Below are 218,850 nucleotides of genomic sequence, written 5' to 3'. Positions count from 1 at the left end.
TGTATCTCAGATTCCTCGGTCTATATCCCTCTTGTCAATCCACCAGACTAATAGGAAATGCTATTATCCACAGCTCTCATCTTTCCCACAATAGTCTCCTAAGAGTTTTCTGAACTTCAATCTTTCTTCTAAATTGTTTATAATACCTGCCACTATTAGCCCTTTGAACATAAGAATAATGCCTGAGAGTTTATTACATGCCTGACGAACTAAGAACAGTTTTAAACCTACAACAAGTGATTTATAAATACTTATTGACAGATGCACCTTGAAATTCTTAAGAATCTAGCCCAAACAAATAGAAACTATGAAGATGATAAAATTTAGCTATGACTTTTTATTTAATTATAAAACTAGTAATCCACACCCATAACTTTTTCAGAATTTTATGTTAAATATGAAGCCAACAGAAACTGAACAGCATGTAGGAGTACTGGGAGGTGGAAGAAAAGGAAGGCAAGGCAGTGTTTGGGGGTGGGGAAGGGGAAACTGCATAATAATGCATTTTGGGGAGTCTAAATTGAACTGTATCTTTGTGACAGTTATTTAGGAATTCCAAGTTTTTCATGGTTTCCTTAAGTATGGGATCTGGCAATAAAAAATAATCTGGCATTTATCTTGTGGAATTCAGGCAGCCACAGAAGTCCAAATAAATCTAATTTCCATGATTCCCGTGATTTTAATAGCCATTTGCAGCATGGAAACTCTGTGTTTGCTATTAAATTAAAACTATAAATATCATAAAATCTGTACACTATAAATATATAATCATTATGAAATGATCGTGTGACTTCAATTGTTACAAATATAATGAAGGCTATGAATTCTCACTAGATTGAGGAATCTAATTTCAGAAGTTTAAGGTCAAATGTGGCAAAGGTCATGATTTCTATACACCCTTCTCGCAGAGCTAATCCACATGTTTTTTAAAGTCAGGTAGAAAAATGAGAGAATGTGACAAAATGTCACTTTTATTAAAAATTTTAGGTTATGTACCTAACTACATCTAATTTTTTAATTAGTGGACAGAGAAGTATGCCTGAAGTGGAAACACTGGGCAAAAAAATCGAGACTCCCTCCACATGTAAAACTCTAGAACTTCCTTGTTACTCAGTATCATTTAAAACTTAACTACCAGGGGTGCCTGAGTGGCTCAGTGGGTTAAAGCCTCTACTTTCAGCTAAGGTCATGATCCCAGGGTCCTTGGATGGAACCCCGCATCTGCTCAGCAGGGAACCTGCTTCCCCTCTCTCCCTGCCTGCCTCTCTGCCTACTTGTGATCTCTGTCTGTCAAATAAAAAAATAAACTTTAAACTTTGGTAAAACTCTACCAAATTCCTTATACATAAAGCAAACACTGAATTCCTATGTCAGCAGGTTATCATACCCAGAGAAAAATCCATACTTTTTATAGCAGTGCTTATAACATCCCTGAAGGAAAAAGGATGAGAATCCCTGCCCCTATTCACTAATACTGGAACTAGTGCAGAGTTCTATGCTGATATGAGAAGACACATGTATAGAAACAGTAGTCATTGATGTTTGGCATCATCAAGCAAAGAGAACTTCAACTCTCCTTATAAGATGAATTATATCCTATTCCTCTTACTCTGTGTTCCCACTCTAGCTCAGAAATTTAGACATTGTTTTCAAAAAGGCATTAAGGGGTTCCTGGGTGGTTCAGTAGGGTGAGTGCCCAACTCATGGTTTAGGCTTAGATCTGATCTCAAGAGTTGTGGGATAGAGTCCCACAGGGCTCCATGCTCAGCAGGGAGTCTGCTTGAGATTCTCTCTCCCTCCCCCTCCCCCTTTGCCCCTTCATCCCCCTTAAAATAAGTAAATATATATATATATATATATATTTTTTTTTTTTTAAAGCATTAATGGGGCACCTGGGTGGCTCAGTCGGTTAAGCGTCTGCCTTCAGCTCAGGTCATGATCCCAGGATCCTAGGATCAAGTCCTGCATCAGTCCCCGCTCAGAGGAGAGCCTGCTTCTCCCTCTCCCTCCGCTGCTTCCCACTGCTTGTGCTGGTTCACTCTCACGTGCTCTGTCAAATAAATAAAAATTTTTTAAAAAATAAAAAGGTATTAATATTTCTAAATCCTCATGTTGGATTTTAATATTTCAATGCTAGAAGAGATCCTGGACATTGACTAGTCTAGATCAACAGATTTTGAGCACACAGAAGGCTACTCAGAATGCTACCTGCAGTTTAGTGTGATAAGACTCAGAGAAAGAGAAATTCTATCACACAAAGACCCTCATTCTTTCACTGATAGAAATTCAGAAATATTAAAAAAGGACAACATCCAGAGGCTACAAAGTCAAATCTTGTTTAGGGAGGTTAAAAAAAAAAATGGGGGGAGGAGGTGCATGGCTGGTTCAGTCAGTGGAGTGTACAACTCTTGATCTCAGGGTTGTGAGTTTGAGCCCCATGCTGGGTGTAAAGGTTACTTAAAAAATATTTTTTAAACAAAATTGTTTTATTACTCATATAATATTTCTGCTATGGTCTGCATGTTTGTGTCCTCCAAAAATTCATATGTTAAATGCTAATGCTAGAGACCTTGACATAGATGGAAGGATTAGAGTTACACTACAAGTTGCATTAAGTTATAAAATGAAGTTAATAACAGTTCCTTGTTAACCATCTTCAGAACCAAAATAGCATTTAAGTTCTGTTATCAGGCCACAGGCTTTTAGACAGGGGAAAGAAAAGTAGCTCCTACCCAGAGAAAGATCAGAGACCCCTGACATAATCTGACTCTCAAAATAAGAAAATACAAAAAGAGGTTAAGTGTCTTGCCCAAGGTCACAGTGCTAGTTAATAATAGAATAAGACCTAGAAGTCAGTCTTTCTGAAAAGAAAGCCTCCCTTCTTAAACAAGCCATCTAAACGTTGTATCTATAGTCTAATAACAATTTGCCAGTTGAAGTCCTACTGATATATATCTGCAGCTTGATCAAATGATTTTCTTACCTGTTGCTGCACATGAAAGGCAAGGTCAGAGTTCTCTGGCCATAGGCTAAAGCATAGTAATTTGCTGCCTGCTAATATTTATCTCCCATCTCATAACTCATATAAGAAGATAGTGAAATGATGATTCATACAGGTTTTCAGATATCCTAAAAATTAGTTTCTGCAGAACATTCCATACCTCTTCATTTACTCCATCATCAACTTACTTTATAGTAGTAACTTTGAAAGGAACTTGCCCACCTTCCTCATTCACACACACCCAAGCCTGAGAATCCAGAATATGCAAAACGATTTCAGAGGACTGCTCTCAGCACATGCTGTGTTTCATGAATTGAGTGTAGAAACTAATATATATAGACAAGGCATGCTCATACCTAAGCACATTTCGCTGAGTTCTTACTCAGATTTCAAGGTCTAATTCAAAGGAAAACTATTTCATGAAATCTGTTCCAGCAAAGCCAACCACAGCGATTTTTCCCCACTAGGACATTCTACAGGGTTCAGTTTAAGTTTCAGCATTAGTGCGCCCTGTCTTCAATTCAGAAACACCTCAAGTGTGATCCTAGCTCCATCACGTCTTCCTGTCTCTGGTCTGCTGGGCAACTGGGACGCTCACACTGACTCTTTTGTTCTCCATATTTAGACAGGAAGAAGAGAGAGAAACTTTTTTATTCCATAATTCAGTTGCAATATACTGGAATTTTCAAAAGGGGCTCTCCTAAAATGCTAAAGATTGGAATAACAACAACATAGTGACAAAATTATAGAAACAGTCCTATTCACGCTGCACATTTTTAAACCATCACACAAATTTGGTCTAACCACAGAATGGCTTGGCTGGTAAACCAAGCTGATAACCACAGACTGTGGTTACTTGGCTGGTAACCACAGACTGGCTTGGCTGGTATGACTTCTGGACATAGAGGCCCTGGGTTCTTGTCGTCACCAATTCTGACTACCCCAGATGCCATAAACCCAATCTGAACAGTATTCACACTAGAGCCTTTGTGTTGGTCATCTCTCTGGGTACTGGGCACCTCAATGCTCCCTTTGATTTCAGACTGCCCTTTAATCTGAGCAACTACCCCACCTAAAAATCCTAGTTCAAACTTCCATGCCTTGAGTAAAAAAACCCTTCGATAACCCCTTCAGCAAGGTACCACTTTCTGACGACTCCCCTCAAACCTTCCTCCCAGAAGTCAAACACATCCACTTATCAGATTCTAAGAGAAACAAAACACTTACAAGCTCTCTTTAAGGGTCACTCACAGACCCTTAAAGCTCATGTTGAGAACCTATATTTTAGAATCTAGTGATTACATGACCGTGGACAGGGAACACCATTCCCCAGAAGTCTGTTTCCTTACAGGATTCTCTGCTCACTTCCACCTTCATCCCTTCTTCTGCACCCAACACTGACAGCAACAGATTTCTTAAACTACCCACCCTCATCTGGCTTTGTCACTGACTTCCTCTCTGGAAAGACTACTTTTAATTTTCGGTTAATTTGTGAAGCAGAGAAGATGGACAGCCTTTAGCCCTTCTTTTTTTTTTTTTTTTAAGATTTTATTTATTTATTTGATAGAGAGAGCACAAGCAGGGGGAATGGCAGGCAGAGGGGGAGGGAGAAGTAGGCTCCTCAATGAGCAAGGAGCCTGATGCGGGGCTCAATCCCAGGACCCTGGGATCATGGCCCGAGGCGAAGGCAGAGGCTTAATGGACTGAGCTGCCCAGGGGCCCTCTAGCCCTTCTTTGATGAAGCTGTCAATTCTTCCCTCTTTCTCAGATCCTCCAAGTGGCCTCCTCCAGGGGCCTTTCAAAAATCTACACGTTATAATCAGGCAGAGTTAAAATGCACTTACCAAAAACAAAAAACAAACAAACAGACACATTCAGATAGAAAAGATCATTCTCTTATGCTTTGCATTATTATTTGGTCATTAATCAAATAAAGTTATTTAAGATATTAATTTTTTTCTCAATGTATTTCTTCTTTCTCTTCCCTCAAAGAGGACAATAGCCTCTGTGACTCATTGCTTCAGGAGAGGCAGAATAAGAAGTAGTTTGAATGTTTTTCTTACTTTGGAATTTCAGAAACCAAAGCCCAACAGACAACTTAGAGAGTTCACAAACATAAACAGAATAGCTTTGAAGCAGTATGAAGGGAAAATGATTCACCCCAGACTAAGAATGTATCCTGAACAAGATGAAGACAATATCCACAATTCTTCAACGCATACAGGTCCTTAAAGGCATCTGGTAAAAACTCAAAAACCCGGAGTGTTGCCTGGAGGGAATGTGTCACAGATGGACACAGGCAGCCTTGCAGAAGTTCCCCATGTCCAAAATATGACAAGGAAGCAGCAGACCAGCACAGAATCTGAGGAAACCAAGCAAGGCTTCCTTGCCTGAATTTCTTAACTTTAACATCTGACCTGACAACTACATACCAGAGTCTCCCCCAGCTGAACATGTAAAGGCCCCCACAACTGTGTGTGACATAACTCTGGAGAAGAACAGGGAACCCCTAAAGTAACTGAGATCAAATTTTTTATATTAAGTTTACTATTTGGAAAACAAAAAGTTGCCTTATTTTTTGTACAGCTGAGTTTGTGGAATGGGATTTATACTTTTTCACTTACTCCTATATCTTGTTTTTCCAATTACTTTCATGATCCTTGAAGACAAAGATCAGTCTTAAACTCCTGTATCACTCAAATTTTTCAGAGTGCCTTGAATTTAATCAGCACTCATTGTTAATAGGTTGTTTGATTAACATTATCAAATCATAAAATCTTTTAACTGGATGCATTAGAAAATCTTTTATTCCAATCTCTTTATTTCACAAATAAGGAAACTAAAGCCCAAGAAATTAAATGTTCCAAGTCATACATGAAACCTCGTCTTTGTTATCCTTCCAGAATAATTTTAATCTTCTAAAGTTTGAGGGCTGAATTGTCAGCTACCTTCTTGAAGACCAGACCTAATTAGCTGACACCCAATAAAGCCAACTTAAATGGATAATGCACACTTAAATTTTCCAATCAAATCCTATCCTAGTGTGCAGACTCCTTTTAGAAATACTAAGGACATTGGTCCAGTTTATCTTCTATGCTTCCCACTCCTGTAAAAATGTCCCCTTTCTCTGGAACACTGGCTAATAAGCCATATGTAACTGCCTCTTTAACCCTCCCCTCTATCTTCAGAAAAACATCAAGAGCATCATTTTTGTCAGGGTGTGTTCCACTCAGGCATATCCTTAGGGGGCAGTAAAACCAGAAGATTGAGAAAGGTCCCAGGCCTTGAGGGAGAAGATGCAGCTTTGCCAGATGGTGCTAAATAAAAGCCTGAATTGTTATATAACCCCTTTGACAGAGATCAAGTGCATAGACTCATCCCATTTTTAACCAGTAGTACTTTGTCTTCTGAATGCTTGCTAGTTTGATTTTTGGGGTTGTTGGTTTTTTTGGTTTTTGTTGTTGTTGTTGTTTTTAAATTTTCTTCTCTGAAGGCTGTGCCTGGCTTTGTTTTAATTTCATTTAACCTATATGAAACATTTGGGGAGGTAAAAGACTAAAATGCCATGAACTGGGGACTCTTATTATTTCACATTTTCTCTTCTCCACTCTCCTTTTGAGCTTATTTCTACTATAAGGAAGTTGCCCCAAATTTTCCAATCTTCAATAATCTTTTTTTTTTATTATTTGCATAAAATACCAAGAGTCCAGCATGGGAAGAAGGGGAAGGACAAATAGGTTGAGCACATAGGACTTCTAGGACAGTGAACTGTTCCTGTAGGATATTATGATGATAGATACATGTCATACTTTTGTCCAAACCTCCAGAATGTACAAGAGTGGACGTTAAGGTACACTACAGACTTTGGGTGATTGTGATCTGTCAGCATAAGTTCATCCTTGTAAAAAGTTTCCCTTCTGGTGGGGAATGCTGACAATGGGGGAGGCCAGGCATTTGCGGGGGTAGAGCGTATATGAGAAATTTCTGTACCTGCCTCTCAATTTTGTTATAAACCTGAAACTGCTGTTTTAAAAAGCCTTTAAAAATAATAAAAGATAAATTTTTAAAACCCTGAGGCTCATGAGCATAGTACAGTAGAATACTCAGCATCTCTACAATATTCCTTAGACTACTGACTCCAGCTTCAAATTTTTAGGCCAGGTTTGGGTCCTTATCTCCCATCCCACTCTCATGCACACTGCAGCTGCTGTCCTTGCTACACAGCCCAAAAGAAGACAGAGCTTCTCATTCTGCATCCAAGAGCACTATTAACTCAAGATGATTAGATCTGTTTTACTAAATGTATGGGAATAAATGAGGGAGATTATGGCACAGGACCAAATAAGAAATTAAGATGAATATTTAGGCATCATTTTTCTTTGAAAATTCCTTAGTTATCCCACCCCATCCCACCACGGGGAATTTCTCCATAGTCACTTGTGTTTTTGCCCTTGTCCAGTAAAATTTCCTGGGCCCCATTCCCACTTTTTGTCCTAATACTTGTCTCCTCTCTGCTATCTACTTCTAGACCCCTTCAACCTATCACCCCTTCCAGACACAATATTAGAATCCCCATCTTCCTCTTACTTAGTCATGCAATATAGTTTATCTCACATTTGTTTTATTTTCTACTCCAGACTAAGTTCTAAGCTTATTTTCATATAGCCAAAAGTCTTGTCATGAAATTTCTTAAAAAAAAGCCCCATACCTCCAAGATTAACTATCATATTCCTATGTTATATAGAAGCAGCAGTCTCATTTCTCTTTTTTTTAGCAACTATTTTTACCCAATGTGAAAGCTTGGAGCCTTTGTGTGTCTAAGAAGCAGAGTTATTCTAGGAGGATCTGCAAGTGGAAATATCTTCATTTGAGACTCACATTTCTGTTTAGGAATGAACAAACCATCCTGAAGAATCTCCACTGTGGTCTAGTTACAACTGTGCCTCCTAAATCAACTCCTGCATGGTAGACCATAGTTCAAAAGAGATGCCTCAGATTACTTTAAAAGCCATTATTTTGATTTAAAATTTCCCCCCATCTTAGAAGTTTTGAGGCAGCTTATCAGACATCTACAATATAACCTTTTAAAAAATGTAGTCTCACGGTGGGCAGCTCAGTGGGTTAAGTGTCTGCCTTCAGTTCAGGTCATGATCTCAGGGTCCTGGGATAGAGCGCCACAACGGGACCTCTGGTCCGCAGGGAGCCTGCTTCTCCTGCTCTCTCTGTCTGCCTCTCTGCCTACTTGTGATCTCTCTCTCTCTCTCTCTCTCTCTGTCAATTAAATAAATAAATAAAATCTTTTAAAAAAATGTGGCCTCAAGCCAAGGCCTAGAGTGACAGGATGGTAGACAGTAATTAGGATGAGCCAAGCAACACTAGCTGCCCTAGGAAGCAAGCTTCTGATATTGAAAGAGAGAGGCAATTTCTATCAAGAAGTTGTCCTTGGGGCGCCTGGGTGGCTCAGTGGGTTAAGGCCTCTGCCTTGGGCTCAGGTCGTGATCCCGGGGTCCTAGAATCGAGCCCCACATTGGGCTCTCTGCTCAGCAGGGAGCCTGCTTCCTCTTCTCTCTCTCTGCCTGCCTCTCTACTTGTGATCTCTGTCTGCCAAATAAATAAATAAAATCTTAAAAAAAAAAAAAAGAAGAAGAAGAAGTTTTCCTAAAGTATGATTTTATGTGCTCAAAGGTGATGGTATCAGGGTATCTGGGTGGCTCAACTGGTTAAGCACCCAACTCAGTTTTGGCTCAGGTCAAGATCTCAGGGTCCTGAGATGGAACCCCACATCTGTCTCCCACTCAGCAGGTAGTCTGCTTCCCCTCTCTCTCTCCTTCTGTCCCTCCCCTCAACTCATGCGCTCTCTCTCTCTCAAATAAATAAACAAATCTTAAAAAAAAAAAAAAAAAAGGTAATAGTATCATTATACCCAAGAGCAGCTCTGGATCTTCCTAATTACCTGCAGCAATAATCTAAGGAAGTCTTTGCGTTGATGATAGACAGCCAACTCCCAGCCTATTTTAATGCTGTTCTAAGTGATCACAGACAAGTGCATTCTGAGTCTGTTTTCTTCCAAAACTTCTTGTTACAAAAGAAATTATTTGCCATTAAGTTTATCTCTTATGAAGTAATTTGGAGCACTCTATGCCCATGGAAAACAAATAAGGGAATATTTTGAGTAGCGCTGCCAAATGAGCTAGCTCTAATGGTAGTATTTCAATGTACACATGCATTGACACTTGTCTCTCCTCCCTTATGTTTCCTCAGGTTTTTTGGTGAAAGGATCTCTTCCTCCTCCCTAGCACAATGTCTCTCATTGAGTAAGACTGTGTTTTCATCAAAAGAATGACCTACTAGATTGGATTTTCCTATCAGTAGAATAATCACCAGGCAGAGGCTATACTGGAGGTGGTTTATAGACCAAGTAATGGTTAAGGAAATCATATTAATACTTTTCTTCAAAGAAAAGTCACTTCATAGTTCATTAGCTTTCCAAAAGTCACATTCATCATGAAAGAAAATTTCAACTCAAAAGTCTACGTCCATTATTTTCAATTCTCTTCTGTAATCTAAACTTATATCTAAATCAGAAGGGGAAACCCTCTTACACTGTTAGTGGGAATGCAAACTGGAAAACAGTTAAGGACGTTCCTCAAAAAGTTAAAAACAGAACTACCCTACAACCCAGCAATTGCACTACTAGGTATTTAGCCAATGGACACAAAAATACTGATTAAAAGGGGTACTTGCACCCCAATGTTTATAGAAGCATTATCACCAGCAGCCAAATTATGGAAAGAGCCCAATGTCCACTGGCTGATACATGGATAAAGAAGATGTGGCACACACATATACAAGAAATACTACTCAACCATCAAAGAGATTGAAATCTGACCATTTGCAACAACATGGATGGAGCTAGAGTGTATTATGTTAGCAAAATAAATCAGTTAGAGAAAGACAAATACCATATGATTTCACTCATAGGTGGAATTGAAGAAACAAAACAGATGAACATAAGGGAAACAAAAAAAAAAAAACAAAAAAAAAAAAAAAGAAGAAGAAGAAGAGAGGGAGGCAAACCATAAAAGAGACTTTTAACTGTAGAGAACAAACAGGATTGTCAGAGGGGAGGTAGACACAGTGTTGGATTAAACAGGTGATGGGTATTAATGAGGACACTTGTGATGAGCACTGGGTGTTATAAATGATGAATCACTAAATTCTTCTCCTGAAACTAATATTAAACTATGTGTTAACTAACTATAATCTAAATAAAAGCTTGAAGCATTAAAAAAAAAATAAACATATCTAAATCAGTCATGAGTATCATCAAAACAGCAGGTATTTGAAAGCAACTCACTTTCTAAATTAAAATTTCCTAGAAGTTCCTCTCTAGTAGAAAGAAGAAGAAAGAGGAGGAGGGAGGAAGAGGGAAGAGGAAGAGGAAGAAAAAAAGGAGAAGAAGAAGTTGTTTTTCTTTTGATTTTAAAAAATCCTAAAAGCTAACAGTTGACAAAGTCAGAAATCAATTCCAGGATCTTTACTATGCCCTGTTGGGTACCTTTCATCCATTCATCTGTTCATTCACACCTTTGATATTTACTGAAGTCCTGCTATAAACAGGGTACAACAAAGTGCTTATGACAACTGAGTAGAGCAATTTACTTCTGCAGTGATTGATGGTCATATGACTGCTCCTTCCAGACTTCAAAAGAACAATTTTCTTTCCCAAATCTAAGTTTGAATACATTAATTATACTGATGTAATTAGGGACAGTTATTGGATCAGAGCAGTGGGAAATAAAAGAAAAAAGGAGGAAAATTTGTTGCTTGCACTGACCTTATTGATATAAGCCAATAATTAAACTTAAACACACTGAGAAATTTCCTAATATTTTCACCTCACCTTCCACTGAAAGCCTGAGGGATGAACTTTTTGGTAGTTATTTTTTGCCTAAGCAAGTGGAAACCAACATGGTGGCAAACTTACAAAGCAATGTATTAATACACCGATTTACAGAACCCAGAGTTTAGAGAACACCACTCTGGAAGGACCATAGGGACTAGGAACAGAAAGAACCCAAAATCAAATAAATGATAAAAGCTGATGTTCTCAAATGAAAGTTTTCATCACTTCAGTCTGTGAAATAAAATCACAATTTTTTTAACACACTGGATATAAACACAAGAGGAAAACTGCATAGTGTAGAAAGTCCACATCACTTACAAACCAGAACTGATTATTTACACACTTGTGTGAAAACATGATTTGGCACTACTGCCACTGAATGGCTTTACCCTAATCTGTAATTGAATTTAGACTAGAACATGTGGTATAAGCATCATGGTTAAGTCAAGTTCTGCTTGAATTAATACTCAATACCTCAAGCCTGGATTGTTATAACCTCCTGATAGTCTTTCAGCCTCTCCACTACAAGAGATCCTCAGACCACTGCCAGATTCATCTAACTAAATAATGCTTACTCTCAAGGATGCCCATCGAATGGCTCCCTATTCTCTAATAAATAAAATAAGAAGTTTTGATCTTGGCATTTGAGGTTTTCCAAAATACAATACCAATCTAACTTCCTATCTGATATGTGAGCCCCCAACTCCAACGGCACTGGGTTTTTCACTGTTCTCTAAATAAACAATGCTGATTCCCTTCTCCATAACTTTGTTTATGCTGTGTTTCTCCAGATGTAACCACGTTAGAAGTTCATGGAAAAACACAGTTCCTTGGTGAAACTTTCCTATCTTTCCTTCCCACAGTGGTCTTCCCCCTGAATTTCTAGAGCCATTTCTCAACCTCAACCCTATTAATATTTTGGTCCACATAAGTTTTGTGTGGAGGCTGTCCTGTACACTGCATAATGTTTAGCACATTCTTGGCCTCCACTCTATTGGTCACTCTACCAATAGGAGTCACCATCCCCCTAGTCAAGACAAGTAAAAGCATCTCCAGACATGTCAAATGTGCCCTAGAGAGAGAAATGATTCCCAGTTGTTCCAGATCAATATTGCCTATATCACTCATATTGGCATTCTAAAATATTCCTTATGTTTCTTGCCTCCTAAACTAGACTGTTTTTGGTACAAGTATTGTGTCTTACCTTATTTCGAATACCTAACAGAGCACTGTAGTGAATACTCAACAAATATTTGAAATTTGGGTTTAGTATCTGAAAGTTAGAAGCAAAATGAAAGATCATTTGACCTAACTGCAGGTTTTGAAATGTGGAAACTGGAAACCAGAAGATAAAGCTATTTGCCTAAAATGAATGTTTGTTGGTAGAATAGTTCTCCTCTTCCCAATCAGTAGTATTAATACTATTTACATCCTTTTTTATTGAATCTGTAATTACTTAGTTAATTTTACATCAGCATAAGCAAACTATAATCTGTAGTTTTACTGAAGGTTCTTTATCTTACCTGGTTTTAATAATATGCATATATTATATTGATATTTTTATATTTTTATTTTTATATTTATTTTATTTTTATATTTTTATATTTATATTTATATTTTCTATTTTTATATTTAATGAAAAACGTTCTGAAGTGTTAATGGTGTAAGAAAGAGACCATGAAATTGTGGTTGAAAGGTTAGGATTTAACCTGTATAGGTGTGTGATCTTCAGTGAAACACTTAACTTCATTTCGTTTCCTTGTCTCATCTTTTTAAAATTCTTTTTCCACTAAAAATGAAATAAAATAAACTCCTTGACAGAGAAGACTCTCTTTCTTTGCTAGCATATCCCTAGTATCTGGCACAAAGTATGGCATTCACAAAATATTTGCTAAATGACTGACTGATCAACTGAGGATGTATTAGGGGCTTGTTTCAACTTAACCTGAAATAAAATGAGGTTAAAAAAAATTTTTTTGTCTTAATCCTGGAAAATGCAAAGTGTTAAACAAATTCAACATATTACTGTGCTTTAAAATGCCTAAGGAACTTAATATGTTTAAAAAACAGTGAAGTGAGAAATCAAAATTAAAATTTATGATGTCTCCAAAACAGTACTTTAGAATAAGTTTTCAGAATTAAGTGCCTGGATTAGAAAAGAATGATCTTCAATCAGTGAACTCAGCTTCCATCTTAAGAACCTAGGAAGAGGGGCACCTGGGTGGCTCAGTGGGTTAAGCCTCTGCCTTCGGCTCAGGTCATAGTCTCAGGGTCCTGGGATCGAGCCCCGCATCGGGCTCTCTGCTCAGCAGGGAGCCTGCTTCCCTTCCTCTCTCTCTCTCTGCCTGCCTCTCTGCCTACTTGTGATCTTTGTCTGTCAAATAAATAAATAAAAATCTTAAAAAAAAAAAAAAGATATTACTAAGTCTCTAAAAAAAAAAAAAAAAAAAAAGAACCTAGGAAGAGAAGGGTGCCTAGCTGGCTCAGTCAGTAAAGCATGCACCTTTTGATCTCCAGGTTGTGAGTTTGAGCCCCATACTGGACATAGAGATTACTTAAAGATTTTTTAAAATCTTTAAAAAAAAAAAAAACAGCAAACAAAATCCAAAGTAAGAAGAAAGGAAAAAAATAAAGAGCAGAGCAGAAATCAATAATTTTTTTAAATCCAGAAAATCAGGAGAGAAAATTAATAAACTCAAAAGCTGGTTCTTAGAACCATCTAATGGTTCTATCACATCACATGCCATTGAGGAAATGCAAATTGAAACAACAGTGAGATAGCACCGCACACCTATTAGTATGGTCCAGATTTAGAACACTGACAACACCAAATGCTGTCAAGGAACTCTCATTCTTTACTGGTAGGAACGAAAAATGGTATGGCCACTTTGGAAAACAGTTTCACAGTTTCTTATAACTACTGCACATAGTCTTACCATAGAACCCAGCTTCTTGGTATTTACCCAAAGAAGATGAAAACTTATGCCCACACAAAAACCTGCACATGAATGTTTAAACTAGCTTTATTCGTAATTGCCAAGACTTAGAAGCAACCAGTGTGTCCTTCAATAAGTAAATGGATAAACTGTGGTATATCCAGAATGCCTATCATTTACATTGACATGGATAGAACTGGACAGTATTATGCTAAGTGAAATAAGTCCATCAGAGAAAGACAATCATATGGTTTCACTCATATGGAACATAAGAAATAGTGCAAAGGATCATACAGGAAGGGAGGAAAAACTGAGTGGGAAGAAATCAGACAGGGAGACAAACTATGACAGACTCTTGACTCTGGGAAACAAACTGAGGGCTGCAGAAGCGGAAGTGGGTAGGGGGACGGTGTAACAGGGGGATGGGCATTAAGGAGGCACGTGATACGAAAGCACTGGGTGTTATATACAACAAATGAAACACTAAACACTACATCAAAAACTAATGATATACTACATGTTGGCTAATTGAATTTAAATTAAAAGAAAACAAAAAAACTGTGGTACATCTAGATAATGGAATACTGTTTAGTAGTAAAAAGAAACAAGCTACCATGAAAGAAATCTAAATGCACTTTATTAAAAGAAAGAAGGCTATCTGAAAAGTCTATGTACTGTATAATACCAACTGTAGGACATTCTGGAAAAGACAAAACTACAGAGACAATAAAAAGATCAGTGGTTATTAGAGATTGGGTAGGGGCAGGAATAAGCAGAGCGCAGAGGACTTTTAGGGCAGTGCATGAAGTATCTATGTCATTATACCTGTTGTATCTATGTCAAACCCATAGAACATACAACATCAAAAGTGAGCCCCAAGGTAAACTATGAACTTTGGGTGATTTCAATATGTCAGTGTGGGTTCATCCTCTGTAACTCTGTGTCACTCTGGTGAGTGATGTTGATAGTAGAGGAGTATAAATGGTGGATGCAGAGGTATAAAGAAAATCTCTGTACCATCCTCACAATTTGGTTATAAACCTAAAACTGCTCTAAAAATATACCTTTAAAAAAAAAAGAGCTGGTTCTTTGTGAAGTAATCAATAAATTCGATAAAACCCTCGTTAAACTGGAAGGATAAAGAATACACATATTACCAGGGCACCTAGGTGGCTCAGTCATTAAGCATTAGCCTTTGGCTCAGGTCTTGATCCCGGGGTCCTGGGGTGGAGCCCCACATCAGGCTCCCTGCTCAGCAGGATGCCTGCTTCTCCCTCTCCCACTCACCCTGCTTGTGCTCCCTCTCTCACTGTCTCTCTTTCCCTGTCAAATAAATAAATAAAATCTTAAAAAAAATAATAAACATATTACCAATATCAAAATAAAACAAATGATACCACTACACTTTCTATTGATACTAAAAATATAATAGGAACTATTATAAATATACTATTAATAGATTTAGGCCTATAAATTCAACAACTTAAATGAAATTAACAATTTCTGTAATAATCAAAATGATAAAATCTCACTCAAAAAGCAATAGATAACTAGGGACATCTGGCTGGCTCAGTCAGTGGAGTGTGTAACTTGATCTCAAAGTTGTGGGTTCAAACCCCACAAAGGGTGTAGAGATTACCTAAAATAAAATCGTAAGTAAAAGAAAAAAATAGAAAACTGGAATAATCCTTTATCTATTAAGGATATTGAATTTATAGTTAAAAACCTTCCCACAAAGAGAATTTCAGGCCCCATTGGCTTTACTGGCGATAGCCAAACTTTTAAGAGTAAATAATTCTAATTCTACACAGTTTTTTCCAGAAAATTGAAAAGAGTGTTTCCTAATCCAAGTTGTAAGGCCAGTGTTATTCTGATATCAAATAAAGACAAATACATTACAAGAAACTACGTATCAATATCCCTCATGAAAATACATGCACTTTCTAAGCAAAAGTGTAACAAATAGATTGCAACAATATGTTTTTTTGATAAAAGATAATACATTGTGTCCAAGTGGGTTTACCCCTAAAATGCAAAGCAGTTTTAAAATCTGAAAAAATCAACATAATCTGCCATACTAATGAACTAAAAAAGAAAAACCCTATGATCAATTCCATTGCCACAAATACAGCATTTGACTAAATTCAATATTTATTCCTGATTAAAAAAATTTTTAAACTCTTAAAAAACTCATAACTAGGGACGCCTGGGTGGCTCAGTTGGTTAAGCAGCTGCCTTAGGCTCAGGTCATGATCCTGGCGTCCTGGGATCGAGTCCCACATCGGGCTCCTTGCTTGGCAGGGAGCCTGCTTCTCCCTCTGCCTCTGCCTGCCACTCTGTCTGCCTGTGCTCACTCTCGCTTCTCTCTCTATGACAAATAAATAAAATAAAATCTTTAAAAAAAAAAAAAACTCATAACTAATGGGAATTCCCTCAATCTGATAAAGTAAATCTGTGGAAAGCTTGTAGCTAACATCATAGGTAAAGTTGAAAGGCTTTCCTTTTCAAATCAGAAGCAGGTTAAGAATGCCCACTCTCACTACCACCATTCACTGTTGGCCTGGAGGTTCTGACCAATGTAATTAGGCAAGATAAAGAAATAACAGGTATCCAGATTGAGGGAAAAAAGAAGGAAATCTATTTTTACTCACAGGCAACATAAACTTTCATACAGAAAATCTTATGGAATATGCAAAAAGAAGTTCTAAGAATAAATGAGTGTAGCAATGTTGTACAATACATTTCAAAATGGAAACTCTCAGTTATATTTCTATATACTAGAAATGAACAGTAAGAAATTGAAATTTTTTGAATACCAGTTAAATACTATAAAGTAAACAAGATACTTACAATACTTTAAGTATAATATGATACACAAAGGGATAAATCTGACCAAAAAAGTTACAAGACATATAAATTACAAACCTCAAAGCATTACTGAGAGGAATTTTAAAAGACCTAAATAAATAGAGAGATATACCATGTTCAAGGGCCAAATGACTCAATATTGTTAAGATGCCAATTCTCCCCAATACAACCTATAGATACAATACACTAGGGATATAAGGAAACTTTTGTGGGCGTTGGACATTTTTATTATTATAATGATAATTTCACAGGCATATACATATATCAAAAGGAATAAAATTGTGCACTTTAAGTGCAGCTCGTTAGATATCAATTATTCTCCAATGAAGCTGTTAAAAATATTTTTTTTAATTTTTAAATGCCAATGTGTATTAATAGCTTTAAATATATTCATTCATCTGCCACAGGCTTCGTAGTTGGGGGATCTATTCCAGTAAAACATGGCTTGCTGAAGGCTGAATGAATACATTTACTCTATTTCTTAACCACGCTTTACTGAAAGTATAGTCATGACATTTTAAGGGCATGGCAGAGGGCGGATATCCCAAGGAAAAGAAAACTGGAGAGAAGACAACCAGAAAAATTTTGAAAGCTGGGAAAAAGTGAGTTGAGAGTGATACAGCACATCAGAGAAGGAAAAGAGATGTCAAGATGCCACTGCATGGAGGTGGTCTTAGAATGCCATCTGACTGACTTAACAGAACCCCAGGAAGTCCCAGGAGTTAGAGGCACTAGGGGGCACAAAGAAGAGACGGGTATACTGAACCCATCAGACCTCCCAGTCCCTCTCCTTATTCCCACTGCATGCAGCTGAGTGACTGATCTTCCAACTTCTTGCATCATAAAAGTCACAGAAGTATTCTATGGAGAAGTTGACGCAGATTCCTCTGGGACACTGAACACAGCTGAGGGTGAACTATGGACTGAATGTTTGCATTACCACCACGTTCAGATATGGTGTGAAGCCTGATCCCCAGTGTGGTAGTATTTGGATGTGGGGGCCCTTCAGAGGTAATAGATCATGAGAGGAAAGCCCTTATGAATGGGATGAGCACCCCTCTAAGAAGAGATAAGAAAGAGATGCACCCCCTCTCCCTTCCTCCTCTGTTCCCACTCCTTGCTCCCTGCTCTCTCCTTCCCTCCCTCCTTCTTTATCCTTCTCCCTCCCTCCCTCTCTTCTTCTGCCTCTCTCATCCACTCCACCCCCCACCACGAGGAAACAGTGAGACAGTAGCTATCTAAAAGCCAGAAAATGAACCCCCACCAGACACCAGATCTGCCAGGGCTTTGATCTTAGGCTTCCCAGCCTCTAGACTTTGAGAAATAAGTCTGTTATTTAAGCCACCCTGTCTATGGTATTTTTGTTATAGAAGCCTGAACGGACCAAGACAGGATGAAAATGGGGTGAACAAGTGAGAGCCCATATATGAAGGGCTGACTTGCAAACCCCTTGCTCCCACTTTGCACTGAGAACAATGAAAGCCAGGCTTCTCTTCCTCAGATATTACTCTGGAGGATTTCTCTCTGAGAAAAGTAATTATCTCAACAGAAGAACAAAAAACAAAAACCTTCTGATAATGAAACAAGCTCAGTGAAACAGACCAGGCTGAGACCACCATTTTGAAGCCCATTACTCAATAAACTCTGTCTTTGATAAAACACACACACACATACACACATGCATGCACATATACATGCACTCACATAGGCACATACGCACATACACACACAAAGCTTCCGATCAGCTTTATTATGCCTTACTCTCAAATATGAACAGATAGTCAAAAACCACCTGATATTGAGGAAAACCCTCTAACAAAAGCAGAGATTGGAGACAAAGCAGAAAGCAGAGAAAGCTTAAATAAACTATACTGAATATTCTCAGAAATTGAAAAGACGATCCCTAAAGAAAAAAAAATTAGAGAAAAGGAAACAAAACTAAATTTTAAAAAAACGTCATTGAAATAATAGGATGTTAGAAATAAAATATTCAAAATATACATTAAAATAAAGTTGAAGAAGTTGCTCAAAAAGTATAGGGGAGAAATGATGGAAATGAGGAAAAGGAAAAACAAATAACAATGACTACGGGGAATTCAACACATAGTAAGAGTTCCAGAAAGAAAAAACAAAAACCTGAAGACAAGGGGATTTTAAAAAAACAATCCAGTAAATTTCCCAAAACTGAAGGATTTGAGTTGGAAATTCGAAGTGCTACCTAGTGATCAAACCAATGAGTGAAACGAAGGGCCAACACTTGTAACTGTGGAATAACTGTGAACAGGAACACAATAATGGAAAGAATACATTTAACGTATGTGACCAAGTATAACAAGACATCACACTAGGTACTATCAGGCAGATAAAAGCAAGCTAAAGGTCATCCCTATTCCCAAAGGTCAAAAAGAATTTGAGGGTGCCTGGGTAGCTCAGTGGGTTAAGCCTCTGCCTTCAGCTCAGGTCATGATCTCAGGGTCTTGGGATTGAGTCCCGTATTGGGCTCTCTGCTCAGCAGGGAGCCTGCTTCCCCCTCTCTCTCTAGGCCTGCCTCTCTGCCTACTTGTGATCTCTCTCTCTGTCAAACAAATAAATAAAATCTTTATTAAAAAAAAAGAATTTGAATAATACGTGGAAGTGAAAATCTCATCTAATCATAGGACATCCACCACCACACATATTCCTCTTATTCTGGTCCCCATCTTCAGATTTTTTTATTTTTAAACAAGAGCCACTTTGGAGTGCCTCTGGCTATACATTCGGCATGTGCACTGGGTGAAGAAAGCCAGTCCTTTTTTCTTCTGAGCCCTCTGCATAGCTACACACATACTCACACACAGACCTGTACACACTCTTACACACACATGCATAGAGAGACATGGTACACGTCTTTTTACACTCTCACACATTTATGTACACATTCACACACTCCCACACAGGGACGGCTTGGTTCCTGGCAAACACCCAATTCAGGCCATCAGGGACAAAGATTTAGTTTGCTGATTTTCAGAGTAGAAGAGGACCCAGCCACCTATGATTACGAAGGAGGAATGTAATTTATTCTCTGACTTCCCATCTCCTCCTATATTTTGCCAGAATTTCAAACTTGTACTTTTTATTTTCATGTTTTCATATGCCACCTCTTTGGCAGTTTACAAGTTTTTCCTAGGGCTCCCGCTGGTAGCTTTTAGGCAACCGGCCTTTCAGTGTTTTTTTTTATTTATTTTTTTTTTTTGAGAAGGCAGCTGGCTGTTGTGGACAGAGGCCCTGATTTGGACATGAGCAGAGCTGGGTTCAGGCCTGTCTTAGCTACTCAGTTGCTGGTTTGAAGCCTCAGTTTCCCCAGATGTATTTTCTATCAATAAGAAATTGTATTCACTGACCTCTGAGATTCCATCCCATCTTGAAATTCAGTAATTCTATATTCTGAATATATACTCTGACACCTCAGGCACCAAGAACAAGCTTTGGGGTTTTTTTAAAGAATAAATATTGTATTTTAAATATCCATACAACATATCTGCATATATAATTTCAAGAAAAATGCAAATAATTGCAGCTGGTTAAATTTAGAATGCTTATATTAAAACCAATTCAACAATACACTCTGGCACTATTCCCAGAACATTTTCATTTGATTGGGAATTGTTTAAATTTTAATCCATTTTAAACCCTTCTCTCTCCCAATTGTGCTCCTCTTAGAATGTCACATTTGAGATACTGACTGCAATTACAGCGACTCTCTTATTAAATCATGTATCTCAGCAGTGCTATTGCTATCCATGTGGATGTTTTTCGGGCCTTGAGTAGAACGTGTGGCGGCTGGTGAGGATGCATTTATATAATTATGAGTGTTTCTGTGGATGCCCTTTTCCTTCCAAGAGCACCTGCCAGCCGCCCACTTCTCTCCCACGTCAGTAACAATACTATCTACTACTATGCTCTTACTCCTCTCATCTTTCCCCTTTCCTCTTAAAACATTTAAGATAATAGCAAAACTGGTCCTTCTTAAGCAACCTGCCAGCACAAACTCTGGAAAAACAGACTAAAAAGTCAAATCAAATTGCGCAGAGTCCCTAGTCAAACAAGGTCATCTTTTATAAATTAGTAATTGCACTGTTTTTCCTCACTAGTGCTTTGCTGCTATCCCCAAATGTTACTCAGGCTGGATCCCAATCTCCACTGGCCTTGGCAGGAGCAAACAGAAATGTGGCAGTAGAGGGCTTCAGACAGGACCCTCTGTGGATGATCAGGCCCCACACTGCAGACAGAACCCTCCCGGGTCTTTACAACCAACGATGGGCTTTCACACTCAAAACAAACGCTTTCCCTCCAGCCTCTGACCCAACCACTGCCAGAGACTGAGCTCTACCTTTTCATTGGAAGAGCTGTCCTACTTGAAGCAACCACCAGGTGTCACGCACCGAGTTACCCATTTTGCATAAACTGTATCCCTCAGTCCTTACACTATCTAACAAGTCAGGAACTAGCTTGTTTGCTTCGTTTGTTTGTTTAAGATTTTTATTTATTTATTTGACAGAGAGAGACACAGCAAGAGAAGGAACACAGGCAGGGGGAGTGGGAGAGGGAGAAGCAGGCTTCCCACTGAGCAGGGAGCCCGATGTGGTGTTCAATCCCCAAACCCTGGGACCATGACCCAAGCAGAAAGCAGACGCTTAATGACTGAGCCACCCAGGCACCCCTAGCTTTTTGTTTTAAAACAAAACTAGGGAATTTGAGGCTCAGAGAAGTTAAGTAATGTATGGTATCCACAGACAATAAGGAGGTGAGCCGAGATGTGCACCCAGGTCTGCTCACTGTTTAAAATATGTCATTTGTTTGAAAGTAATCATAACCAGAAGGTAGTGCTAGATGAGCACAAAAGTGGTAAAGCCTATAAAGGTATCCCTTTAATGTGGGAAACAAAGGCAAAAGAAAAATTATTAAATTTCCTCACTACTTACAGCCTTTTGACAAGTCCTTGAAACAGACAGGGAGAGATTCCTAGGGACTGAGCAGCCTCAGTGCTGACAGTTTGTTTGCTAAGGGCAAGAGGCAATCTGAGCCCACCCCCAGGATCCTGTAAGGCTATTTTAGCATACAAAAATTACTTTGGAACTTCCTTTATCTCTAACCCCCCTCCCCAAGATATATGTTGGTAGTCATCCCCCAAGCATATGACCCATGGATATCCATCTGAAGGAGCTCACGACTCAGGTTTTATTAGACAGTAATACACAACCTTTTCCCAACAACAGCTAGCCCCCTCTAAGTCCTGGAAACCTTGCTTCCAAAATTCCTTAGAGACTTACACTATCCCTAGCCCCCTCCCAACTTCAAAGTATATAATGAGCCACTACTCATGACCCCAGCACAGCTCTCTCTGCTCACAGGTCCTGTCCCAGTGCTTTAATAAAACCACCTTTTTGCACCAAAGATATCTCAAGAATTCTTCCTTGGCTGTCAACTTTGAATCCTAACATCTTTCCTACATCTTCTTGCTTTTCTAAAGCTGGCATTAGACCACTTTGGGTAATGAAAGACCTACATCAGTATCTGTTTTCGATAACCTAGAGAAATCTAAAGAGGATTTTCATTTGTGTGAAAAAAGGTGAAAGTGAAAATAGCAGTCAGTGTTCTTTTTGTAGCAAGCACTAAGAGCAAGCAGCCCCACCAGGCTCCTTCCCCGGGAACTATACCCAGCATCTCAGCCTCAGGATGCCATAACTCTGACCTGTGTCTGTGAGCATGTGGGCTTTATTTCAATTTATCGTGTGAACCCACTAGCAAGATGTATCCTAAGCATTTATTTTAGGGGTCAGGGAATGCTCAAAAGTGTTATATAAACATAAATATAAATTAATGGTAACTGTTTCTTTGCTTCATGCCATTTCAGCTTACAAAATGTTTTATAGGTTTCACTCCTACTTTCAGTTACTGCGGGAAACCTGTATCGTGCTGTGGTTTGGTCAAAACTGTAACATTTGTAAGTGTGTAGGAAAGAATCAACCAATGACTCCCATGATCCCCTTATTCAGTGATTGGAAATGGCCTTTGGGAGCATCAAGGAAAGCTTTCAGCTGTAAGCACCATCAGCCCAACTTTTACTGGCCTCAACATCACTTTCTCACATGCAAAAAAGTCAGGAGCAGTCCTGTCCAATAGAAATATAATGTAAGAAACAAATTCAGGTCACATATTTAACAGTACACATTCTAGGAGCCACACCAGAAAAGTAAAAAAAAAAAAAAAAAAAAAAAAAAACAGGTTAAGTTAATTTTAATAATATATTTTATTTAATCCAATATATCTAACAAATTTCATCATGCATTCAATATTAAAAATATTGACTTAATTTTCTGGGGCACCTGGCTGGCTAAGCAGGTGGAGCAGGAGACTCTTGATTTCCGGGCTGTAAGTTCTAGCCCCAGGTTCGGTATACAAATTACTTAAAAATAACATCTTTTCTTTTTTTTTTTAAGATTTTATTTATTTATTTAAATTATTTTATTTATTTATTTGAGACAGAAAGAGACAAAGACAGCGATGGAGACTATGAGCTGGGAGGAGAGGTTGGCACCTGGGTGGCTCAGTCCATTAAGAGTCTGCCTTCAGCTCAGATGATCCTAGGGTCCTAGCTTTGAGCCCCACATTGGGCTCCCTGCTCAGCAACTCCCTCTCCCTCTACTTTCTCTCTCCCTCTCATGTAAATAGATAAAATCTTTTAAAAAAATGTATATACTGACTTAATTTCCCTTTTTTTAATACTAAGTCTTTGAAATCCAGTGTGCACTTTACACTAACAGTATATCTTACTGTAGACAAACCACATTTCAAGTGCTCATTACTCAGATATGGCTAGTGCTACCATGTTAAACTGTACATAAGAAAAATGGCTGCTGGGGTTAGATTCCTAGTTCACAGGGCTTTTCTCCCAAATATATTCAGCACCTCAGGTTCACAAAATAGTTACCAAATACCAGACATTATAACAGTACTGAAAGCAAGAACAGGGAAAAGCTACTACCTGTAAAATCTTTTTCCAAATACCTCTATCTACATCTGTGAACTGTGTCCCAAAGCGACCCTCATCATAAAAGGGGCTGGAAAGTGAGAAATCAGGTCCTGATTTCCAGTGAAAACTCAAGAAGGAGACTGGATATAGAAATCTATTTGCTAACTGGCTAGGCTGGCCACACACACTGATTTATAAAAACAGGAAAAAATTTTTTTTCATTTAAAAATAAAAAATCAGAAAAAAAAAGACAGGAAAGAATATATTATAAACCAATGAAAATCCCAGGAGGAATCATAGAAACATGCCCTTACTTTATTTTATAATATTCATATAATTTTAACTAAATAATAAGTAGGTTTTTCTTTCAGAATATTTATCTAGCTCATCTGCCAGCTAACATATTTGAAAGAAGAGCAAGCAATGGAATATCAAGAATGAAGATTCTGAGGAGAAATGTGGTCTGAAGACAAGGATCTCAACCTCATTTTCTCCACAGATCTTTCCATGGAGATCCCTCAATGAATATATGAGTAAACATACTGAACACCAAATATAACAATATTTGCTCACATTTCTATTAAACTAATGTCAATGTTCAGTTTAATACATCACAAGGTCAATATATGCTTCACTTTAACAGTTTATAATTTTTCCTGGCTGTCTCCTTCCAAAACCAAATCATACCAATAAACAGAACTAAAATAATGCAATCTTATCAGCAAAATTCTGTAGTTATCTTAATGGAAAGGGAAAAGATCTTTAGCTTCAGACAAATGAGCAATATATAGTTTTGATGTAATAAGCATTGGGATTTAGTTAGCAAATCCCAATGCTTTGGTATACAGTTTGAATCCCATTGTACAATTGCACAGATACTAAATGTTATGGTAAACTTAAGTGTTGTATTCTAAAGTATTTTTGTATATTCTCTTTCCTCACAAAAATATTAAACATATTTTCAGTTATCTTAAACCATGATAGGACATGGCATGGTTTTTTTAGTAGAAAACTAATCTGTAACAAAGTCATTCCGTATAGTGTAAATTAATGCAGGCATTTTGTTAGCTCAGTTTTAAATAGGTTTGCATACAAGTATATGCAGGCATTCATATAACTAATGGTCTAATTATTCAAACTGCCCAATAGGTCATTGAATGGGATCATGTGAAGCAAAGTTGCCATGAACTAGAATATAGGGCACACTGCATGAGCTTACAATTACAAGCATAAAATTCCTCAGATGAAAACATGAATGGATTTAAACCATCAGAGAAATTAGGTCAATAACAGAGTCTATAACTGTAATCTCCTGAGATTTGCATTTTGAAAAGGAATAGAAATCCTTGGGATTCTGCATGACAAAGAGTAATCCCATTATAACTTCACTACAGTGCAGCAACTGAGGTGAACTTTGTGCCACATTATACAAAGGATACATGTTGACCTCATCACAACTAAGCCCAGTTTCAAAAGATTTTATGATTGTTGCTTAATACATTAAAAAAAACAAATAAAAGAACAGTTTGTGCAACCTAATATTACCACTAATACCATTAATATCACTTGAAATCCTCTTTTCTTTTTAAAATGCTTAATGGCATATCAAATGGTTCTGCAGGCCCTATACGAATATGGATGTCTGACTTCTATATCCTGTGACACAGGATAGTAATAGTGCACACTATAAATCAGCTGATAACTCATTAGTGACATAAATTCAGTGTGTGAGTTGCCAATGGATCATACTTTCCTGTCAGCAGAGCATGGAGTAAATAGGCACTCAGGACTGTTAATACCACTCTGGGCTTTGACACACAAACACCACCAATGCAGGGTGCTAATTACCGGCTACAGGAATACTATGTACAGACCTACAATACTGCCATTGCCAGGCATTCCTTAGAGATCTTAAAATGATGCTTGCATCACTTGAAAATGACATAAGATCAAAGTGTTCTATTTGGGAATACTGTGAAATTGATGATTATTTTAAAATTTTATAGATTAAAAAATGAGAATACTTAAATTCAAATTAATTAAAAAGAATGAGGGAACTAATTTAAATTCAAACAATAACTACGACTTCACCTCTAGCACTTCTTGATTTATACACGCAGGAAAAAATATTGTTGGTACTACAGACTTTGATGAAAACCCAGAGGAAAGAAAGAAGTTATACTTTGAAGCATTGAAAATTTTAAATATAATGTCAGATCCTTATCCTTAAGTGCCCTTCATGCACCCCATCATGTGACTCAACATCCTCTCTGCTGTGTGTTCTCCCCCATTACCCTCCCTGCTCTACCTTTTTGCCCTCCTATCTTCCTACAGAGTAATTCAGCCATTACCAACTTTGTACCCAAACTGAGGAAAGCAATACCTTTTACATATCCAGTCATATAAATGAGCTATGCTCTCTTTCACTTTCTATTAATATTTGCCAAAATTAAAGTATAGTGATTTTACATCCTCCCTGATGTGACTTTTAACATTATCCCTTGGAAAGCAGAGGTTGATGGGGGTTTTTTGTTGGTTTGTTTCAATAAATTTTTCTATTATAAATGGATGAAATGTTTAAGCAATCTAAAATCTAATTTTTAATAATTTAGAGTTGTATTCTTGTAAAACATATACTGGTCTAAAATGTAAGTCAACAATTGTGTCACTTAAAAACAAACCTAAACAAGTATGAAAAATAAATGTCTATAATCTGAGATATTTTTAAAAGTCAAAATTAGAATATAGCAACTGATTTTTATAAATCAACCCAGAAAACAATTTATTCACTCCTTCTCCTGTAATTGAGATGTCAAATTGAAATAATACTTAGAAACACATGAGGATGGAGATCTATGGAAACTTCAAAACCTAAACTATATATGACTCTTTCATAGTCTACACTGAGTTTATTATATAGATGTAGATAATTTTATAACTAGCCCTACAGTCCAGACTCTAACAGAATTTAAAAATTATTAGCCAAATGAATGTTTCAACAATCATTTATTGACTTCTAGGTTCTGTCTGTAAATGCCTTGTACTTTTTCATCGAAGACATGTCCACAGGTTTCATATTCATTTTAATAAATCATAAATCACCTAACAGAATTTCACTTCCTCGGATTCTTAAGATACTGAGAACCAAATTAATCACATGGGAAAGAAGTCACTTTGGGGGGAGTGGTACTTACGGAAACCAATTGTGAATAAGTCACTTTTCTGTAAAGACCTAGAAGGTAAAAATAATATTATTTTATGTAAAATATGTACATTTGTGGCAAACCGAAGGAACTGTTAAAATCAAAAGAAAATGCAAGTTGCATAAATTTGATAATCTGAAACAGATAAAATCTATTTACATACGAAAATCCCTATTTATAAAAGTAGCTAAATCTTACCGTTAAAAATTATGAATAAGCATTATGTGCATTAGGAAACAGTAAGTTATCTTAGGATTTAGAAATTATGGGGTCATTATCAACTAATACTTCAACCAGAGTTTAGTGAGCTACCTAAAATGGAGATCACTCTAACAGTCTAAATAATAATATGGATCTTTTCAAAGAGTTTTAGAAATGCCACATCACTTGACTGCATCAAACTCTAATATATTCTACATATTGTTAAAGAAATAACTAGCAATCAATAAAAACAATTATGCATATATTACAAGCAACTGAGCAATTATATGAATTAAATCTTTCATATTTCCCTACACTGGTGTGTCTACATTTGAAAGTTGAAAGAATTTCACATTTAATTCTGTGACTTGAAAGAAGGTAAGCTAAAATGCATCTACAAACTAATGAAATTGCAGCAACAAATTCAAGCACTAAGAGAGTCATTAAGGATAAATTCATAAATAATGAAGTAAAAGTATGTTCTTTATTTATTATTAAATTTTAGTTAAGAAATTTAGCAATTACTCTGTTACAGGCAACTAGATATAATTTTATTTAATTACTGAACTAGTCTCATATGTTAAGTACCCTTATCTCCATGAAGTTACTGAAACTCAGAAAGTTTAGGCAACTTTCCCACATTCATGCAGCAAGCCACAGTGGGAAGCCAAGAGACTGATTCCAATACTGATGTTCTTAGTCACCCTTCTAGAATCCTTCTCATAAAATTTGAAGAAACGGAAGCTTAAAATAGCTGTTCTAAAGGTAACACTTTATACACACACACACACACACACACACACACAACAAACAGCAGTCCAAGTTCCCAGTAACTTCCTATCACCAAAGGAAATGCACAGTATAATTTACAAATTGATAAACTAGGTTGATCAGATATCTTTGATTCTACAACTCATGCTCTTAGGTTCCAGCATTTTCTGAATTTTGCCTTGTGATCAAAGTCAAAGAAAGCTTTCCGTTTCCAGGTAGCATTTGAAGAGCTTTTGAGAATTTATCCAGTGTAAGAGACATCTGTTCATCTGATTTTTATCTTGATAGCACAACTTGTGGTTCCATTTTAACTAAAATTTGCATTACTAATTATGAGATCAAATATCCCAAGAATATTTCATTTTCATTAAAATGCAGCTTTGAAATAAAAAATCATCTCAGTTTCCTCACCTATGAAAAGGTTATAGGGCAGTTTTCATCAGATTGCTGTAAAGATTAAGTGTGAAGTCTCAGACTGGTGCTGGGCATGTAATAGGTACTCAATAAATGTTTGCCATCGGTGATGCTAATTATGAAGAAGAAGAGGGAGTTGCAGAAAAGCATGAAAAACAGAGCTGCAGGTTGTAAACTCATAAAAGAGAAGAAAGTATATTTCAACAGAGGAATAACCTGTTTAATTTCTTGTATGGCAATAACCAAGCACTTTATAGGACCTAAAAATGGGTGATATTTCCAAGGAAATGAGGTTGTTTCATACTGTCATTAAAACATATCCAAAAAAAAAAAAAAATCCAAAAATGTCACTTGAAACACAAGCAGTTTTAAGTACAACTCACATTTTCTCCCCACAAAGATCTCCCACTTATTCCCTTTTTCTCAATGAGCATGGAACTTACACATTCCCTGGGCTGTTACCACTTACAGTATTTCCACCTGATAGTGTGACCTTACTGGGAAGAGTCTATGCAGATGAAATTGGTTAAGATGAGGCCATACTGCATTTTCAGGGGCCCTACATCCACTGACTGGTGCCTTTGCATGAGAAGACCCAGAGAGAAAGAAGGCCATGTGAAGATGGACACAGAGATTTGAGAGATGTGGCTATAAGCCAAGGACCACCAAGAAATGCCAGGAGCCCCCAGAAGCTAGGAAAAGGCAAGGAAGGATTCTCCTTCAGAACTTGCAGAGGGAACATGACCCTGGCCACAAGTTGATTTCAGACATTTAGCTTCCTCTACTGTGAGAGAATAAAATTCTTCTATTTTAAGCCACCAAGTTTGTGGCATTTTGTTAGAGCATCCCTAGAAAACTAATAGACCACCTCTGCCTATTCACTCTCAATGGTAAGATGCCAGAATCTCTCTCTCTCTCTCTCTGGTCCCAGATGATCTATCCAACTCCTCTTGGAATCTCCATGCAGAAGTCATTGATTCCTCCTGATCTCATTAGTCATCTCGCTTCTCAGTGTTCAAAATCTATGAATCCACGTCTCACAACTTAGCCATGAGCTGGCTAAACATAGAGCATGGCTTACATCTGTTCAGCCCCAAAGTGTGCAGCATTCAACCAAAATGCCTAAGTGACTAAGTCCAAGGCACAAGCTCTCAGTAAAATAAAGAGCACAATCTCTGGAACCAATGAGAGTCCAGATCTCAGCTTTGCTGACAAGGCTATAATGCTGAACAACATTACAGAGGCCACTTTTAGTCAAACAGCCTTGAGCAATGGAATGTAGAAAGGGCCCACAGTGACCACCTGGCTGAATACAGGCAGGCTCATCAGGTGACCCACCTCAAAATATCCATAGACCCTAAGTGATCAATGAGCTACTTACATCTAAGCAGTTACCAAAAAAATGGAAATTTCCATATGTCCCCATACCTCTTCACCTTCCCCCTTTTAAAACAGCCCCAGGGCAGCCTAGGTGGCTTAGTGGGTTAAATACACAAGTCTTGATTTCTGCTCAGGTCCTGATCTCAGGATTGTGAGACTGAGCCCCTGTGCATGCCTCCTTCTGAGCATGTAGTCTACTTAAGATTCTCTCTCCCTCTGTTCCTCCCCTCCACCCAATTTCCCACTCAAGAAAGAGAGAAAGAAGGGAAGAACGAGCCCCAACCCACTGCCTCATTGTAGACAGCCTCTCCTCTGCTGTCTTGCCTTCTGCTCCCTAGTAGTATGTTCAATAAACTTGTATCTCCTTTGTTCTGCTTTGGGTGAATCCTTTCACTGGCCACATCACTGGATTCAAGCTAATCATCTTCCTACATTTGGAGATCACCCTACATCAGACAAATATCCCATTTAGACAGCACAAACATCTCCTGTATCTCTCTGTACCTCACTTTGCCTTATACATAAAACAGAGGTAATAGTAGCACTTATGTTGTAAGGTTCTTCTAAGAGAGTTAACAGCTATTAAGCATTTAGAACAGCTCCTAGCACCTAGTGAGTACTTGAAGGACTTGTTGTCACTTTTAATTATTACTATATCCAGAGAAAATACATATTAAAATACATCTGTTTAAGACTGAGTTTGGACAGATGGCTAGAAAGAATCCAAAAATGAACAAAGAATTAGTCAAGTGTTTTGCTCTCCAAAACTCCCAATTATTTCCTGTATAATAATCAGAAAAGACATTGCTTTTGGAGGAATCAATTAAATATTTCTTTTTCAAGGAGTGTGATGGTTAATTGCAGGTTCAACTTGACAAGGTTAAAGAGTACCCGCATATCTGGTAAAATACCATTTCTGGTTGTATCTGTCAGGGTGTTTCTGGAAAAGATTAACATTTGAATTGGTAGACTGAGTAAAAGATCTTTACTGAGTAAAGATCCCTTCATTAATAAAGGTAAACTTCATCCAATTGAATAAAAGGTGAAGGAAGGCCAAATTTGATCTCTATGCTTGAGCTAGGCTATCTTCTCCTGCCCATACTGACACTCCTGATTCTTGGGCTTTCAGATTGGGACCAGGATTTACACTATTGGCACCTTGGGTCTTCGGCCTTTCAATTCAAATGAAATTATACCCCCAGTTTTTCTAGCTCTCCAGCTTCCATACAACAGATAGTGGCATTTCTCAGCCTCCATAATCACATGAAACAATTCCCATAATAAACATCCAGATAGATACATACATACATACAACTGGCTCTGTTTCTCTGGAGAACCCTGATTAATAAAAGGAATAAACTTGCCTTTCTCAGAAGATAGCAGCCAAAATTCCAACTATCCTCATATATTTTATTAATCCCAAGGCCCCTTGTCTCCACCCAGAAATTTTCCTTTTCTAGAATATCTTCTCTCTTTTCCCCATGCAAATCCTACTCATTCTTTTAAGACCAAATTCCCACCTGGGGCATGATTACTTTCTCAGTTACAGAAGCCCACCCTAACCCTTCCTTCCTGTGAAGACCTTTAATACACCACAACACATAATTCCACATACAAAGGCTTATAATTTGTCATCTTTCATGAACATATATTATCTTCTCACTAGACTGTAAGTTTAAGAGGAGAATCAGCAATTTACCAATGCATTGAGTCCAAAGTTCATCTCTTGATTATACTTATGTGTTTAAATTCTGTATTTCTTACATAACTGTAAACCCTTTAATACAGTCAAAACCTGCTAGACATTATAATACCCCTTCCAGGCCATTTAAGTAATTTTACAAAAGATAAAAATAAAAAAATACAAGTGGAGATATAATTTATCTGCTGTATTTCACCCAAATAAAATTTGTTTTGCAATATAAACAGGATGATATTTTGCTATTAGATGGTTATGTTTATTAAAAAAAAAAAGTAATGAGAAAGAAAAAATTGAGAGAAAAAGTCCAGAAGGAAAGTTTCAGAGAAATAAAATTATACAGACTAAAGAAAGGAAGTCAGATGGATGAAATAAATGTTATAACTGACAAAAACTTAAGTTTAAATTTCTGCGGAAAAGAACCAGATGACATATAAGAAAAATTTTTTATAAAATTGTAAATTTATAAAACAGAAAGCCATCAGCAAAAGAGGCAAAGATTCTCCTCCTTTAAAACTACTGAAGAGAATAACTATCTATCTGAACAAGATTGTTTCCTGTTCTGCCTAAAAGCCCAGGAATGGGTAAGAATGTCTATTTCGTAAGTCGTGAAATCTGCTTAAAAGAAATATATATTAAACATGTTTGGTTCAAAAAAGAAAAACTATCATCTGTAATTTTATTCCTGCTGCTTTTCCTCAGAGAGTGATGATTACAATCAATTCTTTAACCTTTTCAATTATAGGAAAATGGGCAGCTTAATTACACATCATGGGGTAAAGTACAGTGGGAAAGCAGCTGCAGTGGTTGGAATTCAGGTAAAAGGACAATAAAGACATTGTAAAGAAAAAAAATACTAATCAAACTAAATAAATACACCAAAAGAAAAGACAATCAGACAAGTAGAAAAGGGTAATATCCATCTATATTTGTCTAATTTAATATTGAGATTAACAAACGTAGGGAAAGATTCAAAATATCTCAAAACCTATCAACTAAATTCTTTTTTATATATATTCTTTGAAGATTTTATTTATTTATTTGACAGAGAGAGATCACAAGTAGGCAGAGAGGCAGGCAGAGAGAGAGGAGGAAGTAGGCTCCCCGCCACGCAAAGAGCCCGATGCAGGACTCAAACCCAGGACCCTGAGATCATGACCTGAGCCAAAGCAGAGGCTTAACCCACTGAGCCACTCAGGCACCCCCTATTAACTAAATTCTGAATAGAATAATGCTTCGTTTCACTAGAAAGCAAACTTTTGGACAACAGAGATACTGCCATGTGCTCTGTTCTATCTTCATCCCCTAGCACAGCACTTGGAACCTTTGTTAAAATAAAGTGAATTCATGCATATGGCAGCTACATCCAACCTGCATCCAGAGAAGACACAGGAAGCCCCAGCGCAGTGAGGTACTGGTCACAGAAACAATAATCTCAATAAAATTCCACCTTTTACTTATTAGACAGCCCCTGAATCTGTATCCACCAAGGAAAGAGTGGCATTCATTTATAAGTATTTATTGCAAATGCATTGTGCATGAAGCCTATCCCAAGTACTAGGGAATCCTAGTGCACGAGTGCAAAGGGCTGGCCTCAGATGGGAGCACAAAGCATTCACCTATTTGAGCAACAGGGAGAGCAAAGTTTATGGGTACAGATGTAAGTGGGCTGGTTGATTTGGTGGTGTAGAGATGAGGAATTTCTCTTTAATTCGCTTCTATTTTATCAGTAAAATAAAAGCAGACTCATCAGCTGAGAGAACAAACAAGAGAGAAGGAAGTATTAAAGGTTTAAGGAAAGAAGAAAAAGAATGAAATAGACATTTCAGAGAATAGGTGAGTCACTGGCAAGGAAAGGAAGTCCAACTGCAAGCGTTGCCAAGGGCCTGCATCGTCAAGAATGAACAGGAAATGAGTGAGCACCACTGGGCACTTTCCTCCAGCCACATTCAGTTGTTCAGGGCAGGCACAGAGAATCGGTCAGAATGAACCAGAACTTTGGTTTCACAGACAAGTACCACAGTTGGAAAGAAGAGTAAGAAGTCATGTGAAACAGAAGTGCCCCTTAAATAGAAAGGGATAGCTCTAAATTGAGTAAATTCATTCAACAATAAAAATGAATTAAAATCAGTTTATTTCTATTTTCATTTATGTTTATGTACTGGCTTATTTTACTTTAACAATATATATAGTTGGCACTGGACACCTTCTAGTGTACAATACAAGGGAACTGTGTCTGCACAAAAAAACAAAAAATAAACTTTATAAGCCAACTGAGGAGGAAGGCAAGTACAGAAGAAATACTCAGCTTGAAAATCAAATAGGGATTTGGAAACAAGGGAAAGAATAGGGCTGAACTGAATGGCAGGAGGTTAAAGCAGCTACTGTTTGGGGGAGAAATTAAGAAAAATCTAAGTCCTGTGTGATTCAAGAGCACACATAGGGGAGCACAAGTTGACCTCTCATCAAAGTTAGTACAGCCAGGAAGTCAGGGCAGAAGTGGATCTGATAATTCACAAAACTCTGGGCACACCGAGAGTCTTCTACAAAGAGTAAAATGGCTGTTTATGTTTATCTTGTGAATTCTAAATCTAGGATGACATTATTTTTCCCTGGAGTTACATGTTTAGCATTTATGAAACTGATTTTTTACCCACACAATGAAGGTTATTAAATGAGATAATCAAGGTCTACTTTCAGCTCTAACAGTCTGTGGAACAAAGGTTATCCAGGAAAAGGCACATAAATTAACTCTGTCCCTTTACCCCCAACATAAAAGCAGCAAACTGAATATAACCCAACTTGAGTTTATTACTACATCCTTAACTGTTCCCTGTTCCCACTGGGATATATGTCTTAATGGAGAAAGGGCAAGCCTCCATCTGTTCTCATAAGCTTGTTTAAAGTGATTATCACTGAGTGAAAGGGACATCAGGAGGCAATCTCATGGATGGTGGCTCTCCAAAAGACAGGGCTCACTGAATAGTCACATGCCTATGTGAACAGTACTCCCCGCTGGCCCTAACCAGTTATTTCTGCCTTCTAAGTATAATTTTCATGACTTGAATAATTAAATGAATATGAACACCACTTTCTAAAAGGTTAATTGTATGGTACAGGAGTAAATGTTATATCCCTGGCTTTTTGTTTATCTCGGAATTTTAACACCATTTCTTAAAAATGTAATGCTGCATATTTTCCACTGCTAATTAACAAAGAAGCTGATTAAAAGTTATGCATTTCATCTACTAGATGCAGCATCTGGGTGAAGGATTTAAGAATTAAAATACTTTCCAGGTGAAATAAAACAGACTCTTTAAGGGAAGGAATCTTATACAGCCACAATATTTACAACACTTTTATCAAGACATTAAAACAGAAGCAGATGCTTCTCTATAATTCTAAAATATTAGTTACACATGGTATAATGGATTGCGAAAAACATAATAATAATGGATGATAGTAGAAGGACAGAGCAGTTTTCTTCTGGAGTTGGATACAGAACAGATCCCAAATACTTTTGAAGTTAAACTTAATACAGATGGGGCAGTCCTAAATGCATAACAAAGTAAATATAACACTAGAGAGATAAGAGAAAATATCAGTTCTTTTACAAATATCAATGTTGAGGGGGATGGTATAACACATATATCATTCTTAGTAAGTATGAAGTATTTAAAGCATCAATCATGTAACTATACTTAAAATATTCTTGGTGGAGGTCCCTCAGTGGCTCAGTGGGTTAAGCATTTGACTCTTGATTTCGGCTCAGGTCATGAACTCAGAGTCATGAAATCGAGCCCCGCCTAACACTCTGCGCTGGGCTCTGCCCTAGACATGGAACCTGCTTAAGATTCTCTATCTCCCTCTCCCTCTGCCCTTTCCCCCCTCTTTCCCACTCAAATATATATGTATTCTTGTTGATATGATTATACTTACACTTCACCCTATTCTCTTTTTAAAAGATTTTATTTACTTATTTGCAAGACAGAGAGAGAGATCACAAGTGGGCAGAGAGGCAGACAGAGAGAGAGAGGGAAGCAGGCTCCCCGCTGAGCAGAGAGCCCAATGTGGGGCTTGATCCTAGGACCCTGAAACCATGACCTGAGCCAAAGGCAGAGGCTTAACCCACCGAGCCACCCAGGCGCCCCACTTCAACCTATTCTAAATCTGTTTTGTGAGTTCTGTAACAGAACAGCCTTATACCTATGACTGAATTAGTGTGGGCTCCATACTTTAAGCACTTGCCCTCAGTGCCTATTATTCATGCAACTCAAACTGAAAAACCATTCTGTGCCAGGCACTGTGCTAAGTAAAAGGAATACAAACACAAAATAAACTTTTGTCCTATGCCCTGTGTAATTCAGGAGAGAATACGTGAGAGGGCAAGGTGATCTCTCATCAAACTCGGTATGGCAAGAAATTGAGACCAGAGGTGAACTTAGAAAATTTACATAACTCTTGGCCATATCAACAATATTTCCACAATGAATGAAATGGCAATTTGTGGTATTGTCTAGTAGAGAAAAGAGCTGTAGATAAGAATAAGCACACATAATGTGATCAGGACTTTGTTTTAGGTATTAAAAAGGCACCTTGGGGGCAGAGACAAAGCAATTAAGTGCTACTGAAGCTGGATACAGCTTTAACAAGGAGGGAGTAACATTCAAAGTATATTTGGAAAGATGAGGAAGAAGGACATCCTAGAAAATGGGGACAGCACCATAAGAAAAAGTATACATTGAAAGAGTAGGTAGGGGTGCCTGGGTGGCTCACTGGGTTAAAGACTCTGCCTTCAGTTCAGGTCATGATCCCAGGGTCCTGGGATCAAGCCCCAAATCAGGTTCACTGCTCGGTGGGGCGCCGGCTTCCCCATCTCTTTCTCTGCCTGCCCCTCTGCCCACTTGTGATCTCTCTCTGTCAAATAAATGAATAAAATCTTAAAAAAAAATAAAAAGAGTAGGATATCATCCATCTCATCCAGCCTTCCAAAGCTATAATTTACCCATCTAAAGCAAAGCAACAAGAAAAAAAGAAAAGAAAGCTTGATGTGCACAAAACATATCTAATACATATCAAATATCATACAGAATTTATAAAGAATACATAAAATGGTTTCATGATATTGTTCTATTCTTGAAAGAACCTGCAAAGCTCTGCTCCTGAAAGATTGTTTTGTTCTAGAAAACATAAATATCTTTGTTTTCTGACTCCAAAAACAAGAAACATTTACTGTAAAAAATATTCATGAGACACAGGAAAATATAAAGAAGAAAATTAAACCCAACCTTCTAGGAGAAAACATTACTTACATATTGGCATATATTTCAATATTTTTACGTGTATATGTGAATGTATGTGCATGTTTGAGTGTAGCCTCAAACTTTACAAAAAAGTACTATTTAGAGTAATCTATATTTGGAGAAAGGCCGTCTCATGAACATACTGGACATTGGGCCTGGAACACTTCCTTGCCAAGAGATAAACAGCCCTCACAGCCTGTGCTCATCACCTGGTGCAGACATAGCTTTCCCTATTTAAGCTCAATATATACCCCTTTGTTCTGCTTAAGCATTGTATCAAATTGTACCTAGCCTCCCGGACTGCTACATCTCTCCTGCAGGGGGAGGAGACAGGTCAAGAGAGGTGCACTGTAGGTACAATGCCCACATTAGCTGCCTAGAGACCCACTGGCTTTGGAGGACTAATGTCCACCACTGATGATGACCTTGCTCTGTCTCTTCTCTAAGTAAAATGTTGCTCCACTGCATTGTGTTTTCCCTGGCAACTCCAATACCAACATGTAATGGGCAGAAATGTTTCAACTTCTATTCCTGGTGGCTGGCACATCTTTGCTATCTTCCCTGTAGTTGGGTTCTTCCTCTGGAAATGGTAACTGATGCATATCATGTTGTCTGGTTAATACTATGTATCACAGACAGTGGCAGCTAATGATTCCTTGCCCCATAAGACCTAAATTAACATTGCCTCAAACCTTAAATCCATACTCTATAGATGAACCCTGTACAGAAGCCTCCCTGGAGTTCCCAGCTGTTCTCCTAAGTACCTTTGCCTCCAGCCTCCAGCCTCCAGGTCTTTATATATTCTCTTCCTTATCTCATATCAAACTTAGACCATTCTTTGACTTCCACAAAATCAAAAGCCCACTTTACACAACCATCCAGGAGTAGAATAGACTTTTACTGACGATTTAGCAGAAAGACAAAAAAACAAGTCTACATCACAGTAATACCAACATTTAAATCATACACTGGACATCCCAGTTCCCAAATGGATCTTCAGCAAAACCACTGCTGAAGAATTTGCACTGGCCCTGAATTGTAAGCAATCCCTGTTCCACAACTCACTGAACCTTGTGTCTTCTCACTCCCTTCATTTTCTCTACTTTCATGAGGTCATGCAAGGCAGATGAAACAGGTCTATTGATTCTTCAGTTCTCTACATTCATGCCACCAGTTCTCACTTTCTAACCTAAATGTTCTCACAAAGACAGTTGCTTTCCAACAGCACAACTGATGTGAATTACTAGTACATGTTAATTTCTTATATAGACTTGATTAACACTACATTGTCATAATTAGAGATCAATGCATCATTTTTAACGACTGTGTAGTGTTCCACAATTATTTATTTAACCAATCACTTTTAATAGCTATATAATTTGTTTTCAATCTGACCCTAATTCAATTAGAATCTCTGTATAACTACTGCAAGCATTTTCTTAGGTTATTTGGAAAATAGATGAATATTGTTATTGATAAATCCTTGTCCTAAAATAGAGTAGGCAGAGGTTTATTCCTCCAAATAAAATTATCTAGTCACTTCTGCACACGGATTTTAAAATGGTCATCTCCTTCCTACCTCTCCCCAATTTAAATATGTTTATTGACTCCCTAGGCCAAACCAACAACCTGTGAAGTTACAACATCAGGTTTTTAACTGATACAGCAATACTACCAAATACTACCAATATTTCCATTGAAACTTGGTGATACAATTCTTTACTTTTTTTCTTTGAAAATGTGAAACTTTAATAACACAGATATTTCAATATTAACCACTGGGGCACCTGGGTGACTCAGTTGGCTAAGCATCTGCCTTTGGCTCAGGTCATGATCCCAGGGTCCCAGGATGGAGCCCTACATCAGGCTCCCTGCTCAGCAGAGTCTGCTTCTCCCTCTCCTTCTGCTGTTGCCCCTGCTTGTGCACTTTCTCTCTCTCTGTCAAATAAATAAATAAAATATTTTTAAATAAATAATTAAAAATTAAAAATAATAATAAAATAATAAATAAATATTAACCATTAAATTTGTTCAAATGAAATGGAACCACTTCTATTCAGAATAGTAATTGATCTCCTTTAAATTCCATCTATTGTCAATCACTGTTTAGGATTGGGTTTTCCAAGATCTAAGTTGTAAATTTATCTTCACCTTTTTTCAAAAACACACAACTTTCAGGGCCCACCTTAGCATTTTTATTTAATGACCTGAGTTAGTGAGAGTTCTCCAGAAAAACAGAACCAACAGGAGATAGAAAGGTATGTAGATGCATAGACAGAATACATATATGACTCTATATACTTGGAATCCTGCATATACATACATGATCCTAATTTCTTCAGAAGTTGTTATAGATCCCATCTTCACTTCTCCATATCCATTTTTGTTATTTGTTTAAGAGCATTCACTTTTCACATTCCTCTTTAAATAAGAGTGCAAATTTAAAAGTCAAAACTCATCACGGTTAGTAAATACTGATTGTGTATGTTTAATTCAACACAAAAACTTTGGAGAAAACTAAGATCTGGTAGATTTAGTAAGCTTGTTCCTTTCTTCTACATTCTAGGTATCAGTTGAGTTTGACATCATTATTATCCCTGCCCGCCTCCCCAGTCTTTCTGATTCTGAAACATGCCAATTTCATAAAGATGCTTTACAGGAAAACATTGAATCTGTTTTAAATCTTTGCAGTTTTTGTAAACCAAATGTCTCAAAGAAGTTTGCTAGAAACTGTTTATGTAAATATGATTTTCAAGTTACCACACCCCAAAAGTCAAAAGAAGAATCCCTTTGCCAGTTAGTCATAATTAGTTCCAGGACCCACAATAATCTCAAATCTAACATGGCTGAAATTAAATCAATTTCTCCCTTTCTCATCCCATGTTCCCTTGTCTACGAAATGCACCACCACTTATGTTTGACCAAGATGGAAAACTAGAAATTGCCCTGGATTCTGCCTTTTCCTTACCACCATATTCAATCACTCACCAATAAATACTGATTACAAAAATTGGGGTCTGCATTATCTGACACCTGTTTGTTTGGGGTTTTTTTAAGATTTTATTTATTTATTTGACAGAGAGAGATAGGGAGAGAAGAACACAAGCAGGGGGTGGGAGAAGGAGAAGCAGGCTCCCTGCTCAGCAAGGAGCGCAGTGTGGGGCTCAATCCCAGGACCCTGGGATCATGACCAGCAGAAGGCGGACGCTTAACGACTAAGCCACCCAGGTGCCCCTGACACCTGTTTTTTAACACCAGCCTCTAATACTGAAGCACTTTCCCCACCACATCCCCTAACAATTCTCTATCCATTAGCAAAGGCTATTTTTCAACAAAATCAGAAACAAAAGAACAAACAGTGTACTTGGGTCATGAGAATTTATTTAAAATTATTGAACTGATCCCTTTTCCCCAAATCAAGTCCAAGTTCCTCAGCATAAAAACTCCACTCTAGTGGTGTCTGGGTGGTTTACTCAGTTAGAGTGTGCCTCTTGGTTTCAGCTCAGGTCATGATGTCAGGGGTTATGAGATCAAGCCCCAGGTAGAGTCCCAGTCAGGCTCTGTGTTCAGCAAGGAGTTTGCTTGAAGATTCTCTCCCTCGGCCCCTCCCCCAATTCACGCAAGTGTGTGCGCACATAAGGTTCTCCCCTCTTTCTAAAATACGTAAATCTTAAAAAAATAAAAAAGTAAAAGAAAAACTGTGGAGACAAATGGGTGGTACCGTTAAGCGATGGGCTTCTGGTTTCACCTCAGGTCCCGATCTCATCATGGTCATGAAATGGAAGCCAACACTGGGCTTCCTGCTCAGCATGGAATCTACTTGAGATCCTCTCCCTCGTCACCTCTCACCCCCAATCATTCTCTCTCTCTCTTTCTCTCTCTCTCTCTCTCGAAACAATTAAATACATCTCGGGGGGGGGGGGCAAAAAAAACCTCCCTTATAACTTAGCCACTATGACATCTTCAGTCTCAACATTATTATCCCTTCCTATTCTTTATCTGCCATTATAAGGAAATCTGTGGCCAAAGCTCAGGAATGACTCCTTTATCTTTTTAGACTCTAAAATATTTAACTGATCCCACTAACTTGCAAAAAATTTAAATGTGTGTATCAGTAAAAAAAATTTGCCAACCATGCCCTATTTTATATGCAAGATAGCCTTAAGTAATGGGTTTCATGTTATTGCTTTCTCAGCCTATATATTCAGTAAGGTTTATTTCCTTAAATTATTTCAAAAGTCAAAAGTTCAAAAACCAAAAGTGACATTATCACCCCCTCTTGCCTCAGCTTAGAAGAAATGCACTGAGTATTGGTTCACAACTATGGGGTTTTCTGGTGAAACCGGAAGACAGCCTGTTCAGAGTGCAAGGATGTACTCACGAAAAAGAACGGCTACTCCAGGCTGGCAGGTAGGTGGCAGTTTTAACACACAGGGGAGCTTATTTTAGAGGCTTCTCGTCAGCAGCTGAAGGACAAGCATATGTCAACGCCCATCCGCAGGAATCTTAAAAGTTTACATGGAGGCCTTATCGGGTTCAGTCAGGGATGGCCATGTTCACAATAGCATATTGCTTTCTCAAGGCTGAGTCATTGAAAATGGCGCCCACAGCGGAAGTGGTGAGCGGAACATATAGTCCACGGACAGAGAGTGGGGAGGAGCCTCTGAGTTCCTGGATCCGGCGCTAGGGTCGCTTAAAAGCATAAAGTTAAACAAAAATCAAAATGGCTGCACTACTTAAACTGAGCTCGATTTTAGACCAAGTAACCTTATTCCTCTCTTCTGCAAGCTCCCCTCCTCCAATCTTAGCCTTTTGTTTCAGAAACCCAATACCACCCTGAAGACAAGACAAATGAGGCTGGCAGCATATACAAAATTCCTGTCAAAACCGGCTAGACCCTGTATTTCCCTATAAAACTTCCCAGCTCCTTCCTCTGGGTGGGCTTGCTGTTTTGAAGGCCTTATCTTGGTGCAGCCTCCTTTGCCCGGCAAAGCAATGAAGCTATTATTCCTCTTTATCCTAAAGTCTGTCTCTGTGTTATATTTGGCTCTGTAGCACAGAGGTCAGTTTTCAACAATTCTTCACCTGGGTATTGCCCCCCGAAAACGTCTTAAATGATTTTCTCCATGTAATATTCCAATTCTCTTGAACAGGTATGTCTGGGATGAGAGAGTGTCTGCGTTGCGTGAATGGAGGTCTTGATCCTTGAATTCCCCAGGAGAAGGTTTACCTGGGGATCAGTGCTCAAATAAAGACAACCAAAAGCAAAGTAGCAAGCACAAAGCTGTCTATTAAAGCGGAGGTACACTCACTCTCAAGGCGAGAGAGCAGGCAGGTTCCCAGAGGGGAGCACTTACCTGCTTTCTCCCGCTGCTCACTTCAACAGTAAAACCTAGTCTCCATCTTCCCCCTGGAAGGAAAGAGCTAGAACTAACATTTATAAATGAAAAGAATCATTACAAAAGACATAATCCCCATGCATTTTCACTATATAACAGAATCAATGTAGTTAGGCTAAATCCATTGCTTTTGACTAAAAAATAAAGCAGTCTTTTTAAATGAATAGCATCAACATCTTGAAGAAGTTCTATGGTGATCTGTTGCATGCCTTAATTTTAATTAAAAAAAATGAATAGCATAATCGAAGCAAAGAATCAACATTAATCTTTAAATCAAAAGGATTTACAATGAGATTATAATTAATTACATGCTAAAAAAAATATCTTATTGAATAGGGTGGTGACCTCAGTTACTTTGTTTAATCACTAAAACAATTCAATCTCCAAATAAGAATTTGGACTGATTCCAAATATATCCAATTAAGATTATCAATTCACTAAGAACAGTGACAATAAACCTCAAAAATAAACTCTTTAAAAAACTTTTTTCTTTTTGATTAATGTATCTGCACCAATTTTTATTAATACTTAGGCCCTTTAGGAAAACAGTCTTGGCAAGAGGACCCTGCTGTTCCCAGAGTGCCTGGGGGGCAAACATTTACATAAATAATTGTGTTGATTTTCTGTTCTTTTACTGAGCACATCAGTTGTCACTAGTTAGCCCCATCTGCAATAGACCATAGCCAAAGAATTTTATTCTTTTTTTTTTTGAAAATTTTTTATTAACATATAATGGATTATTTGCCCCAGGGGTACAAGTCTGTGAATCATCAGTCTTACACATTTCACAGCACTCACCACAGCACATACCCTCCCCAATGTCCATAAGCCAGCCACCCTATCCCTACTCCCCCACCCCACAGCAACCCTCAGTTTGTTTCCTGAGATTAAGAGTCTCTTATGGTTTGTCTTCCTCTGGATCCCATCTTGTTTCATTTTTTTCCCTCCCTACCCCCCATAGTCCCCCCCCCCCCACCCTGCCTCTTCTTGTTATCTCAAATACATTCTGGAAAGCAACAGATTAACAGATTTTTCTCCTATGGATTTATAAAAAGACTTTAGAACTTTTATATTTACCTACACACATGATTATATGTTTCTAATTCAGACAATGTTTATCTCTTAGGTTACACAATAAAACCATGAGGGTGTTCTAGACAATACTTGTATTGCCAAAGTTTATAATTCCTTTTTCTGAATACCTACAGGACAGTTACAGAGAGATAATTCAGAAACTAAAAATAAAAATGTATCATTTCTGGCATCTTAGAAATGAAAATGTGTTTTCATTTACCACATTTAGCAACTTTCCCCTAACATTTTAGTGACCTTGAAACTATGAGAAGATATTTTATTTTTTCAAATGTCATCTTTTTTCACATGAAATGACAAGTGCTTCTTTAGTCTTCTAATTGCTATGAAATGCTGAATAGATGATGAAAGTTTCCAAGAAGCCTCTTTCAATGACCTTCAGAGGAAAATTAAAACAAGCCTGCTCTAAACAAGAATGGGGTTAAGGAAGCCAGTCCATTTTCCTTAACTTTTGTACGTGCTCATACATGGTATATATCTTTGAGTCTGCACCTGTTTTTTGTAAATCATAACTAATATCCTCAACTAGTCCAAAAGTGAATAGTTCTTGAGATGTCCCCAATGCACAGCTCCCTCAAGATGCACTGACTTTCAGCTTCTCCCCAGAATTGTGCCAAAATCTTCTCTTTGACTTTAGCTTCACCCTGGGCATTTGGACCATCATAGAACTAACAAACTGTTGGCCTTCCTGAGGTTATGCATAATCAGTGACAGGTGTTTGATGAGTTACCAACATATCGAATCAGTATAACAATGTCGGTAATATAAATGAGACATGTCATTCAGATTTATTGTCATGCTCTGAAAATTTACATTCAAATATAGATAAAAGCACACTAGATAAAGGCTGAGCAAAAAAAAATTAATGCACCATATGTGTTGAGATTCTGACACACAGCTCAAGTGCAACTCATTATTATCACCAAAATTAATTGCAAAAATAATAATCAGTGATAACAGATAATAAATTTGTTTAAGAACGATTAAGAAATTTCCAATGGTTGAATAAAGAATAGGCTGACAGGTACATCGGTATTAGGAGAGAGCACATGAATGAGATAAATTTAGGAAAAACACATTCTTATGGAGACAAGATATTCTTATAAAAATATAAATAATAATATAAAGATTACTAACAAAGATTAGAATAACACTACATCAGTCTGAGTTTGATCATAAAAAGAGAGTCACTATAAGAAATATGAAAGTAATGAGTGTGTTGCAGGAGTTAGGGCTTATATGATTGAAGTAGGAGCTGGGAAATAAAGATCTACAAACATGAAGCCAAGAGATCAGGAGCAGTGACTAATGATGTCAGCCTGTAACACTGGCATATGGAGAAGCTGCCGCTTGCAGGAAAGTTTGAGAAACCACAACCACTGGGAACATAAGTGAGAATTCCGAAAGCAATCTGTGAATCACTGTGTCTTAACACCATGTTTTCTCAAGAACAGAGCTCCCCCCTCACCTTCATCTTTCACATCTCACACAAATTATTCTCAACAAGAAACTCTAACCAGAACCTTACAGCAAAGAGGATTCTGAAAAACTTGGTTCTCAAAGTTAGGTGGGAGGGTCTTGGGGCCAGATTTAGAACAGACAACCCACCACTATCATACTCCAATTATAGCAGAATTGTTTATTGTGTGAGCAGTTAAAACATGGAAGAAAATAATCTATGAGAATTATATTTAGTTATCAGTTACCTGATTGCATAGATGTTTTAAAACTTTCAAGAAGAGGCGCCTGGGTGGCTCAGTGAGTTAAAGCCTCTGCCTTTGGCTCCTGGGATCGAGCCCTGTATCGGGTGGGGGGGGGTCTCTGCTCAGCAGGGAGCCTGCTTCCCTTCCTCTCTCTCTGCCTGCTTCTCTGCCTACTTGTGATCTCTGTCTGTCCAATAAATAAATAAAATCTTAAAAAAATTAAAAAAATAAAACTTTCAAGAAAAAGATTCTGTTAAGGAATTTTCACAGTTAATAAGGATAACTTTAAAATCAGAATATCAATTTCGCCACATTGACATTTCACAAAAAGGGAAATATCTGAAACTCCATATAATAACTTTCATAATAAATCATCTTTGAGCTAGACATAATAAAGAATATAAGTATAAACAAAAGAAGAAACTGTTCAAGAAAAATAGGCTTCCCAAATTATATTTTGTTCTCACTAATCAAATTCAGAATAATAGTTTTGTAAGAATGCTTTAAGATTTGTCTATGAGGTTTAAAATTAAAAACTAATTCTAGGGGCACCTGGGTGGCTCGGTGGGTTCATCCTCTGCCTTCAGCTCAGGTCATGATCCCAGGGTCCTGGGATCGAGCCCCGCATCAGGCTCTCTGCTCAACAGGGAGCCTGCTTCCCTCTCTCTCTGCCTGCCTCTCTGCCTACTTATGATCTCTCTCTGTCAAATAAATAAATAAAATAAAATTTAAAAAAAAAACTAATTCTAATGATTGTTATACACTTATTGAATATAAAGCCTATTTAAGATTTGTCTCAACTTCATTTTATAAAATGGGAGTAAAAAACAGTTTCCTGAATTATACTCTGCTGGAAAAAAAAATTACTAATGATATTACTAAATATGCCAGTTGAAAGCAAGTATGTATTTAGTACCTCAGACATGTGGCTAGAGTGCCTAATTGAGGCATACAGTAGCTAAGAGGTTAGAGGAATTACCATTCCAGGTCCACAGGGTCAAACTTTTTTTTTAAGATTTTATTTTATTTTTTTAAAGATTTTATTTATTTATTTGAGAGAGAGAGAGAGAGAATGAGCAAAAGGAGGAGCAGAGGCAGAGGGAGAAGCAGATTCCCCACTGAGCAGGTAGATCGATGTGGGAAATCAATCCTGGGACTCCGGAATCATGGCCTGAGCCAAAGGCAGACACTAAACTGACTGAACCACCCAGGTACTCTAAGATTTTATTTTTTAAGTAATCTGTACACCCAATGTGGGGCTTGAGGCATGAACTCATGAACCTGAGATCAAGAGTCACACGCTCTACCGAATGGGCCAACCAGGGGCCACAACATCAAACTTTTAATATTTGACTCCTTGGAATTCTAATAATTATGATATTAAACAATTTTTAAATAAAATTTCAGTCTAAACTTATATTTCATAAGTTCATTCTATTGTTGATATTTGCATTTGGCCTTGGCTTTGGGAAATTATTGATCTAATCACTCTGTCACTAAGTGTTTGGCAAAAAAAAAAATGCATTTTAGGGTATACCTCTAAAATCATATCAACACAGTTCAATTAGATTGTTTGGGTGCTTTATTTAGATATAAATGTTCTACTCTCTTTTTAAAAAAGAATTATTCTCTCAAGGTCAGTACCTTCATGACACATTCCCCTTGATCATACAGCCAGAACTTCCTACTTTCAGAATTCTCTCTTTTGTTGTAATTATTCATGCCTATCTTCTCATCTTTCCTACTAATCTGACAGTGATTTAATGGCAAGAACATCTGTTTTTGTCTTTTTTTTCATCCCCAGCAGGAGTCATGATTCAGCAACCTGCATGGCAAATTCAGTCCGCAAATACATTTGGTTTGGTTGGCATGTGTGTGTATTCATGTTCCCCACAGAGTTCTTCCTTATGTATATTCAAGACACTGTATAACCATCATCAAGATCTAAATTTAGGGGGCGCCTGGGTGGCTCAGTGGGTTAAGCCGCTGCCTTCAGCTCAGGTCATGATCTCAGGGTCCTGGGATCGAGCCCCGCATCGGGCTCTCTGCTCAGCAGGAAGCCTGCTTCCCTTCCTCTCTCTCTGCCTGCCTCTCTGCCTACTTGTGATCTCTCTCTGTCAAATAAGTAAATAAAATCTTTAAAAAAAAAAAAGATCTAAATTTAGAACAATTTCATCAGACCAAAAAATCTCTGCACCCATCAGCAGATACTCACCACCCCTCTTCCACTGCTCTAGGCAAACATCAAGCTATATTCAATCTCTATAGATTTGGCTATTCTGATTATTTCATAAAATGGAATTCTACCATATGGATTCATCCGCTACTTACTTCTTTCATTGAGCATGTTTTCAAGATTCACCCACGTTGCATCATATATCAATCAGTACCTTATTAATTTATGTTACAAAATAATATCCTGCTTATTGATAGACCACATTTTATTTATCCATTCATCACTTAATGGACATTTGGGCCATTTTCACTTTTTGGCTCTTATCAATAATGTTACTATGAACATCTGTGTACAAATCTTTGTGTGGACATACATTTTCATTTCTCCTGTGTATGTACCTAAGAGTGAAACAACTGAGTCATATGGTAACTGTATGTTTAACCTTTCCAGAAACAGCCAGACTGATTTTCAAAGTGGCTGCACCATTTTGCATTCCCATGGCCAGTGTATGAGGGTTCCAGTTTCTCCAAGTCTTCACCAACTTTTATTATTGTCTGACTTTTTTGATTCGAGCTATCCAGTGCATGTGAAATGGTATCTCCCAGTAATTTTGATTTTCATCTCCCTAATGATTAATAAGGTTAAGCATTTTTATGCATTTTGGCCATTTATATTTTTTTTGGGAAAATGTCTATTCAGGTTCTTTGTCTGATTTTTTTCCCTTTTTTCTTCTTTGTCTGATTTTTAATTGGATTGTCTACTTTCAATAGTGACAATTCTGTATATATTTTGAATACATATTTCTTACCACATACATGATTTGCAACTATTTTCTCCCTATTCTACGGGGAATTCTACAGGTTGTCCTTTCACTTTCTTGGTGGTATTCTTTGCAACAAAAAATTTTTTTTTCTCATTTTGATGAGGTCCAATGTATCTTTTTCTTTTCTTTGTTTGTTTGTTTTTTTTTTTTGCCACTTATACTTTTGGTGTCATACCTAAGAAAACTTTGTCTAACCCAAATATTTCCTCCTATATTTCCTCCTAAGAGTTTTAAAAATTTTAATTCTTTCATTTTGGTCTATGATCCATTGAGAGTAATTTTTGTGTATGATATGAGATAGGAGTCTAATGTCATCCTTCTGCATGGAAATATCTAGTTAGTTGTCCCCAGAACCATTTGTTGAAAGACTACTCTTTCCCTATTAAATTGTCTAGGCATCCTTGTCAAAATTCAACAGACCAAAATGTGAGGGTTTATTTCTGTACTTATAGCAGTATAATACTGTCTTGAGAACCATATCTTTGCAGTAAGTTTTAAAATCAGAAATGTGAGTTCTCAAACTTTGTTATTCTTTTTCAAAAATTTTGGGGCTATTCTGGATACTTTGTATTACCATAGAATTTTAGCATTAGTTTGTCATGTTTGCAAAGAAGTCACCTGGAATTTTGGAAAGTATTGTCATCTTAGAATATTGTCTTCCAGTACATTAATGTGATATCTTTCTATTATTTAGGACTTCTTTTATTTCTTTCAAGGATGTTTTTTAATTCTCATGTACAAGCCCTGAGCTTCTTTTGTTAAATTTATTTTTACATATTTATCCTTTTGGATGGTATCATAAATGGAATAATTTTCTTAATTCCATTTTCAAATTGTCCATCATGAGTTTACATAAATATAATTGATTTTTGTAGATTGATTTGGCATTCTGTAACTTTCCTGAAGACCCATTTACTAGTCCTAATAGTCTTATTACTAGTGGATTCCTTAGGTTTTTCTGTATAAAAGATTGTATCACTTGCAAATAGAGATAGTTTACTTCTTTTTTTCCAATCTAGCTGTCTTTTATTTCTTTTTCTTGTCTAATTACCTTGGCTCAAACCACCAGTATAATGTTGAATGAAATGACATACTATTCTAAAATCAAGAAATTTCACACCCCCAAAATATCTGAAATTTCATATTCTTTTGAAAATCCAGAACACCTGGAAACTATTGGACTTAACAGGAGCTGAGTAGTGGCTGACGATTTAGGTGAGACTTGTGCTTTCCACCTGACCAAGACTCCACCACTCTCTATTGCCTAATAGTTGACCAACTTCACTAACCTGTTCACTGCCTTATCCTGAAAGCATTTGAATTTGTAAATCCTGCTTTGTAAAGATTAACATGATACCTCAATCATATTAGACATGTAGTATATATTTATTAAATGATGCTCAGGAAAACTGTCATGAATGAATGAACGAATGAACAAATGAATTTTTTCATCTGAACATAAGAAGTCCTATTTCTCCTAACTGCTGTTTCCCAAGCAACTTAGATCCTCAGTTCTCATTCTACCATACTTTTTTTTTATCAGATTCATAAGTTAGCATCAGTCCATTATGACAGATTTCATTAGTATCTTCTCATTCCTTTATATATTAACATAAACTTCCTTTTACTTTGAAATTGAAACAGTGGAATGAAGTGGTTTGTAACTGTAACAACTTTCATGGAGAAGAAAACTGGAGTGCTCATTCATCAAAAGAAAAAACTCGGAAAGTCTGAGCCAGCTGCCCCGCCTCCCCAGAACAAAGCAAAGAACAGATGAAGGTGGGAGGAAGGGCCCAATCAAAATTGGGATGTTGATGGCTGGCAAATTTCCAATAAAGTGCAATTTTCAAAGTTGCCACAATCACGAAGAATGGCACATTACCTCAAACAAGTGAAGAAAATTGCCAATAAGTGACACATGTTTACAGTGAGGGGGTAGAATTTTTAAGAAATTAAAACAATAGAGCAGTCACTAAAAAATTTCTCCATCCTTTAAAAAAAAAATACAAAATGTTGAAGGTAATTATTTTCCTTTGGAAAAAGAAATCATTCCCCATCCTCTACCCCCACCTACACAAGGGAAGTTGCCACTACTTAATGTCTCTCCTGTTTCACTAACAGTTAGATAAATTATAATAGAGCTTCTATGAGAAGGTCCGTTAGAGGCTGTGGAGGGGCTGAGCTCACTCATGGAATTCCCCAAATGGAAAGATGGCCTGAGTGCATCCAGAGGACCAGGCCCTCGTACTCTCTCTCAGGAAGAGTCCTGCTCCACCTCTTCTTCTAGAGGCACTGTTGAAGACTGAGAAGGGGATACTGTGGAGGTGGAACATCTCAAAGATGGTCTTAGCTCTGGCATTCCCGGGCTTTCTGGCTTTGTGGTTGAGTAGTGAGTTCCAGACCAAATACCAGATTTCACCTCCAGCCAACCCCCTCTGTTATAAGACTAGAGGAAATTCCTTTCCTCACCCCTTGGTCCAACAAAGCTATAGTTGGAGAGAGAGGGACAAGCTGGAGGGAAAGAAGTAAAACCTGGGACTCCAGGCCAAGGAAGGCAGAAAGGGATGACCTAAGTCCTGTCCAGCCTAACTAATATGAGTGGGGAATCCTGTCAGGACTGCCTGTTCCCTAAAAAAAAAGACTGTAGCAGAAGTCTCAATCATGTCTCCTCCCAGCTGGGAATCACACCTCCATGAAGGAGTTCCCACCCTTGGTTCTAATCTCATTATAAGGATTGAGGTAGTTAATCCATTTATACTAGTAGCATCCATCACCTGTGGTGATTCAAAACACATGCTCTCAAGGAGCTTCCAGCTACTTCATTAAAGAAAAAAAAATCTTTCTGTTCTGTTTTTCCTGTGAGTCCAGATTCAAGCATATTACGGAGCCAGTAATGGCTCCATCGCATTGTGCACCAAGGCAGTACACAAGCTTGACTTGGGGTGTTTACCCTCACTCTCTAAATTCCCCTTCAGCCATTACCCACTCCCTCTCCTACACCCCATCCTAGAAACCTATGTATTCAGACAAAAGAAACTGAAGTTTTCAGTTGATGTTACTCTAAGTTTAAATATAAGAGAAATGTTTTGTATCTAAATCAAGATATTTGGAAGAAAAACAGCTTTTATGTCCTCTGGCATTGAAACAGACTTTTTTTCAATCATCTTATAATTACTGTGTCAGGCTGTGTTGTTTCCCTTCTACCAGTTTTCAATAGGCAAACAGTTGCATGGTTTCAATGTCAAAGCCACTAGGATTTCCTCATAAACACTTCAGGGGAAAGAAAGGAGATCCCCCACCCCTAGATGAGAGATGGGAGGAGAAAGTTGACTCCAGGCTCCAGGCACGGGCTTCTCTTGTGAGTCAGGAAGCTTAAGTCATCACTCTGGGGTTCTGTGAGGTAGTTACACAGAGCTGCTGGTTCTTCATTTTGGCAGGAGGTAGCCTGGGGTGGGGGAAAGGGAAGGCACCCTTGAGAGCTAATCCATGCCTCTCCTCACGGGTGTACCATTTTACCATCTGAGGAGAATCCGCTGGTAAGACTACAAACAAATACTGTTTCCGTAAACATGTTACTATGACAGTCCTCATATTGCCTTTACTCTCCAGTTACCCAGCCATGTGTTTGAAATTATTGTTTCATTCCTCGGGGATAGGACAAATTGTTCACTGTAGATTAGATACTTAAAACACATTTGTTTTACCTGAGTCACATCTTTATGGAAATTTTCCCAGGATTGAATTTGCGAGAATCCATGACTGGCATTTATCATAGTTATTAAGCATAATGAAATCCATACTACTACGAGTTCATCTCCTATATCAGCCTCAAGGACTCCATTTCATATTCTGAAGGTCCAGGTTGTGAAGACTGCTCATAGTGGCAACCCAGTTACTGTCCGAGATTCCAGTTGAGGGAAGTCAGTTAAGTTTCTTTCGAAGCCTTTTCAGTTCCATTAGTCCATTTCTACTTCATTTAAAATATCTCCAAAACCATTTAATTTTAAATCTTTAAAGATTTTGCTTTCAAGGAAAGAAAATGATCAATGCTATATTTAATAAAAATTATTGTCATTCCAAAACACATGACAGAATTCTATTTCAGGTGGGGAATTAGACGAAAATGGTTAAAAGATACAAACTTCCAGTTTTAAGACAAAGTACTAGTTGAAATGTACCACATGATGACTAGAATTGTCATGTTGTCATGTTGTATGGTATATTTGAAAGTTGTTAAAAGAATAGATCCTAAGAGTTCTCATCACAAGAAAAAAAAAACTTTTTTTTTCTTTCTGTTTTGTATCTATAATGAGATCATGGATATTAACTAAACTTCTTGTGGTAATCACTTCACAATATATATGAGTCAAATTATTATGCTGTACACCTTAAATATATGCAGTTTTGTATATCAATTATATGTCAATAAAAATGGGAGGTGGAAGAATTATACTTCACTATTTAGGCATAATTTTGTTGTTGTTGTTGTTTGATTTTTTTTTAATTTTTTTATTTTTTTACTAACATATAATGTATTATTAGCCCCAGGGGTACAGGTCTGTGAATCGCCAGGTTTACACTTTACAGCACTCACCATAGTAGGCATAATCTTATAAAGGAATGAAAAGCCAAATATCTGAGCCAGGCCAAAACTAGATCCATGCTAAAGCAGGGTTTCTCAACATTGCATTATTGACATTTGGGGCCCAATGATTCTGTGTTGCAAGGGACTGTCCTTTGCATTGTAGATGTTTAGCCACATCACTGACCTCTATCCACTGGATGCCAATAACATTCCCTGTCCAGTGCGATAACTAGAAATGTCACCAGACATTGGCAAATGTCCATGAAGGGTCAAATCACCCACAATGGAGACCTCTGTCTAAAGAAAGAATAATACCAAGATTATCTCAGAGTAGAAGTCAGATCATATGCATGAACAATGTCCTGGGTAAAAGCCCTATCCTGCAATAAATCCTCTAGCAGACACTTCGCACAGAGATGGGTCACTTGTCTAATCTGGACTGTGCTTCCCAAGTCCAACTTCATCTTCCACTAACTCTCCCACTAGAGTGGTATGAACTCTAGGAAGAAGATATAGTCCCATATCCTTGTATCCAAGGGAATCCACAGACCTCAGAAAAGCTAGAGAATATTGACAAAGATAAGTATACTCTTTTCTTCTAATGAAAGTTGTTCCCCAGACCAGAAGTTGTTCTCACACAATTTTTTTTGTCCAGTGTTAATGGACAAAAAAGTGTGTATTCACTATGTGACCTAAAACAGGGTTCTACACTACAATTTTTTTTATTCGTCCCACAGATACAGTTATTCACAGTGTTTTTTCAGGTGTCCTTCACTATATGCCCACAGTATGCCCACAGCCACAAAATAAAACACAGAAAACTGTCACCACCTTCAGGGAGCTCATAATCAACTGGTCTAGTTCTCTTTCAGCATTACGGCAGCTAACATCTGCCCTCCCCTGCTCTTCTGCGATAGATCCTGGCCTCACACAGGGGAGCATACTCATTGCTACGGCAGTTGTCTGTCGGAAAGACAAAATTTGTTTTTCCAACGTCTAAGTCTTGCTTGAATGGATCCGGCAGATCCCTTAATCTCACTCAGCTCTTCCATCATGTATTTCAACTCTTTTCACCACTAACAAGTGATTCCCTCAGTTTGTACCAATTTTTTGGTTTATGTGCTTGTGTAACTGTGAGCATAGATAGCATTTTTAAAAAGTAATAAAAGGACTATTCCCAATAGTGAGAATGGAGGTTTAGAAGGTAAGTTCGTGCATTGAACAGTTGAATGTTAGTAGCTACCTAGAGTGCTGTGTTGAAAAGGATTCTCTGGTTGAATGAAATATGGGTTAGGTTTCTGACATGTATAGAATGCTATGGGAACTCAGAAGAGGGAGTTCTTATCTCCACAGGAAGATATAAGGGACAGTCTTCTAAAAACATGACATGTCAAACAGTTCCAATTCTCTATTTGTGACTGGAGAAGATTCCAGGCAGAAGGATATGCATTTGCAAAAAGTTCCAGCAAGTTCATGCAGTAATTCAATGTATGTAGGTTTGGTTTAGGGGCAGGCTGAAAACCTTGTGGAAAAATAGGGCTGGGAAGTTATAAAATAAAGGAGACAAAATCCAGACTTTCTGTATTTATCACTCTAGCAACAGTGTCAAAAATAAAATGGAGAGGTTTTTTTTTTACCTTGTAATGACCATGTTACTCACCTTTTTTTTTTTTTTTTTTTTTAGAGATTTATTTTTGAGAAAGAGAGCATGTGCACGAGCGATGTGAGGGCAGAAAGAGAGACTCCTCAAGCAAATTCCCACTGAATGCAGAACCCTGACACGGGACTCTATCCCCTGACCCATGAGATCATGACCTCAGCCAAAACCAAGAGTCGGAGGCTCAACTGACTGAGCGCCTCTGGTACCCACTTTCTTAAAGAGAGTCCACCTGGGAGAATATTGTAACAGATTCAGAAATGGAAGATGAGAATTTCAACAGCATCTAAATTGATATAATTTCTCATTTACATATAAAAGAGATTACTACACAATCCCAGCCCTGATGGCCAGCGCTGGGTGTGAGGGGGGTGTTAATTATGAATGTGAGGACAGAGAGAGTTTATTTGAACTCTCACTAAATGCTATCAGTGACACTGAGCACTTCATCTCGGTACCACGGTCATCTCATCCTCATGCGGCAACTTGCAAAAAGGCACAAATTCCACCATCCTTGAATTGTGCTCCTCTATGATACGAACTTCCACTCTTCCTATCAAGGGGTAGTGCCTGAATTTCTATGCTTTCAATCTGGGCTTGACCACATGATTTGCTTTAGTCAAGAAGCATTAGCAAGCATGGTGCAAGCACAGCCTTGAAAACAGACTTCGTCTTTTTGGCTGCCCTGACAGCACCATGTGAAGAAGCATGAGTCAGCCTGTTGGGTGCTGAGAGACATATTGCCCATGTGGCAGATGATATCTGCCCATCTGGCAGACCTGAGGCGAGGCCTCTCTAGACCAACTAGCCTGCCAACCACAGACAAGTAAATAAAACCACCCGAAACAACCCTTCTCTAGCCAGTCTCCCCAGATCAGAAAGAACCTTGTAGCCAATCCCTAGAGTTATAGAAATAGTAACTGTCTTTTGTATTGAGACACTAAGTTTTGGTGGTTTGTCGCACATAAGCTTACTAACAGATCTCAGTGCAATCTTAGGAGACAGATACTAATATCATTTCCAAACTGGGGGAAAAAAATTGAGACATTTAAGACTGAGTAACTTGCACAGCTAATAAATGATAAAGATCAGAATCTGAACCCAGGCTCTGGATTGGAGCCTTTTTTTTTTTTTTTTTTTTTTTGGTGTTTTGGTATTTTCTCTACTTAGCTAGAAGAATCTGCATAGTATTTTCTCAATTAAAGAAACTAAGATTTTACTAATACTTTAAAAGAAAATGAGGGTGGAGAAGACATAAGCACAAGAAATCCTGGGAAAAAAATAACTCACCAGGTCTGTCACCAACAAATACATAGGTTAAAGAGAAGAATGACAATTATATTTTGCAGTGATTGTCAAAACCAGTAACTCACAGCCTATCAGTCAACTACAAGACTCAGTAGTTGGCAGGGGCTTCTAGGTAGTCTACCTGCTGGTCCATGAACCTAATAACATGTATGATATTACAATCAGGCATGGATGTATTTATTATATGCCTTCATGAAATGTTATCAAAATGCCTCATGGTTTTCATATTCATTCTCTCTTCCATACTTGGTCATGGCAAGTGAGAGGGATTCATTACCATGCCATGGTCCCTAGACCCTAAATATTTGAGACTCACTGCAATCAAACACACAGCAAAGTTCTCCCCCAAAAATGTCCCAAGCTGGTAGAACAGGAAAAGAGAAGTTCTGTGATAACTAAAAAGATACCAGTAGGAATGCTGTCACAGGTAGGCACTACATAGAATGCAGAGTTATATTGTAAAGGTAAAAGGGAGCAAATTTTGATTTATTGAGCTATAATTCCATGGAGGGTTTCTGGTGACTCCAGCTTCACACTTGTGGTTGTAATATTCCCAGAACCCCTCAATGGAGTGATTTCCTGAAATGCACAGCTGCCTCTTATTTATTTTATTAACTTTACATAAAAACCATGGGAGCACAGCTTTTACGGTATTTGACTATGATTGGCCTTGTCTTTTCAAGTTTGGGATGGAAGGGGGAAAACGTAAAATGAAATGAGAACACCATTTAAAAGCTAAAACTTTCAAAGGAGTGATAAGTAGAAAGACTTTTTGCTTGGGGTTATAATTTAGCAATGAAATTTCCTCAGACTAATATATGATAATTGATTATATTTCAAAACAGATCAAAATCCAGATTTTATACCATGAAGGATGGTTGTGTAATATGCAAACACCAGTCTAAAAGGCAGGAAAATTGCTGAACTTCTTCGTTATAACTTTTTTATTAAGAAATAAGGCAATGTAATTTGTTGTAGGATCTATTATGATCCATTCTTAATTTTCTTCAAGTGTCTTGGTGATATATAAAAAGATCCTTTGAAATAATCACCATTACTCAAAGACATCGTTGCAAAGACTACTGTCATTAAATAAAAGCTATTAGAGTCTGATCCAAGACTCTAAAGCTAAAACAGGATACTGGAATGGAAAAATCAGTTCACTGAGAAAAATTTAATTTAAAAATATATAAGTTCTCTATATATAAGTCCCCTAACTAATGACACATTTTTATAATTGGGAGATAATTTTTATCTTTCAATAAATTCCTAACAAATCTCTTTTGGATGAGTTCTTTAACCACTCAATACAATTTAAAATATTAAGTGCAAATAAACCACGACATAGTGTTAATGCCAAAGCACTTTCTTACTTAACTGAACAAGGGTATAATCAGAACTTCTGCAGAAAGTCCAACATATGGAGCTTATAGCTCTTCAATTATGTCAACATTTATTAGTTAAATAGAAATCACAAATCTTCTTTAAGGAAGTGAGCCCAGATGCCTGCAATTAATATTTCTCAGCCCCACAAAAGATACCATAACTTAATTCCCAATGTCTTTACTTTCAAGGGCTAAAAGCTCACAAATTATGTCACAAGAAACAGAATGGCTAACGAGAGGTTTATTGTAATGTATTTTCGTTAGCTGAAGCTAATTGGAGCCAAATGAGTAGAGCAATGTTGTAAGAGCACGTAGAGGAATCCTGAGTCTTTAGGAACTGAAATGAATGAGGATAATCACCAGTGTATGCAGAATACACTGCATTCAATTAATATAAATAGGATAGCAGTCAGCTGGGAAGTGCCACAGATCATGATGAGTTCTGGTGGGCAGCAGATGTCTTATTACACTGTATAAACACAAGCAACATGCCAGACTGAACCGGATCAAATAACTGGAAATCAGGGAACCAGGAGCTCAAAGGGAGATCCTTGCAAATTTCTGTGGTGCAGGTTTACAGAGAATGGTCTGGTCTAGGTTGCCAATTTGTGTGTGTTGGGTGGAAGGAGGTAGGCAGGATGCACAGAGATTTTTTTGCAAAGACCAAAAAATGTAGTCGGAGCAAGTTAAAACGACTACCATACCTCAACCATGGCAACAATTCTTTTTACCTATACACCCATTACAATGAAATAAAAATAATTTGAAGCTTGTATCTGATTTTTATAATGAATTTTGATCTAAAAGGTAACAATTGCTGAGAAGACTCTCTCGATATATTGACATTCCATTCTTAAGGGGTGAAGGTTACAGCTTGAATTTGGCTAGCACAGGATCTTCTATCAGATTCTCTTTTTATAATAGACAGTATTGATAAGTTCCCCTTTCAAAATGAAATAACATTAAATGCACCATTTGAAGCTATTCTGAGCATAGCATATTTTAATTTGTCATATGTATCAGAATTATGACTTCATTCATTTTAAATATTCTGATTTAGAGATGGTAACTCTGTCGTCATACTTAAGCAAGTGTGTGTTAGCTATGAATGTTTTCCAACAGCCACTGAAATAAAACAAAGGAATTTCAAACAAATTCGTATCGTCATCATAAAAGCCATTGCACGGTGAGAATCTTGGATTTACCACCAACTCTGTGACATCTCACGTTGCCTTGATTGAGTGTCAGCCTCTCTGGGTTTCAGTTTACTCCCCTTAAGATGAGGGACTGGTTTGGATAAAGGTTTTTCCAGCTCTCAGAGTCTGTGTAAACTGAGAACCAGTTGAATTGTATGAAACCACTAATAGTTCAGACAGAATGACCTTTTTTATTATGATATTTATGGCTAAGAATATTTCTGAGGCTTCTGAAGTTCTAATCATGAGTCATTACAGGAAGTTGTGTAGGAGTAAGAGAACAAGCCAAATTACATATAATTAGAGAAAAATTGCAAAATATAGGCAAGAAGAGAGAAGACAATATAAACCAGTGACGATCTTAACTCCAAGATAGTAGCATTGTTAAGATTTTAGTGGATAGTAGAGGGAGGTGTAGGAGGAAGAAGGGGGGGGAAGAAGGGACAGATGGTAAGGATGATAAATCTCATAAATGATGTAGCTGCTATCGATGGGGATTTATATATGGCACATGTAGATACACATGACCTGAGATGATGGAAATATAGCATACCACTCTCATTTGGAACTTGACCAGACACTAAAGATAAATATTTTCATAGATGATCAAATATTTTGCAAAAGCAACATGATTAAGGACTGGTAAATATATATATATATATATATATATATGCTAAATAGAGATACATTCCATGTATCTGTGTATTTATTGACTTGTAATTGGGTTTTTTGTTTTAGTTTATTTATTTATTTTTTTATTTGACAGAGAGAGACACAGCAGAAGAGGGAACACAAGCAAGGGGAGAGGGAGAGAGAGAAACACATTTCCCACCGAGTGGGGAGCCTGATGCAGGGCCCGATCCCAGGACTCTGGAATCATGACCTGAGCCAAAGGCAGACACTTAAGGACTGTGCTACCCAGGCGCCCCTTGACTTGTAATCTTATAATTATTCTCTACAGCTAAAATATTATATACATCCATAATTTTCAGGTTAAATTCCTAGACATAAAAAAAGTGTATGGGAACACAATGCAAAAATGTTAAAACTTGATAATGATAAGTCAAGCATTCATTAATTCTTTCTTATGAACCTGAGGCACAATTAGGGTACAGTTATAGTTCCCTGCACAAAGGGAAGTGAGAAGTAAGCAAGCCTCTTGTTCCATCTTGACCTTAATGATTTTAAGACTAGAGGCCTGTCTCCTGAAGAGAGACTCGGGATTGGCCATGCTGAGGTGTGAGAAGTCAAGACCACTTGTGAAGAGTCCTGATCAGGTCAACAGCAACAGTCCTTGTTTAATCCATCACCACTCAGACATAGACATGAGGCAGATCAAGGAGAACGGGAACACAGAGACCAATCACCAATGTTGTTTTAGGAGTTCTTTATTTCCCTCCAAAGAAGTAAGCAACAAAGATAGCAGAAGCAAAGACTGCAAAAACGTAGACCAGCTCTCAATAAATTCACAAAAGGAAGCCACTCTCTTCATTTTTAATTTTCAGGTTCCTGGCCCCCATTGTAAAATAAATAGCTTCTCAAACTCAGCTCTTGAGTTTTGTGTTTTATCTTTGGAGGTTTCTATGACTTTCAAAAAAGTATAATCACTGACATTTATTTTTCGGATTTTTTAAATAAAATCAAATATCAGACATTTTCTGAACAGAAGGTCATCAGTTATAACAATATTGCATGGCAGGGTCAAGAATGAAAATGTTAAGGATACCACTCACCTGGGGGTAGCTTGTTGAGAGTTCTGGTTTCTGGGGCTCACAACCTTATGTTGAGGGGCTCCTTTCCCTCACACTCCATGAGATATGTAGCATCTCACCTTCATTTTCTTAGATTAACAGGTGTCCTTGAGCATTGTGGGGGAATCACACTAAAGATGAGCAATAAGAGGAAGTCCATATTTTTCTCTGACTCTTCTTACATAAGTCTGCAGGTAGGACAGTACCAGGGTTGTTTAACTCAATAGCAGAGCTATGCCATAAAAAATTCAGGATCTTTGGGCACCTGGGTGGCTCAGTGGGTTAAAGCCTCTGCCTTCCGCTCAGGTCATGATCTCAGGGTCCTGGAATCTAGCCCCACATCGGGCTCTCTGCTCAGCAGGGAACCTGCTTCCTCCTCTCTCTCTCTGCCTGCCTCTCTGCCTACTTGTGATCTCTGTCAAATAAATAAATAAAATCTTAAAAAAAAAAATTCAGGATCTTTCTATTTGTCTCCTTCCATTGACCAAAGATGACTGCTGAAATTCCACGGACTGCATGTATTAACATTCTGAGACCAAAAAATGCAAGGTAAACCGATTCATTGATTTTTATGCTTTTTCTATCCCTGATACCCCCTCTAGCAGCCTGGATCTAAACAGGAGATAGAAATCCCACAGTAGATCAAACATGGGAACGTTATTAAAGGAATTATTAGCTACAATAAAACAGTAACTAAGGAACCTTTATATGAGACGCTAGGGCAAATGGAAGGTATGCAAGGAAAGACAAACTTGGAAGCATTGCAGGCCGTGGAGAAGCTGCGTTTAAGTCACCAGGTAGCCAGGAGGTTGACTAGTTTAACCAGGCCTGCTCCAGTCTGTAGCTGCTGGGCAAACCATAGGCAACCCCCTACCCAGAGGAGGTGGGGGAACAGAGGGGTCAGCTACCTTGGCCTGAGCGTCCAGTGGAAGCCTACGCTCGCTTTGGGGGAGAGGTGGGGTGCCCTTCAGAGCCCGAGCGCTGGCAGGGAGTGGCTGGGAGTAGGAGCTTTCTCAATGGGCAGATTCCTTCCGCCCAGACGCTTACGCCTCGGGATCATAACGTTGGCCAGCCAGGTTATCCCCAGGCTATCGCCAGGCTGAGGCTACAATATCCCAAAGAGATCCCGTTCAGGACCAGAGTCCAGTTCCACCCAGTATCCCCGCACTCCCAGCTCAGGCTGCAAATTGCTGGAAAACTCTCCCTCTTGCAGTGTCTCTCTAGCGCCCTCTACTGAAAATTTTAACATCATACTTATTTTAAAGGGAAATAGTTAAATTCAGTTATCAGAGAGCATGTATGGAAAGGTGTGTTCAGAGCTCAGAGGCAATAAATTAAGAACTGACACAGCCCCGGATGACTTTCTTTAATATCTCCTTGACCAGAAGTGCGTGACATGCACACGCCTAAATCAATAACGAGATGGAATTAATCACCATATTTGGTTTAAACTAATCAAGATTTACGCCAAGGCTGAAATGGAGCTCTTTCCAGGAAACGCAGCCCACAAGGCCAAGCAGGGTTGGCATATGCCTGGGAATGCACGTGACCAGGCAACTAACCGTGTGTGCAACCCCGTGCCTTCGGTGGTTGAGGATACCCCCAGTTAGAAAATTAATGGCAAACACCTACAGGCCATTTTCTCCTAAAATTTTTTTTAATTGTTTCTGAAACAGGAGCTTTAGCAAAAGCATCTGAGAGCAGATAATACCAGAGAGCAAACTCTTATACTATTTAAGTAGCTGAGTTAGAAGACTACGTAAAGTAAAAAAAAAAAAAAAACCTATGTAAATTTTTAACGATATGAAACTTATTGTCTAGAGACTAAAGGTTTCTTCTAAGAAGTGAAAGTTTTCATCTTTGCTTGATATGAAAAGAGTGTGGGAGAAAACCTTAAAATACCCATTAATAAAAATTTCTCAAATCTTTATTTACAGAAGTCTCCAGGTACTATATCCTGACCTCACCACCATCATCTTAGTTCCCTGAGAGAAGCTGGCTTTTCCTTTTATGACTTGTTTATTCCCTGCTCTGCTACACACTTGCCTATATGCCCATATTGGATGGCCTCATTTTCCTCTTCATCGCTATGTTTCCTCCATATGATAAATTCATATTTGCCATCATACACTTTTATAGCAACACCTTCTGTCCCCAAAGAGAGTTACAATACAGGTATGCTTGATGGTGAAGTGCTGTTGATCACAAATGTTATTATTTAAGAAACTACATCTGAATTAATCTGAAACATTGTTTGAAAACATTATTTGGTGAAGGAGTACCCTTACTCGTATAAGTAAATAAATATATAAAAGAACAGGCATTATACTCTGCATACAATTTTTATTTTTATTTTTTTAATTTGAAAATAAGTATGATGTTAAAATTTTTATTTGACAGACAGAGATCACAAGTAGGCAGAGAGGCAGGCAGAGAGAGGGGGAAGCAGGCTCCCTGCTAAGCAGAGAGCCAGATGCGGGGCTCAATCCCAGGACCCTGGGATCATGACCTAAGCTGAAGATAGAGGCTTTAACCCACTGAGCCACCCAGGCGCCCCACAATTTTTATTTTTATAAAGATATTTTAATTTCATATATCACTTTGGGATAAAGTCACCCAAAAATCAAAAAATTTCAAGTTGCCTTTCCTTCTAAAGAATTATCACCTGCCAACTCAATCAGTAGTCACCTCTAACACATACTGCTTCTCCTGATGGGAATGATCCATTTAAAGAAAGTCACAAGAATTCGCCACCGAGAGTCATATTTCTGGGTTGTACATAACAAAGCTTTGGTAACAGTCCAGTGTCATTTCCTTGAAGGTCCATGTGGTAAGATATTGTTGCTGAAGAAGGTCAAAATCTTCCAAGACCTTCCTGAAGAGCACTATACATCTATAGGTCAGTGAGTACACCTACTTTGAAAGAAGAAGTGTTGTATTTATTAATTTGGCTGTAAATATTGAGTATATGCAACCCTGCAAAGCTCACCAATTAATTTCTACTTAGCCGTGTGACTTAACATTCAGACTTCACATAGCATAGCTAAAATGTATAGGAAACCAAGTAAAATTGCTCTGAGATTTTGTATTGGAGCAGATATGATATCTTAAACACATATTAAAACTGACTCAGGCTTCGAACATCAATCCTCCAGGGAATATGAAGAAGTGAGGGTTGGACCTAGGCTGAGATAAGAAAGAGGAAGTTTCCTTGATTCATCCCTCCCATGAAATGGGATGCAACCATGGGGTTCATGTCCTTCCCCTTAGGATCTCACTATTATAACCACTCTGTGAAGGGCTCCTACTTCCAGAATTATCCTTCACTTCCTCCCATCCTGAAAGTCAAGCATTACATTCAACCCACTCTTTCTCAACCAGATGTCAGAGAAAAGGACCCAAACAAAATGTGAGTGGGGTGGGGAAGGGGAGGAAAGCAGTCATGTCACCACTTTAAGGCAATCAGGAGTCTTTGTCATATGGCTTAGTTGTTAAAACTACAAGCTCTGGAACCCTTTGACTGCCTGGACTCAAACCCCTGTTTGGTCAGGTATTAGCTATACAACTCTGATGATATTATGGAGTTTCTTTGTGTTTCAGTCTGCTCTTCTGTAAAATGAATATAAAATTCATACTTACTCGGCATGGTTGCTCTTAGGCTAAATGGTTTGATACACATGAAGCGCTTAGAATAATGCCAGGGAGTGAGTGTGTATCAAGTCAAAGCAGGGTCTTTCTCAAAATCTGGAAATTTTAAAAGTTGCTTGAAATACAAATGAGGTTTAAATAATTTGAGTATAAATCATCTATGAATATAAAAGTTTTCACTAATGTTGACTAGTAGGGTAAATGCTCAGTTAAATAAATGACTGTAATGCTGAATTGTATATTATATTAAGAAACTTTTAGGGGTACCTGGGTGGCTCAGTGGGTTAAAGCCTCTGCCTTCAGCTCAGGTCATGATCCTAGGGTCCTGGGATGGAGTCCCGTATCCGGCTCTCTGCTCAGCACGGAGCCTGCTTCCCCCTCTCTCTCTGCCTGCCTCTCTGCCTACTTGTGATCTGTCTCTCTGTCAAATAAATAAAATCTTTTAAAAAAGAAAAAAAAAGAAACTTTTAATTTGCACATAATTATGTCTACTTTTAAACATGTCCTTCTGTAAATTTTTAATACATTGAATTTCTGTGAATTGTATTATTAAATTAAGTGAATATTTACTAAAGAATGACTACGTGTGAGGTTGTTCTAGTTATTTATTATTGTAGAAAAAGAAAAATCTCCCTGACACGTAGTGACATAAAACAGTAACTATTTTATTACATTCAATATAATGTGGATCCAGAATTTGGGCAGAGTATAGTGGTAATGGCTTGTCTCTGCTCCATAGTAACTGAGGTCTCAGCAGGGTTGAGATGGTTTGAGAGCTCAGCCGAGGCCATATGCCTGGAGCCTCATTAATGGCTGTTGACTTGGTTTCTTGTTTCTTTTCCACATTTCATCTGCTAAGGCTGCAACATTCAAGATGGCTTCTTCACTCAAGGTCTGTTGCCTACACTGGGTGGCTGGAACAGATGAGGCTCTTTATGTACTCTGTCCATGTGACTAGTGTGGTCTTCTTCAACGTATGGTCTTCTCAGTTCTCAGACTTTTCATATGATAGTTCATGGATCCAAGAGCAAGTATCCCAGGAAACCCACTAGAAGGTGCAAGGTTTTAATGACTTATCCTCAGAAGCCCCAGAACATCACTTTTGCCACATTCTAATGCTCAATAAATCACTAAAGTCTGCCCAAAATCAAGGGGAAGAAAATTAGAAACTATTTTCCAATTGGAGAAGTAACAAATAATTTGTGTCTTTTCATCTACTTCTTAAGTCCATTAAGTCATTGACTTTATATCCTTTTCCAGCTAATGCCTTTGACAGTCAACCTTCTCAAAAGAATTGTCCATCCAAGATGTGTCCACTTACTTCTTAACTGCCTCGCTAATCTGGCATTAGCTCTCATTATTCCACTAAAACTCTTCCTGCAAAAGCTATTAATGACATCCATGTTAGCAAACATAATGGAAAATGTTCAGCATCCTTTTTCTTTATTTCTAAGGAGTTTTTGACATAATTGAAAACTTTCCTTAAACACGCTTTTCTCTAGGCTTTTTGACATCATACTCCAGTTTTTCTATAGCTCTCTGGTTATTTCTTCTTGGTCTTCTTTACTTCCTCCATTTTTTCCCACCCATGTCCCTCTCCCTCATCACCACCGCCATCTCCACACACCCACATCAGTTGTTACCTTTGTTTTCACTAGTACTTAATTTCATTCATTTATCCTTATTTCTACTGCTACTAACCTAGTCAAAGCCAAAACTCTCACACCAGATCTCCTGCAGTAGTATCCTAATTGGTGTCCCTGCAAAGCCCTCTTTCCCCTTCTCATCTGTTCTTCAAATTATGCCCTGAACAATGATTTAAATAAAGATTGAAAATCCTTGGATTGTTTTCCAATGAACTTCAAATAAAACTTAACCTTACCTGCCTTACCTCATTTCATGCCTGTCTCCCCTTTGCTGACTTTCCCTCAGTTCCTCAATGTACCATGCTCTTTCCACCTGAGGATCTTTTTCCGTACTCATCTCCCCAGACGGAAGTGCCACCTCTCCTTCCTTCCCATTCGCGTCCTACCTCACTCCCACTCACTCTACTTAAAGTCTCAGAAACAACCTCTCTCACCTCTCCACCTAGATTAGGCCTTCCCAGAATTCTTTATCATGTTTCTTCATTAAAAATATATTACGAATTGTAATTATATATTTTCTTGTTATTTATTTAATGTTGTCTCTAGGAAACAGGATATACATCTGATGAGGGTGGGACTATATTTTCTTTCACTGTTGTTAGTATAATGGTTACTATAATAGTATAATTTTTCCCTCTGGGGTCAGACTACCCTCTGTATATTTTGGACCTAGAAATAGTTGTGACTTTGGATAAGTTATTTAATCACATATGTTTTGGTCCTCTTATCACAAAAATGTAGGTAATAATGGCACCTGTCTAATGGGGTGCGGTAAGGACTTAATGTAATAATGCATGTTAAGAGTTCAGCAAATGATCTGGCACACAGCAGCTATTCAATAAATATTTTCTATTGATATTTCTATTATTATTACCTCTTGCACAGTGCCCGGAAGATAGCTGATGCTCAATGAATGTTTAATGATTGAATCAATGAATGATGAAAGTTAAACACTGCTTTAGTGAAAAGTTATGTATTTCTTTGTGATGTTTTATGTTGTTTTGCAATGATCTATATTTTACATATTTTAAAAGATATATTTTGAAAGCTAAGACACAAAATATGGAAGAACTAAGGAAAAATTAGACTTTCCTATCAGGCTAAACATTTCCCTTGCCTTGATGCCTGTTCCACATAAAAATAAAATATGCCTTAATTACATCTTTACAGATCATATAAAGGTTAGTTCCAATTAGGTCCAAGTTGAGTATTTACACATTCTGACTTAATGACATTTTGATTAATGAGTATTTCTGTACTTAAGATTTGCTCTAAACTAGAAGTAAATTTTACATGCTGATAAATAATTAAATTTGATTCATATAAGCATTTTTAAATGAGGAAATTAAATAAAATTTCTCACAAATAAGAACACAGTCATGGTATTATATACTATGATAAGAAAAATCTGACTGTGAAATTAAAAGAAAAAAGAGTTATCTCTCTAAGAATGAAAAGGGGAAAGAAGAAAAAGGATTTTATTTCTACATGGCATATTAATGATACCAATTTATAACATAATTAGGCTTTGGCTTTACCATTCTAGAAAAGATTAATAGATAATAATCAGACTAGATTTGTCAGGACCAATAAAATAACAATACTAAATTTCAAAAAACAAAAAGCTCAAATACTTTTATAATATTCCTTAAAATTAATAAATTGGATCTCATTAAAGTTAGCTTATTTTATATTATAGCCAAATGTGACACACATTAAAATAAAGCTCTTGTAATAATCCACAATTTTCCAACCCTTATAACTTTTAAATAACTTTTTTTTTTATAAATAGTTTTTTTTTAAAGATTTTATTTATTTATTTGACAGAGAGAGATCACAAGCAGGCAGAGGGGCAGGTAGAGAGAGGAGGAAGCAGGCTCCCTGCTGAGCAGAGAGCCCGATGCGGGGCTCGATCCCAGGACCCCGAGATCATGACCTGAGCCGAAGGCAGCGGCTTAACCCACTGAGCCACCCAGGCACCCCACTTTTAAATAACTTTTGAACTTTTCCGCTATCCACCAAATTTCCTAAGAGAAAATGGAGATGGGAATTCACTTAATTTCAGCTCAATATCTTAAAACCTTTCAAATTATTTGTCCATTGCTAAGCAGGAAAAGTAAGATTTCTATTTATGGTTCAATCCAAAAACACAGTTACTTGGGTTTTTTTTTTTTTAAGATTTTATTTATTTATTTGACAGAGAGAAATCACAAGTAAGCAGAGAGGCAGGCAGAGAGAGAGGAGGAAGCAGGCTCCCAGCTGAGCAGAAAGCCCGATGCGGGGCTCGAACCCAGGACCTGGGATCATGACCTGAGCTGAAGGCAGCGGCTTAAACCACTGAGCCACCCAGGCGCCCCCATTTGGGGTTTTTTTTAATAATTCATTTTATATTTTCTCTCAGAATGAACCATCCAATAACATTCCCAAAGGATATATTCATGGGATCAAATCATTACGTGTGTTCATTTAAATGTGACTTAAATGAAACTTTCTTAAATTTTAATTGTTTATATATTTAGCTATAATCTGCCCAAATTTTTTTGGCAAAAAAATTCTTCCTATGAGTTTTTAAGAGCATTAATAAGAGCACAAAGTATGGGGGTCAGAAGGCAGTAGTATGTAAACTTGTTGCTAAGAAAAATCTTAGGAAAAAACCACTAATTTTATTGAGAAGTGTTTTCTTACGAAAGCAATATTTTCCAATTCACAATTTCTTTTAAGCCATAAAATTTCATGGCAATCCAAGATTTCATTCTTATGCCTCTCCTTGAAAACAGCTAAGAATGGTAAGATATTTTATCTCACTATAGTCCTTTGGCCAACATGTATACAATCTACTGGCATCATGACAATACTTGTATAAAATGTTGGTGACGTCATTGCTTTCAAATCTACTAAAAATTTCTCCATATTGACTTTGTTAAGTGTCCTCCTATATGATTTTGATGTTAATTCTTTGAAAATTATTAATTCCCATTTTAACAACCTTCATTTAATCAGGGTGCTCTAGTCTTAGAGGGGTTTTTTTGCTTTTCTGCTACAATTTGTTTTTTTAATTTAAATCAGTTTAAAATGAGACAAGAGTGAATCTACAGACCCAATAGAAGGAACAACTCCATTCAGTCTACTGTTCTTATTAGATTGCATTGTAATTCACAACCTCACTATTCCATTGCTGACATCACTCGGGTGTGACAGACAAGATTTCTAAAACCCACCCCCCTACACTAAAGATGTATGCCTCCCTCAAACCATGTGAATATCATCTCTGTGATTATAGTATGCTCTGTAGCACAGTGAACTTTAAGATTGGGGAGATTATCCAGGTGGGCCTGATTCTGATCACATGGGCCTTTAAAAACAGAGAGCTAGGCGCCTGGGTGGCTCAGTGGGTTAAGCCTCTGCCTTCGGCTCAGGTCATGATCTCAGGGTCCTGGGATCGAGGCCCGCATCGGGCTCTCTGCTCAGCAGGGAGCCTGCTTCCCTCTCTCTCTCTCTCTGCCTGCCTCTCTGTCTACTTGTGATCTCTCTCTGTCAAATAAATAAATAAAAAAAATCTTAAAAAAAAATAAAAATAAAAAAAATAAAAACAGAGAGCTTTCTCCGACTGATGGCAGAAGAAGGAGTCAAAGCGATCTGAAGCATGAGAAGGACTCAGTGCTGTGAGCATGGAGGGAGCCACTTAAGGAAGAATGTAGATGGTAAGAGCAGCCTCCTGCTAATGCCAACAAGGAAATGGGTACCTCTTTAGGACAACTGCAAGGAACCGAATTTGCCAATAATAGGAATTGTGGGGATTCCTGTCTAATCTTGGAATCCAGAGGAGAACAAAGTCAGCCAAGTACCCTGCATTCAGCCTTCTGAGACCCTGAGCAGAGGTCCCAGCCATGTCATCCCAGACTTCTAATTTACAAAATCATGAGTAATAAATGGATTTTTAAAGCTGCTAAGTTTGTGGTAGTCTGTTATACAGCAATAAAAACTAACACAACAGGGGACGATTCTAGCATCAATTCAGTGATTCACTGAACTTACATTATGATGCAGATCTTAAACAAAGTACTTAAATTTGTCCTATCTTGATAACCAAACCACTGAACCACTATGCCTCTTAACACAACCATAGATTGCATTGGTCTCTTAAGCTTCCTTTTCCATAACAATAAAAACTTTACCATTATTTGAAAAAAAAAATGAACAAATCTCCAACATTATATTTCAATAACTAAACAATTTGCTAACAATATGTCTAAAGATTGATAAAACATTGACTGAAACTACTTTCTTAATTCGCTTCCACCCCAGATAGATAAATCTTTGGCATCATTTTTTATAGTTCGATAATTCTGCTTGTCAGCAGCAGTATACATTCTTGTTCTAAAATGCACCCCTATCATCCAAAATATTATTCATGATTACCCACATATGCCTGCCACACATCTGTTTTTAGCTTTTCTATCCCTATGCTTGGATTCCACTCTAGCTTTTCAGTGCATTGATTTCTTAAAATTTCATCAACCACAAATTAACTACTCTGCCACCCCCACTTCTCATTTTCAAATGATTATCTACACCTGAAGACTTTACTACTTCACAGTACTCCTCTGCTTGCTTGGCATTTTTTTTTTTAAAGATTTTATTTATTTATTTGACAGAGAGATCACAAGCAGGCAGAGAGGCAGGCAGAGAGAGAGGAGGAAGCAGGCTCCCTGCTGAGCAGAGAGCCCGATGCAGGGCTCCATCCCAGGACCCTGAGATCGTGACCTGAGCCGAAGGCAGCGGCTTAACCCACTGAGCCACCCAGGCGCCCCATTGCTTGGCATTTTTTAAAGACTATTTTCAAAAAAAAAAAAATAACCCAACACCTTAAAACAATTTTTAAAATGGATATGAATGTGAATGACCTATTAGCAGTAGAGTTGAAAGAAACAAACAATTGATTTAATATGAAAGATGAATAGAGGGAAAAATAAAAAATAACACCAGAATGTCAAAATTAGATGATTTGAAGGAAAATCAAGCCAGTAACAACAACAAAAAAAAGAAACACAGAAGAAGAAGGGAATCTGGGCAGAAATGATTAACTGATTTTAGACACATTGAGATGTTTATCCAAATGCTAAAAAGAGATTTGTACCACAACATTCAAAATATAACCTTATTTTACAGCTTTATACTAAATCCTAATCTCCTCTACTGAATTTTGGATTCTTCAATCATTCATTATTAAATAAATCTGTATTTTTTTCTTTACACCTTGAAAGTTATTTTCATTTGTACATAATAAACTATTCTTAAACTTTTTAATGTGACTATAAGCCCCTACTCTCATTTCTAAAAATCTTCTATTATATTTCTCTTGTAATTCAGGGAGTAATGATCTTCTTTAGAAGATATTCTTCCAAACTTTATAGCTAGTTTACTATTATGACCAAGCAAGGAAATTTCACTTCCAAGTGTAACCACAAACCAGCTACTTTCCTCTGTAAACTATTGTTCCAACATACTTCAGCCTGAAATTTTCCAGCTGTGCTCAAGGGCTTCTTGCAACCACATGGAAACTATTTCTTGGGGCTTATTTTTAATTATAGCTTTTACTCTTCTTTGGTTCTTCAGATATTTCTGCTCCCAAGGTTACATGATGCTCCAGAGACATAACATTTGTGACACCACCACTGTATGATATTCTACAATAATGAATATCATAGGACAGATGGAAGCATTACCACAGAATTTGGATTTGTTTTTGTAGTTTACTCAGAAAGATGTCCATACTACCATTAATGTGTGTGCTTTGAACTCATCAGATGTTATTCATCCAGCTAGATGCCTAGAAATATACCACACAACTAGGATCCCACAAAATGTCATGCTAAGCAAGATCCATACCCTTAATGACAGAAGTGGTAACATACATTACACATCCTTCCAGCAGGAAAATGCAGTAAAGAACATTGTGTAACGTGTCTATCTTGAGAAACAACCTCCTAATGACTGACACATCTTACTGGCAAAAGCTTTCAAGCAAAGTCTCAAGTGAAGTCATGTTCATTTCTCCTAAGTGAACAAAAGAAAACTAGGAAGTCCAATAAGGTAGATATAAATGTTTTCAGTTTAGTCTGAAATAATCATGTTGGGTAAATTCATAATTCTGCCTCAAGTTATTAGACTCTCAAGATTCTGGTTAATTCTAAAGTAAATCCAGATTTTTTTGTATTCTAAGAAGGGGTTAAAGAGTTCTGAGATGTAATCTATCCAACAAGAAGTCAGGGACCACTGTACTTTTTAGGAACTATTCCAAAATTGACCAAGATTAGAAGGATTACTAGGCTTCAGTTTCCCTGATAAAGGATCCTCCAGGGAATTTTGCCTTAAATTGTTGAGAGCCATTTTGTCAAAAAGATTCCATACGCTATTGTTCATATGAGGAAAGAAGTGGAGTAAAAGTGGTATTTATTATTAAAATTAATTAACTGAAGTGTGTTTCTTATGTAAGGTAGCTAATCATATAATTCCCTGTCTACAGATGATGAATCAGAGATTCAGAGACACGAAATGATCTGCTAGTAAGGGTTGAGCAAGAGCGGAACCAACATTCTTGTTTTGTTTTCATTTTAATTCCAGTTCCTATACTTCTTTGACTACACCACATGATCTTCTCAAATTTATCATATTATATATAAATAAAATCATTTGCTTTAAAAATTACTGTTGCCATAGTTAAACAACGCAACTATGCTATGGAACAGTGATTCTCAAGGCATGGTTCAAAGAGTGACAGCAGCTGTGTCACCTGAGAAAGTGTTAGAAATGCACATTCATAGGCCCTGGACAGGCCTAATGAATCAATGTCTGAGCCTTGGCAATCTGCTTTAACAAGGCCACCAGCCAATTCTGATGCACGCTCACATTTGATCTCTAGAATAGCAGTTGTCAGCATGTTATGTGCATCATTATCATCTATACAACTTTGTAAACTCGGGTGCACTCCCTACACTTGCACTCGTGTAATTCTCAATTGTGCAAAAATTTGAGTGACATTGCTATAAACCATTCAAAAGATCAGTGATATCCAATTGTTTCAAAGCTTCATTATTTTCACCTTTGGTCAATCTAAGGATATATTATAGCAATGATTCTCAACTGGGGGCAAAATTTCCACAATATATTTCGTAATATTTTCACTATGTGAGATTGAATTTTATTTGATAAAGATTTCATGTAGGATTCTAACTGAATACAATTTTTAGGTTTTAGGAGGCTGTGATTGGAACCAGGGTATGATCTAATATACCCAGATTGACAGGATAGATAATATCCTATCTTCTAGACACATCGAGGCTTGCTATCTATCTATTTATCTATCTATATTCTAGAAAAATCTAGAAAGTAAATCTGTTAATATTATCATTTATTTATGAAAAAATTAAGTAGTCACAAGTCTTTAATCTTAAAAATGCAAAATAAAAGGACTTCTGCTTTGGCCCATGAAGGAATAACTGCTATGAAATGTGATCTCTTGCCAGAAATGAGGAGAACATTATAAAAATATACAACTCTTTTCAGACATTGGACAATTTGTAGAAGAGAAATGTAAACCCTGAGAGGAGAGGAACCAATGTGAGTCCTAGATCTATGCCAGGCAATCTCCAGGTGCAGCACAGAGAGGGGAACACAAACAAAGTGTGTTAGTCTCAATGAGGTAAGAAAATAAAGATTAGTGTTCAAGGATACGAAGAAACCTAGGATTTATAGGGATGAAGATGAAACAGAAGAAAGACTCCCAGAAATCTGCATAAGGGTTTCCTAAAGTCTTTGAATAAAGAACAGTATGAGTCTTATAAAGTGAAGGAAAAGAATTACTGGGTACCCATAAGACAAAGCAGTATTGATAGCTCATATAGGGTTGAATATTATTCAGTCAGGTTCCTACCAGCCTGAGTGGAGAAACCTTATTGAATATGCTGGGTGTTGGGGAAGGAATTGTATCCTCCTAGTATACATATTTTGAAGCCCTAGACCCTAGTGTGACTATATGTGGAGTTAGGACCTTTAAGAAAATGATTACAGTTAAATAAGATCATAAGGGTAATGAAAGTTAAATAAAATCATAAGGTTAAATTAGATCATAAGATCTAACCAATAGACCTGGTATCCTTCCATATATGAAGAGGAAGACACTCTGGAGATCCTGGATGGCTCAGTCAGTTAAGCATCTGCCTTCAGCTCAGGTCATGATCTGGGGATCCTGGGATTAAGTCCCATGTTGGGCTCCCTGATTAGCAGGGAGCCTGCTTCTCCCTCTCTCTCTGCTGCTCCCCCTGCTTGTGCTCTCTCTCCCTCTTTCTGTCAAATAAATAAATAAAATCTTTTAAAGAAGAAGAAGGAGGAGAAGGAAGAGGAGGAGAAGGAGAAGAAGAAGAAGGAGAGGAGGAAGACACACCAAAGATTTTAATCTCTCTCAGCTCATGCATAGAGAAAAGGCCATGTGAGGATACAGCACAGAGATGTTCATCTGCAAGCAAAGAAGGGGGATCCTTCCAGAAACCAACTCTGCCAGCACCCTGATCTTGAACTTCCAGGCTCCAAAACTGTGAGAAAATAAATTTCTGTTATTTAAGAGCCACCTATTTTGTGGTATTCTGTTTTGACAGTCTATAGAGTTCCCAGAAAAGATCACCCTTCATACTGGGAATGAACTAGTCCTAGAGAATAGCTACATTTACCCATCCAAACATTCTTTTAAATCAAGCCTTGAATGGATCACCCTTATTTGTAAGTAATGTAAATGTCTTCCAGAAAAAAGTATAGAGCTTATTAAAGGAAAATGCAGCGAAATTCAGACTCAACAATGAGAAATTTACAATGTCTAGCATCCAACCCAAACTTACTAGATGTGCCAAGAAGCAGGAAAATATAAACCTTAAATGTGGAAAAAAATTAATCAATATAAACTGACCAAGTAATGACAGAGATAATGGATTTAGTGAACAAGGATTATAAAATCATCACAATAAATATGGAAAATATGCTTAGATTTTGAAAGTAATGAAATACTTTTATTACTTTTAATGAAATATAATGAGTAAATACAATAAGGAAGATGTATAAAATAATCCAATTACACTTCCAGAAGTGACCAATTTATTACCTGTCATGAAAATTTCACTAGATGGGATTGAGAGCAAACTAAATATTTCAGAGGGGAGAAAAGGAGGGTAGAAGACACAGAACTAGAAACTATAAACTGTCCAAAATGAAGCACAGAAAAAGTAAAATAAATTTACAGGACCCCATTGTCTTGTGGGACAACATCAAACAGCCTAACATATATGTTTTGTGGAGTCTTGAGTAGAAAAAAAAAAAAAGATGGGAGTACAGGGCAGAATAGAAAAAAATCTTTGAAGAAATGACAGGAGATATTTTTCAATACCCAATAAAAACTGTAAACTCACAGACTCAAAAAGCTTAACCAATCCCAAGAAAGATTAAAAAAAAAAAAAAAAAGCTACACTGAGAATGTTGTAATTTAACTACTGCAAAGAAGTGATAAAAAGAAAATCTTAAAAGTAGCCAGAGAAGGGATGAGGGGTGAAGATACATTATGTATGGAGGGCAAAGATAAGAATTACTTCAAACTTCTCATTGTCAAACATAAGGGAATGGGACTATATCTTTAAATGTAGACACATAAAGTCGAGTAGAAGGGAGGTGGGTGGGGGGATGGGGTACGTGGGTGATGGGCATTAAGGAGGCACTTGATGTAATGAGCACTGGGTGTTATATGCAACTGATTCATCACTAAACTCTATCCCTGAAACTAATAATATACTATATGTTAATTAACTGAATTTAATAAATAAATAAAATGCAGACACAAAAAGTCCACCTAGAATTGTGTACCCAGAGTAAATAGCTTTAAAAACTGAAAGTAAAAGTGAATTGAAGAACTTCTCAAAAAAATTGAGAAAATTCATAGCTAACAGAACAAGACTAGAAAAAAAAAAAGTTGAAGTTCTACAGGAAACAGAAAAATGATACCCAATGAAAACTTGAATCTACACAAGGGAAAGAGCATCAAAAATGGTATGTGGACAAATACAAAAGAACTTCATTTCCAACTTAAGTTCTTTGAAATGTCACTTTAGGAGCACCTGGGTGGCTCAGTTAGTTAAGCATCTGACTGTTGATTTCAGCTCAGGTCCTGATCTCAGGGTTGGGAGATTAAGCCCCAAGTCTGGTTCTGTAATAGGCCTAGAGCCTGCTTAAGATTCTCTCCCTCTCCCTCTGGCCCTCCCCTCTCTAAAAAAATAATGTCACTTTTTAAAAAGCTTTAAGCAGATGAATCCCACCAAACTTATATATATATATATATATTTTTTTTTTTTTTTAAGATTTCATTTATTTATTTATTTGAGAGATAGAACTCCAGCAGAGGGGAGGGGAGGGAAGGTATAGAGGCAGAAGCAGACTCCCTACTAAGCAGGGAGCTGGATATGGGGCTCAATCCCAGGATCCTGGAATTATGACCTGAACTGAAGGTGGACACTTAACCGACTGAGTCACCCAGGCTCCCCAAACTTGTATACTCTTCACATATATTTCCCGCTCATCTAATTCTGTAAATATTCCTTCTATCCCGAGGGTGGGTTACAAGTGGAATAAACTTGAGAAAACTCCATATCTTCATTTCATCTCTATAATTACTATGCATGTCTCATTATTCTGTTTCTTTTTCCTTTATTTTGCAGCTTTTCAACTGGTCAGGTGGACAATATCTAATTTACTAAAAAACAAAAACAAAAAACTTGTAGCTAATTCTGATATACCTTCAGTCACTTCAGCATGTACCAATCACTCTCCAACATACATTGTGTAGAAATGTAGGTGCTGGAATTCTCAGAGAGTGCGAAAGAATGATAAATAGTTTGCAGAGTGACAGAGCAAATTCATTTAATAAGGAAGAGGTAGGCTTCCTTACCACCTGCCAAAAGATATTCAGTTCAGCTTTAAGGATCTACTCTCCTTCAAATTATGTATTGTATGCAATCTTTGGGTTCTTTCTTTCTCTCTTTCTTTCTTTCTCTCCCTCTCTCTCTTTCTTTCTTTCTTTCCTTCCTTCCTTTCTTTCCTCCCTCCCTTCCTTTTCTTTCTTTCTTTCCTTCCCTCTTCTTTCTTTCTTTCTTTCTTTCTTTCTCTTTCCTTCCTCCCTCCCTCCCCTCCTGCCTTCCTTCCCTCTCTCTTCTTTCTCTCTTTCTTGTTTTCATTCATTTTTTTCTTTCTTTCTTTTTCTTTCTTCCTCCCTCCCTCCCCTCCTGCCTTCCTTCCCTCTCTCTCTTCTTTCTCTCTTTCTTGTTTTCATTCATTTTTTTCTTTCTTTCTTTTTCTTTTCTTCCTCCCTCCCTCCCCTCCTTTCCTTCCTTCCTCCCTTCCTTCCTTCTTTTTCTTTCTTCTCTTTCTTCCCTTCCTTCTTTCTTTTCTCTCTTCTGTTTTTCTTTTTTTTTAATTTTTTGACTCTTTTCCCCATGAATAATAATTTCAACAAGCATTGCTAAAATATAATTTAGTAGTTTAATGATCCATTTTTTTTTCAAACAAAGGTAAATTCCTTTCAACTATCAAATTACACAAACCCACTACTGCCTGGAGAACTATGTTACAATGTAAAAGTATAATATTATCAGCAAAATCAAGATCATTTCAAAGGGAATTTTTTTCTTACTCAAAAAGCTTAAACCTTAAATTCAAGCATCTCCTGTCTAAAGTATTTTCAGGCAAAAGAAATATGAAAGAATTGAAGGAAAAAAAAAAAAAACCTAGTTAAAAAAAATGCTTAAAAATCTTTATATTTAATATTGGAATTTACACAGTATAGCAGGAAGCAAAAAAGCAATCTTCTTGCTCTTACAAATCCTCCAAAGGCTTCCCACAGAACATGGAATAAATTGCACAGTCCTTGTCATTTCACTCAACTGAATATTCTGGTCCCCAACTTGGCAGGTCATCTCTCCATTCTCATTCCATCCCCCTCAGCAAGCTCAAGCCCTATTAACCTAGTAACATTGCTTCAGTTTGTTGACCTTGTCAAACTAGCCCCCACCTTGACCTCCCCAAATGCTGTTCCCTCTACCCAGGAACACTCTCCACCTGTCTAACTTTTCACCTCCCTCCTTCCTTTCTTCCATCCACATTAGCTTACAGTCCTTCATTATATTTTTAATTTTCCCTTCAGTACATTTGTCTTACATGATAATATGTATTTGTATATCTTTTTAATGTCACTCTCTTCTAGTGAGTAGGTGTCAGGTCATTTTGTCTCTCTCTGCTTATCCAGGAAGAGTGTCTGGCAAAGTGGGCACTTTGTGTTTGTGGCATGAAGGAACAGCTAGATTTGCACATGAATTCATGAATGCTTTTTACAACAAATTTCATTCTTAGAAGAAACTCACAGACTGTGGTGGTATTTGCTATTATTTTATATGCTCTAGTGGGTTTTTCAAGAGCACTACATATATTGAAATTGGTTCATTTAGCATTATATGGATTCCTAGTTGTAGTGAGGAGGTTCAGTTAAAAGCGTCTTATTGCTTGTGAATCTTTAAGGGTACCAGATGCACAGAAATTCTAATGTTCCCACCAAAAAAGTGTGCCACACACACTTATGAACTTATACTGGAAAATGGAAGCACTTGTTTATGATAAGATGTTATAGGATGAAAAGGAAAATTCATTCAGGCACTGGAAATCCACGTTCCAATAGAACTCAGCTTGTCTCTGGCATGGCAAGGTGCTTCTGTGTTGCAACATCTCCACACTGTGGCCAGATCTAGAATAGCTTACTCCTATGTAGAAGTGCAGGCCTAAATGCACCCTAAGTAAGGGTGATGTACCCAAGCATGTATTCAACACTAAATGGAACTAATTTGAATAGTTTCCTGAGAATTAATCTTAGTCCAGAATTTTATTAGTATCCCTTAATCATCATGGCTTGATGTCACGCTGGCACAGTTAACCGTGGTTGCTTTTCTAATGGTTCACTCCTCTCTCTAATGCCCAAAATGCCCATGTCCCAAAGCAATTTAAAAAAAAAGAATTCAAATATATGATTTAGAAGGAAAACTAGAAATTATGCTATACCTTTCTCTGTATTAGCAGTAAATTCCTTTACTAATCATCACCCCTTTCCCCCAAATTTATCTAATGTACAACCTGAGATGCTAACCTGAGTTAAGCTTAAATTTTGTTTTTTTCAAAATCTTGTGCCATTAGATGGATTATTTAAGATACTGTTTTCATATCTACTCACTTCAAAGTGCCTTTGTGCACCACCCTCTTTTTCTAGTATTGAATGAGGAGTAAAAACATTTCCTAAAGGAAGAAAAAAAGGAGAATAATCTAGCTCAATTTCCCAATCCTCTTTGGTCAAGCCTTCTTGAAAACAACAATAAAATTAATGTTGTTGTTGTTGTTGTTGAGTAAACCCTCAAAGCATCTGGCCCTTGATAATGGGTTTGACTGTTCTCTATGTATATATATAATATTAACCTATAAAATGCCTTGATTGGCTTATCTGTTAGTTAATTTTACCATGGAATCAAGAAAAGGCATTTTGTCAACTAAAATCATTCATTTTTCCTTCATCCAACACTGATAACATTCTATTTTAGATTCTGTAGAAAGCACAGCAGAGATTTTCTTCAAGGACGTACCTCCTAGAAGAAAGGAACAGTCTCATCACCTCCTTTTGTTTTCTCATTAGCTCCTAACATAGCCTGATGTCCATAGTGGACATCTAATAATATTTAGGATGACTGTAATATGCAAATAATTTTTTAATCATTTTAATATGTGTTGGTCCTTATAACTACATTACTTCTGAATCGTGTATGATGTGTTAACATGCCATGTGACTCTTACCTAGTACACTAATTTTTCTGGGCTTTTCATTACTCATGTGTCAAATGATGCAGGTTAATTTTCTTTAAAGCCTTTTCCAGGTTTAAGATGCTATGATGACTCTGCATTCGAAAATAATAATTGAACAAATATAAATTTTTTAACCAGATGCCAAATAGTTAGGATTTACTATGACTTTTTTTAGAGAATATTTTAAGTAGAAAGCAATTATTGAATCTGTAAAGATATGAATTAGAGCATACAAATATTCTGGATAAAAGACCTGAGAACATGGAATATCAAAATTATATTGTTACACCTGAGGGACTGTGTTGATAGATTGATTAGTTAAAAAGAAAAACATAAACTAATTCCCTTAATTCAATGGATATAGCTAAAATAAGTGAACATAATAGGCATTATCACTGAAATCACTACAACAAGCCATTTTTAAAACTTCGGGGCTTTGGAAGATGCCTCTGTCATTGAGAAAAATGAACCTAGACTGTTTCAGTTCACTTCAATTGTCCTGTAACTATTTCTGGAAACTATTGTCGGTAAATGCCTTGAAGATGAGGAAATCCCTAGAAGAGTGATAAATAGGAAGGAAAGTAAGAAATAATCAAAGAATTAGAAACAAATGTCAAAATCAATTAAAAATAATATTAGAAATTTTGTGTGCTTAAAACTAAATTATAATCAGAACTTCATTAGAATTTTTCCTGTACATAAATTTCCTTTTTTATTGAAGTACATTTGACATACAAAGTTATATTAGTTTCAGATGTATGAAATAGTGATTTAACAATTCCATGCATTACACAGTGTTCACCATGGTAAATACAGTTACCATCTGTCACCATACAAAGTTATTATAATACTATTGACTACATTCCCTATGCTGGACTTTTCATCTCTGTGACTTTTTCATTTTATAACTGGAAATTTGTACTTCTTAAACTCTTCACCATTTTGCCCAACCCCTTACTCTCCTCCTCTCTGGAAATTACGAATTTGTTCTCTGCATTTATGAAAACGTTCCTGTTTTTGTTGTTTGTTTTGTTTTTTAGATTCCACATGTAAGTGAAATCATATGGTATTTCTGTCTGATTTATTTCACTTAGCATAATATGCAGTAGGTCCATTCATGTTGTGAATGGCAAGATTTCATTGTTTTTTATGGCTGAATAATATTCCATTGTATATGTATACCACACATTCATTCATTCATCTTTTGATAGACACTTCTGTTGCTTTAATGTCCTGGCTACTGTAAATAATGCTGTGATAAACATAGGGGTCCCTGTATTTTTTTGAATTAATGTTTTCATTTTCTTTGGGTAAATACCCAGCAGTAGAATTACTGGACCATATGGTACTTCTATTTTTAATCTTTTGAGGAACTTCCATACTGTTCTGGCTGCCCCACTTTATATTCCTACCAACAGGGAATGAGGGTTCCCTTTTCTCCACATTCTCACCAGCACTTGTTATTTCTTATCTTTTTGATTCTAGCCATTCTGACAAGTGTGAGGTGATATCTCATTGAGGTGATATCTCATTGATTTGGTTGATGATTAGTGAAGTTGAACACATTTTCATGTGCCTGTTGTCCATCTCTACGTCTTCTCAGACAAATGTCTATTCAGTTCCTCTGCCCCTTTTTTAATCAGAGCATGTGGGGCTTTTCTGGTGTGGAGTTGTTTGAGTTCTTTATATATTTTGGATATTAACTGCTTATCAGATATCATTCACATATATCATATCCAATTCAGTAGGTCGCCATTTCATTTTGTTGACAGTTTCCTTCACTGTGCAAAAGCTTTATAGTTTTGGGGTGTCTGGGTGGCTCAGTCAGTTAAAAGTCTGCCTTCAGCTCAGGTCATGATGCCAGGGCTTCTGGGATCAAGCCCCACATTGGGTTCCCCGCTGAACATGGAGTCTTCTTCTCCCTCTCTCTAGCCTCTCTCCCCACTTATGCTCGCTCTCTCGCTCTCTCTCTCTCATGTTCTCTCTCTCTCAAATAAATAAATAAAATCTTTTTTTTTTTAAAGAAGAGCTTTATAGTTTGATGTGGTCCCAATAGTTTACTTTTGCTCTTGTGTTTCCTTTGCAGAGGCATATCTAGAAAAAAGGTAGATCTCTAAGAGATTACTGCCTATGTTTTAGGAGCTTTATGGTTTCAGGTCTTACATTTACATCTTTAATTCATTTTACTTTTGTATATGGTGTAAGAAAATGTTCCAGTTTCATTTCACTTGCACATAGCTGTCCAATTTTCCAACACCATTTATGGAAAAGACTATCTTTTCTCCATTGTATATTCTTTCCTCCTTTGTCACAGATAAATTGACCATAAAATCTTAGGTTTATCTCGATTTCCTATTCTGTTCTGTTGATCTCTGTGTCTATTTTTGTGCCAGTACCATGCTGTATTGATTATTTTAGTTTTGTAGCATAGCCTGAAATCTGGGATTGTGAGACCTCCGGCTTTGTTCTTCTTTTCTCAAGATTGCTTTGGCCATTTGGTGTCTTATATGGTTCCATGCAGATTTTAGGATTATTTGTTCTAGTTCTATAAAACATTCTATTGGTATTTATCCTGATAGAGATTGCACTGTATCTATCGATGCTTTGGGTGGTATATGAATATTTTAACAACAGTAATTCTTCCAATCCATGACCATGGTATATCTTTCCATTTGTTTTTGTTGTCTTCAATTTCCTTCTTCAATGTATATGTCTTTTACCTTGCTTAAACTTACTTCGGATACTTTATTCTTTTTTTTTTTTTTTTTTTTTGTATTTCATTCTTTTCAATGAAATTGTCAATGATATTGTTTTAATTTTTCCTTCTGCTACTTTGTTATTAGTGTATAAAAGAGAACAAATTACTGTATATTAACTTTGTATCCTGCAACTTTACCGAATTCATTTATTAGTTCTAGGTTTTTTAGCAGAGTGCATAGGGTTTTCTATATGTGTTATGTCATCTGCAATTAGTGACAATTTATCTCTTCCTTACTAATTTGCATGCTTTTTATTTCTTTGTCTCATCTGATTGCTGTGAGTAGGACTTCCAGAAGTATATTGAATAAAGCTGATGAAAGTGGACATCCTTGTTTTGTTCCTGATCTTAGAGGAAAAACTTTCAGTTTTTCACCATTTATTTTTAAACAATGTTTAAGCAAATTGTTTTTAAACAGTACATTACATTTGAAGTCATTTTTTAAGTGTACTTTATCAATAGACACAAGTGACCTTTGAATCATCTAATTCAGTTCTAGTTCCCTCACCTCATTTCAGTATGATGCTGTGACCATCCACTTCCTTTTTTAGACCTTGTTACATAAGTCTTCCTGGTTCTCTTCTAGCACCCTAAAAATAGTCATTCTGGAAGATTCTGTTTCCACCCATATTTTCTTTGTTTCCTTTGGATAGAATCATAACTGCATGCCTTCTAATATCATCATGGAGCAGATAACATGCTTAGAGTACTTAGCTGCCCTCTCAGTATCTCTATAGGAAATATGTAAAATTCAATGTATTTAAAACTGAACTTTATTTTCAAAACCAGTACATTCTCCTGATATTTCTATTTCTATTAATACCATAACAATACTTCTATCTAGCATCAAAAGGTTGCAGTTATCTGTGAAACTTCCATGGCATCTCCACACACATCTCCATCAGACTCTGAATCTTTTAATTCTCATCTCAATATTCTTTCTCATACCCATCTTTTCTTTCCCACTTCAAGTGCCACTGTCATAGCTACAGGTACTTCTCCATCATGTCTTGCCTGGAATATTGCAGTGGTCTCTTAAATATGCCTCACCTATCAGATTCATCATTTTTATATTCTCAGTCTTGATTTATTATGGGCCATTTTAGTATTTCTAAAGCACACACTAAGTTTACAGTTCCCTGCTAAAAAGCTATAAATATCTTCCCATTGTATATGAAATAAATAGAAACCCTAATGGCCAAAGATTTTTTTCCTGAAGCATCCTAAATTACATTTCCTTCTGGTGTCTATTTCCATGTTCAAGTAGAATCAAGCCATCCTCAGTTCTTTGAGTTTGCTCCTAGTTTCAGGACAGAAGCTCTTGTGGTATCCTCCCCTGTGGTGCCCTCTTCACTTCCATCTCTGACTTTCATCCCTTTGTTTCTTTGGCTAGCTTGTTGTCTTCCTTGATTGCCTCTATTTAAAGATGATTTCCTACCTACTTTCAATTCCTAAAGCCTTCAAAAGCCACATTTTTAAAAATAATTCAAAACATAAGAAGGTATAGAGAGGAAGGTAACAAATAAAAAATTAAAAAATGTACTTGAAGACCTCAATGTACCCTTCCCCTATGGAATTATCCCTCTTTCACAGAGGTAATAGAGATAATCATGACCATAATTTTGGTACTTTTCATTCATATGCATTTTTAAATATTTTGTTTATTTGATAGAGAGAGAGAGAGCACAAGCAGGGGCAGGGCAGAGAGAGAACCAGACCCCCCAGTGAGCAGGGAGCCCCATATGGGTCTTGATCCCAGGACCCTGGATCATGACCTGAGCCAAAGCCAGAGACTTAACTGACTGAGCCACCCAGGCACCCTATTCTTGTGCATTCTTTATAATTTTTTATAATTTTTCTATATATGTATGTAATTCTAAATAATATATAATATGTCTTCATTTTTCAAAATGTACTGAAATGATGTCATGCTGTGTGTCTTATCTTTTGACTTAAGAGTATTTGGGTGGAACATTTGCAATAACATGGTTGGAGTTAGAGAGTACAACACTAAGTGAAATAAGTCAGTCAGAAAAAGAAAAATATCATATGATTTCACTCATGTATGGAACTTAAGAAAGAAAACAAATGAGTAAAGGGAAAAGAGAGAGAGAGAGAAATCAAGAAACAGACTCTTAACAATAGAGAACAAAATGATGGTTACCAGAAATGTTACTGGGGGGTGGGATATGTAAATAGGTGATGGGGATTAAGAAGTGGACTTGTGATGAGCACCTGGTGATTTATGAATTGTTGAATGATTATATAGTGTACCTGAAACTAATATTACATGGTATGTTAATTAGTTGGAATTAAAATAAAACTTTAAAAAAAAATTTAAAAAGAATATTTGAACAGGTTGTTCAATATTTAGCCTTGCTGATACACAGAATCCTAATTAATTTACTTCAACTAATTTGAATATTCCATGGAATATAAAAAAATCCAAAAAAATTTTTGTATAAGAAATATACAATTTTTAATCTATTCTACATGGTGATAGACATTTAAATTGCTTCCACTTCTTTATACTATTATAAGTGATGTCACTAAAACCACTTCCTTATACCTATATTCCAGAGTTTTTTTCTAAATTTGTGTATCTAGAAGTTAAATTACAGAATGGTAGAATTTATTCCAATATTTACTCCCAGCATTGTACCCATTGCTCCACATTCTCACTAAAACCTGGTGTTTTCAGGGCTTTTTAATTTTTGTTAAGCTGAGAGATATGCTTGTTTTATTGTAGTTTTATTGTAGTTTTAATTTGTATTCTCCAGATTATATATGAACTTAAAGAAGTTTAATAGTCATTTGTCTTACTTCTCCTAAAAATTGCCTATTCACCTATTTTACCAATTTTTCAATTAAATTTATTTTCTTTACGTATATTTTAATATACATTTTTAAATTCTGTATACTATACTTTATTACTCTTATACTTTCAAATGTCTTTGCTTAATTTTGTCTTATCTTTCTAGATTCCTTTTATGTTTTCATTAGATAAACAGAATTGTTTCCCTCATTTTCTTTATTAAACCACATGGAAGTGACTTCTGTAGGAGGTAGAACATTCATTTGTTTTCATATGGATCATTAATAGTACTAATAGCTAAAAAAAAGTTTTTTTATCAAGTGTCACCATATTTTTCTTTTAATTGGCAATTTAATCCATTCACATTTCTTATGGCTATTATTATATTTGGACTTATCCCTAACATTTTATTTTAATTTTCTAATTGTCCTGCTTTTTAAAATGAATTTAACTTCATTTTTCTGTTAACTTTATGTTTCCCCTTCATTTTGCTCTCTAAAAATTGCAAAACTAATTTATTTTAGTGGTCATCTTTAAAATTCTAACATACATGACTGCATAAATTCTAAAATTAATATCTCTACCCTCCTCCTAAACAATTAAAGAATTTTATTTTTTTTTTAAGATTTTATTTATTTATTTGAGAGAGAGACAGTGAGAGAGAGCATGAGCGAGGAGAAGGTCAGAGAGAGAAACAGTCTCCCCATGGAGCTGGGAGCCCGATGCGGGACTCGATCCCAGGACTCCCAGGAGTCCTGACCTGAGCCGAAGGCAGTCATCCAACCAACTGAGCCACCCAGGCGTCCCACAATTAAAGAATTTTAAATGTCTTATTGGCCATATTTCCAGAATAGAAATTCTAAATAGTACTTACTACTACTTCCTTTCTAGTTTCTACCTTAAACTTCCTAATAGTATGGTTATTTGATTATATAGTTTCCAATAGATCATAAATTCCTTTAGGATATATATACATCTTCCTCATTTTTTCTCCCCCATAGTGTCTTCGAAGAATGCTTACCTAAAGAAAATCTCCATAACATAAGGCTGTTGAAGACTTAAGGCGGGCTTACCTAATTTCTCTGGGAAGACAACAAATCTGTAAAGTATCAAGCTTTTGGTGATATGAAAATAAAAGGGATTAAACAGATTAGGTTGCTGTCATTAAGATATTACTTACTATAGTTACTTACTATAGTTACCTAGAGTAAAAGAAGTAGAAGAGTAGGATGTCATAGACTTCAGGGGAATGAAAGGTTCAAGGAAATTTGCCAACTCTATTAAACTAGTGAAAAGATACAAAAGAAAAAAAAAACTCTAAAGTTTTTTTTAATTTACAGTTAAAATGGTCACTGATGACCTTGTGAGAGGAAATTTTGGTGGAATAGTTTAAGCAGAAGACAGCTTGTAGTACGTTGAGAAGTAAATAGGAGATAAGAAAGAAAAGGAAACAGATACAGAATGGTTTCTAGAAGTTGGGTCTGACAGGAAAGAAATAAGGAAATGGAATTGACAATTTCTAATAGCTTTATTTCTTCTTAGTAGCTTTATTTTTGAATGTTGAACACATCAAGTTTAGTAATCAGCATCTTTTGTGGAAGTCTCTGAGCAGAGAAAATAATTTAAAGTTACTTTTATACATATTATATCTGGCTTACTTGCTGTTATCATGAAAGTCATGTCTTTTCATCTTTACGGATTCTACATCTAACATCGATAATGGTTGATTATATATTTGATGAGGGAACCCAGCTAGGAAGACAGTGACCTCCCTTTTACCAAATATACTCTGAGAAATTTGAATGACAATCCCTATGAAATGCTGTAGAAGTAATTTCTGCATTACCTTTTCGGGTGGAAAAGATCTTTCGGGTGATCTTTAAGATCTCTCCAAATGCTAAACTATATAATTATATGATAAAATGCATTATTTATATTCAATGGAATTTTAATTAAAGATGTTTAATTACCAAGACAAATTTCTCACTGAAATCACAAGTAGTAGAAAAACATTAACAAATATCTATTTAATATGTAAATGCTAGACATAAATAATGTCACTAACTAGTATTTAGATATTATAATTATTACATTAGACATACAGGTTTCAAATTATTAAATCAAATCTTATATATAATCACTATAGTTACACAGAGGATTTACTGCACAAATCATCTTTCAATATCAGAGGCACTAGATATCTGCATTACATAATGTTGAAAAATATATGCCATATTCATGGAACACAAAAAAATTCATAGTCAAAACATAAAATAAGTGTTATTGAATAAATTGACGATATTTATAAATGCTCACTTTGTGGTTCAAGGATGCACATAAGAACATAACAAAGATACTGCATTTCCCATGAAGCAAAGAAAATATATAGACCTGAGATGATGGTTGGATTTTACCTGTTTTTCTAATGCCAATTGATTAGGAATGGTGCCTGGAAAAATGTATTCAAGAATGTGTGACCTGCTTTGAGCTCAGTGGGAAAGAATGAGAAGATTGATTACTGGTGTCTGCGATGGTTTGGTGGTGAAGGACAGAGGGTATGGAATCAAGTATTTGCCAATGCTTTTTAGACCTTTAAACATTTACATTCTGCAAACCTTTCCCCCTCACTTCCACCAACTTGACTAGCTAAAAAATCGCTACTTGTTCATATTTAAATTGCTAGCCATTCTTCCAGAATTTATCTTCCAGCAAAGTAATGCTTCTTTTTGGTAGGCAAAATCACTTTTGTTCAGATTTGCGTAAGACAGTGTGACATTCCAGAACTTCCTTTCACAGATAGCCACATCCATCATCAGTAGAATATTAATGTAGAGGGAATGCAAGGTCAACCCAGAAAACATTAATTTGGAAAAGAGAAACTGGAATTATGTGAATAACAACAGTGCGGGGGTGGGGGGAAGAAAGAAAAAGAAAGAAAGAAAAAAGAAATCCTGATTCATTGTCCCTTCCCTGTCTGGGTCTAATGTTGCCCTCCTGAGTGGTGGGTAAAACTCTCCTGGGTAGCAGCCATCATTACAGCTGTTAACTCCCCATGCTGGCATCCACCCACAACCCTCAACCCCCCTTGCCCCCTCCTGCACACTCCCTTTGCTGGCAGTGATGATCTCCCCAACACAATCTACCACTGTGCTTCTTTAAAAGAAACAGATTCTTCTAGTGCACTCAACATCTTATTTTAGGTGTGCCTGGGTGGCTCAGTCCACTAAGCATCTGCCTTCAGCTCTGGTCATGATCCCAACGTCCTGGAATCGAGTCTTGCATTGGGCTCCTTGCTCAGCAGGGAATCTTCTTCTCCCTCTCCCACTGCCTGCCACTCCTCCTACTTGTACGCTCTCTCTCTCTCCCTCTGTCAAATAAATAAATAAAATCCTTTTTAAAAAGTTCTTATTTTACTTACTAATTAGACACAATTTCCAGGAACTCACAATCATAAATGAGAAATCAGACAATAAGGCAATTCTTACATAATTATAAAAGCAAGGCCAAGGCTTTTCCAATTAAGATTGACTGATCCCTCAAAGCCAGTGAAGCTTTTTATACTTAGGTACATAGAAGATCAATTTTTGTAAATGTCCCACTGGGTCTGTGCTATGAACGTTCTCTCTTCATTTTCTTGTTTGGAGTCTAACTTGAGGCTTTTGCTTTCTCTGCAGCTTCCTCAGATAGAAGCTACTTCCTCACCCACACTTCTCTTACCAGTCGGCGTGAAGCTAACCATTCTTCTTCACTCCTTCCTGAAAACACTCAGCTCTGAACCTCCTGTCATCGCACGATGCCAACCAACGCCATCCTTGTTGCAAGCACCTACAGATCCTAAGTCACTCCAGTTCTTTAAGGATTTTAAATCCTAGTTCACAGTTATTGCACTAACATCACTCCTGGGATTTCATAATCACTCCGATAACCAATAGCTACACAGTTCCCTGTTCTCCTCTTCTCCAGGGACTGGATCGCACCCTCCCTCTTCAACTGCTGTGGGCTGAGGTGTGTCCCCCACGAATTCATATACTGAAGCACACCCCTAAGGTGATTGTATTTGGAGATGAGTCACTTAGGAGGTTATCAGGTTTAGATGGTTTCAGGTTTCCATGACGAGATTGGTGCCTTTAGAAGAAGAAACCAGAAAGCTTGCTTCCTCTCTTTCACCACCCACATGCATCAAGGAAAGGCTGTGTGAGGAGACAGCAAGATGGTGGCCATCTGCCCTGACCCTGTTGGTATTTTGATCTTGGCCTTCCAGTTTCCAGAACTGTGAGAAATAAATTCCTGCTGTTGAAGCGGTATTTTGTTATGGCAGACCGAGCTAAGATGCCATCTGCTCCCATCGTACCTTACACAGTATACCTTACACTTTATTACCTAGGATTACATCCACTGCTAAATAACAAATTTTGGGTACCCCATTTTCCAACTACTGCCTCTTATAATTCCAACTCACTCCTTTCAATGCTATGATTCCCCAAATCCTCAGGCCCATAGTCCCTAAAACCTACAACCTTTTCACTGTCAGGTTTGGTTTTAAGCCCTTATTTCCTTCCTTGCAACTAATCAAATGTCCGTTGTCTGTCACTATATAATCACTCTCATATAAATCAAGTCTCTTACCTTTCCCTTCATTGTATTGTTCTAGCAAAACCCAACCCCAGTTAAATTCAACTCTATGAGATATGCCTTACCTGCACTCAGGAAGAGGAACATGGAATGAGTAAATTATCATCATCTCTCACTTTGAATTTCGCTTCACGAAACTCAAGTGGGCATAAAATATTACCAAGAAATTCTACTTTATTTCCTTAATCCAAGTACATTTCTGCTCTCCCAGGCAACTATCCCACATCTCTTCCCTCTTTTCAAAGATCTAACACTGACTCCCGTCTTCACTCCCAACTGATGACCTTACTTCCTATTTTAATAAAAGATAAATAAATGAATAAAAGCAATCAAAAAAGAATATCTTCATTTTCCCACTACCATCACACCCCATGCCTTCTGCACCTACACACTCATACCTTCCTTCCTCTTGCTAGGAGCACAGTAACTGGCATGCAGGCAGCCCTATTTGCTAGAAATTATTATAAACACTTTACAGAAGTAAACTCACGTAATCTCCATGACAACCCTGTAAGCCAGGGACCATTGGTGCCCTCATTTTGCAAATGAGAGACCCAAGGCAGAGAGAGATCAAAGAGCTCAGCCCCTAGTCACAAAGCCAGTGACCAGGCAGGCTTGTTCTCTCATGGCCTTCACTATAGTCCTTCTTGTGCTCCTCCATTTCTGTGAATGAACTGTCTGGGCTCCTCTCGAAGAGCAATCCCACTCCTGTGCTCTACATCCCATCCCCACTCAACTGTTCTGGGACATTGTCACCCCATTCTCCTGATCACTCCTGGATCATTATCATAAGGATAGAAATTTTCTCTCATCTTCAAAAACCCTCCCATGACCCCATATCATTCTCAAAGCACTACCTCATGCCTGTGGTCCCTTATAGATCATAATTCTTTTTTTTTAAGAGTTTATTTATTTATTTGAAAGATAGAGATCGCAAGTAGGCAACTGAGCCACCCAGGTGCCCCTAGATTGTAATTCTTGTAAAAGAGCGTTCATTACTCCAATATCTTGAGTCCTCTGTTGAACTCATACAATTCCAGCTCCTACCATCACCACACTACACTACACTGGTCCCAGTCGATGACTTACCATTTAAACATTCACTCACTCCTTCCTCCTTGAAACAGTTCTTGATGGGCTTTTAGAAAACCACCCTCCTTTGGTTTTCCGTTTAACTGGTCACTGTTTCTCTATTTCTCTTACTGACTCTTCATTTCCCTGACCTGTCAACATTGGAGGGACCCAGAAGTCAGTCTTCACATGTCCTCAATACCTACATTCATCCCTTGATGGTCTCAGCCATTATCATGGTACTAGATAACATCCTCGTGCTAATGATTTCCAAGTGCATACCTTTAATTGGAGTCCATTCCCCAAACACAGACCTTACGTCTTCTTGACAGCTTTCAGATGCTACTTGAGAAACTCAAGGGGTATCTCATTATGTCATTGTCAGCTGCAAACTTGACACCTCCATGTAGATCTCCATGTAATAAACAGCTCAAATTAGCACATCCAAACACAAACTCTTAGTCTTTGTCCACATCACTCCTGCCCCAGCTGTGCTCCTCCTGCGATTTCTTGCATCTTAACTCATCACAGCTGCATCCTTCCAGGTGCTCAGGCCAGAAACTCTGGAGCCATCATTCTCTCTTCTCTTTGTCTTGTCGTCAGGAAATTCTGCCAGCTCTCTCTTCCTGCAAGATTTTGAGTCTGACTGGTTCTTACAAGCCCCACCGCTGCCGCTCCAGGTCTAAGCTACCATCTTCTCTCACCTGGTTTCCTGCAAAGAGCTTCCTGAATGGTCTCACTGCCTCCACCCACCCTTGTGTCCTCACTCATTCTCATGGCCAGGATCCTTTCAAAATATCAGATCATACCACTCTGTTCAGAATCCTCCAGTGGCTTTTTATTGTAATTAGGGGATGAACCATGGTTCCTATAATGAACTAGAAGGCCCTGGCTTTGTGCCCTCTTGATACTTCTAGTTTTCCACTATTCTGCCTCTCTCTCACTGATTCATTCCGGCTCTATTGGTCTCCCTGAGGTTCCTCAAACCTGTTAATCACATTCCCACTCCAGACTTTTATTTTATTGTTCTCTCTACCCGGAGAGCCCCATGGGTCACTCCTGCACTGCTTCCTACTTTGCTTAAATGTTGCCTTCTTAGGGAAGTTTTTCTCACCATTCTAGAAAAAAAATAACTCATTTTTAAATAAGCTCTGTCCTTTACAACTTACCTTGCTTGCCTGTTTTTGTTTTGTTTTGTTTTGTTTACCAATAGCACTACCATCTAACCCTGTTATATTTTACGTTTCTTTTTTTATATAAAAAAAAATTATTTATTTATTTATCAGAGAGAGAGAGAGCACGCACACACACAAGCAGACAGAGGGAAAGGGAGAAGCAGGCTCCCTGCTGAGCAAGGAGCCCGATGCGGGACTTGATCCCAGGACCCTGGGATCATGACCTGAGCCAAAGATAGATGCTTAACTGACTGAGCCACCCAGGCATCCCTATTTTACATGTTTCTTTCTTTACCTTTCCTACTAGAATATAAGCTGTCTGAGGACAGAAACTTTTTTGTCTCTTTTGTTCACTGCTCCTTCATTCACCAAGAATAGCGCTTAGAAAAAGTAGGCACAGACTAAATTTTTAGTGAATAAAATGATTTAATAGATGCGTAAGTTAACAATATTGCATTCGAGAGGGGATTTTGTGGTTGGTTGATTAATTTCATGTTTGGAGTATCAACTTCTTTTTTTCTTTTTTTGATCTATTTATTTACTTGAGAGAGACAGAGATGGGAAGCATGAGCAGGAGGGGCCCATGGAGAGGGAGAGAGAGTCTCAAGCAGATTCCCACTGAGTATGGAGTCAAGTATGACTTGAGGCTCAATCTCACGAGCCTGAGATCATGACCTAAGCCTAAACCAAGAGTCGGATGCTTCACTGACAGGCCACCCAGATGGTCCTGGGGTAGTATCTTATTATGCATATGGTTCTGTATAACATTTTTGAGTCAAATAATGTTTACTGGCCCTGGAATAAAATTCAGATTAAAAGATCTTTTAAAGTCATATTGGTATTATTAATAAATATTAGACCTAATGTTTTTCTTCCATCTTTTTCATTCCTAAGCCACTGTCGAGCAACAGATACATGCTGCCTTGTGTATTTACCATTGCTATAATCTTCTAACTTGCTTCTCTCCCTGAGTTATTAATACTGCATTCTAATCTATTTTACATATGGCTGCCAAACTAATCTTTATCTAAAGAGCAACATGACGGTCATTACCTGGCTCAGAAAATTGCTGTGGCATCTGTGTCTGACATAATATCTCTCAAGCTGGTCCTAACCCACTTCTACTGACTTTTCTTCTACTTCTACTTCACCGTCCTGTACTCCCACCACTAAGCCTTTGTAGGCATCAACAGTCCTGCCTGTAAAGTTGCTCTTTACATCAGAGACAGGCAAAATTTGGGGTTAAAGATCAGGTAACAAGGGGTACCTGGGTGGCTCAGTAGGTTAAGCGTTTGCCTTTGGCTCAGGTCATGATCCCAGGGGCTGGGGATTGAGTCTGAGCCGTTCCCCTCCCGCCTTTTGTGCTCAGGGTCCATCTCTGTTGCTATCTCTGTCTCTCTCAAACAAATAAAATTTTTAAGAGAAAAAGAAAAAGATCAGGTAACAAATATTTTAGGCTTTGCAAGTGTAGGGGAAGAAAACTTTTCCTTTCTTTCCTTCTAGGTACTTTGGCTGGTCTATTAATTAAATGAATATAAGAAAAAAGAAGAGAAAAACAAATTGAATCGTGTATGTATGAGAGCTCCGTGAGAGTAGGAGGCCCTCAGGCACTAAGGCAGCTGACATTTATGCGCCATCCACGTTTATGCGCTCCCCTCAGGAGCAGGGGGTAGGTGTCTGAGACTTGAAAGGGGAAGACCAAATGTTCAGTGAACAAATGTCTGCCCTGCTGTGCAGAGACAATGGGACACGGGAGCAGAAGTTGATCTCCAGGCCCTGTGGAGCTTTCCCCCAGCTGAGCACTCCTAGCCCAAATTCTTTCCATTACCTCTGGTGACAGTTTTCGTCCTGAGCCAGGACTTCGGAGATAGGGCAACTGAAGGATTCCATACAAATCTGCTCTCTGGTCCTTTATCCTGCTTCTGTTCTGGCTGGGTAGCTGCATCCCCACCTCACACTTGCCTTGTAGTATGTCTTCCTCGTACAAGTCAAGGACTTGATGATTTCTTTAGAGTCTTCCAGCACACTAGATAGCACTGGAGGAAGGACTGGTGAGAAGGACCTGTCGAGGCCATCCTGTGGGTATTCCAGACTAGCAGAGCTAGACATCTCGATGCCAAGACCCCTGCTTCCAAGGAATAAGTGACTTATGCAGGACACCTGGACATGTTTTCTCATTCTAACTGCTTCCTGGATGCCAGAGAGGACATATACATCAGACCACCATCCCCAGTAAAAACCCCAGACCCCAAGCAAGGACAAGACTCTCCTTTCTCTTCTGAGGCTCCTGGATACTCTGTACCTGTACTCTTTCTATATCTGAAGTAAATTCTGATCTCATTCCTGTTGGCTCACATTTGATTTCTATCCCGCACATAGCCAAGGACTCCCTCTTGGTCCTGACGGGCCTACATCACTTCTAAGTTCTTTCAGGCAGTGAAGGGGGAGGTAAAAATCTCTGCCTAAGTCTTTTGGACTTTGGTTCACTTCAGCTCAATATAATCTACATGGTAAAGTGGGACATTTTGAGGTGGCTCGTCCTGAACCCTTTCACAACCCTTGTGGTCTCTGTCATAAGTACTCAACTCGGCCCTAGCGAACAAAACCAGCTGTTTTGCATGGACTTAAGTCCTGCTCTTTGTTTACAGCTCAGGGTTTTCTGGGATCTATGAGTGTTTCCACACTGTTAGTACCAACTGTGCTGTCTTTTCATTATTAAATTTTCTTGTTTATACAAAAAAAAAAAAATTGGTCATAGTCTACACTTCCATGTAATGTCAGTGCCCAGCACAATGCAGTAAAAGACACTCAGCATACCCCACACATTCTTATTTTAACATTTCTGGCATTGGTTTTGTTTTCTTTACCTGTATACATCCACTGAATGTGATGCAAATTTTTAGCACAAAAAGTAATTGAATCAATGGCGCAGCCTATAACCAATGGAATAATTTTAGAAAATATTATCATGTACCTAAAGCACAAGTAAAAGTGATTTTTCTTCTAAACATCTATGTGGTTCAAAGAACTGAAGGCCAAGTTAAACGATACAAAGTCCTGCGTTTCAAACTTGTTTTGCTCACATATTCCATAAACGGATTTTTACAAACTATATGCCTTCACAAATGTTGAGTCAACACACCTGAAATGTTTCATTGTGTTATTAAATAGTTGAAAAGAAATAATCTTGGGTCAGGGGATGGGGTAACTGGGTGACAGGCATTAAGTAGGGCAGGTGATGTGACCCATGTAACACTGGGTGTTATATGCAAGCAATGAATTACTGAACTCTACATCTGAAACTAATGATGTATATGCTGGCTAATTGAATTTAAATAAATACACACATAAGTAATCTCCATTTTTTTTTAAATAAAAGCATTAAATAACTTTTTAAGATGTAAGCAACTTCACTGAATTTTATACCCACGGATATCTACTTAAATATTTACAAACAAGCTCCTGTTTATAGTTAAGACTTTACTTGTACTCCTCTGATCTGTCCAGTTGTCTCACAGCATTTTACCCCAATGCGATGTATTTTCTGCTTCAAAGACTTAGTGATCACTGTACAGCACTTCTACCTGACAAAAACATGATCTTGTTTTTTAAATTTCCCTACGTTTTAAGTGTTAACATTTCTTCTGGGTTGGATTGCCATAATTTTTAGTATCATAAAATTGATCAAAACAACACAACTCACACATTTTACTGGAGACCCACAATTTAATGAGATAGGTTTACTGCTTGTATAGTCAGAGTTCATCCTCAATTTTATTTCCTTTTTTGTTGTTGTTGTTTTTAGTATATAAGCATGAGAAATCATGAATATATTAACAGGTAGAAAGGAATGAAATCATAACATCAGCCAATATTTTGAACATATTCCTAAGTGAGATTTATACATTTTAGTGTCTGTAAATTTTAAAGCAAATGGAAAAAAATCAGATAGTGATTTATTGCCAACCTTTATTTTTACTAAATGATAACATAAAAACTTAATTTGGTTTTCCTTTTTATTTTGTTGAAACCAAATAATTTTAAAGAAAGTTTAACAGCCACCTGACCTGCAAAACTTTTTGGAGTCTCTAGTGTATTTATTTGTACAACGAGTAAATAAACACACGCATATAGCATGGCCACAGGTTTGACCCAAAGATCTTGATATAATCAGCAAATGATCAGATTCAAATGGCAAGTTTATTGTGGCCATTGAATCAATCCAGAACTCTTTTCCAAGCTCAAAAGATGACAAGTTATGATATCAAACATCATTAACAAAGTTTTCCTGACTCTTGGTCATAAAGATCTTTATGGTCCACATTGAATCCGAGATTAGACATCAATGATTACCCAACTACCTCTGAGCAAACTGAAAACTGTCCAGCAGATCCTGAATTCCACAGTAACTCCAGCTGGGTCTTTTCTCTCCACTTTGCACCATCTGACTTCCAAAACTTTTGTTGAAGAATCATTGTGGTGATTCCCTTTTCCTACACCTATTCCTTAGGTGAGTAATTCAAAATTCTCTGTGTTTAGCACCCAAAAGTTTTGATACCATAGGGCAGTGCAACATAATGAGGCTCAGGAGGGCTGAGAAATAGATCTTTCTTTTGTGAAGTGAAAGAATGGTAACTGTTAAAAAAAAAAAAAAGTTGAAAAAAGGGAAGTGTTATAATGTTCAGACTCACAGCCACAGTCAAGTTAGTGCAGAGAGGGCAGGAGATTGAGGATAAGGAAATGGATTGCCTTCAAAGTCTGCAAGTCAGCTTAAGTTTTTCTGAGTCTTCAGGTGTGTTCAGAAGTAAATGTTTTCCAGTTGGAAGCCCATGAGTACAAAGCCAATTCTACGACATAGACAGACTTGGAGAAAAGCCTCAGCCACAAGAGGTCACTAAAATTCTACGTTACACTTTAAGACACTATTGCAAGCTTCTTTCCATCTAAAAAATCAGCAGCAGCATTTGAGATCTAAACAAAAGAAGGATAAAGCATCTTTGATTCCTTAATTTTAAAAGAAAAAATGTGATGGGGAAAGAAAGGATGAAGAAGAAAGGCGAGGTAGTTTGGGAATATTATCAGATGCTATCTGGGCCTTCACAAATTTGTTTCTAGCAAAAGGTAACCCAATAAATATGTTTAAATGGAAATAACACTCAATAATTTAAAGTAGGTGCTCTAAAATGGGATGACTTATAAAAAGCACTTTATTAACGTCCTTGGAAAACACATTTTGTGACTAAAAAAAATTTATCCGTTAAAAAAAATTTACCTTAGGAAATGAAATGTACCCAAAAAAATGTACCTGTTCATTCATCTACATAGTTCTATGCAGGCTTTGAACTTTGTATAATTCAAATTCACTTAGTCTTGAAAAAAATTAGCTATTGCTTAGTTATTCAAGAGTGATTTTTTTTTTTAAAAGAGTGGTATATATTTAGAGTACTCACTATAGTTTATGTATCTTGAGAACTTGTTTATTGGCATGCTACATTTATTATAGGTAAAAGTTAAAAACAACATTATGTAAAGTTAAGCAGTTGGGATCAGAAGTGTTTTAAAGGCACCTGTGTACAACTCTTGGGACATTCCCTAATGTGCAAATCCAAGAACTTCAAAAGTCACAGTTTTATAAAGACTAACCTATAAAATAAAGACATCACAGCAAGCCATCTCAATTTAAGTATAGAAATAAGACATATTTACCCATTTAATAATTATGATAATGAATAAAAGCTTTATTTTGGCTATAAATAACAAAGAATATAAAAATCATTTGATGAAAATCTCATCTCCCTCCAATATATTATGCAAAAACATGTCCATGCTCTACATGCTTCTAAAAGCCTACTGATAAGTGACATTTGAAATTTAAAGAATGTGAACAAAAGAAAATCATTTCAAGTTTTTTCACTCCAGTACTGAAAATGTTTCCAGCTAAGCCTTATTTGGGTGGAGAGTGAAGGGAGATAGTGGAATGGTCTCTAACAAATTGCCAGAATACCAGGATTAGGAAAGGACAGAAAGCAAGGGCATTGAATGGCTGCTAAAAAAAAAAAAAAAAAAAAAAAAAAAAAAAAAAAAAAAAAATCCAGGTGATGTTATCAGTTAAATTATTTGGGTGAAAAGTTGATTACTGCTTAAAAGCAAAACACAGTAAAGTCAGATCAGCACAAACTTTTAGTGTACAATGTGTACACTACATTTGTACACTCTGTAACAATGACATATATTCTAGCGTTTTGTTTTTTTTTTTCCCACAATCCTGTTCTACATTCCTGTGGTCATACAGAAAGAGGAAGCTTGTCACTAGTCTAGTATTCTAAGAATAGGTATGCGATTTAAAAAACTTGTTTTTCTTACTGATCCACATAATATAAAATTCTTTCTTAGTCATATACTATCACAATAATCTTCCCACCTAGATCACCAAAAGAAATATCTACCTGCAGATGGTGTTAAAGGGGTTTCTCATCTGTCCTTTGCATTCAGCTCAGGAAAACGATTCTTTCATGTTATGTTGCAGGCTTTGGACATGGTTTTAATATGTACCCAAACACGCTTCCGCAGTAAGCCAGGAAAATAAGATTGTGGTGGGGGTGGGGATGAAGCTCTTCAGCACTGAGCCATTTGTCCAAGTTGTGTAATCGTAACATAATGTGATTTCCTTGCCATTACAATTCACATTATGAATCTGGAGGGATGTCTTTTCAAGACAGTGGGCAGACTGGTTGATATGCCACTTAGGGAAGGCACCTATAATCAAAGAAATACCCTTTCCTGGTATTAACAATGTCTCAAAGAAATGTTTTACATTTCTGTTCTTATCTCAAAAACCCATGTGAACACTTTTCCTCCACACAGGAAGTATCGGAAGAAATAAATTCGCAACTTCCTCCTCAGTTTTTCATACAGCATTATAAAAACAGTACAGACTCAAGTGTTCACATTGATGGTTTATTGTTGATAACTAACTGCTCTCTTAAGAAAGGGAGGAGTTGATTGGCTTTTTAATAACCCTTTTATTCACCTAACACCTACATTGCTGCTCAAATAGCTAGTGTATGTTCCATCATTAACGATCATAATACGCCTGTCTAATCCTCACCAAAGCTTATTGCCCAGGGTAATCTTGTTCTCTATATTGAAGAGTCTTCAAGGTTGAACAGAACAAGAAATTGCTAGGGACTTCTTACTCTTATATGTAACACCCATATATGCCAAATGACTCAGACACTGCACGTCAGTGGTTCTGCCTGCAAAATACAATATCCTCTGAACACGTGACAGAAATTGCTCTTTCGTGTTGTCCCTGAACTGAGATTTTCTGACAGAATTTTTCCAATAGCTCTTCTGTAATCTGATCACATTAATGTTGACACAGTTTTTACCAGCTACTCAGCAATGCTTTTTTTAAAAAATAAATCTTACTTCCTGTTAGATTTGTTTGATATTTGAACTGAGACTCCAAGTTCAAACCCACAGGTGATGACTGTTTTATGGTTGTCAGAGGCTAGCAAGCATTATTCCTGAGGATTATATCCAAAGACATGATGCAGAAAACAATTGGAAAAATGGGTATAATCATTAAGACATGAGATGCTAAAATATGGTTTAGTGTCCAAGTGATAGATCTAAGGCAGGACCCTACAAATGGAGGAACTCTGGCAACAATCTAAAGTGAGCTGGCTTTCTGCCACCAAACACTGAGTGGCTTAAGTGTGTGCCAGGTGTCTGGGACAAAAACTTGCATTCATTTTAAGAAATGCAACTCTGAATGATACTTCTGTAATTCTCAACTCCTCATCTTGAATGACAAATTTTAAACTGGGATGGTATTTTACACTTGTTGAGGAAAAATAAAATTACCCAAATTCATTTACGAGAGAAACCAATGTGCTTCAAAATAAATGTTGTGAGACTTTTGATGGTGATACAAGTATCTGGCCATGTACTATTTTCCAGTGGTGAATGGACTGTAGGCCTCATTTCAGATATTCATACCTGTCCTTCCTTTTATAGTCCAGCTGAAATTTTAAAAACATCATAGTCACAGAAACTCTTGGGACAGCACATAGATTTTAATTCTGCATTCCCACTTATGACATTACAGTATTTGGTACTATTTTCATCACTTTTCATTTTGTGAATTGGAGATGAGATTATCAACCATAAATGATCATTTTGTGAATTGGAGATAAGAGATAAGAGTATCAACCATAAAATGCAATTTAACAAGCATTAAAATTCATAGGGAAGTACATTAGTGAAACTAAACACTGTTGACTTCATGTTGGCTGTGCTAAACTGACCAACATAGTCCATGTTATTACATATGCATCTAATGATTGTACACTAAGGACATAACACTATTAAAAATTACATGAGATTTTATTTTTTTTTAATATTTTTTATTTATTTATTTGACAGACAGAGATCACAAGTAGGCAGAGAGGCAGGCAGAGAGAGAGAGAGAGAGAGGAGGAAGCAGGCTCCCTGCCAAGCAGAGAGCCCGATGTGGGGCTCGATCCCAGGACCCTGGGATCATGACCTGAGCCGAAGGCAGAGGCTTTAACCCACTGAGCTACCCAGGTGCCCCTAAAAAATTACATGAGATTTTAATTTACCTATAAAACCTGCTAAATATGTGAATTTCCTGCATAAAATTTCCAAAATATATGTAATATGGAAAAAAAATGTTTCAGCCCATTTTTCCCCCTCTGAAACTGCCAAACTAGTTATCAAGGATCATCATCCTTTTGGGGCATTGTTCTAATCCAAAGGTAGGGATTTACCTACAATTCACAGTAAGGACCAAAAGATGACAATGGTTAAAGTAGTAAGTGGGGCATCAATGAGAGTTTAGAGAGATGAACTTTCTAATAAACTTTGTAAGTCTTTTTTTTAAAGATTTCTTTTTTTAAATTTATTTGACAGAGATCACAAGTAGGCAGAGAGGCAGGCAGAGAGAGAGGGTGGGGGAAGCAGGCTCCCCGCTGAGCAGAGAGCCCGATGTGGGGCTCGATTCCAGGACCCTGGGATCATGACCTGGGTCGAAGGCAGAGGCTTTAACCCACTGAGCCATCCAGGCACCCCTAAAATAAACTTTTATTACACAGTAAATGTTACTTGATGTAAGTTAAAGTGAGAAACCCATTAAGAAACTAGAACATTTTAAGTACCAAGTGTTTTCTATTAAGGTACCTGGTATGTAGTAAATGCTTGATAAATGGTTTACCAAGCTGAGAGAAGACTGTTTAAGTGAAAACACTGATATATTATTTAAAATCAACTTTTTTCTTAGTCCTAAACTGTTGCTCTAGCTTAAGGTTGATTTAGAGTTAAAATTATGGCTTATTCTACAGTTCTCTTAGTTCCTGTGGGCTCAATTTTAATTGTTCTACTGCTATTCCAGCATTAAGCCGCTGACATGCTTAATTTTTCTATCACTATCTTCTTTCTGTACTCTAAGCTCATTCTATTGTAAAGCTAATCTACTCAAATCAGTGCAGTCAGGGCAGCAAAACCTCCTGTCTTTGCTAAACAAGTATTTTCCGTTAAACTTCCTAGAATAACTTTTAATGACCTTATAAGCACACCCACCCAGGGCCATACTTCCTACAGAAAAATCTCATCCGAAATCTGCCACTCATCTCCAGTGTCACTCTAAAATGCATGTCAACTCCTATTACTCAGTCTCTTTGAAGGAATCATCTATCCAGTACTTGATTATTTTATTAACATCTGAATTTTTACTATAGTTTAATTGCAGTCTATAATTTGGCCTTCTGTCAACAAATTGCACTTATCAACTAAAACATGAAAATATATTTTGAACATATACATAAAAAAGCAAAAAGGTTCTACACAAGAGTAGTTCAAAACAACTTCAGCATTTCTAGTGATAGAAAATAGAAAACTATTTGAAAGTCTTCACACTTTTTTCTAGAAACGATGTGTAACATTTTCATCTTCTTGTTTTTCCCTCTGTAAATAGAAATACACATACTACACATATGTATTTATAAATGCATAATATCTGTTAGAAAAAAAGAATAAAAAGTGTTTTCCAATGAGTAAAATTTATGAGGAAGCAAAATAATTTCTTCAACTTCAATGAACTACAAATTCCTTTAAAATATTGAGTTGGTAAGAAAGCATACATTCACAAAATCATGTAACTTCAAAATAGCTCAGAAATCATCTGTTTATTTTTACATATGAAGAAAATGAGAATTAGAGTTTAAATTCTTTCACAATAAGGTAGTAGTAGTCAGACTAGAAATAAAGTGCAAGAAAAAAACAGGCTTTGTAGTTTAAAAATTCAATCATCGCTCCACCCATGCTCCCCCACCCCACACAAAACAAAAAACAACAGGAAAAAAATACCCATAACAAAAGTATGTGAACTTCAGAACATTACTTAACTTTTGGGGCTTCAATTTCTTCATCTTTCACAAAAGCATAATAAAACTTTAATACTTCTAATTACCAAATTATTGTTGATTGTATTAGAGCTCACATTTCATTATTCAGGAAGATAACTTTGGCTTTATTCATTAAACAGACATTTATTGAGGACCTAATACATATGCTAGGCATTGTCTTTAGCAGACAGGCAAAGGGCTAGGAATATAAAAGGCTCTGAAAAAATATCATTTGTTACCTTATTTATAGCTTTAATAAATATCAATTTGAATACTTAGTCTGCACAAGGTAATGGACAAAAATGAAAGACTAACAGCTTTAAACTCGGCTCTCAGTTTAAAATCTAGTGGGAGATTAACAAGTTAGTGAGTTAATATTTAAAATGTTAGGACCGAAATAAACAGGAGCTCTTAGAAATATTAAAAACGGGGTCTACGTACAGAAGAGAGAAAACATTTAAGAAAAATCCTAAAAGATAAAAATTAAGCAGCCATGCAAAAAGCTAGGAAAATTTTAGACAGATAAGACCTAAAACACCTCAAGAGAAAAAAATGCATCACTTAAAGACATTTCTATTTTTAAACTGTTTCAATCATAGCCCTTTTAATTTTATATTATCAGACTATCTGCAACAACAAAAAAATTAACTTTCACTATTTTGTATACAGACCTACTTTGACTTACAATGGGTCCATCCCAATAAACCCAACAGAAGTTGAAAATATCATTAGGTTGATATGTATTTAATAGGTTAGGACCTACTTAACCCCCGATCTTTGCCTAGCCTACCTTAAATGTGTTCAGAACACTTATATTAACCTACAGTAGGACAAAATCATCTAATACAAAACTTATTTTATGATAAATAAGGTGCTAAATATCTCCTGTAACTTACTGAATACTGTAAAGAAATTGAAAAACAGAATGACCGTATGGATACAAAATTATTTTAAGTGTATTGGTGGGTCACCCTTGTGACTGCATGGCTGACTGGGACATGGCACAACCTGCTGCTGCCCAGCACCGAGAGAGTATTGTACCCCTTCTCTAGCCTGGGAAAAGACCAAAATTCATTCAAAGTACCGTTTCTACTGGGGTGCCTGGCTGGCTAGGTCGGAGCATGTGACTCTTGATCTTAGGGTCGTGAGTCCAAGCCCCACATGGGGTGTAGAGATTACTTAAATAACAACAACAACAACAACAAAAGTATGATTCCTACTGAATGCATTTCAATTTCACACCTTTGTAACATTGAAAAATCCTAAATCGAACCACTATAAATCAAGGGCTGTCTATACTTCCCAATAAAAGCAGGGGCTAAGTAAGCACAGGATAAATACTAAGACTACTTAATAGCAAATGTTGGCTGGACCAAACAATGCATGAAAATGAGGGAAATCAAACCTAGATGGTGACGAAAACCAGATTATAAAATCTGGATTTTATTTTTTTCAGTTTTATTTATTTATTTGACAGAGAGAAATCACAAGTAGGAAGAGAGGCAGGCAGAGAGAGTGAGGAGGAAGCAGGCTACCTGCCAAGCAGAGAACCCGATGCAGGACTCGATCCCAGGACCCTGAGATCATGACCCGAGCTGAAGGCAGAGGCTCAACCCACTGAGCCACCCAGGCGCTCTAAAATCTGGATTTTATTTTGGAGGTAATGCTATACATACTGAAAGTTCTGAGCATGGAAGAAATGAAAGCTATACTTTAAGGAAATTTTAATGTTTTAAATATGTAAAAAATATTAAAGCAAAGAAATAATTAAGTCAATGTTTAGGTAAAGAAATTCTAATTATAGTAGCAGCTGAAATAAAAAGCAATATTGTAGATACACTGCATCCAGACATGGCAAGAAATTAAATGTGTGAAACAGACTATTTCTGACACTGAAAGTACAATAGGAAGGGAAGAAGATTAGATTGTGATGACACACTAAGTTCAAGAAATTTCATATAAATTTTTACATATATTTCTATATACCCCAATTATCTCTATTCCTTTTTATAATATCATACAGGAGCATTCTATATCTTTTCAAGTGGTTTCAAATCACCAAGCAATTTAAGAAGTATAATTCCAAGCATATGGCATGCACTAACACTCCTAGACTGTACTTAGATAAACAATAGAGACTAAAGGCACCTTTGCTTTGGAAATCAGAGCTAGCAAATGACCTTTCATACTGAAGACAGAAGGATTCATCAAAAACTGAGGGGTAAAATAGCTGAAAGGGGTTAAGAATACACTTATCAGGATGAGCACTGAGTAATATACAGAACTGTCGAACCACTATATTGGACCTCTGAAACTATCGTAACACCCACCGTATGTTAATTACACTACAATTTAAGAAAATCTTTTAGAAAAGAGTCACCAGTTCTAGTAATTTACCATCTATTTAGGGAGGCAATAGTAAGTTACATGTAACAATTTGAGAACAATTAGATAAATACTAACCATCAGTATTTTAAGAGATGGAAAAGATTAATGCAAACTTGTGAAACTAAATGCTTCAAGAAAAAAGGCTTTCCTAAATAGTTACTGATTTTAACTTTTGTTCAGAAAATGGATTAAGTAACACAGTTGGCACTGTGCAGCAGAGGAGCCTTCAATTCTTAAATTCATTAATTCAAATGTAACTAAATTTCATACTTGACATTCAGGGTGTCTAAAACCTGAAGATGAAAACTGCTAACCAAAGAACCCTCACTAAATGACTATGAAGGGAAATACTAGGCAGTACTAGCAGTAGAAATTAGGAGGTATCAAATTTGAGGCCAGTGATTTTATTAACATTTCATGAGTAACACATTTCTGGAGTCTATGTTTTAATATTTTAGAGTGCATTCTATCTCATAGTAAATAATACTCCACTTTAATATTAATGTTTTACTGCAGGACTACTGGAAAAGTATCAAACTAGAAAAAAATAAAGTTAAAAAGATCTAGTGCACTCTAATACAGTTCTGAAATTATTTTCCTTCCAACTCTAAATAGTCTGTCAAAATATCTTATATTCTGCATTGATACAATCAACATGGCATAGCTAGGGCCACACAGCTATCTAAAATTTCAATTAAGTGTTTTTCTTTCCTGACCCATACAAAAAAGATATAACCACACCCTAAAAAAAAGGGCCTAAAGCAGTTCTCATCTTAAGACATGTAAACTAGGAAACTGAAACTTAACAAAGGAAATTTAGGTAAATAACCTATTGAGTATTATTTTATCTTGTGCTTGATTCAGTGACTTAAATTGTAGATGCTCCGTTAATATATGCCAAATAAACCTGAAGAGAACCCAGATGCAAAAAAGTCCTATTTTCCCAGCACTTGGATTTGTGCTATCTGCATTCAAACTTGAGTATATACAAACGTTATAAAGAGCATGGGTGAGGGGAGAAGGAATGTTGTGAGGTCACATACACAAACCTTCAGAGGAAATGATCCTATGTTTAAAATCCTTCATCAAAATTAGCAGTATATATTACTAAATAACATCTCAGGATAAAGTTTTTGTAAAGATCTAGAGAAATCTTTTTTTAAGATTTTACTTATTAACTGAGAGAGTAAGGGAGCAAGCAGGAGCAGGGGAGGGGCAGAGGGAGAGGAAGAGACAGGACAGGATCCACCGGTAGGGCTAGTTCCCAGGACGTTCCCAGAGTCCTGAGATAGTGGCCTGGGCAGAAGGCAGACACTTAACCGACTGAGCCACCCAGGTACCCTGAGAATTTTTTTTAATACTTTTTCTCTTCAGATTTTTCTGTCACACTTTCTCTAACGCATGTTATCATTCATAAATTTATCTTGCCAAAATAAAATGAATTCTGAACATTTTTGTTTCACTTGGCTATTTCAGTAGGTTTTATCTTAGCATGTCTTGAAAAACAAAATCCACAAATTAACAACTATCATAAACTAATATATTTCCTAGAGATTATCCTTACATTCATAAGTAAGATTTAGTCCTCTAGCTTATGGACTCCAGCAAGGGCACAAAATTTTCTTAAAAATAATTTTAATATTGAGTAGTAGTTTGGAGGAAATATAACTATTATGACAGGATTTTAACATGAGAAGTATAAGGATGCTTATAGGAGTCACAGATGTGCTTTAGGGAAGTCCATAAACTCAGTGAAATAATGCAAAAATTGTAATACTAAATGCAAACACTTTTTCTGGGGAGAAAGAACAGAGCTCTCATTTTTCAAAAAATCCATGATCATTCCCTACAGCCCAAATTAAGAACCAGTGAAAAGGGCATCTAAATTTGTGAATACAGATACTAATAAAAACATTAGAGCATGTTTTTATGTTTTTTATTTATATATTTTTATTGTATTTTATTCTGTTTATCATTTACTTGGCCATAAGAGCCATTTTGTTGAAACACAAAACTGCTGACTTTTTAAATTAAGCCACTATTCTTTAAACCCTTTTCTGGTGCTATTATAATTTCTTACGGCAGTGGTTACTCAGCCTTCCTTTAGCTTAAGAATATTATCTTTCTGAAAACATAGGAATGAAGTTTTCCTGTGTTGGCCATTTGCAAGTTGCTTTCATAAAACAGAGATGGCTTTTTTCCTATTATTTGGTATTTAGTTAATAAGACTCATGAAATTTGTTTTTGGCATTAGTATCTTATTAGGTACTAATAAGACATCCCAATGTAACTATTACTTTAAGATTGTTTTATTTTAACAAGAACAGATACTTCATGTATGCCCTATTAGTCTACTGCAAAGCAGTCTATAGTAAATAAAGCCCAGCTGCCCCCCTGGTTTGACCATTCAATCACTGTGAATTGTGTAGTGTTGTACTCTCTACTACTTGACTCCAACAACTTTCAAAATATCAGTTGAGGGTGAAATGAAGCTAAAGGGACCTAAAGCTGGGGTCTCTGCCATTCTCTAACATATAAAAAACAAAGGGACGGTAGAAAAGCAGAGTTCAATCTACAGTGTGCTTCTGGACCTTCTCAAAGGCTTGAACAAGCTTTAAACTTCATGAATAAATTTCAATTCCTCCAGGTCTTCTTTCTCTGAGCATAAAAATATATACTTCTCCTATAATTTATAGCCTTTCAGTTTATCCCATTCTCACCCGTGGGCTTTTTAAATTTAGTAAATTTTAAAAGAAGGTTATATCTGTTGGCTTGGAGCCTAAAAGTTTCTGTGTATCCACATATGAAATTCAAACGGATGAAATGATCAAACAAACCAACCCATCACTGATAAGAACCAAAGACAAAATCTAGATGCAGTAAAGTCTTTTATACAGTATGTAAATTTCTTTTGCTCATTATTTCATCCAGTTAAACATTAGGTCCTACTGTGTTGTCCAGCTGTGGGGATTCACAGAAAGTAAAATATAGTTCCAATTCTCGAGAGGTTCTATCAGTAAGATTTCAAATTTCTAATGTTGATTAAAAGAACATGCAAAGATTGCAGCCTTACTTGAGCATTACACGAATTCAAAAAGTCCATACTGAAGATAGCTAGAGGCAACTTCTGCCCATCCTGAGCATCTATCTGTAGTAATATTTCTGCAGTACTTGTCATTAATACCACAAAGAATACAGATGGGAATAGTTTTTAATTTTATCCTTTACTGATATTTATTGAGTACATGTTATAATGATACTCTACTTAAAGACGAAAATGATAATCTGGTTTAAATCTAAACAATATACTATTCTTATAGCAGACAGTAGGAATTTCCCTCCTTTATTAAGTTCTTATTTTAGGATGTATCAATTTGTACTTCTCGTAAAAGGTATGGCATTAAAAAACCAAAAATGATGAGTTTTTTCCCCCTGCTTCCAAAATTCTTGTTATCCTAGATGATCACGAGAAGAGTTAAAGGTAAAATAACATGTACAACACATCATCACAATTCCCTGCTGAATTTTTTCTATATGGCATTTTTTAAAATTAAAATTACTAAGTCCCAGATCAGCAAGTAGTTGCCAAGTGATGAAGAATTTAAACCCTAAAGCAACTTAACCTTTTAAGTCAAACCTAGTAGAACAATTTAGAGGCGAAAAATCCTAATAATTTTAATTTATGATGTAGGAGTTTATCTATATCTGTATATAGATATGCCCACATTATAAATTTGTGTGTGTTTTTTTTGTTTTGGATGGGGGTGGTTTTGGTCACCTCTTCCAAGATCAATCAAGAGGAAAATAGTAATTCATTTAAGTTAGAACTGGGCATACCTTTTAAAAAATTTCAATGGTATGTTTCCTTTATATAGTATTACAATAAATGTTCTATAAAAATGTTAGCTGAAGCCTTAGATAAGAATTAGGTCTGTTTAGAGAATAGCATTTATCATTGCCCAAAAGAGTTCAGAAAATGTTGCAGATTTTAAGATATTTAGCTTGGTCTACTAATAGATAACTGAAAAATGTTCCTCAAATTTTAAAAAGGCAAAGTATATTTTTCTCCACCTGCTAAATTATTGGACTTTTTGCGTGAGAATGTCACTCAAGTTTTCTAAAATGGTAACTTTGAGTTTACATTAAACCTTTCCCACATGAAAAGTACAAATATTAGCAGAATATCCACTAAGTAAAATGAAAGTATTACCTGGTTTCTAAGGCACACCGTTAGTCATACCATCTAAAAGGGATTTATTTGATGAACTGCATTAGTTCTTAGAACATTTGCTGCAACTCAGGTAGAAAGAGTCAAGTATTCACATAGTATGTCAGTCTGTTATCAAGACAGATATTTCAACTAAAATGTCAATCCTCACACCTGATATCACTCAGACATTACTGATGGGGTATTTAGAGGAGTTTTCATATAGAAAGTTTTTGAGACTGACATACAATGTTCAGTGCTTTAGAGGGTTGGGTAAATTCAGTTCTCTTTTGTTCAACAATGCCTCATCTCCACTGCTTAAAGCCTGGTCTCCAGTTCCACTATCCAATGTCTGCCTTACATTAAGTTGTACTTCGTTTGTACTACATAAACTAATTACGTTATAAAAGGCCTCTAGATCACTAGGTTCAAATGTAACAGCTGGTTTCATTGATGTTCCAGGAGCAAGAGAACCCTCTCCAATAATTCTCAAGTTGATAAATTTGATTTTCCATGTATTTTCCACAAAAGGGCAGCGTATGAGTCCAAAAATTTGTTCAAAAATGCCCAAACAAGTGTTCCCTCGGTGGACAGTCCCAGCAACTCCAACCATAACCAGACCATGGGGAGAAGAAGCACATTTCAGTCCATGGGAATCTAGGTTGGGACTGAGAAAAAGATACTCTTCTTTCACTAGTGACAGCAGACGAAGGCTCACAATTTCTGCTCCATAGTAGTCTATCACGTTTTGTTCAGAGGTGTTGTAATAAAACCTAAGCTTGACATCGTGCCAGAAGTGCTGTGGCCCCCATTCATCTTGAGGTGGACCCAGAAAAGGATTCTGAGAATTAAGAAGTTCAAAGAACCAGTGACAAAATTCTTCTCCTAATCGACGAAAATCAACTTTTTCAGCTTTTTTATCTTCTTTTTCCTGCTGATTAAGATAAATAAAATATAAAATATAACCAAGGTCAGTTCTCATATATCTTTTTTCTATCTAGTCTCTTTCAGAGCTAAGTTGTCATATGTTGAGTATAGCAGAAGCTAAATGAACTACAGGTGAACTCATCGAACCCATCATGCACAGTAAACTGTTTTTCCAAAAAGGGGAAAAATCATTTTAGAATTTACCAGCTTAAACATCTGAAAATTCAGCTAAGAAATTAAGGTTTAACAAAGCCTCTCAAAAAATCAGCATGAAGAGTCAACAATAATTTACATTAAGTATTTTCTCTTAATGGTGGCAGTGATTTCAAAGTCTGTCAAAACTTTCAAACTGCATGCTTTAAATGGATACGGTTTGTTGATTTATTGAATATAAACTATACTAAAATAAGTTGGTAACAAATAAGCATTTTTTACTATCTTTAAACAGAGTTCTAATACAACTGAAATACATTACTTTTTATGATTGGGATTAATTTTATACTGTTATTTCTCTTTTTTACAAAGGGTAATGTTATTGCAAAAATATACCTGATAAGCTTGATTTTATTATCTATGTGAGTAGATGAGAATATTTCAGAGCACAGTACTTCATTTCGATGGTAAGAAATCTTTAACTGACAGAGCACCCATGACTGAATGTTTGGCTCTGTGCTTGGCACTTATGGACTATTTCCTTTTATCTTCACAAGCCTAATTACACAGATACTATCATTATTATGCCTGCTTTATAGATAAAGTAAAAAAGACTCAGGAAAGTCAAATTACTTGCTCAAGTTCACACCTAGCACAATGCAGACTCTATTTGAAGTCACATCTGTATGATTTCAGAGTAAACATTCTCTTTAGCATACTAAGAAAGCTCTTAGAAGGTCCTTTCCTAATGTGAAAGCAAATGCCTCTTGCTGTAAAACCTTGCTAATTCAAAGTATGTAGTTTAAAATTTGCAAACTCATGGAAGGGGCTTCTGGAGTGGGTGGCAAATTTCTATTTCCTGGCCAGCATGGTCATTACAAATGTTTCTGCTTTATGGACATTTATTAAGCTATATATTTGATTTGGAAAGGGGGTTGTCTTTTTGTGCTTTGTTTAAAAAAATAAAATTTGCAAATTACCTAGAGTTCATACAATCAACATTTAAATATTCCCACAGCATCTAAAATGTCCAGTGGATACAAAGAAATAGGAACAGACAATGTCAGCTGGAGGAAATTATTACAAGAGAATTTTTTCTAACTTAAAAAAAAAAAATCAAATGTTAAAAATTATTTAAGCTTCTCTCATGGAATTTTTACAATTTAATACCAAAGAAGTCTTCAAAATGAAAAAGGGCTAAACAACAGCATTCTTTTTTAAGTGGACAAGAATATTACAGAGAACATGAAGCTAACTTAAAATTAAATTGATCCTGCAGTCTATCCATTCTCTTTACAAATCCAATAGTACTCGTTTGATAAAGTGATAAAACATTTTTTCCCTCAAAAATCAATATAGCACTTTATATACATTATTAAATGTCAGAGATATTTTCTTTCTTTTAGGTGCTTTACTGGTCTTCCTTTAGAATGCAAAGGATATGGAGTGAAGCTAAATTATAAAAGCAAAAATATTATTAACCATGTCCCCACAGAACTAGGATTATCTGAAGAGTTTAGACAGAACTAAAATTTAAGGTATAACTATAATATCTATTTTTACCTGTTGAAATATTCTAATGTCCTCTGTCTTAACTGGCTCTGGTGTCTCCTTCAATTTCAGATGTGACTGCTTTTTCCAATAATCCTTTGCATGCTGAATAAGATTGTGCTTTTCAGTAGCTGGAGGTACAATAACCCCCTGCGTTGCCAAGTACTTAAATATGACTTCTCGGTGGACTTTCTTACGCCTCAAAAGTTCTTCTACGTTTTGACTGTACACTAATATTGCACGAATGGCATCTAGAAGGAAATTGTAAAGATTAGTAGAAAATCGCAAGTCACCTGTAAATCTGTTCAGGGTCAGCAGAAACCCTATCAAATAGTATTTACAAATTCTTGTCATGTTATTACTCCTTTTGCATAAGATGGTAATTTTTAAAAACCAGGAACTGGGCTGTCAGATTTTGGGTTTAAAAAAATTTTTCTTTATGATTTAAACTTCCCTACCTATACTTACCTCTTCCTTTCACTTCTCTTAAGATAGAAGTTTTACATCTTTTTTAAAGAATGACACGTTTTAAGAAAAAAATTTGAGCCAGAGAAAAAATTCTTTTCTAAGAAGGCCAATAGACCTAAATTCATTTATAACCCCTAACATAGGTAAAATTACAGTATTTTAGATCTGCAAGGATTTTTTTTTTAAAGATTTTATTTATTGATTTGACAGAGAGAGATCACAAGTAGACAGAGAGGCAGGCAGAGAGAGAGAGAGAGAGAAGCAGGCTCCCTGCCGAGCAGAGAGCCCGATGCGGGACTCGATCCCAGGACCCTGAGATCATGACCTGAGCCGAAGGCAGCGGCTTAACCCACTGAGCCACCCAGGCGCCCTAGATCTGCAAGGATTTTTAAACTTCTTACTCTATGGACAATAAAAGTTGAGGATATAAAAGGTATCAACAATCATGCTTCTAAGAAGTGGCAGAACTAAGACTTGTATTCTTTTTAATTAAAAAATGTCTTATTAAACAGATCAAAGATTTTTTTTTAACATGAAAAATACAGAATAGCAAAAAATAGCAAAAAAATGAACTCCCATGTACACATCACATAGCTTAAAACATAAGATGTCTTCATTTTAACCCTCCCTACTTAACACTATTCCTTTCTCTACTCACCCACCTTAGAGGTAGCTGCTATCCTAAATGCTGTTTATCATTCCCTTGCTTTTCTTTTTGTTGCACAGCATAACTGTGAACTCCTAAACAATACAGTTTGGTATTTTTGGAACACTCTATAAATCCAATCCATATATATATGTATATAGATGGTCTTTCACACTCAGCTTTTCACTTAATGTTGTTTCTGACATAAATCTGTAGATATATGTAGCTCTAATTTTTTAATTAATTCATTTAACTGTACTACAGTAAATTATATGACTACATCACAAGGCATCTATCCTTCTGGTCAAAAATTTTTTTTTCAAGATTTTTATTTATTTATTTGAGAGAGAGAGGGAGAGAGAGAGCGCGCGCGTGAGATCGTCCGTGCACCCACAAGCAAGGCAGCTGCAGGCAGACGGAGAGGGAGAAGCAGGCTCCCCACCAAGCAGGAGTCTGATGCGGGGCTGGACCCCAGGACTCCAGGATCATGACCTGAGCAGAAGGCAGACGCCCAGCTGCCTGAGACACCCAGGCGCCCTCGGTCATAGATTTTTACTGGGTATGTTCAATTACAAACACCATCACTTTGAACATTTTCATAAATGTCTCCCAGGGCACAGAGAGGCAGGCAGCACAAGGATCATCTGAGAACTTGCTAGAAATGCTGAATTTCTGGGCTCACTTCAAAACTACTGAATCAGGGACGCCTGGGTGGCTCAGTCAGTTAAGCGCCTGGGTGGCTCAGTCAGTTAAGCGTCTGCCATGATCCCCGATGGAGTCCCGCATTGGGCTCCTTGCTTGGCTGGGAGCCTGCTTCTCCCTCTGCCTCTCTCTCTCTTTCCTCTTCTTTCTGACAATAAAAATCTTAAAACAAAACTATTGAATCAGAATCTGCATTTTTCACAAGAATCCTGAGGGACTGATTCACAAGCACATTCAAGCTTGAGAAGCTCAGGTGCAGAATATGAGCCCCGACGTAAGCAAATAATTCCATTTAGGAGATGATGTCAAACCTGTTTACCCAAGTTCTAATTTACACTCCTTGAAAAATTGTAAAAGAGCTGCTTTGCATGATCACCACGCTTAATTTTTTGCCAATCTGGTAGAAAGGAAAAACACTTTTGGTTTTGGTTTTCATTTCATTGCTTTTCAAAAAGAGATTATCTTTCCATATATATGGAAAGATATATATCCATATATATGGAAAGATAATATATATATACATATATATATATATACATATATATATACATATATCTTTCCATAATAAATAAATAGTTACCTTTTTATATTCTTTTAGAGGATTATTTTCTTCCTCTTTGAGAATTCTCTCTCCAAATCATTTAACATTTCTGTACTGGGAAGTTTCTTTTCATTTGCTTTTAGATCCACCATTAATTAAATGCAACATTTTTATCTGTTATACTTTTAAACTCAAACTCAAGGACTGGCATGCAAAATACATAAAAGCTTAAGAACTCTATTAAGTCTAAAACTATCTGCATTCCAAATTCTTAGGAATTTCTTCAATGTCTGAAGAAACATTAAATTTGAAGTTTCAAATGATCTTCTTAAATGGCAAAAACGTAAATTCAATTTAAAAGCAGAGAAATAGATTATGCTTTCGTAGTTATTTAAGTCGCACTAACATAGAAGTCTGGAGTTTCCCCATTTTAAAGTAAAATTCAGAAAATTCAAAGTAAGACTGTGCAGATGATATGCCAAGTGAAATAAACACAGAGGCTTCTTGATTACATTTTTATATGGAGTAGCTATAACCAGGCTAAATATTAATAACCCTTTAAATCTACTCTACAGAAATGTTTATTTGGCTCTGAAAGTAACGTATTCCTCCTACACAAAATCATCTCAGAAAAAAAACTGGATCCAAAAAGAGACATGGAATCAAACTATCTGCTCTTTCATTACGGTAGTTGTTTTATCTATGAGGCTTCAAAGTGTTTATGATATTCTCCTCGGGGCTTGAAGAAAAACACCTGAGCAGCCGCTGATTCCTCGGCTCAGACGAAACTGAAAATGAAAAACACCCCGGCTCCCCGGAAATTCTGAATTCACTATTCACGTACTCTAAATTGTTGAAAAAATAAGCATTTGCCCCCATATCCACATTCCAGATAAAACCTGGAAGCCGCGCCGTTTCCGGGGTCACCATCCCCCCGAGGGTGTGAAGCTTCAGTGCCGCCTGAAGGTGCGCGGTGGTTTCCATGCCGCGAAGGAGCGGCGCTCTCGAGAGTCCCGCCCCAGCATCGCCGGGCGCCTTAGCGGGGCGACCTCTTGCACCTCCTCTACTCCCATGTCCTGGCAACCTGGGGTCCGAGTGAAGCCTTGGGAGGGGCGTCCGCCCTTGGAGAGAAAAGTCAACACTTACCTTGGCGGTCCTCAGGCTGCACCAGGCGGTTAGTGATAGTGTCGCACAGGGCCATGATATCATCGTTGTCTAGTAGGCCGAGCAGGTTACGACAGCCCTCCATCTCCGGAGCGCTGAGCCCCGACATCTCGAACCCCAAAAGGGGGGTGGGGGGGAGAGGACGACCCACTTATGTCGCCCCGAGGGCCCACCAAGCCGGCGCCTAGGCAACATACACCGGAAGTGCCTTTCCTGTTGTTCGCCGCCAAAGGGCCTCGGGTATTCCAAACCCCTGGGCGGAAGTGATTGCCAACAAGGTCAATCAGGAAACGCGGTGCTCCGGCTTGTCGTTCCGGGCTGGACAGGACGGAGGGGAATCCAACCGATCTCACTTTGGGGAAGTACTGCGTTTGCAACGAGAACAGCGATCTCCCACAAGGGACCTGGTTCCGGAAAGTGAACCCCTGAACTCTCGGGAGCCCGACCTCCCAAAACGCGCCTGGGAGGGCTGCGCAGATGCAGGTGCGTGGAGAGCGGGTGGCGGTCCCTGCGCACGGCAAGCTCCCGTGATGCCGCGGGGCCGGCCAATGGAGGCGCCTGTTCCCCACCGGTGGGCCTGACTCCCGGGAGCGCTTGAATGTCCTCTGCGGCCAGTTCGAACTTGGGTGCACCTATAGTTTGGTATTCTTAAATTACATAGTACTGTGTTCAAATAATTTGGTTTTGTTTAGCATTAGACTATGAAAAGTTAAAAAAAAAAAAGTCACCTATGCCCTGCCTTAATTTCATTTCTTTTCTCTCTCTCTCTTTTTTTTTTTAAGATTTTATTTACTTATTTGACAGAGAGAGATCACAAGTAGACGGAGAGGCAGGCAGAGAGAGAGGGAAGCAGGCTCCCTGCTGAGCAGAGAGCCGGATGCGGGACTCCATCCCAGGACCCTGAGATCATGCCCTGAGCCGAAGGCACAGGCCTAACCCACTGAGCCACCCAGGCGCCCCTTGCTTTCATTTCTTAATTTAGGATCGGCTGTTGCTTGCATTCCAGTCCTGGCAGGCTAGGTTTTAGACGATGCTGTATCGTGAGCAATTCAGGGTTTGGGACTCCGGAAGCCCAAATACCAGGGTTTAACTCTGCCATTCACCAACTGTAATCTTGGACATGCCTCTTTGCCTTTTTGTCCCTCAGTTTCCTATCTCGAAATGGACTTGGTAGAGTTAGCTACCTCATAGGGTTGCCCGGGATGGCGGTGCGGGTCATAGTGCCTGGCACCTAGAAAAACTCGGTGCATGTTAGCTGCTACTGTTAGTGTGGCAGCAACTCGTATTCACCAATGGAAAGGCATGCTCTGCTCGACCGAGACCGATGAAGGAATCAGACTTAAACACATTGTCACCTGCCTCGGGCCTCTTCCACATTTTAGACATATTTCAGATTTGCTAACATTTAATTAGGGTATTGCCATTTTCTAGTTAAAATGTACATATCTTCAGATACAGGTGAGCAAATCTAACTTTTTAAAAAATACCACAGCTAAATATGAGCTATAAAATAAGCTGTAAATGTAGCGTAGGCATTCAAAGCATGGTTATTACTAATTTGCCAGTGGATGTTATTTGGGGTATTATTTGCTCAACAGATTAAAATCCTGCATTTTCCATTAAGTATTAATGAGTGCCTACTATGCTAGGTATTGAAGATTCAGAGAAATGACACAGACCCTCCTTTCAAGAACGTTTTGAAGAGTGCTGCAAGTAAAAAGATGGCAAGTGCTCATCATGCTGGTGTGGACTATATGGAAGGTATACCCAACCTTTTCTTTCATTCATTCTTTCATTTACAAAGGTGGGGGGAGTATTTATTGAGCACCTATTTGCCAGACATTGCTGTGTTGGGAACAAATAACAGTTTCTTTGGAGCTTTCAGTCTAATGAGAGGACACAGACAATAAACTTGTAAGAAACTATATACTGTGTCAGGAAATGCTATGAAGAAATATAAATCAGAAGCAGGGGGATGGAGCCGATGTTGCTATTTTATACAGACTGTCAAGAAAGACTTCTCCTCTAAGTAATATTAGAAGAATGACCTGATGAAGTGTGTGAAGCACAGAAGAGTGTTGTCGGAACAAACAACGGTGAGGTTCCAAGGAAGAAGCAGAGTGCTTGGCATGCAGGAAGGAGGCCAGAGCAGCCTGCTCGAGGAGGAGGCAGTGAGGTTAGGGCTGCCGTCAAGATTGATCTAGAGCAGGGTTTCTCAGGGGAGGCACTATTAACATTTTGGGCAGGATAATTCCTTGTTTGGGGCTGTATGCATTGTAGGATGTTTAACAGCATCCCTTGCCTCTACCCACTAGATGCCAGTAGCACCTAGCACCTCTTCCCTGAAGCTAGCAAATTAAGTGAAATAACCGGGTTTGAAAAAACACTGCACATCTAGGCCCTTGCAGGCCATTGTGAAGACTTTCGCTTTTTTACCTCCTGTCTTCATTTTCTGTTATTCTCTCAGTCTCTTACTCCAGACTAGCCACAGTGGGCCCCTTGCTATTTGTTCCTTAACCTTGCCTTTTGCTTTTATTTACTTGAGAGAGAGCAAGCAAGAGAGAGATCATTGGGCTGAGGGAAGGGTAGAGGGAGAGGGAGAAGCAGACTCCTCTTTGAACAGGGAGCCCAAGAACCGGAGGCTCCACCCCAGGACCCTAGGACCCTGAGCCAAAGGCAGACACTTAACTGTGAACCATCCAGGCGCCTCCCCCGACCCAAGTTAGCATTTCTAACAAGTTCTTGGGTGATGTTTATTTTGCTGCTCTGGGGACCACACTTTAACAATCACTGCTAATAGAAAAAAATGAAACATCAGCCACCTAAGACTTCATCCTTTGTCTCTGAAATCACTGATCCTTGGGCAAGTCTGACACTCTGTTTGGATGTATTAGAGCCAGCCACTCATGCTCTATATTTGCAGGAAAAACTGCATGGCAGTATGAAAACTTCATGGCATTATGGTTTTAGGAGGACACATCTGATTTTTCAATCCCACCTCTCCTGTGTGACTTCAGTCAAGTTACTTGTTTTTGAGCCTTGGTTTCTAAAACAGTGTTCGTGTCTTTTAACAATTAGGGGTAACATAAATAAACTAGTATGTAATAACTTAGTAAAACAGGAGACATTTCTTCTCCAGTGTAAAATAATTACATATTATATTATACATATTATAATAATTATTTTTTCTCCACTTATAAATAAGGCATTAAGCTCTCCCACTTTGTTTTAATTCCATGTAGTATTGGATTGCTGCTCCAATTGACATCTTCATATATAGCCAAACCTTCTGACCTTTTATTAGTTGATTCTTGAAACTGGTATGGAATTTATATTAAGCTCTGAAAAGCAACCTCATTTATCTTGGAAGCATACTTAGTAGTATTCAATTACTTTCCAGAATTCCTCAAATCTCAGAAAAGAAAAATGAAAAGTCTAGATTAACTCCAATACCTTTATCTAAATACCTCAATACATTTAATAGTCTAAAATCATATGACCAAAAGCATAGACTGAGAATTCCAGATCTCAGCTCTAGAATGCTTCAGTAACTTTTGCAGTGTTTTTCAAAGCATGATTGCAGTATGTGCAAATCACTGGACGTAGCACCATCCTTTCATTTGCATTGCTATCCTATCAAACAGGGTATTTTTCTACTTAAGCCCTCATTTTTTTCTAGTTTCAAGTTATAGCAAAGGGTATAGGGGTTTTCCTTTGTTTCTCAACCAAAAAAATAGGAGCCCTCATGCCCAAGACCTCATTTTTAAGTTCAGATTAATTGGTTTATACATTTTCCCACTGAAATGTTTTTAGGAAGTCATTTTCATCAATATTCACTCCTTGTTCCAAAGTGACTTCTCTGTTTTGAGTTCCACCAGATGCACTTCATCTTTGATTTACCAACACAGATAAATCCGTCCGCTGTCTTTCATTTAGAGAGTTCTGATATTTATGTACCTACTAAGTTTGCAGAGGGTACCCAAAAACTTTAATAACCAGCATTGTCAACTTTTAATTCCTGCATGTGGACATTAGTTAAAATAATGTCTAAAATGTTTTATGTAAGCTTCTAGATGTTTCTATTTTAAAAATGTTTTTGAAAATCATCTGAGTATGGTAATATGAATTGAAATAATTTATTCTTATGGGACATAATAGAAATTTTCTTATTTACTGCATACCTTAAGCCTAATTCCTTTTGAAGCAGTATGCTACATAAAACTGAACACTTCATTACCAACAAGGACAATGTTTTATTGAACAAGTCTATGTACAGTACAAAAAATTTCTTGAAATGAGACGCTATTGTTGTATTATTGCAGTTCAATGGCTCAGTTTTAATTTGTACTCTTATAAAATGCAAAGTAAAATAATTTAATGTTCAACAAGGAAGCACAAATTTCCTTTCTTGCTGAATCTGTAATATCTTTCACATATTAACAATTCCAAAATGCATATGCAGCATTTAGGCATTCTGAAAAGGTGTTTTTACAGTACCAAATAAATTAAAAGATAAACACTATCATCCCTTTTAGGTTTTTTCATCCATACAACAGTTTAAACCAAACATGAAAGGAGTACGGCTGAACCTTCAAGTGTGATTTGAAAAGAATCACAAGTTCAATGTTATAAGTTACCTACTCATTATATAATCGATGGTTTAAAAAAATGAATATGGCTAAAGCCCAAAGTACCAGTGTCCTTGTCCACGGAGATCCCGCTTTTCTGTAATATCTGAGCAGCAAAAATTCAGATTTGCTCTTTTGTTGACCTTACTGAAACAGCAGAAAGTTTATAGTTAATGATTTGAAGGAAATTTTTATTAAAAAAAATAAGGATTGAAACTTGGTCCATGTAAGATAAGCATATCCTCAAAATAGAAGGAATAGAAAGTAAAAGAGAAGAATCTGAGGAGTAAGAAAGCTTCCTTTTCTTCTGAATCCCAAATTAGAACTGTTGGAAGTTTATACACCCCACAAAAGCAAAATGATGTAAGCTTATGCTTTATAAGACATAAATAATGAAATGTACACATACTTTCAATAGCAATTATTTGAGAAGTATATAAAGAGATTTAGAACAGCATGGCCAAATAGATTTTTATAAAACATTCCTTGATTTAATTATGTATAAACCGATTTGATCTAAGTGTTTCAGAAACAGTTTTCCCTTAGCAACACCAAAGTAGAACTAAATCCTCAAATTAAAGACAAAATTAACAAGTGGAATATGTTTAAAACATCTTGGTATGAACTCCAGAATGAATGAAAATAATTTGCAGCATGGATTTGTCAATAGATACAACTTATAAAAAATAAAAAGTTAAAAAATGTGATAAAATATTAAGTTGTAAATTTTAAACTTCTGGAAAATGTACAGAGGAGAAATTATATTTCAAAAAAACTTCATGGTCCAAGTGAACTAGTTTCCAACCAGACTCTTTATTACATGATGAATTTTATACTGATCTGGAATAGAACTCAAGTATTTGTATTTTCAGGATCAGAAAGTTTTTTTTTTTTTTCTTGTTTTTTTTCCTTTGAACTGACCCTAAAGGATTAAAAAATCTGATTGAGTTGTGTTTACTTATCTGTTATTTAAATGTAAATTCCACAGCCTAATGTAGGCTACACAAACAGAACAAAAACCTTAATTTGACTGAAATGGACTCGTGACTATCAATTGCATAGTAGTGAATGAATAAATAATAAAATTGGGCTTTTTGTTTGTTTTGAGATCTTTCACGACCTGGAAATCCCAATTTAATAAAGTCGGGATGCTATGTTGGAAAAACTATCCCCTTCCTTAGTGACTTCATTCAAGAAGCTTAATATTCAAAAATTTGTAATAGTAGAATCCAATAAGATTATCTGCTTTGAACAAAAATATATGAGTTGGAAAAACTGGAATATGTGGTTGACCATGGTGCATTAGTAGCTCCATTTTTTAAGAATCTGCCTTTGCATTTTTGTTCATTTTATCCCTGCTATAGATTAACACACTAACAGGTAAAAGAAGGGTCTTTTTAAGCTTCCTCTTCTAGAGAATGTACAAGTGGAACACATCTGAGTGGGTATTTTAAAAAACATTTTGTGTTTTAACAATTCATTGCCTAGTAAGTTAAAATCTTCCTTAGGAAAATTACTGGTCATCAAGGAAAATAAAAGCATCAATATATCTTAACTGTGTTCCTGCCGTGCAAATTTTTGTGTAAATATTTCCTTTTATATATAAAAATTACTATTCGGACCAAATTCATCCCTAATAAATAAGAAAGCATGAGTAGTATGGCTTATTTTAGAATTAACTCTCCTAACTGAATAAAACCAATGAATTCTTGACCTGATTTTAGCTGACATTTTTTTTTTACAGCCAGTTATTTTTATAGGACTGTACTTAGATAACTCACATTAATGTCTAAAAGGACCTTACTATGAATCATCAAGCAATGTCCTAACACTACTCTATATACAAATAGAAATATCCCAGTGTGCTTATACCATTATTCACATTGAGTTATTTGCAATTCAGTGTTTTCCTTCAATTAGATAGCCTTTATGGTCTTAGATTCCTCCCATCTCTCCCCAAAGTTACTGATGGTACTTTTTCTATTTAACTGACACTGCTGCCTTTAAAAACAATTCACTGGTATTACAAAAATGGAAAGTGGAAGGTTCTATTAAGAGCTTATTAGCGAAGTGTTGTTTTGTTTGTTTGTTTTTTAAATTTTCGATGCTGGCATAATATTCATTAAACTCTGTTCTGTCTGATCAACCAACTTGGAAACAAGTTACAATCTTCTATGGATAGCATGGTGGTAAATCAAGTTTTATTTTCATGTATCAGTTTCTAAATTATAATAAACCAAATAACAATAGTTCTTTAAACCATGTTTGAAAAGAAGGGAGGACATAATCTGATTATGTATGACAAGAAAACAAATCTCATTTGTAGAATACTTTTAAGTTGTTTATTGTAAACCAACCCTTCCCCCCTTTTTTAATAATGGATTAACTTTTCCCTTTCTGTAAGGCCATAGTTGGTATTTCTTTCTGACTAGTTGCCTGAACACGTTTCTCATATAAGTGAAACCAAACATGCTGCAATAATAGTAATCAACTTTTTTAAAAAATGTGGTTTTCTGGATAACTGGTACTTTGGGAGTTTTGTAATAACCCTTTTGGAGTCTAAACCAGCACATCTTTCTGAGTTCATTCTAGAAAATGTGCTTTTGTCTTTATCTTTAGTAATCCAAGACCGCTTGAAAATTAAGGCCATCAGGAAAATAGCAAACTGATGATGCAATTTCTTGCAGTGCTTTTTTCACACTACTGCTTGATCGACAGATCTTTCTGAAACATTTTTATCAGGCACCTGTAAAACAGAACATGTCTGTTAATTCAAATTTTATAGTTCAACTGGAATTCTAAGTCAGAGTTCTCTTTATGCTCTTACTCATTCAAAAAAATACTGTTATTAGTAGAAAGGCAAGATCTTGTTTTGCTAAGTTTTGTCTTTCAATTATTTTCTGGTTCCTTTTCACTTCTGTTTCCGTAAAGCAGCTCAACTTCACTTGGTTTATATTCTGGCATGCAAATGAAAGGATGTCCATCACAATTACTGTTTCTAAAACTTTTATCACATGAAACTAGGATTGAAGAAATGCCTTAGACACAGTGAATACGTATGACCAAAAAGTATGAAAAACTGTGTCCAAGTTCTGACTTCCACAGGTTCATAGACTACACCTATGCAAATTACTTAACTTGTGAAATGTCAGTTGCCTGATCTATAAAACAGGAGTAGTAACATCACCTAACAGTGTCTGTATGAATTAAAAGAAATAATGTATGAGGTGGTGCTTTATCATCTGTGCAATAACTTCTTAACCTCAGAAAGATCTATGGCATTTTCTATTTCTACAGAAAGACCTATTGAGAAGATAGAAGACTTACTTTCATCATCTGAATCAAATCCAAAGAGTGTCTGACATTTCTTTTGTGCAAGGTGAGCCTCAAGTGCTTCTGCATTACAGTAGGTGGTCAGGCATTTGCCACATCTTAATCTTTTCATGGATTTTTTACAAACGTTATCTTGATCAGAACAGGCATCTACTCTATCAGTCAGAAATTTTCTGCGTTTTGGCATACTAAGGTACCGTTCATCAAGGTAACTGGGAGGCAGTGGTCTGACATACGGCTTTGTTAAAATTAAGCCATATGAAGTATGTTCACTCGTCAGATTTGGTTTGGAAGGTGCCTGAGATACTGGCGGGGTATTATGTTCTTGTGGTACAACACTGGGTAAAATGGAACCGTTTTCTGTCCTGATTCTATTTGTATCCATTTTCAAAGCAGGATCTGACGAAACTAAAGTTGTCTGCTCTATTCCACTGTGTCCATTGACTAAATCACTAATACTACAATTATTTTCAGAATTTGGCTCTCTGTCAGGCATCTTTTGGTCTGTCAAGCTTATATCAGAAACAGTGTCATCAGAATGCTCATTTCCATTCTGAACTAAACCATCTGTTTTCTTTTCCATACTTTCTGTACATGTCTTTGGTTCTGTGGAATCTTTCCTTGATTTGCTAGTAGAAACTGGCAGACTAATAGTTTGTTTCTCATTACTAGATGAGTCTTTTTCCTGATGATTAGGATTTGAGTCTGTAAGAACATCCCAAAGAATTGTTTCACTTGGTTGTGCAGATGATTCTGGTGTTTTACTTAAATAGTGCTGAGCCTCATGTTCGTATAGGAGAGGAAGATCTTCAAAAAGCTCATGGCATTCTGGAAAACTACACTGAGCTTGAAATATCCTGTGACTTTTTGTGTGCTGAGCAAGCTGGAATGGCAACTTAAACGACTCATTGCAATTAAAATGCAAACAAAAGTACACATTTGGATAGCTGTGTCGATTAAGGTGATCGATAAAATGTTGAGAATCTTCAAATTGCCTCTGACAGAATTTGCATTTCCCTTTGCTCCACTTCATTACTGTTTGCCGCACATTTAAATCCGTTGGATGTACAGTCCTTGCATGTTTATTTAGAAAGCCAATTCTTTTAAATATCCTGACACAACCAAGAGCAGGGCACTTAAAGTTTCCTTCTTGATCTGTAGCATATATGTCTTTCGGATGGCACACAGTTCCATTGATTTTATGGAGTACTGAAGTTTCTTGATTCAGGTCATAATCGTCATCTTCGTAATCACCTTCCTCATCCTCTTCCTCCTCATAGTCATCCTCACATACAGGCAAAGGCTCTGAGACATTATTTAAAGAAGTCTCAGGACTTCCATTCTCAATCATGTTTTCAATAACCTCTTCCGAGACACTTACGGGAATTTCAATGAACTCAGCCACATGTGCAGGAATGACTTCTTTGTTTCCATCACTGGAAGCAGTAATTGTCTCTATTTCCAAATGTTTACTACCAGAATTCCCATTTTCAAATGAAATGAAAGTATCTGAACAATTTACTTCTTCCAAAGCAGGGATTTCCTGATCCTCTTGTTGGGCTGCAGCAATTTGCTGTCTTTGTATTTTTTTAACATGATTCTTTAAATGCTTCTGCATAAGTCCTCTGTTTCTAAATTTCCTACCACATATTACACATGAAAAACTGCCCTTTTTCTGATGAGCCTGGGCATGTCTTACAATGTGACCACCTAGAAATTCTTTGTTACATAACATACACCGATGCCTTGGGACATTGTGGTCTACTTTGGAAACATTAAGAGCCATAAGATTTTTCTTCGTATTAATGTGACCCTTAGGTTGCACTCTAGGTATATCATCAGGATCAAGCTCTCCAGTGCTCTGGTCTGTAAGAAAGTCCAGCCCTTCATCTAAACCTTGCTGTTCCACTGCCTTCTTTAGATTACCTATAGAGTTTTCCAGTGTACTTTCATTTAGAAATCTAACTGCTGATTTATCACTCAATAATGCTACACAGTTTTTCTTAATCATTACAAAGTTCCAGAATTCGGGATCAAAAAACAATCCCTTTTTCAAAATTGGAAGCAATTCAAAACGAACACGATTTTGAACACTACTTGTGCCTTCATTATATTCCTCATCTGGACGTTTGTAAAGCTCTTCAACAGTATGATAAGCTTCCAAGGAGCGCTCAAGAAAAAATATTGAGAGTGCACAAATCCTGAGGATCTCCAAATCATTTGGCAAAAAATGTGCAATTGTTTTATAAATTAAACATTTAGTTTTGGGATCATCATGAAGATCTAGTTGTAGAGCACAACCGCATATTTCCACACAGATCTGTAGGCCATCTTCTTCAACCTAGAAAAGGAAAAATAATACTAAGTACCTTTGTAAAAAAAAAAAAAAAAAAACTATTATACTTTTATCCTTTTAAAATACAACTCTCGAGGATATCTGGGTGGCTCAGTCGGGTAAGTGTCTGCCTTCAGCTCAGGTTACGTTTTGAGGTCCTGGGAAGAGTCCCACATTGGGCTCCTTGCTCAGCAGGTAGCCTGCTTCTCCCTCTGCCAGCAGCTCCCCCTGCTTGTGCTCTCTCTCTCTCTGACAAATACATAAAATCTTTTAAAAAAATAAAATACAACTCTGAAATGAAAGCTGAATAAACGCTGTATTACAAATGTGCAATTTTTAATATTTAAGTAAAATCTTTCTTTTTTAACTTGAGAATAATCTGGAAGAGACAGCATTTTAGCTTCTAATTTATTTAATTTTCAAATTTGACAATTCTTACTAACCATTATACAAAATGCCTCATAACAGATCCAGCCCCATTTATTTTAGGTACCCATCTCATATTTTGAGGCAGAAGGCTGAATTAAATGTATTTAAAGCATTTATCAATTTTAACATTGTCAATGTTAAAAAGAACTATATTTTTAAAATAATTGCTTACAGAAACTTGTAAGTCCGCATTAAAAATATTACTTATTAAATAATATTATTTATCCATGTAAGAGGAAAAGTGTGGCCCACATGAACAGGGCAATTACAATCTTTAAAAATCTAATAAAAATCAGAATAATGAACCTACTTGAAAATGATCTGAAAATTATTCAAGCTTTGAAACTTGTACTGATGACTCAAAGAAAACTACACTTGAATTTATTGCCAACTCAAATGATAAATAGATTTGGAATGACATAAATACTTCTGTGAATAGAAAAAGACAATAATAGTATGACTTTAAAAGTGTGTGTGTGAACTGCCTGCATCTGGTATAATATAGATGACAGGGAGGAACACTACCCTGCCACCAGCCTCATGTCTTCATCGTCCCTTACATACTGTCTAATCCTACTTAATTACTTCAGTTCTATAAGCAGAACTTAATTTGCGCATCATAATCCCAATTTATCTAGCTAGTAAATTCCTATCCATTTCCCGTTCATTCTTTGAGAATCAGTTTTACTCTTAAAGTTTTTCTCCCCATTCATTCTGGCCCCACAGAGTTAAACATACCCTATTCTTTCCACTAAGAATAGTTTATACTTATTTATAAAAAGCACATACATAATTGTTTTAGTGTATACCCCTACCCCCTGACTTTGAATTCTTAAACCACAGGAATAGTATCTCGTTTTTTTATATTCTCCTATCATTAGCATAGAAGCTGGCTTATAGTGACCTCTGAATAAATGTCTGCAAATGTAAATGGGATCAGATCTGTTATACTGATTTTGGCTTCCTCCTATAAATCCATCATTTCAGGGCACCTGGGTGGCTCAGTGGGTTAGGCCTCTGCCTTCGGCTCAGGTCATGATCTCAGGGTCCTGGGATCCAGCCCCACACTGGGCTCTCTGCTCAGCGAGGAGCCTGCTTCCTCCTCTCTCTGCCTGCCTCTCTGCCTACTTGTGTTCTCTGTCAAATGAATAAATAAAATCTTAAAAAAAAAAAAAAATCCATCATTTCACCTTGGAATCCTTTTCTGAATTCAGATTTCTTATTTCTGATTATCTGTTACAATTAGATATTTCCATCTAGATTTTCCAGATATAGGGAATTCTGGTCTGCTTCAAAACAAAATTCCTTCTCTTCTAAGTTCTATCTATATCCTCTATCTTAACTCATGAATTATCATGTACCCAGTTGCCCAAGTCTAAAATTTTAAGATCACAAACAACAACAGACTACTTCCTTCCCTGAAATCCTTCAACAATTCCAGTATATTTATAGTTAAGTTCTAATTTTCAGTGCAGCATGCAAGCCCCTTAGGGATTTCTACCAACCACTCGCCACTCTGCAACTTCCTTCAGTCTGAGTAGCCTCATCTCCCACACACCTCCCCACATTAATGCCGATGGAGAGTTGTGAGAAAAACAAGTAATACAAAGAGGCAAAAATGCTCCGTAAACTACAAAATCCTCTACATGTTAGTATTCCCCTTCTCTATCATTCAAAACCCAGCTTAAAGCATCTTCCTCTGTGAAGCCTTTTCAGATATGCCATCTGTAATGTCTCATTCTTCTGAACTCATATATCATTGTTTGTGCCTCTTTTCATAGTACTGGAGCACATAAATGATTTATTCCATGAGTAGAGATGTTTTTAGTATAATTAAGCACCTTTCCAATATTTATTTCATCTTTGAATTTTTCCTCTTATATTCTCAGGTTGACTAGATATGAAAATAAGAAAGCTTTATGGTAACTATGAACTTCACCTATATTGTAAACTTTTTATAACAAGAATCTTTCAACTTGTGGTGCAAATCAGAATCCTATGTAAAAATTACATATGATACTTTTTTTTTTAAAGTTTTACAGGTGATTCTGGTGCACTTCAAATGTTGAAAAGGATTCTATAGCATACTTTTTTTTTCCCTTTTGAGGGGGATAGAGGTTAACTTTGACAATGCATTTGAATGACATTCTACTATTTAATAATGAAGCTATGAATCCAGTTAGTAAATAGGAGATGTATAAAACTTTGAATACAATGCTGCTAACTTTATATCAGAGGGATATAATCACTACATGGTCATACACCTAATGAGTGACATGATAATGTGATAAATGCATAAATAGATTAAAAATTTTAAAATATATTATTTAATGGATGCCTCTTATATATTTAAAAGTAACCCACATAGAGATTCAGCTAAATGGAGCTACCTAAAGTGTAGGGTAGCTTTATCTTTCTTATCTTTGTATTCAAAGTTCTGTTAATATTTGAGGGGAAAAAGTTAAAAGATCTGCAGGATCCCATTTCATGTTTATCTAAGAATCTTATGTACAACTGTTCCCATTTTTAAGTGAACCATGAAGAACTTACTTCAGAACTATTTTTAAAAACAGGTAATGGATTTCACTATTACTTTAAACAAATACTCTAAAAATGTGTCAGGTTTCAGAAATACCTCAAAATTCACTGTTTTTTTAATCTGAACACCAAATTTAAAACTATGAACTATATTTTTCTGTGAAAGTGAGCAGGTATTACCTGTGGTTATACAAATTTCATTTGCAAATAAGAGTCTGTAAACAGGACTTAGGATAGTTTTAAAAGTGATAAACTTATTTAAGAAAAGAGGTAACAGCTTCTTAGGGAAGCAGTTGTTCCCATATTAAATTTTAAGTAACACCAAACTGGCAGTTTTTCTGTCTTTTTTTCAGTTATTTTCACTTATGTATACCCTTAGTACCATGTTGGTTGGGGGAAAGGAAGACGTAATACATGGAGAATGTGGCCTTAAAATCCTCCTTCCCTTCAAATAAATTTTATCATAAAAGATTCAAGATTTGGTGAACCGTCATTTAAAATTCATTTAAAATTAAGGGATAAATATATCCTATTTACCTCATCTTTAATGATTTTCATGAAAGGAAATATTACTCTCACATTAGTTGCTGTTCTTAAAAGCTGGTAGCATTGATCTACAAAAACTTGTTTTGAAGGATTAGACTTAAGCTGAAGTTTACTCCATATGAAAATCAACTCCCTGTAAATGAGAAAAAAAGAGAAATATCAAAAACACATTTTATTCAAATACAGATATTAGCGATCTTTTGCTAGTTCTATTAAGTACCCTGGCTGGAGTGTATACAAAGTGGGTGTAAATGGATATTATGTTACTCTCCAAGCTACTTCTGCTGCCTGGGTGCTACTAAAAGAAGCTGGGAGGAAAACAGAGATCAGAAACGGTAACACGGTGGTAACACGGTGGTAAGGAATGAATCCTCATCATATGCTGACAAACCTGCACCTCTAGTACATGATAAATTCTAATCCCTGTGTACCAATATTAATGATACTACTTTAAAAAAATAAACTTTGGTCTTTAATACCTACTTGTAAATTCAGAGATCAATTTTGTATACTTTCTGCAAAGAAATGTTCATTATTTTTCATTTTCAATCTATGAAGATTCCCAAAGTACTATAAGTTAAATTGTAAGATATTATAGGTTAGACTCTGAAATTTTATGTTTCAAGTATTTCACAGATAGATTCTTTTCTAAAATATGGCCACTTAAATTATATAGTCAAGGCAGGAGTTTGGGACAAAGGAATTCATAAGATATAACTGATATATTTAGATATCATATGCTAGTAAATTATAACTCTTTAAAATGTATCAAGTGACATAAAGCATATTTTAAAAAGTATTAAAATAACTGATGAAATTTTTTTAAGTGATTTACTAAGAAGTATACTTTGAGCCCAACACTTATAGCTATTAAGTCTAAGGACAGCTTGACTACTATCATGAAGGTGCACATTGTCTACTTAGACAATACAGAAAACACAAAAGAGAAAATGATAGCAAGCAACGTAGAAGACAAAACCAAAATTCTACTTCCATTTCCTTCTGGCTATGTGGGTATTCTTGAGTTTCAGTCCACAACCCCACTTTTTTTGCATACATAAAATCTCACCAGTTTTCACACCTTCCTCTCAAATGTCTAGCTCTGGTTTCTCTCCCTATTTACATGCCTGGGTATTTCAATTTAAATTGCTGTGTATCACCAGAATCCACCAAGAACAAATAATACTCCCGCAAAACAGATTATCTTTTCCTAGGTCAATCAATGAATACTGAACGTTACTCAAACCTGTTTGGTTCTAATCTATTTATTTCCCACAGCTTATGTATTTCGATTATATTTTTGCCTACAACCATAGCATGCTTTCTCAGTGCTACTACCTTAGCTCCTCTAATCTTACATATAGACTTCTGCAGGGGTTGCTAAATGGACTTTCAAATGCTTTCATTCAGTGTATTCCATATGTCATATACTATTAACAGCAACAAAAACATAGGTTTTGGGGTCAGAAGGATAGGATTTTAATCCTGTGCACTCTTCGAGGTTAATTAGTTAATGTGCTCTGTTTATTCTCATTTTGTTTATGATAATTTACTGTACTTGGAAAGTACCTCATTTCTAAGATGAGCTTATCTTTCAAAGTCCTGATCACGTAACTTCTTCATGAATGCCTTCATGAATACCCCAAACTGAAGTGTTAACTACTTCAGAACAGATCTTATCCTCTTACTGATTTCATACCTTTCTTATAGTTCCTCATTGCTATTTTGTAGGTCCTATTCCCCCAACTATTACTACATTGTAAATCTCAGTAACACATTATATAGGGCAAGTAGTGGCAAGAACATAAGACTGGGAATAAAAGAGTTCTTAAGAGGACATTATATACTAAACAGTGTGATACTACCCAGTTCACAGTGAGCCACCTTTCTCTGGAAGTAGTCCTACTAAACAAGGTTGGAATTCCAGTAGCCATGTTTCCTATATGAACCTCCTCACCATCCTTAAGATACTAAGTCAGGGGTAGGAAACTGACCCCAGTTAGGCCAGAGTCCCTGGAATGTTCTCAACTCTAAACTATGAAGCCTGGAGACTGTTGACATTCCTTCTGATCTGCAACAGAAGAGCAGTCAGTCACAGAGAAGAAAGATCAGTGTCCCTGGTAGCAGTTATATTTGGGGACCTACTATATCCCTGCCCCTCCTTTTTTGGTCATACCCCAGTATTTTTTCCATGCACTATACCTTTTCCCTAAACTAATTAGAGACAGGATGCTATCACTTACAAACTGACTAGTATATATCCCAACTCCATATTGTTACTACCTATGTGGCTTTTATCTCTCTATCCACAGTTTTCTTATACATAAAAAGAATTGAGAGAGTAAGTGAAAACACCTAGATAAAATGTCTAAATGTCTAGTATATATGTTTAATAAATCACTAATTTCCTATATTCTTTCCTTATTTTTATAGTCTTAGTAGTACCAGGCTGTGCGATTTATGCAATAAATATTTGGTAGTTAAGAAACTGGTAACAAAAAAAAAATGTATTCCTAAATGCTAAGAGCATTTAGAGGGAGTCTCTTAAGGAACTATATTAAGGGAAATTGTAGACATAGAATGAGATGATGGTGGACACTCTAAATAAGAGGTATTTTATGAGCAAAGGGAAGAGGTAGAAGGCAAGCACATTAACTATTTAAGAAGACATACCAGGGGCGCCTGGGTGGCTCAGTGGGTTAAGCCTCTGCCTTCAGCTCAGGTCATGATCTCGGGGTCCTGGGATCAAGCCCTGCATTGGGCTCTCTGCTCAGCAGGGAGCCTGCTTCCCCCCCCCCCCCCCCCCCGCCTGCCTCTCTGCCTACTTGTGATCTCTGTCAAATAAATAAAATCTTTAAAAAAAAAAAAAAAAAAAAAGACATGCCATATCTCTGCAACAGATTTAAAGAGAAAAAATAAAAAACGATAGTTGGGGGGCACCTGGGTGGCTCAGTGGGTTAAAGCCTCTGCCTTCGGCTCAGGTCATGATCTCAGGGTCCTGGGATCGAGCCCCGCATCGGGCTCTCTGCTCAGTGGAGAGCCTGCTTCCTCCTCTCTCTCTCTCTCTCTCTCTCTGCCTGCCTCTCTGCCTACATGTGATCTCTGTCTGTCGAATAAATAAATAAAATCTTAAAAAAAAAAAAAAAACGATAGTTGGAAGTTATGGGAGAGTATTCCATTGCATTCAATTTTACACAGATGGATATTTAACATATTAGAAATGTATGTATTTATTCTCCAACTTGCTCCAAAAAATAAGTTGGAGACTCCTAAAAGACATTTTTAGAATACAATATTATTATTAGTTTTCTTTTTTGAAGAGGGAGATGTTATTTCCCTTTGTTTCTGTTAATTCAGATGAAACTTGGTGAATAAAATGTCATCTCAAGATCCTAGTAAATTTACCAGGAAAGGGCTACCAATATGGATTTTAGCTTTCTAGCAAGCAAAGCAGGTATCTCAGGATATGGTTATGAAGCTCCATTTTGACTGAGTTTACAAAGGGTTCTCAGGTTTTACTTATACAGTGGATTCTGAAGGAAAATAAACATCCTGAAAACCAGTGATAGTCTTCTTTGCTTATGAGCAAACACTGTTTATGAAGCTTACATTTTCTTTTCAAACAGAGGGTCCTTTAGAAAACACAGCACCTATATAGTGTACAAACACATTTCCCAGGTAGCTAACTACTAATAAAATCATCGACAAGTTGCAGAGAATGCAGGGTATAACAGGATCTCCAGTCACTCTTAAAACATAGATGCTTTTATATATATATATTTTATCTGTGTGTAGTAAGTAGTATTTAATAGAAGAGGCTGTGAGTCAGGCTGCCTGGGTATGAATCCTGGCTTCATTATTTACTAGTTGCATGGCTTGGACATAATAGTATCTACTCCATAAGATTACTGGAATAAAGAAGGAATGCATATACAAAGTATAGACTATAGAAAACACTCAGTATATACGAGTAGCTGCTGTTATTATTACTAGTAGTTGTTGTCAGCAGTGGTGAGAGAAATGGGGTTGGTAACTTGCTCCACTGGTTTCATATAGAGCAAAACTGAGCTGTGGATCAGGTTCTGTCCACAGAAAAGGGGAGATGAGGTTAAGCTGGTTTGTAGGGAAGGCCAAAATGAAATAGACCACACAGACCTTATAGGCTGGAAAGAATCCTGCTCTTCAATTACGGTAAGAAATCAATTTTTAGAAGCATCAAAAAAGGACCCTAGCAATTCAGAAATATAGAGGAGAGGTAGAAGAAATAAGAGAGCTGGGAATCAGAACTCTGCCTACTCAGAAGGAAGGATAAAGGAACAGTTAGGCAGCTGGGAGTTGCATACCCAGCTTCTATTCTTAAAGGGTGCCAGTGACAGGAAAGATAGGCACTCTTCTGTTTTTACAGATTAAAATGGTTAGCCAAGAGAAGAAAGCAGAGTATCTTCCTGGTCTTTCTGTTTGTTTTATATACTTGAGATTCCAATTTACTTATGAGTTTTTTAAAATGAAAAGGCTAAAGATATCCCATTTAAATAGCTTAATATAGCCAGAGTCAGAACATTCCATTCCTCCTTTCCCCACAGGAAAAGATCTACTATAATAGTCATGACTATATTCTGTTTCTAACTACATATCAAGAAATGATAATACTTTAGGGGTGCCTGGGTGGCTCAGTTGATTAAGTGCCCTGACTCTTGATTTTGGCCCAGGTCATGATCTCAGGGTTGTGATACTGAACCATGGGTTGGTGTGGGGCCTGCTTGAGATTCTCCCTCTCCCTCTCCCCCTTCTACCTCCCCTTTTCTAATAGATAGGAAGGAAGGAAGGAAGGAAGGAAAGGAAAGGAAGAGTAAGACTTCAAAAACTATTTCAAATTATACATCCTACCACTGTCTCCTGATCCCATTTGGAATTCTACTTTATTTGGTAAACTTTTTAATACCAATTTGCATAATCAATTACAAATATACTCCCCTAGAACATAAGCCCACTAGTTTCTAGACCCTGTATTTCTGAGTCTGAAGATTTTAATCTATAAAGTAAGAATATTAAGTGAGTTTATCATTTAAATCCATCTTCAAGCTACTTTTTAAATATTTAAGAATTTATATCCAAGATGGTGACGTAGGGAGACCCTGAACTCAGCTTCTCCAGGGACACACCAAATCTATACCCACTTATAGAGCAATTCCTCCTGAAGAACTGAGGAGTGACTGGACAACTTCTACACAACAAAAGATAGGGAGACCACACAGAGAATAGCAAGAAAAATAGAGACATTTAACAAAGGGAACTACCACTCCCAACACTGTGCACTGCAGTGGGGAGTAGTACTGAGGGTGTGTGAACAGATTCATTTGTGTGCACACACACACACACACACACACACACAGAGAGAGAGCTGCAGTTTAAAAGGGTAAGTAGAATATAAGGGATCTATCCCTAGAACTCTGCCAAACATCAGGAGATGGCTGGAACACTCTCTCTAGGTCAGTGGGGCTGTCAAGCACCACAGTTTACATTCCCCAACCACCTTGACAGCATGGATAGGAACATGGTCCAGGCAATCTACCACCTCTACCCATACCAGCCCCAACTGTCCCACTGGCAGCTCCAGTGTAGTGCCCACCAGGACACCTGTTGTCCATGTTCATTATAGCTCCAGACTACTTGACAAGGTAACACAGGCACAAAGCACCATGAAATACTCCAGGCCCACACCACTACAGCTCCAGACAACTTGCCAGGGCACCCCTGGAGCACAGCATCCCAGGGCACCGTAGTCCAAACCACTTCTGCTCCGGATGCCCCAGGAGGGCAACCCCCTACACAGAGTATCCCAGGACACCCCAGCCTGTACCCACTTTACCATCTACTGTCACCCTCAACACAGGAGAGCACTGGGACTACCCTGTATCCACTTCAGCTTCAGCTGTTCTGCCAGTGTACCTTCTGTGCAGAGAACCCCAGCATCACCCCAGTCTATAGCCACTTCAGCTCCGCCCTTCCCACTAGCATGGCCCCAGTACACAGGGCACCAGCCACAGCTCTAGCTAGCTAGCCAAAGACACCAGGCACACACAATCTATACAAGAGATGACCAGACACAAGATCATTCCTTCAAGTGTAGAAGCAGCTGTTCCACCTAATTCATAGAAACAAAAACAGAATGTCAAGCAAATGAGGAGACAGAGGAATATGCTCCAAATGAAAGAACAAGGGGGGAAAAAAAACTCAGAAAAAGAACTAAATGAAACAGATAAGTGATCCGGCTGATAAAGAGTTCAAAGTAATGGTATAAATATGCTCACCAGACTGGAGAGAGGAGTGGATGAACTCAGTGAGAATTTCATCAAAGAAATAGAAAATATAAAAGAAGAACCAATCAGTGTTAGAAAGTATAAAAACTGAAGTGTAAAATACATTAGAGGGAATCAACAGATTAGTGAATGCAGAACAGAGCAGCAGTCTAAAAGATAGGATAATAGCACCCAAGCTGAATAGCAAAAAGAAAAAGAGTTTTGAAAAACAAGGATAAGGGATGTCTTAGATAACACCAAGCAAACATTTACATTTTAGGAGTCCTAGAAGGAGGAGAGAAAGGGGCAGAGAACTTACATGAAGAAATAATAGCTGACAACATCCAGGTTCAGGAGGCACAGAGTTTGAAACAAGACAAACCCAAGGAGGTCCACACCACTACACATAATAATTAAAATGTCAAAGAGAAAGATAAAAAAGTACAGTTCCTTACCCAGAACGATGCAATTAAAAGCTCTGAGAGTAGGCAAGAAAACCTGCTTTAAATAACAAGCCCTCTGTGTGACTTTATGTTTACTAAAGTTTTTAAAGAGCTACTTGATACTAGAATGACAGATTTTAAATTCCTTACGGTTGCTTAGTGCATGTACCTATTTCTAATTGTTTGTGTAAATGGTGGGGTTGAGGAGCAATGGATGAGGTCGAAGAGTGCTAACGTTTGACAAACCTGGTAGTCTGGGAACTAGTTATGAAAATGACAAATTTTCTTGAGGTAGAGAGTGTGGCTATCGGGAAAGTAGAGGGAAGATATATAAACAAGCACTGGTAACTGAAATGTCTTGTTTATGGTGCTTGGTGACTGTGGTTCACTACCTAACTCTGTCTGTGAAGTAAACCTTGTTATGGTGATAGTTTTCAAAAACTATTATAAGAAATAAACTAGACTGAAGCATAAAATGCAAAATATATTTAGATTTGACTGATACCTCAAAGATAAAAATTGCTGTTTTTAGGAGTATGGTATTCTTTTAAAGCCCAAATATCTCCTGACTCACTATTCTGGGTAATTTTTATCACTACCAATCACTCTCAAACCGATCTATAATTTGAACTTAACCACCAGGTTAAACAATTTAAATAAACTAGCAGTTTATTTTATTTCTTAAATTTCTTATCTTCAGTGACATTAGTACTGGAATTTCTCTCTTCAGAAAAATAAACTTTAGATATAGACAGTATATAATGAAGGCTTTGTACTCTATTAAAATTTTCCACTAATATTAAGCTTACCTTTTAAAGAGAAGGTTTATGAAAAATATCTATTTCAGAATTTAAAATTCAAAAGTACTGATCAAAAAATGCCCATAGGGCGCCTGGGTGGCTCAGTGGGTTAAGCCGCTGCCTTCGGCTCAGGTCATGATCTCAGGGTCCTGGGATCGAGGCCCGCATCGGGCTCTCTGCTCAGCGGGGAGCCTGCTTCCCTCTCTCTCTCTCTCTCTCTTTCTGCCTGCCTCTCCGTCTACTTGTGATCTCTCTCTGTCAAATAAATAAATAAAATCTTAAAAAAAAAAAAAAATGCCCATAGCTGGGGAGCCTAGGTGACTGAGTAAGGTCCGACTCTTGATTTTGGCTCAGGTCATGATCTCAGATGAAAACTACAAAACTAATAAATGAAATCAAAGAACTAAATAAATGGATAGCTATTCCATGTTTCCATGGATAGGAAACTCAATGTTGTCATTATCAGTTCCAACTTATCTACAAATTCAATGCAAACCCAATCAAAATCCCACGAGGTTATTTTATGGGTATTAACAAACAGATTCTAAGGTTTATATTGAGGTAAAAAACCCAGAATAACCAATAGAATATTGAAGAACAAAGTAGGAAGGCTGATGATACCCCACTTTTTTTTAAAAGCCAAAATAATAAAGACAATGTTGTATTGGTGAAAGAAAAGACTAATATATCAAGAGAACAGAACAGAGAGCCCAGAAACAGGCCCAAATAAATACAGTCAATTGATCTTTGATAAATGAGCAAAGGCAATACAATGGAAGTTGACGACAGTCTCATCAACAAATGGTGCTGGAACAACTGGACATCTACATACAAAAAAAAAAAAAATGAATCTAGAAACACTTTATGCCTTTCACAAAGATTAAGTCAAAATGGATCACAGACCTAAAAATAAAATGCAAAACTATCAAACTCCTAGAAGATAATGTAAGAGAACACCTAGATGACCCTGGGTATGGTGATGCCTTTTTAAAACATCACAGTCATGATCCACTAAAGAAATAATTGATAAGCTAGACTTTGTTCAAAAATTAAAAAGAGAATTAAAAACAGACTACAGATTGGGAGAAAATGTTTGTAAAATACATATCTGATAAAGGGCTACTATCCATAATAGAGAAAAAGACCTTTCAAAACTCAGCAAAAAGAAAACTTATTAATAATTTGATTTAAAATGGGCCAAAAAACTTAGCACCTCACCAAAGAAGATATATAGATAATAAAAAACAAGCACATGAAAAGATGCTCCGTATCTTGTATCATCAGGGAAATAGAGATTAAAACAGGATGCCATGACACACCTATCAGAATGGCCAAATTCTGGAACACTGACAACTCTCATACATTGCTGGTGGGAATACAAAACAGTATTTTGGAAGACAAGTTAGACTTTTTCTTACAAAACTAAACCTGCTCTTATCACACATTTCAGTAATCATGCTCCTTGGTATTTACCTGAAGGATTTGAAAACTTATGTCCACACAAAAACCTGCACAAAGGTATTTATAGCTGCTTTATTTCTTTGTAGTTGCCAAAACTCGGAAGCAACCAATATATCCTTCAGTAGCTGAATGTATGCATAAACTGTGGCATATCCAGATAATGGAATATTACTCAGGGCTAAAAAGAAATGAGCTATCAAGCTATGAAAAGACATGGTGGAACCTTAAATGCATATTACTAAATGAAAAAAGCCAATCTGTAAAGGCTATATACTGTATAATTCCAACTATATGATACTGTGGAAAAGGCAAAACAATGACAATAGTAAAAAGATCAGTGGTTTCCAGAGGTGAGGGAGGGGAAGGGAGATAAGAAATGAATAGGTCGAGCACAAAGGAATTTTGGGATAATGAAAATACTCTGTATATTAAAATGATGTATTTCATTATACATTTATCCAAACCCATAGATTATATAACACAAATGGTGAACTCTAAGATAAACTATGGATTTTGGGTGGTTATGATATACCACTGTAGGTTCATCTCTGATTTAAAAAAAAAAGTAAAATATTTTTCTGATGAGTAACGTTTTTTGAGTAATACTGATAATGGGGGAACTGCATGGATGGGGATGGGGATATAATGAGAAATGTCAGTACTCCCCTCTCAATCCTGCTGTGAACCTAAAACAGTTCTAAAAAAAAGTCCTAAAAAACTAACACTCCACATATAATTTAAAATACAATTCTTTCATTATAATACATACTTTAAACATTTACACAGTCAATTAGTGGTACATGGTCATTGTCTTCTTTAGGTCTTACAATGAACTGTTGTTTCTCACACAATAAATTTTTAAAAAGTGACTTTACATTTTCACATAACTTTTTGAAAAAGTCAAGACTCAGCTAACCATTCTCCTTCTGTTCCCCATCTCAGTTTCCGTATTGGAACACTTACCAGATACAGTACATATCTCCATTCTGGAGTTGTGGAATGAGAAAGGATTCACAGAGTTGCAAGGCTAACACAGTCTTGCCTTCTTTTTCAGTGTTACAGATGATATCAATCCCACTTTTGCAATCAGTTTTCAATAAATGCTATAAAAGGAAAAGAAAAAGCAGTTCATATCATTAAAAATATCTAAAAAGCTAATTGCATTAAATGTGTAGAGTTAACATGCAGGAAAAAAATTAAATTTCTGGTTTTCTTCTACAAAGACAATGATGAATTACACAAATATTTTCATAGTTTCATTATATAGAACCTACAATTTTATGACTATTTTTAATCTCATTAATGTCCACAGCTTGTAGATAAATAATTTCTATTATTAGGAAAAGATTAATTCTTTCATCTTTAAAAAAAAAACAAAATACAGACAGGAGGATTTAATTTCTTAGTATTTAAAAGGCAAAATACTTCATAAAAATTATTTTAAAAGGTGCTGAAAAAAAAAAGTGCTGAAAGTTAACAAATTTTTATTAAAAATCCTTCTCGGTTTTTATTTAATCTCTTATCTATCACAAGAAGCTCACCATGAATAATGCTTATTGATGAGTGTTTTGTTAATTGCATCATTTGTTAATATCAGATTGTCTAATTCAATAGGAGCTTAAAGAATGGTGCCAATGAGAACTCGTCTAGATAATGTAATCTTAAAATCTCTGGTGTTACTGCAAAAGGAATTTAACAAGAAAGGGCTATTTTTCTTATTTTTGATAAGGTTAAAATAGTACTAGGCAAACATAATCTCAAACATTACCTCCCGGAATAGCTGATCTTCTACAGGTGACATAAACAGACATGTGAAGAGCGCTTGATGGAAGTACAAGTCTTTGCTGATTTCTGGGTGATTTATACAAGATTTAATAAGAGCCATTGCTTCAGGTATGCGTTCACAAGCAATTAGGTATCTGGCACGTAGTTCAAAGAACAGTGGATTTTCAGAACTTAAATATTTGTTCACTATATTAAAAAGAAAACAGAGTCTTATTACTCTTAAGATTCTCAAGGTTGTCTGAAACTTTACCACTAACATGTGGTATCTAAGTAGTAAGTAGTTATTTAATTAAATAGCATACTCCTTAGTAGGAATTTGTGACAAGAATACTCAGTTATATAATTGGAAAAAGAGAAATAAGAGGAACACCAAAACAGTGCTTAAGAACTATTAATTTCAAGTCTAAAAAGTGAAAAAATTTTAAAAAGAAAATAAAATGAAATATTCTCTTTTCAGTTCACTAATATGTTAAAATGTTTCAGATAATATGGGGTCTGGAATTTCAAGTCTATTATGTACTTTTTTTTTTTTTACTGCCTAATATTTTCACTACTATAAGATTAAAAGGCTGACTCCTATCATTAAAACCACATTGATACTCCTATCATTAAAACCACATTGATTTAGATTAATTACAGAGAAAAGTAATTTGAATTAATGAAAATGTAATATATTTTATTACTTTTTAACAAAAAATTAAGTTGAAAGTAGTGCCAAATAGAACTGCTTATTAATATATGCTCATATGTCACTAAGAATAATTACTAATTAATACTTTTTCTTTTACATAATTTAAAAATCTATAAACACCTTTTATCTATAATCTATAAACTAAGTTTATTTAGACCTAACAACAACCTATGACAGGTATCATATCATAGTACTTCTTTAACAGATCACAAAACTGAGTCTCAGAGAGGTCAAATGACTTGCCCAAGGACAAAGAATAAGGGGTAGAACAGGAACAGGGATCCATATTTCAAATCCAAAGTATTTTTATTAGTTGTGATGTTTAATCAGTAGCTCCTAAAATGCCTATGAGTAATGTTTTATTTGGGCTTCAACATTTGCCTTTCAGTTCTGTTTACTGTATATGATATAAGCAGACAGTGATTTGTATAATTAATGCAAAGATAAACTTCGGACTGGTCTTTACCCTAAAAGTCACCAACTAGAGGAGAGTCATCCATATTTATCAGATTCTAGAGCAGCTTTTCCCAAAGTGAAGTATGTTAGTGGAAGTATGAAAGTATGTACATAAGGTATGTACAAAGTATGGAAGTATGTACATAAGGACTAGAGAGAGAGAGATGCCAAAAGCCCTTATACCAACCAACAACAGAAATGTTCCAGCTCTGTCAGAGAAACCTCAAAGCTACCCTAAAAGTCCGATCTTCTTCTCCTCTGTTCTCACTCCTTTTGAAACTCTGTCTCGCTCCTGTCTGCTCTGGCCACATTTCCCAGTCTCCTCATAGTTCTCCTCAGTCTGTCACCCTTGCCTTCCCTATATGGACTCTTAATACTTTTCCTCAATGGTCCAACTCTTTCTCTTCAGTTCCAACTTCCTCCCTCCTCAGTTTTTTATTCCTTTCTGAAACCCTCACATCAAGTTCCAATCTCCTTTGTATCCCCTGGGTATTTACCACTAAACCAGTATCATATCTACTGTAGCCTCCTTACCCACCACTTTGCACTACTTCTGATCTTCTCCCATATCTGTCACAGTCCTCCACATTTGTATCTGGGGTTGGCTTGCTCTTAAGCTACACAAGCATAGCCCCTTCTCCACTCAGCTCTACTCAAAGACCCCCACCCCCCAACCCTTAACCTGAGACAAATGGAAAGATCCTAACCTGTTTAGCATAAAATGTGATGTGGAGTAAGGTCCAGACCAAGGTCTGAATGGTTCCAAGGTCTGAATGGTTCCAAGGCTAGAAGTCTTGTCTTTTCCCTCTGGCCATCTTACAATTGCACTTCATGGGTTCTCTATGCCTTCAAATGTTCTCCATACATTTTTGCTTATACTACTGCTGAGTTTACATTCTAAATTTGGTGACCAAAATGTTCTGGGGCTCAGGAATAATATGGCAAACATTTTTAAAAAGAATAAACTAGAAGTAATTGACAGAGCCTATTGTCTCAAAGGGAATTCTGGCCCACAGGAAATACTGCAGATCTAGGTTGAAGAGGAGTTGATGTCAAAGAAGTACGCAGGGCATTAAGGGGAACTTCCATTAATGGATGAAGTTTGGGAAATACTGCTCCAGAGTGTTTGGAATTGAAATTTACTTATTCATTCAAATAGTCATGCATTCATTTAATGCATTCATCATGTGGTCATTCATTCAGTTAACAAATATTTATATTGAGCACCTACTCTGTCCCACATACTCTGGGCTGGGTAGAGGATATGCAGTACTGGTGATAAAAACTGGCAGAGTTACAGCCCTCACAGAGTTTCCTGTATAAAGGAGATTCCATGTGCTTAAGCAGGGTGATTTTTTAAGGGTGTTTGTTCCTACTTAAATAGATTTTTAAAATATAACAAGTGGCAAAAACAAACTATAAGTAACATCTGGATAGTAAAAGTGTTAACACTCCGAATTCCCATTAGAATAAACGGGAAACTACTTGAAATAAATGTACCTAGTCTGGTGTCAAAAGTCATTCTTGGGCCAGGTTAGTATAACAATTTAAACACACTTCATGTGAAAATACATTACTCTTATTCAGTATTAGAAGATAAAGAAAAATCACTATTACTGCTCTAATTAGAAATAAGTTGCGCTTGCTTCTCACAAATGTTGGTTTGGATTTTGAGTCTCCTGAAGTACCTATCTCCTGAGATGCTGGCTGGGCTTTAAGAACAGCTTGCAACACTGGATCTTCCCATGGGCCACCATCTCTAATGATTCGAGTCACCAGTTCCAGATTCACATTTCCATATCTGCGGAGGTGATTCTGGCATTCCTAGGAGAGAAAAATCATTTTGGCTTTGTGAATTTAAGGGGTTAAAAACTAAACTTGATCATCCTTGTCAATAAAATGACTGATGGTCAATGAGGCAGCTATTAAATTATAAAAGAGAAAGGGTTGCTATAGTAACCTAAGTAGGGTGTCAAAACCCCATCAGTACACAAATAGGCTTTAATGCCAAAGGTTAGGAGTTTTTACATAATTGGACTTAGAAAATCCAATTATAATAGGGATGAAGTGTAACCCAAGGGAAAAACTTAAGGGATGCATCATTTCTAGGAAAAGAATCAGGTTGTGAAATGTAAGGGAAAAACTTACAGGATGCATCATTTCTAGGAAAAGAACCAGGTTGCAAAAACGTAAAACTTAAATGTTGAGTTAAACTTATGTGAGGGCTCTTAAAGCTTCTGTTAACAATGGCAAGCAAGAGCCTGACTATAAAAAGGAGGTAGAGGGTCCCTGTGCAATACAGACTGTGGTTGGCACGTAGACACAGGTCCCCTGCTCTGATCGCAAATGTATGCTCTTGAGTTATGCTGGAAGGCTGGAAGATGGAAAGTCTATTGCATTTTGTTGTGTTAGCAGATTTGTAGTCTTGGGATGAACAAATGGCAGACTGAAGGAATGAATCCAACCTATAATACAAAACTTTGCATTCATTTTACGATAAAGATGCACTGATAAATTGGGCATTGACTGATAATTTGTCTGTACATTTTCTGGGATTTTTTTAAAAGATGTTTGAAATATTTTTAGAGAATCCATTATATTAGACTCATGATTATATTATGAATTATGTAACAAGTTTAATTTGTAAACAAATCTTAATATTTAGGAGAACTTGGCCAACTGAATTTAAAAATATGACTTATTAGATTTAGATTTATAAAATTTAATTGTTTGATTATGCTTTTTAAATTCATTATACACCTTGGTTGTTGTTTTTGAAAATGTTTCAGGGAATTTAATTCGATAATTTTAAAAGATTAACTGAAAGCCTAGGGAAGGTATGACTAGATTTATTTTTTTTAAATGCATAAACTGGGCTTATAGCCTTAGAAAAGAATTAGATATTGAAATTGGCAATGTTAAAATCTGAAAAAATTGCACATCAATTACAACACAATTGCCAAAATTTCTTTCTGTGCTCAAAAAATCCCTCAGACGCTAAAAACATAGTAACAGTTACAAAGCAAAGCTTCAGTATGAAACAATACAACATTACAAATCTTACTTATAACATAAATAATCAGGCTACATATTCAAAGTGGCAATAAACACTTTGCTTTTATATGTCATGTTCTTTCGTCATTTGAATGTTACAAAGTGATACCTATATGCCACTTTTTATTCCTTGTTAAACTACACAAAAAGAGCTTTTATTTGTTTTGTAAGACAATAAGGCAGTAGAAGAAATAACAAGTTTCAAGATAAAGAATCATTTAGTCAAAGAAGTCAAAGGATCATTAAGTCATAACATGAAAGTAAGTTTATCTTCTAAAAGTTATTTAGAGTATTTCCAAATTAAAATGAGCAAGCAAGCAAGCAAACAAAAACTGTGTAAGTAATGGGCAAGTTACTTAACCTCTCTGTGCTCCTTCAGTTAACTCATCTGCAGAACATATACTAGAAACACCTACTTCACAGGATTGTTGTGAGGTTTAAATATACAGTACTGAAAAGTGCTTAGTACAGTGCCTGGAACATAGTAAGCACTTAATAGTATTTCTTCTAGCATTTTTTAACAATTTGGATAAATAATTTATCTTAGCATACCCAAATGCCTTAGCATAAAATTATTTTCTGCATTTCCATGTGTCAGCATGTTATAGTATTCACAAAAATAAGGTATGAAGTTTTTGATCAGCAATATGTTTTAAACACATGGAACATAGTAAAAATCTGTGGTAATAATTTATAATTTAAAACAATCATCAATTTCAAACCTAAAGGTAAACAAACTTCTAAATTACTCTAGACTCACATACTGCTACCCCTAAAATTCATGTTAAGCTGGCTTTGGGTCCAATAAAAGCACAAGAGATAAGGTGAGCTGGATGCTAGCCCCTGTATCACTGCTGAGCTTTAGCTTTGCTTCTGAGCTCTTGGACAAACCCATGGTTCTAGCTGTCTTACAGTAGGTAAGGTACCAATCATACAACCATTAGCACTGTAGGACCTATACCTGGAATTGAGCTACGTCAAGATACGGTACAATAGGTCTACTGCTAATTTCCTAAATATGGCTGGAAAGTAAGAAATACTTGGAGGTCTTGTTTTAAAAAAAAAAAAAAAAAAAAAAAACAGATTACCAGGCACTAATTCAAACATACTAAATCAAAATTTCTAGAGGAAAGTCCTGATAAACTGTATATTTAATAAGCCCCACCCCATAGTCAACTTCGGCATACTTTTTAATTATACCTACATTTAGAGTATATTTTCAAAAATGCTAATACTAGAAATTATACACTTGTACTCCTATCAACCCTTATATTAAAAATCAGTCAATTAGCTTAAGTTCATTTTTCTAAGATAAAGATTATAAGGTAGAGTTTTGTTTCTTTGTGTATGTGCACATCTTAAGTCAAGTGCACCATATTTTGGAGACCACTTTTATGAGAAATAGCTCTGGATAGGAAGCAGGGATGAAATGAAGATTTCACTTTGGTGTATTTAAAAAGACATGGAATAAAAGAGAACAACTAAGTCTGTATATATCTTTTGGCTCCCCATTCCTTAAATAATATGGTGGCTTCTATGGATGAACTGTAATTTAAAAGCCTTGAAAGTTAAAAAAAAAAAAAAAAAAGGAAGCACTTAAACCACTGTAGAATTCACAACTTATCTTTCCTATATATACATATATTTTTATAATGTTTAATTAAAAACTTGCACCTATATATTAACCCAATCCTTTATTTAGTCATCTGTCTACTATTGTTGATACCACCACACAGTGCTAAACGTAATTCCCTCAGAAACTTTCAACTTTGTGTGTTTGCCAAAGGTAGAGAGAAAACACAACTCCTTCCCTGACTCTTCCTTCAGAATCTATTGCTTAATGTATGGGCTTCATGTTTTGTTCAGAAGAATTTTCTTCCCTGAACCTGTTGCCTTTAGAACTGGCACCAGTTGTCTGGCCATACCATATACCTGATCTGAACTCTTCTCTGGCAGCTTATAGTGATCAAATTCCTTTTTTTTAATAGCATAAAATTCTTAATGCCCCAACTTCATAATTAAGGAACTCTGGATGTACCTTCCTAACTCATTCACATATTGTATATGAATCCTTTCCTCCAGCTTCATCTCATCCATGTCTCTTAGATTCATCATGCACTGTCTTGCTTTACACTTTTTCTCATTATCATTATCTTTCTCCTTCAACTTCCTATAAACCTTATCTAAACCTTCCCATAAACCATTCTAAATCCTTTCCTATCCTCTCATAGTCCTACTTTTCCCTGAGAAGCCTCTACTAGCTACCTCAATCCATAATAAACTTAATTCCTTCTCCTGCGGTACTGAAAATGAGTACTAGTCCACTCTTCTAGTTTATCATGTAAAAGGAGGCCCTGAATTATTAAAGGTTGACATCTTACTTCTTAGGTAATTAAAAGCGTCTTCAAACAGAGCCAAGAAAGGAAAGGTATACCAGAGAAGATATATTCTCAATAATTAACTTTTGAATTAAAATAGGGTTTTATGGGGGCACCTGGGTGGCTCAGTGGGTTAAAGCCTCTGCCTTCGGCTCAGGTCATGATCTCAGGGTCCTGGGATCGAGGCCCGCATCGGGCTCTCTGCTCAGCAGGGAGCCTGCTTCCTCCTCTCTCTGCCTGCCTCTCTGCCTACTTGTGATCTCTCTCTCTCTCTCTCTCTCTGTCAAATAAATAAAAATAGGGCGCCTGGGTGGCTCAGTGGGTTAAAGCCTCTGCCTTCAGCTCAGGTCATGATCCCAGGGTCCTGGGATCGAGCCCCACATCGGGCTCCCTGCTCGGTGGGGAGCCTGCTTTCTCCTCTCTCTCTGCCTGCCTCTCTGCCTACTTGTGATCTCTGTCTGTCAAATAAATAAATAAAATCTTTAAAAAAATAAAATAAATAAATAAATAAATAAATAAAAATAAAATCTTTTAAAAAATAAAATAAATAAATAAAATAAAATAAAATAAAAAATAAAAGTAAAAATAAATAAAATAGGGTTTTATGGAATCCATGGAATCAGAAACACTATTAAGTATTTGTCTTATTTTGAATGAAATGCAGGTTCCACAGTAAAATTATAGAATACCATGTCAAATTCATTCATAAAATAAGCTATTATAGCAAATCAAAGCAAAAATATTTTATAAAGGTCTTCAGTGTGGTCAATGTTGTAGAAACAGAGCTTTTAAAATAAAGTAAAATCTTTACAATACTTTGAAATAAGATATGATCATATCTTTTATTTATCACACTGTCATTGGTTATCTTATGGCAAAGCATTTCAAAAAGTTGTTTTCTTTCAGCAAAAGACAACATCACACATGTGCTGTTCTTTTCTGTGGTACGTTCCTAAGGAATATTTATCTCGTGTTTTTAAAAAATAATCATTCTGAGTTTGTCCATATAAAGAAGACAGTATAACAGTGGAAAGGTTCCTGCTTTTCAAAAGAAAGTTCTTATGGAGAAAATGATTTAAAATGAATGTTTGGAAGTTGTCTGCATTTTTACATGTTTGCTATTACCAAAAATCAGCATGTCACCTATGTTTGTATATGTGACCTTAAAAAACTTAAACTAGAGGGCGCCTGGGTGGCTCAGTGGGTTAGGCCGCTGCCTTCGGCTCAGGTCATGATCCCAGAGTCCTGGGATCGAGTCCCGCATCGGGCTCGCTGCTCAGCAGGAAGCCTGCTTCCCTTCCTCTCTCTCTGCCTGCCTCTCTGCCTACTTGTGATCTCTCTCTGTCAAATAAATAAATAAAATCTTTAAAAAAAAAAAAAAAACTTAAACTAGAATTTTAATTAAAAAACCTTTCAACTGCAGCATTTTAATAGGTTTTCAATTCATATGTTAAAAATGGTATCAAGAAAACACTGATTTCCATAACAACAGAAATTTACTAGTCACATTTCAACAACTCTAAATTTGGTGGAAGGAATTTAAAACTGAGTATCATAGTTTACAAGATTTTGTTTAGATCTACCAAAAGGTGTCTTTTTCACCTATGACAGCTATTAAAACCAAGTATCAGAGTAAACTGAACCAAAATCAGACTGAATTATTATATGACCAAGTGTCAAAATTTTTCAAAATAAAACATGTTCAGTCACACTTCTGTCATTAGTTTTTACACTGTTAAAACATTATTTTACTTTAATCTTTTTAAAATGTTTTTTATGTTTCATAATGTATAGAATGTTAGTAAATGTACACAAAAAACAAATACACATGTATTGATATGTATATATATTTTTAAAACCTAGATGGCTGTCCTATCAGAAGTCTAGAGAGTCCTGGTTTTACATATTATTTGTTCTTACATTGGGTTTGGAATCTAACATAAAACTCACTGTCTTCTACTGATCCTAATATTATGTCAATTTTCTTTATTATCTGATGTACTTCTCCCTGTTATTTCTACTGTTTACACCCTAGTGTAGACCTTTATCTGCTATCATTTACATAACCACATTAATTTCTTCTTCTCTCCCCTCAATAAATCTTTGGAAGGTCTCAAAATGTTAGGTCACAAAGCATTTTATTAAGATAGCAGTGTAAATAAAACATTTCTTTAGGGGCACATGGCTGGCTCAGTTAGAAGAGCATATAACCCTTGATCTCAGGGTCATGAGTTCAAGCCCCATGTACTTAAATAAATAAAACTTAAAAAAAATTTTCTTTAAACCTATTGTTTTGACATCTATATTGCTGCAAATACATGATTATATCAATTCAATTTAAATGGATATTTAAATGTAAGTAATTGTTCCCTGTTTAATACATGATTATATTTTTATACATTTTAAAAATCTTAAGTAGTTAATGTAAATGTTACTTAAATTAGCAATTGGGAGTTTTTCCTGAAGGGAAGTCAGTAGTAAGTACAGCACAACCTTTAACTGAGAGCATAACCAAATTTCAGAATCGGTGACTGCCATGCTAATAAAAGCACAACACTACTATTAACATTTTTAAATTGGTAAGGAAATAATATGGCCAACAGAGAAGTGCTATTGTAATGATTCTAACCTGTAAGATAGACCCTGACGCAGAATTAAGGTGTATGCAAGATTTACTTGAGTACAGGAGAGAAATATAAAATCTTTCAGCAGAAAAGAGCCAGCAGACTTAGTCAAGAACAGGTCACAATACTGGAAATGCTACAGACTGGGCAAGTTAATCTCCAATAAACATTACTGAATGGATGGATGAATGAATGAATCTCTGTGTCCTTCATTTCATCATGTGTTTGTTAGACTGGATTTAATGACCTTTAACAGTTCTTTACAGCTAAATTTTCTATGATCTAGTATTTTATCTGGGAAAACATAAAATTAGTACTTCAAGCACTAATATGCTCATAATTCTAGTTATGTATTCGGACACTACAGAATCATCTTTCACTGATCAATGAATGCTTCAATGACTCTAATGCACTTTCAGAGCTATTTTCAAACTATTAATCTTATCATTGATTTTGAAGGCACTTACATGCCTGCTTCTGACAACACAAAATTTTAAGATGCTCAGAATATAAAATCTTTGTTTATAGTTGCATACTGTGGTATGAATAACTATCAACGCAATGTCTAGTACCTGCTTTTGAGATGACTGTCATTCCATGTGTCAGGGTATACTGGCCTTTCCTGAGATACACAACTTATGTATGCTGACAGCCTCATCTTTTGGAGGCTTGCTCTTGGTCCCTTGAGCTTAACTGTCTCAAGTTTATTTATTATATTATGCTTGAAATAACTCTGGCTCTTAAATCTCTTCAAAGTGATCACAGAACTTCAACAGTTAATGTAAAGTGTTTCCTTCTCAGATTATTAAAAAAATTATAAAGAAAGTGAAAATATTTCTGAGGTGGTAATATATAAGAATTATTAATAGGAGTAACAATTTCAAACATATAAATGACAGTGAAAAAATATCAACGCTTTACCCATTTCAACACAAAATTTACCTAAGGAATACAGTTTTTATAAAATGATTTCAGAATCTGAAACTTCAATTTTAACACCAGTCTTTTTCATTCCCAGTGTTAAATATGTGGAATACCTGTCAAGCATGTTTCTTTCACAGATAGTGAAATCTCTTCCCTTATACCTTTCTCACACTTAGGCAGACTTCAATTTCTTTTTTCTACACACTGTCAAAGTAGAATCCACAAGTAAATATTCAGTGGTTTCATCTCATGAATGCATTTGTTGATCTGTCCCCCGTCTTACTGTATAGTAGTAACCAACGGACCATGGAGTAAATTTCAGAAAATACACCTCATTGTTTCTTGTTTTTCAGAGTTCAGCAATGATGATACATCTCTAAGAGGGATTTTTTTTTTTAAAGAAAGAAATGCCTATGGACTTATTTATCCTTCATTTGTATTGGCAAACATATTCATACTAAGGGCTAAGACTACTAAATGCTGCAGACACAGGAGTGAAAGTAGCCCCTGCCCATGAGCTCTAACAGCATAGTTGGAGAGACTTACCAAACCAAAACAGAATAGAGAAGGATTAGTGTTTCAGTAACAGTAGAAAAGTTTGTGGTGGGGGGAGTAGGGTGGCATCATATGCAGTCAAAATGGAATTAAGCAGAGACAGGAGAGAACTTCTACTAGAGAAGAAAAGAATATGTGAACACAATTCTGAAACTGCTCTTCAAAATGTCTTGATATTATTAAGTTGGTATGATCGTATTCTCTAAAAGCATTTTTAACCAGTACTACAAAGATGGTTTAAATACTAAGATTAGGACTTAACCAAATTAAGTCTTTGGGCAGCTTATTTCAAGTAGTCTACTTAGTGTATGGCACTACTCTATATGGTTATATCAGCTTAAGTGCCCCCAAAATATACCTGATTCTTCCTACCTTCCTTACCTCCATCCAATCAATATCATAATCTGAGATTTTGGTTCTGTTATCATGTGTGTGCTTGTATATTCTTTTCCAGAATCATTTCTAACATTAAAGAATTTTCATTACAGCCATATTAACAATAATCTACAAGTTCAGTTTCCTCACATCAGTCCTATTTTTTAATTCTATAACAACTGTATTTATAAATTCTTTGTTTTGACCATTTCTAAATCAGCTGGCATACTTTTTTTTTTTTTTTCTGATGAAAGTCTTACAGTTGCTTTGTTTTTCTAGGATTTGGGCTATTTCTTTCTGTGCCCTCTCTCATAAACTACAGGCCTTGGCAGCTTATTATTATGTAATATTTTTTCCATTGAAAAACTCCACAGACATTATTTATTTATTTCAGTGTTTGTTACAGTAGAGAAGTTCACTGCCAGCCTCATTTTATTTTTTCCCTTGTGAGAATCCTGTTTTACATGAGTCCTGCATTTGTAGGAGCTTTCCTTTATCCTGAAAATTGAAGACATTGTACAATAAGATATGGCTGCATGTAACTATGAAATGAAAATATATTTTTAGAGATCTGTTTCCTTCACTGATTGAGTTTTTTTCTGGAGCTAATCTGCTGTTGATCACCTACTTTTAATTTAGAAGTTCCATCTCCATACAGTATTTTAACTCCATACATTCCCTGGGATGGTCCCTTCTTTATAATTTCACTTCCAGTTTCATGGAGGATACCCTGAATTCAACCACAGAAAGAACAAAACTGATCCTTTAATGGTCTTATTACCTAAACCATGTACTGATGGTAACTGGCATTAATCTCTTCCTAGAATATCTAGAACAGAGAGCTGTTTTGCTAACGGGTTGATATGTCTCTCTGACTCCTTTAAGCTCAACCAAGACAGAAGAGAAAAGGTTAAGTTTACTTTGTTAGATCAATGGCCCATCAGGCAGTAAAGAGGAAGCTACAATGGGAGACAACCATAGCTCTTTAAAAAAATTTCTAACCTCTGGGTATTGGGGCAGGCTGCATTTAGTTTGGGTCATTTTCTCAATGGAAGGAATGCTTTCATGGAGCGCCATACATCCTATTTTGGATATTGATAGCTTAGTCATATCAGTATTCCTGCAGTGTGGGCTCTACTGCATACCTGGGGCATTTTCAGGAAGGACCAACAAGAATGAGATTGGCCATATACCTAATGGCCCACCATCTGATAATTTCTTCCAGTTTCCACTGTTACAAGCTGATAGGGTATGGGGCATTACTGGAAAGCATTCAGAAGGCCTCCCCTCTCCCCTATTTAATCACATTCAGTTAATCAAGTACTGTTTGGCTTATCACTTGAGATGGATTCATCCCTGAGGGCTTGATATAGATCCTGATCCTAGTTTCCAACATTCATTAGGAATTCTGGTCTCATGTTATTTTTGTCATTTCATTGGGAATCTAAATTTAATTACATTAATGGGTTTTGGAGACCCAGTGTATGAATTCAATCACAAGCCTATGGAAAGCTCACCAATGAACAGATTAAAAATAATAAGCTGGTAGGCTCACCATGTAAGAAATGTATCATCATCTTTGAGGTAAAGAAAAACTACTGAAGACAAAAATTAAGAAATCAAGCTTTTAGAAGTCAACAAATGGAACACCTGGCTCTAAGAATGAAACTTTCTCTTGGAATAAGGTAGAGGAAAAATTACAGTCAGTCAGTAACAAGATTTAAAATTTCTACTTGAGCAACTCAGATTTTAGGAGATCAGAAATTCATTAAAGAAAAGAGTATCTTAAGAATAAACCTAAGGGCCGGCCAGGTTTTGGTCTTACTGTGAAAACAGAAATCCAGGTAGTATGACTTCAGAGCCCACACCCTGACAGGAGGGATAATTAACTCAAATCCAGCAAAGAATGTTAATCCCTTGTTAACTCAAAATTGTGGTATGGGGACAAGCACCACAGTCATCACTTCTGAGCATGATAGAAATGCAGACTCTCAGGCTCCCCACTCCAGAACTACTGAATCAATATCTGCATTTTAGCAAGATTCCCAGGTATATTAAAGGATAAGCAACATTATGTTTGTCCTACTTATAGTAGAAGAGAAAGCGTAAGCTCTTAAGCTTGTACAAATCTTTATGAAAGATGGACAGTAATGAACCACTTGAGGAAATATGGTTTGCATTAGAAAATATAAAAACATTCCAAAAAGTGACATTGGGATTATCACTGGACTAGCAAAGGTAAGTCAAAAGCCTGGGGAATTTACAGAGTTTAGCAAATGCAAAAGTTTCAGTAAGTGTACATGATGAACTACATGTTGGCCCTTTGTGCATGGCTAAGGGCACAGGCCAGAAAACACCAAGTAGCCACAGCTCAGTTCAGAAAATGGAGGATGAAAGATGATGCAATCTCTCCTGGGAGGCAGGAGTTAGAGGCTTAAGAAAATTCAGAGAAGGAAGAAAGAAGGTGTAGGGGCGCCTGGGTGGCTCAGTGGGTTAAGCCGCTGCCTTCGGCTCAGGTCATGATCTCAGGGTCCTGGGATCAAGCCCCGCATCGGGCTCTCTGCTCAGCAGGGAGCCTGCTTCCTCCTCTCTCTACCTGCCTCTCTGCCTGCTTGTGATCTCTCTCTGTCAAATGAATAAATAAAATCTTAAAAAAAAAAAAAAAAGAAAAAGAAAGAAGGTGGAAGTAAGAAGTCATAGCAATGAAAGTGGCAGAAGTGGCACAGAGATTTTAAAAACGAAAGAGAACAAAAGGAGGGGTGGGTTTAGCAATTGAGTAGGAGACAGGAAACAGTACAAAAACAAGAACTCTTCCCTGAGGAATTATTTTGAAAATGAATTGAAAACCCTGCTCAAAAAAAAAAAAAAAATCCTTCACAGATGTTATGATTTCACACATTTAAAACATAATTCAAATATTGTCTTTCATCTACTTTACAAACACTTCAGCAGTTCCCATTATCAGTGCTCAGTTAACATCTTTATGAGGCATTTCTTGACTATCTCATTTAAAACTGAAATTCCCTCCCCCAATACCACCATGCCAGCATTCCCTATCTCCCTGGCCTGCTTCATTTTCCTATGAGTCATTTGTCACTTTCAAAATACTCCCAAATATATGAAGATTTGATTTACTGTCTTTCTGTCTTTCTACTAGAATTAAATTCCACAATAGGAGGGTTTTTTTCTGGTTTTGCTTACTACTGTTTTTCCCAGGGCTTAGTGCCTAGCATATACTGGTAACCAAGTAAGTTATTTGCCTAGTAAAAATTCAAGAATGGAATGCCAAAAACACAAGTGTCAAGGAAAAGTGGAATGGAAAATTACAAAAGTTTTAAATACTGAATATAGACTTTGGAGTGTAAACTTCATAATGGGGCACCTGGTTGGTTCAGTTGGAAAAGCATAGGACTCTTGATTTTGAGGTCATGAGTTCAAGCCCCACACAGAGTATAGAGATTACTAAAAAAAATAAATAAACTTTTTAAAAAAAGCTCCATGAAAATAAGTATTTTTACTTCTTTTGCTAAATATAAGAATGGATACAGTATAATGTTTAATATAATATACTTTGTTTTACTGATTCTAAGACATTTTTTCCTATTTCTACAACTCTAAAATCAGAATATGCTTTATAGTCAATGCTGTCTTAGAATCCAAGTCAGCCTGGTAATGATCACAATGTAGTTGTCATTCTGTATCCATGGACATTCAAAGAGACAGCATGAAAACTGACAAAAAGGTATACTGGTGACTCAATAAAATCCAAGAGACTAGCACTCTTTGAATTTGTGGGAAGCAAATGGTAAGGAAAGGGTATAGAGCAATTAATATAATTTAACAATACTCTGAAGCAGAAGTCAAAAGCTGGCTGATTAAACAGAACCATAAAACCAGCTTAAGCTTTTAAAAGCCCAGTGCCAATAGCTTTTAGCTCGTTTATCAACTATTTTAAGAAATGCTACCTCATCAACACATTTGATGCCACTGAAGACAAAATGGTAGAGAAAAAGAGAGTGACTGAGTGGAAAAAACAAATCTAGAGTCAGATTCTGAATGTGAAGAAGTTTAGATATATCTTAGCCAATTAAGTCTGCTTCTAATTTTCCTATGTCTATGTATGCACCAGAGTGAGCAATCATAAAAATCTATTTTAATTCAGCCTAAAAGATTTCAAAAATATAAAATAAATATTCTAGGTGAGAGAAAGCACTGCATGACTTTTCTGTTATTATGCTGATCTCCTTTCTAAATATGGACAATACTCCTAGTTGACCTAAAGCCTCTCTTATTAACGCATCACAGGAATAAATTTAAAATGTCTAAAGACTTCACCCCTAGAGGGAGCTCAAACTACATCTTCCTTTATTCCACTCCAGAGAATGATGATGAGATTACACCGACATACTAGCTAGCCAGAGTACTAGATACTGTTTCCCAAGTATATGGTAAAAAGATCAAATGATCAGGGCGCCTGAGTCGCTCAGTGGGTTAAAGCCTCTGCCTTCGGCTCAGGTCATGATCTCAGGGTCCTGGGATAGAGTCCCACATTGGGTCTCTGCTCCGCAGGGAGCCTGCTTCCCCCCGCTCTCCCAGCCTGCCTCTCTGCCTACTTGTGATCTCTGTCAAAAAAAAAAAAAAAAAATTAAAAAAAAAAAAAGAAGATCAAATATCAAATGTTCTTGCATCTACAGGTCTTTTTTTGTTTGTTTTTGTTTTGTTGCATCTACAGGTTTTTGGATCTTTGTCATGCTCTTCCAGATTTACTTTCTCCTCTCATATAGTATGTGTAAAAAAAAAAAATTGCTTCCTATCTTGGGAAGGCTATTGAGAAAACAAATAAATATATAAGAAAATCAGGATACATCCACAGGGAAAAGGGACATGGGACAAGCAGCCTGCTTTTAGGCTAGACAAGAAGAGTCCTTTATTACTAGGGCTGAGTTCTACATGGGGCTTTGAAACCAAAGCCTATAGCAATAAAATATGTGAGTATATGTGTAAGATGTGCTTAGGAATCTACAAGGGTGGTAAAAGCAAGCTCTGGTCTAGCAAATGTGGAACTGGAATGTTAACTTGAACTGCTTTTAGAAATACAGCTAAAAGTTAATTTTAAGAACCTTCTTTTTCTGCTAGTAAAATATATAGGATCCTAACCATTGCCATCTTAGTAAATATAAAAACTTAAAAGCAATAAATAATCAATATACCATTTTTAGGGGAAAAATAAGGCATGTGTTAAATGTACACAAAATGTGAAGGACTAAGTTGTTTTACCTGGAATGATCCGAGAATATCCTTTAAGGGCTCTTCATAAAACTCATCTCTTCCAAAGAACAGCAGCAATTCAAAGAAGCTCCTAGAAAGAACAAGTGAATAATAACTTCTGTTGTTTCTTTAGGGTTTTTTTTTCTTTTTGCCCCAATTTAAAATATTCTCAAGAGATAAAAACTATGTAATATCAGATATTTAGTTTTTAAATAGCCAGACTTGAATCATTACACTGATCATTTAAGATTCATGTTAAGTTTTCAGTAAACTTTTAAGTGTCCTCAAAGAAAATACAAAGAAATATACTGAAGTTCTAGAACTATAAAATGAACAATTACATTACTCATGCCTACCAGTGTTCACAATGCAAAAAAAAAAAGCAATGTTATATCAGGTGGCAAAAATGTTGCTACACGTGTCAAGATGATTTAAAATGGGTCCAGCTTCACCCTGGTACAATGGGCCCCTTAGAAAATTCAAAATCTAATTTTCTTCAGATGGATATAAAGGATGGAAAATTAACATGGAAGTATAAGAAAATTAGAGTCACTATGAAACTCTCAGGCAACATTTATATTATAGTAGTATCACCAATTAGATATCTAATAAACAACACATGGGTTCTCAAACTCTGGGCTTACCTTGATTATCCCACTCATAACAGACTGCTCAAAAATCTGTGGTTCCTCCTTTTTAAATAATTGTTTTTGGAAAACACTGTTACTAAATACTTTGTTTTTAATAATTTATACTTCATATAAGAAGATATATGACTTATTTCCTAAACACGAACATGAAAAACTATGGAAATTATTTAGTATTACTTAGCAGTCCTAAAGTAGAAGGAGTGACAAATAACTCAGAATCTTTAGATTTTAATTACCTACAAGATCTTCAACTAGGAATACCCAAAGTTGTATTTTTTTACTCACTTTTTGCCTTTAATCCAAACTAATCTCTAAGAATGAAGTTTTTTAGAATGCAAACATACTATGAGACTATATAGTTTTTAAAAATTATGTAAAAGCCCCAAGTATTACCGTAATTACAAAGATTTCTAAATGTAACATAATAACCATGCCTCATATTTTATAAAACTTTACTTAAAATTTTTAAGTGTCAACAGACCAAAAACTACAAAAGCAGTCAAAGCAAAATGATACACCGACAATCTTTGTTAAAAAGCTTAAACAAGTAATAGGATCTACACTGGGCATGGAGCCCAATGTAGGGCTTGAACTAATGACTCTGAGAAAAAGACCTGAGCTAAGATCAATAGTCGCAAAGATCGAGTTGGACACAAACCAATGAGCCACCCAGACACCCCTGAAGAATTAATTTTTTAAAAAGTTAACCACCTGGTAAAACACTAAGAGAGGACTACCTCACACACACAAAAAAACCACAAGTGAATTTTTTTTTCAAATATGAAAAGATGTTCTACTTTACTCAAGTAAGTGATGAAATACCTTTTCTATCATATTTACAAAAATGAAAATGTTGATATATTTTACAATGGTTCTGATGTAGAGAAATAGGCTCTGATATCTTGTTGGAGGGATGGTAAGAGGTACTACCTCTCTTAAAGGGCAACACAGCAGTAGTCATCAGAAAATTTACAATACACACATGATCATTTGACTTAGCAATTCCACTTACAAAAGCAAATCAGCCAAATATACACAAATCAGCTCAAAGACATTGAGGGACATGCATCCACAAATGATTTGTAATAGCAAAAGAATAGAAACATGCTAATTGTCTACCACAGGGGACTGGGAAAATAAATTACAATACACCCAGACAATGAAATATAATGCAAATGTTAATGAGAATATTAGAGAGAATACACTTAAATCTATATGAATAGATAATGGGAAAATTCTAAGATATACTGTTAAGAAAAAATGCAGAAATATATTAATTACATTATCATTTGTGTGAGAGGATGGAGAGGACAGAGGGCATAAGAATACCAATGCATATTGTCAAACTATCTAGACAGATATGCAATAAACTGGTAAAAGCAGTTGAGTCCACATGAGTAAAACAGAACTTGGGGGCCAAGAATGTAAAGAATTATTTGTCATTTTTAACCCTTCTGCAATTACTTATTTTACTATCAATGAATATGAAAAAAGCCCCATCAATGTACCTCTGGAATCTTCTCTATCCCTATTAAGCCATTAATTAACATCTACATCATCTTTAAACTTCTAACAGACTCTTCCTATCTCCAGTCTTGCTATTCCACACTTACTTAAAAGTACATGTTTAATACAGCTGCCATTGTTATCATCCTAAAACACAGAATGATTTGACTACTTAACAGACTTTACAAACTGCTGCTTGGATTGTGTCATCTAAAGTGAAGACCGTCAGCTGACACACTTACTTTGTATGGATAAAATATTTTTTTAATATTTTAATTAGTTGCTAATATTTAAAAACTTTGCTACTTCAGATTAAATCTAGGTTTCTCTGGGCTCCTAAAAAACAAGAACCCCTATACCACAGGGTTTGCATCTCTCTATGATAAAATAAGCTGAGCAATTACTGCCTTTACACAGAACATGAACCTCCTTTCCAACCCGCCAGTCTCCATCCACCTCTCCCACATACTAGCTGCTTATTTTTTTACTATCATTCTCTTCCCATTCCATTTAAGTATTTGAGATTGTTAATCTAGAGCAGGCAATACAAATTCCTTGTCATGATATAAGAACTTTTATGTCTGATTCAAAACTATACTTACACACATAGCTTTTATCAGAAATTTCATGCTCTCCAATCACAGCAAGCTTCTTCCCATTTCCTTAACTTCTATGCTTTTAAGGTCTTTGGATCTGTTGCTTCCTCCAGACCTATTTACACAATTTCACCTTAAATCTGGTCTAAAATGCCCTTCTTTCTCTCCAAGTATATAGCTAATTCTGTACTATCATAGTATTTTACTTTACAAATATATTATAACCTGTTGAAACAGAGGTGTTAAATTTGCACTAAGTAGAAGGGAAAGGGATTGTATCATGTTGAGTAGAAGAGTATTGACTGGTAGGGCAATTAGTCGTATTAAAAGAGGAAGAGAGATAATAAAGGCTTTTAGCAGAAATAAAATGTGCTATGAAATATACTTAGATAACAGTATGCAGACGCAATGTGACCTTGTATACAGAATGCAAAAAAATATGCAGAATTATACGTCTGAATTATGTGAACATGAAAGAGGAGCCCACATTATAAAAGAGAGATCTGTGCAGCCCCACTATCAGTTACCTCAGTAACAAGGCCCAACTCCATGATAATGATACTAAAATGTTGAAATTACATGCAAAGTAAGAGTAAATAAAAACAAATCTAGCTAGCTCTGCCTTAGGACTTCAGGGAAGTAAACAAGTATTTATGTGGTAGTGAAATCACTAGGGGAAAAAAACTAGATTATACACAGAAGTAGAAACTTCAAGTTTTAAATCTGTTGTATTTCCCATTGACTGGAATAAAGGATCAACTAAATGTTTAGAGATCAAGTTACCTAACCCTCATGGAAGAAAACTGGATGGTGGAGGGGGAGTCCAGAACAGAACAAAGGAGGACCCCAAAATATACATGGCAGTCTAGAGGAGGGCTGGCAGACGACTGTCCACCCACAGGCTAAATCTGACCCAGTGATACCCTACTGAATAATGCATGATAAGAATAGTTAGCCATATTTAAATTGTTAAAGAAAAAGAAGAAGAGGGGGAAGAGGGAGAAGGAGAAAGGGAAGAAGAAACGAAAAATCTGGAGTAACTTTTTGTGACAACTAAAAATTATATGAAATTCAAATATCCTGTCGATAAATAAGGTTTTATAAGAAAACAACCATACCCATCCCTTTACATATTGGCTGCGGCTGCTTGCACACTACAATGACAGAACTGAGTAGTAGTAATAGAAACCTTATGAGCTAAGCCTGAAATATTTACTGTCTGGCCCTTTACTTGCCCATGGTCTACAGCCACAGTGTTTGGGTTTCAATCTCAGTTCCACCACTTTCTTGATATGTAACCCTGGGCAAATCACCTAATGGCTCTGTGCCTCAATTTATTTGTTTATAAAACAGAAACAATAATAATAACTCCCTTTTGGAAAGCACTTAGAACAATCCCTGGTAGTGCTACTGATGCTTGCTAATAATACAATACTGTTAATTTTTATTATTAAGACTACTATCAAAGTTCTTCCTTCAATAATCTAAGAGGAGGGGCAACTGGGTGGCTCATCAGGTCATGATCCCAGTGTCCTGGGATAGAGCACTATATCAGGCTCCCTGCTCAGCAGGAAGCCTGCTTCTCCCTCTCCAGCTCTCCTGAGCTTGTGTTCCCTCTCACGCTATTTCTCTCTGTCATAAATAAATAAAATCTTTTAAAAAATAATAATCTAAGAGCAAACACAAGATCTTCACAGATACGTTCTTTGGTATGTACTGTCAATTTTGTTGAAACATAAGACATTAATTTTTCTTCACTTAGATTATACAGATTTTCAAGATATCTGGCTAAATATCATTGAAGGGTTTCTAAAAATTTATCATTGTTGTCTATATCCGATTTTAATTTTGAATATGTTTAATGTTTAATGTTTGTATAATACATTTAATATAATACTTAATATTACCAGTCTATATACTAATCAATTTATAATTAACCTTAGTCCAAGTTATGAGTTAACTAAAGTTCATTTACATAAGTTAAAATTATTATTCAAAGTAGAATCACTTAAATGAAATGATTTCTATAAAAACATAAATTATACTGGGACAAATACATGATAAATAGCATGCCTCTGAATTTAAAAAATTATACCATATATAATCATACTTAGTTGACTTGCATCAATCAGTATACTGTTATCAGTTATGCAAGTTTAAATAACTAGAGTACTGGTACAGTCCCTATTTATGAAACAAACTACATTCTGCCATCAGGATGCTTGGAAGTCAGACTATATTTTCTCATCTATTACAAATAGCAATAAGAAGATACCAGGTTTCCTGAAAATCAGATATATATAGTAGATTATCTGGGAGTTATAACGAGAATTACTGTTCTTTTTTGGGTCTCTGAAGCATGTACGTAATTTTCATCCTGCAATACACGAATGTGGATTTATGTGTTTTTCTACCACAGGAAAATTCCACTTAAGTATGATGCTTAACTATCCAAATGCAAGAAATCCACTTACTAATATAGAATACAATGTAGAAAGACAAAGAAATAGAAAACAAAAGCAAGAACTGGAGACACAGGGAATGGAATGTATATGCCTAATTATACTTGCACACAAAAAAAGAGAGAAATGGGATAAAGACAAAAGCAAGATAAGACTTTTTCAAACTGATGAAAAATACCAACCCTCAGATCTAGAAAGCTGAGGAAATCCCATAAGGATTAATAAAAATAAGTCTATACCTAGCTAATCACAGTAAACTATAAACCATCAAATACAAAAAAAAAAAAAAAAAAGTATAAACAACCACAGAAAAATAGAAACTGCTTTCAGATAGGAAATTTAATTAGCAAGAAGGATCAAGATGAAAATTAGTAAATATATAGGCTACAAATTTTGACACCATGAAGAAATAATCTCATCTGGGCTTTAAAATACAGCAAAAATATGACCTATACAGCACTTACGTTGGAAAGAGAAATTTTAGCATTACTGTTCAGTGTCCATGGACTGGAGGAAGGTAAAGAACACATAAAGTATATATACTTCAATAAGTTAAGCACTGAATTCTCCTTAAGTAATTTAAAAATTTACATATAATAAAAGTACTTGCAAGTTTTTGTGGAGGTAGGCGAGTTTACTATCTAGAAAGCTGAGTATCTAGAAAAACCATGAAACAGCAAGAGCAATGAAAAGGAGCTAGCCAATATGAAAACATTTTGTAAAGCCTCCATAACTGAACCACCACTGTACTGACACATGAACAAATAGCCTAATGAAACAAAAAATCCAAAAATAGACAAACTGCATGTGAAAAGCACGTACAGGACAAAAGCAAATCTCAAATTAGTAGGGAAAAAGTTGATTTCTTCAAATTGGATAGTCAAATGTTATAAGACAAAATTGATTCTCTCTTGCTTCCAAATTAAGAAAAAATTCAAAGTGGATCAAAACTTAAATATAAAAAATTAAACATTACAAATATCAGGGAAAAAATCCCATACAGACTGATTATAGACAAATCATTTTCCTTTAAATTATTCTTAACTATGATTCAAGATGCAAGGGCAATAGAGAATACTGACAAATTTTAATTACATTTTTGAATGTCTAACAATACAAACAACGTAAGCAAAATCAAAAGATAAATGAAAAAATAATGGTTTGGAAGGATATGCAAACAGATGTTCAACTTCACTCACAATAAGAAAAATCCAAATTAAGGGGCACATGGGTGGCTCAGTCAGTTAAGCATCCAACTCTTGGTTTCCACTGGGTTCACGATCTCAGGGTTGTGAGATTGAGCCCCATGTCGGGCTCTGCTCAGTGTGGAGTCTGCTTGTCCCTCTCTCTCTGTCCCTCCCTCTGCTCTTGCTCTCTTGCTCTCTCAAATAAATGAAAAATCTTGAAAGGAAGGAAGGAAGGAAGGAAGGAAGGAAGGAAGGAAGGAAAAGAAAAATACATGTTAAAAATACAAATTAAAACTACACTGAAGGATACCTGGGTGATGCATCCCAGGTTGAGCTGGTTGAGCACCCGACTCTTGATTTTGGCTCAGGTCCTGATCTCAGGGTCATAAGATCGACCCTTGCACTGGGCTGTGCACTCAGCATGGAGTTTGCTAAGGAGTCTCTCTCTTCCCCTCTGCCCCTCCTGCTGTACTCTCTCTTTCTAAAATAAATAAATCTTTTTAAAAAATATATTAAAATGCCATTTCTCCTGTTAGATTAGCAAAAATTTCACACAATATTGATAACATAATATTGGTGAGGTCGAATGTAAACAAGGACTAATTTTGTGGGTGCGAATGCAAAATGGTATAAGCTGTTATAGAAAGAACTTTGGACTACTTAGCAAATTTACCTCATCTATTTATTCTTTGACACAGATTCTAGGAATCCACCCCAAAAATCTACCAGCAAAAACAAACAAACAAAATGCATAGCACTATTTATAACAGGAAAATAATGGAAACAATCCAAATATATATTAGAAGATATGACTGAATAAATTGGTACATCTACCCAATAGAATACTAGGAGGTATAAGCAGGGACTTGAATTAAATCTTTTTTTTTTTAAAGGTTTTTTACTTATTTGACACACAGATAGGGAGTACAAGTAGGCAAAGCAGCAGGCAGAGGGAGAGGGAGAAGCAGGCTCCCTGCTGAACAGGGAGCCCGATATGGGGCTCAAACCCAGGACCCTGAGGTCATGACCTGAGCAGAAAGCAGCAGCTTAACCAACTGAATCACCCAGGTGCCCCTTGAACTAAATCTTTATCTCTAAAGAGTAATCTCTTTAAGTTTAAAAAAAAGGGGGGGGGGTAAAGTGTGTAATGAGTAAATAAAGTATACATTAAAAGGGCATAGGAGTATAGTTATGTATCTGTTAGTGAATTTTGTTTTTCTATCCAACCAACCAACTTCTGTATTTTTTAAATAGATTTAGACCATTTACATGTAATACGATTTTTGATGTGCTTGGATTAAAACCTCTTCTCTTCATAATTGTTTTCTATTTGTTCTGTCTGGTTCACTATTGCAGTGACCTCTTCTTCCACCTATTTTTGGATTGAGTGAATTTGTAATTACATTTTATCTCCACTTAGGCTTAATATATCCATGCTATATTCAATGTTTTTCATGATTACCCTAGAATTTACAATATGTATCTTTAACAAATCCTGGCATGCCTTCAAATATTATGCTGCTTTAGGTATGATATAGTAATCTTTGTGCTACTCTTGTCATTCATTTTCATTTTAAATATGCTATAAACCAACAGTGCTTCACTACAGTTCTTGTTTTAAGTCTCGGCATTTAGAAAATGGCATTTAGAAACTGGCTGCCAGTTTCTGTTAAGTTTGACTGAGACACAGCTACATGCATTCTTTTATGTATTGTCTATGGCTGCCTTGGTGCTGTAAGCGCAGAGTTGAGTAGTTACCACACCCTACAATCTGCAGATCTTAAAAAAAACCCAGCCCTGGGGCACCTGGGTGGCTCAGTGGGTTGGGGCCTCTGCCTTCTGCTCGGGTCATGGTCTTGGGGTCCTGGGATGGAGCCCCGCGTCAGGCTCTCTGCTGGGGAGCCTGCTTCCCTCTCTCTCTGCCTACTTGTGATCTGTCAGGTAAATAAATAAAATCTTAAAAAAAAAAAATAGCTCTTTAAAACAATATTTGCCAACCTCTGTTTTAGATGGTTACGTTTTACAGTCATTAAAAGTAAGAAAATTCATTTTTATATTTATCTTCAGTTTTTATCATTACCAGCTCTCTTCATTTTTGGGGGTAGATTTTTCTGTCTGGCATCATATCAGTACTATTATCTTTCGATAGTTCAGGTCTTCTGAGAATGAGTAATTTCAGCTTCTGCTTCCCTGAAAACATCTTTAATTTTCCTTCTTGATTGTAGAGTTATTTTTTCTTTCAGCACTTAAAAGACGTCACTTCACTGTGTTCTGACTAGCATAGTTTCTGCGATGTCTGCTATATTTCTTTAGTCTTCTAAATCAGGTAATGCCTTACTCTTGTGGCCTTCAAAATTTCCTCTCTGATTTTCAGAGTTTGAATTTGATGTATCTAGGTGATCTAGGTGGTAGGCCAAGGTGTATATGTTTAAAATTATCCTGGGGCGCCTAGGTGGCTCAGTGGGTTAAAGCCTCTGGGATTGAGCCCCGCATCAGGCTCCCTGCTTCTCTCTCTCTCACTCCCCCTGCTTGTGTTCCATCTTTCACTGTCTCTCTGTCAAATAAATAAATAAAATCTTTTAAAAAAATAAAAGAAAACATAATGATGCTTTCTAAAATAATTTTTGAGAGTGCTTGGCTGGCTCAGTCGGTAGAACATGCAATTCTTGATCTCAGGATTGTGGTTTGAGCCCCACATTGGGTATAAAGATTACTCAAAAATAAAAATCTTTTTATTTTTATAAAGAAATTTCCCAAATTTGGTTAAAATCATAAATCCAAAGAACCAAGAAGTTTAAGGTCAATAAACATGAAGGAAACTACACAAGGCAAATTATAATCAAATTTCTTAAAACCAGGAATAAATTTCAAAAGGTACCAGTAAGAAAATGAAGACAGGCCATAGAGTGGAAGTATTTACTATCACTTAATCTGATACTGAATGCATAAACAGAATACAGGAAAAAAAAAAAAAATCCTACAACTCAATAAGGCAAAAAATCCAATTGAAAAATGGGCAGAAGATCTGAATAGACACATTACCAAAGAAGATAAGCAATAGCAAGTAAGTACACAAAAAGATGGTTGCCATCAACAGCACTGAGGAAATACAAATTAAAGCCAAACTGAGATACCACCACACAACTATTAGAATGGCTATAATAAAAAAGACTAATAATATAAAAAGTGTTAGTGATGTGGAGAAAACTGAAACTGCCCCCAGATAGCTGGTTAGAACTTCAAATGGTATAATCACTTTGGACACAGTTTGGCAGTTCTATGTTGAACATAACTTGTAACATCCATTCCTAGGTAGCTCCTCAAGAGAAATAGAAACATCTATCCACACAAGACTTAATAATACACAAATGTTCGAAGCCAAAAATTGGAAACAATCCAAATATCCATCAACTGCTGAATGCATAAACAAAATGTACTGTATCCATACAGTGAAGTAGTATTCAGCACAAAAAGGAATGAGCTCCTGGTAAGTGTCAGAACATGGATGAACCTCAAAAACATTCTAAGTGAAAGAAATCATATCTAAAAGCCTATATATTGTGTCATATTGTCTGTATGAAATGTCCAGAAATAACAACTCTATTGAGATAGAAAATAGATCAGGGGTTGCCTTGGGCTGAGGAGGGGACTGGGGATTGGCTGTAAATGAGCAAGAGGGAACTTTCTGGTGTGATGAAAATGTAAAACTGGACTGTGATGATAACTGCACAACTCTATACATTTACTAAAAATTATCAAATTATACACCTAACAAAGCATGAATAATATGAAATTTTTATCTCAATAAAGCTGTAAATTAAAAAAAAAAAGGATCAGATACCTAGAAATGGGTTAAGGAGTGGGGATGTACAGAGAAAACAAGACTGATGATATGCTGATAAATGTTGAAACCTGTGATGGGCAGGACAGTTCATTAAAATATTCCTTCTACTTGTTAATAGGTTTGACAACTGTCATTAATTAAAAAAATTTTAAAACCACATATTGACAAAGGTATAGGGAAAAAGGTACTCTTAAACTGCTGGCAGCAAAAGAAACAGTTGATGACCAAAAGACAACCTACAGAACGGAAGAAAATATCTGCAAATGTCTTATCAGATAAAGTGCTAGTATCTAAAATCTATAAAGAACTTAGCAAACTCCACACCCTTTCTCTAACTTCTTTCAGTTAGCAAAATGCCTTTAAGGTCCATCCATGTTGACACAAATAACGTGATACCTTCTTTTTTTGTGGTATATATTTGAGATACATACATTTTATGTAAGATATATATATATATCACATATTCTTTACCCATTTATCCATCTATGGGTGCTGAGGTTCTTTCCATGTCTCAGCTATTGTAAGTAATACTATAATGAACTTGGGTAACAATATCTTTGCAAATATTGGTTTTACTTTCTTTGGATAAATACCCAGAAGAATTGCTAGGTCATAGAGTAGTTCTACTCTCAGTTCTCTGAGGTACATACAACACACCTTTTTTCATAGTGGCTGCAACAATTTACATTCCCACCAACAGGGCACAAGAGTTCCATTTTCTCACATCCCTACCAACACTTATTTCTTGTATTTTTGATACTAGCCATTCTAACAAGTGTGAGGTGGTGACTCATTGTGATTTGATTTGCATTTCCCTGAAGATTAGTGATGAGCATCTTTTCATATACATCCTAGCCAAATGTACTATCTTCTTTGGGAAAATGTCTATTCAGATTCTCTGCCCATTTTTTAAATTAGACTTTTTTTTTTTTTTTTTACTATTGAGTTATATGAATTCTTTATATCTTTGGGGGTATTAACCACCTCATCAGATACATGATTTGCAAATATTTTCTCCCATCTAATAGGCTGCTTTTCATTTTGTTGGTGGTTTCCTTTGTTGTGCCTAAGCTTTTTAGTTTGATGTAAGCCCCCTTGTTTATTGTGCTTTTGATGCCTTTGCTTTTGGTGTCAAATCCAAAACTATCACTGCCAAGCTTAATGTCAAGGACCTTAGCACCTACATTTTCTACTGGGAGTTTTATGCTTTAAGTCTTAAGATCAAGTCTTCAACCCATCTTGAGTTGATTTTTGTGTATGGTGTAAGACGGGGGTCTAGTTCCATTCCTTTGCATGTGGCTATCCAGTTTTCGCAGCACCATTTATTAAAGAGCCAGTCCATTTCCCAATATATAATCTTGGCTTCTTTGATGTAAATTAACTGACCACATACGCATGAATTTATTTGGGGGCTCTCTATTCTGTTAACGTTAATCTATGTATTTGGTTTTATACCAATACCATACTGTTGTTGTTGTTGTTGTTTTTTAAATACCATACTGTTTTGATTACTACAGCTTTGTAATATAGTTTGAATTCAGGTCACACGATGCCTCCAGCTTTTTTCTTCCTTCTCAAGATTACCTTGGCTATTTGGAATCTTCTGTGGTTAAATTAAAATCTTAGGAATTATCTGTGCTATTTCTGTGAAAAAATGCCATTGGATTTTTGATAGAGATTGCACTAAATCTGTAGATTGCTTTGGGTGGTAACGACATTTTAACAACATTAATTCTTCCAATCCATGAGCATGGAATATCTTTCCATTTATTTGTGTCTTCTTCAATTTCTTTCATTAGTGCCATGTAGTTTTCAGTATACAGGTCTTTCATTTCCTTGGTGAAACAAACTTCTAGATATTTTATTCTTTTTGATACAGATGTAAATAGGACTGTTTTTTAATTTCTCTGGCAGTGCATTATTAGCACACAGAAATGTAACATTTTTATACACTGATTTTGGGTCTTGCAAATTTATTGATTTTTTTTTAACTAGTTCTAACAGGTTTCTTTATAGTTTCCAATCAAAATATCATATCATCTGCCAATAGAGACAGTTTTACTTCTTTTCTGATTTGGAAGACTTTTTTTTTTTTTCCCATGATTGCTCTGGCAAGGACTTCCATTACTATATGAATAAAAGTGGCAAGAATGGGCATCCTTAGAGGGAAAAATTTCAGCTTTTCACCACCGAGTGTAAGTTAGCTGTGGGCCTGTGATAAATGTGGCATTTATGATGTTGATGAATGTTCCCTCTATACCCACTTTGTTAAGAGTTTTTATCATAAATGGATATTCAACTTTCTTAAATCATTTCCTGCATCTATTGAGAGAATCATAATGATTTTTATCCTTTATTTTGTTAATGCAGTGTATCACATTGATTTGTGAATGCCTGAACTATTTTGCATCCCCTGAAAAACCCCACTTAATCACAGTGCATGATCCTTTTAATGGGCTGTTGTATTCAGTTTACTGATATTTTGTTGACTATTTTTCTAACTATGCTCCTCAGGGACACCGACCTGTAATTTTTCTTTTATTGTGGTTTCCCTGTCTGGTTTTGGTATCCAAGTAATGCTGGCCTTGTAAAAATGAGTTTGGAAGTATTCCCACCTCTTCAATTTTTTCAGAGTTTGAAAAGGATTGATATTAATTCTTCTTTGAATATTGGCTGGAATTCACAGGTGAAGTCGTCTGGTCCTGGACTTTCGTTTTTTGGGAGGTTTCTGAATACTGAGTCAATCTCCTTTCTAGTAATTAGTCTGTTCAGGTTTCTATTTCTTCATGATGCAGTCTTGGTAGATTGTGTGCTTCTAGGAATTTATGTTTCTTTTAGGTTGTCAAATTTGATGGTGTATAACTGTACATAGTAGTCTCTTACCTTTTGTATTTCTGTGGTATCAGTTGTACTATATTCTATTTCTGATTTTGAGTCTTCTTTTTCTGTTGATGAATCTAGATAAAGGTTTCTCAATTTTATTTCTCTTTCCAAAGAACCCGCTCTCAGTTTTATCGATCTTTTCTTTTGGTTAGTCGTTCATTTCCATTCTGACCTTTATTTATTTCCTTCTATTAACTTTGGGCTTCATTTGTTCTTTTTTTCCTAGTTCCTTGGAATGTAAAGTTAGGTTATTTATTTGAGCTCTTTCCTGCTTCTTAAGTAGGCATGTATCTTCATGAACTTTCCTTTTAGCACTGCTTTTGCTGCATCCTGTAAGTTTTGGTATGTTGTATATATATCTATTTTCATTTGTCTAAACGTTGTTTTGGTTTCTCTTTGACTTCTTTTTTGACCCATTTATTCAATAGAATGCTGTTTAATCTTCACATATTGGTAGTTTTTCTAGTTTTCTTGTTGTAACTGATTTATTTTTATGCCTCTATGGTCAGAAAAGATGCTTAATATTATTTCAGTCTTCTTAAACGTATTAAGACCTTTTTGTGGCCTAATAAATGATCTATCCTGTGCATATGAGAAGAATGTATATTGTTTCTTTTGGATAGAATATTCTGTATATGTCTGTTTAGTCCATCAGGTCTAATGTGTTAAGGCCAATGTTTCCTTGTTTTTTTATCTGCATGATCTTAACTACTGATGAAAGTGGGACATTAAAGTTTCCTACTATTATTATATTGCTGTCTATTTCTCCCTTTAGATCTCTTAATATTTGCTTTTATGTAATTTAGGTGTATCTAAAGGAATGTTCTTAAGATTTCTGGGTAAGGAGCAATGGGCAAAACTTTGTCATTTTTCCAACAATTTCAGAAGCATTCCTTTTTTCTTCTTCTTCTTGTTTTATTCCACTATTATGTTCCAGCTTTACAGACCAAAGCTATCAGGAGGAAGGGAGGAAAAGTTGAAAGGTTCAAGTCTATAGTTTTTCAGGAATCCTGCTTAGCCCAAAATAAAGACATTCAAATTCAGAAAAACTCAAACATGTATTTACACCATCCATAGTGACTATATACATCTTCTTCTAAAGAATAAATAATCTTCCTAATAGCAGTGAAATAGTAACAGCTTTTAGTCTACTGCTTTTTCTCTTTAGTTTTTGTGTATCTCAACTGACCAAGAATTATCAAGCCTTCCTTCAATTATATTCAAAAAGCCATAAATACCATGCTGTAACACTATACATATATATACCTCTAGGTTCTGATATATACCAACACAGATGGGAATAGGGTATGTCCTCACCTGATCACTTTTCATCTCTGTCAACATAAATATACCAGTTAATAATCCCTCTCTATCTCTGCCAAGTCTCAACTGCTTCATCCCAAAATTAACAAATGGAGCAATACAGGCCAAAATTATAAGGAAAAATGATTCTAGGCACTACTAGCACCAAATGAAATGCTGGGTTTCTAAACATAGCCAGTATAAACAAATGCATGCAGGTTTGTCTAATGTTGACTTTAGCTACAACAAATCCTGAAAACAAAACATTCTAATGTAAAGGCAAAGAAAAACAAAGCAATGCCAAGGGAATTTAGTATGGGAATTAAATTAAGACCGCCAATTGCTGCAAAAAGGAAATCATTTCTTTTTTTAGTTATTTAATTAATTTTTAAGTAGGCTCCATGCCCAGTGTGGGGCTTGAACTCATGACCCTGAGACTGAGTCACATGCTCTACCAACTGAGCCAACCAGGCGCTCCAGAAATCATTTCTTTAAAGAGAGAAAACAATGAAACAGGCTAGCCAGCCTAGATTTCTCTATAAAATAAATGAGATCACCTGCCACAAATATTAGTAAACATAACATATAAAATTGGAGAAGGTTTTGAGTAAGTGTTGGTCAAAATAATAAATAAAAAGTCAAGAAGCAAAAAGAGTGCTACATGTTGCAGACAAAGAATATATGGATGGGGCCATAAGATAAACACATTTGGTGGGGTTTGGCCCTACCCCCAAAATCAGCCCTTTATAATTATCCTTTCTTCCTTTAATTTCTAGGCTATTTCTATTTCCTAAGTTAGTTGAAGCCTAGACCTAAGTTATATACAACCAATTAAACTTGGTTAAATAGAAGATAGGCACAAATTCTGTTTCAAATATAATCCAATTCAGCAATATAGTCAGAAAGGGTTACTGATCTATCATTACATGTGTGGCCTAACATATGAATGTCTAGCCACTCTAAATGAGACGCTGATTATACCCATTTAATTCCATGAAACAGAAGGCTTTTTGGTCTTCTCTTACAGGCAACTTGGCATATTAGGGTATACATTTTTAGTATTTGACACTACACATAATAAGCACTACTAGCTGAACTAGTTGCCTCTCCAGTGGATCATACAGATCTTTGTGGACCTAATGGCTCCCAGGCAAATATGCACTTTCCATCACGGAACCCTGTGTGGAATGCTAAAATCTATGAACATTTACTTTCTGTTGGGCTAAAGGTGGCTGACAAGGCAGCATTGAAGTTTGCTTTTATTTTATATAAAACTGGTAAAGTCTAAAGTTCTCTGCCTAAAGATCCACTTAGTTTCAGGGTGTTTGGCTCAGTTTTGCCAGTAAAACAGAAACCAATGTTTAACCAATTTAAAGTAAGAAAACAACGTGGGGGGGGTACTTAACTCAGACTTACAAAAGTCCCCTACACCAACTCAGGCCTAAGTTTTCTTATCTATAAAAGAGATTTAACCTGAGGTCCTTTTTAGTGCAAATACATACACACACAGCTAAATCTTCATTTCTTTAGAAAATATGCTTATAAAAAGAGTCAACCTAGGTAAAATCATAATTAGCCAACCTAAGACCGTTCTCTCCATGATTATATTCATTGCCACAAAATTTAAAAAAAACAAAACTCAAGTATAAATAAAAACAGAATCCATCTTCCTTCCCTGTCAATAAGACCTTCATAAAACTGTAGTTTTTGTGGTCTCCCAGTTTATAGAAGGCACATCCTCACATATGTATAATTTATAAGATGGAACAGGCTTTTATGAAGATGGATATATGGACCAGATAATACTGCCACAGAATATAGTAACTTATATGTTTAACATATGCTTTATACACACACTCTTACAATATATATATTTATATAAAACAAAATCTCGTAGGTATTACTTAACTCTTTAGCTCACCTATAACTTTTTAGTATGTCAAGAGAATAAAAAACATTACGTACATGATACAGATCACGAACAAGAATTCAACAAACAGATATGAATTATAATGAAATCCATTAATATCCTGACATCTTGTCCAGTCACCTTGTACATTCTATTTGCCATCCCTGGGAGGCTCTTCTGCTCCTTCATCTAACTGTTATCATTCGTTCGGAGTTCAGCTCGAGTTGTTAGCTTACCCAGCAAATTTTCCCTGACCTCCCAGACCAAGTCAAGCCCCTATTATACTCTCTCATGGTACCCTGTAATTCCTTCATAATTATAATTACATAATAGTGTGACTGCTTGTTTAATATTTTTTAGCTTTGTAAGGTCTTTAAGAACAAGAATTTCTCTCTCTTATTTTCTAAATTGTTTAGCCTAGAACCAAGCACAAGAGATTTACTGAATGAATGAATGATTATGGAATTAGAATTTTCCAGTTTATATATTTATTTAAGTAAGTTGAACACTGTTACAGACTCTTTATTCTCTTACTAATATCACCATGTTTTTATTTCCTCATTTTTCTTCTGGTATTATAAATACTTTTGTATTTGTATTTTGTATTTGTATCTGGTATTACAAATAACTTTTCTGTTAAAGTAAACTCTAATAATGCAGGAAGTTTTCCTTACAAGAAACATTATTCTTTGACAAACTACTAAGACAGTTTACTTTTTCCCCCTAACACTGTCCATCTCAAGATAAGATTTGCTTCTGCTTAATACATTATTTTTTCATTAGCAGTAGTAAAAAAGATAGGAAGCAATGAAACAAAAACTAACAAATTAGTTAAATTAAAAAAATAATAAAGTGCTTCTGAAAACCTTAAAAGCATTTCCCATCATAACATGAATGTTAACAAAGCTTATATAGGTGAAAGGTGGGGGAAAATGAAAACAGGCACTGAAACAAAATTAATACATCTTGTTTACAAATAATGTACTTCTTTTAATACTTATTTTATTTTCCTCAGAAATCATTAGAAAATAACTAAAACTATTTTGGTAGTTTTCAAAATGACACATAAAATTATTATTTGTAGTGGATATCTGTTATGTTTGTTTACCTAGCAGCTCTGTTTCACACTACCTCATTTATTTCTTGAGGGAACCCCTTACCCCTCCAACATATCTATGGTTCTCATTGGGCTGTCAATTTAGTATCCTTATTCCCCCCATCCATGGGGTGAGCTGATCGTCAGACTGAACCAAAAATCTTACTATACTCTCCTTAACACAACTATCAGTCAAAGCAGGAGGCACATAATGTTGGCTGGGCTCAGGTTCCCCAAAATATTTTGAGGATTACAAATGGGGTAGGGATAAACCTCTTGGTTTTAATTAAGCTTAACTGCAGAACTGTCAGGATCCCTGAGTGAATGAGGATAAGAAAGGGGGAGAACGGTTCCTGGTGATATTTTATTCTCTGGATTCAGAAAATCCTGAAACTAGTTCTAGTCCTTGCGGTTCCACGGTGTAGTAATCTAATAAATCCCCCATACCCTTCTTTTTTTGCTTAAGCTAGCTTGACTCTTTGTCAATTTTAATCAAAAAGTCCTAATACAGCTCCCATATTCACTTGGGTATCATAAAAAAATAAATAAAAGAAATATATATTTTCAAATAATACAGTTTTCTTTATACTACATTGCTCTTACAAATCTATTCTATAAGGTTATATTCTAAACTCTCCTTCCTCCTCCAATTTTTTTTTTCAGCTTTATTGGGGTATACCTGACAAACAGAAATTGTATATATTTAAGATATACAACTTCATGTTTTGATATACAAGTAACAGTGAAATTATCACTATAATCAAGCTAGTTAACATATCCATCACCTCACACAGTTCTCACCTATAATTTTAAGTATCTACAATAAACTTGTAAAAAAAACACAATGTACATGCACTCTTTTAAATTTTGTATACATATATAAAGCAAAAAAAATAGTTTATATGAAATTAATACATCTTCAAGATTTAAAAAATGCTAACTGTACAGAAAGAATTCAGTCTTCTCTCTCACTAGTCCAACACCCTAGAATTAACAGCTTTCAAAATTTTTAATAGCTGTTGATAATAAGCTTTGTCAGTACTTATTTACCAATTTTAAAGATTTTTTTTTTTTATTTTTTAAATTTGTCAGAGAGAGAGGGAGAGAGAGCGAGCACAGGCGGACAGAATGGCAGGCAGAGGCAGAGGGAGAAGCAGGCTCCCTGCCAAGCAAGGAGCCCGATGTTGGACTCGATCCCAGGACGCTGGGATCATGACCTGAGCCGAAGGCAGCTGCTTAACCAACTGAGCCACCCAGGCGCCCCCTTATTTACCAATTTTAAATATTACCTCTTAACTTCCTACTGTGGGAGAAGAGAATTTAGCTCCTCACACAACCAATTCTACATTTACATTAGTTATTATTTCCTCTATTATTGATCTTTGTAACTTTACTTACACATTTACTTATGGTTTCATGTACTACTAATACTCCATTTTGTAAAATAAGAATCAAAGGATATTTTTTAGTGACCTTATTCTTTACTTTCAACTTGTAACTTCCATCAAATAATCTTATATTGAATGGTTAATAATTTTTCTGTTCTGTAACTATAATTATTTTTGTACTCTACTAAAAGTTTAAAGCCCAGTAAACATCATTTACATTAAGAAAACTATGTAAATAATACTCATTACATATTAAAGTAGTTTGCTATAATTTGTGTTTTTTCCTGTTCATATTATTTTTAATTTTCCTGGAGTATTTAATTCTTTGCCTTTTATCCCTACCTTAAATGGTTCTAAATTCTCAAGGTTACTCTCAAATCTCCGTTTTTACTGAATATTCCCCTCGTCAAGGTGATATATCAGTTAAGACCTACTTCTTAACAGTGATCCTAGGTCTTCTCTTCCCTCTACCTCATGTAAAAAAACTACTATTTTCTAGATCCACTGTCATTTTCTGGAGCACATTCTCTAATAACTTCCTAAAAGAAAGGGTATGTCATCAAGTCAATATTCTATATCCTTACATACCTGGAAATGTTCTTTCTAACTCTCACACTTCACTTACAGTTTGGATAAGTATAAAATCCTACATTGAAAATAATTTCTCCTCCAATCTTTCAAGACACTGATTCATTATATTCTACCACCCACAGTTAGTTGTATGAGTTGTATGAAGACTGATACCAATTTGATGTTTGTTCCTTTGTAGGTAACCTAGTTTTTCCTTGCTACAAGGTGTTTGTATCTGTTTTTTCATTCTTGGTATTTTGAAATCACAAAATGATGTATTTAGCTGAAAATCTTTTATATTTACTGTCTTAAGCACTTCTTGAGCTCTTTCAGTCTGGAAGTTCATGACTTTCAGTTCTAGAAAATTCTTTTATTTTTTTCTTTAAAATTTTCCTCCAATATATTTTAAGTTCTTTTTCTGGAACTCTAACTAGTGAGATAATGAACCTCCTACATAAAGGCACCAAATCATTTTTTTTTTCTTTGATACATTCCTTCTCTTTGGTTCTGTTTTACACCCTGGATTATTTCTCCAAATTTACCTTCCAAATTTCCTCCTACAGAACTTTAAATTTTAACCATCATCAGATTTAATTTACACAAACTCATATTTGGTATCTCATTATTCCATTCACATAGCTTGGTATGTTGGTGTTTTAATGTTACACATATCATCTTAACTCTCCCTGAAACTATATGTTATAGATTTTATATTTTTAATTTATTTTCTTTTATTCTTTTATTTTCTTCCAAATTTTTTACTACATTTTTTTTCATGTTGAAGGCATTCTTCAACTGTCTCAGGATTCGCGAATCCCCACTAGTATGTAAGAATAAGGCCATAAACAGATTAATTGGGAGGTCTAGTAGCATGTCTAGACTTTGGTGAATGACAAGTTTTTCTTTAGAGTAGTTAAGTGATTAACTAGCTGTCTCAAAGAGGAAACTTTAACTGCCAGAATGCAAAGGTCATTGCTCCAAAGTCATTTAATTCTTTTAGAGGGGGGAAAAAGCAACTCTGTTTCCCTACCCCAACTTGGCCTTAGCGTTTGGTGATTGGCCTGAATGGAAAAACTGTAATTAACTCCTTTATCTCCATTCTCCCAAAGTATCTAATTCCCTGCTCTCTATTTCATGCCTTGCATATTCAAATTCTGTACCTCTCTAGGATTCTGGGGGCTGGTGGGGGGGGCGCAGGACAAACTATAAAGATAGACCTTCTATCTTATAAGGCAGAGGATAACTCTGTTTTAATTGCTACAGGTTTTTAAAATGTTTTACAAATAATCAAGTATACATACAAACATAAAAATAAACATATAAAACAAAAATTTCACTAAATAATACTGATCCTGTAAGAAATTCTCTGGTATTTTCTATTGTATTTTCTAATGCTGATAAATTATTTTACAACATGTTATTGTGATGTGTGATCTGAGGCACGTGCACATGCACAAAACAAAAAGTGAAGTTGTGACTTGTTCTGTCATGTTTGTGACCACTCACTCTTCTGTGTTCTCTGCCCTACAAAATTTTTGAAATCTTTCATTCACTGGTGGCTCTTCTCTACTTTATTTTCACTGTATTTCTCTCTTTTATGTCTTTACTATAACTTTAGTAGGATCTACCAGAGCAAAAAAAAAATAAGTACAAGTGCTCAGGGAAAAAAAAAACCCTGGAAACTCCTGGTTTTTGAATTCTTCTAAAGTATTTTCAAAAACCAGGAGTTTCCTAAGCTCTTTCTGGCCTGATTTAAGATCCCTCTGCTAACTCTGATGGCCTCAATTGCTGTATTTTGGGACTTACCATTAGAGCTAGGGAATTAAAAAAGGAAAGTGATGGTAGTGACCATAAGAATCTATGCAAAAATGCCAATTAACTCTAAAATTAAAAGTAAATTGTGGCTATATGTTCAAAGTTAAACCTAAATACTTAAATGAAAAAATGGAAATTTCTTTTTTCACTTCTCTTTTTTTTTCTTTATAGCCATCCAGGGTTTGGGAAATTTCTTTCTGAGGGAAGACTTTAGGAAAGGCTCCTTTCACAGAGAAAATAATCAAAACCCAATTCTCAGAAGAAGTAAAGAGTACTTACAAAGCAAGGCTACTCAAAACATACTGTACGTGCTCACATTCATCTGGGAATGACACACTGGCTGATGTAAAACAGCAGAGTGCAGTCTGAAGAACCTGAAGCTGTGGCAAAGGGACCTGCCATCTTCCAGCATAATCTTCCACCACCTGGTAAGGAAATAATCCAAGAAGTACATTATTACAGAAAATGTTCTCAACATCTTGAGTTTAAAAATTATGATGACACTACTAAATAAAGCATTAGTTTAGTGTGAATTCAAATGATTTAGGGGAAAAAAACCTTATTATTTTCCTAGTGTACATCTGAAAATAAAATTAACTATTACCTTTGAAAATGTAGAGAAGAAATATAGGATATGAATAATTATACTGTCCAACTGCCAAATCTTTAATAAACTGTAACAAATGCCCTTCACCTCCCATATCCAGCCTTTGTCAAAACATCAATTATCAAAGATTAAAATAGCTAGGCAATAAAATATAGTAATAAAGAAAATTAGAAATGAACATGATTATTATCACTACTATTTATTTTAGACTAAATTCTAAGCATTCTGGCACCAATGGGTATTAAAAAGATACAGTGGCATGATGCTCTGATTATAAAAGTTTAAACTGCACAATATGATGGAGTAAAGAGTCCAGAATATAATTCGTCTTGGCTCTGACACTTCACTAGGGTTATGAATTTGGACAGGTCATCTTCCTTCTCTATGCATTAGTTTCCTCACTATAATAGAGATAATAATGCTTATCTTACAAGTTTACTGTGAAGCTAAATTAGAATAATTTAGGAGTAAGCATTTTAGAACCATCAATTGCTATAAAATGTTACTTATGATTTCTCATATACAAGACTGCTATAATAAAACAATGTATTATATTTTTAAATACCTCATATTATAGAGGTTGCCAAACTATGGCCTGCAGGCCAAATCTGGCCTGCCACCTGTTTCTGTATAGCCCACAAGCTAAGAATGTATGTTACATTTTTAAATGGTTGAAAAAAAGTATTTTATGATGCCTAAAAATCATATGAAATTCAAATTTCAGTGTCCATAGAGCTTTACTGGAACATAACCAGATTCATCCATTTACTTACTATCTATGGCTGCTTTCCTGCTATAACAACCAGTTACATAGTTATGACAGAAATCATATGGCTCACAAAGCCTAAAATATTTAATATCGGCCCCACTACAGAGAAGGTTTGCCAACTCTGCTTTAAAAGCTGGAAAAAAATAGAACAGAGTACAAAAGCCAAGAACACTCAGAGCTCAAGGACTTTTCATGCTCATCACTTCCTCTTAGGAGACAAATTTTGCATGGGTCTCTTGTACTTCTACAGTTTTTCAAAAAAAAAAAAGGCCGACTACCTTCATCTTTTCAAAGATATTCATAGGCAAAATCCTTGAAAAATAGAGGTGATGTCTCCCTCTACAGCAGTGAGCCTGTTTACTATTTAGCATAATCACAATGTCATCTCCCTCTGGAAGAAATGACACTTGTAGACCGTTATAAAAGATTAGGGTTCCCTTAGCTTGGGGTTCCTCAGCTATGATGAAAACTCACTGTGAATGCAGGATCCACCTATGCCACTTACGTCACCTTTATGAGAGTTGAGGGGCAAAGGGATCCACCATGAGCATGAAGGTCATGATGCTTGTTGTGCCATGAGTAATAAAGGTCATTATTTCTGACCCAGGAGTTTCATGTTTTCTGCCAGTATCCATGAAACTGTGGCAGGCTAACTTAGATAAAATCTTACACCTTAAACGGGTCTCTTACAATTCTAAATTGCATTACCAGAAAGTTAACTGGGAAGTAAAAATTACTGCTATGATGACCCCAAATAGGACACACTTTTCTAAGAAAACTACCAAAGGCAAAAAGAAAAGAAAAAAAAAAAAGGTTGGATAAATTGTGGTTACCTGCCTTTAAATTTTCTCTTCACTAGAGTGTTTGATCAGCTTTACTAATCTCTTTTTGGCCACCGTAACACCATTCTGATGACATCTAAAATATAGGTACCTGACAGTCTCCTATTTTCCTGTCCTCCATCCCAAACAGTCTGCCTTAATCCATATCTACTTATAAGCTTATTCACTTCCTATTTATGGGATGAGTTTATCTCCTTAGAAGGGAAACTTTCTATTTTCTCAGTTTCTGTTCTTCTTATAGCCTCCCTATTTCAACAAGATTCTGCTACTAATATTCTGCCTGATCTAGCTGAACCCAAACCTAACACAATAAAAGTCCTTGTGGGGGACATCTCCAGTAGGTTTGTTAAAATACCTATGATGGGATAGAAACAAAATTACTGAAACTTACATATCTTTTTATACTATTCAACATCATACCAGACACTGCTAATACACTGTAACATTAACCTAACACTTTAAGACTCACTATAACACTATTTCTCTTTTAAATATTTTCCTTAAAACATGTGACACTGCAAATTACATTGCCCTTTAATTTGAAGTTTTTTTCCTGTGCTATCATAAGCACCAGCTAATGAGAGTGCATACCATGATATCATAATCTGAATGTGCTGTACCAGGCCAAAGTACAGCAAACACCACATCTTCCATTTTCCTTTTTCTTTTGCATTCTAGTAAGTAACAGTCTTAACATAATGACCAAAATAATGTTCAAGTTGCTACAAACAATGGGAAAGTATTTATCTGGATCTTTAAAATCAACCATTGCAATAGTTCTAAATTCTTCAAGAAAATGGTCTAAGAAACAGGATCAAGATCAACCATCCATTAGAGATTTGTAAAAACTTTATTATTTTTTTTAAAGATTTTATTTATTTATTTGACAGAGAGATCGTGAGTAGGCAGAGAGGCAGGAAGAGAGAGAGAGGGAGGAAGCAGGCTCCCTGCTAAGCAGAGAGCCCAACTCGGGGCTGGACCCCAGGACCCTGAGATCATGACCTGAACTGAAGGCAGAGGCTTAACCCACTGAGCCACCCAGGCACCCCCCCCTTTTTTTTTATTTTGAAGGGCATAACAAACATACTGCAATGCAATTTACTATAATTTATAGAAACTATATAAATACTGCTGAAAGAAGTTACAGCTAAGGCCAAAAGCATGCCGTGATACAATGGGGAGTTGAAGAAAAGGGCACAGCTACTGCCGGAATAGTGCAATGATCCTACAGCACTTTCTCAGCACTCTCATTTACAGGAGCATATATCCTTACCTAAGAGGGATACAGTATATACTATACACTGCCATATCTTAATTTACAAAGGCAAATTATTGTGCGAATGAGCAGATTCATTCTTTGGCAAAATTGCCAAAAGACAGACTTAGTGTAAACCCATCCAATTAAAATACATTCATTATTTAAAGAACATTAAAATACACCATCCAAATCACCATGGACTGAAAAGTATCCCCCTTAAATTCATATGCAATCTATGCATTGAATGAATTTGCTAACTTTCAAATACCTGACGTAAACATTGTAATAGACATTGTCTTTTCCCCATCCCTTCAGTATGATTATGTTATTCATTGTAATATAGCTACTATTATATGTAATCCCCTAACTCTGTCTACTGAGGGGGCAATAAAAGCAGTAACACCCCAGTAGCAATATACACTTAGGGACCAAATCTTGGTTTCTAAACGCTATTCTCCATAAAAGAAACTTGGACTCCTCAAGGTCTCCACCAGCAGGCCTGAAGCAGGGAAAACACAAGATAAGACTAGAACATTTTGTGGTGCCGAAGTAATGAAATTCTGAAAAATGATGGGGTATAAAAACACAGGAGCCAACCTGAAGGAGCTCCTAAGTGCTATAGCTGGAACAATTTAAGCAACAAAATAAAAGATAGTATTGGACTTAAATCCATAGAACAAGATAAATATCGGAGTCCACAGTGATACAAATAATCAGTTAAGTAAATGTTAGAGATGAGACAGCACTTCCTCACAGAAAAGTCCAATTAATAAACAGAGAAGAAAAGAAGATATAGAGAATCAGCATTAGGCAAATACACAGTAATGAATGCTGCAGACAAGAGACACAGAGCAATGCTAGTATTTGTGGGTAAAGTTTCAGGCAAGGCCACCTGGGCGGCTCAGTTGGTAAGCAGCCGCCTTGGCTCAGGCTTATGATCCCAGAGTCCTGGGATGGAGCCCCAGGTTGGGCTTCCTGCTCAGCAGGGAGTCGGCTTTCTCTCCCTCTGTTCCTCCCTCCCTCAAGCTCATGTGTTCTCTCTCATTCTTTGCTCACTCTTTCTCTCAATAAATAAATAAAATCTTACGGGAAAAAAAAGTTTGAGGCAATGCAGGATTTGCAGTCTCAAGTATCTCCCCCAAGACATTTATCAACTAAAAATAAAAAGACACTAACTTAAGAGAGTGCAGAATCCCCCAGACACAAAACTAACCAATCATCAAAATAAATATCACCAGGAAGTAATAAAACATATCATTATCTCAATCTCTTCAGATGGCATACCAAGAAGAAACAGTGGCATTTTTGTGGTACTTTTGCCAATAATGCTAACTTCATCCCAATCATGAAAAACCATCGGACAACCCAACTGAGGGATGTTTTACAAAAAAACTAATCAGTATTCTTCAAATGTGTCAAGGTCATGAAAGATAAAAAACTGAAGAACTGTTACACACTGGAAGAAACTAAGGGTAAGTAACAACTAAATGCAATATGAGATCCAGAAATAACATCCTGGAACAGAAAAATCATCAGTGGAAAAACTGTTAAATTTCTAGTAAGGTCTATAATTTAGTGATTATTACACCACTGTTTTTTTTTTTTTTTAAGATTTTATTTATTTGTCAGAGAAAGCAAGCAAGCAGGGAGAACGAATGGCAGGCAGAGGGAGAAGCAGGCTCCTTGCTGAGCAAGGAATCTGATGTGGGACTCAGTCCCAGGATCCTGGGATTATGACCCAAGCTGAAGGCAGACAGACACTTAACTGAATGAACCACTCTGGTGTCCCTCATTTTAAATATTTTAGACAAAAGTTGATCCCTGTCAATTTTTCACGTTGATTCCAACTCACTAGGAGAATAATATATTAAATGCTTCCCTCATAAACATTAAACTGGCAAATAAACAAGCAAACCCCAAAATATATGCACAAGCAAATGCATATGAACAGCAAATCAGAATGTAGGATGCCAGTGGTATACACAGATTATGTTTGCACATAATAATGACTTAACTGTCTTGGGCTAAGCAGAGCTCTGCATCTGACTTCAATTCAGCATGGCCTAGCAGGTATGGCTGAGGCAGTGATTTTATTATTGCATTTTTTAAAAATGCCCTTTAGTTATACAGGGGTTTTAGACATTAATAGGTGGAAAATTTTTTGTTCTTTCTGTCTGGTTTCTCAAACAACTACAAGCCAGAGGATTAAATTGAGAAGCTGGTTAAATTCCATACGCACCTTACAACACTAGTATGTAAATGTCTAGCCTTTAAATTGTTAGTCCTGTGGAATATTGCTGAGTCATAAAAAAGAATGCAATCTTGCTATTTGCAATGAGGTGGATGGAGCTAGAGTAATAACAAACAAATAAGTCAGTCAGAAAAAGACAAAAACTGTATAATTTCACTCGTATGTGGAATTAAGAAACAAAAAAGATGCACAAAGGGGAAAAAGAGAAAGGAAAAAAAAATCAAGAAAGAGACTCTTAATTATAAAGAGCAAAATGATGGTTACCAAAAAGGAGAGGGTTGGAAGGATGGGGTAAATAGGTAATGGAGATTAAAGCATGCCCTTGCTGTGATGAGCACCAGGTAAGTTACAGAACTGTCAAATCACATATACTGTACATCCAGAACTAATATAACACGGTATATTAAAAAAAAATGAAATTTCTTAATTTGATAAAAACTGAAAAATAAATAGTCCTAGATCAGCTGAACTAACTCTGTCCCTCTCCTTCTTAATTTTGTTCTCAAAGAGCAGCTCTTAGATTCATGTAACCTGTCCAAAGGCTTCTAAACTCGGTGTCACAATATGGTCTCAGGTAGCTTCTGGAATTGATAAGTACATAAATCTAATTAAGGATGCAGATATGAAGATTTTATCTGAGTTCAACAAAGACGGCCAGTAGATTTTATCAAGTGAACAGATGAAAAAGAGTCAGATTCCTTATTATATAGTGCATAAATCATTTTCTTAGACTGGGACAGAAGAAAAATTCAATGGATTATTATAAATTCAAAGGCCAAAAGAGAAACTTAAAAGGTCCATGCATCAAACACTAACTTTAGGTACCAGGTTTGCTTACTCTCAAGAACTAAATATGCTTAAAAATAATACAGTTAAAAAACAGTGGTAGAGTTAAAAAAATAAAAGGAGGTAGGTTATGTTGATAAAGATGAAAGAGAGGTACTACCTTAAGAGTAAGTTCACACTTAGAATTAAGACTAGATAGGGGAACCTGCATGGTTCAGTCAGTTAAGCAGTCTGACTCTTGATTTCTGCTCAGGTCATGATCTCAAAGTCATGAGATGGAGCCCTGCATCAGGCTTCGTGCTCAGCGGAGAGTCTGCTTAAAATTCTCTCCCTCCCCTTGTCCCTCTGCTCCTTCCCTTGCTCCCTCTCTCTCTTTCTCAAATAAATAAATCTTTAAAAAAAAAAAAAAAAAAGACAACTAGACAGACAGGAAAAAAGGAAAAGGAAATACATATATACCAGAACTATGTGCTCTTAAAAGCGGAATTAAACGGAAAAGGATATTTTAGTTGTTCCTCATTAGAGAGGAAGGGTGACTAGTTCCAAAGGTATGTAACAGAAGAATGGAAAGTAACTTTGGATAGAAATCTAAGTGAACCAGACTAGAAATTCAACTATGGCAAGATGTTCTTTTAAAGAAATAGAAAGTCCATAATAAGACCAAGTGAAAAACCACACCTTGAAGGCCATTATATAAGGTAACATAAAATTTGCACAGATCTGAAGGTAAAACAAAACAAAACAAAACAAACAAACAAAAAAACCTGGAAAATTACCTTAAAATACCAGAAGCATTTCATGGACATTTCAAATTACTAGTTATTATGGAGGGTAATATATGGTATGGCATGGTGCCACAATGGAAAGGACCCAAGGAACTCAAAGTTAGGCATCAGAGAGTGAATAAGGAAAAGCAACACTGAAGAAAAACAGGAAGTCAGTCCTAGGTCTGAGGTTGCGCTGATAAAATTTTCTTTAAGTGAGGGAGATGAAGAGTGGCCAAAATTCGTCCGATAATGAATGTTTTTTAATGAACTCAGAATTCCTTGACTTTCATCTGTGATGTCATGGGAGATCTTAAAAGAGGTAACTGTAGAACATTCAAACCTGAGCCCAAATGCAAAGAGAAAGGAAAAGTTAGACAAGAAAAGCCAACTAAAGGCTAAAATGTAAACAAAAGGGTGCCTGGGTGGCTCAGTGGGTTAAGCCGCTGCCTTCGGCTCAGGTCGTGATCTCGGGGTCCTGGGATCGAGTCCCGCATCGGGCTCTCTGCTCAGCGGGAGGCCTGCTTCCCTCTCTCTCTCTCTCTCTGCCTTCCTCTCCGTCTACTTGTGATCTCTCTCTGTCAAATAAATAAATAAAATCTTAAAAATAAATAAATAAATAAATAAATAAATAAAATGTAAACAAAAACCAGGTATGTTTATCTGAAAGAGTGTAACTTACTATTGCTGAAAGGAAATGTGACAAAAAGGAATGTTTATACTGTCAATGAGACAGAACAAATGATGCAAGGCCCAGAACAGTTCAAAGCAGGGTAAAGAAAAGGTCTAGAGGAGCAAATGGCAAAAGAGATTGTTTTCACCTGGCTCTTTCAAGCACACACATCAGAAACATCAAAAGCAGCTTCATTTCTGGTACCTGTTTATGGTTATTACCCAATTAATAAAAATGTGGGGCACATCAGGAGTGCTTTTATAAAGGTTCTAGCTCAATAGGTCTGAGAATTTCAGGGAAGATGGCAACAGCCAAGGTAGCCCAGGACTAAAAATGTCTTGGCACAAGCCTGGGAACAAAGAAATCCAGAGATAAGGACAGAACACTTGGGCTTTGGAAATTGTAGGGCTGGAGTCCTATGGATATTGTGCCTTGAACTTTACACACTACAAGTGATACACTATTTACAAAAGATAGTACAGAAGCTGTGCCGTAAACAGAATGCACACTTATTACAGCACAGGAATACCAGGACTACACAAAAGAAATGGAAATTAAAAGCTTTTAATATATGAAAAAAATTTAAAGGAGGAAACATCAAACATACTCTAGTGCCCCGGGCTGCCTTCCACAGAAACTTGCAAACTTTGCAAGGCAGAAATTCAAATACACTTTCAAGGAAGTAGAAATGTTCAGATTAAGTGTTCCCACTGCACCCCCCCCCCAAAAATATGATAAACATAAAATGGCACATTCAAACACTTGATGAATTTTCCCAGTAAAACTTAGGTATAAGTTCTAGGCCCCGGCAGTTGGCATAACTCACTGGCACCCTAGTAAGGTTGAAACCAAAATTGATTTGATATCCTGTTTTCTGTGCACCCATCGTTCCTGTGATATCACCGAAGTCTACTGGCAAAAGTAATGCATGTCAGGGCCCCTGGGTGGCTCAGTGGGTTAACCCTCTGCCTTTGGCTCAGGTCATGATCTGAGTCCTGGGATCCAGCCCCACATGGGCTCTCCGCTCAGCAGGGAGCCTGCTCCCCACCACCCCCCCACACCTGCCTCTCTGCCTACTTGTGATCTCTCTGTCAAATAAAAAAATAAAATCTTAAAAAAAAAAAAGTAATGCATGTCAACTGGACTATGTACTAAGTTGAAGGAATTACTGTTTTAAATTTAATGGGTATTGGACTGAGTAGAGTAATACGTTTTCCCCTACTGACCTTCTGGATTCTTTAAAAAATTAAGACACAAAACAAACCGGGAGTTAAATAATCCTCTTTTAGAGAATTGAAAAAAGCTACTTCCAATCAGAGAAAAACCACCCAAGCTACAGCTCTTGAAAAATCCCCACCTCTAACTGTAGGGGCACATGAAAGACCACTGGCTCTGATTAAGCAATATTCTGAAAGGAACAAATTTGGGATCTTACCCTCTTTGGATTCTTTGTAAACAGGATAATGGGAGACAATTCATTTGATCAAATTTGATACATTATTAGTTGACATTTGGTCCCCTGTCCCCAAATTAAAACCTGGAAAGAAATTTTAAACTTAAAAATGACTACAAGTAAGTTAACACTCAAACACAGAAGGCTCCTCTATTAAAAAGCCTTTACTAAAAAGAGAAAAGAAATTATGAGTTCTGTATTTCAATAAACTTTATCATCAGTTACCTGAAAATGCCTTGTTCTTAAATGGGAATGCATATCCTCGACATTAAAAAAAAAGTCTGTTTTGGCTAGGGACTAACAATTCTGTTCCTTTTTTTTTTTTTCTTTTAAGAATGCACTAACTCTTCCGACCCAGTAGTCAAACTGTACTGATCATTTAGATCCCTTAATTGGTCCTTCTACCATTTACTATTAATATTACCACCATATTCCTAGACACTTCAAACTAGAAACCCAATGCAAGTTCATAAAATTCTTTGTTCCTGTCTCCACATTTAACCAGATGCTAAATACTTTATTTCCGTATTTCCTGAAATTGTTCTTGTCTCTCCATTTTCACTGCCTCGTCAGGCCCTTAATCACTCCTTTTCTAAAATACTCCAAAAGCTTCCTTTTGTCTAGGCTTTCATTCATTACTTCATCAAGTTTATTTTAAAACAATATTTTATGAGTAATAATGGTACCATTGTGCCCTTAAACCTAAAATTCAAATTCCTAAGCCAAGATCTAGACCAACCCATTTTTTCTTTAATCTTAATATGGACCAATACTTTTCTGAATATATGTTTTAGTCCAGTGGTTCTCAAACTTTAGTATGCATCATAATCATGGGGAGGCTCTTAAAAAAACAGACTGCTGGGTCCCAGCCCAAGTTTCAAGATTCCATAGGTCTGGGGTGAGGCCAAGAATTTGCATTGCTAATAGTCTTCACACTCTATTGCAGGTCTAGGGAATCACACTTTCAAGAACCACAGCCCTACACAATTAACTACCCCCATTCATAAATACATCAATATCATCTACTTTTTAACAAATTATCTCCTCTACTTATACTTTCCTCCTACTCATACCACTTCCTTTTTCATGTCTACATTTTAATACTAACAATTTTTTAAGACTCAATTCAAATGTTATCTCATCCACTAAAACTTTCCCAAATTACGACTATTAGAAATAGTCTCTCCAGCTGAACTTGGAGAGGACTTAATATACACTGTGTTAGTGGACTAGCCACCATTCGCTGTTTTAGGTTTATTTATATTTATTCATTCATTTATTCTAAACTTATTGAGTACTTACTGTGTACCAAGTACTCTCATGCTTTCATTTTTAGTAGAAGGAAAACTGGTACACAAATATTCATCAGATGGTGTTAAGTACCTTGGAAAACAAAACTCTAGGTAAACGGAAAAGAGAATGCTAGAGATAGGATGCTACCTTATACTTTATGTGGGGTGTTCAAGGAAAGCTTCCATCTCTTATAAAAGGATATTTGAGGAGGGTCCTAGAGCAAACCATATAGAAATCCAAACGAAAAGTGTTTCTGACAGACAAAACAAAAGCCAATTGCGAAGGCCAAGGGCAGGGGCATACTTATTCAAGTTAAAGGAAGTGCAAAAATGCTAGTGCAGTTGAAGGTTATTAGTGGAGGCAAAGAGTATTATGAGACTAGTCAAAGAGATAGAAAAGAGCCTGATCATAAAGCACTATAGTCCACTATAAGAATTTTGGCTTTCTGAGACAGAAAAGCATGAAGGTTTAGAAGAGATCTCACGTATCTTTAAAGGGATCACTTTGGTTGTATGGAAAATAAACAAAAAAACTGGAAGCAGGAGATAAAATAATCCAGAGAAAAGATAACTGTGGTTTAGATCAAGGTCATAACAGTGCATGTCAGATATGTCTTTTCTCCCTTATCAGATGTTTCAGTTCCTTAAAGGCAGAGGTTGTGACTTTTTTCCTTCTTAAATCCCCTATAACCATTAAAATGAAGCTTTTCATAGTTTACAATTTTTTTCTTTAGGAATACTTTCTATAACACTTCAACGGTACTTTATCTATATCTATGCCTAAAATAATTAAGGATAATTCTACTGGTATTAAGAAAAAGTAAGTTACATACTGTCTGAAAGACACATATGCAGCATTTTAAAAGCACCTATTAAGTTATGAATACTTAATACTTGAAGGTAAATTCAAAGTATAAAAGAGAGAACACAGGGTGCCTGGGTGGATCAGTGGATTAAAGCCTCTGCCTTTGGCTCAAATCATGATCCCAAGGTCTTGGGCTCTCTGCTAAGCAGGGAGCCTGCTTCCCCCCTTCTCTCTGCCTGCCTCTCCCTCTGCCTACTTGTGATCTCTGTCTGTCAAATAAATAAAAATAAAAATAAATAAATCTTAAAAAAAAAAATTCCAAGTCAAAGAAGACAGACCAAAAAGACCACATAGTTGATAATCCCATTCGTATGAAATGTCCAGAAAAGACAAATTTAGAAAAACAGAAAACAGATCAGTGACTTACAGTGAAACTGCAGATCAGTTGTAAACAAAGTATAGGGACTTTGTGGGAGTGATAAAAGAGAAAAAAAGAATCTCAAGAGTTTAAGAACAAAATGACTTCCGCTAATATAGAAAATTAAGAAACTATAAATACAGTAATTTTTTTCATAAAAATCAAGAAAAGTTAAGGAGCAGCATAGTTAGAGCTAAGTGCCAAGAAGCAAAAATTGCATATCCACTCTAAGTATACAAGCACAGGTGACAGAGGAAATCAAAATAATAAAAGGATAAATGAATTTTAAGATCCTCGTAACTTAGTTCTACCTACTTTTTTACAACTTTCTCCTCTCTAGAGGAGTTTGGATTATATATGAAAACAAAATCATCTATCATTGTACTGTCCACATATAACCACTACATCATGGTGTATTTCCCTTTTCAAGCTGTGTGACTTGGGGTTAGTTGCTTAATCTCTCTGAGTCTCACCTGCACTATTCATAAAATGAAGATTAAAAATAGTATCTATCTCACAGGGTTGTTGCAAAGAATAAATGAGAATCTAGGACATGGGCTGACATACTTTTTCTTAAAGAGCCAAAAAGCAGCTTATGGACCATACATTCTCTATCCCAACTACTCAACCCTGCTGTTGTATCATGAAAGCAGTCATAGAAAATGTAAAAATGAATGTGCAATACTGCTTATGTCACAATGGCTTACAGCAAAGGTTCATAACTTTTTGGTGTTTTGGGATTGTTGTTGAGATGTGTTGTGTTTTTTTAGCAAGTTTTGAAATTCTTTTTTTTTTTTTAAAGATTTTATTTATTTATTTGACAGAGAGAAATCACAAGTAGGCAGAGAAGCAGGCAGAGAGAGAGGAGGAAGCAGGCTCCCTGCTGAGCAGAAAGCCCGATGCGGGGCTCAAACCCAGGACCTGGGATCATGACCTGAGCCGAAGGCAGCGGCTTAACCCACTGAGCCACCCAGGCGCCCCAGCAAGTTTTGAAATTCTTAAAGAGAAACTGACAAAAACAAAAAGCAGACCAAAAATATCTTCAGTCTTATTCAACAAGGAAATGACAAATACAGCTTTTTGCAAACAATTTCAGAGAGTTCACAGACCTTCTGAAGTATACAAATGGCTCCTATATTATATCATCAAAAAATCCTATTTCTAGGGGTGCCTGGGTGGCTCAGTGGGTTAAGCCTCTGCCTTGGGCTCAGGTCATGATCTCAGGGTCCTGGGATGGAGCCCCACATGGGGTCTCTGCTCAGCAGAGAACCTGCTTTCCTCTCTCTCTCTCTCTCTCTGCCTGCTGCTCTGCCTACTTGTGATCTCTCTCTCTCTCTGTGTCAAATAAATAAAATCTTTAAAAAAAAAATCCTATTTCTAATGAAGTGGCTCATTTATCTTCACCACACTTGCCTTCTCTAAACTACATAGGAGCACAGTGAGACCACACCAGCCTACGTTCAAGCTATATAATCCTGTTACAAATTTTCTACCTAAATTTTTTTTGTATTATTGTATTTTCCTAGGTCATTATATAGTCATTGAACACATCATTTTTTAAGGCTAAATAATAGTTTATGGGGGCTGAAAAGTTTTCAACTATTTTAGATGTTCTGGCTGCTTTTATATTTTCAATTTATTCCTTTCATTAATTACAATTAATGTTATGATAAAGTCTTATATCCAAATTTATATTTCCTCAAAAGTTAATGCTTAAGGAAAAATACTAAGCCAACTGGTAAAAATTATTTTTAATGTTTGTAATATATTTTGATGAATAGTGGTCCAGAAAAGTTGTGGTGATATTTACTCCCACAGCTGAAAATGAGCTGTCCATTTCACTAAACCCTCTTAAGCATGGAATATAAATTTTAGACTTAACTTTTTACCTGTGAGACCTTTAGGCAAGAGTTTTCAAAACATGGTAAAAGGAAAGATAATTAAGCTCTAAAATGCATACCCACTATATCCTAGATTAGTTAAGAATTCCACATCTAGGGGCGCCTGGGTGGCTCAGTGGGTTAAGCCGCTGCCTTCGGCTCAGGTCATGATCTCAGGGTCCTGGGATCGAGTCCCACATCGGGCTCTCTGCTCAGCAAGAAGCCTGCTTCCCTCTCTCTCTCTCTCTCTCTCTCTGCCTTCCTCTCCATCTACTTGTGATCTCTCTCTGTCAAATAAATAAATAAAATCTTTAAAAAAAAAAAAAAAAGAATTCCACATCTACACAAGGTTATAGCTAAGTAATATGTACAGACTTTAATCATTGAAGATAAATATCTAAAACACATTCCATACTCTCCTGCCTTCAAAACACAATAACATGGGGCGCCTGGGTGGCTCAGTGGGTTAAGCCGCTGCCTTCGGCTCGGGTCATGATCTCAGGGTCCTGGGATCGAGTCCCACATCGGGCTCTCTGCTCAGCAAGAAGCCTGCTTCCCTCCCTCTCTCTCTCTCTGCCTTCCTCTCAGTCTACTTGTGATCTCTCTCTGTCAAATAAATAAATAAAATCTTTAAAAAAAAAAAAACAACATAATTTGCAATGATGTGGAACTAGAGGATGGATGGAACTAGATGGATGGAACTAGAGGGTATTATACTGAGGGAAGTAAGTCAATCAGAGAAAGACAATTATCATATGATCTCCCTGATATGAGGAATCTGAGAAGCAACACTGGGGGCTTGGGGAGTAGGGAAGAAAAAAATGAAACAAGGGGCGCCTGGGTGGCTCAGTGGGTTAAAGCCTCTGCCTCCGGCTTGGGTCATGATCCCAGGGTCCTGGGATCGAGCCTCGCATCGGGCTCTCTGCTCAGCAGGGAGTCTGCTTCCTCCTCTCTCTCTGCCTGCCTCTCTGCCTACTTGTGACCTCTCTCTCTCTCTCTCTCTAATAAATAAAAAATATCTTAAAAAAAATGAAACAAATTGGGATCGGGAGGGAGACAAACTGTAAGAGATTCTTAATCTCACAAAACAACCTGAGGGGTGGGGGGTTAAAGAGAGGGTGGTTGAGTTATGGACATTGGGGAGGTTATGTACTATGGTGAGAGCTGTGAAGTGTGTAAGCCTGACAATTCACAGACCTGTATCCCTGGGACTAATAATACATTATATGTTAATAAAAAAAAATGTTATATATTAGTTGTTACACAAATAAAATGCCCTATTATCCAAATAGAAAAACAACAACAACGTAATAACATAAAATAACTTCTACTGGTATGTAAGCATCAGAACTCTTGCATTTTAAGAATAAATACTATAGTGAGCCACTGCTTCTGAGAGAAGTATATCCCATTTAGGTGGGTTGAGAGAAACAAAAGAAATAAAAGAGTTGAGAATCACTTCTTAAAGGGAATTTCTGATAGCTTAAGTTTGATTTTTTTCTCTTTTTCATTCATGAACATCTTTAGTTTCTGCTGCCTTGACTCTTTTTTAATCACTATTTCTACTCAGTCCACAACTGCTTTATTAAATAAATATACACAGATGTTACGATACCAAATGCATACTCCTAGGTACAGTATAATGTAAGTGTATACTGAAATGGCTAAAAACATACAGGCTCTGGACAGTCAGGCTGGCCAGATTCCACTCTGACAACCACATACTATCTACAGTGCCTTCGTCAAGCCATTAACTCTCTCGGTCTTAAGTTTCCTGATCTGTAAAATGGGAACAGGGACACATAACCTGTAGGGTAATGGATCAGGTGATAAGACACATGAAAGGATTCTTACGATGATGTGAGGTAATAAAATGCCTAAGTCATGAAATGAAGTGAGATGAATGACAAAGGTAATGTGACATAGTGTTAGGCTACCTCTGACCTTTTGACAATATGTCAAAAGGAGGATCATCTGCTTCTGGACCACAGCTGACCTCAGGTAACTGAAAACACAGAAAATGAAACCATGGATAAAGGGGCTACTATACTGACATAACTGCTTCTCTACCTTCTCTCCTTCCTCATTTCACTTCTCTGTACCATTTTTTACCCCAAATGAAGCCAGAAAATGAGCTTGTGCCCTTCTTTCTCCAAATTAATTAACTGATTACAACACTCAACCCCAAATGAATATAACTAATCATGTAACTAGTCATGCCTTCACCTATGCAGATAAGCACTGCTGAACAAAAGTGTAGACTAGTGATACTCTACATTAATAATCAGCAAATTCAAATGGTTCTGTAGGTCAATTCAACCTACCTCTCTAAGAAGCTACCATTTTAGACCTCCATTTGCCTTAAACCTCCAACTAGCATCATGTACACTCAACAGATAACACTTTTCCTGCTACCCCAAAGCTCCTACACAAAGCAACCCCTCCATTTGTACTTTGAATCTTAATCTTCCTTCCCTTTTTGTAATCTTATTTTATAGATTATCCCTTCTTTCTTTTGTAGATTTACCTCATCCTCAAACTACTCCACTCTGACTTCTGCTCCTATCACTATATCAAAACAGTTCTGCTTAAAATCACCAAAGACCTCTCTGTGTTAATTCAATGGTTGGATCTCAATAGCTTTCAATGTCAAGTACCATTCACTCCATCCTGAAACACTCTTTTCCATTCACTTCTCTGACACCATAGTTACTTGGTATTCTCCAACCTCTTTAACTAATCCTTCTCAGATTTCATTTGAAGGCTCAATCTTTTCTAACAGGAAATTTAACTGTGGAGTTGCTGAAGGTTCATTTCTAAGTCCTCCTTCTTTTGCCATTCCATATTGTCTTCCCATGTTAGCTCATTCATCCACATGGCTTCAAATACCATCCATCCACATAGCTAGGATGACCAGATCTCACTTCAGCACTCTGGATTCTATAAATTCAGCTATCTCTAAGATCCCTCCTTAGCTGAGGAAAGGCATCTTAAATTCAACATGTTCAAACTAAACTAAAAACTCCCAGCAGACCTCAACTTGCCCAAGAATCCAAAAATAGGCAAGCGTCTTATTAAGCCCTATTTTATTGTATTATATACCTATTCTTTGAAGAACTAATCAAAGTTATAATTGTACACAAAAACAATGCCTGTTTGCTTACTTCTACAGACCCAGTGCCTTATATAATTGACAAGCTTCAACTATAGTATCAATGACTTTTTTTCCTACTGCCTAGATGGAAAGCCTTTCAGCTATTTTCATACTCACTTCTGCTTTGAAGAGTTGAGTGTACCCAGTGTTTGGTACAGAGTGCAGTGTACTAGACTTTAGGATCGTATGTAACAAATTATACAGACAGAACTCCTCTCACGTTGAGTTTGTCAGCGGTATTCCACCATGGCTCTAACCAGGTGACACTGATTTGGTCTCACACTAGGAACAGACCCATGGTGAATAGAGTATACTGCTGAAATAATGAGCTGACCTGTCAGAGAAATAGGGAGCTAAGAAATCAATGTGATATATATTATATGAAGGCTAAAGGTTACCTATCTAGTACTAGATTTATTGGAAATTACAAAACTTAAAAATACTAATTTAGATGAGGTACTACTATAAATAACTACAATGTAACCAGAATTAATATTTAGTTAAGTAAACTAGTTTAGATTTTAAATGTTTTGCTGTTCTTACCACTGCATAATAATGCACATAAAATGGTATACCAATTAACCATAGTTTACTGATCTTATTTATGTTTTCAAGTAACTTACCAGACATTGATTTTACCATAGCTTTCTTAAATTTAATTTAAAGTTCTCTTTTTGTTTGTGATCACTAAGGTATAGTTTAGTACTTTTTGGCAGAAAAATCAAGATTCAGTGCCAACAATAATAGTACAACTGGTGCCTCACCTGTGTTTGGCAGAACTGCAAATGATGGTATCATTAAAATACTTAAAAGCAATGAACTTCATTTAAAAATATTTTCTCCTACCATTTTATCTACAAAGTTAAAACTGAGATTGACTTTCTTTAAGCCAGTATGATGGGTGGTTATTAGAAAGCAATATGGACATATTTTTAATGCAAGATTGTGTAAAAAGAAGTTATTTAAATGTACAGTTTCATTGGTTAACCTAAAATGATCTTTATAAGTTCACATAACCAATTCATTTTTTTTTAAGTTACATACTCTAGTAAACAAGGAGTTCACATTTTATCATACTCAAGTAATCTGGCATTTACAGCATTTATTCACAGAAAAGGAAGGTAGGAAGAGTAAAAAATAAAGTGTTTTTTAAAGTGTTTTTTATACTTTTATTTTTCCTCTATTAAGATAGTTGGTTTAATCAAGAAAATATTAAAAAATTAATAAATGTAAATAAAATAATCAAATTCAGCTATAAATTTATCATGAAGAAGTTATCCATTTATTAACAATTTGGTATGTTTCTTTTCAGTCTTTTTTATTTACAAAAATGGAATTACCCGTTCCTATGCCTTTTCAGTAGATACTATAGCATGAACAGTTTCCCATTTGAATAAATATTTAAAAATATGTCTCTCAGGAGAACATAGGATTCTACTACATGTAACAATTCCCCTAACTTTGGTCATTAAAGTTATTGTCAAGGATTTGCTATCATAAATAATGTCATAAGGAACAATAAGTACCATTCAATTCTGAAATTCAATTTAAAACACATTAAACAAAAACAGCAACAAAGCATTTAGCTCCCCAAATATAGCCATCAAGATTTAGGGTTCACTTTGCTTTGTTTTTCCTAATTATAATAAATTAATGTGTTCCATGGAGTTGGAACACATAAAAGTTCACCTTTTATGAACACTGCAAATGTCCCAAATGTGTCAAATTTTGAAAACCATTTTTAAAAAGCTGAAGTTTTAATTTGCAATTTAGTAATATAAATTATTTTGCCAAAAAGAACGCACAAAGTAAATCTGTGTGATGAAACTATTTCTAGCTCTGAATATTCACTACAAAGTACAACAGAAGTAGGATACTCCTTTTCAAAAGTAAGTTAATCACTTTGAATTAGTTTCAGTTCTTTCCCTTTTCATCATCTTTCATGTCTATTATTCTTTATTGAGCTGAAAAATGAATTTGAGATTTCTAGTTAAATATGGCAGATTGAACACACATTTATTTCTGCTCCCACTTGAAAAATCCACTAAAATAATAGTAAAAATATTTTTGTTTCAAAAGACCTAAACCCACAAGGAGGAAAACAATGAAAAGAGAAAAGATGACAACATTCAGATAGCTATTATTTAGAAAGGAGGGAGGGAATTCAGGAACAAGTTAATTTGTACTGAAGAACACCAGAAAATCTCAGGAATTTGAAACACCATGTATCTTCAAAAGTGGAGGTGAGAGTGAAAAACAGTATGTTCAAAGTCTCCCCTAGATCCCTTCCCCTACCAGATCAATGGAAACTCGGGATTCTCTGAAGAGGCTGAACTCTAAGAGGCTTGGAAAATGGGCAGAGGAGGAAGGGGTTAGAAGGAAGGGAAGCAATAAAGAGGAAAGTCGGGAGCGGTGGTAAAATCAAAGTGTACAAACTGAAGAGTGAGTTCGTAAGGTACTCCCTACCTCCACCATCAACTAGGCTAGCTGATCATATACCTAACGAGGAAAAAAAATTATAAACATGGAGGTAAAAATCCTAAGAGCTAAAATAGTTGTAAGTGACTGCCTCCAGGGAATCTGTGGGTTAAGAATGGGACAGAGTATGACTGCAGCTTTTTGTGATAAGCTTGGGTGGGGGGGAGGCACAGAGACAGACACAACTGGTAGCCTAATATCCTAATATCCTTGTTTTCTTCTCCCTTACTAGCAGATTCATAGACATGTGTTTATCAGGAAAAATAATACGAAAAAATATTAAAAAGTCCTAACTTTTTTTTTCAGATAGGGATAGCTAACAAGGTAGAAATTGAAGTCACTGAGCAGGATTTAGGCAATGTATGTCTTACCCAAACACACCCTGTTCCTACTACTTAGAACTCAGATGTGATGGCTGGAACTCCAGCAATTATCTGGAGTCACAAGGCAAACTTGAGATAAGACAACGATGACTGATAAGAAAAACAAATGATGGCACTATGATAAAGCCACCATATCATTTCCATACTATCCATTCAAGACTTTTCACATAAAATATAAATGTATACAACTGTTTAAGCTCTTTAAGTCAGGTTTCTATTAGAAGCAAAATTCAATTCCTGATATTTAAGTCCTACAGGACCTTTTAAAATAAATACATATAAAACATTTATAAAAATTTAAAAAAAAAATCCCAATTAATAGCAAGAATTGTTAATAATGTATTCATATACCCTAAGAAACTACTAAACTATAAATACTATGTAAATTCTATATTAAGACTCAAAAATAAAGACCATATTTTCCAAAAACAATTAAATTTTAATTTCTCTAGGGGCGCCTGGCTGGTTCAGTTGGAAGAGCACATAACCCTTGATCTCAGGGTCATGAGTTTAAGCCCCACATTGTGTGTAGAGATTACCTAAATAAATAAAACTTTAAAAAAAAAAAGCTTTAATTTCTCTAAAGAGACATTAGCATGTATTTTAAAAAATATATTTTTGCCATTTGTATCAGTATTACAGACATAAAGTATCCACTGAGTTTCAAAGTAAGGTTATAGTGGGGTTTCTCAACATTGGCACTATTGGTATTTGGGTTGGATAATTCTTCGTTGTTGGGGCTGCCCTGTGCATGTTCAACAGCCTCCCTGGCCCCTACCCACATTATGCCAATAGCAACCCCCAATGAAGACAAAAATAACTCCAGACTTAAAGAAGGTCCCCTGAAGGAAACAAAATCTGAGAAAATATAGTTGTTTCTGCACATCATTTAGTATTTCATCAGGGTCTTCTAGTTAAATAACAGAATTTTAGACATGTAACATTCCTAAATTTTCTCTAAATTTTATTGTGGGATACAAACTATAAGTGATCTACAGATTAGATTATCTCTCCTGTCCCTCTTAAACCATCAGAGGATTTTGCACTAAAGAAATATTAATAGCTTCTACCTATTTAATCTTATCTACGTGCCACACAGAGTACTGAGCACTTCAGGTTCATTCTCTCCTTTTCTACTCATGACATCCTCATTGGATGGCTAGTAACCCTATTGTAGTAAAAAAACAATTTAAAATCTATTTTAATCAACATATCAAAGTATTTCCAGAAATATTTCTTTATTACTCACTATATTCTTTCTGGCACTAAACTAAGAACAGAGTACCTTAACTTGCTAGTATATAAGTTTATGATGAAAACATTTCAATATACCTACAAGGTAAGTTGAATTATTACCACCATCATATATTAGAGAAATAGTTCACAGTACCAAAGAAGTCAGAGAAATAATAATTACCTATTTCTTCAAATACTTTTTATACTGCAGCATAATGAAAGAGTACTTTTAAATTAAATTTTTCATCCATGACTCCCTGCGTACTTTCAGTAACTACTTTTCCCCTTTACACAACTTGCCCCAAAAAATTCATTTTATAATTATTTGAAAAATTTTTAGGTTTACTTACTTGACAGAAAGAGAGTAGAAGCAGGGGGAGCAGCAAGGGGAGCAGCAGTGGGACAGGGAGAAGCTGAGCAGGGAGCCCCATGTGGGGCTCAATCCCAGTACCCTGGGATCATGACCTGAACTGAAGGCAGATAAAACATATTGAGCCACCCAGGCGTCCCCTGAGGATTTATTTGTAATTTCAGTTTGCACTTCAGTAGAAATTGAGGCTGGGTTCAAATCCCAGCTTGCCCACTTACTGGAACTGAAGACAAGTTAACTTGTTTAGGCCTCAATTTCTATTATGTAATTTGCATAATAAGACCAATATGAAGGATTTAATAGTTAGTGGGCCCTAAATAAAAATTATATTTCCCCCTCCTTCCCTCCTTAAAGCAAATGAAATATCAGTTAAGGGCCAATTCTATTTAAGCATTTGTTCAGAGTCTACTGATAAGAGCCCAGGGAGATGTGACAGAACATTAGACCATGTAACTATTTGGAAACCAGCACTTTCAATATCATAAATTCATCATCTCAAAATTAGCTGAAATCTCTGGGGCTTTTCCCTTAGTTTAAGATTTTATAATTACTGGTATTGCTTCTCAAATAGAAAAGTATGTCATTAAAGTATTGAGTGTAGGCATAATTTATCACATACATTACCTACTGTCTTCTGTTTTACTTCTCCTTGTGGTAAAAGACACAAGAAGCTCTCTTTTTAAGTCTTCCTTCCTCTCTCCCTTCACCCACACAACTAACTGCCAAGACATTTTGATTCATATTTCTCTCTGAAAGGAAGATAAATTGGAGCCTTTCTTCTCAACACCACAAGGCTCTGTGTATAATTCATGTATTTAGTTAACTGTCACCCACCCAAGTGTATATTATCCATTTCATAGATTACCCATGATTAAGTAATTTACTAATGAATATATGTTACTTAATATTATTCTTAGTAAACATTAGGAAACCAAATGCTTAAAAAGAAACAATCTTTGGGAATTAGTTATATGATCCACTGCTTCTCTTACTGGCAAATAAAACAGAACTACTATACTAGGATCATATTAATCAACAGATAAAATTCAACTTAATACAGATAATCCTTTATTCCATCTTAAAGTTTTAATACAAAAAAGAATTTCACAAAGCTCACCTGCAAGGTGGAACTAGGACAGGAACCCTAAGAACAGATCTACTGGTAATCTGGAGTACTATAAAATATGTAATGAGGTTTCAGGTAAAAGTCGGTAACATGAAAGTATGCCAATATAACTTAACTCATAACTTAGCAATATAAAATAAAAGTTTGTTAAGTATTTCCTGTTTAGTTTATTTTCTTGGATATGTAGGAGGTAGTGGAGTTTTATAGAACCATCAACTTCATTTGTTCTTAAAATAATTTACTGTCATTGTTCAGATGTTATATTTCACAGGCTAAATTTACTAATTTGTTCTTAAAACTGATTTCAAGATATAGAAGAGTAGTTAAAAGTTTTACAAAAATGTCTGGCCCTCAAAATTTCAAATTCTACAGAAATTAACAGTTATCTGATCAAGTAAATTAACAAAGCTAAATGTAACCAAAACCAAGTTGCTCATTAATGATATAAAAGCAAAACAGAAAAAAATGAAAAGACTTTCTGCCATTGAATATATTAAAAAAATCAAATGTAACCTAATTTTCATTAGGTTCATTAAATACCATAGATATAAAGTCTACCTGTAACATGGTTTCTACATATAAAATATACAGTTAGGCAATAAATACTGTAAAGACACTGAATCTCTAAATCCAGTGAAAGCCAATACCCCCCCAAAAAAAAAAATTTTTTTCAAGAAAGGCTCTAAATAGAGAACAATGCCAAAGAAAATCGACACACTTTATACGAAGGCAATTTCCACCTTCAAAACAACTTATCTATCAATGTGGGAGGAGGGAGTCAAAAAAAATTTTTATTTAAGCTAAAATGTTAAAAACTTACCTGAAAATGTCAACTCTGTCCTTTTTCTTTCAATGCTTGTAAAGGCATAAAATCAAATTTCAGCAAACACAATGCCCACTTCTTGTTAACTTTATTCCTACTTGTTACCACAATGAAATGAAGCTAAATTCAATTAATATGTAAAAGATTCAAATCCTTTACATATTCACTCATTTAATTACTCACCCTATTTGGCAGAAGAGGAAACTAAGGCACAAAATGATTAAGTAACTTGCAGGTTACTTAGGTTACAGGGTAACAAAACTAGGAAGTGGTGGAGCCATGATTTGAACCCTCTACATCCAAGATAACAAACAAATTTAAAAAGGAATGGAGTGTTCAAGGAGTGTTAAAAAAAGAATTACAAAACAGTTTGCAAAACAAGAGTGTTGTGAATGAGAACGAAATTTTTAAACTATAAATACATGTAGATGTGAATGTAAATTACACAAATTTTACCCCTAGACAAGTACTTTGTTGCTCTAATATCTGATTACGGTCAAACACTTCTACTATAATCAAATCGTAGTGGCAGATTACCAAGTAAATAGATTCACCGTCACCGTCCGGACACTGTATTTTACAGGCTACATAAAATACATTGTAATTTAAAAACATGGAAGGGGGTGGTGAGGTAACCCGGCAATAGTTAGGAAAACTACTTTCTCTATCAGTCGTTTATAGAAAAGGGAGTACGTGTGTCGGGTAACCAGGTAAGTCAAGGTAAGATGACAACCACACAGCCTTAACCCCACCTCCCAAAAAGTAACACTGGTCAGCACCTACACCGACTGGAGAACTGGCCCACTGGGATCTCGTGAGGGGATGACAGGAGACCCTAGGAGAGGGGGAGGGGTGGCGATGACAGGAGAGGGGGCGGTAGAGAGATGGCATGCCACCCATCTCCGAAAAAGGGGAGAATACGGGGGGCAAGGGGCGGAGAAGGGAAGGCAGGAAATGTTGCCAGAGATTCCAAATGAGGTGAGAAGGAACAGGGTAGGAAACCCTAGAAGGGGCGGGACCCTCGGAGCAGATAGGGGTCTGTTTTGGAGCAGAGGAGGCATGTCAGTACACAGCCTTCCTGCCAGCTGACCCTCCTTCCCTCTAGTCCCTCTACCCCTGACAAACTCTCACTTTCTCAGCAACCCTAAACCCGCGGGTCATCCCAGTCCTGCTCCCTGCCCCCCACCCCAAGCCGGATAGGTGGGGAAGGGAGCTTCACTCTCTCTCCTTGTTGGTCTGGGGGAGCGAACACCGGACACAGCCCTGAGTCGAGAACGAGAAGGGTAGGAGACGCAAGGAGGCCCAGGACCCGGGTGACAAGTCCGGGCGGCCGACGGGAGCCTCACCTGACAGAAGCGTCGGCAGTAATCCCGACTGCTGATCCCAAAGCCGCCGACACCGCAGCTGCCGCCGCCAGCGCCACCTCTGCCGTCGCCCGCAGCTCTAAACCCAACAGGGCCTGGCGGGGACTCCACAATGGCCACGAGCTCTTCTCCGAGGCGTTCGGCCTCTTGATCGCTCTCTTCCTCCGCCATGAGGCTCTCGCCGCCCAGCGCGTACCAGCCCCTACGCCGCCGCCGCTGTAGCTGCCTCGGCTAACCTCCTCCTCCTCTAGTTCCCTCCCCCTTCCCTCCGCCCCAGCCGGACAGGGGCCTCTCGGCTGGCTCTACTTCCGGCTCCGCCCACCCACGCCCCCAGTTTTCATTGGAGAAGTCTGGCCGCCAATCATACACATGCCCACCCTCCCACTCCCATTGGCCAAACCAGCAGTCTGTTTGATAGACTCGCGGTCTGTTGGTCAATGCTGCTCGGCGGTTGCTGGGGACCGCCTACGAGCCTTGCCGTAGGCGGCGCAAGAGGACGGGGCGCGGCGGGGGACACGGCGGCCGCCGCGGGGCTCGATCGGGCAACGGCGACGACGGCGGCGGCGGCGACGGGTCTTCCTCCTCCCTCACCCCCTTGCTCCTTTTTTTCTTCCTCCTCCTTTCCTTTTCGGCCGGGTCTCGTCCACTTCCCCTAACGGCGGCCCCGATCCTACGGTACCGAGGAGCTAGGGAGGCCGAGGGTGGGCCCGGCCGTTGGTGCGGGCTTTGGGCCCGGGGCCTTCCGTCCTGAAGCGGGAGCCGGGGGCGGGGCCGGGGCGCCGTTGTCGGCGGGAGGAAGAGGGAGGAGACGGGAAGCCTGACAGCAGACGCCTCCGCCAGGCGCCTGCCGCCGCCTCCCCTGAGACTGCCGCCAACTCTGCTGTCGAGTTCTCAGGCCCACGGCCGGCAGCTGGGTCTCGGCCCTGCCCAGCTAGCGGGGCAGGGGTTGTGGGGCGCCAGCGTGCTGAGCTGAGGAGGGAGTCTAGACGCCGGGAACGTCCCGCGCCCCGCCTTTCCCTCCCCCTCCCGAACCCTGGGGCCTGGGGCGCGCGAGAGGTGCAAAGCGGGGCGGACAACTGAGAAAGGACTGGGTTGAGTGTTGAGGTAAACGTCGGAATCCGGATTTGTTGTGTGGAGTTAACCTAAAGGGAGCGGTTTTAAAGACACCTCAGTGGTGGCTGTGTCGTTCTTATTCGTCTTTTGATCTACCCATCGTTCCCTCCCCCTCCCCCATTTTTTCTTTCCATTTGTTTTTCATGTTTTACAGTAAAGGCATGACTTCCCGGCACCGCAGGGAAAATAGGGTGCAAGCCCAGAAACTATTTCCCCATCACCACTTGTTGAAAAACTGATTTGAAGGCATCTCCGGGTTTCAACAAACGAAATTGCCAGGATTTCAAGCGTCTTTGGTTTTGCGCTGGAGACCCTTCACTACTGAGTATCAAGACGAAGAAAACTGGAAACTGATCGGGTAAACACTTAAACTTGAAAACTTTTAAGGTTTATTTCGATCTAGTAAATAATTTGCTGCTTCGTTTTTGGTGACTAATTCCTGCTCTTAACTTTTTAACTTCCTCGTTTAAAATATTTTTACCTTCTGTTGAAAACACTTTTGTTACTCGTGTCTCTGTAAAGTCGAGCATCCTCTACTGGGTGGATATTTGCCTCTGCAGTAACACAGATTTTTGAAAGTTGCAGGACATTGGAATGTATAGGCCTTTCACAGTAGCACAAATGATTGAGCATTTTATGCTTCAGAGAATAATGAACATGTTTATTGTTTTAAAGTTTGAAATCTAAATATTTAAAGAGAGATGACTTTCACATCGAAAGATTTAGGTATTCCTGGGCACAGATATTTAATGTTTCGCATAACCAGCTTAGAACAAAATAATCATAATTTTGACTGATTTTGCTGTAGGAATAAAAAATTCGTACCATTGAGTGAAAGTACAAGCATGTGTAGTGTTAATTCATTGCTGACGATTTGGGGGGCAGGAATCATATCTGTCTTGTCTGCTGTTGAAAACCTATGGCCTGGGCGCCTGGGTGGCTCAGTGGGTTAAGCCTCTGCCTTTGCTAAGGTCAGGGTCCTGGGATCGAGTCCCGCATTGGGCTCTCTGCTTGGCAGGGAGCCTGCTTCCTCCTCTCTCTCTCTTTGCCTGCCTCTCTGCCTACTTGTGATCTCTCTCTCCGTCAAATAAATAAAATCTTCAAAAAAAAAAAAAAAGAAAAAAGAAAACCTATAGCCTAATACAGTATTTGGCACATGAGAGTCAAGCACTGAACAATTTGTTAATGAAAAGAAAATACAATTGAAATGTATTAAAACCAAACTTTATCATACTTTGCAGAACTTCTGTGAAACATTAAATCTGTCTCTGAGTTTACATCCACAGGTGTCTTAACACATTGGCAATTTAGAGTTCTTTTGAGAGAGATTTCCTATAACCCAATTATGAATTCTCTAGTTTGGGTTGAGAGAATACTCCATTATTGCTGATTACACTATTAAAGCATTGTTGTTGAGAATGTACTTAGGAATTTTTCTCTGACGTATTTATAGAGAACAGCATTCCATCTTGAATTGTATCAAATTCATTTTAATTCATATATACATGCTAATGTGAGAGCTTAGCCCAAAGGCAAAGCTCCAGAGAACAAATGGTTGTCACTGACAACATTTGTTGAGTATCTCAAGTTTTCAGTGTCCGTAATGTAACATCATGATTTTGGCAAAGATCATAGAAATTTGTTATTAGGGTAAATTGAGAAATTATTAAGCTGCTTCTGAGTTAAATACTTGGAAAAATAGTAAACATAATCATTTACTTATTCCATCAACAAATTGTGATTGAGCACCTACCATATATACTAGGCACTGTGTTAACTTCTTAGATTTGTTCTAATTTGCTAGTTAATAAATGAAATAAATAATTAACAAATGTATTAGTCTTTGATGGAAAAAAGGGGAAAAGTTAGAAAAAGCACTTTGCATATGTTGATTATCATGCTTTAGAAAACTTAGTGGAGGCATACATACATTAAAAAAATGACTGACTTTGAACTCTATACCTGGCTTTAACATTTAATGTCATTGTTGCTGCCTTTTCATTGCAGTTGGTCTGTGTTCTTTTTCAGTTTTTGCTTTTTTTCTTCTCAGAACAGATCTTCATATAGAATTAGGCCAGTTTAGTGGCCCACCTGTTTGAACTAATTTTGTACCCAGTTGCGTATAATTGTGTTCCTAAAATCAGTTGCCCTAGAACTGTGAAGGTAAAATCTTTTAAATTTCAATATACATCTAAAGTGATGAGAATAATATAATTAATACCCTAAATATTGACATCAGATTAGGTTTTCCTAAAAGAGAGTGACATTGGAGTTAGTTGGAATTCATTTTTCATAGTTCTAATTTATTTGAATTTCATCAAATTTAAGGAATGGACCTAGTTGTTACTAGTAACTAGTTACTGGTACTAATACCTAGTACCTTACATATTTCAGGTAAGTTAAGACTTAATGGACAAACAAAATTTGAATTAAGTTTTCTGATGTCTTTAAGTCTTGAAATGTTTATACCTGTTTGGTTTGGTTTGGTTTGGTTTTTAATTACTTCCCAAATGAACTGTTGTTGTAACACTTAACTTTTGTTTCTCTTGTCTTGAAAGAACCTTATTCAGAGTCAGAATGGAAAGATTTGTAGTGACAGCACCACCTGCCCGAAACCGTTCTAAGACTGCTTTGTATGTGACTCCCCTGGATCGAGTCACTGAGTTTGGAGGTGAGCTGCACGAAGATGGAGGAAAACTCTTCTGCACTTCTTGCAATGTGGTTCTGAATCATGTTCGCAAGTCTGCCATTAGTGACCACCTTAAGTCAAAGACTCACACCAAGAGGAAGGCAGAATTTGAAGAGCAGAATGTAAGAAAGAAGCAGAGGCCCCTAACTGCATCCCTTCAGTGCAACAGTACTGCGCAAACAGAGAAAGTCAGTGTTATCCAGGACTTTGTGAAAATGTGCCTGGAAGCCAACATCCCACTTGAGAAGGCTGATCACCCAGCAGTCCGTGCTTTCCTGTCTCGCCACGTAAAGAATGGAGGCTCCATACCTAAGTCAGACCAGCTGAGGAGAGCATATCTGCCTGATGGATATGAGAATGAGAATCAACTCCTCAACTCACAAGATTGTTGACGAGGAGGTTACCACCATTGTGATCAAGATAAATGTGGAGTATTAAAGTTATGTATTGATTGTGTGGTTCATTTTTATATTTATTTCATTTAAAATCATGTGATGCAGAATAGTTTTGCAATGTGTATATAGTTGCAGGCAAAAAAAACAAAAGACAAAAAAAACAAAAAACAAAAAAAAAAAAGAAAAAAAAGCCTCACTGCAAAACTTGTTAATTTTAGTCACCAATGGTGTAAAGCAAAACTTAGGGTTTAGAGTGTGCTAGGATACCTGAAACCTGATGGTTATCTTTAAAATTGATGGTTTTTCTCCTGAAATGTTTGTGCATGGAAGAACTGCCCTGCTTTTTTACCCTGTTGCCATATATGATTATTCCTTGTGAGATTACTTAATTACTTGGATTGAACACTAGCCTAGGAAATTGAAGCTGCTGCCAGGCAACACCACTCACAGTAACTTAAAGGAATTATTTCTGATTAGAGGATCCTCTTCAAAAAGGAAGGGATGGTGGGAAACTGTTCTTATATCTTCAGATCCCTTGAAGAAATGACTGTCTTTATTTCAAACTATGCGTGTATGTGATGTAGTTACCTATCTCTCCTTCAGCTCCTCACTGTCTTTTTTTCACCTTTTTTAAGGGTTATTGTATTTAGTAGCAGCTTCAAGTGACCAAAAGACTAAAAACTTCCAATGTCAGTGCCAAAAGCCCTGGGGAATTTTGCAGTGACATGATTTTAGTCTCTTACTATAAACAAATTTGAACCATAACTTTTCAAGCATCCTCTTGAATTTGCAAGCTTTTTTTTTTTTTTAATGTCTTGATGTTAAAAGATTTCAAGATTGGCATTTTAATTTAAACAGACATTTTATGATTGAGTTTCCTGTTTTTACAGAAAACTAGTAATTATTTTTTGGCTGACAGATCAGATAATAAGGAAATTACTTTCTATACATTAATTTTTTCATATGATTTATAAGACTTTAGGTAAATAGACTAGAAGTAAGTTTACTTATTTTCACTTTTATGTGCTTTGCCTCTGGTGGTACAAGGTTTTTAAACATGGATGGTAAACAATTGTCTAGAAAGACTGGCAAGATTTTTGTAGTGGAGATCTGGCAGTGTCCTGCATAACTGTTTGGGTGAGGAAGTAATCAGTTCTGTTAAAGGTCAACCATGTTCAGGAAATGATCTCTGTGTGAACCTCGCTGTCCTGTAAGGTCATCAAAGTAGCTTAGCCCAGTTATGTCCTCTCCATTGGAGACCCAAATTCTATTTTTAAAAACTAAACAGCTGAAGACGTGGACTAGAGCTTTAAAAAAGAATCTTAAATTCCTTGAAAACATTCAAGTTTAAAATACTTATAAAATATATTTCTATTACAAAGCAGTGACATGAATGCCCTTATGTGACTTGGAATTTTCTTTGAGGTCATTTTACCACAAATCTTCAATTAAAAAAAAAAAAAAAAAGCCAAAGTGAGTAAGAAAAGGTTATATTTTTTAGAAACAGCTTCCCATGTCTCTTTCTTTTACAGACTTCTAAGTTCCTAGTTCAGGTTGTTAAAATGCCCATCTGATTTTTAGATTTTTATGTGGGTTTTGTTGTTTTTATTTTAAAATAAGCCTGCCACCAAAAAGAAAAAAAAATTGCTTGTCAAAATTTGAACTACGAGTTTTTCCTCATGTTTAGTTATGTAAAGTAGCACAATAAATGCCTGGAGTAGTGCTGTCATTGCTAAAGCACATATATGAGACCAGCAGCAAAACATAACCAAAATGTACTTTGCTTTTACTTCCCCTAGTAAAGAATTTGCAGGCAACCATGTTTAATTTGAATTATCTAAGATGGTAGAAGATCTACGAAGCTAGGAAAATAATTGAGTTTTATAGCATTTTTCAGAATACAAAAATAAGGTTAGATATACAATCATTCTAATTTTTCAAAATTCGATGTGATTCAGACTGCTCCCTATTTCACTATTAATTTGCACTAACAGCGAACACCTAGTGGCAGAACAGATCTGAGTAGTCCTAACCAGTAAACTGGATGATGTTGCACAAGAAAAGCCAATAATTCACATTTGAGTTTCTAGTAGTTATTACTGATTTGATGATCATTTAGGTCCCATATGTCTTAATGTATTTCTCCAGGCTCCTAACTATTCCCACATATACTTTATCTAGGGGCATCATCCATCCTCCTGTTAGGATTATATCATGTCCTTAGAAGCATTTCCATCCTGTTCAGTGGAGGTTTAATATGTTTGTTTACTGATTATGAAACTTTTTGTTCCCTGAAACTGGTTAACTTTGTCTCATAGTTAAATAGATAAGGCAGAATGATTGTTTTAGCCTGCTCAAACTGGTACAAATCCGTGAAACCATGGTTGGCATATGTTGGATAAAAAATGAAAATGTCTAAGGCATATGCTGCTGTGGAGTTGTAGTGGACGTGTGTACAGAAACTTTCGATCTTAACTATATAGTGTTAGTGTGATGCTATACTATTGGAAAAATAGCAATTTTTTCTATTTTATAAGTTGTATGCATAAACATAAGGTTTGTAATGTTTCATTTATAAACTGCCTTCTTCAACACATGCTTACCTGTTAATAGTGTTTTCTTGAAGTATGGTAGTATGTCTTCCAGAATTTCACTATATGCTTACAGTAAATAGTTAACTAGCTTGTTGAAATGTTAAATTCCTTGTTTTGTTTTGTTTTGTTTAATAATGTGGGGCATATAGCAAGCCTGAAGGACATTATAATCATTTCTTACAGGGTGAAAATTTAGAAAGATTGTGTATGAGAGCCTAAATAGTTATTTTATTCATTATCATCTTTAAGACTTTTTTTTTTTTTTTAAACAAATGCTACTTCCAGTTAATGCATTTGGCCCTACTGAATTTTGGGGGACCAGAAAACTTTAAAGAAAAAGCTCTGCATCTTACAATTGTTAACCAATGAAGTATCGGCTTGGGATTGTTCTGAAGTATTCATTGCTTAAAAACTATTGTAACAGTTGGCAAGATCTCCAAGCAGAAAGTTCCATGTTAAAACTTTTGCCTGAAAGAATTTGTATGTGAATGTTAATGGAAAACACATTTAAACAAAATAAAATTTAAAGTGGCCCAAAACGAAAGCCACAAACATTTCGTCATTTGGTGCTTAGTCTTTGTGAGGACTCTCTGTGGTTTGACTTGCCCCAACTGCCTTTAAATGAGTATTGATCACCTTAAAACATATTCGTTAAATAGAAGATCCATCCTATAATTTCATTGAAAATCTTAAATTGCTTTAGTTTCTGGTCAGCACTGATTAACTTGTGAATAGTGAAGTAGCTGCCCTAAACCATTTATCTCAATCCATACTATCCTAGACTTCGAAGGTAAATAGAACTCTTACCTAGTGGTATTCTACTTGTATCCAGAACACTGTATTCATTAAAATTTTACTATGTTTATTTTTGTATTCCCGTGCTTACCTTTTTTTTTTTTTGCTCACGCATGTATCCTTAGTATAAATGTGTCACTTTTAAAGTTTTGTCTCTGTGACTTTCAGAAATAAATTTCAAAAAGAAATTGTTTAAAGTTTTTGAAAGTACATTTTGTGAGTCAGTAACATTTGTATTTTTTTTAATTATGTAATCTCTGCACCCAACATGGGGCTCAAACTCATGACCCCAAGATCAAGAGTCACATGCTCTACCAACTGAGCCAGCCAAACGTCCTATATTTTATTTTTAAAGTAACATGTTTTGTAGTTCCAAAATATCAATAGAATTTCACTAATTGAGTTTCATTTTTCTACTAGTTATATCTCTATAGGATTGTTAGCCCTTATGGCCAATGTAAAAGCATATATTTTGTCAAATCAGATACACATTATGGCTACAAATAGCTCTTTTCCTTAAAAACTACGCAGATGATATAGTTAAATTGACCTAATAAATGCTTTTAATTGGAAACATTTTAATTTTCTACTTCTAGAAATATTTATGAAAGACCAGGGCCTAATTTGTACTTTGTATGTTTTATTGGGTTTTTCAAAGATTTGCTATATACTTATTCACTACTGGGGGTGAAAAAAATGCAAAGAAGTTGAAAATTGTCTTGCCTTTTAGTAGTTTTATATAGTTTTGAGGGCACATACTTGTATTCACTTCTGTCTGACAAAAAGTTAATGAATTTATAAAGTATTTAACTATAATTCCTGGGATCAAAATAGTAGAAAGGACCTTAAAAAATCAGTCAATACTTCTGCTTACAGTTTAATAAAGAAACCATCAAAGGTCTATCTTTACTTTTCCTAAAGAATCTCATCAAAACTTTTATTAAGTGTAAACAAATTGAATATATGTTCCTCCGGGTCTCTTAACAGTTCCTATTTTTTTCTGTCTATGTGTAAGTCGAGTTGTATTATGTACCTGTAATACAGTATGTCGTGATGCAAAGATGCTCCTGGGATCGGAGTAACCAACCTAGCCCTGTGAAAGCTAAAAACTAGATGGTAGAAAAGGACTACTTGTGATCTGACGCATTTGATAATGCAGGGCATGATTTCCATCTGACTACTTCTCAATATGTTACTTGATTTCAATTGTTTTATATGCATACTCTGTACAGTGAATGTCTCTTACCTCTCTTCATTTAAATGTTGGAATCAGATCATTTAAAGGCCCATGTCCTTAAGTTCTTAGTTTAATTTGCATAATATGCAATCAACTAGTTTAATTGAGTCCCTCCCTATCCTATACCTAATTCTACCCTCACTACTGGGGACACATCAAAGAAAATAAATTTATGCCTTCAAGGAGCATACATTCTAGTGATAATACAGTTTCATAATTCATTGTCATTAACACTGTGATGGGGTGGAGGGGGACACATTGTTCTGTTTTCTAAGCAGCTCCGTTAAGCATTTGTCATAAGACTAGTTGGCCAAACCATTATCACTGGTTTGTTTTGATTCTCAAAGTCTTATTTTGTACAAGAAGAGCAGTAAAAATTGAAAATTTGTGGACTAAATGGTCTGCATATCCTTTGAAAATCTGGTAGTTTTTGCAATCCATACAATTGAAAATATGTAATACATATTTCAGATTAAAATCTATTAAGCAATGGAATTAACCAATTTAAATACCTGTAAAATACAAAACTGCCACACATTTTAATGCAATATGTGTGGGAGATCAAGAGCTCCATTGAATACTAGTATCGATACTCAAAGGTATACCTAACCACATATTAACAAATAATTATCATAATCCAGTCCCTTCAGCTGGTATGTATATTAGATGACAGATTCTCCAAACTTTTCTTTTTAAGCATCATATGAATCAATGTGTAATGGAAGATACTATTTTTATATTCGTTTTTCCTCTCTGAATTTTTTCTTACATTGCTCATTTACCGACTCAATGATAATAATAATTGAAGGAATTCTTTTTGATCTAGCAAATTCCTCTTTTATGAATATATCCTATGGAACAAATAGCTGATATGTAAAGATATATGAAAAGGAAGTTCATTTTAATATTATAATAGTAACAAATGCAAATACTATGAATGTCCAGCAATAGGGGAAAAAAATTGTGATATATCTATTTACAGAGCTATTCAAGTGATATAAAAGTATGGATCAGAAGAGATATCTATAATATTAACTAAGTAAAAAGAATTATAAAGTGTACTTTTTCACTTTTGAGAAAAAAAACACTGCTGTAGAAGTGCACTATATATGAATTGGTCAGCACCCACCATATGCCAAGATTACTGACGTGGTGATACTGAACCCAGTGAGAGAGAATATTTGCTTTTTGTACATCCTTGTGTATTGACTGACTTACAACAAGCAAAGTTATCTTTGTCACACACGTACATGTGTGTAGAAACATGAAGTGAACTGTTATTGAAGCCTGCAAACACAATAGTTATATCCAACTCTAAAGAATAGCAATATGGGCACCTGGGTGGCTCAGTGGGTTGAGGCCTCTGCCTTTGGCTGGGGTCATGGTCTGGGGGTCCTGGGATCAAGCCCCGTGTGTCAGGCTCTCTGCTCAGCGGGGAGCCTGCTTCCCTTTCTCTTTCTCTGCCTACCTCTCTGCCTGCTTGTGATCTCTTGTCTGTTGAATAAATAAATAAAATATTTTTTTAAAAAAGAATAGCAATTTCACATGATTCATCTACATTATTAATGAGAATATTGAAAAAATATTTTAAAACATATTATTTTTGTTCAATTCTTTAAAATTTACTGTCATAAAATTTTGTTGCATATTTACAAAGTTAAGTCATCTTTCTTTTTCCCAAGTTATTCATTACTAGGTATGTTCTGGGGGAGTTAATTTCAAAGCTACAACTCTAATATCCCTGTATTTTTCTTTTATAAATAGCCCAAATTTTCTAGTTGTTCACAAAAGTTGTATACATTACTCCACTGTGTTTCAATAATGCCTATAATAAACATAAATTTAATCACTGCTAAAACCCCATCAATGTGTTTCAAAATCTTCAGCTAATGGGAATAAGAGGAGTGTCATAATATATCATCAGGTAGTTCTTCATAACTTACAATGTCTGTGAAACGCTTTTTCTATTTCAGAAAACCAGCACTAAATCAGGATTGAAACTCTATTTCTGGTAATTGTTTGTCATTTATCTCTATTCCTCTCCATGAATATAGTTATTCTGGAATTCACAGTCTTTGGAAAACTCTAACAGCGCATTGCCTAGCATCCCCTTGCTTATTGGCGCAATAGTGATTTCTTTACTATTCAGTATCACAGTTGCATAGAACAATCAAGGTGCAATCTTTCCCTATACCAATGGCCATCTGTTCTTAATCTTTCTGTGTTAGCAGATTTCCTTCTTTCTTCTCTAATGCTTCTTCATCTCTTCCTCTTGTAGATTCTTAATGCAGCATCTTTGGCTAACACAAAATATTATCAACTCACTGACATCACAAGAGTCACAAGTAGGAAATTCATGTCTACAATTCATGTAGTTATTAATCCACACTTTTTAGGTATCCCCATAAAATGCAGCAGATTTTTGTAATTCAAATTGCAAATACTGGGGTGCCTGGCTGGCTCACTCAGTAGAGCATGTGACTCTTGATCTCAGGGTCGTGAGTAGAAGCCCCACGTTGGGTGGAGATTATAAATAAATAAACTTTAAAAAATGGTTAAAATGGTGAATTAAAAAAAAAAGCATATACTGCCAAAATGCTGTAACCAGTATCCTCATAGAGTTATACATAAACATGACTAGATTCTACATTTCTATAGGTTTTACAATAAAATTCCCTGCCTTTGCAATTAACTTTAAACTCATTAGGTGTATGTAAATGTGCCCATCACGTTGACTTTTGTGTTTGTTAACTTGTATCAACAATGAAGCTAATAATATAAATATCTGATGAATCTAATTGTTTTCTTGGGGATGTAGGTAGAGTACCAAACATCATACCACATCTGGGAAAGACATGAATATGTTTTCAAATTATAATCAGCATATTTTGGTATATTCTTTGCTTCTGTATTGTTCTTTTAAAATTTGTTATCTTCTTCAAAATAACACATACATATAGATTTAAAAATCCAATAATGTATGTGATTTATAATCAGTATCCCTGCCTCACCCTCTCACCCTTTCCTATTCTTCAATTCTCCCATCACGTACCTTGAACTCTTTTATCTATTTCTTCTTCTACTTTCAGTATAATATGCTTATGCTACAATTTTGATTTATCAATTTTAGACATGGTTTTTAAAAATGAACATTTTGTTGTTTTCCACTATCATCATTCCACACTTTCTCTCACCATAAGATTTTTATGTAGCTAAAATTAAAAAAAAATGTTTCTATTTTTATAGGCCATGTAAATGACTGTTCACCACTGAACTGAATAGTGTACTGTATTTCCTTTCTCAAACAATTTTTTAAAAATTTTATTTATTTGACAGAGAGGCAGTGAGAGATGGAATACAAGCTGGGTAGTGGGAGAGAGAGAAGCAGGCTTCCTGCTGTGCAGGGAGCCTGATGCGGGGCTCGATCCCTGGACCCTGAGATCATGACCTGAGCCAAAGGCAGAGGCTCAACGACTGAGCCACCCAGGCGCCCAAACAATTTTTTTATTTGTAAGAATTTTTATCATTTTATATCATTTTTTCTTTTGCTTATGTTCCCTTTTTTCTCAAATGCACCAAGAGATATGGCAAATACCTATATACCTATTTATAGCAGATAACTTTATAATGTAAAAATATGTCAACTAAACTATTAATCCTATTTATTTTCCCAGAGACCTTTCTTCTCAGCCTTTTTCCCCCTGCTCAAATTTGAATCTGCTTCTTTTTTTTTTTTTCCTTAGTTCAAAAACAGTGGCCATCCTGAGAGGTCTCTGCTTTGCTGCTTGTCTGGCTAGATCCTTCCTTTCTTGCAGTTCACAATCTATGCTTTGCATAATCCATTACTTGGTTTAAGCATGATGATCCAAAAGCTTCTCAAGAAAGAATGCATAGAAGATTTATTTCTTGATATGTTGTGTAACTACAAATAACTTCAATATTGCCTCACAATTAAAATTTTGGCTAAGAAGATTGAAAATAATTTTCTTTGATATTTGAAGTCATTGGTTCATTGTCTTTTATCTTCTGTTGTTATATTAATAAGTCTAGAGCTTTTTTCAAACTTGTTTCTTAGTTTATAAGGTGGTTTTATTTTATTTTTAGATTGTAAATACTTATTTCCAGAAAAGCAGTAAGGAGACATCCTGGGATGACTACTGTTTTGGACCTAGAGAAACACAGGTTGAAAGTGGAGCAAGAGGAAGAAGGGTTGAGAAGGAAAGTCTCCAGGGAAATAAATGGAACATACATATATTATATTTCACATATAAATCATGTATATGTATTTTCATATATTCATATGTGTTTCATTTTATATTTCATATTATATTTATATTGTTTCTTTGATAATCTACTCTTCTTCATTTATTCTACCCTGCTTTTGATTTCTAAGACCTCTTTCCTTTTTTGTAAACATTCACTTTTCATCGCATCCCATTATAAATTTATGATTAGAGGGGCTCCTCCTAGCTGGTTCAGTTGGTAGAGCATATGACTCTTGATCTTGGAGTTAGGCATTTGAATCTCGGATTAGGGGTAGAGTTTATTTAAAAAAAGAAAAAAGAAATTTATGATTGCTGTATCTTATCCCTCTGGGTTTCTTAATTATAATTTTTTAAAAAGCTTTCCTCTGATCGTGCATTTTGTCTCTTTCCTCCAGGCCTTTCTGTTACTGACTGTTTCAATCTGTCTCTCCCTTATTGGAAACATTATTTAGGTATCCAGTGATTCCAGGATGCTCATTCATATTTAAGAACTAAAGAACTGATTGCAATCTCTGTATGCATGGGTGAGACCTGACAACAGGTAGAATAATCAGAACCAAAACAGTCTTTGTAGAATTCCAAATGTCTGTTTCTTAAAATCTTTTATCTAGATGGTTTTAATTTTTTCAAACACACAGGGAGAGAGGTGACAAAGATGTGTATAGAATACCCAATTATTGGGATTCTGAGAATAGGATGAGTAAGGGAACTATTATGGATTGAATTATGTACCCCAAAATTCAAATGTTGAAGTCTAAACCCCCAGTATCTCAGAATGTGACCTTATTTGGAAATAGGATCACTGCAGATGTAGCTCCTTAAGATAAGGTCATACTAGAATAGGATGAACCCCAATTCAACATGACAGTCCCTTGTGAAAAGGGGAAATCTGAATATAGACATGCCTTCACAGGAAGAATGCCACATGAAAATAAAGACAGAGATTGGAGTGATGCAGCAGAAACCAAGGAACATCAAAGATCACCAGCAAACCACCAGAGGCTAGGAGAGAGAGGAACAGATTCTCCCTCACAGCACTCAGATGGACCAATCCTGCCTCCATTTTGATTCTTGGACTTTTAGCCTATAGAGCTGGGAGACAATACATTTCTGCTATTTAAGCCACTGACTTGTGGTTTGTGGTACTTCATTACAGCATCACAAGGAAACCAATACAGGAGTTTATGGTTCAATATGTAATAATTCTTTTAATCCAATGTTGTTAGCCCCTTGCCTCACTACTACCCTCTATGTGACTGGCTTTCCTAAATCTAGAGTTTCTTAGGCTCACATTTTCCAGAGAATAACCTTCTGGTCCTTTGATTGGTGAGGGGGTGGAGATGCGTGAGTGGGGAAATGGTTACCTACATGTGTGGTCTAGGAAAGTGGGCCGGCAGCATGCTTAGAGCCTCATTTCAGCTTGTAAGTGGTGAGCCTCTGAGAGGTTCCACAGAGTGAATGACTTGTGCATGCCCTCTACCCCAGGCAGTCACTTATTACCCACCCAACCACACTCTATCTTTTAAAAGCTGGCATGCATGGGTACATGGGTAGCTCAGTCGGTTAAGAGTCCTTGATTTTGGCTCAGGTCATGATCTCAGGGTTGTGAGATTGAGCTCCATGCTGGGTGTAGAGCCTGCTTAAGATTCTCTCTCTCCCTTTCCCTCTGCCCACCCCCCCCACCAAATTCCTCTCCCTTCCTCTCTAAAAAAAAAAAAAAGTTGGCAAAATTTATCATATAGTATTAGTGTCCTTCTCCGTTTCATTTGTTCTTGTGTTTTATACATATGTGTACACACACAAACACACACACACATACACACACATTAATTTATGCATTTTAGTGAAGTTTTAGGAGACAAAGGAAGTAAAAACATCCTAATCCACATTCCTTTAAATAAAGACTTGGACAAGGGTTTTTTAAAAACAAGTATTTCTTGATTTTAAAAAAATATATTTTTTTAAGATTTTATTTATATTCTTGCAAGAGACAGATAGTAACAGAGATAGCAAGAGAGAGCACAAGCAGAGGGTGTTGCAGGCAGAGGGAGAAGCAGACTCCCCATGGAGCAGGAAGCCTGATGTGGGACTCGATCCCAGGACCCTGAGATCATGACCGGAGCCAAAGGCAGATGCTCAACTGACTGAGCCACCCAGGGGCCCCTTAAAAATATTTTTACTTATTTTCTTAAAGTAAAATGTACACCCAGCGTGGGGCTTAAACTCACAACTGTAAGGTCAAACATTGCATGCAGTACCGAATGAGCCAGCCAGGCACCCCACTAATTCACCATTTTTAACCAGAAGTCTTTTGTTTCCGTCTCAATATGTGACATTTGAATATCAAAGACAAGAGAATGGATAGATATAACAAGCCAAACACATATATTTGCTTCCCTTTAAGTCTCAAATCCCTTAAAATATGAGAAGAAATTCATAGTAGCATTATAAAATAAGAAAGGTTTCCATGAACAGATAAGACATCTTGAGGGATCTCTGAATAATGGAAAGATTGAATTGTATGGATGATGAAAAGCAGATTTTATTAGATTGATTGAGGGGCGCCTGGGTGGCTCAGCCTTCAGCCTCTGCCTTCAGCTCAGGTCATGATCCCAGGGTCCTGGGATTGAGCCCTGCATCTGGCTCTCTGCTCAGTGGGGAGCCTGCTTCCTTCTCTCTCTGCCTGCCTCTCTGCCAAGTTGTGGATCTCTGTCTATTAAATAAATAAAATCTTTAAAAAAAAAACATTAGATTGATTGAGAAGTGAGACAGTGAGAAAAAACAAAGCCCAAATGCTTTGAAGAAAACCACTGAAGAATTCAGAAGGGATCCAGGAAAATGGCAAGCTCGTAGTAAATGACTATGAAGAGGAGATGTTGTCTCTGAGTAATCAGCAGGGTAAATGGCTAATAAGGCTAGCTAGATGGTGAAACCTTACAGGGTTGGAAAAGTGTTCTCTAGAAGTCTATATATACCCTGACTTGGCATCTGATATATGACAATGTTTCTCCCACAAGCAGTGCAGGAATCAAGGAGTAGAAATGAGAGTGGTGCCACTTACTATTACCCCTGGTGACCCTGTAGCAAAATATTTGCTTCCTATTCTCACGACTTTATGCCCTGCTGGCCTAGGGGTCTTAGTTCCAAGGGAGGAATGCTTTCACCAGGAGACACAATTATGATGTTCTATTAAACTGGAAGTTGAGACAACAGCCCAGCCACTTTGGACTTCTTGTGTCTCTTCATTAATAGCCAGGGAAGGGAGTTACTGTGCTGGCTGGGGTAACTGAGCCTGACTGACAAGGGCAAATTGGACTGCTACTCCACAGTGGAGGGAAGGAAGAATATTTATGGGTATCTCCTGGTATTGCCATGCCCTGTGATGAAGGTCAATGGAAAACTTTGACAACTTAATCCAGGCAGGACTACTAAGGGCCCAAACCCTTCAGAAATGAAGGTTTGGGTCTCCCAACCAGGTAATGTGCCCAGCTGAGGTACTTCCTGAAGGTAAAGAGAATACAGAATGGGCAGGAAAGAAGATAGTTATAAATACCAGCAATGACTATAAAAACCAATCACAGAAAGGAGGACTGTAATTGTCACTGAGTATTTCCTCCTTTTTTTTTTTTTTTTTTTGGTTACAAATACATTTGTGTGTCTATATATCTGTACCTATTTCTTTGTTTTCTTTCTTCTATTCCCTTATCATGATATATAAATGTATTGCCTTTATATCATACTATTTACATACTAATTTTACATCATAGAATTTAAGTTAAAAGATATTAAAGAGAAGAGTAAACCTCACTCCAAGATCTAAACTTTTCTTCTAAGGAAGGTTTAATATGTTTTTGATTGTACACTGGATAGTTATGTCATGTTAGGTGGAATTATGACCTTGTTAGTGTCTTTATTTGAAGATTAAGTGTGGTTTAGTAAGATGTGTATGGGTGCCAAGTTGACCAGAGGCAGATTTGTGATGGTCAATTTAATGTGTCAACTTGACTGGGTCATGGAATGCCCAGATATTTAGTCAAACATTATTCTGGATGAGTCTACGAGGGTATTTTTGGAAAAGATTAACTTTTCAATCAGTAGACTGAATAAAACAGATTGTCCTCTCATCCAATCAGTGGAAAGCCTGAATAGAACAAAAGAGCTAACACTCCCTCAAGTGAGGGGAAGTTTCTTCTTGTTGGGTTGCTTTGAGCTGGGACATCAGCTTTTCCTGGGTCTCAAGCTTGCCAGCATTCACATTGGAACCGCAACACTAGGTCTCGGGTCTC

The 218,850-nt window shown here is 36.5% G+C and overlaps 3 protein-coding genes and 1 long non-coding RNA gene across 8 annotated transcripts; 2 read left to right on the top strand and 2 right to left on the bottom strand.

The window, feature by feature from the left end:
- Window positions 1–101,616: 101,616 nt before the first annotated feature.
- Window positions 101,617–114,900, bottom strand: C1H3orf38 (chromosome 1 C3orf38 homolog). 2 transcript variants are annotated; one of them, XM_047722312.1, is made up of 3 exons: window positions 114,597–114,900; window positions 111,106–111,344; window positions 101,617–109,393 (listed from the first exon to the last, which is right to left on the bottom strand). In XM_047722312.1, the coding sequence occupies exons 1-3, from the start codon at window positions 114,721–114,723 to the stop codon at window positions 108,716–108,718; spliced, it is 1,044 nt and encodes a 347-aa protein (XP_047578268.1). In that variant the 5' UTR covers window positions 114,724–114,900; the 3' UTR covers window positions 101,617–108,715. The 2 variants fall into 2 exon arrangements, with proteins under 2 accessions (XP_047578268.1, XP_047578259.1); XM_047722303.1 differs by having other exon boundaries at window positions 108,684–109,396; window positions 114,597–114,876.
- A 62-nt stretch (window positions 114,901–114,962) lies between these two features.
- Window positions 114,963–177,047, top strand: LOC125095814 (uncharacterized). 2 transcript variants are annotated; one of them, XR_007125959.1, is made up of 4 exons: window positions 114,963–115,097; window positions 116,264–116,375; window positions 122,540–122,621; window positions 176,916–177,047. It is a non-coding gene; the product is annotated as an uncharacterized LOC125095814 (long non-coding RNA). The 2 variants fall into 2 exon arrangements; XR_007125957.1 differs by lacking the exon at window positions 176,916–177,047 and adding an exon at window positions 127,229–128,475.
- Window positions 120,340–201,896, bottom strand: ZNF654 (zinc finger protein 654). 3 transcript variants are annotated; one of them, XM_047722275.1, is made up of 9 exons: window positions 201,459–201,896; window positions 177,024–177,169; window positions 155,546–155,627; window positions 142,047–142,182; window positions 139,195–139,397; window positions 138,390–138,529; window positions 128,415–128,556; window positions 122,570–124,916; window positions 120,340–121,988 (listed from the first exon to the last, which is right to left on the bottom strand). In XM_047722275.1, exons 1-9 carry the CDS (start codon window positions 201,645–201,647, stop codon window positions 121,981–121,983), a joined length of 3,393 nt encoding a protein of 1,130 aa, XP_047578231.1. In that variant the 5' UTR covers window positions 201,648–201,896; the 3' UTR covers window positions 120,340–121,980. The 3 variants fall into 3 exon arrangements, with proteins under 3 accessions (XP_047578231.1, XP_047578239.1, XP_047578246.1); XM_047722283.1 differs by lacking the exons at window positions 142,047–142,182; window positions 177,024–177,169; window positions 201,459–201,896; XM_047722290.1 differs by lacking the exons at window positions 142,047–142,182; window positions 155,546–155,627; window positions 177,024–177,169; window positions 201,459–201,896 and adding an exon at window positions 141,066–141,944.
- A 99-nt stretch (window positions 201,897–201,995) lies between these two features.
- CGGBP1 (CGG triplet repeat binding protein 1) lies at window positions 201,996–208,829 on the top strand. The gene is made up of 3 exons (XM_047722327.1): window positions 201,996–202,151; window positions 202,744–202,947; window positions 205,148–208,829. Exon 3 carries the CDS (start codon window positions 205,167–205,169, stop codon window positions 205,668–205,670), a length of 504 nt encoding a protein of 167 aa, XP_047578283.1. The 5' UTR covers window positions 201,996–202,151; window positions 202,744–202,947; window positions 205,148–205,166; the 3' UTR covers window positions 205,671–208,829.
- Window positions 208,830–218,850: the final 10,021 nt, after the last annotated feature.

Source organism: Lutra lutra, chromosome 1 (assembly GCF_902655055.1).
Source record: "Lutra lutra chromosome 1, mLutLut1.2, whole genome shotgun sequence".
Classification (NCBI taxonomy): domain Eukaryota; kingdom Metazoa; phylum Chordata; class Mammalia; order Carnivora; family Mustelidae; genus Lutra; species Lutra lutra.
Note: the sequence above shows the minus strand (reverse complement) of the source record. Positions and strands in the feature narration are given on the sequence as shown.

Coding starts and splice junctions, on each gene's coding strand:
- C1H3orf38 (XM_047722303.1), bottom strand. CDS start 114,723: ATGTCGGGGCTCAGCGCTCCGGAGATGGAGGGCTGTCGTAACCTGCTC. Junction 111,345..114,596: donor GCAGCCTGAGGACCGCCAAG/GTAAGTGTTGAC, acceptor ATTTCCTTCTAG/ATGCCATTCGTGCAATATTA. Junction 109,397..111,105: donor ACATTAGAATATTTCAACAG/GTAAAAATAGAT, acceptor TATCTTAATCAG/CAGGAAAAAGAAGATAAAAA.
- ZNF654 (XM_047722275.1), bottom strand. CDS start 201,647: ATGGCGGAGGAAGAGAGCGATCAAGAGGCCGAACGCCTCGGAGAAGAG. Junction 139,398..142,046: donor GCCAGCATCTCAGGAGATAG/GTACTTCAGGAG, acceptor TTTTTAATATAG/TGAACAAATATTTAAGTTCT. Junction 124,917..128,414: donor TGAAAATCATTAAAGATGAG/GTAAATAGGATA, acceptor TTCCTTTTCTAG/GTTGAAGAAGATGGCCTACA.
- CGGBP1 (XM_047722327.1), top strand. CDS start 205,167: ATGGAAAGATTTGTAGTGACAGCACCACCTGCCCGAAACCGTTCTAAG.